Genomic DNA, 263,303 nt, shown 5'->3' with positions numbered 1-263,303 from the left:
TTAATCTTTGACAAAGAAGCTAAAATTATACAATGGAAAAAAGGAAGCATCTTCACTAAATAGTGCTGGTCTAACTGGCAGTCAGTATGTAGAAAAATGAAAATAGATCCATATTTGTCACCTTGCACAAAGCTCAAGTCCATGTGGATCAAGGACCTCAACACAAAACCAGATACACTGAATCTAATAGAAGAGAAAGTGGGAAAGAGCCTTAAACTCTTGAACTCATGGGCATGGGGGTAGGAGAGAATTTCCTAAACAGAACTCCAATGGCTTAGGCTTTAAGATAAAAAATTGATAAATGGGACCTCATGAAACTGAAAAGCTTCTATAAGGCAAAGGACATAGTCAATAGGAGAAATTGACAACCTACAGATTGGGAAAAAAAAAAAAAACTTCACTAACCCCACATCTGGTAGAAGACTAATATCCAAAATAAATAAAGAACTCAAGAAGCTAACCTCGCTGGGCAGTGGTGGCACACGCCTTTAATCCTACCACTTGGGAGGCAGAGGCAGGTGGATATCTGAGTTCGAGGCCAGCCTGGTCTACAGAGTGAGTTCCTGGACAGCCAGGGCTGCACAGGGCTGTCTCGAAAAACCAAAAGAAGAAGAAGAAGAAGAAGAGGAAGAGGAAGAGGAAGAGGAAGAGGAAGAAGAAGCTAACCTCTAAAAACAAAACAAAGCAAAAACAACCCAATCAAAAAATGGGGTATAGAAGTAAACAGAGAATTCACAACAGAGGAATCTCAAATGACCAAGAAGCACTTAAAGAAGTGTTCATAGTCCTTAGTCATCAGGGAAATGCAACTCAAAACAACCCTGAGATTCCACCTTACATCAATCAAGATGGCTAAGATCAAAAACTCAGGTGACAGCACATGTTTGTGGGACAGTGGGCTGTGAGAGGCAGCTGGGTACCTGGTCGAGCACATGCCTTGAACCCCAGATACCCTAATGGGACGGTAAGTGTTCAGCCTTGCTCCTGGGTGCTGGTTCCTTTCACTTATCCACAACCCCTCCCAAAGAAAGGTTTGTGGCCTTCAGTCACATAGCACAGGTAAAGGCTATGACTACAGGCCGCATACCCTCAAGAGATCTCCATATTATTGAGATACCTAAAGGCCAGAGGGCATAGCCAATTAAACATTCTTTCCCAGACCCTTCTCCTTGCAAAAAATAGTTAACCTCAGGCCCGCCCTAAGGACATGGGAGTATAGCTTCATCTACTTTCTGCCATGTCAATAAACCTTTAAAACCATGGACTTCCTCTTGTACTTGGGGCCCCACAGTGGAGAACCATACAGGAGACCTTCAACCAATGAGCCACTGCCTAGTCTCCTGCCAGAGGACCTCACTGCATTCCTGTCACAGAGGCCTCCAACTCAAGCAAGCTAGCTGAGTCAGCCACGACCCAGCCAAGTGAGTCGCTGTGACCAAGTGTCTCACTTTCCCGCAGGGCACTGCCAGAGCTTCTCTCCCTTAAACCACCCCCGCACCCCCCCCCCCGTAGGCTGGTCCAGCCCATACACCCCCAATCTCAACTCTTCCATAGTTCCCTGTGGGAAAACTGTGGGCGGGAAGTGCTGGGATGCTTTCCACATGGGCAGGTCCCCAAAACACAAGGAAGTCCACAGGTTGTGGGTGGGATGCAGGCAAGTCCTCCACAATGGTTGCATGCCAGGGCCCCAATAGACACGAGGAAGTCTGTGGGCTTCCAAGAGTTTATTGTTCATGGTGAATGTAGATGGTCTAGGTGCACCCCCTACTTAAGCCAGAGTGGGCCTGGCTTAAATAGGGAGGGGAAAGAAGAGAGGATCTGGGAGGGAATAACTTAATTAGCTACGCCCTCTGGCCTTTAGGTAACTCATTAATATGGAAATCTCTCTAGGGTTGAAGCCTGTAGTCACTCCCTCTACCTGTGGGTGGATGGTGACACAAACCTCTCTGGGAGGGGCTTCTTTGTCCTGTGTGGCTGAACGGTGCAGGTTAAATGGAGATTAGACCTCATGTCAGGACCCTGGGTTCTGGGGATATGGCCAAACACCTGCCGTTACCCCCATTGGGATTGCGGGGTTCTAGGCCCGTGCCCACCCAAGAACCAAGATATCCTTCCACGGCCCGACAGCTCCCAGCAGTGCCTGAGAGCCCAGGAGTCTGAGACCAGTCGATCCCCACATGCCTTCTTGCCCAGGGATCCCCACTCAAGAGATTTGCCCCCACGGGTCTCAGACTGTGATCTCCCCACACCCAGAGCGGAGTCCTTCAACTTCTCACAGCCCAACAACAACCCGGTGCCACATGAAGTAAACTCAGTCAAATTCCCACACTTCTGCCCTCTGAGCCACAGTTCCAGCTGCCTGGAGCGACAGACTCATGGGAACCACAACTCAGCCCAACAGGACCCACACCCATGTATGAACTGCAGCCCCACAACTGGTGGAGAATGTGAGCACAACTGTTGGTGAAGATGAGGAGAAAGGAATACTCTTCCATTGCTGGTGGGATTGCAAACTGTACAACTACTCTGGAAATCAATCTGGGGTTTCCTCGGAAAATTGGGAATAGATCTACCTGAAGACCTAGTTATAGCACTCCTAGGTGGATATCCAAAAGATGTTTCACCATACCACAAGTGCTCCACTATGTTCATACCACTATGTGATAGCCAGAAGCTGGCAACGGCCCAGATGTCCCACAACAGAAGAATGGATACAGAAAATGTGGTTCATTAACACAATGAAATACTATTCAGCTATTAAGAACAAGGACATCATGAAGTTTTGCAGGCAAATGTATGGAACTAGAAAATATCATACTGAGTGAGGTCACCCAGACCCAAAAGGACATGCATGGTATGTACTCACTAATAAGTGAATATTAGCCAAAAAGGTACAGAATACCCAAGACACAATCCACAGAACTCAAGGTTAACAAGCATTTTCATATTTTATTGAAAACCAGTTTTTCTAGTTTCTTCTGTTGCTAAAAAAAAAAAATATTCTGGCCCAAAACAACTTAAGGGAGAAAAGGTCTATTTCATCATAGAGGTCACACAGAATTCAAGGCAGAAACACAAAGAAGGAACCTAAAGTCGGGTCTTTTTGCTATTTCTCTGGTCATGAAACTCACTCCACACCCAAGCAGAATAGCAGAATTAATAAGAGACTGCCTTGCTGTCTCCTTTGCTTAGCTGTTTTATACACTCCAGAATCACTTGCCTAGGGAATGGTGCTGCCCACAGTGGGTTGGACCCTCCTGTATCAATTAGCAATCTAGACAATTCCTCACAAGCAGTCCCAGGGACCAATTTGATCCTGGCATTCCCTCAATTAAAACTCCCTTCTCAGGTAATTCTGGACTGTGTTAAGTTAGTAATTAACAGCAGAATGTCAGTTATTTGAATAAAATTCTTATGTATCACCTAAGAATATGCATGCTATAATAGTATAAAGATACTTTCCTTCTTCTTTCACAAGCTTTGCAAGTTCAAGTGCAAAATCAAGGCCAATAGCCACTCCCAATTCTTTTCAGGTGTGGTTGGAGGTGGGACCAGAGGATCCTCTTCTCTTGGAGGATCTTTTTCTCTTTTCTTTTTTATCCTAGAAACTAATAAAAGTGTATCATTGACACTTGGAACCAGGTAATGTCTTGTTGCTGGGAAGTTAGTGGGATATTTATTCCCATTCCAGGCCTTTCCTTGGTGAACCAACCATGACACTCACAAATAGCCCAGACATTGCTACATGTCTTCCGAGGTCTAAGTTGCCTCTCATGACAGCCCAGCTTTCTTCACATAACAGTGCCAAGAGCATCCTCCCATCGTGGAATTATGGGAAATTCTTTTCACAGTTCACTACTGTGTGTCTACATCTCTTCCCTGAACTCTCTATACTGTTCACATGCTCTGTGCATATTATTCATATAAATATCATACTATGCTAGCTTTATATTAACACAGATAGTTAAGTATTTGACATTTATAACAATCAAGACTTAATTCTAAAACCTTTTTTTTAAATGTAATGTATTGCAGCTATAGATTTCTTGGCATTTTCTATAAACTAAATAATGTTCTTTGTAACCAGTGATAAAATTATTGCTTCCCTCCAGCCTACATACCTTTTAGTCTTGCCTTATTTTGTTGAGTAGCACCTGTGGTAAAATACTGAGAAGTAAACACGGATGTCCTGGTACTTCCCCAGCCCTGGAGAGGAGACACTGAGTATATCAGCGGTATGTATATTTTCTATGGGATTTTTAAAAATGCTTATCATGAAAGAAAAGAATTCCGTTCTATTCCCAGACTTCTGGGAACTGTGAATTGGGAGTAACAGTGCTTACGTGACATTTTTCCATCTTTTATTCTCAGCACATCTGTTCTAGACAGTGTCTGCTTCAACCTTGCCTTTTATATACAATCGTATCATTCTTCCCTTTAAAGTATGTGGTCCGTTTACATTTTGTGTAATTGATAACACAGTGGGTTTAAACTGAATTTGATTTCCACTTGTCCACTCTGATCTTCGTTTCTGTACTTCCTTTCAATTAATTTAAATTCCCAGTATTCTACACTGTTTTGAGTGTCATCTCTCCATTATATGCTATTTATATGTATCTCAGGAATGATTATGATATATTATTTAATTATTATGTGTTGTCCTGCACATCTAGATCTTTATTTCAAATAAATTACACAATTTCACCATGTCTGTAGTCTGCTGCAATAAGGCAGACATCTGGCTTCTCCTTGGCTGCAGCCTACATTCAGAGTCTGCATGGCCTCACACACCAGCCCTCTTTCTATCAGGTCACAGTTCCCTCTGCCTGTTGTCCTAGGATCTCTCCTTTACATCAGATCTGTTGTTTAGTTGCCTATGCTGGTGGGGTAAATCTAAAACCAGTGCTCCAGTTGTGACTAAACACAAAAGTCTTGATCGTTTTCCTATTTTATTTTGAAGATTATAGAATAATTACATCACTTCTTGCCCATTCCTCCCTCCAAACACCTCTCATACACCCAAAAACTCTCATCAGTACTTTTTGTAATTAACGAATCTTGCCAGAATCTGGGCTATTTGAAGAGTCTACCTTTCTAATCATCTCTAGCCACACCTCAGTCTCTTAAATGAGCTCATCCTCATCGTGTGTCCCATTTCTTAGGGAAAAAAAATGAGATTTTTTAGCCCTAAACTTTCATCAAACTCATTAGGAAATTTACATTTTCAAAATCTAGATTTTCAGAGTAAAAAGAACCTTGAAAAATCAAAAGAATGAAGGCACCTTTCTGATTGGAAAAAAAATAAACAATGAATGGTTCTGTCTGACCTCCAACCATGCCCTCTGAGTTTTACCTGCTTTTGGGGCTTTTCTCTGCTGTTCAGTACATGCTCATCCCTAAGCACCATACTCCAGCACAAAAGAGCCAGTCAGCTTCCAGAAGTGCATCACATTTTTCTGTGGATGATAACATCTTTTCCTTACATAATTCATCGTTCTCTCCCCCACCCCCAGCTGTTAATAAGAAAGTAAAAAGAAAGGAAGAGTGAAAGGATGTGAAAGGCTTATGCTCAAAAGAAAACAGCTGTTATGCCATGATAAATTTTCCTTTGGGAGTTCGAAGCCTTCCCAGGTTTTACTATATATTATGTTCATAGACAGCTTTTTATTAAATTTACCCTGAAGGGCACAGGGGCGATAATCAGTAGGTCTTAGTTCTAGCTCTTTGAGTTTCACTAGCTTGCTGTGAGAACAGCAGAGATGTCATCTAACATCTTCAGAGTCCTGATTGCATCATCTATTTGCATCATCTATAAAATGATATAGTTAGATAAATAATTATAGTATTTAACATTTTCTAAACCTTCCTGTGTGTCAAACACCCCACAAAAATGTATAATGATGATTAATCATCTAAGTTTATGATAAAAATTTTGTTATTAATCATTGTCACATGACATGCTTGAAAACAACAACGTGCCATTGTTTTGTGGGTTTTAAATTCTATTTGTGGGGTGTTGTATCTGTGTGTGTGTGTGTGTGTGTGTGTGTGTGTCTGTGTGTGTGTGTGTGTGTTGTATAACAGTTTTCTCCAAAACTAAAACATTCCATGCTGAAACTGAAGTTCCTTAAGCAGGAAGGTAAACAACTCAGAATAGTTATAGGAAGTCCCTGAAACTGAGCAGATTCACCAGACACCTCTGTGCTTAAGTCAGAAATAAAAGTGAGATCACTCACTTTTATTTAAGTGAGAATCACTCTCAGATAAGCCAAGTTGCAAAGAAGACTCTGAGAAGATGCCAGCTACCTGGAAGAAACAGAAACCAGTCAGATGCCTGAAAGAGGTTTAGAACATCTGAGTCACTTGGAAGGGATACTCTCCAACCTGCTGAACTGCCAGTGGGCCATGCAGTGTGCTCTAGGTTATCAGATTTTTATCACCCGTGCTGATGTGAGTTTTAGTGATACACTTGTCTTTGAAACATTTCTGCTCCTGTAAGTGAGCCCTCACCTTTATTCCTGTAAACTCAGTAAAACTCATTGGCTCACCAAGTTGGACTTTGGTGGTAGCTATCCTTTTGTCTCTTATGAGTTTTGTACCTGGGGTAAGTAGATGTGTGCTGCGTCTTCCCAGGAAAAGTTTTGTCATAAAACAGTGTGTGTGTGTGTGTGTGTGTGTGTGTGTGTGTGTGTGTGTGTAAAAGTATACCACTTGCATGCTGGTATTCCTGGAAGTCAGAAAAGAGTATTAAATCCTGTGAAACTAGAGTTACAGATAGTTGTAAGCCACCTAATATCAGTGTGGGGAATTGAACCCAGATCCTCTGGAAAAGCATCAAGTGCTCTTAAACTGCTGAGCCATCTCTCCAATTTCATTAGTTTTTTTGTTTTGTTTTGTTTGTTTTTTGTGTTTTGTTTTGTTTTTGTAGTTTTTTTTTCCAGCCAAGGCTGGCCTGAAACTAAATGTTTAACCCAAGTTGGACTCAAACTCATGGCAATTCTTCTGCTCAGTCTTTCAGGTATAGGAGTTACAGCTATGAGCCACCATCTCTTGCTTAGTTTTCAAACTGTAAGAATCTCTTCCAAGTTGTATTGGAAGACACAACATTGAGGTTGTACTTTTCTGACTTTTCAGGTTGCTCTACTGATCTCCACAGCTGCAGGTAAGAAAATAACCTTAATAATGTCCCCATAAGTCTTGGGCATTTGAATACATGATTCCCAGTTGGTGGCTATTTGGGGAAAATTAGGAGGTATGGCTTTGCTAGAGGAAGTTATCACTGGGGTGGGGGCTGAGGATTCAAGATTCCCCATTTTGAGTATGCTTTCTCTGCTTCCTATTTGTGGATTGAGATTTCATCTGTGAGGTGTTGCCCCAACCACCTGCTACTTGGTACCTCTACTCCACTACCATGGGCTCTTAACTCTCTGGAACCATAAACCCAAATAAACTTCTTTTACTACAATTTGCCTTTGTCTTAGGGTTTTATCACCACAATAAAAAAGTAACTAAGACAAAAGTTGGTACCAGGAATTAGACTATTGCTGTGCCAGACTTTCCTATGTGGTTTATTGGAGGAATGCAGAAGACTTTGGGACTTTGAATAAGAAAAGTAGTTGAATGATGTAAGTAGAGCTTAGTAGACCATACTAGTAGCTTCTTTGAAGACAGTAGTGTGGAGAACAATGTGCACCGTGGAAGCTTAGCTCGAGAGGTTTCAGAGAGGAATAATATTAGCATCTGGGCTAGAGACAATTCTTTGAAATTTTGGCAAAGAATGTGGCTACCTTCTGACTTTATCCTAAGAATGTGCCTGGAGCTAAATTGAAGAGTAATAAACTAATTTCTTTATCAGAGATATCAAAACAGCCCACTATTGACTCTGTCATGTAGTTATTAGTAAACATTCTTCAGTGAAAAATAGAAGGGGCAGAAAGAAATACAACATGTACAGTTTGGAAAGGAAAAAGACACTGGCAAGATTAATATTACAACCTATTGTAGAGGGAATCTCATATAAGCAACACCTGTCAATTAAAAAAAAAAAAAAGCTTATGGCCAATGATCTGAGGCAGAAACTAAAAGGTGGGACATCCAGCAGGTAGAGAGAGAGAGTTATGGACATAGTCAAGATAGAATAAAGGGAGATTCATGTAGGAATCCTGAGAAGACAGACATAAACCAGCAGGTAGCTGAACTCAGTTTAGAATAAATGGAAGATTCACCCCAGAAACTTTGAGGAGAAGGGCATAAGAAGACTAGGAGAGAAAACCAGCCACGTAGCCAAACTCAGTTTAAAATAAAAGCGATAGTAAGTTAAAAGCAAGTCAGAGAACAAGCCAAAGCTTATAAATTTATTTATAATTTATCAATAAATAATTAGTTTATCATTTATCAACAAATAATTAGTCTCAGCATTGTTATTGGTGTGAACTAAGTGGCCAGGAGAAAAAAAAAAAAAAACTTGATTATTTTTTACAGCCTAGGCTTGAGCTAGAAGAGAGACTGTAGTTGTTAAGGAGATTAGTACCATTAAAAAGAGGCAAATTAGAATAAAGGTGTTGGAATAAAGGGAAAGATGCCCTCCAGGCAAGATCACAGGGAGATAAGGAATTAAAACAAGTAACTGCAGATATGATGCAATGGAGCCAGGCTCATCCCAGGCTGGCAGCTAACCTGACAGTATTGTCCACATGGTTCTAACTTTAAAGTCAGTAAAGATATGTTAGCAAATATTGTGGGACCTTCCCCTGTGTTTAAGGAGCGCCACTAAGGCCAGGCAGTGAGTGGCAGGGAAGTACCTATATGAGTGTCCTGAGAGAGCAAGAGGCCATTTTGTGAACTGTGAACATAAAACTTCAATTGGAGACCTTAAGATGTTGGACATGATAGATCCTTGTACTATCCATCAAGGAGAGCTGCACACAGGGAGTGGAACAAGCCCAAGAGAAGGAAGTATGTTGATTCAGCAAAGCTGGAAGGGTAAGGCCATCCAGGCCCTTTGATATTGGGCGTGTGCTCCAGGATTGGACGTTTGCCCCATGAGTTTTAGTCTTGCTTTGGTCTGGTATTTTCTCACTATGCAGCCATTCCTTCCTTTTGGAATGGTAACATATATTCTGTGTCACTGTGTGTTAGTAGTATGTAATTTTACAGGTTACAATTAGCAGATTGCCTTGAATATCAGAAAAGACATTTAATTTGGGGTTTTTAAGTAATGTTGAAACTGCAAGGCTATGGGATCTTTTGAAGTTCGAATAAATGCAGCTTGCATTTTAATATGGCCTCAAGTCTATGGTGGACAGGGGATGGAACAGGTTTGAGTGAGATGTCCCTTATAAATCTTGGAAATTGAATGTTTGGTCCTCAGTTGGTAACTCTGGGGAGGTGTGGCATTTCTGGAGGAAGTATATCACTGGGGATGGGCTTTGAGTTTTTAAAAGACTGTTATTATTTTGAGTTTTTGAGTTCTCTCTTTCTCTCTTTCACACACACAGAGATACACACATACACACTGTCTCTGTCTCTGTCTCTGTCTCTTTCCCTCGCGTGTATGTGTATATGTATGTGTGTGTGTGTGTGTGTGTGTGTGTGTGTGTGTGCATGTGTGACTCGATCACTCTAGCTATCTGCTTTCCATTTGTGAATTGAATATGTGAAATTTTAGCTGTTCTTGCTACCTCCACTTTGCCATCATGGACTCTTTCTCTCTTTGGTACCATAAGCCCCAAGTAAACTCTGTATTCTATAGGTTGCCTTTGTTATGATTTTTTTTAAATCACAGCAATATAAACATAACTAAGATATATACCCTAAAAATTCTTCTCTACACTATTGAGTGTGGCATCTCTTGAAGAAAAACTTCCATACAAGTCTTAAAGATTCTGCTTTTCTTGATCATAATGGAAGTTTGCACTGTTTGCACATTGTCTGTGTGTTAAATTTAGTTTCCAAGCATAAACTTCATCTAACACAACATCCTGCCTACAAGTTCACAAATAGTTGAAGAGTAGTGTTTATAACAACTTGAATGACATCTTTTTAATAAAAGAAATGTTACCATTAGTATTTCTTTCTATTCATTTGACATATTTAAATGCTAAAGATATTCCCTTGTGTTTGTCTATACAACCAGCCTCCTTCAATAGCCATCCCAACTTTACCTAAATCTGATCTCAAGAGTCCAATAGGCCACTCAGGGCTACTACATAGGAGGACCCTGAAGACTCCATCTCAAAAAAATAAAAGACTTAAAATCATTATTTAGAAACTTTTTCTTGCATTTTCATGTTTATAAACAAAATTTGAACATACTTTTCATTTCTTCGTCTTAGAGTTTAATCTATCATTGCTGTATGTTTAGAAGGGCTAAGAAGTCCAAAATAGCACCCTGTCTTTGTCTTGAATTGAAATAATGGATTATTTTTTAACTCAAAGCTTTTGTGAGTCACTCCTAGTTAGCCACTTTTAACATGGCTTCAGGAAAAGAGAAACCTCTGCCACCATGGAATGGTCGTTCTTAACTATAAGAAACATGGGTCACATATCCTTGGAATATAGCAGATTAGTTTGGGCTCTGCTTCCTGCTTCCAGGTAAATAAAATACCCATGACCAGCAGCAAGCACAACATAAAGAAGACAGCATGTGATTGATGCACTGAGCCTTGCATCACAAGTCCCTTCCTAGTTGTCAAATATGACAGTGAACTCTGTTCTCCAGAGTCACCTTGTGATACATTTATTTCTGTGCAAAATAAAAGAATAACTATTTTTACAGGTAAAGTCACATGGCAACAGAAGAGATTTTTTTATTGTGGCCAATTAAATTTCTTCAGAATTTTGCTATCCATGATATCACAATGTACTATCATAGAAATGAGTGAAAAACTAATTATTGAATACATTCAAGGCTCTTCGAGCAGAACTCAGAAGAAAAGATTTCAAACGTCTCTTCAGATAAAATGTTCATCTCATCAGAAAGTCTGACTTAAGTGGGTTTTGAAGCAGAAGCATTCTACTCAAAAGTAGAATGGAAGTAGCCATAATTTATATCATTGAGGAACAATACAGCAAAGCATAGTCAGTTCATAAAATACCGTTAGAAGACTCTCACAGGCACAACAGTTCCATCTGCCTCCAAAGGGAGGACCATTTTACACAAGCACAGGGTTGGAAACCACAGGCATGTCTATTAATAGTAAGGCAGGTGGTGCTGATTAAAGAAAAACAGTCAAAGATCATCATTTGGAAGTAATTTCTCAAGTATGTGCTCAGGGTTAATCTAGTCTGGAAAGCGCTCTCCGAGAGCAATGCAAACTTTTATAATTAGGAAGTGTTTAAGATGAAAACTTAGAGCCTAATCACATTATCCTATATACAAAGCACATAAGGTTGGATTTTTGCATCTTAACTCCTCTCAGACTGTAGGGCATGTTTATACACCATCCTCCAAGAAATACAGTTCAGGGGAGGGAACTGCTCTTGTTTAACAAGCTGTTCTATCTTTTATATAACCAATAGAAATGGTTAATCAATAAATACTGACTAGTAATTCCTTCAGTGAGAATTCATAGAAAATGAGTGTTTGATTATGATAGCCTTTCTCTGAGCACAGTCTACTTGTTAGGAACATAATGACATAAATTCACATAAGTCACCAGTTGGGCATGTTTGAGGGAGCCATGTCACACTGCCACTTATTTTCGGTGTTATGTAGTCTACTTGAATAAGAAAAGGACAGATACTGGGTACAGTGGAGTAGCCTGTGACATCTTACAATTCACTTATGTACTGTATAAGTTAACGTGTCTTTAAAAGTTTAGAAAGCGTCACAAATGAGCAGGGAAGTGGCTTTAAAGAGAGAGAGAAAAACTTTATTTTGCTTTCCCTTTATGAGAGACTCCTGTGTACAGTTGTGTGCTCCAGCTCGGAACCAACTACGAGTGGTCACAACCTAGGGCTGTGGGAAAGCTGAGACCCTTAAACCTGAACCCCAAAGAGAGTCTAATTAAGTAAGGAAAAATGCTAGCCAAACACCTTGCAGACTGAACTGCTGACTTGAAGAACCTCTTTTTAATCTGAAAACTTTACATGAAGCTTAAAATGTCATCAGCAGCAGCAGCAGTGTGTTGAAAGAAGTCATAGAGGAAAAATTCTATTTAATTATGCAGTTCTAATTCACTTTATTCAAACTGTCAATAGTTGTATGGACAATTATGAGTATCTTTTGTGGTGAACCCGTGTGCATGTTTATGTTGGAATATGCTAGAAGTAGACACATAGTTATAGGATATGTGCACATTCAATTTAGTAGATGGTGCATGGGGCTGGGGAGATTGTTCAGCGAGTAAAGCACTTAGCATACAAGTATGCAGAACTGAACTTTGGTCCCCTGAATTCACATAAAAGCCAGACACTGTAGCACAGGTCTGTAGTCCCAGAGCTTCAGAGGTGGGGTGGCAGAAACAGAAGAGTCCTCTAGGCTCATGAGGCCAACCAGCCTGGTCTGCAAAGTGATGAGCAATGAGAGGCTGCCTCAAACAGATGGAAGTAAGGATAAGGACTCCTGGTTATCTCTGCTTCCTACATGCCATGCACAATGCAGACATGCAAACACCCACACATAAATACACACACACACACACACACACACACACACACACACTTTAAAGATAGATACTGCAAATGAGTCTTAAAGTAATTAGATCAACAATGTACATGCCCACTAGCAAAGAAAGGGTCAGCTAATATTATTCACCGGAAGTTGGTATACCCTGTCTCTTTCATGGCAGTCACGGAAGTGCTATCATGCTGTGGTCATAATTGATATTTTACTAATGGCTACTTAAGCTCTCAACCATGATTGCTATTTTATTTTAATGAGCTTCTAAGTCACCCTCTCTCTCTCCCTCTCTCTGTCTCTTTGTCTCTCTCTCATGCGTATGTATGTATGTATATGTGTATGTATGTATGTGTGTGTATGTATGTATGTATGTGTTTGTATATATTCAGTATTCAGTATGTGTCACATGTGTAATGTAAAAATAATGTTTAAATATTAGATTACATACCATATATGCAGTTTTGTATATAAGGGAAATTTTCATAAGAATTTCCCATATTCATAATATTCTTCAGAAATATGATTAATGAATATGGTGAATATGATTAATGAACATCAGTCTGACCCATTTTATTAAAGGTAATTAATTGTGTTCTAAAGTCTGTTTAAAAGCATGCTGGAGGATACAGTATTGGAATTGAGCTGGAACTCCTGGTTTCACTAGTTAAGCTTTCTTACTAATTTTTTAAAGGCTTGATTTTTTAATTACATAAATATGTGTATGTGAGTTTGGTCACACAGTGCAGTGGCTACAGAGTCCAGAACGGGGCATCAGATCCTCTGGAGCTGGAGGTACAGGTGGTTGTGAGCTTCCAACGTCCATGCTAGGAACTGGACTCTAGTCCTCTGCAAGGCAATGTGTGCTCTTGACCTCTGAGTCATCTCTTCAGATCACTACAGAAGCTTTCATTCCTTCTTCTCCTTTTCGCTGTCTATGTCCTGGACATTAGATTGATTAAATTGTGGTGACATTTGCATAAGATAAACAGCAATACCATGGACCTATGCTGGTCACCACAGGAAAATGAAGGCATACACCTTGGTTCTGTTGGGAGGATTTGGGACAGATGGAGAGGGTCATATGATCTGGAAACAGTTTATATTACGTAAGACATGGGGTAATTTAGACATTAGTGTCTTAATATTAGCACAGCCTCTTAGAATATGAGTCTCTTGGCAAATGTTTTCTCAAATCCAGAAGTACAGTTGGCCACTCGGCAAATAAATTCTGAGCATTCTGTCATGGTAATATCAAAAATGCCAGACTCTGCAGACTCCACAAGGATGAATTCTGAAGCTAATCATTGTACATAATTTTAATAATGAACATTAAACTTCCCATTAGAATGGGCATAAGAGATTACAATATTCTTAATAAGAATATTGTTATTAACTAGAGTTTAGTCTTAACTTCTAAATATCTACCTAACAAAGGTAATTTGTTACTTCTGTATGCCTTCATCTTTGTACATAAGTATTACTGTAATTAAATACTAGAAGCAAGCTACTATATGAAAAAAAAAGGTTTTAGTTTGACTTAAGGAGATGAAGAGTTTCTTCATCAAGACCATGTTTATCAAGACCGTGGGCTTTGTCCAATGCCTGGTCCACTCAGCAAGACAACCTAGAGCACCACATGGTGAGAGATGAGGATCACATGACAAGGGACAGAATGTTTACACATGCACTTGTGTCTGACCTCATTCTGTATCTTGAAGATACAAAGAATCAGCCGCAAGACTTCATTCTCAGGATTTTATCTAGTTCTAACCAGTTCTCAAAGATCCCACATCTATCTAAATAGATAGATTATTTCTAACCTCTTAACACTTCAAAGTGGGATTAAATTACAGTGCAGGGGCCCTAATGTCATTTCAAAACCTTAGCTGACCACATGTAGCCAATTTAATAAACTTATTTTTCCTGGGCTAACTCTTGGTATTAGATGATCAGCAGTATCTTGTGCTTTTTAAGATATACATACATACATACCTATATACATATATATTCATACATACACACATAAACACACATATATATGCATACATATATACATACATATATGTACACATACACACAGACATGCATACACACACATACATACACACAGGTTTTCTGAGACAGGGTTTCTCTATATAGCACTTGCTGTCCTGGAACTCACTATATAGACCAGGGTAGCCTTGAACTCACAGAGGTCCACCTGACTTTGCAAGCCAGTTGCTGGATTAAAGGAGTTTATCATCATGCCTGGCAGGATATGTCTTAATGTAGTTATCATACAATTGCAATGGAAGGTTCAATAACTAACTATATGCCTAATGTGTTAGAAAACTTGGAGGAGTTCTTCTTTAGGGGTTGTAGTGGAAAGAGAACATGTGATTATGAACCAGGTAAATCATATTTTACAAGCCTTACAAGTTAGTATAAGTGATCACATAACTGTTCTGTGATAAAACAGTCTTTAAAATGCAAGTATTAAAAATATCGAGGCAAATCAGATGTAGATGTGCTGGAGATGTGCCTGTATTTCAAAGCCTTTCTGGCTTTCCTTCCCTGACCTTGTCTATGTGGTTGTGATGTTGCACCTAGCGTCTGCATTTTCTTCTGTATGTCAAGGCCAAGCTCAGTAACAACCTGCATTCTCCAAATGGTAACAGGGGCTGCCTTCTTTCTTGTGCTCACTTGTAGACTTTTATGTAATTTTAATTCACATTACCTATGGATACGCTGCACACGTGTATGTCGGTTGGAGCACCAAAGTCTGTTAACAACATCTCCATAGGTAATGCCCTGTCACATGTCACAACCAGAACTAGAAGAAAAAGAGGAGAAGGAAGAGGAGGAGAAGGAGGATGATGATGATGATGATGATGAGGATGAGGATGATGATGATGATGATGATGATGAGGATGATGATGATGATGAGGAGGAGGAGGAGGAGGAGGAAGTAGTAACCAGGGTAAAGTACAAACATAGCCCAGGCAATCCTAGCCCTTCTAATACCTTCTAATGTACTATGGTGTGTTTTTTTTTGTTTTTTGGTTTGTTTGTTTGTTTGTTTGTTTGTTTTTGATAATACAGCAAGGAAAATTACATAGTGAGTACATCTCAATATTTAATTCCAAGAGCTACCCATGGGAGAGGCATCTGGAATACTCACTTAGAAATACCTCACCAACTACAAAGGACCACACAGCATGTAGCCAGATAACTTCCAGCTCTTTCTTCAGCTCATCTACTTTTTTGGAGCGTTTTATCTTTCTTAGTGTGACATCTCTGTTTCTAATTGTTTTCTCTGACACTAATCCCTTTCTCACTGCTGCCTTGATGTGAGTGACTAAATCAAAAGGCATGGCTTTTTCTCTGTCTCCCCTCCTAATGGCCACTGGGGGTTTCAGTTTGCCTGTAATCTTGTTTTTCTCTCAAGTTCTACTAAAATTGTCTTTTAGATTTAAAAAAAGGAAAGAAAGAAAAGAAAGAAAGGAAGGAAGAAGAAAAAAAGAAAAAAGTAGTCAACAAGACCCTAAGATCAAAACATCTGTGGGTTATGACAGCCAGTGTAGATTTCTGCTGTTACCCAGATGGTCTCGCTGTGCACAGTACAGTTGAGCATCTGCATAACAGTATTTATCAGAGTCAACCCTGTGAAACTGGGCCGCAGGCAGCACCTGGCCATCCAGCATGAAGGGAAGGCATTATGAGCATAGGTCAGGGTGTTGTGTGCACACCTTTAGCCAGGAACTTTATCATCACCTCTTTACCAGATGTGCTAGAGAGATTAAGCCCTGTAACAGGCAGGTCCTGATGCTGATGACAATGGATTGATTCATAGTGAACCACCACAGGCTCCTATATGCTGTAGACAGTATGCCACAGAAAAGATGGTGCGTGCTTATTAGACATAGTTTCAATGCAGTGTCCAGAATTGATGGTTAGTTTGGTGATTTCTTTATGGGGAGGTGATTTAGATTCACAAGTCTCAGTTTTCACATCAGAAAAACAGATGTATGTATTTCAAATATTTGAGAGCTGAGTAACCAACATAGCTCTTGAAATAAAGTAGGGGCTGCTGTATACAGCAACCACCACTGATAGAAACCCATCCTTTTCAAAGTGAAGCAAATTAAGATACAGGGTATTCTAAGGGGGCTCAGGAAGAAAAGAGGCTTTAGAAATTTCCTGAAACTGGCCAGATTCACTAGACCCCTCCCCTTCATAGACGATAAAAGCAGTCAGGCCTGCTTAGAGTCACTCTTAGAAAATGGAAACGGCCAGGGATCAGCCAAGTTAGAAGAGACAGACTAGTCAACGTCCTTGGAAAGAGTACTACAGTCTGTTGGACTGCCTGGGGTCTATGCAGTGTACTCCAGCTTTTATGAGCTGTCATCCATGCTAGGGTGAACTTTGGTCATGAAACATCCTTGAATCATTTCTGCACCCTCAGGTAAGCCTTCACCCATAACCCTGTAAGTAAACATAATTAACTCAGTGCTTCACCAAGTTGGGCTTTTGTGAGATTTTTTTTTTTTTTTTTACTTTGTCATTGATGCCCTATCTGTTCGAGTAGAAGTTTGTTCACATATACTCAGGAGCAGTGTCACGTGACAGGAACCCACCACGTTTTCAAGCAGTCCTTATGCCAGTTGTAAAATTTAAGACATGCTGAAAGGCACGCTGCACTGTGCATGCTTAGAGCGAGCATAGATTGATGACAAACGTGCAGTTTAATCTAGCTCCGTCTCATGGTTTCCATGTGATATCAGGAAAGTTCATTAGTCTAGCTATGCCTCAGTCTCCATATGTAAAAGAAGGATCCGAATAAGAGCTGTCTCATTAGGCAGTTGCTACCATCTGGCCAGACAGTCCTTGGAATCCCCTTTGTGATATCTAGCACATCATAAGCACTCGGCAAATATTCAGTTTCAATATGTAAATATTGTCAGACACTATAGTGACACTGTAATTTGTAATCGTTAGTGTAATTAATCCAGAGAACTGTCCAGTCTGCCAGAGCAATCTGTTTCCAAATCTTACAGATAGGAACACTGGACTTCAAACATCCCTCATCACTGGTCATCCCCACACAACTGATATAGGATAATCAAAGTGTGAAACATAACCTTTGGCCTCCAAACTAATTGTATGTGCTTCCTTGTTCTTTCTTTTTTTAATTGCGGGAAATTTGACCAAAATATCAAGTATTCATGCCAGACCTCCATTTGCCTTTGGCTGTGTTGGTTACTTCTGCACTGCTGATCAAGAGGCCAGAGAGAAACATTTTCCTTCGTGATTTCAGAGGGTTGAGCTTACAGCTGCTTGGCCTCGTTGATTCCTGGCCTGTGCTGAGGATGAACCCATCATAGCATGTCAGAGGCTACTCCTTTCAAGGTTGACAGAGTGTGAAGAGGGAACTGGGGACGAGCGACAGCTTTTACGGCACAGTCCTGTGACTTACCTTCCTCTGATCAGTTTCTCACACCTCCCAGAATAGTGCCACTAGCTCTGACCCAGTCATTCAGCATACAAGGCTGTGGGACATAGTTCATATTTGACATATAAAGCTGGCTAAACCAAATTTAGAGCCAGTAAAACAAGTTTACGATTACTTTAAGAGAAGTGGGCTGGGGAGATCTGAGTCAAGTGCTTGCCAAGTAAGCGTCAGGCCCTGAGTTCAATCCCACAGCTCTCTCCGTTCCATTGGCCTGCCCTGCGTTAGCACCTCCTCCTCATCCTCAGAACCAGTACCCCTGGCTCTTATTTTCTGTTTCTATGCCACTTCATCCTCCACACCAGTTCTAGAAATTTTATAAAACTTACATTTTATTGAGTAATACCTTGGCTTAAGAGTCTTCATTGGTTGGAGTTGGAGAGATGGCTCAGAGGTTAAGAGCACTGGCTGCTCTTCCAGAGGACCTCGATTCAATTCCCAGCATCCACATGGCAGCTCACAACTGTAACTCCAATTCTAGGGAACTCGATGCCCTGTTCTGCTCCACAGCATCCTGCACACATGTACAGCATGTACTCTCACACAACAACGCACACATATACACAAAAGTAAAAAATCAAATAACTAAAAACATGAAAGTTTTTTTTAAAGGAACCCTCATTGGTTATATGATATCTGCTTTAAAACTTGCCCTGTATCTTTGGCTGGCCCTCAAAGCCCCACAGCCCAGCTTCTTGTTGAACTTTATGTCACCCTCCTCCACTGCAATCACATTCAGCAAACCACAATTTATAAGCTTTCTCCTAACCAAAATGCCCGGCCCCGGCCCCCAACACATCCCTTTACCTGGAGAGCAACTTACCTCTCAACTCAGGTCAAATAGAGTCCTCTTTTACATGGCCTTACCCAGGAAATCATTACATGTGTAGATGTTGCACCAGGAAGTGGACAGGAGTGAGTCTGAGACACCTGGTGAAGAAAGAGCAGGGTGATGATGATTCAGGCCGGAAGTGGAAGCTGAAACTTGATGGAGTACTGAGGAAACACTCTCAGGTTACAAAGCCTCTTAAACTCAGGTTACCTTTAAACGCCCCCTTCAGGATGTTAGTTATAAATGCCTATTGAGATGTTTATGTCCCCAAGCAGATCAGACAAATGTCTGTTGAAATCCCCTTAACTAGAAGAACACCAAGGATAATAGACAACATTATTATTATTATTATTATTATTATTATTATTATTATTATTATTATTACTGTTGTTGTTGTTTGAGATACCCTAGTATTCTCCCGACTAGTAAACAAAACTACAGGATATTCAATTAATATGTATTTTAGACAAATAGTGAATAAATTTACCGCATGTTCAATACTTAAAATCTGCATTTTATCTGGCTAGTCTAATTTTCTTTTTTTTCTTGATCTGACAACCATATATAGAGCAATGAATTGACACAGGCAAAATGGGTACTTAATTTAATAACAACTTAAGTTAATTAATATTCCCTTTTTAAAAAAGAATATATATTTACTTTAAGCAAAACAATGTAAGCTAGTAAATCAGAAATAGAAGCTCAGGGACAAGTAAAACCTATAAGTGTTATAATCGAAGCTTAAATTTTGCCCTGGGCATTGTTGGGCAACACAAGTCATGATAAACTCGTGGGTCTTGGGATTTAAAGAATCATTCCTTAAGGGGAAAATAGTGTCATTTAGCATAAATAAGAAATGTAGTGTGATAGACTACATGGATAGATAGTAAGTAACCGTGGCTCCAAGTTCACAATAGTAATTATGTGAACACTGGCACAGAGGGGATCTATACAATGTGTACAAGATTAGTCTTAATAATCATTTTAATGCAGCCCAATATGGGAGATAGATGAATTAGTGACATGCTTGCTAGGGACTGTGAGGACTTGTGTTCAGTTACCAGAACCCATGTCAAAAAGCCACTAGGATATTATACACTTGCAATCCCAGAACTGAGGATGCAGGGACAGAAAGAATTCTGGGGCTCACTGGCTAGCAAGTCTAGCCTAAGCAGTGAGTTCCAGGTCAATGAGAGCCCTGTCTCATAAAAATTAAAGTGACCGTCACTCAAATAATGACCCTGTGATTGACTCCTGGCCTCCATATGTTTACACACATACACACATACACACTCGCACACACACATGCTTACTTCTTTGGAGTAGGAAATTAGGCAGGTATGATCTGGACACATGCTTCATGTGCACTGACTGTGACCATTCTGTGGCTTTCAAGTAGATAATGAGCTTGCCTCCAGATTCAAGGCGCCTTCACCCACAGGCCTGAAGGGTTGTTGATCAACCCTGCAGAAATGTCCTCTTACCATTACATTGTTGTCACTGTAATGAAAATAACTGGAATAAACAATACAAGAAAGGAAAGATTTAGTTTGGTACGTGACTTCAAAAGTATCAGTCCGTGGTTCCTTGACTGATTGTTCTTCGATGATTGCACATTATGGTGGCAGGAGTACTTGCCAAATGAATGCTATTTACCCTGTAGTAGACAGAAAGAACAATGAAGGAGAGATAGCCTAAGACAGGATAAAAGAGAGAAGGGGGAGAGAGGCCAGAGACAAGACACCCCAAAGGATTCTCTCCCAATGACCTACTTCCTTCATCTAGGCTTTAATGTCCTTGTCCTTAGTTATGACTCAGGGAGCACATTCATCATGAACATGGCTGGTGTAAGCTCATAGCTGTGGTGGTCTGGGCAGAATATGATCATAATAACATCTCATCTCTTCCATATTTACTAGACCATAAAGTTCACTGTGTATCTAGACCACTGGATCCTCTCTTACGAGAACTCTGGCAGCCAAAGCTTCCAAAGACAGCCAAAACTTCTTCCACTACACACTTGTCCATTTGGTCTCTACGAAAATGTAACAAGGAATGGGACATGGGTGGGATATAGTGTAACCAAGGAAGACTGGTCCAGAATAAATCCATCCTGCAGTAAGGATGGAGAGGGCAGTGAAGCGTGAAGAGCAAGACCCCAGAGGAAACATTCATATCCCAAGTGTTCTCGAGGATTCTTCTGAGGAGCTTCCCTCCTTTTCTGCACATTCTGGATAATAGCCTGGAAATACACCTGGCCCCAAACAAACATTCCTTCAGAAAGATTTAGCAAATGCACACTGTTTAGCATTTTCTCCTTTTCTTTAACTACTTTTACAAAACTGTCAGTATTTTCCAATCTTCAGTGTCAGCAGGGATGGAGATTTCCATTTATGCTTCTCTCAGCAGACAAAAAGTCAATCTCTTTCCAAGCCAAAGCACTTGGTTAGCAAATGTCAAAAAGCCTCAGAATCTCCAGTTTCCTGATCCCTTTTATTATTAACAACACACACACACACACACACACACACACACATACACAAACATGAAACACACACAAACTACAGATATACACATCACACATAGATGCACTACACATTCATAAACCTATTAACTACATGTATACATACATACATCACATATAGAAACATCACATACAGTAAGCAAGAGATAAAAAGAAGTTAGATAGATAGATAGATAGATAGATAGATAGATAGATAGATAGATAGATTTGTTAAATTTCAGAGGGAAGAATTTGCCTTCAACCTACTATTGGTATTTTCCGAATTTCTGTGTCCACATCTGATGAGCACTTGACAGAACTGAGATGTCTCTGACTGCACAGGAAGGAAATGGCAGTGTAGCCATGGAGGCTAAACCAGTATCCAGCAACCATGAAGGGTTAGTAGGGATCTTTAGAAGCAAATCTAATAGTTTCTAAATTAATGAGTTTTATGATACTTTGCACTACTTAAATTTACATATATTACATGAATTATACAGATAATAAATGAATAAAAAACAGATGATCATAGATAGATAGATAGATAGATAGATAGATAGATAGATAGATAGAGGATAAAACAGATAGAATAGATAGATTTACTGAATATGCTGAACTATAGTAAATGATTTGTTGAAACTCTAATTATAATATAGCCAACTCCATAACCATTTTAAATTAATGTGTTTACATGTCCCACAGCACGATTTTTAAATCATTAGCATATACACTTTAATACACAATACAAATAATCAAGCCACTTGTAATGATTTTTTTTACAAGTTCATTTCCCAAAGTCATTTGCCCAGAATCTTGGTAATTTTAGAGGATTTCCAAATGTTTTGCATTTCAAAAGTTGTCCTTGAGCCTACATCATAATGAATATGTCCTTAAAAGTACACTTTTTACAATAAAATTTGGGTCTAAAATAAGGATATTTCATAATGGAGCATACTATTCTGCCTTCCAAAAGATCAAGATACTGATGGTTGCCATGGACAACTGTCAACATTTCTGGGAAGATTTTGGTGCTCTCAATAACTGCTTCATAGAAATAAAACATCGTCTCTGCTAATCACTGGCTGATGAGAAGCCAAAGAATCAATAAGCAAAACACCACAGCATCAAAACCTGGTCCAAAGCCCACCAATGAGTGGACAATATTCTTCCAATCTGGTGCACACCAGACATCCTACTGTTTGAAAATGTGTGCTTGTCTTCACTGAAAGCTGAACACTTTCCAATAACTGATAGACGCATTTGGGTTAGTTCCTCTTTCCACGCAGGAGGAGCCTGTAATACAATGTAAAGTGGTGGCATTAGTAGGATGGTGTAGTACATAAAGCAGTTGCTGGCTAAGTGGCAGTTGAAATACAAAGTGGACAAAATGACATGTCAAGGAAAATCATAGGTCAGGCTCAGCATGAGCACAAGGAGATTTAAAGCCATGGGAATCGTGACTACTAGCTTTGAGTACATGTGGCATGAGTGCTAGACTGTATCAACAGAAGCCAAAATTGGGTGAGCAAATTGTCAGAATACACTTCAAAGCAAGCAGAGGTAGAGTTCCTGCTTCCAGAAGAAACTTCACCAAGATATCTCCCTAAACTAGGTTGATTGTTCTCTGACTGTAATATATCCAAATCAGATGTATATGCACACACACCATAGACAGACAGATAGATGACCAATAGCTAGATGATAGATAGATAGATAGATAGATAGATAGATAGATAGATAGATAAAATACACTTGTGTATATGTATGTTTACAGATGTAACATTAGTAAGATAAGTCTTCTGTATGGAACAGATAGAAGACACAAAACAATACACTGAAGAATACATTCAAGACAATCAACATTAAAAAAAAAATCAAGGTTGAGGACACTGAGGAAGTTGATGTTATTTCCTAGAAGATAACATGGGGCTCTTTGACAATGACTTTTGAGCAAATAATTAAAAAGAGAAACAGAAATAGAGCTATACAGATATCTGCAAGAAGAGCTATGTAATAACTAACACATAGCTGAGAGTGTCACAAAGGTGGAGGCCAGTATGCCTCAGCCAGCTGAGCAAAGTAGAAAGTAGGATGTAAGAGGACATGTTGTCAGAGAATGGTGTACCTGCTGGCTCTGATTTGACTGTTATGAGAAAAGAATCATTCTGGCTTCTGGGGAAAAGTCTGCAGAAAAGAAAAGCTGGAAACAGGAAGACAAGAGCAGAGGTTATTTCATAGCCAGGCAGTAAGATGAGAGAGCATGTTGAAAAGTAGAGTGGAACTCCTGTACTATACAGCAAGGTTGACAGACTTGTCAGAACATGAGAAAGAGAGGAGTCAAGAATGACCAAATGCTTCATGCCTTACCCAGAAGAATGGGATGGCCATTTAACTTTGGAGAAAGTTACATAGGGCAGTGGAAACAAGAGTCTAGTTTGGGGGGGGGGGGTGTGAGATAGGGTTTGAACTGTGTATCAACCATCTGAGAGGAAATTTCAGATAGGTACGTGTGTTAGCCTGAAGTTCAGAAGCAAGAAAAATGTTGAAGACAAAATGTCCTCAACAGGAGAACCCACGGAACCAGGGAGAGCCCTGAGAGTAAGCGGAGGCATGGACACTAATGTAGCCCCTAGGTGATGATGATCAGCCTCAGACTGTGCCACTGGGAGGCCAAAAGAAAGCCTACCCCAGGCTCAGAGTAAGGGGATATTTGAAGAAGGCACCTGTATCTGCCAAAAGGTTGAGTATGGTGGGGACTGAGAACTGATCACATTTAATGACATAATGGAAAATTACAACCTTGATAAAAGCAGCTTTGATATTGCATGATGGACAGGGGCCAAATAGATTAGATTAGACAAGTGAGTATGGTGATATTGAAAGGTGAGAGATACCATATATGGTTTAGAAAGATGGGAAAAAGCCAGCAGAGAAAGAATAAATTCCCACTCAAGAAAGATGGAACAGTCCAGGTACAGAGTTTGTGTGGAGAAGATAGTGAAAACTTCCAGGCACGAATGCAAACAAAAAAGTATATATGAGTATAGGAATATATGGGGATTGGTCTTTTTAGGTTTCCGGTTCGCCTACTGGATTCAAAAGTGAAGTGATCAGTTGAGTGTAAGGAGAAAGACAACGATTTCATGAATTAGTACAGCAAGGTGGTAGATTAATGAAGGGAATGTAGCAGGGTTTACTGGGCAACTCCAGTGAAGGTCCTAGTTAAAATGTGTAGTCCAGAGTTTAAGATGACATCACCAATGCCTCACAGGTGTGATAACATTAGAAAGCTGGATCTAATCTGCATTACGAAGAATGTGAGGATTCAAGATGGGTGGAATCCATCCATATGGAGTCACCATAACCATAATAACATTCATCATAAATGATTCCTTATATGTAATGTGTATAACATCATAACCATCTACAATCTTTGTAACAGGTTCTCTTTAACCTTATTATTATTTACATATGCAAGTGGATACCTTGCCTGAATGTATATGGGGCCTTGGATTCTCTGGGACTAGAGTTACAGACAGATGTGAGCTGTCATGTGAGTTCTGGGAATTAAACATTGGTCCTGTGGAAAAAGTAGCCAGTACTCTTAACCACTGATCCATCTCTCTAGCCCCACAGTGCACTCTTAATGATAGGCATTGTTATCTCTACTTCACAGGCAAGGGAATGAAGAAAGGTCTTCATTCAGTGCAGTTCAGTGACTTAGAATAGCTGCATCTGTCTAGTATGCATAATAGCTGCAAAATATCAGTGAGACATTTTGCACATCTTAAATTGTTAATAATGACAGCAGTATTATTCATTTTGGCTTCTCATCTATGGACATTAGAAATAGAACAGGGAAAAAGAGACACATGACTGCCAGAATCTGCTTTGAAAATACACACACACACACACACACACACACACACACACACACACACACACCGAGCAACAATCAATATTAGGACAGCCATGACTTGATAATCAAATACTTAAGGAAATTCTTCTGTTGATGTAAACCCTTGAGAGAACACAGAACCAGTAACACGCTGTTTTTGTTTGTTTGCTTGCTTGCTTGTTTGTTTGATTCAAGCACAAAGAACTGTGAAATGTTGGAACCTTCTCTAACCTCAAAGATTTTGCAGCTATTTCTCTTACTGACTGTAGGGATGATTTTGCCTTTGATGTTCAAGATTGTCTGCTCTGAGTATAAAAAGAAACAATTGAGTAGGACTTTGGCAGAGCAACTGCAAGAGCAAAGTCCCCTAATGTCACATGAACCACAAGACCTACACTGTTCTTCATAATACACCAAAAGTCTTCTTCATTAAGCCCCATGCTGTGTCCTTAAGTTGCCTCAAGACAAAGAGGTACTTAGTTATGCCTAAATGATGGGGACTAGCAGAACTGTCTAGCACTTAGTTATGCCTAAATGATGGGGACAAGCAGAACTGTCTAGCATGGTTGTAGCTGGGGAACAGGAGAGAACAGCCATGGGAGGAGCAGCATCTAACCTGTAACTCTTCTTCCTCCTAGGCCATGAATCCCATTCAGTCAAGTTCAAGCCGTCAGTAGGTCTCACTGCCAAGCATGACCTGTTTCTGGAAAGCTTGGAGGGTGGAACCTATGAGTGCTTGTGGGATAAAGTGCTTTTAATTACTCCAGAAGCCTGGAGAATGATTAGGAAAATCACACGAAGGAATAAGAATAAAGACAAGGATGAGGAAGAAGAGGTATGCAGGTAAAAATGACACATGTAAGGATTTCCTGCCATTTCAGACAAAAAAAGTATCAGTGCATCCTGCTATGCAGGCCAGACAGGAAGCCCACCCCTAGGTGGCACCTAGAGAGGAAGGGTCAGGGAAGGAGGCGGGGCTCTAAAGTCTGACTCTTCCTAGTGCTCAGCCCTGCTATACTTGAAATACTCAGATCCATTCCTTATGGATAACATCAACATGAGTCAAATGTCCCTATGATTTATAACCTAGGACCATGGAGTCCTGTCTCTGCTTCACCATGCTACCAAGATGCAAAGTGACATGAATATTTGACACGCACAGGGAAGAAAACTATGACCAGGTACTCACTTATGACTTGCGATTCTTTTTCTCGGGCCCCATGTCACATACTCTATGTTTTAACCATAGTAAATTGTTTTCTAAAATATTCTTCCCATATCTATTATACAAATGTGTCTAATTTGCTCCCAAATCCACAAAAGTCACTGAAATTAAATTCAAGCCCTCTATCAATCTCTCATATTTTATGTCCCTGATGATAATAATAAAACTTAATGACAAACTTCATTTCACAAAATTTGAAAACACAGTGTAATAGCTGATATAAACTCACAATATCAAAGAGACAGAACTCCGGGCATTCCTGAAATACTGAATTCCAAAATGAATTTTTTTTTGGGGGGGTGGGGGTTCGAGACAGGGTTTCTCTGTGTAGTACTGGCTGTCCTGATACTCACTCTGTAGACCAGGCTGGCCTCAAACTCAGAAATCTGCCTGCCTCCGCCTCCCAAGTGCTGGGATTAAAGGCGTGAGCCACCACCGCCCGGCCAAAATGAAATTTTAATGTTCTCTCTGTCTTTGTCTCTGTCTCTGTCTCTCTCTCTTTCCTCTTTCCTCCTTCCCTCCCTCTCACTCTCCCTCTATCATACACACACATACACAACATCTCTCATTGTCTTCAGTACCTGGAAAAATAGCAAATTTTCAGTTAAAAAGAGTCTATATTTTGTTGCTCAAAATAAGCTGTATTCTCAGCCCATCAAACCCTTCAAACAATTTCATCAAATGTCATCAAAATACTCTTCAACAGCTTTGTAACAAGCGCGAAGAATTTTGGCATAATACGAAGCTTGTAAAATACCAATTACTTAATTATTGAACTCTTAATGACCTCATTAGTATGCATGCTTGCATGCTGTACAAATGGACATTAACAAATGCAAAACACAGTTTCTACTTACACAAGAGAAAATAGGTGCTATAGTGCAAATATAAACTAAAAAGCCAGAAAATACATCTGAATGGAACCTGAGCAGGTGGATCACTTGGGGTTCTGGTAGAAACCTCCCACAATCCTGAAATGCGTGGACACTCCAGAAGGGGTGGAGAAATGACAGCAAAGGTGCAAGCCGTGCCTTGATGCCTGAGTGTTGTCCAGCGTAGGTGCAGTGAGCCTACTGTGCTCCACCCAGCCTCTCACCAGGAGTCAGAATGTTCCTGGCATTTGTTAGGGATGTCCACATATTTGAAAACATTTTATTTTCATAATGAATTTTGATATTGAGTGAATTACTACATTTTTTGTGGGATGATAGTGAATATTCATGTTGAGAGGGTCAGAGAGCAGATTACACATGTATATAGATGTACATATATAGAGAGATAGATATGGATGTGCATATACACATATACACATTTATACATACACATATACACTGTTATAATATATATATATATATATATATATACAGTCATATACTATTAGGTACCCTATATACAGTCATATACTGTTAGGTACCCACACACATACACCCATACATGCCTGCATTCCTGAACACATTACAAGGGAAATAATTTTTTAGGGGTTACTACTTGGAATTAAACTCAGGGCCTTGTGCATGCTAGTCAAACACTCTACCACTGACATACCTTCTCAACCAAAATTACTTTGGTCATTCTTATTTACTGACATAAGTTTCTATTTTAAAAGAGGAAGTATCCTATAAGCAAATTAATAAATTACCATTTTGCTATCATTATTCACTTAAGTTGTTTGTAGTAGTCCAATATTAAGTGTTTCATATAAATATTACAGAAATTTTGTGATTATTTTAAAAGTTTTGAAGGCCTGGAGAGATGACTCTGCCATTAAGAGCATAAGCTGCTCGTACAGAAGACCCAGGTTCAGTTCCCATCACCTCCATCGAACTGTTCACCATTGCCTGTAACGCTGATGTCAGGGCATCCAGCACCTTCATGGGGCATTCACCAGCTCCTGCATACACATATGAACACACCCATAAATAAAAGTAATTTTTTTAAGTTTTGAGAGTAGAAATAGAGTGTCACTGAATTTAAACATGTCAAAACATTTCATTTATTTTGCCAAACAATCTATTGAAAAGATAGGCTGGTAAAAAAATAGAGGTTCCTGCAATGTCAGAATAAGATCTGTCTCAGACCCTTCTCCAAAATGAGCATTGTCTTCAAGTAAAAAAAGTTAATAAAACTTCGCCAATTTGGTGACAGTGACACTTACATATAAGTAAACATTTCATGTCTTTCATTACTATTTTTGCCTGGCCCCTCCTCTCTGAGACAGAGTGTCAGGTATCCCAGGCTGGCCTCTTACTCGCTGCGAAGCAGAAAATGACCCTACAGTCAGGATATTGTTGCCTTCTTCTCACAAATGCTGGGATTATGGGTATACACCACTACACTCAGTTCATGAAGTCCTGGTGATGAAACTCAGTATTTCCAGTATTCTGGGCAGGCAGAGTACCAACTGATCTTCGTCTCTACTCATTTTTGATAACTTATTTAGTGGCTATTTCTATTTATTGATTATTTCTGAATGTTATGAACTTCCTGATCATGTATTTATCATGTTCCTATTAGGCTTTTAAAGCTTTTATTTATAAATAAAAAAAAAAGTATTTGTATAACAAGTATTACCACTCATTGTCATTTATATCATGAGTTGCTTTTCCTTTGCAAAGTTTGGGGGCTTCCCAAGGTTGAGCTATATCTCCTATACCCCCATTGCCTCAACTGAACTCATTCCCTTAGGAGTATTAGATGGTATCAAGTGAGGCCGATCCATCTATAGCAGAGACTATCAAACATATACCAACCACCTACCAAATGATAAAAATTATAGTTTATCTTCTTTTCACTGTGTAGGTGAGCAAGTCTTCAACAATTCTAGGCCAGCCTCGCTATGCAGGGAGTCTAAGAGACTGGCCAGCTGGTCACTTCCTTTCAGAAGCAGTCAGAACTTGGTCTTGCAGGTCATATGAGATGAGCAAAGAGGGCAGTGGAGCAGATCGCATCAGTTCCCTGCCTCATTCCCTGTGTGATGGGTGATTCCCAGCATCTCCACTGGCTCTCTTCACTGTCACTTTAGGGAGCTGACATTGCAGATGCCTGGAATTAAGTTTTCATTAGGCAGGCTAAAAGGTTTCACTGGTTTGGAGTACTGAGTTCCTTATTTTGCAAAATGTATGAACATAACAATGTCTTGATTAACATCATTTCCTATGTACTTACTCTTGGAAAGTACATTTGGTGCTCTTTAGACAGCTAAAAAGGCTTATGCTTCAACCAGCATTTACTAAGTTAAAATGTGCTCAGCCCATTGTGCAACTTGGCCAATTGTGCAGCACATCGATGAGGGAATTGTCTGTTCACTAGACTCTCACAGCCTCATGGAGGAGGAAAATCTACAGATAAGCAATTATAAATTCCTCCGAGGTGATGCTGATAATCTAGAAAACCACTGTGTGATCACCAGCAAACCAGGGTAATGAGAGCCTCATTTGCACAGATTCTTTAGTCCTGGAACTTGAAGAGTTGCAAGGACAAGGCACAGGAAGCACAGAGCTGGAAGGAGAGAACCAGCTTGGTACCTTCAAGCACAGGAAGCAGCCAAGCAATTCCAGAGTTGACTTTTTAAATCTCTTAAAATTGCAAGGTATAGTGCCTTTATGATAATTTGGTTTTGTTTTTTACATGTGTGGACACTTTGCCTGCATGTGTGTCTATAAACCACATGCATGCCTGGTGTCCACAGAGGCCAGAAGACAACAGATTCCCTGAAGTTACAGATGGTTGAGAGTTGCCCATGTGGGTGCTTGGAATGGAACCTGAGTCGTCTGGAAGAGCAATCGGTGCTCTTAATAGCAGACTCATTAATCCAGCTCCATCATTAATGGTTTTCTTTTAAATAATTTTAATTGGATTTTGTCTTCACATTAAGTTATATTTAAAATATCTTATCATCAACATTTTCGTGCTTCTCCGACTATGCCAGAAGTAAGTTATGCTCCTTAGTGACCATTGTACAGACTTTCTACAGAGGTGTGAGTTGTGTAAGAAAATGAAATAGTTAAAACTAGTCTCTCGTGTTTTTCTGCCTCTATTTAACAGGAAATAAAAGCATAAAAATAATTGATCAAAAGAGAAGCATTCAGAGAATGTTACCTTCTGTTCGTGTGCTCATGGGAAGGGTACGAGTGTGGTTCCTCAGGTATCATCCGCCATTATTTTGAGACAGGGTCTCTCATTAACCTGGAAGTCACCAAGTAAGCTAGCCCACTGGCCACAAAGTTCCAGAGTTCTTCCTGTCTCTAACCACCTACTCAGTACTGAGATTATAAAATGCCAAAGAATTCACCTCATAAGGGAATTCCTACCAGATGGGAGGTGTGTGGAGATCACAGAAGGCCTTGAGTAAATGTGTATTATTGACAGGAGCCCCAACATCAGACACCAATGGGAATTGACAGACCCTTCCTTAGGTCAGGCGCAGGGAGTTGGCAGTTGTCCTCTGGTCCCAGCACAAATTTTGGCCATGTATGCAAAACCCAGCTTCCTCCTCTTCGTGATGGCAACCTGCAGAGGCTGGCTCACCCCTCCTCCTGTACTGTACTTAATAAACACACTAAGGATCTAGATTGCTGTGTAGTAAGTATGGATCCCAGCTTTTCTGTATGTGTGTCTATGTGTCTGTCCTTTCTTCATTCCCTTTTCTCCCAGTTAGGTTTCCAGGAATCAAGCTGTGTAGATTACAACATAGATATTAATTTAGAGGTTCAAGATGGTCTTTCTGTGCTGCAGAGATGGTCAGTAGGTAAGAGTGCTGGTTGTTCAAGAGTTTGGATTCCCAGTACCTGCACAAAATGATGAGCATGAACACGTATGAGGCAGCAACAGCAGGACTGTGGGGAGCAGAGCCAAAGGGTACCAGGATTTACGTGTCACATCCCAAGAGCCTGCTCTTTTTCTCACATTAGTTGGTTTCTCAGGCAGAGAGCCCAAGAAGAGGGGGTCTGTGGCTCTGAGCAGCAGATGGATCCTAGGCTGTGAAGAAGACGTTGATGGCTTGGCTTGCCAGACACTGGAAAGCCAATGAAGACTTCTGTACTCGTGGATGGGGTCGAACTGTTTAGATGCTACTGCTTGAGTTAAGTGGGACCTGCCTCCATGGAACCAATATGACTGTGGGGAAGGCGGGAACAGAAGCTGGGCATGGTCAAAGTAGTTTGCAACCATTGAGAGGTAGGGACTGCAATGGCAACAGAGAAAAAAGGAGGGTAAAGTGAACTTTGTGCACCAACATTTTCTCATTGGATTAAGATTCCAAAGGTGTGTTTAGTACAATGTAGGTATGTAAAGAAACACCTGCATAGTAATGAAAAAATGCTGATTATTTTCTATAATTTCTCAAATTGACCTAACAGGAGAGCTCTGTGTGTTTGTTTGCTCATTGATAAAAACATTGCCACCATCTTCTTGGCCCAGCATCCCTGATTGCTGACCTTTCCTTCATCTGGCTCCCAGAAAGCCTCTTGGCTGTGAGTGCTTCTCCAATTCCCCCCAAAGCAAAAGCCCAGAAGAGGAGCTAATCCAGCCATTGTGTCAGAGACAAAAGACAGCAGCACAGGACAAACTTTAACAAAATGTTCCTCCTTCAACACAATAAAAGCCAATTAGTCATAGTAATTTGGGTCTACAGCTATGGTGACTTTTGTTCTCCCCAACACCATCTTTCCACAGCAGGGTTTTAACTGCACAGATTATAAATAAAGACAGGCTGAACCACCAAAACGCTATTGTTCATCATTTTTTCCCTTTAGTCCACAAGAACAGCTTTCCTAAAGATCTAGCATTCTGGATGTGCAACATCCATTTAACAATATACAGGAGAACTCACTCTCTGATAAGCAGAATTATTTTGACCAATACAGAGTTGATTGAGCTCTTCCCAACCCTTGGAGCCTCCTCATGGTTTGAGTTGCACTGACAGCAGCCAATCTGCAGGAAAGGCGGTGGGTTCAGATTGGATGGCAAACCCAGTGGCTGCTTACATATACAGCCAGGGTGGATTTCATGGAGAGGAATATGGGCTGCCCTTCACTCTTGGCACCGATGTCCTTGTGCTAGCACAGGCAGGTTGAAAGCTAGCTTTGCACGCTTCTCCACAAATGAACTAAACTTTCTAGGCAGTTGTGCCTCTCAAATTTTAAGGTACATACAAAGTAAACTGGAGGGCTTCACTAAAAGGCAGATTCCAGCTCAGTGCGTTGGGACCACAACTGGAGTGGACATTTCTAACAAGCTCCCAGCACACATAGACTTTGGAGTAATAGGGTCCTTGGGATTTAGTGACAAAGTGAGCAATGTTTTCTGGAGCTTATGTCTGACGTTCCATCATGTCTCAGTTGCAAACAATGTTAGAAGAAAAAACCTTTTAGCTATTTTCCTCAGAAACAGTACATGCCTTAATGGAATTTTGCCTTACAGCCCAACCACCTCTAAGTCAGGCCGAAGCTTGGGGGTGACATCACTGCCGCTGAATGCTACGTCTCTGTATAGGAATGGCTAAACGAGCAGTACTGACTTTTCCTCTTGGACTGTGTGTGCAGACAGTTTTACAGTATGCAGTGAGTTGTTGGAGTTTGGTCAAATTACATATTTATCTTCAAAGTTGTCTTAGCACAAATGTAGCATCAACATAAAAACTGTAAATTGTATAATACATAAAATAAGACAAATGTTTGGCAGACATGTCCCCTTTTATTCAAATATCCCTCACATCAAACAGATGCATAGTGGGACCATTTGTCTTTGTTTTAGCTCCTGCCACCTTTTCCTAGCCCACTGTCTGGTTAAGTTTGAGGGGACTCAGGTTAAGCATGACTCCTTGGGAAGGGAGCAGATTATACAAAAGGGTTTCTATTGTTGCAAGTTATGCACAGCTATTCCTTACAAGGTTCCTTTGAAACAACCTAATTTGTAAAAAAAAGGATTTCTACAAATATATTACAAGTCAATTTTTTTTTGCATTTTTAGCTGAAATGCTAGATTTGGGTGAACATTTATGAGATGCATAAATTGTTAGATGATTCTGTGAATCAGTGTTCTCTCAAGGTACAGTTCTTTAACAGATATTCAGCCAACTAGCTTTGCCCAGAGAGCCTGTGTTTGTGTATAGGTTCAGAAAGACATATCTGTATCAAAGAAGAGGTTTAAAGTTAAAACCGAAGCAAAGACCTTTAGAAGCAAAGTCATAAATAGGAAGAGAGGTAAATTTCAGTGGTGTTTTTCTTGGGTCTTTCAAAGAGTCTAGGCTGATTTATCTTTCTGCTGAGGTAGAATGTTCTCCTGTCAGGAAGCTGAACTTTGTGCAGTCACATAACCTGCTCTCAACATATGTGAACAAAGGAGCACATGCTCTTTTGTTTAATCACTTACACTATGAAACTGGAACAACCTAAGCATCCTGGATCGCCACTTGAGCAAATCCTATCTGGGTACCTGAAACTGAGTCTTAGGCAATCAGATTTAGCCAAGGATCCTCCAGTTCCAGACATCCTTGAGAGAAAAAAAAAATGGCTTCCCTGCTCTGTGTTAACAACCATCCTGCACAAGCTTTCCTTTGGCATCTTCCAGTAGAGCCTCACAGCCCGGCCCACAAATAGCTGCTCTGCTCAAATACATTCTTGAGAGATTTGCATGTGACTCAGCTATCTTCCAACTATTGCCTAAAAGAGGAATACCTTCACAGAGGGGTGTTCCACTCCCAAGGCTTCGTGAATGAATTACCTAGGTTTAAACAGAAAATGAGAATTCCTTCTTGAGCTTTAGTTGCTAACCACACTGACTGATTTAACAACTATTGGTTCCTTGTATCTGCTATGAGATAATATAACCGTATCACAGATTCAATCCTTGGTGCCAGCCTTCCTTCACAGATTTCCAAAACTTTCCATTCAAAATATAAGAGTTTCCCCCCATGGTTTTCAGATCTTATAAATAACTCCCTTTTAAATGTTGTAGTGGTTGAGATCCCAGAAAATCAACACTCCTTTGTATCTGAACTAGAAAACGCCTGTTTGCATATTCATGTGCACAGACAGTCATTTACAATGTTCAACTCTTTCCTTGCAGTTGGTCACAGGCAGACACACAGGATACTGTAGTGGCTTGTATTCACATGCCAAAAAAAAAAAAAAAAAAAAACTGTTTGCAGTGTCCCACAGGTAGGCTAAAGGAAGATTGCCCCCAGTTGACTCTGACTGGGAAATAAAGTTACCAACGGTCAATGCTGGGCAGGGAGACAGAGGCAGGACTTTTAGGATTCCTGGGCAAGAAAAGCAGGGGAGAGGAAGAAGCTCTGTAGGATGGACCAGTCCGTGAAGAAGCAGGAGGGTGAAATGGCCGAAATGTAGGTGCAAAGGGAAAGCGGCCCCATGGGAGGGGCTGCCCAGAAGGCAGCAAACATAAGATATAGATTTAGAAAGTGTTAACACAGGAATATTGAAGGGGAATGTGTGCTAGCCTCAGGGAGGTTTGGAAGGGCCCAGCCATTAAGCTAGTAAGGCATATTAAAAATAACGCTGTGCATGTGTGTCCTTCATTCATAAATCCAGAGCTCTTGGGAGGGTGCAGGGCTGCATGCAGCAGAGAGCATCTTTTAAATATTTACTGCAACAGAGTATCTGCATTTGCCTTCTGTTCTAGTTTGCTTTTCTAACACTGTGATAAACACCAAGACCAAAGCAACTTGGGGAGAAAAGGTTGTTTGATTTACATGTCCCAGTCCAAGTGTGACATTGAGGAAATCAAGGTAGGAACTTAGGGCAGAGACCCAGAGGCAGGAGCAGATGCAGAGGTCACAGAGGAGACGCCCCACAGAACAATCTGATAAAGGTGATGCCATTACTGAGGTTCTCTCTTCCCAAATATATGGGTAGGTTTGCAAAACAACCATCTTGTCAATAAAGAAAAAAAGGAAGGGTGGTGCCTTTGTTCTAAAGGACGGGCGGTGGGGTAGGAAGCTGTTACTGGCCTCAGCCAGACTCCTGCCACTAGGATTTGGCCCCCTACAATAAAGAGAAAGAAAACCAGACACAGATGGTATATCACAGCATCTAAGAAACAAGACATTGGTGGTATTTTACCTAAGCACATATTTGAGTTTCTGTGTAGAGCAATGAGTTTGATCACACAGGGTTGAGACAGAAGCCTACAGAAAATTGTTCTTGGTTAACTACAGTTGGGATCTGGGGCCCTTTTCATTTATTTTCTTTCTCTCCTGCCTGCTTGTTTTAGCTACATTGTTTATAATCGTTTCTCAAGTTCATGTGCCCTCACGGATCTGTGCATGGTTCGGTTGTATTTGTTTACATATTTATTTTTAAAATGGCAGTGGGTGCCCCGTGATTCACCAGCCAATATGAAAGCTAAGGCTAAGAACTGACCTTCCTATCAACAGACCCCTTGCCCTGCACCTTCTACTTGCCCACACTCTGAATACTGTGACGTTTCCCCGATCACAGAGTCATAGAAACACAGATCCTAGGGAGCTTCCACTCTCATACTTTTAGCTTTATGAGAAGTATATTACAACACACTAATACACTGGCGCCCATATCTTACTGAGAGGTTGGGGCTCTCTAACCACCTACTCTGCTGCTAGTGTGTGCGTGCGGGAGGACACGCATACTACACCGTCTTTTCTACTCAGGACTTATTTAAACACTCCGCCTACGTATTTCAATATAAGGAACAGGTCACTCCTTCAGCAAATATTTGTTGGGTACCTACCACCTGCCAGGATGGACTGTACTGTGCTGGGATATGCTAGTGCACAGAGATTCCTGACATCATGGAAGTAGCATTAAGGGAGAAAGACAACAACTACACAGGATTCAGAGTGCTTCTAATGTTGGAGAGAGTGTGTGATTTTTAAGTAGCTGGAAGCAGGATGCGTAGGTAACTCCTTGGAGCTCAATCAGCTTACAAAACTCTTCTAAAGCCCCCCAGATGTGGCCTACTGTCGGCAGGACACACGCTCTGTCAGGAATGTACCTCTGGAGAAAGACTACCTTTTCTCTCCTACTTTTCTTCCAGCTGGTGGTCAGTCCCCTGCCTCAGAGTCGCCAACACTGCATCGCAAAGTCCGCGGTTCCAGGCCTGGATGGCTCTCAGGATCTACTCCTCCTCTGAACCACCAGGGAGAGCAAGCGGAGCCCAGTCCGGGAGCGCGCTCGCTGGAGCCGCCCTCCCGCCCCCGGCTCCGCGAGAGCGCGCGCGCCGGGCCAGCGGCTCTCGGCGGCGACGCGGCCCGGAGGGCGGCGCGCGCCCTGCGCTCAGCAGCTGCGGCGGCGGCTGGCGCGGGCTGGCGTCCGGACGGAGGCGGGAGGGGACGCTGCAGCCTCGTGAGAGCGGCGAGGAGAGTAGGGCACAGGACCGGCGAGTTGGAGAGGCGCGGCGAGCGAGCGGCACTGCGCCCTCGGAGAGCCCAGCCCGGCGTCCCCGTGCCCGCGCGCGCTCAGCACCCGCGTGGAGGACAGCTCCGCAGCGCGCCGCTCGCCCAGCCGCCCTCTCGCCCGCCTGCGTCCTGTAGCCGGGAGCCAGGGCGCCCCGCGGAGAGCCCGCGCAGCGCTGCCCGACCTGCAACTCGCTAGGAGCCAGCTCGGGAGAGCAGCCAGCGGCCTCGGAAGCCCTGACGACTTCGGAGCAGAATGTACCAGGGACACATGCAGGTAAGAGACCTCCCTCAGCAGGTCGACCGTAATCCCAGTAGCCAGTAATCCCCAAGTTCCTGGGTCCAGAGATGCCCTCGCTCAACTCAACAAGTGACTAGGGTACTATGACCCAGGCGTTTAAGTCCCTCAGTAACACTGGATGGTGTCCCAGGGTGGGATGGGGAGGAAAGACCGGGAACTTGTGCAGGGAAGTTTGCTTTCTGGGCACTCCTGAGCCTGTGCCTTTAAGCCGGCTCTGGGATCCTAGCAGAGGAAGCCCGGGGAGGTGACCATGTTTCCTAGCAATCCTACCGCTGCACCTCGCACGTATGTCAGCTGAAGGGCAAACATCAGCCAGACTTGCCGCCTCTCCCGCCTGCACAGGGCGCTCCACAGTCCCAACACTTAGCCGCCGTCGCGGTGTTTCCGTAAAGCATTTTTTTTAATGTTCCGTGATGCATTTCCCCCTTCAGTTGACGGGACATTGTCACCTGTCCCAGTAGTCACAGCGGAGCGGGCTCACAGGAGGGGCTTCTTCAGATGCCTGAGCTGTACTCAGCTGGAAGATTACTTTAACCTTGACTTTAGTTTTCATGCACGAGGTTGAGTCTTCCTCATGATAAAATTATGCAGCGGAGTGGTGGAGAGATAACCCAAACACTAACTCAGCGTTCTGAAGTGTGAGCGGAGCTCCTTCCTGATCCTTTGACATGTTTCTCCCTGGGGCTTTCTTTCCAAAGACTCTCAGCTAACAGTCCTCATAGGCGGTGTCCCCCACACCTGGCATCCATCCGGTGTGTCTGTGTGAGTGCCAAACATGCAGCTCCAGTATCTTTTAAACTCCTTGAGACATAACAAATACGCCGCTGAGTGCATGACTTAATATTTAACTTCCAGATCTTGGGGAAATTCCTTTGAACTAGCATTACTGTTATCTAAAGCACAGCGCTAACTGTATGTCATCTAAAGCATATTACTGACTGTATCTTAAGTTTGTTAGGAATTCAGAATCAGCCCGACAGCACTGCCCTGTCACTGACATCATCCTGTTTTGAAAGTCATTAATGGGATTATGTCACATTTGACGGATAATGATTAGTATAATTTTAAAAATATGTAGCAAATACAATCTGCCTGTCTTGAAAGTTTAAAGTCAAAGGAACTCTCCCACTACTGGAAAAAAAATCAGCGAAGGACTGATTTAATTGTATGCTTTGTTTTCACCCAAGAATGATATTTAAACTTTCATTCTTTACATTTCTTTACATGTCATTATTAAATAGTCTCTTCACAAACTGAAAAAAGAAGCATTTGAATAAATAGGCTCAGCTCTTGGGAACTTTCTCATAGACACAGAATTCGTAGTTGATTACCTAGTGCAATTTATTAAAAACTTTCCATGGTGTTTTTTTTTGGGGGGTGGGGGAGAATTTTGTGGGGGTTTTTCCCAAAAATATGTTCTTGGGAATGCAAAACTGAAGACTCAGTGTGGTGAATTGACACACCCTCCAAAACAATTTTAACTGAATTTTCAGAATATCTTAAGAAAGAGTGCTATTGAAACTTAAATAGTCTTAAACAAATTCTGAAGGCTTGATTTCATTTTGAAAGACGAGACAAAATGTAAGACTGTAAGACTGTGCATTTGTTCCCACTGTGGCGTGTGCTCCTGTAACAGCACACCAGGGCTTGCAGCAGAGCTCACAGATCTCTTTTGCCAAACCTAACTTGAAAAATGTTACAAAACAAAAGCCATGATCGGCATTCTTGCCAAAATTCCAGAGCACAGCCCCTTTCCCCCTCACTCTTAACCACTATGTTGAACATAAAATTTCAGACACAGTCTGAATGGGAATTCTGTTTCTTCCCAAATCACCTCTAACAACCTGATTCATGATATTTGTCTTTGGTTACATTCTTAAATACCCACTCTCTTCCCCCAACACTGTCACTTAGCCTGTGGACAGACCCTCCGTAGTGTTGGCATATTCAAAGAATGGCTTCTTAACAGGTTTAGCTCCATTCATGTGTGTGACTCCAGTCACACATTCACTGTGTGACTCCAGTCACACACACGAATCCCAGCACATCCTTTATAGCTTAGACCAGGAGCCTGCATATTGACTGAGGCTGCTTCCAGCTTTGGGCTCACTGGAAAGGCTGATATTATTTGGCTGTATTGAGGCAGGTATAAAAGAGAAAACCTTTGTAATCGTGTCCTATGCCTTCTAAACCTTCTCTTTTCTGTGATCAAGATTTTTTTTTTTAAAGTGCATAGTAAGTAACAATCTGGAGTGGATGGAGGCTGTTCACATGAAGCCTTAAAAATAGTCCAATTAAAACTCCTGCAGAGCCTTTGTGTTTCCAACTTACTGCTTCTGCAAGTGAACTCTTGAGTCTGACCCAGAAGGCTAACTGCTCTACTTGTGGTAGACCCTTCACTCACAGGCTTTTAACAGCACGCATTTGGTTTCTTCTGATGCTTCATTACAAGATGAAAAGTGACATCTCTTTCAGATGGACAGACTGCAGACAGGAACATATTCTTGGTTTCATAGTCACTGTCATGTATATGTTTCTCAGGCAATGGAGTTGCATTGTTCCCTGGAGTATAGTTGTTTTCCACTGGCTAACCAGTTATTTCCAGAGGGAATTGATTACCCCAGTAACTTAAGCAAAGATGGATCTTGTTAGTGGGAAGTTTAGGCTCACTTCCTTCTCGATTTTCACAAAGGGATCGATGGTGATTAAATATACGTCAGTATCAGTTGTGACAAAGCTGTCTACTGCTGATAGGCATCCCACAGTTGTAGTCTCACCAGTGTCTCTGTGCCCAGTGTTAAGGTGCCTGTTTGCTTATGTGGGTGTGAGTTAAAACTGCCAGCAGGAGCAAAAGCACCCGTGGTCCCTGAATACTTCCCCAAGCCAACACATTTCCTGCTGGAATATAAATATAGGGTGATGCAACTTATATATTTTTAACTAAGATGCTTTTTCTTGGGAATGAAGAGTTAGTGGTAATTTCTTCTTTTGTTATTAAAAAAAAACTTTTCTCAGAAGGAAATCAGACTAAAAGCAACCTATTTGTGATGATAACTGATCTTTATCACAGACATTCGGTGCAGGTTTTACGCTTATTTAAGCTTCACATCACGTAAACTAGAGACCGAGTATATCGTAAAAATTATAGGATTGTTAGCCACTCTAAAATCCAGCATTTTGTTGTCCCAACAAAATAATGGGCTTGAGTTTTATTTTTAATTTATGATTTTACCTGGGTTTTTCCTTAGAAATTTCACAAAAGGGACCTGTTTAAATCATGTTAATGTATTAGACCCGAACACTGGAGGTCTGTTTAGATTTTCTCCATACCATGCACTAAGGAGTCACCAACATGGGCTGTGGATGCTTTCAGCAATCATGCCTCAGCTTGCACAGTGAAGACCCCCAGCAAGCTGCTGATGTTATGCTGAGTACCTCCAGTTCTCCAGCAGATACCCATTCTACCCCCTACATGGTACCTTTCCTCCCTGCATCATTTTTTAACAACGCTTTGCTAAGTCATCAGCTGCTGACCCCCCACACACCCTTCCTAGTAGTACGTGTACCACTGGTATTTGAGCAAAGACGGAGTATGATATTTTAGGCAAGGTGAACCAGACCAGGCTGGGTTGGTTTTGTTGCTTTGGTCAAGGGTGGCTACATTCCTTGCCCCTGCTTCTTGTACCTAGATTAAGTGACTTGTGCATCTCTTCACAGTAGCGCCTTCCTGTCAGTATTAACCAGCAGTTTTACAATGAGCTTATTGTCTTCACTATTAACTACAAATCCACTGAAGAAAATTCATATCCAATTTTGAGCACATGCTCAAAATTTTGGGAAATCATCCAAATTCAGAAGCGCCTTTCTGTATATTCACAAACAGTTACACTTGGTATGGACTAACACTGAGTATTTAGTACTGTTTCTAATAGTCATGGTTTAGTATTATGGGATATCTGACTAAGTTGAAAATTTTCACTCCTCAGGAAACAGTTAACAGTAGACACTCTAAAAAACCATATTATAGGCTCTGTGGATCGTGTACATAATTTATAAAATTCTTCCTAAAAGTATATGTTTGGAACTACAAATTCCACCATGTATATGGCTTGGCTCTAAGACATTTTGAACATTACTGATGAAGACAACGTTTAGACAGAGCTTGTCGATTTTAAAATCCAGAATTTCTACCATCACCAGTGCCAACCTTGGAAGCATTAAGATGCGGTATAGCATGCAGAGAGAACATCTGGCAGGCTCTTTGGTTCGTTTGACTGTATTGGTTTGGGTTTTCTTCCTTTCTGTTGAGATCACACTTTTAGAGCAGTGGTGTAGCTAGAGCTGTCTCAAGGGCTCATAGCTCAGAATCAACTTGCTGACACAATTATTAACGGAATACCTCTCCAGCAGTGAGTGTGCAGGTAGATCTCTGTCCCGTGTCTTCTCACTGAGCCACCCAAGTCCAGTGGAATTTTGTCAACAAAAATGATGTAATTTCAAGTATATTTTTGGGTCTGCTAGCACATGGCTGTAATTCCAGCAGTAGGTCAGGGCCAGAAAGAGGATTGCAAGTTCAAGATCACCCTGAGCTACACAGCAAAACTGTTTTTTTTTTTTTTTTTTTTTTTTAATCAAATAGACAGATAAAGAACAATGGTCATTTGGGTTTCTAAAGCATCAGCATGTTGAGTTTTGGGTTTTTTTTTTTTTTTATTTTGAATCAGAATTTATAAATGACAGTTGCTTTGATAAGAGCAGAACAAGAAGAAACACTCTTTCAACAGTGCCTAACTTCTCTCTGCCTTCTCCATTTCTGCCTCTTCTCACCCATGCCCTATCTTCCATAAGTATATCAAATGGAAATGATTATGCCTTATCTATTACATTACTGTGTTATGCCGATTATAAGCAGGGAAAGAGTTAATACCTTGTCGGTTCATTATCAAAAAAATTACTGAATGTTTTGAACTCGAGCTATAATATAACACACTACCAATACTGTCCTTTAGAGTCTAAGTATAACACGTTAATGTTATTATTATTAGGAGCCAATATACTCTTATTTAAATTTCATAAGATAGATGACCAGTGTAACACTTTATGTGACATTTCAGTAAACAGGTCATCTTTATGTTTTTTTTCTTTTAGGTGGTCACTGTTATATAACCACATGGATGATAGTGGGGACACATTGAGCTAGGAAAAGACTGTTTACCTACAGTTTTGTAAAGAAAGATGTGCAGAAGTCTATCAGCAGCGTTGCACTTGAACGGGCGAGAACCAGGTTGGATAGCTAGCATTGGGTTAGATACATGCTCAAATCTCCAAGCCCGCATCCATGTAAATTAACCTCTGTAAACCCAGGCAAGCCCAGTGATTGAGGCTTGGTGTAGCAGCATTTTCCCTCCCTCATAGAATACCATCTGTCGATCTGTGAATCATAGATACCAAGAGAGGGTTAGTGCTGTTTTGATGGCAGCAATCTACCTAGGGTGATAGATGCAGAATTCCCACTCCTGTGAGTCTCTTCAAAACCATGTGGCTCTTAAAGCAACTGGTATAGAATACAAGTTCAAATATATGTTGTTTGAGTAACGATTAAAGGATATGAGAGGTTTTGCTTGCAACGTAAAATCTCAGGAGGCCACAATGACTGTGTAATTACTTGCAGACTGCTGTTTAGGAAAGGAACAGAACCATCCTCTATTGCATTGGTTAAATGTATTAATGGTAACATCAGAGGCATAAAACCACACGGGGATCACATTTAGCAGTGAAATCACAGACTTTCTCTAGGATTAGTTTGATGATGAGTGAGCCCAAGCTTGAATTCTCCACTTCTCTCCCTGTGTCTTCTCTCTGTAGTTCATGGTTATTGATCTGTGTCTATCCCTGTTGTGGTATCCATGACAAAGGGCTCTGCTCTGTATTTATCTGAACAGCACAGAAAGCATTATATGGGAAAAGAATGAACATTCTTTACAGAAATGATTAATGGTGTTTTACAAAGGATTAAATCACTAACTCTTACTGACCCCAACTGAACCCAGCTGACCTCAGAGCAGTGCTTAGTACAGCAAACAAGCTGTCAGTATACAACATTTATGGTGGACTTTTATTGTATACGATTTCTTCCAACTTGATGGCTTCTTTGAGCAAATGGTTACCATAACTCACACATACACATGTGTATTACTCTGGGTCAGGGGCATGGGAGGTACATTACTTAAGAGTAAAGGCAAGTGTTAGTTAGCTTAGGTTGTAAAGGCTGATTACCTGGGAAATCCAAGGCAAGTAGGGTTGGTGGTGACATTGTTCTCTTCAAGGCAGGTTAAACCAACAGACTGTGTGTGTACAGTGGAGCAGCAGGCGAAGTCTCAAGTGGTCTCGAGGCATCTTATTAATTTGGCTATGAGGTCCAGCAAAGGTTTATTCTCTTGGAATGTAAGAGACACTTTCATAAAATTGTATCACTACACTCCACAGGCTTCTGAGTGCAAAAGTGGCTATGTTGCAGGATGAGGTGACATTTCCTTAAGGGATAAACAGTAGGAAGGCACCACACAGGACACCCTGGTTGGCAAGATGATTGCTTGAGATTTATGAGGAGAAAGTAAGCAGAGAGAGTAAGTGGCCAAGCAGAGGAAGCATCTGTGTACACACCAACCCCTTACTACTAAACCAGGATGGCTTGTAGAAGAAATGCAGTGAGAATTAGCCTGAGAAAGTCTACATCACCCTGGGTGTGTGCCTCTATGTGTGTGTGTGTGTGTGTGTGTGTGTGTGTGTGTGTGTGTGTGTGTGTCTCTGTGTGTCTGTGTGTGTGTCTGTGTGTTTGTCTCTGTGTGTGTCTCTGTGTGTCTCTGTGTGTGTCTCTGTGTGTGTGTCTGTGTGCATATCTCTGTGTCTCAAAAACAAAAACCAAGCCAGTACTGTAAACTGATGTAACAATCTATGACAAGTAAGTCCAACACTTGCCCGAGAAATATTGCCCTGTCACTAGGTAATTGGTAGGTAGCCATCAGACCAAGACCCACAAGATCAACACAGTGTGAATAAAGAGTTGGCAATTGGAAATGTTAATCTCCATAACGTATTGAGAGGAAAAATGGAAACTTCATGAGAAAATAAGGCTGCCAGAGCTGTGTGGTTTATCTTTTCTCCTTGTACGTGAGTGTTAATGGTGCTTGAGAGTCAGGTTCTAAAAGCCATGCTCAGATCATGTAGCCATGTGACACTTGAACCACCAAATGGCAGAGGGCTTGTTGGAACTGCAGAATCTCAGATGCCTCTTCAGAGCCAGGCATTAAAACTAATATGCACATCAACAATTGAGAAGCACTGACATGCAGAACATCTGTGTGGGGAGCAGCCCTTTCCTATCATTGAACCTCTACAAACACTTAATTCTTGGGTGGCTTCTGATATCATAGAAGCATGATGAGGTCCCTGAAAAAGCAGCCGGCAAGAGCAGTGATCACAACAGCATGTGCACAGAATGCTTAGTTATATGGACACCTTCACTGCCTTGACAGTGGAACAGACACCAAGTGAGTTGTAGTGTCCCTCCAGGAGAGATGAGTCAACATGATGTTCCACCTAAACAAAATGACCTTCCTGTCTCTGAAAGACTGTTATGTCTTCATCCATTGAAACCTTTCCTTGCTCAAGATAAACAGCCCATTACACTCGGCTGTGTTTCATAAGGATGTCTCTGGTGTTTTAATGGCTCCCTGATAGTCTGACTGTCCAAATGAGGCACATTGCTCTGGGTCTGGCCATGGCAAGCCGTACAAGACTGCTTCTCTCTCGGGAGAGACAGTCATTCCGATAGCCAGGAACCGCTTGAGCAGCTTAACACTAAATCGAACTGATGTGTCTATTCTCTGAGGCTTCGGGCCATTTTACTGGTGTTTGCTCTATTCCAAAATAATCTTGGATCCAAATGTGCTGAATAAAACATTCTAGGTGAACAGTTGTGTTTCGGAAAAAAAAAAAAAAAAAAAAAAAAAGTGCTGATCAGTTTTCAGGTCATAGGATCCTCAGTTTAAAACCCTGTCTAAAAGTTCACCTCGACCAGCTCGTTTCACAAATGGGAAACTTGGGACTAGAAAAAAATTTATTTAATTTCCCCCAAAGTCCCATATTGTTTAGTTGCCAGAGCCAATATTGGGAAGGAATCTGCCTTTCTTTGGAATTTTATTTCCATTGCACCTTTATTCTTATTTTGACATTTACGACATCAAACAGGCTAAATGAAAAGTAAACATTGCAATAAAGCAGGAGATGTTTCCAAAGAGCCAGGTGTTTGGCACTCAGTCACCAAAGCTGACATTTTCCCCGATTTTCATCTGTGCTATAACTATTTGATATTTACATGGCCCATTTTAGCAGACGTTTGGCTGGCAAGCAGCAGAAGGTCTGGCCTGGAGTGCGTGGTAACAGTGGAGGGAACTAACTTGAGAAGTTGTGTTACTTCTCATCCTGATGATGTTTGGCCCTGTGCTGAGCGGAAATAGTTTGACAGGTTCTCAGCATTCTTCTTAATTCCCTAAATGTACTCACCCAGGTTCTTAAATGTAAGCAACTGAAACATGCTCTATCCCATACAGCAGATGAGACACACTTTAAAAGTATATTGAAACAATCAACAAGCAGGGAAAACCCGAAAAGCTACTTGAAAAGTAACTATGCTTTACTGTCATCTGTCATCTGACTCACAAGAATGATCCCTGGAAATCAGGGGTGGTGGTGACATGCTCCAGCACTCAAGAAACGGAGGCAGGGGAATCAGGAGTTCAAGGTCATCTTTGTCTACATCTCAAGTTCAAGGGTAGCCTGCACCTTATGAGACCCCCCCCAAAAAAAAACCCTAATTATATTTGATTAGAAAGAAGACCGGTGTGCAATACTAAGCATCACCCGCAAGTTAAGAAAGAAAAAAATGCTAACTTTTGAATGACTAAATGAAGAAGCACCATGACTAAGCAATAAAACTCAGTGTCGGGAGGAATCACGCAGGCATCTGAGCCTGGATATGCTTGCCCAATAAGATTTGTACTGAAATCGCTGTAGGGTTTCATCACAAGAAACTCAGGCACACTAAAACAAATGAAGTTCCATAAAATAATGAGATGTTGTGTTTCTGAAATACCAATATCTTTCATGGGGGAAAAGAAGAGAAGTCAATATAAATTACAAGGAGACTAAAGAGATAAGACAAATGCAACGCCTGGTCTTAAAATAGATCATTGATGGATAAAGACCATTGCTAGAAACACTGCTGAGGGATGTGACTAGCAAAATTTGAATACAGACTGGAAATCAAGTTAGTATTGTGTCAGTGTTGAATTTCTCAAGTTGGAGAACTGATGTGGGGGTATAAAAGGATATTCTTGTTCACAAGTGACCCCAAATGAACTCAAGGGATCACACAGCAAGCAAATAAATAAATTAAGTAATAAATGATAAGACATGAAATTAGAGTTTCATTCTCCATAAAGTATGCATGCTGCCATAGGGCTGGGTAAGCAAGGGTGTGGCATATTTAACCTCCTCTGGTTTGAATTGGAAATGATAATAAAATGTATGTGTGGAGAGAGGGCTTGTGGCAAAAAAGGAAAAGAGATAGAGATCACAATTAAGCAAATTTAACAAAAATGATTTTAACAAACAATGAATGTGAGGAAAAGACACTGGGGGAATCCACTGGGGGAATCCTTTCCGTGCTTCTGTAGGCTTGAGAGATATTTGAAAATAAAGAAGTTTGTGGGCTTGTTTTTTGTTTTGTTTTTTAATGCAGAAAGAAGTACATTGGGGATACTATCAGGCTACTGGAACTGAGCTAAGAAAGGAGGGTCCAGATAAGAGGGAGGGTCCAGATAAGAGGGAGGGGCCAGGCCAAGGCAGACACAATTAGGCTGACCTGAGGGCCTGTTTGGTCTTCACCCCAGAGCGTGCCTCTTCTGGCACTGATGTAACTGCTGCATTTGGCCTTCACGCTGCTGCTGTACACAGAAGCTTCATGAGGAAACTTTAGCCCTGCTCCTCACCACCAACATGGACCCCATACTGTGTGGCAGCTTCTGTGTAGCCAGATCTTGGGAAGATAGTGATGGATAGGTGGGGCACAGAGGCAGCTCCATACCTGGCTTCTGGGCAGACCATGAAAATTACCTTATCCACTTTCTGCCGAGACTCGTTAAGCCAGATATTTGGACAGTCTCCAAAGATAAAAGATAGTTTGGATTCAGGAAAGTATTTTGAAAGAAATGTCTCCTATCTATGTTATAGATACTACTGGAAAAACAACCAGACACATAAAGAGCTATCGTGAAAAGAAGGTGGATACCTCACTCTCTGATGAGTTAACTGTGGTCCAGCTGGCCTTGTGTTGTAAGAGTTAAAGACAAGCAGTTCTCTTTCAGGCTCTTCTTGCTTGATCGCCTTTCCCTTAGGTGCACACCTCTTGGAAAGTATGGCACAACTGGAGTACATTGGCTTATTAAATCCTGTAGCCAAGAAGAGGAAAACGACCCTCCTGTCGTTCATCAACCTCTGTCTCTTGCCCATTTCTACTGCTTTTGAGAAATTGAAAAGAGCCCTGTGAATAACTCAGTAATTAATCAGAATCAAAAATGCTTGTCATGTACCTTAAAGATAAGAACGTGCTTGCCCTCCGAGTGCAGGAATTTAATGTGGAAATGTGAGCAGATTAGAGCAGCATGTTCACCCCCAGAAGACGACGGCTGTCAGTATGCCCTGTGCACTAGAATCCTTTATACTGATACAAAGTGTCTTACGGGAGCTGTTAAGAAGATTTATTTAAGATCCCCAAAAAAGTGTTCTTATGCCCGGGGAAAGATTTAATTAAAATGGAATCTCTAAGTATCAGTGTACTCAGAGTTCAAGTTCACAACTTCATCAGTTCATGAATGAGGACACAGAAGAGCTCAAGGGCTCAGACAGTTCACCTTCTGACCAAGGATGATCTTGAACTCCTGATCCGCCTGCCTCTACTTCCCAAGTGCACCACCAATTGGTTTATTCTATATTGGGAGTCTGAATGGAACCCAGGACCTCATCCAACTAAGCTATACTTCCAGAAACCCTAGTGGATTTAGAGACATGTTTTATACATCTCCTTTATATTTGAAAAATGTCTTAAGGTTACTAATGCTATTATGAAACACCATAGCCAAAAGCTAGTCAGCTCACACATCCGCACCACAGTCCATCATCGAAGAGAGTCAGGACAGGAACTCAAACAGGGCAGGAACCTGGAAGTAGGTGATGTGGAGGCCATGGAGGGGAAACTGCTTACTGGCTTGCTCCTCATGGCTTGCTCAGTCTGCTTTCTTGTAAAATCATAACTCCCAGCCCCAAGGTGGTCCCTCCCACAATGAGCTCCCCCCCCCCAGTCACTAATTAGTCAGTCACTAATTTAAAAATGCCCTGCAGGCTTTCCTACAGCCTAATCTTATGGAAGAATTTTCTCAATTGCAGTTTCCTCTGATGATTCTAGATTGTGTCAAGTTGACTTAAAACTACTCAGTAGAGAGGTAACAAAAAAAGATCTTCCATCCTAGGGCAAACAGCCCCAAGACAGGAGCATAACTTCAGCACATAGTGTCTGTGACCTTATTGTCAACACTCCTGTTCTCTAACCTCCACTGTCCTCATCTGTGGTGTGGAAACACACAGACACAATCATGCATTCACACACAGACACACATGCATGTACACTACACACACACATGCACACACACACACACCTACCTTGACCACTTGAGTAGATGGAATCTAAGCATATAGTAATAGCTCAATAGATGTTATCTCCAGCATCTTTATAGAGTTTGCAAAGCTTCCTGTCCATCATGTGTGGAAGCAGTGCACCAGTGGTACCTGCTACCCTAGGTCGTTCACTATGGCAGCCATTTTTGCTTTTCTCACACAGTTCTGAAGTTTTTTCTCCCTCCATCCTCACACTGTTCATTTACCCATCTTGACTATTTCTCTTGTGCTGTCTCCCAGCTAGTGTCACTCTCTCGTGTCAGCATCCCTGCCTACTAAGCAAACTCAAGGCTGTCCTCTTCCATGTTACCTCCCTGTTTTATACACCTCATTAACACAACAATTAGCATGTAATTTTAAGCATTTTTTACTCTGTCCAACTACTATATGCCCACCTGTGGCAGTGACTATATTCAATATATCTTTCCATCCTGAGAGGCTAGTGGTGCCCTGTAAAGCACCACTAGCTTTACAGTGAATGGATGGGTGAACTGAGAAATGGAAGGAAGGGAGGGAGGAAGGAAGGAAGGAAGGAAGGAAGGAAGGAAGGAAGGAAGGAAGGAAGGAAGGAAGGAAGGAAAGAAGGAAAGAAGGAAAGAAAGAAGGAAAGAAGGCTGACTCGGAAGAATCCCCTAATATGGACTCCAGAATATAGTCAGAATGGCCTCCTGAATTCCAAGATGCACACAGCCCCAAGGATCTGATGTATTCCCAAGAGTTCCTGGGGCAAATGCATATCAAGTGAAGTTTCCACACACTTGAAAGGGAATCAATTATGGAGGAACCTTGTAATTAGATTGCCCCTGTAATTAACCAACACTCACTGTCAAAGCAGTCTGCAGTTTAATGGTTGAACCTCTTTCAAGCCTCAGGACAGTCTGCTGTTCCAGATTTAGAAGTGCAATAGATCCTTCTAATGGGTCCCGGCGATATCTCTAAGCAGCCATAGTTTTGTGGAATTAGACTCCATCCCTCTGTTTCTAGACACCTCCTTCCTGACTCAGCTAGTGGTTAGTAATTATTTGGATGGAAATTTTCTGTCCTGCAGACAGTATATCTATGCATGGCCAGGACAGACTGTCATCATTTACTATTAACCACGTTCTAGAAAATAAGTTCTCAACATCCTAACATCAAGATACTTGATAATTCCTATAAAAATCAAGAATTATGCCCTTCTTAGCCCTCAGAGAATGAGCTGTAGGATAAGATCCTGGCAGACTTCTATTTATCAGCCTGAAAATACCATAGACACTTTCCCACGAACCTGTCTGTCCCCAGTGTAGATTCTCAGCTGTGACAAATTCTGATATCTCTGATAAAACAATAGTCACTTTTTGAAAGAGTCCCACAAAATGTCATCATTAGAGAGTGGCACAGGGGAGAGGTATTTAATTGCTGCCGTGCTGAAGAGAACCCAGTCGTCAGGGTCTGACCACTTCACTAAAAGCTGAGGACCCAAATCTGAGGCTTCCAGGGTTTTGTTCTGTGTACAGAGATCTTGTAACCAAGTGGACCCCCTTCTCAACCTTGGCACTTGAGCCATGACCAAGTGACTGAACTCACAGCCATGAAATTGGATTTTGCAAGCTTCCTGGAACATGGTAATAGCAGCGGATGGTGGAAATCCAACCATGTATTCAACGGTAGATGCTAATCCATAAAGCTTTCAGTTTCTAACTTCCAGAATATCTAGTTCTTTACCTTTGATAGTGGCTTCATTTTGCTTCTCTTTTATTACTTATTTTAGCATAAGGAGTTGCACACGTAATTACATTTATGGCTGCACATAAGTCCCTTTGTATACATAAACCACTTTGTTTACCTATTTCTCTGTTGACAGGGAGACACTGATGTGCACACAGCTCGGTGCTGCCTTTCCTTGGAGTCTCGGGTGGGAAATCACTGTGGAGGGTCCTAGGAAAACCAACCTACTATATGACCTAGCTCTGCCACTCTTGGGTATATCTGGTATTGGACAGCACCCTTGCATACAGAGTGTATCTGCTTAGGAGCAGACTCTTGTAAAACTTCTCTCATTTTCTGCATAAAGTCTTCTGTCTTAGTTTTTTTCTTTTTCTTTTTGTTTTCTCTCTATTGCTGATAAAATACTCTGACCAAAAGCAATTTTAAAAAGAGTGGATTTATTTCAGCCCACAGTTCAAGTCATAAAAGCAGAGGCTTGAAGCAAACGGTCACACAGCATCCACGGTCGTTAGAAAGCAGAGGACAGTGAATGCTTGCTGTCTAATAATCCACACCATTTCTCCACTTTATATATGCTAGGACCTCCACCGATGAAACGGCCCACCCACAGTAAAGACGTGGCTTCCCAGATACGTTAAACAAATCAAGATAATCTCTTTGTGACATTCTCAGATGCAAACCTTAACCTAAATGATCCCTCACAGGTACGAAGAGAGGCTTGCCTCCAAGGTAATTGTGAATGCTGTCAATTGACAATCAACACTTACTATGGAATCAACCCCCATAGAGGGCCTGGGTGACCAGTATAATATTAATGCTATGGTTTAACCAGAGCTCTGAGACTGTGATTCTGTTGCTCTGTGTTACGTATGTGGAAGAGTCTGGGGTTGTATGCATCAGTTAAGCCAAAATAGCCCTCATCCCTAAATTCTAATAAATACATAAATTCTAAGGCATACCTTGTCATTTATGATTTTTATATATAATATTTTATAATAATGTAGTGTTAGCTTTCTAGTGCTATAGTAAAATACCTGAAATAATCAACCTATAAAGATGAAAGTTTTATTTAGGCTCTTAGTCATGAAGGTTTCAATTCTTGGTTTGACACCCGTTGCTTCAGGTTTTGTGAGAGGCATCACCCCCTGAGGGAGGTGTGGAGCACAACAGAACCACTCTGCTCACGGCCAGTTCTCATAATGGGAAGGAAACCAGAATTCCACAGCCCCCTCTTATCAGGCCCCAACCCTTTTTTTTTTTAAAGTTTATTTTATTTTTATCTATGTGTAGGGATGTATTGTCTGTCTATCCTCTGTACACATAACTGCAGTGTTTCTGAGTCTAGAAAAGGCTGTCAGATCCTCTGGAAATAGAGTCCCCTGGTTGGGTGGGAGCCCCTGAGAGAGGTGACGGGGATGAAACTCAGATCATCTACAGTGCTCTCAACTGTCTCATTGTCTTCCCAACCCCCGAGGCCCCATTTCTCAAAGTTTCCACGAGTCACCAGTACTGCCAAAACCTTATCAAATGCCCCAAAACCTTATCAAATGCCCCTACCTTAGCATTTCTTCCTCTGTCAGACTTACCGCAAACACCTGACTTCACTGTTGAAAATAACCACCACTATTCAAAGGTATTCTCTTCATTTCTTATGCTCTTAGTCACCCTTTCGGGAAGGAATACAGTGCTTGGACTGTTGAAAGTGGCCACTTCTAATGGGCAGGCCTGAGATTTCTGTGAAGGAAACCTAAGAGCTCGGATCTCAGATATCTCAATTCAAATTCAATTCTACTTAAAAAGAAACCACTATTGCCTACGTTAATAAAATTCATTCAAAATTTCCAATTAATTTAGAAATGAAATGACCAATAGCTCACATTATAAAAGTAGATATAATACTGTTAACACTAGCTCAATGTAACGTCAAAATCACCAAAATGAAGAGTATGGTTTTCTCATAGCCAATTTTGTTAGAATTAATACTTATAAATATCTAGCACCCTGGTTTAGTTATGCCCTGGTTTCAAAATCAATATGGGATTAAATGTACATGTTTTATTTTATATTAAAGAATGCTTGCTGTGGTTTTCTACATAAAAGGGGAAATACAAGTTCAACTATGCATTCGTTACCAATGCCACAGCGCTGGCGCCACCGGCAGTCCTAGACTGTGTGTAGCACCAACATCTGCTCTGGAACCAAAAGCTTTTCTTTCCTGCTGTCTGCTCCAAAGTCTAATATAAACCCAGTCATACTCTCAGCCCATCCACTTCTACCCCAGCTTCTCTCCCACCTTACCACCTCCCTTTAGCATAGTCGAGACTTATCAGCTTTACTTAAGAAGTCTAAAGATGGACTCTAAATCCGTCTTTCTGCAACCTGGGGCGAACAGATGTATATATTTTTATCTTCTTTGCTACAGTGTTAATTGGCTCCAACTGCCCGTCTGTTAGAGTCCTTTCCTGGCCCACCTGTGCTAGAGCGATCTTCACAGGTGTGCTCTTCAGTATTGTCTTAGGATCCTGCTTAAAAGTGCAGATTCCAGACCTTATCACAGTCTTGTTGATCAGGTCGTAAAGACTGAACCTGGAAAACCTGCAATAACACTCTGCAAGTGAACTTAGTGTAGCGTGGAGACGATAGGACTCAAAGGCTTGCTGTTCCAGCATCTGGGATGTTCCCAAATGCATCGTATGCACTACTAAATTTTATAGACTTCTCTAAACTGGACCTGGACTTTCATGCCTCTGTCCTTTCCTAATGGTGTTCTCTCTGACTGGAACACCCATCTTCTTTCTCCCTGCTAAGCCTCTGTCAGCCATTAACATCTAGACAAGTTTTTCCTAGCATGAGTCACCAGAGCCTTCAGGTGTGGTTACACACCATCCTCCATGTTCACAATGCTCCAATCCTGGGTGGAACTCTGCCACAGGTCCCTCACCATGCTGTCTCACAGAGTGGTCTCTCTTAGTTATGTGCTTTAACTGCAGTGCCTCACACAGTCTGCCCATGGTCTATGAGTAATGTACTGTGCCTCTCCTACCTTCTGGGGACTCATTTCACAGACCTTCCAAGTATTCTTGAAACCAGAAATAGCAACAAAATTTCTCCCTGCTCCAAATATGTGTATGTAATGTACTTCCCTGTATACCTTTAATAGAGTTTAATTTAAAAATCATCCACACCAAGAGCTGAGTAATACCTAATAATAAAATAAAACAGTAATAAAGCTATAATAAAAAATAAAAACAAAAACTTTAATAAAAGCTATAATAACTAAAAACTATAATATAATAAACCATAATAATACTATAATAAATAAAAAACAATACAATTTTTTAAAAAACTGTAATAAAAGTGAACGCAGTCACTATGTTGTTCTATTCTGCTCACCAATCTTCCTGTGATGAACTCAGATGGTGTAGTTCTTCCATGGGAGCCTGCACTGGCATTTGTGACATGCCAACCCTGTAACACTGTGCTTAGTGACTGAGATATAACATAACCAGCATGGGTGTGCTGTATGGGTAAATGGATGATTCACATGTTGTGTGGACAGAGGCAGATGATATCAAATTTCATCACGCTACTCAGAATGGATAGCCATTCAAAACGAGTGCATTGTCTGTTCATGGAATTTTCCACTTAGGCCATTGTTGACGATGGGTAACTGAGACTGAGGAAAGCAAAATTGCAGATAAGGAAAGCTACTGTACATGCTGGATTAAATAATTAACCGTGGAGCTAATTCATCTCATAATTAACCGTTATTAATCTTCTTCCTTTGATTTAAGCTTCTAAAGATTCCCATAGACAAATATAAATTGAGCATTTTATCTGGGATCCCTGAAGACATAATAAAACTACTATAAAAATGTGCTACACCCCTTAAAACTATGTATTTCCTAAGAGTCTCTTCAGATTCCTTTTTTGATTTAAAGAAATGGTTGATGCAAATAAACAAACATGCTGTTTGTCAGCAGGCAAAAGAGCTGGTTCTCTGGGACTGGTGAAGGTATACTCCTGTTCACTGACTGGCAGTCACTCTCAATGGTGGTCCCTTTCTCAATGGTGGTCCCTCTCAATTGTGGTCACTCTCAATCGTGGTCACTCTTACAAAGATGGTGGGAAACCACTCTTTGCTGTGACTCTTGGTTTTCCATCCACAAATGAGTAAACACAATGTCACTCTCTCAGGATTGTAATTTATGTATTCCAAACTAAAATGTATTAAATTAGCATTTAAGATGCTACTTAATATAAAAGAAGGCCTATTTCGTTAAATGATACTTAGAGTTTATCATGCACTTGTGACAGAGAGAGTTGAATTTCTCTAGTGAGAAACAATTGATCCCTTTTGCCATAGCATCCAACAGTGCATCTGTTCGACTGTTCTATGTTCTGTTTTGCTGAGTTTGGATTTTTCTATCAGTTAATTGAAGATTTTTCTTTTTTTTTTTTTTTCTATTACCAAAAATACTCTGAGAGTCTTGGCATTCTTTGATGCAAAGATAATCTTTAATTCTTTTCTCCCTGTCTTTGGGACGTGTGGAGAAGGTTGGGGGTGAGGTATTAGTACAGGTTGTCACACTCCCCACTGGTATGACTTTGCGTTGGGTTCGCACCTCACCTAGCACATGCCAGAGAATGGAAGTGTGTGAGCATCCACTCCAAACACTTCTATGGATCTCTCACTGCTAACAAGGAGGATATGGGTTTGCTGAGGCTCTCACTGCTGCAGTCCCAGTGTAAGAAACACCCATCCACCCCTGCCAGTGATGACCAGACAACAAACAATGCACTCGTGGAAACAGCAGCACTTCCGTGGTGGTTTAACATTCAGAATAAAGTGATAATGCAAATTACACCCTCAAACTAGCCAAATAAGTCAGTTGTCTTGGGGCATATTTAAATATCCCTCACCTCGGATGTCCTTCATAGCTAGGTAATCTAAGTTCTCACAAGCAGCTGTGTCAGAGGAGGTCTGGGGAACATCCTCCCTTTAGAAAATACAATGGAGTAAACAGAGAATGGGAAACCAGAACTTAAAGTTGTACTTTCGACCTAAGCCATTGATGTTGCCTGATAAAAAGCAAGAAATGCCCTCAGACGTACAGACCAGACCAGATGGTATGACTTTAGCAAGAGCCAGGAACCTGTGTTGAAAGCCAGATAGTTTCGTATCTCCAGGCAATGAGGGCTTTCAGATAACTTTGACTTATGAGAAACCGAAAAGTCTGATTGTAAGGGGAAGAATGTGTGCATCTATTCAGGCAGTGTTTACATAAGCATGCTTATGAGCTATGCAAATACTGAAAGCCACAGAGACTTTGGGTCCAAATTACTGACTTAATTACCAACTATAACCTTCCAGAGCCCAAGTGACCTCTGCAATCTACGCCCAGCCCCATCCACAGCTTACCCACACAGTATGGAACCCACCCCTTCCACATCTTCCCACTGTCTTCCCATTGTGTGTGTGTGTGTGTGTGTGTGTGTGGTTAGAATAGACTCAGTAGACAGAGCTGGATGAGATAGCCTCTTGTACTGGAGAGCAAGACTGGTGGCTTATACTGATCTCTGTGTCCACAAGGATGCCTTTAACCCAGTGGTCCTAACCTCTAGCCCTATTGTTCCTGATTCACAAGAGACAGAAAACCAGATCAGACTTAATCTGCAGCAGCTCCAGAGAGCTACTCAAGAGGCAAGGAGAGAGGGAGCCCTTTGAGCAGATAGCAGCTAGATGTCCCCAGACATGATAGGCAGGCCTGGGTGGCAGCTTCCAGGGAGCTGTCCAAATGCTGTACCTCATGCCTTCTGTGAGTCTGTGTGCCACTTTGCAAAACAAGCACTGCTCCTGTGTGAGAGAGAGCAAGGTCCCAGCCAGAAGAAAGAAGCACACCTCTGATAACAGACCACACAAAAGTAAGTTATAGAGGTGAGCACACAGCCGCAAGTGTGGCCATTGTCTTTAACTGAACTTGGGTCTATATCAGGTTTGTTAGTCATATGTTGTCAAATAAAGACAAGCCATACACATACGTCCATCTTTGATAATAATCAGATATGGTTGATGGATGATGGAACCAGCCTAGTATCCCTGTGCCACCTTCAAGAATAATCTTATGCGAGCTACACAATAGTGAGAACAGTTCCAATCCATTCAGTGTAAAAGTAACTTACCACGTCAGAGAAGTTTGTAACAGTAAGAACAGCTAAAGTAACACATACCTGTAGTCACCCAGTGCCTGTTTTGTTTATCTTGTGTGAAGTTAAAGCTCGGACTGGAGGGCTTGTGAACCCACCTACACAGGGGAGCCGCAACCTGGAGTAATATATATATCTCATACAGAGCCTCACACAACATATAGCTATAATAAATATGAATCACTGAAATCCAATTTACTTCCTGGCCACACTCCCAGGAAGGCTTGTCTGATTTCCAAACCGTGGATGCTGAAGTAAAAACCTGAGTAATGCAGGCAGAGAGGGCTAGCTCTGCTTAGATGTATGGGACCTGCTCACCCGGTTCCCATGCTCCGTCCGCACTACTTAAAATATTGAACCCTGACCCCTCTCTGTGACCCCAAATTGTTTATCTGTGACACTATTTATGTCATGCTTCTAGTATAAAAGTAAACATTCATTCATTCATCCGCTGCTATGCTTTCAAGCATCTTTTTTTTTAATTAGGGAAATCAAGGGTCGTAATAATCCCCCTCATTAGGGAGTTAAAATCTTAATTGATGATACAGAAGCAAGCTTGTTCAAGAAGACCAGATATAAGTAAAATAGGGCTGCAGTTCAAGAATGTTTTTTAGCACAATGTAATCAGGTGGAGCGTTATGGAAAATAAGCATTAAGAAGCTATCTCTCCATTGCCATGAATTACAGAGAAACAGCACCCAGTCCGAGGGTACACTAACAGGCCATATTCACTGTTTTAAATTAAGCATTGGAAAATCATGCCAGTTGAACAAAACACTTCGTAAGTTTTCCTCCGTTGAAAATGACAGCTTTGCGTGTAGCTCAAACTGACCACAGCTTCAGGGCATGTTTGGGGGTCTCATACATGATTAGGAAATTATACATTGCAACTGAGCTTGACCCAGTAATCCACGTTCTCTTCTTTTCTCAGCGTTCTTTCACGGTCCAGATGCCAGGTGAGGAAAGTATCCCTATCCCAAAGCAACAGAAAAACAGCACAAAGGCATTCCCTTCTGAAGATTGGCACGAAGCCATCTCAACCAATTCAGAGACTACAATGAAGAAAGGATCTTCCGATTTCCTTCATGAAAAAAAAAAAAAAAAAAAAAAAAACCCTCATACATAAACAGGTCTTTCTCTGTTTACCATGACACAGCAATTTACCCAGGAGAGCAATTCTGAATAGATGTTAATTATTTAATTGTGGAATGTAACAGCACATGCAAACGGGACCCAGGAAGAAGCTTCTCTCTTTTAAAAGGTTAGAACTCAAGTATCCTCTTGAGTATTTAGTGACATGACTCAGCAACTTTCAGTTCTCCAGAGCTTCTCTGGAATTAAGTGATTTTATTAATAAAGCAGATGACCCAGATCATAAATGGAAAAATACTCCTGTTTATAAAAATAATTCAAACTTTGACACAAATTAACTAAATTAATAAACAGCAATATTTATGAACACTACTTTATGGCCAGAAAAGAGATAAAAATCTCCTAGCAATCCTCCGAGTCCCTGGAAGCTCACTTCAGTCCCTGGGAAGGTGAAGGTCAAGACTGGAGTTTTTACTGAGAACATCTTTATCTCTGGAGTTAACCCTGGCTGTGTCTACTTTGTTGATGCAGCTATGTGATGATGGAGCCAGGCACAGTCAAAGCCAGGGATAGGTGTTCCAGGTTAGGACCCTGTGAATCCTGTCTGCTGCCAAAAGACAGGAAGATAATCTAAAATTTTCACAGTAGAAGTGGACGATGGAAAGGGTAGGGGAGAGGAGGAGAGGGCAGGGCAGGGCAGGGCAAGGAGGGGAGCCGAGGGTAGGGAGAATATAGAAATGTGTTTACAGTGCTCAGCTGGTTCCAAGTTCTTAGGAAATTAAACAATAAAAGTAGCAGTCAACATCGATATAAAACTTTAAATGCTATGATAGAACCATAGATCTAAGTCAGTCTTCTCTGTGATGAGACCTTGCCATTGCTGAAACAATGGAATACAATTAAGAGATTCAGATCCAAAGCAAAAAGATGGGGTGCAGCATGGAGTTGCTGTGTGTTGCTAGCACTCACATCTTTGATTCCTATGGAATTTTCCTCAGACCAGTGTTGCTATGTGTTTTGGCCCAAATTCTTTTTAATAACATTTTTTTTCTGTGTCTGTAAATTTGAGCCCAAACACCCTATACCCTTTCAGCAATTTTCATATTCATCTTTTATTTGGTCCTGCCCTTTTGTTTTTAATACTCCACGTACAAAAATCCAGAAGCACAGTTTCAAAAATCTTCTATCCTTAGCTACCATCCTTCTGATATGGGTCCTACCTGCAGCCTGGACTCCTCACAAGTAGTGAGGAGATTGGCCCACAGAGTGATGTAAAGGCTTCTACAAAGAGGAAATTCTAGCTCAGGAATAGCCATGGCCACTCCTTGTGTATTTTTCAAATTTGCAGAAGTCTACAGGAATACTCAGAAACAGGTCCTCAGCCCTCTACATCAAAGGGGCTTTTTGTTCTGTTTATTTATAGGGGTGTGTGTGTGTGTGTATGTGTGTGTGTGTGTGTGTGTGTGTGTGTGTGTGTGTGTCTGTGCGCATATGTGTGTGTAAATCTGTGTGAGTGTTTGTGTGTGTCTGTATGTGTAAGTCTGTGTGAGTGTCTCTGTGTGTCTATGTGTGTAAATCTGTGTGAGTGTCTCTGTGTGTCTATGTGTGTAAATCTGTGTGTGTGTCTTATGTGTGCCTGTGTGTGTATGTCTCTGTAAGTCAAGTGGCTAAAAGTATGGGATCCCCCAGAGCTAGAGTTTTCAGCCTTTGTAAGCCATCTAACATGGTACCGGGAATTGAACTTGGGTCTTCAGCTCTTAACTATTGAGCCATTTCTTTAGCTCCAGTGGTTTGGGTTTTTACTAATATGGGATGTGATCACATAAAGAACATACCTTATGTGAGACAAGAAACTGTTTTTCCTTCTGTTAAACTGAAAACATGACACTAAAATCCATTCACATGCACAAACTGTTTGGGAAATCAGGTGTTTTCTCTGTTATTTTAAGATGCAGTAGCCTTCCCCCTGACTTGCAGATGTAGGATTTGAACATGGGGAAAGCCAGTCTGAGTCCCCTGGTTGTTTCCATTATTAAATGAGCATATCTAAGGTATTTACTTACTGTCAGGGGACAGATAAGTGAGTGTGGAGGTCACATCCTCCAGGGGCTGATGGGGGCAGCTCAGGTCTTAATGAGCGTTGCTCTGGGGCTCTGTTTAGGAAGGAAACAGGTTCCTTACAACCACCCATCTTGCCCCTTCTTCCTGTACTTTTTACAAGTGTGGTTTGAGCGCCAAGTTGCCTCTCTGATTCCTTACTTGAAAGGGATGTAGCATATTTGTATGTATTATGTATGAATCATATCATGTATTTGTACTCACTAAAACAATTGGAAAACAATGGAGCTCAAGACTGGATGTTTATATGTAACAGCTCATGGGGAATGCAAGGCCTGGATAAACTGAAAGACTCTCTCTGGCAAAGTACCTGCAATTGCGCTCTCTCTCTCTCTCTCTCTCTCTCTCTCTCTCTCTCTCTCTCTCTCTCTCTCTGTGTGTGTGTGTGTGTGTGTGTGTGTGTGTGTGTGTGTGTGTTGGTTGGTTGGTTCTTCCAATTGTTTTGCCCCTGACACTCCTTCTGAAGGGAGGTGAGCATCCTCAGAGAACCATGAAATACAAATAGCGTTTTATTTCTGTTTACAGATACTAGCTACAATTCTATTGGCTGCTTGCTCGAACTCAGCACATCACACACTTTCCTGACCACAGGTCCTCTCTGCAGATGGCATTCACTCCAGAGGTTGTTTAGTGCCTAAAGCAATCTCTGCTTGAAGACACCACATTGAGTCAAGATTAATGGAGCCTTCAGTACAACTGTTCCAAATCTTATGGAAAAGAAATATTCTACTGAAAAATTAAATGTTGAGGCATTGATTTGAGGAATTTTATTTTTAGAAAAGTTTATGTAGGTTAAGCATGGTGTAATTATGTGTTGTTGCATATGTGTGAACCTATGAAGAATTTAAACACACGCTCAAGAACATAGCGTGACATTTAATACCCCCAACACACACACACACACACACACACACACACACAGGATGTAGGTGTGTCACACAAGGACTCAGCATCATTAAATGTAGCATGGGAAAGTATCAAGGCATATTCTTTATTTAAAGCAAATCTTTCACCATTTTATATGTAAATAAAGCAATTTGTACCTATTTGATTTATAAAAATAAATACCAGTTTGCTTAAGAGAACAAAGCTCTTAATTTTTCCTCAAATGAAAACAATCCACATGAAAGTGTGCTAGGAAAACTTCAGAAACTCAGTTGAGAACTGTTAGCAGTTTGTTTGGTTCACTTTGGTTTTTGTTTTTACTGGAGACTGCCCAAATACTTAAAAGGAAGCATCCCTTTGTAGCATAGCTATGCATAGCACTCTCTTAACCAGCGAGTCTCCTTTACAACTAACTCTGCATCTTGAAAGAGTTATTTGATCATATGAACTTAGGGAAGGTGCTCTAAGATAGAAGCGCCTCTGTGTTACGACAGGCGATTGAATTTAGAACTTTCATGCATATTAGACGATCCATTTATTGAGGATCCATCATGCTCTTGTGTGATGTATGTTCTAGGAAGTAAGGAGTGTGAATGTTTTTGTTTTTTCTTTGTTCCATTCACTTCCCAAGTATCTTCTATTGTTGCACTATTAAATGAGGTATGTTCATATATAAAATGAACAGTTGGCCATGTTTGCGGTGCTTGTGCTGGAACCAGTGTGTCGCACCTCATTGCTCCTTGATGAGAGAGTTTAAGTCAAAAGACGGAATCAACATTGAAATTGCATTGACTCCGAGACAAAGCTCCACCGTGTGCAGTCTATTCTTCTTTGTACTTCTACCAACAGTCTTCGGTATTAGTTTATTGTGATAAGAAACTAAGGAAATAATACAACCATTCCCTAGGTAATTGAATTTTGTTTTATGCTAGTGTCCTGTAACTTTAAGTGGATCATTAACACATAGATAAGGCAAAATTCTCCAATCGTAGGATTTTTCAGATGGACTAAGTGGACGTTTCTTTCTTGCTTATCTCATAGTAGTTTTTAAAGTCTAATTAGAGATTGTATCACTTCTCTGGAGGGCTCCTCACCAATACTGGGTCAGATGGGATTATAATGATAGAGCCTTTTAAGGATTAAATTGTGGCTCCATGAGTCCCTGTGCCCAGACAAATTGCCAGGAGATGATAAGAGGAGGAAATAAAATTAAGGGCAGAATTGTTTTCTTTCTGGAAGGATATAGCTGCCAAGTTAGAAATGGAATTTTATGGCTTCTTCTGAGACTGATGAAGCCAGCTCCTCGCCATTCTTGCCATCCTAAGTTCAGTCCAGTTGCTTTCCGCATCAGAAAATCTCTGCTTTCCAGTCGTCTAGAACTAGTCCTTTAAATGTTACTGTGTCTTTAAGAAGGAGAAGAAAAAGGAAAGAAAAAGGAACGAAGAAAGGAAGAGATAGGGCGTGAAGTGGGTGAATCTTAGTCACAGGATAGAAGACTCCATTAGTCAGTGGCGTCTTGCTTGTTTCCAAGATCAAATACCCTGTTTCCTTTGAATTAATTAAAGCAGACCATCACAATGACCTACTCAGCAACAATCTTCATCATTTTCGATGGAGAAAATGACAGGGAAGGGAAGGGTCACATGATCAAAGTGCCTAGCAACTTCTGCATGATGGAGTCTCTTGGCAACTAGAAGGAAGTCTTTTCAAGAGAAAGGTATCACTGCTCTCATTCAGTGTAGCTTACACTGCCCTTTCTGGTAATTAGTGTAATTTGACACATTTTAAGATAATGATACCACCTGCTCTGAATAGCGAAATCATCATTAATGCTTAGAAGCTTTTTCCCTTAGCAACAAAACCGCTCTAACTCCTAATCCAATTTCATTCTACAAGTTGCATTTCCCAGATAAATTTTAGAATCATCATAATCTTGATTTCAGGAATGCATTGCAATTGGCAGGTAGCCTTTCGTTAGGAAAAATCATGGAGAAAATTTCTCAAGATATAATAGTTTTGTAAGTCCGCTGGGCAGTGATGGAAGGGGACGAGGTCCATGCTGCAGGTTAGCCAGTGCCTTGCCAAGCTCTCTGTGAGATGCTGCCATGCTTACATCTGCTTTAAATGCCTTTCTTGGTTCACAACTGGTCAGAGGAGGCTCCTGTGTTGTGTTTGACCATGCATCTTCTATTGACCAACACCTTTTCCACCATGCCTTGCCATGAGATTAAAAAGAAATGCCAAAGGGTGAGGACTTTAAGTACATGAACAAATCACAGGAAGTTTATAGAAAATGCTGTGAAATGAACAGGAAATGCCAATTGGAACCTAGGATATGACAAGGACACAGGGTTTCAGTTAACATGGCCTGGAAGAGGCATGAACAGCAGCCTGAGGGGAGACAGACATGCAGCTCACCAGGTTGTTAGTGTGCCGGGCAGAGCCATAGGTGTGGAAGTGAAAACCAAGCACTGAGCACCAGCTGAGAGAACCAGGTGAGGAGGGGAAAGGATGAGGCCTAAGAGCCGGGCCATGCAGCAGCTCTTGGGTCAGCATTCTCGTGCTTCCTGCCGCCGTGAAAATGCCCATCTTCTGTACTGTCTCGCTGGCCGCATGAGGCACCAAGCACTGAAAGACAGCTAAAGTGATGGAGGAATAGAAGCCCTATAAATATTTCTTAATTAATCTATTGCAGGCTAGTTGTGTATACCTGTGGGGTGCAGTGTGACACTTCAGCACACGTGTACAGTATATAACCATCATGTCAGGGTGACAGTATATAACCATCATTTACCATTTCATGCCAAGTAAGAAAAATGAAGTTTTAATATTATATGAGTTGACGGGAATGTAGATAGGTATATAGTAGCTACAATGTTGAACACTGCATTGGTCATAAGACTTAGTCATAAGAACTTGGTCATATCAAAATATGATAGCAAACCACCAAAAAGTTCTAGCCAGGAAAAGCCATAATTTTCTAGGTTCGCAAATGATAAAATCTAGTATGTTTCTGTTATTTTTAGAATACGTGATCTAAACCCAGCATGAGAACCCAGCACAGCGCCCTCTGCTGAGATCCTCCAGTCAGCCCCTGTCCCTTCTAACTAACTTCTGTTTCTATTTTATTTTTGATGCTGATTTGTAAGCCTGTATCTTCCTGAAAGATAATCTTATAAATGAGAAAAGAGGACATAGACACAGTCTCCATCAGTTAATGAGTTGGAGAAAACAAGGAAGCTGAGTGTCTCATGTGGACACGTAGTAAGACAAAGCCAAACACGGAAGGGCTCAAACTCATAAACATGACCAGAGAACTTGCTCTGTCTGGCAGTCTAGTAAACTAATCTGTAAAGAAGTGTACACCAACCCCATTCCTGTAGTCAACAATAAACTTAAGAAGTAGCTATAATATAAAAATCAGACAGCAATGACCAGGAATAATTACTTTAAAACTGTCCTTTGACTAACTGGAGATAACAGTGATTAAGGAAACCATTTGCCTATTAGTGATGTGTTAGCACATGATACAAGAAGATTAAACTGTGGCCATCACCTGATGAGTCTGAGGCAAGCAAATAAATCAACAAAACACCTCACTGTGAAAATTAACTGTTTCAGCTCATTGAAAAAAGTAAGAGAAAGGCAAGAAAAGACATGAGTCACTTCTACCTGTGATGTGAGCACTTGTTTCCTCCTTTTTAGTAAAGGCTACACTTCCACATGCACTTTATACAGTGCTGGGTGTCCATCCAACCATCCAACCAGCACTCACCCAACCCAGCACTCAGCCAACCCAGCACTCATCCAACCTAGCACTCATCCAACCCAGCACTTATCTAACCCAGTGCTCCTCCAACCCAGCACTCATCCAACCCAGCACTCACCTAACCCAGCACTCATCCAACCCAGCACTCACCCAACCCAGCACTCACCCAACCCAGCACTCACCCAACCCAGCACTCATCCAACCCAGCACTTATCCAACCCAGCACTCACCCAACCCAGCACTCACCCAACCCAGCACTCATCCACAACCCAGCACTCACCTAACCCAGCACTCATCCAACCCAGCACTCACCCAACCCAGCACTCATCCAACCTAGCATTTATCCAACCCAGCACTCATCCACAACCCAGCACTTATCCAACCCAGCACTCATCCAACCCAGCACTCATCCAACCCAGCACTCATCCAACCTAGTATTTATGTAACCCAGCACTCACCCAACCCAGCACTCACCCAACCCAGCACTCACCCAACCCAGCACTCACCTAACCCAGCACTCACCTAACCCAGCTATCATCCAACCCAGCACTCATCCAACCCAGCACTCATCCAACCCAGCACTCATCCAACCCAGCACTCATCCAACCCAGCACTCACCCAACCCAGCACTCATCCAACCCAGCACTCATCCAACCTAGTATTTATGTAACCCAGCACTCACCCAACCCAGCACTCACCCAACCCAGCACTCACCCAACCCAGCACTCACCTAACCCAGCACTCATCCAACCCAGCACTCATCCAACCCAGCACTCATCCAACCCAGCACTCACCCAACCCAGCACTCATCCAACCCAGCACTCACCCAACCCAGCACTCATCCAACCCAGCACTCATCCAACCTAGCATTTATCCAACCCAGCACTCATCCACAACCCAGCACTCATCCAACCCAGCACTCATCCAACCTAGTATTTATGTAACCCAGCACTCACCCAACCCAGCACTCATCCAACCTAGCACTCATCCAACCCAGCACTCACCCAACCTAGTATTTATGCAACCCAGCACTCACCCAACCCAGCACTCACCCAACCCAGCACTCACCCAACCCAGCACTCACCCAACCCAGCACTCACCCAACCCAGCACTCATCCAACCCAGCACTCATCCAACCCAGCACTTATCCAACCCAGCACTCATCCAACCCAGCACTCACCCAACCCAGCACTCACCCAACCCAGCACTCACCCAACCCAGCACTCACCCAACCCAGCACTCATCCAACCCAGCACTCATCCAACCCAGCACTCACCCAACCCAGCACTCATCCACAACCCAGCACTCATCCAACCCAGCACTCACCCAACCCAGCACTCATCCAACCCAGCACTCATCCAACCCAGCACTTATCCAACCCAGCACTCATCCAACCCAGCACTCATCCAACCCAGCACTCACCCAACCCAGCACTCACCCAACCCAGCACTCACCCAACCCAGCACTCACCCAACCCAGCACTCACCCAACCCAGCTCTCACCCAACCCAGCACTCATCCAACCCAGCACTCATCCAACCCAGCACTCACCCAACCCAGCACTCATCCACAACCCAGCACTCACCCAACCCAGCACTCACCCAACCCAGCACTCACCCAACCCAGCACTCACCCAACCCAGCACTCATCCACAACCCAGCACTCACCCAACCCAGCACTCACCCAACCCAGCACTCATCCACAACCCAGCACTCATCCAACCCAGCACTCATCCAACCTAGTATTTATGTAACCCAGCACTCACCCAACCCAGCACTTATCCAACCTAGCACTCATCCAACCCAGCACTCACCCAACCCAGCACTCACCCAACCCAGCACTCACCCAACCCAGCACTCATCCAACCCAGCACTCATCCAACCCAGCACTCATCCAACCCAGCACTCACCCAACCCAGCACTCATCCAACCCAGCACTCACCCAACCCAGCACTCATCCAACCCAGCACTCACCCAACTGAGCTACATCCCTAGCACATATTTTTACTTTTTCAATTTTTTAAAAATTTTCCTTCAAACTGAGTGTGTGTGTGTGTGTGTGTGTGTGTGTGTGTGTGTGTATGTGTGTGTGCTATGTGCCCACAAAAGTGTGTGTATGTGTATGTGCTATGTGCCCACAAAAGCCAAATGAAAAAGTCAGGTCTCCTGAAAAGGGAGTAACAGGTAAATGTCAGTAACCTGACAGGTGTACCTGGATCTGGACCCTGGACCTCTGCAAGAGCAGCAGATGCTCTCAACCATCGAGCCATCTTACAACCCCATCTTTTCTTTTAATATTCTCCTTCCTGGAGCAATAATACCAACCAACTAGAGCTCCCCAAGGTCTAAACCACCAGCCTGGGTGCACATAGGGAAGGACCCATGACTCTATCTGTATATGTAGGGGAGGATGGCCTTGTCGGGCATAGGTGGGAGAGGAGTTCCTTGGTCCCATGAAGGCTGAACACCGAGTGGGGGGGAATTCGAGAGTGGGGAGGTGGGAGAGGGTAGGTGGGGCCACATCCTCACAGAAGCATGAGGAAGGGGAATTTAAGGCATACCTTTGAGTTCATTCTCTATTTCTTCACTACTTGAAGGGATTGGGCTTATGTACAATTAGAACTGAATAGTTAATAAACCAAAAAGGGAACAGTGAAGGAAATGAGGCTGCTGAAGCAATAATTAAAAATGTCATAGACTGCCATCAAGGGAAGGGTCAGCAATTAAAGCAGAGAGGTTTTGTTAATTACTCAAGGTTGGAGCACAGAACAACCTGAGAGTAATGAATTCATCTAGGAGTGTTACTTCAGTAGACAATGGGTGACTTTTGTCATTTGGCTGAAGCTACATTGAGAAGATTTGAAGCAGCAACAATAGCAGGGCCTTCTAAAAGGTAGGTGTAGTGAGACATCTGTGTACAGAGATGCTTCACATCTAATGATGGTGTAGCAATCTTATAAATTCTTGAAACAAATAACAACAGATAAGAAAGAAATTCATACCAATTTTCAAAGTAAATTAAGACTCATGGAGTCAGCTAGATGGCCCGGTGTTGTGTGACGTCATTCTTGTGAAGACTTGAACAAATAACTACTCACCCCAGAGTGAAAACTGACAACAGAGCAGAGTAAGGATTCTATCAGAGTCCAACTTGATGAAGTAACGAGTTTTATTGCAGTTACTTAGAAGAATATGGGGCTACTTACAGAATCAGAAATGACTGAAAGATAGCTGAATCACCAAAATCCACCCCAGCAAGGGTGACAGCTCATGAAAGCTGGGAACCTAGAGCTCATTACAGACAAATGACCAGATTATAAAATGTCTCTTCCAAGTAGTTTGGCAGGTCTCTCAGGCAGTTCAGTCTGCCTAAGAGTGTCTCTTAGCTGTCCTTAACTGTTTATATATATATGCTTGGAGGGGAGGAGCCTAGTAAATCTGGTAAGTAGCCCCATATTCTTCTAATAGGCAAATGGTTTCCTTAATCACTGTTATCTCCAGTTAGTCAAAGGACAGTTTTAAAGTAATTATTCCTTGTCATTGCTGTCTGATTTTTATATTATAGCTACTTCTTCAGTTTATTGTTGACTACGGGAATGGGGTTGGTATACACTTCTTTTCAGATTAGTTTACTAGACTGCCAGACAGAGCAAGTTCTCTGGTCACGTTTATCAGTTTGAGCCCTTCCGTGTTTGGCTTTGTCTTACTACGTGTCTACATGAGACACTCAGCTTCCTTGTTTTCTCCAACTCATTAACTGATGGAGACTGTGTCTATGTCCTCTTTTCTCATTTATAAGATTATCTTTCAGAAAGAATGTGGTACAGGCTTACAAATCAGCATCCAAAATAAAATAAAAACAGCAGTTAGTTAGAAGGGACAGGGGCTGACTGGAGGATCTCAGCAGAGGGCGCTGTGCTGGGTTCTCATGCTGGGTTTAGATCTAAACATAACAGAAACATACTAGATTTTATCATTTGTGAACCTAGGAAAAATGTAAGCAAAATCTAAATCAGGTTCATATGAAATGCCTAGTATTTTACTAATAACAGTATTTGTGGGAAATGATGTGCCGTGAAAGGATACACAGGCGAGTGTTTCTGTTGGGCTGTTGTGATTCCCACGGCTCCAAAGAGACTGGAACTGGGGAATCTCGACTGAGTTTACTCGCCATTCTGGGGCTCCCAGATGTCTTTGGCAGGCTGTGGCAGAACGCATGTGGGCACTCGGTGCACGCAGAGGGAAGTGAGGGAGGGAGAGGGAGAGCTCTAGACTGTGCCCCTTGGATAAGGGATTCTTTGGTTACTCGCTTGGCTGAGCTCTCCACGGGAGATTAGACACGCCTTGGTAGTTGATTCCTTCTCTGTGGCTCCCCCACAATGGCCCCCAAAGGACATGTGGAGCCCTAGGTTCCAAACGGCTTTATTTTCATAGAGGATGGCAGTTGAATCTGGATGCACCCCACCACCCCCAGGGTGGGCCGTTGGTTAAATATCATTTGTAAGGAGGAGGGTTTGGGAAAAGAATAATTGGCTATGCCCTCTGGCCTTTAGGTATCTCATTAATATGGAAATGTCTTGAGGCTGAGGCCTGTAGTCATGCCCTCTACCTGTGGAGGGGCTGGTAGAGGCGTTGCCCTAAGTGACTGAACAGCGCAGAACAAATGGAGGTCTTAGACAGTGTGTCAGGAGCCTGGAATCTGTCTTTGACAGGGTCTCCAGCCATTTCTAAGCCAATGTTCTACCAAAAACCAAGACACCCTATCACAGCCCCACAAGCATTTCACATTTCTTTTATTCAAATTATTATAGTATGATTCAGGTCAAATAGTGACTAGATGTGCTTAGTCTCATTGAAGGTGAGATCTAACCATGTACAAAGCCCACACTTAATGCAGTCACATTTTAGAGATCTGACCTCATTTCTAGGATATAGCCCAGGGAGTGTCCTTTTGTGACCAAAGGTCAGGTAGTTCTACAGTACGACCTGAACCTTCCAGAAAAACTACAGATTATAGAACTCAATTTCTATCCATTTCGTGTGCCATAGATTTGGATGCCAGTGTAGATCCTACACCATTTCACTCAGGTTAAGATTCCCATTTGCCTGACATTATTTCAACATTTTTTGAAGCAGAAACAGTTCCCCTGGCTTGACCAGAAAGCTATACCTAAAGCTTAAGGCTGCAGTCTGTTTATTTCCTAAGTTTACCAAGTGACAAACATAACAGTCAAGATTCCCCACCAGTAACAGAGTTTGGCTCACCCATCACAGAAAGCAACCCGTGAAAACATCTTATACCTGGCCATCACTAAGAGCAGTAGGGATCCCTCAACCCACTCAATATAGGGGGTATAAATCCTGCTGGCAGGTAGGATCCAATGGGACTCAATTGTCCAGGTAAGGTGTTTTCAAATCAGTTAAGAGTAAAATTAATTACCCAATTGATTAATAAGATAATCTTTCTGAACTTGTCTGTCCCAGTAGTATTGTTCCAAAATTGGAAGACCGTAACACTGACAGCAGCTGTCAGCAACAGTGACCACTAAGCACTTCCTTACACACTTGGATCCAAGTGCAAAACCAGAGTTCTACTCAATCTGAAGACATAAGTACTCTTTTAATATCATTTACTAGCTGAGGAAGTAGAAGGAGTCTTTTATAGAATACTAGGTGAGAAGTTACTACCAATTAGTTTCCTTTAGGTTTTCTTGGGAAACTTTAAGGCCAAATTTGAGTTCCCATTTTCCAAAGTGAAAAAAAGTTATATCATAATTAACTTTGTTTTTTTGTTTGTTTGTTTGTTTTGTTTTTGGTTTTTTTTGTTTTGGTTTTTGGTTTTTGGTTTTTGGTTTTTCAAGACAGGGTTTCTCTGTGTAGCCCTGGCTGTCCTGGAACTCACTCTGTAGACCAGGCTGGCCTTGAACTCAGAAATCCACCTGCCTCTGCCTCCCAAGTGCTGGGATTAAAGGTGTGCACCACCACTGCCCAGCTCATAATTAACTTTGAATTGAGGACTCAGAAGCTTTCTTTTCTTCTCTCAGTTACATCCTGATCTCAGTTTCCCCTTGCTTCTCTCCTCCCAATCCCCTCCCCCAGATCCACTCTTCCCTCTGTTTCCTTTCAGAAAACAACAGGCCTCCCAAGGATATCAACCAAATATGGCATAATAAGTTACAATAAGACTAAGTGCACACCTTCATATAGGACTGGACAATGTAACCTAGTAGGAGGAGAATGGACCCAAAAGCAAGCAAAAAGGTCAAAGACAGCCCCTGGTTTTCACTGTTAGGAATCCTACAAAAAATAAACCAAGCTGTACAGCCATAACATAAAAGCAGAGAACCTAGCTCAGACTCAGATAGGCTCCCTGGTTGTCGGTTCAGTCTCTGTGAGCCCCTATGAGCCCTGGTTAGTTGATTCTGTGGGCCATTTTCTTGTGATGTCCTTGACCTCTCTGGCTCCTACAATCCTTCCTCCCCTTCCACAGGATTCCCTGAGCTCTGCCTAATGTTTGGCTATGGGTCTCTGCATCTTCTCTGATCAGTTGCAGGATGAAGCCTCTCCAATAGCAATTATTCTAGGCTCCTGTTTATGAGTACAGCAAAGTACCACTAGGAATCATTCTATTGAATTTTTCTTTTTTTTCCCCTTTGCTTTTCCTTCCTTCCTTCCTTCCTTCCTTCCTTCCTTCCTTCCTTCCTTCCTTCCTTTCTTTCTTTCTTTCTTTCTTTCTTTCTTTCTTTTTTCCTTTCTTTCTTTCTTTCTTTCTTTCTTTCTTTCTTTCTTTCTTTCTCTCTGCCCTTTCTTATTTCTTTTCTTTTTTTCCCCAGTCATGTTTGGTCCTCTCCTATGTCCCCAGGCTATCTGGCCTCTGGTCCTTGGCCCTCCAGGTAGTATCAGGAGTGGCTTTCCACTCACAACATGGCTCTCCAGTTGGATCAGTCATTTGTCGGCCACTGAGGACTCAGAAGCTTTTACAAGTATGAATAAAATCCATTTTTATTTTTAGCCATTGTAAAAGCAACCTATATGTATGGATTTCCATTTGCACAGTTTTCTGGAACTTTTCATAAAAATTATAATATCATTAATAAAACTTTGGTAGGATAATTATATTTTGTCCTTCTGAAGCTTGGTACTAAAACTATGTAGATACATTTTACATTTTTTATTTTCCTGTTGTGCTTTAGTTTTTAGCCTAGGGCCATATAAAGTTTTTTAAACCCTAATACATTCCCATTCAAATGTATATGAAGGCAGCAAGGGACACAACACAAATTGTTCTAATAACGGATTAAGCCCCAGATGTTTTCTGTGTTTGGGATGATAGAACTGAGTGAGCATGCTCTCCTTTTAGTTCCGTGAACTTTCTTGTTCGCAGAATTGTTATGACTCTGCTGTTGTTTAGAGTCTCAGAACAGGACTGGGAGCCAGCCAGGAACCTGCTCCTGAAGTAAACAAGTTTACATCTCCACTCACCCCAAAATGGATTTGAGTTGTACCATTCTCTTCTACTTGAAGTGAGAAATGTCTTGATCTGGTTTGAGTCCTTTTGTGAAATAAGGATTGGTGAGATTTAAGATTCCCTCTACACTCAGCATGCTAGAAAAAAAATAACTCTATTCATATGGGACACTGCATGGCTGTGACAAGTGCTACTGATTTAGCAACTGCTAAAAAGTGAACACTGGTTCACTTTTCAGAACAGACAAGGTTTGTTGCCATTTCTCAGTTTGAGTATATAAAATACAGTTTGTTATATTGTCTCTCCATAATTCTCAGGATTCTTGCTTTCTGGCAGCAATTGAAACTGAAGAAAATGCATTTCTCTGTGCATGCATGCATTCCTGTGGGAGTGTATGTAGGCCAGAGGACAACCTCGGGTGTCATTCCTCAGGAGCTACCCACCTTGTTCTTTGTGAGAGCCAGAGTCTCTCACTGGCTGTAAACTCACCACGTAGGTTAGGCTGACTGGCCTGAGAGTCCCAAAGATCCCTTGGTCTCAGCCTGGACACCCTGAGTAAGTGTGCATTATTATATCCAGTTTTTAAGCATAGCTTCCGGTATAGAACTCAACTCTTCACACCAAAGATCAAGATCTTTCTCTCTGAGCAAGACTCACAGTAACCAACAGACTCACAGTCACCAACAGCCATTTCCCTGGCCTGGGAAATAGATTTCTTGATGGAAAATTTAAGGATATTTATATGAAGGGCTGTGTTAATAGTTAAACAGTAGGTTTGGAATACTGCAGACAGAAGGATAATAGACTCACTATGCAGAGAGTTCTCATGAATTACTAAGGAACAGACCTACAACTTAAAACTGGGAAGAGGATACACAGAGGTTCTTGGAAAAGTGGAATTTCTGAGAGAAGTTGATTACCCAGAAGAGAAAAATCCAAATGACATGCAAGTGTATAAAAAGTTGCTCAAGTTAACTGACATCAGAAGAATGCAGCGAAATCCACCACTTCACACCATGAGAACCTAGCTGGTTTTAAAGGTGGCAGCATTGCTGTGGAAGACAGAGGAAGTGTGCGTCTAGACAGTGCAGAGCGACCTGGAGACATGTGGGAAATAATTCCGCAGTGGCATGAAAGAGAAAGGTTCCCATGGGCTCCCATGTTTGAACACTCAGCCAGCAGCCAGTGGAACTGGAAGGGACTAGAGGTGTGGCCTTGTTTGTTTGTTTTGTCTTTATTTGTTTATTTATTTACACTCCAGATTTTATTCTGGATGCTCCCCAACCCCATCCACCTTCTGACTTGTTCCACATCGCATACCTCCTCCCCACTCTCCTGTCTCCATGAGGATGTCCCCACCACCCACCATCCACCCCATCAGACCTCTAAACTCCCTGGGGCCTCCAGTCTCTAAAGGGTTAGGTGCATCTTCTCTGACTAAACCCAGACCTGGCAGTCCTCTGCTGTATATGTGTTGGGGGTCTCATATCAGCTGGTGTATGCTGTCTGGTTGGTGGTCCAGTGTCTGAGAGATCTTAGGGGTCCAGGTTAATTGAGACTGCTGGTCCTCCTACAGGGTCACCCTCCTTCTCAGCTTCTTCCAGCCTTTCTCTAACTCAACCACAGGGGTCAGAAGCTTCTGTCCATTAGTTGGGTACAAATATCTGCATCTGACTGTTTCAGCTGCTTGTTGGGTCTTCCGGAGTGCAGTCACAATAGGTGCCTTTTTGTGAGTGCTCCATAACCTCACAATAGTGTCAGGCCTTGGGACCTCAATTGAGCTGGATCCCCGCCTTGTTAGAGGAGCTCTGTCACTGGGGTGAGCTTTGTGGTTTTAAAAAACCCATGCCATTCGCAGCTACTGTTGTCTGCCTTGCATTTTTAGATCAGATACTACCTCTCAGCCACTGCTCCTGTGCCATGCCTGCCTGCCTGCTGCCTTGCTTCCCACCATGATGGCCATGGATTCTACTCCTCTGGAACCATGAGCCTCCAATTAAATGCTTGCTTTTATAACTTGCCTGGGTCATGGTGTTTTGTCACAGCAAAAGAACAGTGACTGAGACATACTGTAAAATAGAAATATGCAAATATGCATACTTGTCTACTTGGCAGCCTTGTGTGGGTTTCTCCAGCCTGAACACACCCGTGGTAGGAGCAATCAGAACTGACTTGAGGACCAGGATCCACATTAATGAACTTTAGTGGCATAATAATCCATCCTCAAATGTATTGACTTAAAATTTCCAGTATCTCTTATTTCCCATGTGTCTTTGGTTGGGTTTGCTTCTACTATGAATTGGCTGAATTTGTAGTTAAATGGCCATTGATGACCTTACTTGTGAAACAGCTAAATGAGCAACAAAATTCTCTAATCAATGGGGGGGAAATATATACTACTACATAGATATTGAAAATTATGCCCTGGAAGGTCACATGTTTACAGGAAGAGAGGACATAATGAATTAAAAAGTTCTAAAATTATACGCATACTCTGATTTCCATTAAATTCTTGACTTAATTTTTTTTTAAAAAAAAAGCTTCAACAGTAAACTAGGGAAAATGTTGGGTTCCCAGAACCCTCATCAGACTTCTGGCAACCCCTTTTAATTCCAGCTCCAGAGGATTCAGTGCCCTCTTCTGGCCTCCTTGGGCATTGCATTTAAGTGTATATCACCCTTCCCTTCTGCTACCCCATATACTCATAATTAAAAATAAAAAATACAATATTTTAACATGTAAATAGGGGACCCTGGTTGGTGCCTTTCTTTGCTCTGCCTATACTTTAAAGTTAATATGTATCACTGTTAAAGTATTAGGATGTAGTCATTTATTTTAAAGTGTTTGCCAAACCCAATGCTTTGAGTAAATCTTACTTCATATCCCTTGAGAACTAGGTCAAAAATAAGATAAAATAATATTTTTATGTTCTAATTTCTCAAATGTGCCACTTCTGCATCTTTAGCTGTCTATGTGTTACCACATGAGTAGAGCACATTCAGTCCTGCCTGGGCTCACTGCTCTCAATGTTCCCTACTCTGTTTGAATTTTAAAAATCAAACCACTTACCCTGAGGGAACGAACACTCTGGGCCTGATTCACTCTTGCATGTTCGTAGCGTAGGAAATTACATCATTAACAACAAAATAAATGTCTAATATACTACTCAGAGGTAAGAAAAAATAGTTATTAAATATCTAGGAACCAAGACATAGCCTAGATTTGATTTATTGTGTTAAACAAATAACAAAGGAAATGTTCATTTTTGCATGTTTAGGTTGATTTATCTTTATGAAAGTTAGGGGAAAGGAAGTACTTTGTTTTAGAAAGAAGAAAGAGGGAGGAAGAAAAAGAGCCTTCGAGATGAAGACAGAAGACCTGTACCATTATGCACAGAATGGAGGACCTGAGAAGCTTATACACTGGAAGATGGAGGGCACAGAGCTGACGAGTCTTAAAGTCACTAAAGACAAGGAGTTCCAGCAGAGCCTCACTCTGCCAGGGCTTTTTCCTATAGGGAAGAGGAGAGAGAGGCAGGGGAGATGAGCCAGAGATGAGTAGAGACAGGTAAAAGAAAGCGGAGACCTTGTGGCTTTACTATCAGAGAGCCAGGTCCTATGGTCAAGGGATTCAATAGTTGTGTGATGACCTTAATTGCTCAGTGGCTGTTAAGACCCAGCTATCATCAACTGAGAAAATCTACAATAGATACAGGCACCTTGCCTTGTGAATTCACATGTCTGAAACTTGATAATCTAGAGATGGAGGTTCTTACACTATTTAGTAAGTATACCAGTGAAATTTACTTATTATGAAATTTTAATAGAAAAATGCAAGAAAACGTTGAGCAGTATTCCTTGCACAGGTAACTACTCAATAAGTTGGTAGCACTAGCAATCCTCAGTAAAAATAGCAGAATGACAGAACATGAGGAGAAGCAAGAATTCGGTGAGGAAAAAAAAAAAAAAAAAAAAAAACCTAGTGCCATTTGAAAACATTGGAAATAGAGAAGAAAGATATCCAAGATGCTTTCTCTACTGAGGTGATGGATGGCAGCACCATTCTAGGGCTGAGAAGCATCAGAAGTAACCTCCTCTGAGCCATTCACCTCACACAGAAGGGAACCCAGGTCCAGACACTCTATAAACTCTACAAAGCCGTGTAGCGTTGACTTGGCAGAGCCCAGCCAGCACAGACAAGCACATGTTTAGAAGTAAAGCTCTGGGAACTGTAACCCCAGGCAACTTTTATAAAGCTCACTTGATGCAATATTTAATACCATAGTTTAATAAGTACTCCCCTGGGAAATATATGGCAAGAAGATGGTCAGAAAATGTTAAAATCAAAATATGATGTTATAGGGTCTGATAAAATATTCTTAGCTGCAGAGTGACTTAATTAACATGCAAATCAGCCTTCCATTATTTCAGTGGAAGTGTACGGAAATGGACAGTGTAAAGAACTAGGGCTGGGTTTTTAGATTTCATTCTTTTGAAGGACTATTTCTTTTTATAAATAATATTCATGAAATGATTGTGCCAAAGTTAAACGGAAGAGCCGCCATTCCTGGCAACTTATTTCCATGATCTAAAAGCATAAAGCTAAGTTATAAGATAAAAAGTCATAGAGTTAGTAATGCTACATACAAAGATATGTGCTTTGTGATAAGGGATATGCACCCTTTTGTTCCATGACTCTGAACAACAATGGTATTTGTGATTTCTCTGGGCTCTGAAATCATGACTGAATTAGAAGTCATACCCACCTGATGTGGACCCTAGGCTGGGCCATCGGAGCTCTGTTGCTCTAATGTGGATGGAATTTCATCCACCTGGTCCAAGGGAAAGAATTTTAAAATATTGTTTAGCCTTCAGTGGATTAACTAAGCTGGCATCTGGTATTCAGCCCTAGTCAGGCATGCTACTGTGACATGGAATCCAGGCGTGTGCCACTATGGGTATATAAGGAAGTGGACCTGCAGCCCTAGGCCCTGGTTTGAATATAAATGGCCCCTACAGGCTCATACATTCAACATTGCTTCCCAGCTGCCAGCACTCTTTTGAAGTGAAGGGACTTTTGGAGGTGGGGCCCAGCTGAAGCAAATAGGTCACTGGATGCCTTTTGAAGGCTACACTTTGTCCCCAGTATCTTCCCTTCTCCATGTGTCCTGTCTCCTGTAATGTGAGCTGCTCCACACTTCCTCCCCACTAGGACTGACAAGCTATGAACTAAATTAATCGTTCCACTTTTCATGTTGTTCACGTCAGACATTCTGTCATAGCTACGAGGAAGCTAACACATCCTAATGTAAGAACATTGAGCTTCAAGGCACATGAGGACAAGCGCTTAAATGTTGGCCACAGGCCTTCAAATAAGAAACAGATCATCTGAATCCAAGAAATGCTGGCTGCACATGAAGATGAATCACGAGTCTCTCTCCCTCTCTCTATATTCACCCCATTGGGTTTTCTATGATTTATGTCTACCTATCTGTGGTAAATTCCTGACAGACAGCCCAGCATCAGCATTTACAAAAGCATAGTCCTTCCTGCTACTCACTGTGTAACTCCAAGCTCCTACACCTTTGCTTCTATGATCCCTTCATCCAAATGTCACTAACACTATGTCCCACTTGCTTAACTGCAATCAGCCTTGAAGGTTCTGTTCAAACATTACTCTTCTAGGAAGGTTTTTCTAACTTACACTGATTCCCTGTCCTGGTCCCTCAAGCTGGGGAAATTGCCAAGACACTATGAGTTGATTCACCAGGAACTCACCACACTCAGCTGACACTCATTTTTATGTCTTTCTTCTATTTAACCGGGATCATGTCTCCAACACAAAAGGTTACAACATTCACAATACATGTGTTGACCTAACCTCTTAATCAGGATCTTATTCTTTCAAATTCTATTAACATTCGTCCACTTATCCATTAATTCAATAGCCACTTATTGCTTCTCCTCCACTCTGACCTTCCTGGATGATTTGCCTTTAAGATGCTAATCTGAATAGGTGGTGCATTTGTCCTATCCTCATGGAATAAAGGAATGAGCCCTCCAAGTGTCCATCACAGATTTATGAATTTCATTATTTCATCTACACTTATTGGGATGCTGGTGTCTAAGGAGCAACTGGGACAGACTCTGTGTGGTGCTTCAGGGACCCAAGCACTAGCAAGTCTTCACTTTACCAGACACTTTAAGGCTGCCCTGTATAAATGAGCCAGTTCCCTGATCAGCTGCCCCTGATTTTCATGACGATATCTCTGGATTTAACCATTTTCTTCATTAGCCAGAAACAAAAGTGTCCAGTTGTAAATCCCAGCTCAGTTAGGGCTGTTTTCTTATTTTAGTCAAGGTCTCACTTTACAGCCCAGGCTAGCTTAGAAGTCACAGAGATCTGCCTGCCTCTACCTCCTGAGTTCTGGGACTAAAGGTCATCACACCTGACTGGGATGTGTTTATGCTCAAACCCTCCCTAAACCAACTGTATGGGAGTCTCTGCGAGTGTGGATGGAGCATTCATGCACACTCAAGCTTCCTGAGGAAGCTACCTCACTTCTAGTCTCTCTGTTTCTTCATCTGTACTGTGACAAAGTTCTCATGTGGTTATAACAGAAACATGGATAAATGCATGTACAATGCATTAAGTATGCCTGCCCCCATGGGCAGTACTCAGAACCTTTATTGTCATGAGCTCATGGAGTTATCAGGAGAATAAAATGAGTGTAAGTGTTCAGTGAGCATTAAACAGATCAACAGAGGAGCTTTGCAAACACTCATGTGCTAGTCAAACACAGTGTTATCTGTAATATTTTGTATTCTAGCATAGGAGTCTCAACAGGATGAAAATTGGACATTTACATATGCTAATATGGCCACTTTGCCAAGCACAGAAACTCCTACTGATGAATAGATTTTTAAATTCCCTGGATTATATTTTTATAATAAATATTTTAGATTATTTTATAATAAATACTAAGATCAGTAATAATTCTGAAATGGCTCTGGACACTCTCTCAACTGTAGAGAATTGGGAAATTTTGCAGATTGATTTATTACACACTAGTATCAGACAAAGTCCTTGCCTGACTCCTGTCTGGAACTTCTCAGTGCTTAGTTATGAACACAAAAGTCAGCAAATGACAAGGACAAGCTGGACAATGAGGAGCAGCATGGAGCTACCTGTGAGCACAAAGGACAGCACTCTGAGATGCATCCTAGAAAACATACATTATCAATTTTAATAACTTAGAGCAAGTCATTTAACCTTGCTCTGTAGCTTGATTGTCTCAGCTCTAATATTAGTATATGAATTAGAGGCTACAGGAGTAGATTGGTTTGGACTAATTCACTTCATCTCATTAATTCAACAGAGCTATTTAAGCTGGCATGAGGGTATTGGTCCTTACAAGTCAGATGATTAACTTTAAATACTTTTCCCATGAGGCTATGTTCCAGGGCTACTTGTTGGACAAATGGGCAGTGGTTGGACAAACAAGACAAGTAGGAGCTGTGGATCCTGACAACATTAGTTGATACAGTTAGAGCCAGTGTTTTCCATGACTTTGATCAAAGATTTGAGATCAGTGGTAGAAGGCTTCCCTCAAATGTCAAGACTCCTAGGTTCAACTAGAAGGAAGGAAGGAAGGAAGGAAGGAAGGAAGGAAGGAAGGAAGGAAGGAAGGAGAAAGGTAGGTTAAGGAGAGAGAGAGAGAGAGAGAGAGAGAGAGAGAGAGAGAGAGAGAGAGAGAGAATCAGAGCCTCAAAATCTTTCTACCATGGAACTATGCTAGTTAATACAAGAAACTTTCCCTGAATTTAGTTAATTCAGGAAGCAATGCTAGAGAAACCACTCTTATCCTCTGTCATCTGAAAATATGCATGTGTGCTCATGAATGCACAGACTTGTACACACACACAGGTGTGCACGAACACACACATGCACAGTTTTAAGTTTCTTTTGATAATGACATGACATTTTGCTGGGGTTTTTTTTTTGTTTTGTTTTGTTTTGTTTTTGTTTGTTTGTTTGTTTTTGGTTTGGTTTTGGTTTGGGTTTTTTTTTTTTTTTTTTGAGCAAAATATCTTCCAAACTAGCACAAGGATATATGCAATTTTACTTCTGTCTAGCCACCCATTTACCAACACAGCCATTCTGTGCTTTCTGCAGACAGCTTCTGTTGGGCTGCTCACTGATAATGGGGCTCCGACACATAGTGACTACTGAGCACATTCCTTCCTGTGGCACATAAAAGATGAAACACATAAAGCTGTTTCATCTTTGTCATCTTTGCTATGTGTAAAGAGAGTCTTGGGTTTAACAACTCTTTAGGAAGTGCAGCTATTAGAAAATTCTAATTTTAACAGATGCAGGGAACCGTGTTTACATCAACTTAAAAGCATTTGAATTCATGATATTGTATATATTGCAACTGCTTTTTCTTTTTGAAAAAACAAAATGGCCTCAAATTCATGGTCTTCTGACTTCACCCTCTCAAATGCAGGGATTACAGTCATGAGCCTTCACATCTGGCTTGTTGAATATTTTCTGTTACATTTAGCTTTTTGCTTTAATTGACTTTGGCATTTTTTTTTCTTAACCACTACAAAATTACTAGCTAATTGACTTTCTGAGAATTTAAATCAATCAATCAATCAATCAATCAATCAATCACGGCACTCTCTGTGTTAAAACCTAGCTAGCCCAAACCCTTGCAAATAGGAACACGCCACTTAAAAGAGTCTAGATGAGAGGATCTGGACCAAACAAAGATTAAAAACAAGGCTAAGAGCCCAGACGATGACGCAGACCAAAGTTCTCCTCTTGATATGCTCCAAAGCTGCTGTCTGTAGCTTTTTCTGTGCCCTTGATATTTTGAGCCATCCCTGAAACACACTGTTTTAAAAATACAGTTTGTGTTAGAAGGCTTAACAAAGAGGTGAACTTTGCCAGGTAGCAAGGGAGCTCCCTGCAGGGGCATCCTCTGCAGCTCCTTGACCACATCTGAGTCTGGTTCAGGCGGCTCTTTTGTGAGGTTGAAGGTGGGAGTTTGGTGGAGCTGGAATGCTTCATGTTATTGGGTTCAAACTCACAAGAAAGCAAGGCATCAATGGAAATTCTGATGTGTCCATCAACAGCAGCTGAGCCATCCAGGGGCGTCTTAAAATAAAATTCTGCTGGGTTCCCTCAGGACAGCTCTCTGAGTTGACACAGCAAGGCTGCTTCTTACCAAGTTCTATTTTTAAATCCCAGTTTTAAACTTCAAGATTGAGTTCCTAAGCCATCTTTCATGAGCCTTGCCATCTTGCCAGAAAGATCATTTGGTGGTTATATACTGTGAATGCAACCTGTTAAAATGAAGAGAAAAAAGAAGAAGAAGGAAAATTCAGGAGACAAAGGTAAAAGCAGGGAAGGCAGGATGAAGGGGAGGAAGAGATGGCAGGAAATATCCACAAAATGTAATTAAGCAAATCAATAAGTGTTCTGGGCCAGCCAGATGGCTTAGTCAGTAGGGGCTTCCCTTCAGCACACTGAGTTTAGTCCTTGGAACACACTTGGAGGTGAAACAGAGGATCCTGAAAGCTTACTGGTCACCCAGTCCAGCCTGCTTGGCAAGTTCGTGACCAATATGAAACCTTGTCTAAAAAAAAAAAAAAAAAAAAAAGAAAGAAAGAAAAGAAAAGAAAAAGTGCATAGTGCCTGCAAAATGACAGCTACAGCTCATTTCTACAGGCGGCCCAGACACCTGTATACATACCCCCACACACTCATAAACATGCACACATGTGCATATATACACATAAAGAGGACCTATTCTGAATACTTTATATGGTTTGCTTCCTCAGAAACTCAAGAAGACAACGTCTGTTTTTTATTTCCAAATGAAGAAACCTGGCCCTGAGGGTAAATCATTCATGCAAAGCCATGAAGCCAGCACAAGGCAGAGCTGGCTTAGAACCAAGCAGCCTGATCCTAGAAATAGATCTCTTACCTGCTCCAGTGTTTCCAAGTCAGATATTTATTCTAAAAGATGTCTAAAGGTGTCTTTTTACCCTTCCTTCCTTCCTTCCTTCCTTCCTTCCTTTCTTTCTTTTATTTTTTTTTCTATTTTAATTTCCACACCATCAATTCTTTATTGTTTTGCTTGATGAAATCATGCCAGAGGTGGCAGTAAGCTGAAATGTATCTCATTTTCAAAGTAAGAAAGCCTTAGATCTTGGTCCTCTCTCCTCTGCCACAAATAGGCCATGAGACCTTGGATATTATCCTGGAAAAACTACTAAATATTTTTAGAACACTTTATTTCTTCATTTGAAAACCAGGGAAATTGCAAATAAACTAATAGTATTACAAAAATTAAATATGATAAGATATACAGTCTCCATGGTAGCACATAGCAAACTATTCTTCCCAAGGGACATTTGCTAAGATGAAAATGTTTAACAGTCATTCACGTTTCATTATCGTTGTATAAATTTGTATATAACAGTATAGAGAGCACTCTTGAGAGTGTCCCTCTGAGTGACGCCTACTGTTTCCACTATCTGTGATGTGGTTTTTACTGTCAGCTTGACCCAATCTACAATACCCAGTAAGGGAGTCTCAGTGATGAGCTATCTAGCTCAGGTTGGTCTGTTGGGAATAATCTTGACTACATCAATTGAAGTAAGAAGATCCAGTCATTGAAGGTGACACCATCCCTTAGGCAGGAAGTCCTGCAGCAACCTAGCTGAGAGCTACCTGCATCAGAGCATCACTCCCTGCTCTAACTGTGCCACTTCAAGCCCCTGCTGCCTTGGCTTCCACGTAGCAATGTTCTGCAACACAGAACTGTATGGCAAACAAATCTTTCTCCATTAAGTTGCTTTTGACAGGGTATTTCTTTTAAAGCTTTTGTCATTTTATGTCACTTTATGTACATAGTTTTGTGTGGCCCCCAGAGTCCAGAAGCTGGCATTGAATCCTCTGGGCCTGGAGTTATAGAAGAGGTGAGCTGACTTGTGGGTTCTAGGAATCAAACCTGGATCCTCTAGAAGAGCAGCCTGTGCTCTTTCCAGCCATTGTCAGGATATTTTATCACAGCAACAGTACATGAAACCAGAACACTCTCTAATGAGATACCAATGTAAACATGTTGGGACCAATGTGCAAAGACAGCATTCAATACCATGACTACTCTGCTCAGCCATTGCACACCCCAGAATTACACCTACCTTGATGGCTACAGCACGCCCATCTTCTCCCTCCACCCCACCAGATATTCTCAGGATAGTTGCTAAATACCCATTATTGAAGAGCTATGGGCAGGACCCACAAAGCCTTGATTTCCACTCTTATACTACGTGCTTACTTCCTTTCTTTGTATCCTTTCTCTTCCTTCCTTCCTTCCTTCCTTCCTTCCTTCCTTCCTTTTTTCCTTCCTTCCTTTCTCTTCCTTCCTTCCTTCCTTCCTTCCTTTCTTCCTTTCTTTCCTTCTTCTTTTTTAACCTAAAACTTATTCTTCCCTTCACAAGTAGAGAACCAAAGCCTGGACCAGCAGCAGGTAAATGCAGCTAAGTAGGTTTGTGGTGAGGCAGAAAGTCTAAGAAAGGCACTGGTGCAGTCCAGATGAATCATCTGAGTGCCATGTCTGTACAGGAGTGGACAGAGAACAGCTCCAGAACAGTTCTCTGAACCAGGGAAACTGACACTAAGAGAACATGGAGAGAAGACTGGGTGCCCTTAGTTAGGTTCCTTGTGCTTTCTAAAAGAGTGGCTCACGTGGGGACAGCAGCCATTAAATGTAAGACTCTCCACAGCTACTCAAATCTCCTCCCTGCCAGTATCAGCAAGCAAAAGAGTGGTGTGTTTGACCTACCTGGTCACCTCCAAAAGTGACTGCAGGGTTGAGGTCAACAGTATATATAGAATCCTTTGGCTTGTAGCCTGGAAAACTTGCATTTCTGCTGTGTCCCCACCCTGTGGTTCTTCTGAAGCATCTCGGGATGTCATTCATCTATTTCTGTCTTCTTGACAGCACACTTGACCTAGGAATTCATGGAGACCAAAGCTGCCTGGGCTGTACATGGGCTGCATTGGTATGCTAAGAAAGAACGATGATAACAAGAGTGCTCTCCTATGGCTCGCCTTCCTCACTTCCCACAGTACTTACAGGACAAAGGAAGTGGCTTGGGAGGATCTGGGACTATTTTCAACTCTAACAGGACCTCAGAGCTCAGCCAGCCCTGGGTTTGACTGTCTACATTGTTGATAAATAGAAGGCTCATTTTTTTTTCTACCCAAAGATGACAAAGTAGTTAGGAACAGAAAATCAACAGACCTGAAATTGTTTCTGTGTTCTACCACTTTCCAGATGGACAAATTACATTCTTCTCTTAAAATCCTTTTCCTCAGCTAGAAATAAAGCGACCAGTATCTTCCTTCATGAAACTGCCTATGAGCAGCACAGACTCCAGACCAAACACACTGTTTATAGACTCTGCAGTGTTATAGTTCAGACACTTGCTAAATAGCACTACACAGTTACTAGAAAATTAATTGGATAATTTTTATAGGGCTTATCACAAAACTTTCCAACAAAGTCCAAATGAGATAAATTGACTTTGTTTAGCATTGTTAGAAAGGGGGAAAGCAATAAAGCATGTTGACTCTTAGATGCATGTTCACATACTTCTGAGTAAAGCTATCCAAGGTTTCTCACTGTTGTCATATACTGGTCTGCCTGTCAGGCTCCGGTTCCTGTCTCAGTTCTCCTCTCATGTAAACTGATCAACAGGCCATGGGCTAAATAGGTAGAATTTGCCTTCTAGGCCAGAAAATAAAATTTCAAAGCTTCTAGTAAAAAGAAAGGGGGAGGGAGAAAGAGAAAGAAGGAGGAAGGGAGCGAGGTAGAGAGGAAGGAAGGGAGAGAAGGAGAGAGGGAGGGAGGGGAGGAAGGAGGTTTGGAGGTTTGGAGGGACGGAGGGACGGAGGAAAGCTGGCTTTTGCTAGGTGATTGCTCTTCAGACCTTAGGGAAAGGCTGCCTCTTCCTATCATGTTGGTGGTTTCAAACATTTGCCTTAATACTATGTAGACTCAGAGCCAACTTCAGACCCCTGAAACAGCTTGTATATATAAATTACATGCCATTTACTATATTATATGTCATTTACTATATTAGAAAGATCAGAATAAAATAGAATAAAATAGAATTTAACTATTTATTAAAAGCTGCTAAAAACAAATGACAATAAAACATTTAATTTTTTGAGGAAAAAATACTCCACTGGCAAAGAAGTTTCAGCAAGAGACACAACCCTGGCTTACGCTGTTGCATGTTCCTTTAAAAAGAGAGGTTCAGAGGGAAATGGATTCTCCTCCCTGGTTCTGCATTTAAACTCTTACTCTATGCCTTTCTCCTTTGAAATATAAGAAAATTCATCTTTACACAGTGTACTATTGAGAGAGGCATGTGTTTCGATGGCTTTTGCAGTAATTATGTATGTTCTCTGCTGCCTCAGTAAAATGTGACAAATATTACATAATATTAAGTTAGATAGTGACATCTGAAGCTGTACCAGTGAACCATATCCTTAGTTTGAAAATCTTTTGTTGCCTTGCATTTCGAATGGCTCTTAAGTTGTAATTTTGAAGGCATGAAGGGTATTGGCCACTTGAGACTATTAGTTCATTGGTTCATATCATCTACATTGTTCTACTTCACAACATCAAAACACACTCATTAAGATTGCCACTGGGCTCTTGCAAAACCTCTCTCGCTGTTGCAAAGGTGCAAGTACAAAAATAGAAGATACAAATTTTCCAAAAATCTGGATATTATTGAAATCTTGAACCTTGGCTTTGAAATAAATGGCTCCTTTCACCTGTTTTCAAGGGAAAAGGTCAGATTCTGAAGTCTAAATCGCCATAGTTCACATGTCAGCCTTCACTTCAAGTAAGAATGGATGGTTCAGACACACTTGCACACGCTGCTCCAAGTTCTTTGGTTTGTGTCAAAGTGCCAACAGATCAGCCCGGTACTGTTACAGGCCAGTGCCCATGCAAATGTCAGCACATGGGAAAACAAATGCTCTCTTAGGGCTGCTTGTGAAAATGCTTCTCACCCCACAGACCTCCGGAGAGTTTCTCAGGAAGCACCAGGGCTTTGCAGAGAGTCCTCGGGTACATTACCATCTCCGGTGTTCACAGGGCTCTTATTCTGATGGTTGAGTTTCTTAAACTTTCTCAACAGGAGCCAAGAATGCCAGGTGAATTTAGACAGGCACAGTGGGGACGGCGAGTATCAATAGGGTGTTCACAGCTTATTGCTGAGCACTAGGTGATTAGTATTTGTGTTTGTTACTTTTCTGTTACTGTAGAAAACCATAACCAAGGCAACTTTTAGGAGAAAAGCTTATTCTGACATATGGTTCCAGAGGGTTAAAGTCCATGATGGCAGGAAGAGCAAGGGAGCCTGCTGCAGAAGGCATCAAAGCTGTGACATCTAAACTTTCCCAAACAGTGCCATCAACTGGAAATCAAATGTTCAAATACCTAAGACAACAGGAAGAACTTCTGACACAAACAAGCACAGTTTTTGTAGTATAATATCATTTATGTTATAGACTAAATAGGTATGTACATATTATTATCTTCATATACACATATCTCCGTATACATTATGCATGTATATATGTATGTGATATATATATATATATCACCTTACCTGTATTTAGATATCATAATTAAAAGCATCTCTATACAATTGTTCTGTATGGTATTAAGAAACAAGAGGCATGGCTGGTGAGATACTCAGCAGTAAAATTCTCTTCCCACACAAGCCTGGCATCTCTGGAGTCTACAGTATAAGGGAGAACTCTGTCTTTTGGGCCAGACACATACACATTAGGGCAAATATGCCTGCACACACACACACACACACACACACAGACACACACACAAATAATAAATACATTTTAATGTAAAAAAAGAAACAATAAATGTTATGAAAAGTTAGAGTGATGGGTAATACTGTGTGTTTGTTGTATAGCAATGTTTCTTGGAAGCATTTATTAAACATCTACATGCACCAGGCATTGTGGTACACACCTGTGGTCCTAGCACTTTGGGAGGCTGAAGGAGAAGGATCACAAGTTGCTGCCCAGCCTGAGGTATGTAGATAAGGCCCTAGCTCAAAACAAAACCAATGTTCTAAACCCAAGTAAACAAAGGAACCCCCAGGGTGTCAGAGGCACACACTGCAGTTTATTTGTGTTTTCAATCAGAAGTTGTTGCTTTGTTTTTTCATTAAGATGTGGTGCGGCCACGTGACTCCTATTAAAGCCTTCTTTAGTTTGCCCAGAAGGCCCCTCGTTCGCCTACCCAGGACCACTGTACAAGCTGGCAGGAGTTTGCAGACATTGTAAAAACCAGTATCTGCCTCCAAATTGTCATCCACACTGACCATGGGACAGTCATTCTGTCTCTCAGCACTAAATCAGTATGCCACTCACTTGGGAGAATTAATCCAACATTGAAGGAAGAATTAATCAGAGATTGAAGGTAGCACTCAAAGTATTGTCTGGTAAGTGTTAGGCTCAAGTCCTCTGCTCTAGACCGTTTAAGTGTTTCTCACAGTCTCTCTAGAATTAAAAAAAAAATTTTATTTAATATTTATACATGCATGTAATATATTCGGATATAATCCAAATATACACCATTCTTTTCTTCCACTACCTCCTCTATCCTTACACACACACACACACACACACATACACACACCAGCTGTCCTCTCCCAACTGCAACCACCAATTTAATATTGAGTCCACTTAGTGCCGACTCTATGTGCACAGCTGTGGGACTATCCTCACAAGTAACTACCGGGTCAGGGCCCAAATCCCGCCTTCAGCTAGCAATTGCCAGTAGCTTTGGGTCAGTAGGGGCGTGGCTTCCTGAGTTCCTCCCATCCATGCAGGTATCTGGCTGGCTTGGTCTTCTTGATGCAGACTCTTTAGAGCCACCGTGAGTTCACGTATGCAACTGTGCCATCAGGTCCAGCAAATACAGTTTACCACAGACATCCCCTTCCCCTGGCTTTTACCCTCTTCCCACCCACTCTCCATAATGTGTCTCTTGAATTTGGTGGCAGCCTCTCTGAGGGACACACTTAAGATTTCCAATTGGATCCCTAAAGCATAACTAAAAGAGAAAAATGTAAAGATTGAATTTGGGGATGGAGGAGTCGTAGAGACATCAGGAATCGTCGGTGGGTCTTCGTCTTCACAGAGACAGCCCTTCTGAAGTTCTGAGAATGCGTATTTGGAGCTGAGTACCTTTCAGTGTTTGATGGCAACATGGAATTGTGTTCAATTATTTGTATCAAAAGTGTCCTCCAAGAAGCAAGAACCACCTAATCAATGTCATAAAGAAGACAAAAGACACGGTCAACTCAAGAGGTCAAAATCAATGTCCTGCAAGCAGATAAGATGAAAGGCATGTAGTCAAACAGGATCACACCCAAGCCTTTCCCCATTAAACAGTTTTGTCCTCTGGCAAGTTAAGTGCCAGTGTAACACCAGGGGAACAGCTGGCTCTGACTGTTTAGAGCTTAGCTCTGCAGTGAGGCCTCAGTTCCCTTGAAACATGTTAGCAGATACACTAAAGTAAATATGCTGCCATTCAGTGTTCCCCCATGCACCCCCAGCAGCCCATTATCCCTACCCCCCAGCAGCACAGTCTTCCCAGCCCTGCCCCCAGCAGCAGCTCAGTGCTGGGTTTTGCATAAAGAACTTGTTGCTCAAACCTCCCCCCAGTCACTTCACAATCCATCCTTTCAGATACTCTACAGCACAGTTTCACATTGTGTTTCTGAAAACAGGCTCACTCTGTTCCAACAAACAGAAACAACAGGGAAAGTTGAGCTATTGCTCACGGCTTTACAGAATGCAAGTATGTTTGTTACTACTCACAAACATCCCTGTTTGTCAAAGCTCTATCCCTCAGGTCCTTTGTCTCATTAATTTCTTTCCTGAAATAATTATCTATTGCTACATCAAGAGCTTTTCTAGGCTTATCCTCAGCCCATTTACTGAAATCCTGGACCTGACTTGAGAAAATGGAGACATGAATGAATGCCTTATAAAGCCACTCTTGGAAAAGTATACTCGAAGTGATGAATTAAGTATGTGCTTGTGAAACTGGTGTGTGGTTGACAAGCCATGTGTTTACAGGCTCTGAGCCATTACATACAGACCCTCTCTGTGCCCCAACCCTTTCTCCGGTCCACTCCCCACTTCTAGCAAGAACAGACTTCGTACAGCACCAATCTGATGCTGCTGCTCTCTGCTTGACTGCATCTAGCTTCCCATCCCTAGTTATCAAAGTGTCTGCAGGAAGCAAACTCTGTGCCTTTCTAACCTGGCGTTGTCTTTGTAAGCTCATCAAAAGCTTGGCGGTCTGACAGTGAGATGTGTTCTGTCCTGCACCCGCTCATGATAACCTTTGTTACTCAAGTACACAATTCCTAAACATCAAATCTCCTTTCCCTAGAGCCATGGATTCGCAGAATACCTGAGGTCATTTGCCAGCAACCTTTTTTTAAGTTACCTGCTTTACCTTACAAACTGCCATGCATTTACTTATTGGCTATTGCTAATATTGTCTACCTTTCTAATAACATACATAATTTGGATTTGGTTAAGTGTCCTCTAGGCTCTGATGCTTTAATTTCTTAAGTGATTTCCACATGCCCTGTGAATAAACAAGCTATCTGTGGCTTCAGATCTTTCTGATTTTGCATACCTGGTGGCTTGGAAGAGCTCACCAATAGTTACCTAGAAGTGTACATTCATAAAGATGAACAGGAAGTCTAGACAAACCCAACCTTTAGGCATGACTGTGACTTATGTGTAAACAAGGACACTGTGAGCTTCTAAGCATTGTAGAAGAGGAATTAAGAAAAGAAATCACCAGCAAACTGATGAAAATGGCAGAGAACCACAGAGCTGAGCAGGGTGCTTGGGTATCATAGTAAGGGGAGGGTTTAGGAGGAGGAGATAGGCTGACCCTCAGAAGCAGAGATCATTCTGAACTGTGACAGCTGAGTGCCAAGTAAATGAAAATTAAGGAGAAATGCAACTCCTTTAAGCCCAGTTGGGACATAATAGAAGTGCTGCTTGCAAGTCCACGGGCCACAAAGCTTCCACATGAAGGTGAACTTTGAGTTGGCCCTTATCAGAAACAAAATTTCATATCGTTTTTATCAAGCTTGCATCAACGTGTCAAAGACCGGTGCTGGATTTGGGAAGGTGTGAAACTAGAGAAATAGTATAGCTAGGATATGGAATAATCTGTTCTTCTGATTAAAGCACTTCAGTTCTGTTTCACAGTCTTAAATGCATAATGCACAGAGCAGTTGTTATAAAAAGACATCAGCTGCAGGTGTGGGAGGCCAGGTGCTCCAGGGAGGAAAGAAAGGACTGGGCAGAGAGGCCCAGGGTCGAGGCACCTGTGTTTGAGGAGGTGTCACATGGCTTCATGCCCACCAAGCAGAAATGGGTATGGTCAGCAGGGCTGCTGTTGCAGGACATCACCACTGTGTCTTCATTGTGACTGTAGTTGTTCTTCTCATATTTCAAAGAAACAAGAGGGAGAGATTTCTCTTTTCTTAATTGTCAGGACTTGGGGCTGAACAGGGAAAGAAGGAGCTAGGATAGGATAGGATAGGATAGGATAGGATAGGATAGGATAGGATAGGATAGGATAGGATAGGATAGGATAGGATAGGATAGGATAGGATAGGAGGATAGAATAGGATAGGAAGATTCACTTATCTTTCGGGATCTAAAATGCTAGGCCCACTGTTCAGGACTCCTTACTGTCATACACAAAGGAGATGTGAAAATGGAGAACTTTGTTTCTTCTTCCCTTGCAAATAGCATCAAGACCTCACCACACCAGATACACAGATTATAATATATAACTTTTTAATCGAAATGTCTAGAAGACCGAAATGTTTTCATTTATACCAGTTGTGTTTACAGTTTCTAAGGAGCCTGGTTTTTGTGGAGAAGAGAACCTCCTTTTATATGAAAGAAGATTGAACTCAGAATTTTGTATAAAAGCACATCCGATTGCTTGCTGCTTCTCTGAGTGTCTTTTTGTTTGATTTGGGGGATAAGAGGGAGTTAAGAAATAGTTTCTTTATTGTCTTTAAAGCCATGTAGCACATGGCTGACTCTTACAGGATTGAAATTTCAAGCTTAAGTTTTGTTTGCTGCCTATTTGATGTCAATGTGATGCCTATGTGTTGTTCCTTAAAGCCACTGTGGCCTCCTAGGAGGCCAGCAGCTATTCTAGCTCTGTCCAGAAGGTGATCTTAGCTGAGTACTTCCATGTGTCCCAGAGCATGAGATGAAACCATTTGCTGGTTGTCATCTGTGGAGACACTAAGATCAAAGGCTTTGGGTTGGCAATTAGCATCCACTTGCACTGCCTATCAAAACACAGATTTGTCTCAGAGAGTGCAGTTGTTTGATCACTTGCTCTTGACTGAGATCTATAAAAATCCTAGTCCTTTGATCAGAAATCCTCCTCTCTAACCCTAGGGATGAGACCCCTCTCCAGCTCTCAGTTCTAATGCAGCAAGCTATCTGATTTCCAAATCAAAACAATGCCTTGCTATAGAGAAGACAAGCCTGAGCTTTCAGTGCATCCACTTTGGAAGTTTACAGAGTTGCAGAATTTTAAAAATAAACCTTAAAAAGTATAGAGTTATGATAGGATATATTGTTCTTCAGGATAAGCATCGAAGCCAGTGGGCTGACAGGGGAGTAAGCAAGGAGCAAGAAAGGCTGGTGTATAACCTAGATCATTTACTCTCATACTTTCCAAGAGCCAATTTAAAGATAGAAAAGCCTAGACTAGCTGTGTTGGTGCAAGTCTTTATTCCCAGTACCCTGGACAAGGAGGCAGGCTGGTGTCCATGATTTTGAGGTCAGCCTGCTCTACATATCGAGCTCCAGACTAGCAAGGGCTATACAGTGTGGTAGTAGAAAGGAAAAAAAATGATAATGAAAAGCCAGCATGAAGGACTGGCTGGAAAACTGGATTAAATCCTAGTTCACTTCATGGCCACACCCTCACCCAGCTACTAATGAATGTTTCCCAGTTAAACTTAGCTTTAAAATAGAAAAGGCTACTAAACTTGGGGGCTTATACATGACTTTGGACGCAGTTTAAAAAGTCATACTATATTTGATGTCTTTGTCTTCTCTTCTTGCTTGATAATATAGCTTCAGAACGAAGTCTGTGGGCCATGTGTTTTGTTTGTTCATGCTTGACCCAAAACAATGAATTCTGTGGGCACTGTTTTACCATAGCATGAGTGTGTAGGCACACACATTCACACACACACACACACACACAGAGAGAGAGAGAGAGAGAGAGAGAGAGAGAGAGAGAGAGAGAGACTTTAGTCCACAAACACACATACACTTTAGTCCCACATTTAACCCATATAAGTCTCTGTTCTCTGTAAGAATATTTTTGCTTCCCAAATTTGAATGAAAAATCAGAAGTTTAACAGCTATCATTCCAGGGCCATTTAAGAAGCCCACTCAGGACTTGGACTTGGGGACAGGATTGATAGATCAACCTTTCCACTTGGCAGAGACTGTCCTCCCTCATTTCCTGTTTGTTCTTCCCATCACTTCTTTGGCTGTCTCAGCAGTGTCCTCTGTGGCTATGCTGACACCGTGGACCTTAAAAAAGACAAAGGACATAAGACCAGAATCCTGTCAGATGGTGGAAGCCATGCTCAATGCAATAAGCAAACACCGCATTTATGCCGCCACCTCACACTGCTCCCCACAAGACCCAGAGACAAGAACTAGGGAGTGATGCTGTACGCTTAAGAAAAGAAATAAAAACTTTACCAGAGAACAACTCAGAGAAAGGACAGAGCCTGCCCAGGCACTTTTTTGTAATGCCTTTACAAGAGCCTCCTTACAACAATCACGTGGATCTCTTAAGCAATCAACTTCCGTTTCCTTTTTTGAATCATCAAATTCAGTTTTGTTTCAGAAAACACTCTAAAATTTAAAGCATGGGTTGTTCTTAATTCTTTTTCTTGGAAACATAACTTTTAGCTTTTGATTGAGAATTGTCCAGGTTTTTTTTTTTTTTCTCAAAGACTTCACATACAGTTGTAGAAGAGAGTGGTTTTGTTAAGAGAGGTCTTTGCTCCTGTTTTCTGGCTCCTCCCTATTCTCTCTGGCTCCTCCCCGATTCTTCCTGGCTCCACCCCGATTCTCCCTGGCTCCACCCCGATTCTCTCTGGTGTCTGGGTCTTCACCTTTGTAGCCTTTCGCTTATTTTTCTTGAATTGTAAATGTGCTCAGGACTTTTATACAAAGGCCGGCTGGGACCACTATGACTGTCCTGATAATCTTTCATTGAAACCTTTGTATTTCATCCAGCCCTTTGTATCTTAGCTTTCCTAAGGAATGATACATCGTCTCAGCATCTTTGCTCCCAGGACCAGTGTGCCCCATCACCACAGCATCTGACTTTCGTCTTAGCTTCTCTTCATAATCGTGGATGACTTCTGACACTTCATTCAGGGAAAGGTCGCAGATCAGATCCTCTCCTCAAGTTAGCATCGGTGCTCTTTCCTGATGCCCTCTCACTCCCTTGAATGTGCTCTCTTCTCTTGCTTCATTTTAAAGTATAGCTGTCCTCTGGGCTTCCGAGTTGAGTCCTCACCTCTTCTGTCTCATGAGGTCATCCACTCCTGTCACTCTCTGACCCATCCGTCTGTATGTGGAACCCTATCTTTCTTCTTAGGTACGGACACACAACTAAATGGTCAAGTAGGTGTTTCTACTTGGCAGAATTTTCCAAAGACACCAGCGGAGACCTTGTGTGCACAATGTCTTCCCTACCCTTTCTGTTTGATATTCAATTCAACCTGCTTTAGGTGTGCTCATCAATTCGGTAATCGCCCCGGCTTGTGGTGTCTTTAGATGAGCAAAGAACTTGTATGAGTATAGTTCTCATTCTTTCGAGTTTAACAGTGAAGGAGAACACAAAAATAACCTTTTAAGCGAGGGGGAACGTAAGTAGTTTTGTAGGCAGTGGGAAGAATGGTGGTAGGGAAGAAATTAAAGATGAATTTTGACATCTATAGCTAGGCAAAACCTACACTTGGGGGCCAACTTATCCTGTTAGTGAGACCAAGTATTCCTTTTCCCTTTAAAAACCTTCTGTGTGAATTCCATTCCTCATGAATATGAAGAATACTTTAAATTCAGTATGCAAACAGGTAATATCTTTTCATTTAAACTATTTTAAAAGCTTTTTTTTTTCTTTTTGCTAGTACTAGGGGTTGAACCCAGAGCGTCATGCATGCTCCGTTAGTAGTTTACCGAGCTACATCCCCAGCCCCAAACTCTGAGCTTCTTTATAACTCATATTCTAAAATAAGCAAGTTACCTCATCTGTGGACTCTGCAGCACTGCTTTTTGTTGCTATTGTTAGCTTTGTCCAGTCTTTTCCTGTGAAATAATTCCCTTGTCCATGGTCACGATAACATTGTCATACAATTTCCCACGTGTCGTGATTTATTTAATTCAAGTGAACAGATCCATTTTTCAGTTCTACTTCTGTGGAGGCAAAGGTAAGGGACAGAGAGGCAGTACATAGGGTAAAGGAGACAGAGTGGAAATCTGTGTAGGGCAGAGTTGAGTTCCCAGATAGGCTTCTCCATTTTAAGGAAACCTTAGAAGTAATTTGATTGGATAGCATTTCAAAAGGTGTCCACCTGAACAAAGAACTAGGCAATCTTGTTCCAAGCTAGATCAAATCCAGATAGAGTCCAGAATGATGTCACTCAGGATGGTAGGGAAAGATAAGAGACACTGTGTTTGGAAGTTTCAGACATGACAGCCAGCCTGGGCTGAAAGCTTTTTACAGGCAAGGAGACAATGTCAGCAAACTGCGACTCTCATTTCTTCTTTCATTTCTCCACCTTGAGTCCTCTCGTCCTGTTGTCTCCCGGACACTAATGCTTCCTCCTCAGATGCACTTAGTAAAGAGTGCACAGAAGTGACCACAAGTAGTCAGCCTGAGAAGGCTGGGATGTGAGGGGCCTCACCTCCTTGCCTCAATTGAAACTCTCAGCTTCAGCATCTTGCCAGAGCTGTGGGTGGAGCTCAGGACGTGCTTACACTGTGGCTTCTCCTCCCACATAAGCCCTGCCCCCTCGCACTTGGACAGTAGGAAGATTAGCTTTCTTCCTCCTCCTAGTTCACTCCTCTGGCTGATGTGCAAGGTCTTGCAGAAGCCAGGGACTTGCATTCTGGGATTTGGCAAAGTGCTTAGGAAGAAGACAGGGCTTCCCGGCTGGGAGGAGGGAGGAGAGCTGAAGATCCCCGCCTGGGCTGGCTCAGCTAAGCAAAGTGGGCAGCTCAGTACTTGAAAGAGGACTGTGCTCGCTCGCACTAGACATCAGTAAGTGGGTGACTGTATGGATTAAGGAAGGATGAGTGTCCCTGGGTCACGGGGTAGACTTGAAAATGTTGCTTGATTCTAAGGGAAACTCTCAAGGCTGCTGGTTCTGTGTGCTTTCTGTGTCTTGTAGAGACTAGAGGATTAAGCACAAAAAATCAGAACTCCCGATCCTGAAAAATGGCAACTTCTACAAAGTAGTTGTGGACATAATCTTTCCTGAGCCCTCTTCCCTGGGAGTGTGCTACTAAAATCAGTCAGCCAGCATTAAGTGGGAAAAGTGAAGTGTAATGTTAACGGAAATTGCAACTTCTTATTGTGTTCTGTATGTGCGACATTGTTATATCTATCAGCAGTGAATGTCAGGAAAGTCTGAGGCAGGGGCTTAAGTGGTGAAGTTGAGCTTTATGACCAGGAGACATATTCTATATGTAAGGGATTAAATACAAAATGTATGCTATAAATAATAGATGTGTTTCTAAAAATCATTAAAGAGATCAGCAGCTAGGGAGAATTAAGTGCATGATACAAATTAGAGGAAGAAAATATCATATCCATGGCTTTTTCCAGTAGCCAAAAATTTCAGGATGTTTACAAAGTCAGAACAGTGATTCAGGAATACTTCAATTATTGTTGTACATTATTAATACTGTTGCCGGGCAAGATCTGTGGTTCTCTGGTCAGCAAGTTCTGGCAATGAAGCCACTGCCGCCGGTGCAAAGAATTCTGGGATGTCTGACAGTGAAATGGATGGAAGGACTCACATTCCATCTCTACTTAATGCCCTTTTGTCCAGAAATCGGGTCATGCAGATGAGCTACTTGGTACGTATACAGATCAATATTGGGAAAGGCATTTCTGAGGGGTGTGTGACAGAGGGATGTTTGATAGTGTCTCATAACAAACACTGGGCTGAGAAAACTCAGAAGCCAAGAGACAGGAAGTCAGCTTGGCTCAAGCCAAACATATTCATTTTCTTTTCCATCCATCTTGAAATGGAACCTCATATGAGGACAAAATAATAACCGAGAGGAACACTGTGACCATTTGTTCTGTCCTGAGTGTTGGAATTTATTAGTCTGTAGACAAAAGTTGGGTTTTTTTATTTATGCATTTCAATACTTGAAGTCTCTGATCTCTACATTACCATAAATGACACAAAATAAGAGGTATATCTATGGGGAGGAAGAAGTGTAAGAATTCATATTTTGGAATGTTATTAAAGAGGAGGAAAAGATGACATTGTTTGGTGTAAAGAAGCCTTGTGTCATGACCACTGATATGTAGGACCCCAAGTCAGCATGAGTGCTCCTACGGACACTATAGACAGAAATTTCAGAAATATAATTCTCTTGATTCTAGTTTCTGTGAATACTAAAGTGTCTTTTTGGTTTGTGTTTGGTTGGTTGGTTTTGGGTTTTACGTCGAACAACAGAAAGCTGGGTAATGACTTTTATCTCCATTTGTCATTGGTATGAAGGAGTCCTATTATACTTTTGTATTCCCACTGGAAAGAAAAGAAATGTTACTATTAAATATGTTACTATTATTCCGTAACGTAATTGTGAGATGGTTGTTTTAGTCGGACTCTTTTTCCAACCTTAGAGTTTGTATTTATGAATTTGGCTATAGGGAAGGTGGGTAGAGAGCACTCATTAGGACCAACCACAACATTGAACAATAAAATGGTAACGAAGTGTGCCTATAGGTATGGCCTATACCCTTCCGACTTCATAAACTACCTAATTTTGAAACTTCACTATGTTAAAGGCTGCTTTTTATTTCCAATGTTGCTATTTATGCGATTTTTTGTAAGTTTGAGAGTTCATCATTTGAGTTACGTAATAGCTCTCTTATTCTTAAAAATACATAAAATATTAAATTATAATGTGTGACAGTTGACGTTTTAAGAGTAGTATAAAATTCTAAATGGAGTTACTGTTCTTGAGAAGAATGTGTTAAGAGACTTCAAAGAACAACTGCTTGTTTATCTCACAGGCGTAGAGAATTTTTGCTGAAACTATGAAATAAAACAGAAAGGACCAAAGGCACACTTTGGCGGCAAGAGGCTAAGCAGATAGAGTCAATGCACAGGTGTAGGATGATGATCTGCTGTACATGAGAGATTGTTGTCAGGAATGATGCATTGTGGCTGATGAAAGGGTTAAATGTCTTTAAGAGTTATTAAGTAGGAATTAAGGTTTTTTTTTTTAATGAAAAGAAACTAAATGATATTTAAAATTGTTCTTTCACAAGAAAAGTAAAGAACAAGGCTATGGAAAGCTAAGCAGCGATGAGGACCTCGGAATAATTGTTGATGAGAAGCAGGTAAGTGAGCACTCCATCTGTCTCCTGTTGCCTGTAGCCCTCGGGGTTCAGAGGCTGTTCTTGACAGCTGTTTTAGCCTGTCTGACTAGAACTGTTATTGATATAGATTTGAGGAGCATCAAAATTCCCCCCATGTCTGCCCCACTGAACTGTGCATGATACCATGTGTGTACTATGTATGCAAATAAGTAAGAAAGCACAAAGCAAGGGAGGGGGAGAGAATGCTGAGAACCCAATACAATGGGTCAAAGTAGCATAATTCGATTGAGGGGAAAAAAAGATTTAAGTAGCTCTTGAAAGCATATTTATTATCTTACAAGTGAGAAACACTACTATCTGCTGTGTATTCTGCAAGTGTGATGGGAGAGCAGATACAGGGTGTGAGATAATTTTGAGAAATTTAAACTTAGATCTTGCCCAGTTTACTTTCTTGGCTGGTCTGCAGCAAGTGTCAAGATGATCTGAAATGAAAATCAATCACTTCATCGTCAGTAACACTGCCCATCGCTTGAGAAGCCTCTAGGCTGGATGGTATATTGGCCCTTAAGGTTCAATGAGAATGGCTTAACGGAGCATGCACAGTGATTTAGCAGGGAGTGGATGGTCTCCAGCCAGGACACTGACTTGGCATTACTCCTTAACATCTTTGTTAGTTAATCAAGGAGACAAAGAGAACTGCCCTGGCTATTTAACATACATGTGGCATGGCCTCTGAGGGGCTGCATAAACTCACATGTCAACAGAGTGGAAGGTAACATGTGTGAGCTGAGGAGGACATTAGAAAATAGCCAGTGACCTAGAGATAGGCTGATGAATTTGGACAAGTTCTTCACCATGTAGTTGGTCCTGCATCATGGTGATTACACTAAGGGAGTGTGCATGCATGTGTGCATGGGTTTGACAAAATAGGGAATGGCTACCAAAAGGTAGCCATGAGAAATCAATGACGTAAGCCATGCTTATTAGGATGTCTTCTGGAAGATCCCAGCTGAGCAAAGCATTTCCATGGAAGTTCACGGTATATGGGAAGGCACAGCAAGGCTTGCCACACTGCCCGTGTTTCCTGTCCCATTGACTGTGTGCTGCTGCTGAGGACAGCAGGGTAGGGGATGTGAGAGTCTGGTCTACATTCTGCTACTCACTGCCAGATTGCCAGTTTAAATAGTAATAATTTATTACTATTTAAATAGTAATAATTTATTACTATTTAAACTGCCAATTTGCAGTACTTTTTTTATAATTATACCAGGTTAATTACTTGAGACATGCACTCTAGACCTCTCATAGACTGTGATTCCGATTAAGGAGTGGCCCTACTTGACAGATAAACTAGTAAAGGGTGAGTGAGTATACCATGAGAAACACACACACACATGCACATACACATGTGTACACACACATGCATGCACACATGCACACATAGACACATGTACATGTGCATACACACATTCACACATGAGCACATACACACACACACACCTCTATCAAAACAAAGATAGTTTTTATTTCTTATTTTTATTGTATAGAAATAAGTTCTTACTTTTTACTTCTTTATTATCTTTCTTTTAGCTTCTTTTTTGTGTTTTAACTAACTGTTGTCATTCAGAAAACTACAGAATTACTTCTTTTTATATGTTTGATGCAGAACCCAAGGAATTTTTCCTTCCTTTTCCTATGCTGAATTTCCACAATCGATATGTTGTGAGCACATACTTCCAGTGTTGCTGCAAGCCGGTGCCATTCAGAGAGACCCAGCACGGCTCAGGCATTCATGTTAAACCTTGTTTCCAAATGTGACAGATTAAAATATGTCACTTTAGGAGCTGGCTGCTGGCCATGAAGAGTCCCCCTTGTTTGGGAGGTTTGTGGGGTTTGAGTTTTGAGCAAGTCCCTGGCTGAGGCAATTTCATGTTTCCACCCCCAACTAAAATATCAAGGAAAACACTAATTTCCTTATAAAACTCCATGACAGTTATTCCTAAGATTAGGAGATCAACAATTAAGTGTGTACATGAGTGTAGGCATGTGTCAAATGCACTTTCTCCCAAAACCCAATGTTATTCATTCCATATACATAATGAAATTATGAATATATATATATATATTTATATATATATATATATAAACTATGTCCCTGTATACTAATCTTTATGTTTGATCTGTATCTTTAAAAAGTACAGAGGAAGTTTGTCAGTCTTCACATAAGTCTGAGTAGCTTTTCTAGATGCCAAAAGAAAACTGAAGGGAAATAAATAAAAATAATTGAAGTTCTGTGATGGGCAGAGGCTGACGGCCTCAGTAAACCTGCCGCTTGGCTGCTGTCACTTCAGGAGCTCTGTGACAGCTGTATGCCAGTTCATTAGTCAGGTGATTCACACGCCTTGTGTTTCCACAGAGAGCCCATGGTCTTGCTTATATAAGCACAGTCATAGCAGAAGCAGTGTGCAGGATGCTGCCTCGCCATCCCTGGATGCTGCTCTCAAAAGGGTAGAAGATGCCGATGTGTTATTGTGATGTGGAAACAGAGTACATTTTATAAATGTGAAAGGTTTTTCTTTTTGAAGGGCAATACTGTACTGCTCCCTTTGTGAAAGTTTCTTGGCAACTTTGATTCAGAATGAATATTATAAAAAAAATCACAGAGGAGTCTTAAGCTAGTACCCTAAACTAACAGTCAAATATGTTTATATTTTTATTTATACATATATACATATACATCCACATAGTCAATTTAAAAATGACTGTATTGCATGGAGATCAGAGTCTATTTTTCACCTGACATCCCCAAGGGTTTTAAGCTTCAAACTGAAAAATAATGAAAACAAATGTATTGCAATAAAATCTTGATGACTTTAAATTCTAAACATTTTCCATAAGCTATATATATATATATATATATATATATATATATATATTACTTAGTGAATGCTATATAAAAACTAATACTAAAAGAGAAACCACACACACACACCACACACACACACACACACACACACACACACACACACATATATATATATATGCCAGTTGTAAATTATATATTATGTGTGTATGTGTATCAGTTTTATCATAAAAATATTCTGCCTTCACTGGAGAAGACAAGAGTCTTGATTGGAAATTAGTCTCAAGTAAACACAAATTATTTCCTGAAATTACTGGTATTTCAGAAGTGAGACTGGATAAAACAGATTGGAAAGCACCTTTACTAAGGACTTTCCTACCTTAATTATTTGAGTAAATGGTGAATCTGCTCTGTTTTGAGTTGCTGTTAACTCAAGCTTCACTATATTTGGGCTGTATGTGTGTCTACAAAGTTTGTATCTAGGACGTTTTCAGATTCCAAGTAGACTTGAAGGAAGTAACAAAGACAAACATAAAAGTACCAAATTTGTTCTTTTATGAGGAATTAGGAGATACAACTTTGAGGATTGCACAAAGGCATGAACATAATGCTTGGATCTAGTTGGTTCTGGAACTCATAGACAGTTGACACTGTGTGTTTCTTGGGGCACTGGGTGAGGAAATGCAAAGTATCAGCCAGTTGCTGAGGAATAAATACTTCAGGTCAGTACAGCAACCCTCCAGCCTCAGAAGCCTCAGATGTGCCTGAGAAGCTTTCTATATTACTGCTGCTGATTTCAGACTAGACTCTAAGACCCAGAATCAGGAAATAGAGCAATTGTGATTCTGAAAGAGGAAAAAGTATATGGGACCAGTTCTAAACCTGATAGTCATTAACTGAAAATCTAAACACCAGAACTGATAGATACTCGATGCAATGGCATCTAAAAAGTAGATCACCATAGACATTCACAACAATGGTTCCTCAAAGACCCAAGCCTGCAGTTGGGTTGAATTCCCTGTGGTGGCCCTTTTTGAACTTGAGCCACAAAAACTCAGGGTTCTTGTTTGTAAACTGGTGTCTTTTTCCCATCTAAGGTTTATTTGAGGCAAAATCTGTTAAAGGCTTGATAAGACATAGACTGTGTGTTGTTTGGATGAGCTAGTCAGCCCCATGTACTCTCAGCCCCTCTAATTCAGCAAGCCAGAACCTTGAGGCCTAGAGTAATGAATGGACTTTCCCGAGTCACTGGTTTTGTATCAAGAACATTGAAAGCCAGAGCTTCCTGACGTTGTGGTCCAAATTCAATACCCTCTTTATAGGTCATTACTGGTTGACCTATAAATTGGTTAAGAAATGATTTTGTTTTCCTGGTCTATGTACAGAAAATTACCACCTGGAAACCGTTAGAGTTGACGATGGTCTGTTGCTAAGCCGTCATGGGGATATGTTTCCCACAAACACTTAGCTGTCTCGCTCCCTCTCAGCCTTTAGGGCATTTCAGAAAAGAAAGATTTTTCCAAATAAGCAAAATGAATGACATGGACAGAATGGAAACTGCAAGGCGGCTGCTGAAACACTTGCCTTTTCTCCTGAACCTTCAAAGAAGAATTCTTAGCACATGAGAAACAAAAGTAACGCACGTTTTACCTAGTCTAAAACCTTCTGAATCTCTTTAAAACCTGTGAGAGAATCCAGAGCAGGAAGCAAGGCTTATCAGAACTATTTTTCTAAAGAAAAAACGAAGAACCAAAGTAGAATTGCCCCTTGTATCTCCAACAGCCACAAGCCTTTCAGTAGGAGTGCAACCGTGTCCTGTCCAAGTGGCTCTGTGAAAATGGATTGTGTCAGGGAGATCAAGGCCGGCATCAAATAAAAATGAAAGAGCAAAGCCCAGCTTCCTTGTGGTGCTAACAGATAGCCTGTCCTACCACCAGCTGACTCAAGCCTTGGACTCATAAATAGTAAAACGACCAGGGAATGTGTGTCACTGTCTTTTGTACTCAGTGCCATCTGGACAGTACTTTCTTGGCCATATCAGTATGGTGGCTTAATTTATATATAATTCATACTCCGTTTGCTTTTGAGGTTTCCAAAGTATCAGAGCCTGTCTCTTGGGACCACGAGCTCCAGTTTTTCTGGTGCCTTCTTGGAATTCTGTACGTGGTCATGAAGAACAGAGGACCCTCCTCCTCCTCCACCTTCTCAGCCTAGAGATTCTGAAGCAGGGGACTCAGTCACACTTGGAGAACTCAGCACCCCGTGCAGCTGTGATGCTCTGATTAAGCTCGCAGTAGGCACAAGCTCATTAGCAATTTCCTCACAAAAGATTGATCAATGAGAAGTGGCTTCATAAAAAGAAGGCAGATTATTTGCCATGTGTATGCATTGGCATAAACAAAGAGTCATTTCTATAGACCAATCAATTCCATCTTTTCTGCAAAGTTATTTATCATCAACAAATACTGTAAAGGAGGGGCCACATTTCCTCCTTTTATGTTTAACATTAGGTTAAACATAAGATTTCTGGAATGAAGACAGGGTGACCCTGTATTTATTGTCTTCCCAAATAGTCTCACATGTATCAGGGACTCAAAAGCGAACCCTAGATTTGATAGTGCAAGGGGAAGAGCCACAATCTCACATCATAAACTGTTTCTTAGTGTCTCAAATTTCAACTCCATCTACTGATTGTGTTCAGAGCATTCTAGGGCAAACTTGGGGGAAAAGCTCAAAACCTTCATTTTAGAGTGTACTGCAATGTGAAGTATTAGGCCATGAAAAACCTAGCAGGTCATTCTTTCTAAAGCATCTCCAAGGCAGACTAGAGTACTGAGCCTGACTCGCTTGCCCTGCTTTCTGCTTCAGCTTTGCTCTCCTGACAGAGGAGTTTGGAGTAAGTTGTTAGATTCTCTGCGTCTTCAGGTTGTCATCTGTGCAGTACAATCATGCCATCTGCATTGGCGTCTGTTCCGAGGCTCACAGGGGGACACTTCCTTGGAAAGCCATGTGTCCTCTGGTCAGAGCCAGGCATAGAATCTGGGGCCCCTGATGTTGGGTCTGATTCGTTCCACAAAGCTCAGCTTCCTAGAGGGATTGTTGTTAATGGGTGTTTTGTCATGGTTTCATCACTTTCTTTCCACCAGTGTTTTTCCGAGTCTTCTTCACATCTTCTGTGGACAGGTGTTCCAGGTCAGTGCCTGTCATAAGCCAGACGGTCTGCCACACCATGTGCACACTATGACATGTGCACAGACATGTCAGCCACTCTCACAGAGCATTAGGATGGTTCCAGTCTGAATTCTGACTGAGAACAGGGAATAGCCACATGTGGAAACAGCATTACTTTAGGAAGATCGAGCAGCTTCTCTGGGTCAGAGGCAGCTCTGCTATATATGAAGAAAATGCCTATTTTATGGTATTTTCGAGAGGATTGCACAGGTCTCTTATTCCAGAGGCCACAGGCATGGCAGGTGAAGCATGCTTCATTCACAAGTGCCAGACACTGAGCCAAGTGGTGGGAGGAGTTAATAACAACATTCACAGGCCTATTAGCAGGAGGATTCTTTTGATTTGGAAGGGGTAGGCTAAACAATAATGATTCCAGGCAATATCATTTTCACCGGGGCCAGAGACGTGGACACCTAGCAGGCTATGGCACAGGGAGTGGGGAGAGCAGAGGGCAGTGGCCACTTGGCACAAGCTTGCCTCTCTAGAGAAGGGCCTCACATACATACCGTCTCCAGGGATTGCTATGCTGGAAATGAGTCTATAGCCACCACACAGTAACTGGTCAAGAAACAATTATACTGCTGCTTTTAAAATGTCTATAATCAACTTTAAGATCTTAAATGACATTAATAAAAAAGAAAGAAAGAAAGAAAGAAAGAAAGAAAGAAAGAAAGAAAGAAAGAAAGAAAGAAAGAAAGAGAAAAGAAAGCCGTCTCTATGCATAGCCCTAGAGGACCCAGCTTGTGACTTCCTGTGTTCAGGAGACTCTGAGATTGTTGGACTCTAAGATTCATAACCAGGGGACGCACTCCCCCAGAGACACACATGGACAGAGGATTCACTGCAACAACATGAGGTTTAATGATTCCAGTGTACTGGGCTCTCTTGCATGCACGCAAGAGAACCCCCCCACCCCCCCACCCCCCCACCCCGAACAAAAACTGGGAGCAGTTCTTATACAGAGCTTATGAGGGCAACCACAAAGGACCACAAAGTCTGACCTTCTTAGGTTAGGTGACTAAGATTCGCACATTACTTTTATGATAATGAGTGTCTTCCATTTGCCCAGGTTCCTGGAATGTGTCTCTGTGCTCTGGGCCTTCCCCACCTGCAGGTGGGTTCCCTTCCCTGTGGTCTGAGGAATGTTAATCAGCCTCTCCCTTCCTCTTCTGAATGTTAATCTAGCAAGTGTCCTCTGACTCAGGAATAATGTACTTCTCCCAGAATGCATCCTGGGGCAGTGAATTCTAAGTTCAAACAGAGACCTGAATTTCTCACTAGATCAAAGGCAGGCAATATGTAAACATAGGACTGGGCCTCACTTTACTCATGCCCTGATTGACACGTCCCTGATACCTATCCAGATTATCTGCTAATCTGATTAACAGGAGGATATTAAAGTACAGTTTACAGGTCATCTCAAGTCCTCCTGGGAACTCAAGTTTCTGAGGAGGGAGCCTGGCTAGAAAACTCCCCTCTTGCTGAAGTGAGCAGTGATGCATTTTCACTAGCAGAAGCTGTTGCTCATGACAGAACAGACAATCCCGTCAAGGGTCGTCTTTTACTTTCCTGTCTTCGCCTAGCTCTGACTTCAGTGAGCAGCAAGGTCCAGTACTGGCCAGCACTCCTCTCCCCCAATGTCCAGATGATAATGCAGCCCCCAAGACAGTTCCAGTCAGCAAGACAGAGAGAACCTGTGTTTCTGCCCCTGATTTCACATCACGTATTAATCCGTAGCTACAAACTTGCTACTTGCAGTTAAAAATAAGGACAGGGAAATGGATTTTCATGGTGGCACTGTCTAGATGTTAAATCATTTTCTAATAACCCATGGTTTTCCTTCCTTCTTCTTTTTAATATAATGAGGCAAAGTGGTGCTGACATGTATAGAGAAGACATGCATAATTGAAGCAGTGTGAGCTGACGCAATGAATGCAAAAATTATGTGATCTATGAAAATAGCAGGCAGAGGCAGCAGCACTTAAAGACCGCCCAGGCCACTTAGAGAACACCTTGAGGAGTACCCCACTGAGCTACCATATGAAAAGCATGGGGGCAGGCGTCACTTCTAGTTTTCTTTAGTAGGTTTATTGAATCTGTGTGAGAACTCTGGATATGCTGGTTAGAATGTCAGGACATAATCTAATCTGGGCTTGACACATGATGTTCTATGGAACCCATTTTCACCCACTCCTAGTGCTGGGAGGGGGGAAATCTGTTTACATGGGACACTCATGTCAGAGAGGTCAGAGGGGAAGAGAAGCATTGCATAGAGAATGTCCAGGAAGTTCTGTTAGGTTGATTTTAATTCCACCAAAATAGGTGAGTCCTGCAGCAAGGAAGGAAGTAGTTAAATAGGACTCACCAAGTTATATCTCATCACAGGTCACATATCTACCCCTGTAACTGCCTTTGTAAATTACACTGCTGTTCTCGTGTGTGTGTGTGTGTGTGTGTGTGTGTGTGTGTGTGTGTGTGCGCGCGCGCGCGTGCGCGCACGAGTGCGTGCATTTGTGTGGGGGCCAAAGGGCAACTGGCAGTAGTTTGTCCTCTCCTTCCTTCTGGTCCTGCAAATTCATGCCCAGTCATCAGTCCTGGAAGTAACTGTTTTTATCTGCTGACCTATCTCTCTGGACCAACAATGCTTCTCAGCCTTCCTTCCAGTGTTTTATGTGTAAGCTAAACATTGATCAAGCCAGGATATTCCTTTAGGAAAATGGACACAGCTACAGGCCTCTGTGAGAGACATCCATGACTTTCTGTCATGTGCTTACTACCTTTCAAAGGAGGATCTCACCAACCTTGGAAAATTTCCCAGAGTGCATTGGGAACTGGATATTAAAGATTTACAAAGTGGACTTTGAAATTTCGATTGTGTCAATGCAGACAGCTTTCCATCCTCTCAGCTCATGGGGCCTCTCTCCCTGGATCAATCTGTCTTCATCCCCAGGTGGCTGTGGAGAATGCAAGCCAAGCCCAGACTTGGGCCCCTCACTTCCCAGCCTTCCAACCTGAACTCAGCTGCAGAGCCAATCTAGTGCACCCACTGGTGACCTCATCCATATAGACTGATGTGTCTATGGTCTTTGAAAAATAGTAATGGCTGAAAATATCTGTACTAATATTACTTTAACATTCAAAACATGGTAAAATGGCAAAACACTAGATAGACTATACTAATTTTTCTTTGACAATTTATCTTTACTTTTGAAAATTTTACACATGTATATAATGAAATACGATCATTTACTCCCTCCAAGTTCCACTGTGTCTCTCCCAACATGTTCATGATTTTTCTTAAATAACCTGCTAAATCCAGTTAGTTCTGCCTATATGTACATTGGTGTAGGTTCATCTACTGGATCATGGGAAGCCCACCAGAGGCAACAGCCCCAGAAAAAGAAAGAGTTTCCCTCCTCTAGGAAGTGTCCACTGCCAACAAACAATGTCTTAGTAAGGGGCAGGATGTGGGATCATCTACCCTTTCTCTACCAGGACTTTGGCTGGCTTGATCTTGCATAAATCTTGTGCGGGTAGCCGCAGCTGGTGTGAATTCCTACATGCAATAACCACATACTGTCCATAGGACAGAATCTCACAGCACCACCCCTTATCCTCCAGATTTACATCCTTGCCCTTGGGAGATTTGGAAGCCATTCTTTTCTCCCTTCTTCATTGTCGTTGGACCAGGATTCCTGTGCTCTCTCCTGTCCTTACCATGTCCTGTCGGCTTTGGTTTCTCACCAATCTGACTTAACAGTCACATCCCTTCCTGTCTTCTTGGCACTGGCCTCCGGCTCTGGCTGCTGGGATGTGTCTCCTACTCTGACAGTGTGTAGACCAGCTTTGACAGAAGTGCAGTTCTTGCAAACCTGATTTTTAGAATGCTCCATTGCTTCCTTCTCTTTCCTCAGAACAAGTCCATGGTTCTGTCATCTCTGTTTTTAGTCATTCATTTGGCACATGGCCTACCTCTAACCGTGCTTGTACTGCTGTGAGGTCTTATGATTAGGACATGCACACTCAACACACAGATGACCATTCAATACAATTGTTATGTACTCCTCATCAAAGTATTGTTTTCACCAAGTGATCTCACTCTCGAACTACATGATAACTGACTTATTAAAGGAATGGTGGGAGAGGGTGCCATCTCAGCTTTGTGCTGGCTGATCTCAATGGAAGAAAACATTCATTCAGTTTTGTCCAACAAAATTATCTCATCTGTATAATTAGAGAGTCATTAATGAATTTTTGCTGAACAACAACACTAGTCACAGAAGCCTTTATTAATTCAGTCAAGGGTGTGCTTTGCCACTTCCCAGCACCTGAGCCAATGGGTCACAGTGCACCACTGATGGATTCCTTTAGTCCAATGTGCAATTAACTTCGTATGAAAGAAATTGGTCCCTGTACAGAGTGAGGTAAATGGAAAGTTTTAAGGTACGTATTTCACACCTTAGAAATTTGGGGGAACAACAACTTCTATTTCTCATTCAAAAAAGTTTTAATCACCTGTCTCAAGGAGTTTGACTTAACAACCTTGGTATCAGGACATTTTTGAACAACAAAAACTTTTCCTTGTGGGCACCAGCATGGTTTGACTTATAGACTGATGTTTCCACCATCCCAAGAAGAATACAAACTACAGCCAGTGTGGTTAACAGTGCCTATCACCAAGCCTGACCACCTGAGCTTAATTCCCTGACTCCTGTAATAGAAGGAGAAACCTAACTCCCGAATGATGTCCTCTGACCCACATACATATGCCATGACATGCATGTACTTGCACATGTGCACACATGCACCCACACAGACACATACATACACACAAACATGCACACATATGTACAACACACACACACACACACACATTTTTTTAAATAAAAAAGAAATACTAACTTCTTATCAGGCATACCCTGATCCCCCATGATGTCCCTGTCTGGTGCCACCTTAATACCACACCCCATTTGCTGAACAAGTTGAAGTACCAAAGGGAAACACTCCCTACTGCCATGCCTCTCTGTCTTACTTGTCCTTATTCCTGGGTGTATTATTTTGATGCAATTGAAACATTTGTCATGAAAAGGCCATCTAGAGACCCCTGTTCCTTCCACTGGGCATATACTAGGTGCTTAAACAGAAAAATGACTTATCCACTGTGTCCCAAAGCCAACAGAGACATGTATCCCCTGCTTGTGCTCTGTCATGATACTTGCAGCATAGACTGCCCAAGAGGATAGCCAAGGGGCACTGAGAACCCTGCGCTGAGCACCTAGAACCCTGAGCTGTGGGATGTCTCCTTTCCCTAGCCTGAGACTTGATTTTGCCTTCCTAGTGTGCTCTGTGTGTTCCAAAGAGAGGACCTGAAGTTTGAGGACAGTTTCTGACAGTATTTCTGATCATTTGTGTCCACAAATGGTGGTGCACGGGCCCTAAAACAGCTTCATTGCTGGAAGCCTGCTGGGAATCAGTGCTCTGAGCTTCAGCATCAAGGGTGAGCCCTGGAGACAGGTTAAGAAGTTTTCGGTGGAAAGACTCAGTATGCCTGGCTCCTAAGAACTGCTGCAAATTATTCTAATTTTGGTGTCATAAAAGAATACATATTATTTTGTCAAGCAAGCAAAACCTTCGTTGTAGGGCTATGAAAGGGAGTTGAGACCAGCTAAATATCTCCAATCCTTCAGTGGAAAGACCGAACTTTCCACATTTCCTCATTCCTTAAAGTGGAGCCATACAGTGATGATCCCCGAGACTGAGGCATGCTGACACCCACAGCAGAGCTAACCCAATGTTTACCTTAAGCTTTCCTGATATCACACCACTTGTAATAAAAGGCCAATACATGCATTTATGTACCATTTACTGTGTATTGTTTCCTGTCGTGAGGGTGTTTTAAATATTATTTAATCTCTCTACCCATTCCAGGATACTCCTACCTTTCTCACTGTAAAGTGCACAAAAAGGTAGGAATTGGGGGAAGGGGAATTTCACTCCTGACCCTGACCCTCAGGGCTAAGCCCAGTGCACAGCCTGCACAGCAGGACATGACAGCCCTGCACTGTGACTCAGAGTTAGGAACTGTCCTCCCATCATGTGGCCCTGACTTATCAAAGAGAGCAGTCACAAACCTGATTGTAGTAAACAATTTATAGTGGTATAATCTAAGAAAGACTTCCTGTGTGTAAAGAAGTTTAAATAAAATGAGACAGGAAATTTGACCTGTTGTATTCTTGTTATTGAGGAAGGGAAATGAATTCATAGTCATAGCATGCACACTCAAAAGCTAACACGCTTAAAAGAGCACCTGTCCAGTCGGTGCATCAGTGGCTAGTACTGCAGCTCTGAGAGAACAGACAGCATTGGGAGGGCTGGTGTAGCCACTACCTGCCACTCAGTAAATTAAATTCCGGCCCTGCTCTAGAATTACCTCTGTACCCACCAAAACTGAAAATTTCCAGAGCTGGAATTACCCATCACCTCAGCATTTGCCGAACCAAATAGATAACAATGGCTGTGCTCTGAAAATGTCATTCCATTCATTCAGTGTCCTCCCAGAGCTGGCCTTTCTTCTCAGGCTGAGGTCCCTCCTGACCTGTTTAGTCAAGCTTTTCACAAGCTCTTAGCCCATCTCCAGAATCCCTGAGCACCCACCAATTAAGGAGTTCTGAAGAGTGATGGTCTACCTCCTCTACACATGGCTCCTTCTAGCCCCCGTGCTTGCTCTTGTGATCCCCCCCTGCCCCCAGAGCTGAGCTGTATCCATCAGCTCAAGAGGGCTGGCGGTGGCTTCTGAATTCCCTCCTCACATTGTGCTTATCCTTTCAGACAGGAGAAATGGTACCAGGCTGAGAAGATTGCTCCCCACAAAAACATGGGCCTGAATTCAATACCCAGAACTAATGGAGGAAGGATCTCTAGGGCTCACTGACTAACCAGCATAGCCTGCTTCCTACTTGGTGAATTCTAGGCCAGTGAGACACACACAAATTCACACACAAGCAGAAGATAAAGCATTGTCTTGGTCACGGGGATGCATTGATCTCTCATTCTTGCATACTCGTGAATATTTTGTATTATTGCACTCAGCAAACATTCCATTCTTTATCTTCTCATTTTCTACTTTGTGGGTATGGATGCGTTTTAATGGCCACCTTAGAAGCAAAGGTCTTAGGCATTCCAATCATGCTTTCCCTTAGCTTGTGCAGTGATCATGCAAATAACCTCCCCTTTCCTTTAGGATGGAACTCATTGAATTGAAGAAAGTAGCAAAAGGAATTACAGCAGAGTTGTTCATCACATGGGTAGACACATGCAGGTCTCTCGTGAACTCTATAGGTTGTTTGTAGGGTCTGCGCTGGGTAATCTCCACCATCTTATTGGAAATTGTCACACATGTCACATCGATCCCTAAGGCTTCAGGTTTAGCCTAAATTATGTGTGGCAGTTACCAGCATTCTACTTCCTAAGGATGACTGAAGCAAAATTTGCATAATGTGAGTTTGCATGAATTTTGTAGAAATGTATTAATTTTACTAAGAAAGTAAATGGATCAAGACTTGTTAGAGCCACAATTCCCTCTGGATATAGTTTACTCTGGTAACCATACTCATTGAGGAGACAGATTTGCTAAGGTAGTCTCAGGTCAAAAACAAATATATAGAAACTTTCAAAGCCTGATATTGAAGTCTGAGCAGCTTATGTAAAGTAGGTAAAATTCAAAGACTTGGAGAATTGGACCCTATAGCTGAAAGGTAGAAACAAAGAAATAGTGAGAATATATGTAAAATATATATGTAGTTCTATCAGCATTTTAAATTAAAGACCTTTTCTTGTAACCCAAACTCATAGATTAATACAGAACACTAAAATGTATTAGAATCCACTAGTAAGGCGTAAGATACAAGTGAGGATTCAAGAGCCCCATCTGCCTATGGCTTCTCCCTTGACCTTTGATCTCTAAGCCATGACCTCCCTATAAGCAAAGAGATAATGTTTTGCCTTCTTCTATTCCACAAACATTTCAGAGGAATTTATTAATGAAAAGGAAAAAAGAATCAAACATTTGAACCACTCCAGGAGATTACTTCCTGTGAATCAACCAGACAGCATACCCTATCAAAAGTGACCCAGTAGCACCAATGATGGGGGCAAGAAGGCTTTTTTTTTTTTTCCTTTTTTCCTTTTTCTTTTTTTCTTTTTATTTTTTATTGGTTATTTTATTTATTTACATTTTTCAGCCAACCATCAGACTGAGGCTTACTTCTTAAGTCTGTGATAGGATGACACAGAATTTCTTTTTTGAGTGGCTGACCTACTTGAGGATTTTGATTGTCTCAAGAAGTTTGCATTATAAAGGCTACTTCTGAAGACACAGGGAACAAGGGTCCCCATTCTTCTAATTTGCTTTGGCATGGATTTCTGTTCATGGAAAAGCCAAGTTTATGCTGAGGCTTCTGGTAGTTATTTGGTGACAGAAAAAATTTGTATCCAATTAAAAACAACATATAGCATGTATCCCCGTTCAAGCCCATACGAACACCTTTCTGATTAAGTTTATTAATGGAGCAGCATTTAACTCAAGTACACACACACACACACACACACACAAAGTAGGCCTAATTCATAATGAGTCATTAGCAGAAAAGTCACATGACCTTTCTGAAAACATGAATCCAATTAGCTTCAACAAGATGTCACAGGAGAGGAGCTTGCTTACTTACAAAGAAAGTGGCACTTAGCGTCATTTTGTGGGGTTTTCAGAGAACCTGAGCTCCATCCATGAAGCAATTTTATCAGGCCACATTCTATCAAAGATTTGTAACCATGGGTGACTCTTACAATCCTTCCTTATTTTGAAATCTGCTTCTGCTCAGGACTGGAGAAATGTCTCAGCATTTGTCTAAGAAATGTCTCCAGAGTTCAGTTCTTAGTGCACACATTGGACTGCTCACAACTAATTATAATTCCAGCTCCAGAGATCCCAGCACCCTCTTCTGTGATTTTGTGGGTCCTTGCATTCACATGTACACAAAGACACACACAAAAATTTAAAAGTAAAGTATTTTTAAAATTTGCCTCTGAGATAGTACAAAGTATGTTTGAACTATCTTCTAGACAATCATAAGAAATCATAAAAAATCCAATAACTTTAAATTTTTCTCTTTTGTCTTTCCCCTTCCTTCTTTTTCTTTTTTTTCTTTTTTCTTTCTTTCTTTCTTTCTTTCTTTTTTTTTTTTTTTTTTTTTTTATAAAAGTTTAGTAATTCATGGGAGGCTAGATGCTAGGAAAGGAGTCAAGGAAAGAGGTGCCGGGCATTTGGGTGGGAATATTCTGTACAAGTCACTTCTAAGCACTGTCGGAAAGATTATGAAGTTAAATGAGGCAAACCTTAAGCCCCACCTACACCCCATGTCCAGTGGAGTCACTTTCTGATGGGAGTAGGGAGGAAAGGAAAGCCATGGGCATTGTTCTGGTTAAACTCCTGTGTGTCTGATCACAAGGGAGATGCCACTATTGTTGTCATTATGGTGATTTTTCAAAAGGGAGTAAACATTCTCAGAAGGGCTGAGCATCTATAGAAGAGTCGCACAAGAACATGAGGACTGTGGTACAGCTCAGCTGGTAGAGTGCTTACTTAGACGCATGAAGCTCTGGGTTCCATCTCCTGCACCACAAAAATGATGTATCCCAATTTCACTTCCGCCCCTGATTTAAAAAAAAAGCAACATTGGGGAGGAAAGGTTTATTTGGTTCTCAGTTCCAAATTGTAGTCTGTCATTTTTGAATCGTGGAGACAGGACTTGAGACAGTCTCACCACATCCACAATTGCAAGCAGACAAAAATGAATGCATCCGTACTGGCCTTCCTGCCTGCCAACTTTCTTTACTATTACAGTTTCCACCCTAGCCTGGGAAGGATGTCACCCACAGCAGGGTAAATGTTTCTACATCAACCAACAATGGAGACAATTCCACATAAACAGGCTCACAGACCATCCTGATCTAGATAACTACTCCTTATTCCAAGTGATTCTAGGATGATTGTAAGCAATTCTAGGGCATGTCAAGTCAATAGCTAAAACCAGCTAGCAAAAGATGTGATGGCAAACACCTATAATCCCAGAATTCTGGGACCGGGGCAAGAGAATGCAGAGTTTATGGTCATCTTTGGCTACATGCCAAGTTTGAGGATAGCTTGGGCTACATAAAACCCTGTCCTGCCCTCTCCCAAGGGAATATGGTGCATGCCTTTCTCCAAAGCCCAGCCTCCTCCTCTGCCAATGCCTCCCCGTAAGCCACCAAGGAAATTGAGCAGCACCGCATCTTGCTTCATTTGAAGACCTCTGGTAGTCACTTCACACTTACTGACATCCACGGGGACTTTAAAAAGCTTTCTTGAAGTTAAAAATGAAAGTCAATGAAAGCAAGGGAAGAAGTCTGACTTGGCAAAGCAAAGTCCTATGTCACCTCCTGCTCCTTTTCTGTCCCTTCCAACCCCCATGGCTCCTTGGAAGAAGCTGAGTTCTGAATTATGGAATACAGCAGGTGCCGGGTTCCCTTGAAACACAAGATACAAATAAAAATGAAGAATGCGTTGTCCTCTCTCCTCGTCTGTACACAGATATATCTATATTTTACTCATAATTGGCCTAAAGATAAAGTGGACTAGAAAAATAAAGTGGCTTCTTTTCCCAGTCTTATTTCTCATTTTAAAGGGCCTGCATCTCTTTTATTCATGGCTGGGGTTTGTTTCTACCAGCAGTTAATTCCCAGGCTTGCCCTCCTATGCCTTAAATAGTGAAGGTACCCACTGTTCTGAAAGTTAACAGGGTCTCCATCTGGAGACCTGAAGACGTCTGTCTTCCCAGCAATACTGAGGTTGATAAACTCAACAGAAAGGAGACAAGTAAGAGTTAATACCATGTATGACTTTCCCAAAGTAACATATTAGAGATAAAGTGGTGTGGCTAAGCACAAGACCTGTCCCTCTGGGGTGAACACCTGGATGACATTGATCCTCCTTAGTTAGTTACCAAGTATTACATTCTTTCTGTGTTCCCGTTGGTTGGCCCTGGGTTCCTATCAGCCTTCTATTCCTATGTTGCCTGTATGGTGGCTTCCAGAGTTCCTGCTCTATCTGTCAGAGAGGCTGCTTGCATGTTCCCTTTGTGTGGAGAGCTTTCTTCACACCATTCTGTCATTTTTCATCCTGAACTGCATGACACCCTTTCCCCTAGAACTTAGCATTGCCGAAGAGAGATGTTATTCCCAGAATAACCAGGAAAGCTAGGAAGCCTTAAGAGCAATACAGCTGTCCTGCTTCTGAAACAAAACAAAATGGGATCTTTTGATGTTAGATTGATCACGAATTTTCTTTGAGCAGTATAAACCTCTCTGGTTACATCTGCATATGAATAGATGGAAGGGCTTTGGCAGTGGAATCTTAAATAAAAGAAGCTCTGCACAGGAATTGAAGCCACTTTGCTTTCTCTGGATTTGTCTGATACAGCGTGGAGCACACGGTGCAAACTCCATTCCTGCTCTTAGTGCATATGTGCTCACATGTGTAATCAATGCAACAGAGGGGCTTAGGTTGCCTCCATTTTCATCTTTGTCTCATTTGAATCTAGTGTTATCCCTGCAGGCTGGTTGGGGAGCTCAACAGAAATCAGGGGTGCATAAAGTCCTTGTGAACGCTCTCCCTGTCTGTACCTCTGAAGAAGTCCTGTTTTCCACATTATCTGCAGACGCCATGTTCATCAGCATGAATTGTAGAGGGTCAGAAGGAAGGCAGGGAGGGCAGGCAGCCTATCGCCTTGGAAGCCCATGGAGCCCTCTTGTCTCTATTCCACTGCCCAGAATCTAGTCAAATGGGAAATGCTGGATAATGGAGGGGGGTTGTTCTTGAGAAATAGAGCCGTCAGTTCTGCTACCTTCAAAGCATGTTACTAAGGAAAAGCAGCCTTGTCAAAACTGAGCAAACCTCAGAAAGCTTAGCCCTGGCTGTCAATCTTAAACTACTGTTAATTTCCCTAATGAAACCCTTTGTTTTGTATAGTTCATATGCACTAATACAGATGTCTAAAATATGTCACTGGCTTCTGAATCGATGACAAAGGAAAATAAACATCAAGCACCTGCTTTTTAGGTTTTTTCCTTAATAATCTGATCAAACGGAGCCCAAGATACAGACAGGAAAAATAAAATCTCTTCAGGCAGTGTCTAAAGTGTGTTCCATTTTGGCATTTAGCTGAGATGAGGAAACATAGTCACTGTGCATTTTCTTAAGTAAGAAAAGGCCAGCAGGACTCATGCTCTGGCATTGGCGGGGCACAGATCCCTCACCCTTTCTGTGAGCCTTTTCTTGATTGTTCGGAGTCAGAGAACTAGCTAAACCTCAAACCTCCCCCACACCTTCCTCTCTGCCAGGAGTCCTTTAAGTGTGTTCCCTGCACAGCAGGTCCCCTGCCTCTGACCACTTGGTACTTACACAGCCTGCCGGCCATCTTATCAAGCTCTTTCTTTTGTCTGTTGGGTAATTTCAGCTCGGCTGAAAGAGCCACAGCTCAGCTCATTACCTGTTTCTGCATCTGCCCCGTGGTGCTTGCTGGGCTACTACATGCATCAGTCGTTCAACTGGATTTGATCAAATGTCCGGAAATGTAAAGGGAAATTTATTTTCAATACAGCTACACTAATTGTCCAGCACATTTAACTGAGATCCACCATCCACAGGGCAAAGCAGATGGGCTCAAAGGCAGCCTGATCATCAAGAAGTCAGGGCTTCGATACCATGTCAACGGTCCCATTACAGCAGACACTACAAAGTCAGGGTAGGTCACAGTAAAGAGAATGACTAGTGGTAGGTGAATTGTAAGGGTTTCCATCAAAATGAGGACAGTTTGAAGCCAGGTGTTGAGCCCAGTTATGCAGGCTGATCCAAACATCACCATCACGTCTGAGCAGAAACTGCTTCTCCATTCACTTGCCAACACTTAGGACTTCTCCAGCTCCTGGCAGAGTTGACATCCTGCTTCTCCATGATGACAAGATGAACAAGAACATCACCTGCTTGACAGAGAGGGCTTCTGGTCCTTCCTGCCTTTCAGAGTTCCTGTCTTGCTCTACAGCAACGTCTTTGCTTGTGCTTAGTGACAAAGCTGATGACTCCAGCTCTGTGCACCAACCCAGCATCAGCTCAGGTGATCTGATGCACAAGTCTACTATATTGTGCTACATGAAAGGAACCCTTTGGGCTGGAATTTAACACAAGGGCCGAGTACTTGCCTAGCATGCCACAAGCCCCCAGTTCAAACCAGAGTTCTGCAACCTTAAGAAGGGAGTGTTTAGTGGGTTATAACTTTAAAGGTAATGATTGGTTTGTCTTTTGTTCAAATTTTTTACAAAGGAAATAATCTCTAGTGTACAGTTTTTACGGAATACTACATTTTGCATAAGCCCATGCTGATAGTATACAGCAGCATGAAAATTTTGCTCACAACATGCTAAGCAAAAAACAAAAGCATGAGAGAACTTTGGAGAGAGCCAACTGTTTTTAAAACAGGGAGAGAGAGAGAGAGAGAGAGAGAGAGAGAGAGAGAGAGAGAGAGAGATAGTTGTGTGTGTGGTTCCTAGATTTTGTATAAACACCTTAAATCATGATGAGAGAATTAGAGGGAAACTGTCTAGGAACACAAAGACTGGGCCGGTGGTGGTGAGGGAACTCAGGAACCGGGAGGGTGAGGAGGGGGATATCCAACTACAATGTATCCTCATGTGAAAATTCTTACTTAACACAATAGCAAATGCAATGAATGGATTCAAGAAGAGTTAAACAAGTGATTGTAAAATCCCATCAGAGCAACAACAACAGCAACAGAGACTGTAAAAACATTATAAAATATTAACAGCCTCTCTATCTGGGTGCTAGAGTAGGGAGGAATTTTTAAAATCACTTCTCTATTCTTGGCATTTCTGTTCTTTGCCATTTATTAAATCTCCACCAGACCAGTTGTTAAACATAAAATACTGCAACACTCTGTTGGGGGAGGAGAGGATACTTTCCTCAGTGATGTAGCCACTGACTGATAAGCACCTATAAATAATGCCTCGCCCATTCTCCCTTAGTAACCCTGGGAAACTCATTGGGTTACAAACAACAGCGAAACATGAAAGTAGAAGATAGAGGCATACTAGGGAAAAAGAGGAATTCGGCAGGAATGAAAGGGGGACAGAGAGGGCAGTCAGGTGTATATAACCAAAATATATTATATACACGTATGGGAAGGCTACAATCAAACCTATTATGTAAAATTGGTATATAACAATTGAATAATATTGCATTAAAAGTTTTTTTTTAAAAAAAGAACCCTAAAACTCAATGAGGAAAGTATACAGTCTGAATAAAATGATAAAGCTCCAAACCTCAGAACAGAAAGAACCATGGGATTCATCTAAACAGAAAGACTCAGTGGAATCATGGCCAGAAAAGCCAGGCACAGGATTGCCTTGCTGCTGATGTGGCTTTAATTAATGCTATTACAGTTTCTTCCCCAGCATGGCATGGCGATGTTCTGATTGCTGGAGTTTAAATGTAACATCAGCAATATTGCCTCAAGAAACTTATGTAATCATGTTAGGATTGCATTTTAACAATGCACATTAATAGCTCTGGAGGCTCCAGATTAATAAGCAAGTGTGGTGCCTCCGTGGAGAGAAAAATCTGAGGTCGGCATTCTTTTTGTTTACTGGTACTTGGCTGCTTTCAGTTGCCAGTGAGGATTGTGGGCAGGGTGAACAGAAGAAATATACAGTGCGCCTACTGGTTCTAGGAGCCATAGTGTCGTTTATAATTTTACAGACGACAGCCAGCTCCTGTAGAAAGGAAATATTGCCAAGCTCTGCCTTCACCTCTGCTCCCCCACACCCCATAGTGTAACTCTGCTCTGCATTCAGATTTGTCTGCTCGTTCATCTTCTCTGGTCAGATGACAACCAACAATACTCATTTCCAAATCCCCACTTCCTACTTTAGACTTTTTTAGTTTTCTAACCACAGTTAAACTGAAGACAGGGAAGACAGGCCTGGGGCAGATGCTTTATACAGAACCCATACGGAAGCTAGCATCCTACAGGAAGGACGGCACTGCACCTGAGCTCTGCCAGCTCTTTTGTGATAGTTGACCACTTTTTAAATTTAGGGTGTTTTCTGCCCCAGATACAAAGACCACCAGAACCCTAGCTCTGAAATTGCAAAGCTAAGGGATTTTAATTGTAATTATGTGTACATACACATACACACACACAGAGAGAGAGAGAGAGAGAGAGAGAGAGAGAGAGAGAGAGAGAGAGAGAGAGAGAGAGAGAAATGTGCTTTGGTTTTCCTGGGTGTTAGTGCATTAAGCTAATAACACAGAGAATCTGATTAATAGCAGTTCTTAAAGACAGATCCCGTTTCGGTTTTCACCTCTCACTTTTCCCAATTTACAAACAGGGTTTGATAATAACCATTAAAATATAGAGTTTGTTTTAAAGTAAAGAATGATGTTTACCTTGAGTCTGGAATGACTTAGTGTTAGTTCCTTTGTTTTGCAAAGTCTACCCACTGCACATAGTCATTCTGTTTTTGGACTCTGTTAACAACTCTGAACTTGTGATTAAAGACAAGTTCCTTAACTTTCCTAAAACTCTTTGCTTAGCTGAAAAGAACCAAACAAAAACTTATAGCTACTTCTGTAATTAATGTGGGGACTTTATATAATACAGTATATGATCATAATACATAATGCAATTAATGATAATCATAAGAATATTATAAAATAAATATAGTTACTATTCAATTAATGGAATCTATAATAATCACAATCACACCATCACCATCGATATAATCATTATGATTATCATCACTGTCACAGTCGTCATCATTGTTGTCATTATCATGCTTTTGTCTTTTGAAGGTGACTCTTTTGCAACATTGTTTAATGCTCAGAAATTTCAACCTAACTTCTAATAGATGAATGTTGAGCCCATAGAACCAAAAGGCCATCTGTAGATTCTCAGATAAGTACACGTTCTCAATTCTTAAGAGATTTGTCACATCCACCCTGTTGGGCAATGTGTGAGATTCTCCATTGAATTGAAAATCATCTAAGTATACATTTGAGGGGAGGGATTTGTGTCTCATATCTGGAGAAGCCCATGCACTCAGACTGCTCACTACAGACCCACCGTCACTGGCATTCATCCACACAGTTCATGAAGCATATCAAATATTGCTCATTGATTATTTTCTTTCTGCCCATGTAAAAATCCATGTTTATTGCTGCTGTCTTGATACTGTGAGAGGTGGTTCTTGATGTGTTGAAGAGCCTGGGCCAGGAATCCCTCCAGCACAGATAGAGTGCTTTCCTGGATGCAAGCGTGTGCTGCGCCAGTTCTGAGTATCCCTTCAGATGCACCCCAGGTTATTTGGAAACCCAGGAGTTCTGATTTATCTTTCTGAAGTTAAGACCAACCATATCTTGTCTCTCCCTGAGCTTCTGACCTTTAAGTAGTCTCAGAAGTCTGTGCTCAATAATTCAGTTACTTTACCCTCTTCTTTTGCTTTTGTTCCCATTCCACCCTCTTCTGTCAGAATTTTCCATGGTATAACTTGCCCATCTCTTTGGGGTTTCCTCAGTCTTCACTCTTGACCTTTAAGAAACAAAGAATTTCATTTGGGATCAAGGGGGGCTAGTTATAGTCCAGTGAGTTCAAATTCCTCAAGTTCATGACTTGTTCCTTTGTCCAATTATGGGCTCTTCCTTTCATTTACTCAATTGGGCAGTTTCAGCCGGTAGGCTGATACAACTGGTCTACCATGGAGGAAGCTGTAGCTCATACAGGCTCTGCATCACCAGCCAGTGCAGTCTGGATTCTCAATTCAGTCATTTTCATCTCAAACACTTGGTGTTCCATTTATAACAGATCTCAAGATTAGACCCTTGGATGAGGCTGGGGGCAGCAGAGGGATCCAAATGGCAGAGCAAGGTAGGTAAAGTGCCACGTGAGGAGACAGTGGCAATGCCACATTTGGCTTGAGAGCCCAAAGCTTTTAGCTTTGCTTGATTTTGTTTTTATTTTGGTTTGGTTTTGTTTGTTACTTGTTTTTGTTTGTGCCATCAATGAAGAACATACGGATGCATTTTATACTGGAACCCATGAGGAAGCAAAAATGAAAATGCACTGTGTGACTTTGTTTGGGTGGTATGGCCGAGGCTAAAGGGGGAGAGAAAGTGGTTGCACATGTCAGAGATTTCCTGTCAGAGCTGACTGGCTGAGCCACCAGCTGTCATGATTTAGTGATGACAGGAAGCAAGGCATGGAGCTGAATAAATACCTGCAGCATGCAGGAGACAGGGTTTCTTCCGGAGACTGGGGTATGTTGTGTCAGACATTGATTGAATCTTCCCATGTGTCGTGCCCTCTGCTGGTCACAGTTGGAGCTGTCCAGGTGCAGACTCCCATGGAAACTGTAGTGTCATTATGGATCCTGACATAGTAAGATGTTCATACCTACCATTTCTTTAGTCCTTATCATAGCCTTGAGAAGCAGGCACCATTAACCACAACTGAACAATGGAAATTTAGAGGAAGAAAGTTGTTGGGTTTTTTTTTTTTTTCCAAGCATGGGACTTGAAATGACAAAAATTACAACCCATGCTGTTAATAGCTGTTCCTAATACTTTTCTTCAGTCGGAGCATAAGCTCAGAAACCTGAGTCAGGAAATTTGACCCAGCCCCCAGGTTCTAATACTGCAGCTTTGGGCTTTAACAGGATACTAAAACAAGAAATTCAGCAACCTTCATTCTACTGGCTCTTCCTATAACCTGGAGATGTGATATGAGAAGCAAAGGTGGGCCACAAGAGAACAATAGCAAACTGGTTTCCAGTTGTCATGTTCTGTGTTCACAGCAGACTAGAACTTCAGGTGTTTCCACTGCAGGCATTCCATGGATTTTCCAACTTCAAATATGGTGGGGAAGTCTGCAGTACAACAGGATATAAAAAACAAAGACAACTAAAAAAGCATAAACAAAAGGCAGTCTTGTGCTGTGAGAAGTTGTGGGAACAAATTAAAAGTCCTCATTCTGCATCTAGAGAGATAACTTCACCATTAAAGTGCCTGCCATGCAAGCATGAAGATCCAAGTCTGAGCCCTAGAACCCACATAGCATGGGTACAGTAGTCCTGGAACCAAGGAAATAGAGACTGGAGTATCCCTGGGGCTTGCTAGCTATGATTCTAACCCAAATGCTAAACTCCAGATTCAGTGAAAGGCTCTGTTTTAAATATTAAAAACCGAGGAGTGATTGAGGAAGGCCCTAATGTAGACCTCTGGCTTCACATATATGGGCATGCTTGGTCACAGGCATATACACACACACAATTACACATACATACATATACACACAGACACAAACACAGAGAGACAGACACACACATATAAACACACATACATACACACATATATACTCAAACACACAGGCACATATACATAAACACACACATACACATATACATACAGATACACACAGACACACATATATACATACACACACACATACATACATACATACATATAAACACCCATGCACACACATACACACATGCATACACATACACACATATGTACACATACACACAAATATGCACACATACACACAAGCATACACACATACACACACATAAATATACATACATACACACATACACAATCAAACATGTACACACATTCACACAAATACACACATGTATACACATTCACACACATACTCACACATACACACACATACACACACATACACACACACATATACATGTACATACACACACATAGCAAGGGTATATAAAGGTTTCTGTTGTTTTTTAAATAAGAAACTGCTCAGAGTACCTGAGAGTGGGCATACATAAAACTCTTAGGGATTTACAAAAATTGCCTTACAAACTCAGTAGCAAAGAGCTGTGACAGTCATTTAGAGAGCACAGCTGGTCTATAAATTAACTGTGAATAGAACTGAACAAAAGCGGGGGCTGGTATTCCCTAAGGCCTGGGTCCTATGCCATGCTAGACTTTCCCACACTTCCCATTTACTTCTTTTTTTTATTGGATATTTTATTTATTTACATTTCAGAAGCCATCCTATTTCCCCATTTCCCCTTCCTAGAACCCCCTATCCCATCCCCTCTCCTCCTTTTTGCTTTTATACCATTTGAATTACATGCAAGTAAATAGGTCAGGTCTAGATTGAGGGTCAAGCAATACAATAGATGCAAATAGTCAAGAAATGAGTTAGACAATAAACACAAATAGTCAAAGAACAAGCAAGGCAATAAACAAAATTCTGTGAACACTCCCATGATCACTGTTTCTAAGGGCTTATCAGGATGACCAAAATATCTGAGCCAACTTCCCTGTCCTAGCCCAATGTCATTTTCATGTCTGAAGCCTACTTCCTTGTTCTAGCCTAAAATTTAGATTCCTGCCTAAAATTACTTCTTTGTTTTAGCCTAATGTCAGATTCCTACCTGAAGCCTACTTCCTTGTCCTTGGCCAATGTCATATTTCTGCCAAGCAGCCCATTTCCTTGCTTTTGGCCCATGTCAGATTCTTGCCAAGCAGCCCCAAAGGTGCTCCGCCTCCCCCCCCCTTTTTTTTTCATTAACAAGACTGAGCCATTCTTAGGTTGTTCTGACAAGAATGCCTTCCTTAACCATCATGGAATATACATTATCAAAAGCAATGCATTTCTGTCTTAGGTTGGTAAGGCTCTGTGCAGAATCTTGCCCATCCTTGGCTTGCCAGCCTGTTAATTTAATAACTCTGTCTGGGGGTCCATTTTCAGCTTCAAGCCATGTACTTTGGCTGCCAATGTGTTGTTGTTGTTAAAGACAAACTTTAACATGATGGGCAGGAATAAAAGTATTCCCAGGACAAAATGGGCTCGCATGATCAAACTATATATGCCATTCTTGAAGCTTGATCAAAATAGTGATACTGACCTCAGGCCATGAGTAATTTTATGAGCAGTATCTACCGCATCAACACTCAGCAGAGCAGCATTCTTGAAATTCATAAGCTCACTGTGTAAAGTTAAAACATCCAGACAGGTGTTAGAATTATGCCAAATACACTGCAAGGGTCTTTAAACTTTTTTGTAATTATAGTGACTACCACTGTAAATTTTAGAACTAACATGAATCCAATGGCATTTGGCATGACACTCGAGATGACTCCTTACTCTTAAATTCTGAACCTCCTTTCGATAATTTGAAAAGAAAAAAGAGCATCAATCCATTCTTCCAAATGCCTATCTAAATCCTCTTGTATATTCAACACATTAGTAACATTTTTGCTAAATGATTAACAAAAGTAGCTGTCTTAACTTCTTATGTCAAAGCAATTGCAGAAGCAGTGGTGCTAGCAATTAATATAATTAAGGCTGTTATACCAGCAATAATCAAGCCCACTACCCTCTTGCTTCTGCTTAAAGCCTGACTCGTTTCTTCTAGTACTTGCAGGCTATTTTTAGAATACCAAGGTTCTGTGTTACTCAGGGCACTAAAACAAAAGCTGGCTATAATATCCAGGTGAGAGACTAAGTTCCACCCCTGTTTTCACAAATGATGAGCTGTCTGGATCTAGAAGAAAACTGCTAAGTGTTCAGGACTAGATCCAAATCCAAAACTCATTGTGTCACTGGACTTCATGGAGGTTTTGTACTTTCTGAAGTTTGATGGAGTTTGATTGTTTGTTACTGATGATTTTTATCTTTATTTTATTATGCTTGATAGAATACAAGAAGTTATTTAAATTTTCCATTTTGTAAGATTTGCTCTGTGTCTTAATAGAAGGTTTTTTTTTGAAATGAAGCTTGCATAGACTGCTGAGAATCGAATATCTGTTAGGTCCATTTGGTCTGTGATATTATTCAACTCAGATGGTTCTCTGATTTGCTGAGATGACCCATTGGTGAAATTGGAGAATTGAAGTTACTCATTAATACTGTGTTGAGATGAATCTGTGATTTTACATTGTAGGGATGTCTGTTTTTAGAAATTGGGTGTTACCATATTCATGTGTATATGCTTAGAATTATAATGTCCTCCTGATATTCTCTTAGTATGATGTGAACTTTATCTCTTCTAGCAAGGGGGAGGTTTCTTTGTGTTATCACATATTTGAACAGTAGCACCTGCATGTTTCCAGGTCCATGTGCTTTGAATACGTGTTTTCATCTGTTTACCCTGAGTAGCATCTGTCATAGATGGCAAGGTCCATTTCTTGGATGTGACAAATAGATGTATCCTGGTTTTTAATCCATTCTGCAATTCTGTCCTTTGACTGAGGACTTGAAACCACCTAACCTCCAGAATATTTCTTTAATGGTGTTTATTGATTCCTGAGTACCTGGGCCTCTACAGTGAGGGCCAGAGGGCCTCATGATTATTCTTGAACAATTTTTTCTCTCCTGGACAGGACTGAATTCATCCTTCCCAAATGTGGCAAATCTCTTAGGACAGCCAACTCCGATCATGTGAGAGTGTAACTGTTTTTCCAATGGAAATGCCTATTGATGCAGTTCTAAAATTTCTCATATACTCTTGCTGGCCTTTACAGTTTGGAGTGGCTCTTGACAAAAGCACACTGTGCTCACCTCGGCAGCATGTTTGCTAAAAGCACATGGACATTGCAGTCCCTACCTCTACCTTGCATCATGCACAGTGGCTCAGACTGCACCTTACCCAGAATGAGTCCATGGATGTCTGTGATGATGACATTTTCTTTGGCTGGATATTTCTCCTGGCAAGTTTGTTGATATAGTCCTGTTGAAAGTAAATGTCTTTTGACCTAAACATTTGAAATAGCCAGTTTTATCAGAAAGCTTTTTCTGGTCCTCTTTAAAGAAAGATTACCTAGGCTTTGCCAGGGGAACCTATGTTGTTGACACAAAGGGAAAGGGAGATGATGCAGTGTTGGTAGAAATAAATGTGCTGAGAATCATGACGTGCTTTTTGTCTGCCCAACTAAAAAGCCCAGCCTTGCTTTCTTTCTCATACATAATGACAGCAGTGGGCATAGATGTCATGGGCTTAGCATCACCTCCTTGTTCATCTCATTGTGATTCTCCACCATGTGGTAGGTAAGCTTGCTTACAGAATCCAGATCACATCCAGCTTCCCAGAGTATTAGTACCCAATGAGCAGAAACTCGGTTTCCACATCTAAATACTATAGCAAGACATCGAACTAATTGAACTAATTCCTTTCTCCTCACAATAATATATTGCAGACTAATTATTATAAAATTTAATACTCTGGATAAATGAATTAGAAGCCAGTTTTTATCTTCATAAATGCATCCAACTCATTAGATAATTTCATTTTAGAAAATGGAAATGTCAATGTGATTCATCATGTAACATGTGAACAGTTTGACGATTAATGCAAGTTATGAATGTTTTGGGGTTTTTTTTTTTTTTTTTTTTTTTTGGTTTTTTGAAACAGGGTTTCTCTGTGTAGTCCTGGCTGTCCTGGAGCTCACTCTGTAGACCAGGCTGGCCTCGAACTCAGAAATCCGCCTGCCTCTGCCCCCCAAGTGCTGGGATTAAAGGCGTGCGCCACCACTGAATGTTTTCTTAGCTATCTCTGTCCTGAAAACATTATTTGTTTTCCCAACCCCACAGTGATAGTTGGGCACTCTAGGAGAGCTCACCTGGGTCAACCACTGATGACTATGCTAACCTAGTGCTTTCACTTAAAGCCTAGAACAACATGCATGTTCTGTAAGTAGAAGACCAAGCACAGTTCTGAAAGGCCAGTAAAAAGTAATCAGTTCTCATGTGGTATCAAGAGGGTTTGGTGTAAGACACTGATTGACTGCCACATAATCACTCTAGAGGTCAGTCATTATTTATCACTATAAATATTGTCCAGAAGGGGAGATTGAGATTCAGAGCATAGTCAGGAATTGCTGAAGAGCACACAGCTCACAGGTAGCAGAATCAGGAACCATGTCTCTTTGTACCTCATTATTCTGTTTTTTTTTTTTTAAATCAAATCAGCTGTAATTAACACTAATAGTCAGGAATACAGAGGAAGCATCAACTGAAAGCTAACTCTTTGAGGGGTTCTAACTCATGTCACTGTACACACTGCATACCGTGTCCTCATTCCCACAAAAGGTCAACTGACTTCATGGGCTAAACAAGAGTATGGGAATAAGGAGACCTTCTGCTCTGTCACTGTCCTCTCATAAGTGTGCCCTGAGTCCTTTGTCTCATGTGCCTAAGTAGAGAAAGACTCTGAAGTCAACCTGTGAAGCAGGTGAGATCCCCAAAGATTGGAAAGATGAGGCTCTGTCATTCAGAGCAGGACCCCTGCCCAGGTGCTGGGGGTTTGAACAAGTACAAAGATGGAGTAGACAGAGGTTTGGTCTCTTCCCAGACACCTTTGCAAATGCTACTTGGAGGTCGTTGCTCAGGCTTCCCTCTTGTAGGTTCTCATTGCAGTTGCATGGCTTCCCTCTTCAGAGGCACTGGGTTAGGAATGGCAAAACTCAGCCTAAACGTACACAGAGCTTAAAACAATGGGAAACATATGGAAATTCAGCCATAGAAAGAATCTGTCCCTGAAAAGGAGGCCCTGCTTGTTTGAGGATGTAGAAATGGCTGTTATGACTATTTTCAGTTGGGTGGCCACTTTCTGGAAGGTTCTATACGCAAGTAGGAGTTGAGATAGCAATGGCATAAATCTTTGTGAGGAAGAAGAGAGTAGGCCTGGAGTTCAGACTTTCCTTGTCCTGCTGAGGAAGAGGAAGAGGAAGAGGAAGAGGAAGAGGAAGAGGAAGAGGAAGAGGAGGAAAAGGAGCCTCACTGTCCCCTACCACAATAATTATTGTTACGGTTGGAAACCTATGCTTAACAAGTTATGGATGAGTTCACATCTCGGCCTACTTTCTAGTGGTGACTTTCACATAAACAACTTCTCAAGCTTTTACTTACTTCAGTAGAATAAGAGACATGGGGTTTCATGGGTGTGACTTCTCTTTCATATCTAGAATGGACTATCCATCAGTAGGTGTCCTGATCCCCTGACCTTAGCATCTTTTGGCCTCCTTCTCCTCACTGTTCCCTGGCCCTTAGGTGGAGAAGTTATAGGTGTACAAGATGGAGTTGGACACCCTGTGATCAATTACTCTCTGCATTTTGACAACTTGTGGGTCTGGCTAATAGCCACTGCCTGATAGGAAGAAAGAAAGAAAGAAAGAAAGAAAGAAAGAAAGAAAGAAAGAAAGAAAGAAAGAAAGAAAGAAAGAGAAAGAAAGAGAGAGAGAAAGAGAGAAAGAGAGAAAGAGAGAAAGAGAGAAAGAGAAAGAAAGAGAGAGAGAAAGAAGGAGGGAGGAAGAAGAGGAGAAGGGATAAAGCAATAATTATAAAAGAGGTTATAAATTCTAGAGGGAGTAGGGGAACATGGGAAAAAAGGAGAAATGATGTAAATATATTCATGATTTAAATTATGAAAAAATAATTTTAAATGAGAAAAATGGTACCGATATGGGAAAGTTATGAGCATTTTTTGAAGTTGTGTGTGTTGGGGGCTCACCACACATTGTGTTGAAATAAACCAGATGAAAGAGCATCAGTATTGCATGGCTCCCATCACAGGAGATGTTCAAGGCCATCAAACTCATAGAGAATTTGGAGCTTTAATTGGTGGCAATGGGAAGATCTTGTTTAAGGGGTACAGCATTCCATTGTGGGAAGGTGAAATAGTGATAGCCATTGAACTACAACGAGGCTCACACAGTGAGTGACTGTGTTTAATACCACTGCATAGTCATGTACCATAGCTACATGTACAGGGGGACATATATTCTGCATATTTACATTAAGTAAACACATAAATATTTATCATGATAGTTGGCATGCAGTAACAAATGTCGTAACTCTGTGCCCCACCCTTTTCATAATTTTATCACATGTCATTTTGCAATTTTCTTCATCTTCTCTGTTGGCCACTATCAGGATATGCCAATCTTTTTTAATGTGCTGGCCCTCTTCCCTGCATCCAGTCTATCATGTTGCTGAATGCACTTGCCTTTTGCTTTCTGGAAGTAGAAAACCTGTGTGTATGCTATCAGAAAGCATATTTCCTTTTGGATGCAGGAGGCCATATTTAGGGCCAGAATCATGACCTGCACAATGTTCAGGTGCTTTAATCTTCCCTTAATGAGGAGGAAACACCTCTACATTCAGTCTCCGAAGACTGAACCCTCACAGCTCTCCAGGAGTTCTAGCTTGCTCTAAATATGAAGAATGAAAGTGGAGCACAGGCTTCTATTCGCATACGTGGAATTGGATACCACCGAGAGTATTCTGTGTCTAGTGTCTAACCAGAAGCCCGTATGCTCCAACCCATGTGCAGTATCATTTCATAGAAACAGCAACCAGGCGTTATAGCTCCAAATATGCCATTGATGATAATGAAGCTGCTGACGGTTGTGACTTAGGGACCCTATGTCTTGGTCCTCACACAGAAAGTCACCCACTTATATAAACTGCTCAAATCTGCCTTCCCTCCCATGTTCTGCTCTTGCCCATCTCAACCTCACCCATGCTCACTGTCCAGCAAACTGCCTTGTTTACCAAATCCAAAACCTTTGTGTATAACTGTTCCTGCTCCACACAGTCCCAGAGAAATAAAACCAGCCCCCCTGCACGAACTGGTACTCAATGAACAATGAGTATGCCTTTCTTTCCTCAGAAATCCCCATGGAAACAACTTCTGTCCTGCACCTTGCAGGATGCTGTGGGGCCCCAGGCTGAGTGCTTCTGGCTTGTGCTCATGGAGTGTTGTTTGGCAACTTCATTTTATTTTACATCTGTCCTCATAGGACAGTAAATAACAACAACAAAAATACATGAGCTTGTTCTTCTGTAAATCAGTGCTTACTAAGTCAGTTCAGGAAGCATAGGCCACAAGATGTCATGCTCTTCCTGGCTACCCAGATGTGTCGGGTCACTCAGCATGGGCCAGGGGTGACTTATGGTGCACCTGTCACCTCCCCATGGCTGGTGAGCATGTGAGCTGAGATTCTGGGCTGCAAGTAATGGAGGATTGTCAATTCCTAATTCTTTTGACCTTTGTGTTTCTGCATAAATGAGTGAACACTGAAGTTGAGGGTCTTCCCCAATCCTAACTTTCTGTGCATCTGAGGTTCACACAGAGAGATGCCCACATCAGAACTCAAAGCCACAGCTTCACTTCCTTCAGGCATCCTACCTTTTGCTGCTTCTCTGAGTATCTTGCTGTTGCTCTAGCTCAAGACACTGATCTTAGTCACTGGTTACACCAGCTTCTGTATTTCTGACCAGTTAGGGCATCTACAGTCTAGGCAAGTTCTTAGAAGACATAGGTATTTCTGGCTTGGTGAGTACCACTCAGGTATATTAATCTTTTGCCAGCATTATCTAAAAGAAGCTTTAATCCTGTATTCCAGGGCTGTGCACTCTTGGTTTCTTCTACAAACATCTTCTTTCTAAAAAATAAAATAAAATAAAATACCTCATCAGTCAAAAATTCTCATCCTGGAACTTGAACCCCCATGATAAGAAGGTTATGCTTGTGGGAAGCCAGATAGTATTACTTCCTCTGGGCATGGAACTTACCAAAGGAACAGAAATGTACCAGGTCAAAAGGGGTTCGATTCGGCAGCACAAAACTGACTTCTCCCTGTCCTTGATGCTTTGACCTATCAGGGCTCTGGATTTATAGTGCCATGAAGAAGACACTTATCATTTACAGATGAGTACATCCCCCAAACTTCGCTGGAGAAGCTTCTTTTTGAGAAGGTGGTTAGTGATGAACACAGAGGCCTACACTCGTCAAGGTACAGAGAATGAGAAACTGCAGGGAGAGTCCTCCCATGGGTCATGATGGAGAAGAGGCACAAAGAAGTTGGTCAAAGCACATTATGAAATTCTCAAACAATTTTTAAAAAGAGCGAATAAAATACTTCTAACAGTTGCTGCTTCAGAATGCAGCCTCTAACGTTGAAACAGGTGACTGTACTGTGAACAGCAAAAGACAGTAAGACTGAAGCCTCAGGACTTAAGGAAGACAAGCCCAGGTCATATTGAAAGTAGCCACTCTAGATATGACAATATTTATACACTGGAGAAGTCTCAAGTCAGTTCCTAAGATGTAGGTGGTCATGTTGCTCCTACACATAATTGACCAGCCCTCCAAGGTGTGCCTCATTCCTTGGGAGCTTAGCTTCCCTTGCAAACTGAAACCCTCTGAAAGAATAATTCCCTTCTTGAAGTAGTAGTGGAAATATTCACCTGTCTTCATTTGTTTCTTTGTTATAGTTCCCCCATAGGAAACTATTTTGTAAGTTATATTCTTGATTTGATCATGCCAACGCCATTCAATGCAGATAGTTTTGTGACAAATTGTATCTTTCTTGCCTACCAAGTGTTAAGGGATGGTTTGGGAATTTGTAGTTATTGGGCTGATCTACCTGTGTAAGGGGGCACTTGTTAAGTCTCCAGACTCATGGCATGTTTTGAAGATCCTTTGTAAATGCTGGCTGTGAGGGATTACCAGGTTAAATGACATCCAGACTCTTGTGCCTTCAAATTAGGAATAACCAGGACACCTGACAAAATTGGAATCTGATTTTGGGATGGTAGAGGTGCATGCAGGTGCACAGGTGGTGGGGTGGTGGAGGAGCAAATGCACAAGTTGGGGAGGGGTGAAGGAGCAGATGCACGGGGGTGGTGCAGATGCACAGGTGGGGGTACAGATGCACAGGTGGAGGTGGAGGAGCAGATGCACAAGCTCTTTCTATCTCTTCCCTCTCTCCTCTCTCTTCCTTCCCATGGCCTCAGTCCTTGGGGCATGTAAACTTGTCTGCCTGAGAATAGCTTCCCAATAAACCTGCATTTAATAAAATCTAATCTGGCTTGAATTGGCTCATTTCACTGGCGGAGAAATAACTTATCAAAGATCTTTTTAAACACTAAAAGGGAATAATTTGATTATTTAAAGAAGAGGGGGCCATTAGATCCAAAGCTTAAATTAAAAACCAAAAGCTTTTAATTCAGTAAAATAACAGCATTACCTAAATGCTAGGGACTAATTTATTTTTCTTATTAAGGGTAGGTTCCCTTTTACAAAGACAAAAATGTCTTCCTCACCCTCCTCTTCTCTATGCTGAATGCATTGTGTAGGCAGATCCCATCCAAGGAGCATTAGCATCTTTCATATTAAGAGATAGCAAGGTAGGACTGGAGACGTGGCTCAGCAGTGTAGCTCTCACAGGAACCTGAGTTTGATTCCCAGGACCCACACAGGGAAGCTCACAGCTTCCTGCAACTTTAGCTCCAGCAAGTCAGGGCCCTCTTCTGGCCTCCACAGAGAGCTGCACACACACACACACACACACACACACACACACACACACAAACACAAACACACACCAAAAGAAATACGAAATCGGGAAACATTTTGCAAATATGGCAGCCTGATTTCAGAACTCTTGATAGTAGTAACAGGAAAAAGTACCAGGAATAAAGAATGTGTGGCCCAACTCCCAACAGCAACACTCATGTCTTTTCCTTCCTTCCTTCCTTTCTTCCTTCCTTCCTTCCTTCCTTCCTTCCTTCCTTCCTCCTCCTCTTCTTCTTCCTCCTCTTTTTACCTTTCTTCCTCAGGGAATCACAGAGTAGAAAGTGGATTACCATACCAGCTACAAAATAAATTTTACTTCTACAAATGTTGATAGGTAGCAAAAGGATCAGTGGGTTATTTTTAGTATGCATACTTCCTGTTATTAAAGTGTTATCATGACAGAAAATAAGTAACAAGTTATCCATGCAACATTTTTTAAAAAGCAGGAATGACTTTGTAAGACATCCTAAATGTGGTCAAGTCTACTGGACTGTTGTATATTTGCTGCAACCTTTTTTCTGCATATACATGACTTTCTTTATTTGAACCTGTCTGTATCTATACATAGCTGCATACACACACACACACATACACACACACACACACACACACAAATACACACACACACACTTAGATCCTTTTTTACATACTGTTAAACATTGCCCCCTTTCACATTAATATAAACTCAAACACAGTCATACATTTTACATTACAAATTAGGGCTGGGATGAAGCTTCTCACCTCAGTCGTGCCCTCAGCACCCCCATTTCATATAACATAATCCCAGAAACTTTTGTAAGCTTGCTTATGTTCTTGGGGCTAATTCATGGCCAGTTGCTTACGCCAAAACTTTGCCCTCTGCTACCCAAAAGGCTTTCAAATTGACATTTGACCATTTGTAATGGAAAGGCACACAAACACGGTGACTCCAATTTATGAGATTTCACTGGTAGAAGAAAAATAAACCATGTTAGCAAATAGTGCATTTATTTAATCAATTGCTACTGTAGAGGGCAATCAATTTCAGAGGCGGTGGCTGATGGATAATCACCGTATTAGCATTGAGCTTTTTGTGTACTCAGAAAAAACCCCACAAAATCATAGCAGTATTGTGGTGGAGGGTAGATTGATAATGCTTTCTGGTTAAATACTTTGTCTTTGTGTGTGCTATAGCAATGCTGTTTGCTTGAGATTTTATGGTGCATCAGTGGGAGAATATAAACTTTGAAGAAGGCATAGCTAAATACAAACTCCAAGACTTCCTCCATTCGATAATTTTATATTTACTACAGAGAAGCCTCATCCACTAAACAAAACTGATAAGGCCCATTTTTATAGTGTCATTTGTATTAGAATTGATTGAGACAGTATGGGGAAGAGTCTTTACTCTTCAGAGTGCAGAACACAGGCCTCCCGGATGCCAGTTCTTTCTACTGTTTCTTTTCACAGCAGATATTGGCTTAACCCTTGGTTATGCTTAGGGAGCCTTTCCAGTACCTTACCCCACTCTTTCCTTCTCTCCCTTCCTCCTTTCATCCAGGCCCTCCCTTCTCCCCTCCCTCTCTTACTTCTGTGTGTGTGTGTGCATCTTGAAGATATGTTTGTACAGAAATGTACTATATTTAATCCCAGCACTTGGGAGGCAGAAGCAGGCAGATTTCTGAGTTTGAGGCCAGCCTGGTCTACAGAGTGAATTCCAGGACAGCCAGGACTACACAGAGAAACCCTGTCTGGAAAAAAACGAATAAAAAAAAAAGAAAAGAAAGGAAGGAAGGAAGGAAGGAAGAAAGAAAGAAAGAAAGAAAGAAAGAAAGAAAGAAAGAAAGAAAGAAATGAAGGAAGGTACTATATAACAATGCAAACTGTGCCTACAGCAAATCCATGCAGAACATCCTGAAAAGTCACAGTTATGTGTATGCCTCCATGTCTGTGTGCATGTGGTGTGTGTGTGTGTGTCTGTGTCTGTGTGTGTGTGTGTGTGTGTGTGTGTGTGTGTGTGTGTGTGTGTGCCCAGCTCAATCTAGAGATGATGCAATCTGCCTTTGAAAGCAAACTGGTTGTGTTTTCTGTTGTGCTCCTTGAGAGCCAGGCCAGATTGAGCAGCTTCATCTGGCTGACTCCAGGAGGATAGCCCTTTTGTCTTTTAGGCCCCATTGGGTCCTTCTGTGTACTCGGACAATTTTCCCAGATAGAGACAAGCTCTTCTTCCATCAGCATGTCGGGGTGAGGTACAATTCCAGTGCTCAGATGTTAGAAGGTAGAAGCAGACTGCAAGGTCACTGAAGGTGGCTTCCCAAACAGTAAGTAGATCAGCACCATCTAGCAGCAAAACAAGAGATTCACCAAAGTCCTGCTCAGTCAGAATCTTTGGGATGTGGCTGCCCAGGGGACTCTGGGGCTCAATAAAAAGCAGAAGCACTTTCATCAGTAAAGAGTCGCTAACTCTCTACCACTTCCCTCTCGTCTGATGCCAGGGAGCTCCTTGCTTTCTTGATACATCGGGAACACATGAGGGAATAGTGCTGATCTCCAACAAAATTAGACAGAATTGTGAGCATGGGGATTTGGTTCAATTGTTACAGTGCTTTCCTTTCTTGGGTTCCGTTGCCAGCACTACACCAACACAGTGTGGTGTTTACAGACATGCATACATGTCTGTAATTCCAGCACTCAGGGAGGGAGGCAGGAGGGTCAGACATTAAAGGTCAATTTCAAGGCAACCTGAGTACATGAAACCCAGCCACAATTAATTAATTTATTTATTGCTTGTTTTACTGATGTTTCTAGTTTCAAACATCAGTGTAGGTTCCACTTTCAGCTAAAACCTCATTTGAAGCGCTAACTTTTTTAGTAACAGATTTTTCACTGGCATTGAAATTAGAGTTCTCAATAAAAGGAGAATTGTGCCCGGCTGCCTGACCCTCTAGTCACTTAATCTGGGGCAAGCTTTCTGAAGAGCCAGCATCAGCAGCATCAGATACGGGATGGCTGACAGCGCATGTGCACAAAGGTCACATAGGAGGGGATCACAGTCATTTCTGTGAGTGACATTAGATATCCTGGAACAACAGACTCTGGGTGCTGACAGAAAGAATACTCATGGCCTGCATCACTGTTGCCTTAGAAACAACACACTGTACGTAATAAATGTCTGCCACCAGGAAACAGTATATACCGTGCACACAAAAACCAACGTCTCGTGATGTCACTTATGTGTGAAGCCTTTAAAACTCAGTCTTAGCAGGTGTGGTAGCAAAAATCTTTAATCCAAGCACCTGTGAGGCAATGCCAGATCTAACTAGCAAGTTCCAGGCCTGCCAGGACTCCATGATGAAACCCTGTCTCAAAAAGGATTTGGTCTAATGTAACACAACAGAATTATGCTTAGAAAGACCTACAGAGAGTGGAAAATATTAGCCACAAGTTGCCAAACTTCACCTAGATAAAGGCATTGGCTCAAGAGAGCTATCGTGCACCTTAGTGACCATAGTCACTAGCAGTGCATTGTGCTCTTCAAGTGGCCGAGAATAGATTTCAAGTGCTCTTTCGCAAGTAAGTATCTGACATGACACACTGGCAGGATTAAGTTTTTAAAAGTCTATGCTTATGAATGTTATCAAAAACATTATAATTAGGGAAACATCATTCCTTTCCAGTTTGTTCTCTGGAAATATAATCTTATTTCTAAAGCTGATCATCAGGACTGGAAGGTGACTTCGTCTGTAAAGTGTTTGCCTTGCCAGCTGGAGGATCAGAGTTCAATCCTCAGATGTCACATAACAATGGCAGTGCAATAGCATGTGACTGTGATCTCATTGCTGGAGAGGTGGAAGGAGACCACACACACACACACACACACACACACACACACACACACACGTGCGTGTGCATGCACACACACACACTGAAAATATTGAAAGTTAGGAAATATGAGCTGTCTACTCTAGATCAACCACCAATCAACTCAATGACCTTTATTATTGACGATACATTTACAGGCCTCAGTTTCCACCTCCAGAACATTAAAGGAGAGCTGGAGAAATGGCCTAGTGGGAAAAGCACTTGCCGTGCTTATTTGCGGACCTGTGTTCAAATCTCCAGAGTAAAGAGCAGATGTGGTGGCATAGGCATTCACAATCCCAGCTCTTCTAGGATGCGATGGAAGCCAGGGACAGGAGAGTCCTCAGAAGCTTGGAAGCCACCCGTCCTGATGTCCTGTCCGTGGCAGTGAGCAAGAGCCTCCCCCCCACCTGCTCAAACAAAACGGAAATGGAGTGAGCACCCAGGGGCATGCCTGCCCTGACTAGCACTCACATGGGAATGTACACCAGCTCCCCAAGGGGTGTTATTCATTCATGGGCACAGCTCATAGACGCAAAAATTTAAGTGAAAAAGATTAGAGAAAAGTAAAACGTGTTGAGCAAATATTCTCTGAGATGCCTGAAATCCTGTCCAAATGACAGTGGCCTTGTCACCTCTTATGGACACATACATATTAACTTACATCTTGGTCACATTTTGGGACATTTTACAATCTAGACAAGCTAAAGAAAAGTAACCTTTATGTCTCTCTGCACATGTTTTTCCACCCATTCCTTTCTCAAGTATTATTAAAGACTGTCCCTAGAACTAAAGTCAAGACAGAGCTCCCTTGCTGGAGGAGGGTACCAAGCAGCAAGAAGGTGGGAGATCTACAGAGATTTCAAGAAATACTGTTTCTTCTTCAAAATTCTCATCCGTGCAACATGACATTTCCTCTCTCCCCATTTTATAACACAGATGAGACTTTCAAAAGTTTGAACAAGTATAATATAACTTATTTACCCAAAAATAAACTGAAGAACACATAAGGCAGAAAAGGCCCTGGACACTGAGAGTCAGCAGGAAGCTGGCATCCAAGTCACCGGTCACCACAAACTGCAGCACACTTGACACTGGTACAGCCCCAGGGTTGCAATAGGTGGACAGAGGCTGGCATCCCAGAGCCAGGTGCATGATAGTGGCATTCCATGAGGATAGCACTGGCAACCAGGAAGTTATCCTGTGTGTAAGAAGAGCCATACTACAGGGCCGGGGTTGTGCTGAACTTGAAGGTGCAAGGTGGAAGTTAGAAATTGCTGTGACAAAGAAGCTTGCACAGGTAGCTGTATCACACAGCAAAGATTGTAGAATGCACTATATATGACCTAGTGCTTCAAAAATCCTTGGTCTTAAGTGAGCTCAAAAATCACCCAAACATTTAAAGTCTCTGGTGGCCTAGGCTCATCCATAACATCAGATTCAGCTGTCAACTAGCAGTTCCACAAAGGTCCCCTAAAAAGCCAGTGTTCTCTTTCCTGGGACCTCGATTTGAGAACCAGATGGACTCCCTGAGCTGAACATATGGAGCACAAAACTTTGCTTTCAAAATGGGGACTCCTGAAGAAGATGACAGCTTCACCCCCAGATTTTAACCCCTGGGGGAGGTTTACTCACATGAAGAGCAGTGAAGATGGGTAGGTTCTGTACAGGGTACCAGGATAGAATGAAGAGGAAGGAGGGACAGGTGGAGATGACAGTCAGCTTGGGATCAGATGTCACACAGGCTCAGGGTCATCTTCAGGCTCAGTTGTGAGAGGCAGGGAAAGCAGGGACAGGACCTTAAACAGAACCTGGTCCTAATATCCGTGCATGAGCATCACCATTTCCTCAAACCAGTGGCTGTTTCTGGCCAAGCACATGTCTGCCATTTGTGTATGTTAAAGAAGGGTGTCCTGTATCTAAAATATACTCTATACTGTGAGATGTAACACCATGAGAGTCTTAACTTTAAAGTCTTGATGGCAATTTCAGCAGACACAACTTAATTGACTATAAAATGTGTAGAGTATGACCCATGTGAATGCAGAATCTGTTGTGCCTTCAGCGGCCTTCTTTTCTAAAGCAGACACACGGGGAAGAATCAAAATCAGTGCTCGGCTTTTTCAAATTTCACATTAAGGAGCTTTCCATCTGGAATGTTCTATCCTCGAAACTGGCCCAGGACTGACTTTCATCTGCTGCCCCCTGCTGCCAGTGAGATTTTAAGATTTGGAAAGCTAAGCTATTCAAAAAAAAAAAGAAAAAAGAAAGAAAGGAAAGAAAAAAAAATCATGGTTTCTAATCATGTCATTTAGGATTATCCCTTGTTTCAAGTAATCCTTGACATTACCCTTCTCCATTAAAAGATTATGAAGGCTTACTGGGATAAGTGGGTTACAGCCATCTCGGCATGAGCCCTGTTGGTGTAGCCTGCTTCCGCATTGCATGGGAACGTAACAGACTTAGACAAGAGGGCAGTCCTCACAGTTGGCGTCTTGTTGACACACTGATGGCATGGACAACCGCTGGCTGGGCTCATCTGTAAGATTCTGTGGAAGGAACGGAATCAGGAGCCTTGGAGTCAGCTGGGTTATTTTACCTGAGTGGCTTTGCCTTTACCTACCTAGATGGAAACTGGGTTTTATGCTCTGGTGTGGCTGTTTTCTCCACATGATAAGACAGAATGAGCATAAGCTGCTTTAGCCCTTTGTCTTCAGTTTGGTTCTGTTGCATCAAAAGGGACAGGTGGACTCTGTGGAAAATCACTGAGTACCAAAACGTCCACAGGATATTTGCGAGTGAAGAAAAGTGCTCTAAATTCTATCTAGAGCCTGCTGGAGAATTGAGTCTGTGGCTCAAATGCACTCATTTAAATGCCAGGTCTTTCTCTTGTCTGATTCATCTTAACATCTTTGAAGGACAGCTCCTCAATGTCCCAGCGTGGGTTGTGTGTCGCTGGCTGTGGGCCCTGGTCCCAGCCATTCCCTACTCTCAGCTTTTGTAGATAGACCTTCCCCTTCCTAAACCAAGAAGTTTCAGACAGATGGTCAGAAAGGGAACGGTGGGACTAGAGAGATGGCTTAGTGTGTAAGGGCACTTGTGTAAGCATAAAGAAGACGAGCTTGAATGCCAAGCATATAAAAAGCCATTCATGTCTGCACATAGCTGTAATCCCAGCATTGGAAGTCAGAAACAGGAGCCAGGAACTAGATATGGATTCCCAGCCTATATGAATCAGTGAGACAGTTCACAAGAAACCTTGTCTTAAAGCATTAAGGCACAGGGTGATAGAGGAAGGCAGACACCCAGATCCTGCCCTGGCCTCCACATAGACATCAATGTGCATACACTGCCAGCAACATACAACACACCACACACAGAGAGAATGGTGTAGGTGCTTCTAGCACAGTCTAAAACCTTTGTGAATGGCTCTTCTTGTTGTACTTTTAATTTAATTAAGCAAATATTATTGAGTATCTCTTTGTGATACAGTAGGTTTTGGAAACATGGGAATATGTTAAGTACAGGAAACCCCAGGCTCCTGCAAGTACTTCTAGTTTGACTTTACTGAATTACTATCAAAGTAGATAAAATTGTTACCGAAGATATTGAAGCAGCCTAGGAGTGAACACCTACAGATGAACACCTGCAAATCAACACCTGCAGATCAACACCTGCATATAAACACCTGCATATAAACACCTGCAGTTCAACACCTGCAGATGGACAGAAAAAAAAAAAAAAACAGAAAAGGAATCAAGTACTCCTGAGCCACGTGCTATGACAGAGAGATAGCAGAAAAGATGTGACCACAATTTATTTATTTATTTTATTTTATTTTCTAATTAATGTCTTTAGTTGAAGTACAAAATAATGGACCAAGAGAGAAGACAACATTCAACATAATCCCTCAAAACCATCCTGTTGGCGACGTTTTCTTTTAATAATCCTACCTATCTACATGTTGTGCTATAATTCATTATATGAGTTATAAGAGATTTAACCACAGTATTAGAATAATCAAATAATTGAAATGTTGAAATGTTAACACAGTAATTGACCATTCTTGTTTGAAGGTTGGGTTTTATACAGTTTGTTTGTTTGTTTGTTTGTTTTACTAAAAAAAAATCAAGATTATTTCCCTAAGTTTAAAAATAGTGAGCTAACTATGCCTCTTGGAAAATATTTATTGTGTGCAATAGCTTGTTTATTATAGCAGTAATTCTAACGGACAAAAATAGAGAATAATAGGTATCATCAGAGATGGGAGACAACTGAGAGTATGGCTGGCAGCTGAGCATTGAAGAAATATAGTAAAATTAAGATATTTCTGTACAAATATAGGAGAAGCATGAGGTTATATTAACAGGGAAAAGCAAAGTGCAAGACAATTGTTACCATAAATTACCTATTGTCATAGAAAGGGTGAGAAAGCACAAACATGTATCACAACCAGTCATGATCACTTCCTAAATGACATATTTATATGTATAGTGTATTTATGAGATGTTTCTCATCCCTTCCAAAACTCAAGTTCCTTGAGGATCACATCTGTGTGCTTTGTTTGCTCCCTGGCCTGGTGCAGTGTCTGACAACATCCATTGACTGGTTACTTAGTGTTCTGTAATCTGAAATGTGACAGGCCACGAACAAAACCGCTGTTTGCAGATCTTGTTTCTGTAGTTTCAGAGGGGGAGTGATGAAGAATGAACACTCTGGGGTATAGAGGAGAAATACTTGTGTGGATGTTTGCTGCGTACTGCAGAAGCAACTTGATTTCTGTCCCCTCTCCCAGCCTTTACCTAAAACACTCTCTCAAATGCTCTTTCCCTTTTTGAAATAATTTCTAGGCTAATATATGAAGAAACCCCAGAGTGCTGGAAGAAAACTCAACTCTAATGAGGCAAAAAATAAAACCATCCTGTGAATCTAATCCAGCTGTGTAGACATTTCTTGCCAAAGGTGTAGGAGTTGGAATGGAAGGGGCAGGGCCAGAATCTGAGTGTGAATGAATGAATTTCTAGAGACCACAGATGGCAGATGGTGCCGGGCTATCTCAGGAAGTCGGGTGCCTGTGTTCGGTTGTCATACTCCAGTTGAGCTCCCTTTGACACTGCAGCCTTCACCCCTGCCCTGTAGGCCATAAGGATACTGATGGCGTGATGATAAAACTTGATGGGTTAGGAAGTACTGGAAGAATAATCGCAAAGATGAAAGAGAAAGATGTGTTTAAGCCCCACATGAACTCTATGCAGATAGTTGAAATGATACACTTGTGATTTGGCTAAAATGAACCAGCTTTAAAAGGATGAGTTCTGCCTGTGTGCACTGCTTAATTCAGGAAGTCCTTCAGTCTGGGAGCTTCCAAAGCCTGCGTGTGATTGGTGAGTGGTGCTTTCTGCATTATACTCTGGGATAATGTCACTGGACAATGTAGAAAGAATTTTTTAAAAGGCCTAGAGACTGCTGAGATGACTCGTGGAAAAAGTGCTTGCCACATAAGCATGGGGCCCTGAGTTCGAGCCCCAGCACCATGTGAGAAGCAGGTCACAACAGTGTGTATCTGTAATTCCTATGCTGAGGAAGTGTAGACAGATGAGAAGCAGAGGAGAAAGAGGGAAAAATCTTAGCCAGGCAGTGGTGGCGCACATCTTTAATCCCAGCACTTGGAAGGAAAAGGCAGGTAGATTTCTGAGTTTGAGGCCATCTTGGTCTACAGAGTGAGTTTCAGGACAGCAAGGGCTACACAAAGAAACCCTGTCTCGGAAAACGAGAGAGAGAGAGAGAGAGAGAGAGAGAGAGAGAGAGAGAGAGAGAGAGAGAGAGAGAGAGAACTCTTCCTGGGACATGGAAAAGTCCCTCACCCTGGAGTCTGTTTGAAGTCTCTTGCTAGCTGAGAGGCAAGAACTCCAACACAGCTAATATTTACTAGGGTCTGTTCCTAGCACTACACATACCAGGAGGTAGGAAAAAGAGGATTACAAGTGCAAGGCCATCCTTGGCTATATAGCAAATATAAAGCCAACCTGGGCTACTTTGTTGGAATGAGTCTGATTTAAACTCACATCAGAAAACAAAGTATGCACACACTCATACTGTATGTATGTATGTATGTATGCATGTATGTATAAATATGGTATACATATGTATTATACTCTCTCTCTCTCTCTCTCTCTCTCTCTCTCTCTCTCTCTCTCTCCATTCTCCATGTAATGTCTGGTTATGGGTCTCTGCCTCTATTCCCATCTGCTGCTGGAGAAAGCCTCTTTGATGATGACTGGATAAGTCACTGGTCTATGAGCATAGCAGAATATCATTAGGAATTATTTCATTGATTCATTGATTTTTAGACCATCCATGTTTGGTCTATAGGTGATCTAGTCTCTGATTGTTGGTTGCTCTAGTAGTGTCACATACAGGTTTCTTCTTTTTTTTTTTTTTTAATTTACCAGTGATGATATTTTATTTCAGTTGACGTGACCACACTGTACTTTTGTGTGTAGAATCCTATGGCAATGAAGATATAGAAGCATTTCAAGATTGAGCACACTAATGTCACAGATCTGAGGACAGGAGTGGTGTCGTACTGTGGTGGAAGCTGGTCATTGTTTCTTTCAATTAACATTACTTCTTTTGTTAAAATTATTTATTGGATATTTTATTTGCATTTCAGATGCCATCTCCTTTCCCCATTTCCCCTCCCTAGAAAACCCCTATCCCATCTCCCACTTTTCTTTTTTGCTTTTATACAATTTTTTTAATGTTAATCAAAGGCTTTATAAGTTTGGTAATGCTCAATAACAAGATGCCCATACAATCAGAAGTGTAACCTACTACCCAACCTAGACATATCAACTATCTTTGACTGGTGGAGACACTCGAACATCTGCCTCCATGTCCTCCCCACCCCTCTTCACCTAGCTCCTCCTCTCCTTCTCCTCTTCCTCTCCTTATTCTTCCTCTCCTTACTCCTCCCACCTTAGCTCCTCCTACATATCACCCTTCCTGTTAAAATAAAACTTTTCTCTTAAAATACAATTAGAGCATAACTATACCAATTTGTGTCAGTAAGGTACAAGATAGACGTAATACCCAGTCCATCATTTTGTTGACTAATCACAACCTCTGTCATCCCTCCTAACTAAAAGATTTAGTTCTGAACCTGACTTTTTTCTTGGCTTTAGAATGAATGTCAGCTGAAAATCATCCTCTCAAATCTTTTCTCTCAAAATAATTCTCTCAAAATAAGCTGGGATTGGCTATGAGATTATAAGTCTTCAACCCCGCCAGAAATCCAGAATGACTGAGGTATGGGAAGCACAAAGCATAGCTTCTAAAACTTAGCCAATTTATAGAGACCCCTGAACACCTGGACAGTCCCTATACTACAAAACGTTGGAGCATCCGATCTCCAGCCTTCTGGCCCAGGATCATCTGATAGACATAGTGATGCAGAATTATTAAGGGCTAATTACTCTGTCTTGGCAGATATAACCAGTCAACTATTCCACAAGTGTGTCCTTCTCTGGACAGTGATTTGTCTGTAGATGAAAAGAGGCAATTCTTGCCTAGTGGCTGTCTCACCACAACTGGAGTTAACTTCAAAGATGCTCAATTTCTCCTTAGAATCCAAGACAGAAAGCTGTCAAGAGCAAGCAGGTCTCTAATCAAAATGAACATTAATGCAGAAGTGTTTGTATTATCAATTCTGTGAACTTCTGATGTTTTGAAAACCAACAATCTAGACTGTTGTCTGTTAACTCCTCTCAGCTATTTCTAAATAAAATATAGAAAGCACGCTAACAATAAACTCAGAGCCATGAATTCGCTATAGGACCTTAACTCTCAGGTTAACCATCTCAAATCAGTTAAAAAAAGTTAAAGAAGGACTAGGTCTAAGCTTTGTATTCCTAAATGTGTTATATAGGCACAATGCTTACGAGAGTAACAATGTTAATCTCACTTTTATATTAATAAGAAGCTCATACCAATGAAAACCTTAAATTTGAAATCAAATTTTTGTACCATTTAAGAAATTATAACTTCATCTTAATGACAATTATACTTATTTCTACCAATAGGTTATGGCTATGCAATAAATCCTAGCTAATCCTCCCTGTTCCAACAAAACCACTACTTTTCCCTAGAAAGACAGCCTAATATTAACCACCTCAGTCCCCAAGCCCAGGGAATAGGGGCACTGACTCTTCATTAACTTCTTCAAGCTGATTATGGGCATTGAGATATTAGAAGAGGGTCAGGGGGAAGAGTAAATTGTTAAGCCTCTGGTGCTGTGTCTTCACTACATGCAGCTGGAATTCCAGGACATCAGAAGTTGGAGCTGGTCTGCTCAGCTTGCTTGATGATTAGATACACTGAGGCTGTGTATTCTGCAATATACAATTCTCAAAACAAATTTTAGTATCAAGATAATTTTTTGTTTGAATTCTGGAATCTAGTCTTCTGGCGGCCTGCCTCTGTCATGTCTAACCCATATAATTCTGGGAGTTTCTATGAGGGTGTGCTGCCACCATCCTCCCATTCCACCTCCCTGCTCTCAAATTCCCCAACTCTAGGGAATCCAGACTTTCAGGCACCAAGTGGAAGGTATCACTTCCACTGATACCTGGCAAGACCACCCTCAACTACTTATACAGGTGGAGCCATGAGTCCCTCCCTTTGTGTTCTCGGGTTGAAGAGTTTATAATGGCTACCCCAGCTTGTTTCGTAGGACCATTTGCTTGAAAAATTGTTTTCCAGCCTTTTACTCTAAGGTAAAGTCTTTGTCACTGAGGTGGGTTTCCTGTATGCAGCAAAATGCTGGGTCCTGTTTACATATCCAGTCAATTAGCCTATGTCTTTTAATTGGGGAATTGAGTCCATTGATGTTAAGAGATATAAAGGAACAGTGATTGTTGCTTCCTGTTATTTTTGTTATTAGAGGTGAAATTATCTTTGTGTGGCTATCTTCTTTTGGATTTGTTGGAAGAAGATTACTTTCTAGGGTATAATTTCCCTCCTTGTATTGGAGCTTTCCTGCTATTATCCTTTGTAATGCTGGGTTTGTGGAAAGATATTGTGTAAATTTGGTTTTGTCATGGAATATCTTGGTTTCTCCATCTATGGTAATTGAGAGTTTTATTGGGTATAGTAGCCTGGGCTGGCATTTGTGTTCTCTTAGGGTCTGTATGACATCTGTCCAGCATCTTCTAGCTTTTATAGTATCTGGTGAAAAGTCTGGTGTGATTCTGATAGGTCTGCCTTTATATGTTACTTGACCTTTTTCCCTTACTGCTTTTAATATTTTTTCTTTGTTTTGTGCACTGGTATTTTGATTATTATGTGACAGGAGGTATTTCTTTTCTGGTCTAGTCTATTTGGCGTTCTATAGGCTTCTTGTATGTTTATGGGCATCTCGTTCTTTAGATTAGGAAAGTTTTTTTCTATAATTTTGTTGAAGATATTTATTGGCCCTTTAAGTTGGAAATCTTCACGCTCATCTATACCTATTATCCTTAGGTTTGGTCTTCTCATTGTGTCCTGGATTTTCTGGATGTTTTGTGTTAAGAACTTTTTGCATTTTGCATTTTCTTTGACAGTCGTCTCAATATTTTCTATTGTATTTTCTGCACCTGAGATTCTCTCTTCTATCTCTTGTATTCTGTTGGTGATGCTTGCGTCTATGACTCCTGATTTCTTTCCTAGGTTTTATATCGCCAGGGTAGTTTCCCTTTGTGATTTCTTGATTGTTTCTACTTCCATTTTTATGTCCTGGATGGTTTTGTTCAATTCCTTCACCTGTTTGGTTGTGTTCTCTTGTAATTTTTTAAGGGATTTTTGTGTTTCCTCTTTAAAGGTTTTTACCTGTTTACCTGTGTTCTTCTCAAATTCTTTGAGAGTGTTATTTATGTCCTTCTTAAAGTCCTCTATCATCATCATTAAAAGTGATTTTAAATCTGAATTTTGCTTTACTAGTGATATGGGGAATTCAGGACTTTCTTGTGTGGGAGAACTAGGTTCTAATGATGCCAAGTACCCTGGGTTGCTGATGCTTATGTTCTTGCGCTTGCCTTTCACCATCTGGATCTCCTTAGTACTACCTGTGCTGTCTCTGACTAGAGCCTGTCTTTCCTATTATTTTGGTTGTATCAGAACTGTGGGGTAGGTGTTACTACTGGGGTTAGAGCTGGGGCCTAAGATCTGCTCAGTGCTCAGGCGCAGACAGGAAGGAATCAGTGCTCCAGGCCAGGAGTGACTTCCTGGGCCGTTGTGGGTCCCATTTACTCCCAGTTTGGGGCAGGTGGTGCTGTCTCCTTACCTAAGATACTGCCCAGGTTAGAGCTCCTGGGAGGCCTGCTTCCTCTAGGTTCTGTGAGATTGGGGGCAGAGTTGCTGCCTGGGATCTGATCAGTGCTGGGGCCCAGACCGGAAGCATGGGTTCCTTCTTGTGGAGTGAACCTTTGATATTATTAAAGGATCATTGTGACTAAATCAACAGGAGATTAAAAAGGAGATCAAGGACGCTTGCAAGTTTTCCTCTAACATTAAGAATGAAGCCATCTTACAGGAAAAGGGAGAAATTACAGACACCATAGAAGCACACACAGACAGGTTCTAAGACACACATCATGAAGGTTCCCACAGACACACACCATAGAGATTCTGTCTGTACCACAACCTTCAGATTCTTCTCTTGTCTATTCTGGCTTTCCTCTGGGAAGTAAATTCTAAAGCAGGGAACTAGGGAGGCACATCCTTGTTCTCTCTGATGAACATTTTGTCAAGTGAATCTCCAGGGAGCTAAGAAAAGCGAGCATTTCTAGAATTGAACTATTTTAAGGAAGTTATTTAATTTTGGGGTTTTTTTTTAACTTTGAAGCTAAGAAAAATGCATTTATTACAAAAACACAATGTGCACATGTCTTAATCATGAGTCCCTTCTTGAGGCAGACCCACTGCCCACCCAGAAGCAGTCATTTGTATCTGCAGATGGATTACTCAGAAAAAAACCACGCAGTCCTATAGATGCTGGGCTGGTAAATGGAATCTTCCATAAAACCTGGAGCCCAAGTCCTGTCAAGTGTGACTCAAGGGTGCCTGTGAGAGATCCCTGTGATGCTTGCTGAAACGAGACTCCAGGATCTATTCTGCCTGCAGAAGGTTCTTACAAGCCTCATAACTATTTGTTGTTAGTTCATGATAGCTTTCAAGCTTGCAGAAAGAGGCAGCTTGCTGTAGCTGTGGGACATTATTCAACTTCAGAGTTAAACCAAGACCCAAATCCCCGCTCAGCTCTTTCACTCCAGGACTGTCAAAGTATATTGCTGAAGGGTCATAGGGATTCTGTTTGCTCTCCCACATGGCAGATTGGGCAGTGTTCTGTTTCCTTGCTCACTTTGCTTTATCTCTTCTACTGTCTTATACAAAAAAGCAGTCTGCACAAGATATATGCATGTGAAACCACTGGAGTATAGAATGAAGCCAAGTCATTGTATGGAAGAGGATGAGCTTCCAGATCCATAGCTTAAAGCCCTCGTGTGTTTTCATTCCACTGTGTGAGCAACCACATATGTAGTAGAAATTGAACCTGGGTCCATTGCGAGAACACATACAAGTACATGTGTATGCATAGTAGACATTGTAATTATGTCATTTAAAAATTGTATGAGGGTGTTGGAGAGATGGTTCAATGGTTCTTTCAAAGGAGCCAGGTTCAATTTCCACCACTCTGATGGTGGCACACAACTATCTCTAACTCCAGTTCTAGGGGATTTAAGAGAATCCTCTGGCCCTTGAGTACGCCAGGCACACATGGAGTAGATAGACATATACACGTAGGTAAAACACCTATAAACATTCTTCAGGCATCAGTTTGGTTGGCACTGTTCTTGGGGAGATGACTTAGTCAATAAAGCATTTTCTTTGTAAGCATGAAGAACTCCATAGAATCCATGTTTTTAAAATTGCTGGAAGCAATGCTGTATGCATATAGTCTCAGAAATGGAGTCGAGACGGGGATTCCTGAAGCTTGCTTGACAGCCAACATAGTGAGTACCAGGCCCAGGAGAGAAACAACCTCAAAAAGGAAGATAAATAGGGCCTGAGAAATGACAGCTAAAGTTGCCATGTGATAGCCACATGCTCATGCACACATGTGCACCTACACACACACACACACACACACACACACACACACTCACAATTGTGGGATCTTTTGCCAAAAACAAAGAAGGGTGAAATGAAGAATAAAAGAATAAGGAAGAAATGAAAAGAAAACTTTCCCAAGTATCCACAGTTCTCAGTCCCTACCCCAGGCTTCTCCACCACAACGCTATGAACTGCAGAATCGTGGCCCCACCTGATGGATGAGCTAGTAAACGCTCAGAGATGCTCCCCCTCATTAAGTGGAGTACAAGGATTCAGTTTAGGCTTTTGCCTCTTTATGGATGTGTAGAGAGGGGGTTTTACTAATGAATCAATTCTGTGGCTCTTTGAAACTCCCGAACTTTAACATAACTATGAAAAGAAGAGAGGGCATGAGCTCAAGGCCAAACACGGGGTACAGATCTCAGTTCTCCCTCCTCCCTCACCCAGACGTGAGCTTGTATGACAGACAGGTCTATTCAGACAGGCAGTCCAGAATCCACAGGCTTTTGTCCAAGGAAGAAGTAAATGACAATGTAAATCTTTAACATCTGATAGAACCTACCAGTACAGCAAAGGGCCCGGCTGTGAGAGTGGATGCTGACATTGAGAGACTGAGCCTGGATAAGTATGAGGATCTGGTATTGACAGATTCTGCTTCTAATCACAGCATTGCAGAAAGCCAGCAAAACACAGTAGCTAGAAGCAGAATCTGGGCTTGTGGTAGTTCTTCCAGCTTTGATTTTCAGTCTCAATTTCTTTGTGGTCTCTAATGTGTGCACTAAACTTATGCATCCAAAGCCCTCTGGTGATCCAGTGCTATGCAATGTATATAAAGTGAGGCAGGGAGATGGAGTGCTCTCTGCACAAGCATGTGGACATGATTGGATTCCCAGCACTTGAATAAAAGAGGCAATTTGCACCTATAATTGAACACAGGGCTCAGTGGAAAGCTAGACTAGACTACTAAGCTAATCCCAGGTCCCACTTGGAGACCCTTTCTCAAAATATATTGAGGAAAATTGTAGGGAAATGATTGAGGAAAATACCCAACACTGACTTCTGTCTGCCACATACATGTACACATGTGTGTGAACACCTCTACACACACCAAAAAAAAGTGTTTGTGACAGTACTTGGTATATTAAAATGCTAAGTAGGTGATTACAATTGGCCCTGTGGCCCTGAGTGAATCCAAATCCAAATCACTGGATCAGCCAACCTCAAGTTGAAAATACACAAGAACAAATCTTATCTATCCTAACATGACTTTTGTTTTAATGTCACAGTTCCCTAAAGAATAGGACATAATTGGGATTGGGGATTTAGCTCAGTGGTAGAGCACTTGCCTAGCAAGCACAAGGCCCTAGGTTTGGTCCTCAGCTCTGAAGAAAAAAAAAAGACAAAATAACAAGAATAGGACATAATGAGTTCTTACATAGTGCTTACATCATTTTAGGTGCATAATCTAGAGATGGTTTAGAGTATGTGGAAGGATGTGCATCATATGTCACTTCAATAAAGAGCCTGAGCATCTTCAGGTCTTGGTACCCAAGGCAGGTCCTGGAACTAGGACCCACCCCTGAACCCTGTAACTATATTACATCTCAAACCGTTACCTCTCTAGTAACTACTTACCTGTCTTTGGGCAAATTTTCTATTTGGGCTCTACGTGTTTTTTCTATAAAGACATTATTATTACTAACCTAAAGATGTATCAGTTAGACTCAGTTGAAAACTCTACCAGGTTTCATGACATCTCAGTATTGTTAGCTATTCAGATACTCCATTGCTCGACACTTGTCCTTAACTAAGGCTCTCTTCAAATAAGTCTGACGAAGCTGTTCCACATCTAATAAGGGAGTGTTTTTCTCTTGGAGGCTCCAAGTGATAGACAGCAGCTAATAACAAGCACCTTCTCTGGAGCAGCTTCATTTCAGTGCCCTGGGTTTCCTTCATACAGATATGGTTCAGGAAATTTATTTAACTGAGAGGAGCAGGAAGAGCTCTCTACCTTCCCCCAGGCAGAATACAAAAATCACTATACTCTCACATAAACCATCTCTGCAACTTTCAACTTTTCCAATAATCTTCCCAAAATTGGGCGCTTCTTGTTCATGTCTCTCCACTGAGTTAATTTGTGTGGGTCTCAGTACCAGTGAACTTGAATTCAGGCGTTCTTCCTTGAGGTATTTTTTTTTTATTAAAGTTATAGTCTCTTCTCTGTAGTTTTATTTAACCTCTCTGCCAGCTGGGTCACGTCAAATTTTCAAATCAATATAAGATTGACTACAAGCTCTCAGGCACTGTGAGATTCAGCTCCCTACCCAGCTCCAGTCCACAAAAGTGAACTTTGGAGATACTGGACTCTCTGAACTCTCGGGCTCTGAACTTCTGCTTCAGCTCAGCAAGGCTTTTGTGGGTTATTCTCTCTCTCTCTCTCTCTCTCTCTCTCTCTCTCTCTCTCTCTCTCTCTCTCTCTCTCTCTCTCCACATATATATAATATATATCCATTTTTCAATATTTACATTTTTATTAATTCTTTGAGAATTTCACCTGTGTGTACAATGTACTTTAATCATGTTTACCCCACTCACCCAAGATCTGTTCCCACCTCCTCTTGCCTCCCAGTTTCATATTATTTTTGTTATTTAATAGCCCACTGATTCTAGTTTGCACTTCCCATATTCTAATGAGTATGGGTTCATTGCCTGGAGCAAGGTCCTCTGGTCAGGGCCATTCCCTTAAAAAAAATAAAAATAAAAATGAAGAACTCTGATTCTCCCATCCCCAGAAGCCATCAATTGTTAAGAACTCCTCAGCTAAGGGTGAGAGCTCAGAGACTCCACTCTACTGATTGCTGGGATGTACATTGGCTTGATCTTGTGCATGTCTTCTGCAGACAGAGCTGTTGTGAGTTTATGACTGTGGTGATCTTGTCATGTCGAAAGACACTATTTCAGTCCAGTTCCCCCTTAGTTATGGTTCTTAAAGTCTTTCTGCTCCCATTTTCTGCAATGGTCTCTGAGCCTTAAAGGGAAAGAGTTTGATATAGATGTCCTATTTGTGGCTGAACACTCCATAACCAATTACTCTCTGCATTTTGAGCCATTGTGAGTTTCTTCATTGACCGCTTCTTTGATGAAGTCAGAGGGTTATACTAAATACAAGGATGTGGATATGAATGTACAGGGAAGTTTGATGCTAGGTCAATTTAGCAAAACAATAATAGCATGTTCCCCTGGGACGTATGAGCTCCTCAACCATAAATTCTTGTCCAGATTTACAGAGCCAGATATGTATTCCCTCTAGTGTAGTGGGCGTTAAATTCAACCAGAAATCAGTTGTGAATTCTGTAACATTCATTCCACTATCGCAATGGGCATACCATATAATGCCAATTGTTATTGTGGCTCACAGGCTTCCTCTCTGCATAGACTCTTTGTAAAATGGTAATGATCTTTCCCCCAGAAGCCTGATTAGCACTTTCTGGTACTGACAGCTAGCCAGCAGGGAGAAAGCTTTCTGGTCAATACCAACTTCGTTGATCCATGCCCAGTGACCAATGTGTGTGTGTGTGTATGTGTGTGTGTGTGTGTGTGTGTGTGTGTGTGTGTGTGTGTGTGTGTGTTTTCAGAAACAGAGTCTTACCATCAAGTTTGGTAGGCATCCAAGAGCAACAATAATACCCTGTATTATATTGGAGTCTCCAGGACACTTCTGACCAATGACTGAGGGTGCCTTTATTGATTTTTTTAAGTCACTTAAAAAATAGTTGAGCAGCAAAATACCTACTCTGTGCCAGGTAATTTTCTGGGCTTTTTCCTTAATGGCAATTAGCCAACACATAATTCAGTCGTTCTGTTGCTTCACTTTTTCATATCTGTTGATCTGAGTCTGGTATGTGGCTCTATCTCTCCAGGATAAACAGAAACATAAAAGGACTATGTCTTACAAGAGATCTTTGTGTCCCCAGCATCTGTAGGGATGGGAGAAGACGGGGCCACCACATACAAAACAGCTACTTGACTTTGTAGAGCACCTTTGGCCAGTCCTCTTTCTTCTTCCATGTTCCCCTGCTCCTTCCTACATAGTTGTCCTCTGTTTCATTTCAAAGTAAGTGGAAGTCTCCTTCCTTCTTATAGTTTTATGGAAAATATTAAAAATATTAAAAGGGCTCATGATTATGTAACGCAGCTTAAGAAGCTTGTTCTTCAATACTGGTCAGACTCCATTAGACTCTTCCTTATCCAGGAGCCATTCATTACTATCCTGGTCTCTGACTGAAGGTATTTGTGAAGGCTATCATTATCATGACATAGCCTAGGTTCAGAAGAAACCCCACAAGGTCTGAAGCAGGTGAAACAGCATAGCATCTGTCTATCTGTACATTCATTCATCCAACAAAGCTTTATCCAATACCTGTGTGACTCAAAACAACCTGTGTTTGTGGTAACACAAAGCAGGAGACTGAGTGCCAGTCTCGAAAAGGTTGTAGTCCAGGGCAGTTAGGGAAGATGCCAGTGAGCTCAGGCAGGAAGGGCAAAGTGGAACTGAGAATTGATGATTCAGCAATGGGAAGGGATCTTGGAGGAGAGAGAGAGGAGAAACCACAGAAATGCCTTGGGGATTGGGGAGCTGCAGGGAGAAAGAGGAGAAGACTCCTGCTGACCTCACAGGGTAAAAAACCCGGGTGCTCATTGCACAGGCAATCTTTCCATGTATGACTGAAAAAGAAAGCCCAGGCCTTCATAGGTCAAAACTAGAAATACCCAACAAGAGTCTGCAGTGTCAGGGGAAACACAACTCGATGCTAGGTTATATAATACATGAGTCTATTCAAACTGTTTCAAGTTCTTCCCCAACTGACCATTTCTTGGTTTACTGGGACATACCTTTTGTTTCACTGTTGTCTCCAAATTCTAAATGCCCATTTCCATTCCCAATTCAATTGTCGCTAAAAGTGAGGGTTTTTTTTTTTTTTCCCAGTGAGGAAAAATATATATAAACAACTTTGTGCTGGTTATCTTTCTGTTGCTGTAGTAAAATACCACAACCAGAAGCAACTCAAAGAACAAAGGGTTTATTTCAGCTTATGGTTCCAGATGGATAAGTCCATTAATGGAGGAAAAAGTAGGAAGGCCTGACAAGGCAGGGAAAGCATGGCGGCCAGAGCAGGAAACTGGCTGACTGCATTTCACCCACACACAGAAAGCTGAGAGAACAGAAAGTAGGTGGAGCGATGAACCCCAAAAGCCCACACAGGAGACATACTTCCTCCAGCAAGGCTGTACTTTCTAAATATTCCATAACTTTCCCCAATAGCATCCACAGCTGGGGACAAAGTATCCTAATGCATGGGCCTGTGGGGACATTGCTCATTCAAATCACCGCTAACTTTAGTTGTGAATTTTAAAGATAATACGAAGCACTGAGCCTATTTGATAAATTATTTATAAAGCTCTAGGGCAACTTTGGCAATGACAACAAAAAAATTATTGGGAAGTTTCTAAACCTTGAAGAATTTTATATAAAAAGAGCTACAACACTGTAAGTCAAGTTTTTCACTGAAATGGAAAAAAAATCTTTTAAAATAATGTACAATGAAGATTTAAAAAATAGTTATTATAAATGAAAATCAGACCAGAAGATGAATTTAACTTTTAAATACTAATGATAAAACACCATAAACTCAACCTATAGCTGAGTTTATAAACTCAACACCATAACCTTAGAGAAAACTCCGGAAGCAAACTTTAGGGCAGTGATTCTCAGCCTTCCTAATGCTGTGACCCTTTAACACACTTCCTCGGGTTGTGGTGACCCCAACCACAAATTTATTTCTTCGATACTTCATAACTGTAATTTTGCTACTGTTATAAATCATGATATAAATGTCTGATATGCAGGATATCTGATATGCAACCCCTGTGAAAGGCTTCAGAGGTTAAGAGCCACTGCCCTGGAGGGCCTGCCCTGGCAAATCTCAAGTATGGAGAAAGCACCATAAGCTGAGAAATGGAAATGGCATCTTTGAGGTTTGGGTGCAATACAAAATGGTAACACTTTATGTAACAAACACAGTGGAGAGCTGGGTGTTCTGATTCTCAGCTTCCATCCGAGCCCAGTGAAAGGAAGGCATGGTTTTTCAACGGCTGCTCTCTCCACATTATCTGCACAGCACTGAAACCTCCACTTTCCTTGGAAGAATAGAGTGACTTCAACCCCAGGGCTGTGCCCACACTAGGTTTGTTCTCTCCCAGAGGCCATCCCAGCTGTGTTCTCAGACTTGCTGCTAAATCCTTCTTGACTCTGGGACACAATGGGAATGTTAATCTTTGGAGTGTTTTTTTTTTTTTTTTTTTTTTTTTTTTTGAGTTGTTTTGTTGTTTGTTTTCTGTTTTTGGGGGGGTGAGTTTTTTTGTTTTGTTGTTTGTTTTCTGTTTTGGGGGATTTTTTATCTTACTGTTCTTGAGAGAGTGATAAATGGCTAGACAAAGTTGCTGTGACATGGTTCATGGGAAAAAGGAAGGAAAATGTAAGCTTTTAGACACACAAATGTCAGTGAAATTAAACCATTTTGAGTCTAAGACTCTGCTGCTTTCACAAGACCTTTAAACTATGATAAAAATAGCATATGCTGTGCCAGTGAGATGGCTCACAGCCTAACAACTTAAGTTTGATCTCGAGGTCCCACATGGCATATGGAGAAGTCAATCCCCTGCAAGTTATCCATGCGCTATGGCATGAGTATGCCCATATATATGTGTGTGTTGTATATATACACATATGTGTATATATATAATATACATATTTATTTTTATATATTCATATGGTATATATAAAGAAACTGGAACAGAAAATTTACTTGTATCTAGTTGAGAAGAACTTCATGAGCATCTTAAAGACCTTGTCAAATTTCTCTGCACATTTTGGTGTACTGCAACACAGACTATGGACAGCTTTCTAGCACAGGAGACAAATGTGGCCATGCTTCATGTCAAAGAGAGTAGAAGTAACTCAGTACAACCAAGAACAAAATGGTGTGCACAACTGTGCTAACCTGTCAAAGTTGGATGCAAGATACAGGGCTAGAAAATGGATCCAGTAATTGCCCTTGTAAGCATGAAGACCTGAGTTTCATCTCCAGAACCTGCCTCACAAAACCTAGGCGTGGCACTGTAGCCTTGTAAGTTCAGCAATGTGGAGGTAGAGACAGACAGATCCCTAGGCTACTGACCACCCCACTTAGTCTATTTGCTAAGCTTCAGACTAGCAACAGACTCTCCCTCAAAACCAAGGTTGACAGAACCTGAAGAATGAGATCCATATGTATGTATACTCCTGCACATGCACATAGCCATACATACATAAGCGCAGTCACAAGAAGCAAAATATGAAGGTGATGCCAGTATATCAGTCCAACTAGTGGACCTTTTATAACTATTTAAAATGTTTCCATAATCTTAGTCTTACTGGTGGAACTCGTCCTTAGAACTCACAAGTTGAAAGCCATCACTGCTGCCACCATGTATACTTGACTGGGTAGATTTGTTCATATGGTCCTGTGTTTGTCAGTGCTAGAGCACAGGAAATGGCCTGTGAATTCAGCACAACCTTACAGGCATTGGAAGTCTATATCTGTAACTGAAAGAGCCACTTCAGACTCACTGGGGTTCAGGGTTCTTGTTGGCAGGGAGAGCCTATTCACTCTTTGCTTCATTATAGCATACTTCATCAGATTATTATTTTAGAGTAATAAATAGTTCTTTCAGATTCTTTGGGCTCCTCAATGCACATAGACAATAATTGACTCAGCTAATGGAACTGAATGATTTAAGGCACTGTTCATGCATAATGAAGGTCACCCTCACATGCATTCCCATCTGAGTCTCACAAAAACCTCTGCAGAGGCAGTGAGGCCGCTTCCCCTTCATTCTTACACGACAGCTTAAAGAGAGCCCAAGTTCTTTGCCCAAGGCCAAACAAGAAAGAAAAGTGCTGTTCCTTCAGGTCAGCCCTCAGTTTCTAACTCCACGTTCTATGCTCTGTCAGCTCAGGCCACCCTCGGTCTCATTATCCGCATACACAGGAAGCTATTTTGTTTCACAGCATAGCATCTTATAGATACTTGGGAAAGACAGAAAGGTCCCTTCCATTCTTAGAATCTAAGTTCTAAGATAATAGATAGGTAGATAGATAGATAGATAGATAGATAGATAGATAGATAGATAGATAGATAGATAGGATTTATAGATAGGTAAACTACAGATGGGAGTCTTGGGTTTAGCCATAATCTAAATACTAACTGTAGAATTGCTCTCCTGGTTGTCTCCCTAGCCCAACCTTTTCAGATGCCAATAACCATGGCCTGGAAGAAAATGGAGCAATCTTTTGTGGCTTTGTTTTTTGCTGGGTAGATAGGTAGGTACGTAGTTAGATATGTCGATGGATAGATAGATAGATAGATAGATAGATAGATAGATAGATAGATAGATAGTGTGTCTGTGTCTGTGTCTGTGTGTGTATACATGCATGTGCTTGTGTGAGTCTGTGAGTGCGTGTGTGTAGGTCAGATACTGATAGCACGTATTTTCCTATATCATTTTCCACCTTATTTCTTGAAATAGGGTCTCTCACTGAACCTGGGTTTGCTGATTCATGAAGCATGAGAAATTCAAGAGCATTTATAAAAAGGGAAGTTGGTCTTGTTTTCAATGCCCATGCATTCCAGTTCTATCATGTAAAGTCCCCTCTGGACACCATTGAAGCCGATGTCATCATACATAAGTCACAATAGACCAGTTAGACTCTGACAGTTGAGACAAGCTACCACTTAAATTGATCTGTTAGCATTTACTCCATGAGTTAATATAACAATAGCATATTATTATTAGATGTTTCAGACTGACAGAGTCCATGGGCTCCACAGTTCCTAGTTCAGCAGGTATTGTCGACCTCTCCTATGCCAAGCATTGTGGGAAATGTTTTCATGGGACTTGTCATATTCTTGAAGCATATAGTCTTCATTTCCATAAACTAAAATAGAGGCTTAGCAAGAATATTTATAAAAGGCAAAGCTGCAGTTGAAACTCTATTTTGAGTCTAATTGCACTGTGGTCAACGGGCCCATGTTCTCTCATCCTCTCCCTGACTGGCACCTGTACCTGCTCATCCCCATAGCCACACCTGGCTGGACTGACTGTGACTCCCAAAGGCAACATCTCTCTGTGACTCCTTCAGCTCCTCACAAGATTAAGGAAGTATTTATCTGCACTCATGGTATAAAATAAAAAGCAAAGCCACACATCGCCAGTGACCCTGGATACTGGTTAGGAAAGCATAGTAGAGCAGGCACTCCCATAACCTTGCTTTCTTCTTGGGTTGTTTTAAGAACATCAAGACTTGGAACACCTTAGCTACAGACCTTCTCACCTGGGCACATATGAATTTGGCCTACTTTCTGGAACTCACTTTTTCCTATATTATGTCAGCAAAACTAAGTGGTGTTCTAGTGACTAGTATAAGAAGAAAAAAACAAAAACAAAACTTTATATCTCCCCAGAACATAAAGCTCCCAGAACATGAGGAAAGCTACTAAGTAATTGGGCTCCAGAGCCATAATTTTGGGACATCATTTAGAAATAGAATTTTCCTGAAATATTCCTAAAGAGGTGAATTCCAATTCCCTAGTTAATAGTTTGCCTCCAGAATAAAGACAGATACAAGGTGATTCTACTGAATAACATTTAGGTAGATTTGCTAACTCTGATTCAGTAATTTGGTAACTATACATTAAATGTATGGTCTTTCAAGAAAGGAGTTGGGGAGAACCCCAAATTAACCTTTTCTCCGGGGTAACAATGGCCAACCTTTAAAAACCACCACTTTTGCAGGAGGATGAAATTCTTTATTATTTGTTCTTCCCTTTCATGTATGTACTAGAGTTTGGACAACGCACCTCAACCTTAGTGTTAAAAAGGCCCAGTGACCCAAAAGAACTTTTTCTAGTAACTACGTATTTATCTGTAGAGATTCACATTTATTTTGTTTATCTTTAAATACCAATTATAGGCAATGTGGGAGATAATAAAAGAACCCAATATTTGCATTTGGCTCTAAGATCATCTTACCCAGCAGCTTGACCTTCTGCATACATGTAGGTGCCAGGTCCCAAGGCTCTTCAGAAAAGAACCATGCCTCCTCTTCCTGGGCCCCAGCAGAGTCTCAGCAACTACCCGTGCAAGTGGTGAATGCCCTTTATATCAGCTCTTCACCACTGTTGGGATTTGTGTCCATTCATGTAAGACTGCTCGTACTGTTGTACTGAGTAAGGAAAGAGGAGCTATTGATGACAAAAAAAAAAAAAAAAAAAAAAAAAAGCAATATTTCCTTTTCCTTAAAAGTAACTCCCCTCAACAAGGTACTCATTTGCAAATGATCTATGATATTTGACAAGAAATCAAAAAAAAAAAAAAAACAATAATAACACTACCCTGGGATTATGTTAGGGGATTTATACTTCACACAGCAATCAATGACCTTTCAAAATATAACAGGCTTGATATTTATCATACAAAAATGTAGTCTATATTTATTTAATTTTCAGATATGTTATTTATGCCATCTCTAATATAAAAATAAGCTCAGAAGAAAAGAAATGCTTTAAATCACTTCACCCTAAGTAGAGAAAGTTGCCTGCAGCATAATGAAGGGCTTTCTCTTGAGATGCAGTGACGAGTGGTTTCCAGGCCTCTTAGTCATGAGGAGATTTGCTCCTCATTCTTAATTAAATTAATTAATTAATTTAATTAATTAATTAATTAATCATTCTGGATTAAAACATTCTTAATCCAGAACTGGAGGCAGGGGAGGAGGCCTGAATGCCTGCTGTAGCCTTGACCTTCTGTGGAGGGTAGACATGTCTGTGGAAATGGTGGGAGGGAAGTGAGCCATGTTTGTCATCAGAAAAACAAGTGGCATGCTAATGGACAAAATGGACCCTGTTAATTTAAAAAAAAAAAAGTTTATCCTTCAGAGCAAACTTCAGGCAACTTTACCCAGCAACACTTTATTAATTTTAATGAATGTTTATTTGTATGTGTGAAGTTCCTCAAATATCTAATTAAAACTTCCCCCGCTAACTCAGGATCACCTTCTGCCGAAGTTGGCCATGTTATGTAATATCAGCATCTTAAATAATTAGAAAATGGACATCCAAGAGGTGTATGTACTGGTTGTACTTAAATATCTATGTGCCCGAGGAGACCTGCACCAGATAATATGAAATGGTTCCAGAGAAATAAACACAGTCTTCATTTGCATGAGGCAGTTTCACTGATAGGAGGTAGCTGGGCACATCCTGCCAAAGGATGATAGTAAGGACCTCCAAGGGCTTTAGATTGCCTGTATGTCTCAGAAATTTGGGGTACTAGGCAAGCTGGCAACTACCTATAACTCCAGTTCCAAAGGATCCAGTTCCCTCTTCTGTGTGCACACATACATAATAAAAATGTCTCTATTTTTAAGGTACAAAACATTGGGTAAGGCAAATGCAAAGCTCCCTTCAAGATGGCTAGAGAGAAGAATGAGTATGCTTACATTTAGTCTCAGTTCCACAACTTGAAAGAAAAAAAACACTGAGCATGGGGAGGTCTCACAGGGTGGGAGGGGTGGTCAAGGTCAGCCTAAGCAGAAGCCTGGTTTGTGTCGGAGATCGACATTGGTTCATCTGTCTCGGAAAGTGCACAAAATGGCAGGGAGGGATGGCCAGTGCTCAAAGGTCACTGAGAAGCTCCACTCTAACCTTCTCTCCTTTTGAGGTCTGAAGAGATCATGACACTGTGGCATTTACCTTCCTGAGAGAAAGAATGTTCATCTTGCTCGGCACAAGCCAGCAAAGGGTAGCCGTCAGCGATGAGCCTCGCCATAGCTGGCGTCCTGCAGGCACTGAGGCCCCAAGAGCAGAACTCAGGAGTGGGGTTAGTGTTTAGCACATCCTGAGTAACATTTCAAAATTATGAAGATGGCAGGTGTGTGTGTTTGTGAATACAAATGAAATCAGTCACAATTATAAGCATGAACATGTTGAACATATATCCTAAGAAATATTTAATTTCTAATATTGTCAAAATAAGATATAGTGTGTGTGGGGGGGTAGAATTTAGGAAGATATTAGGCGCTATTTGTATTCTCCCACTTCTGATGTTTCCCCATTTTGGACAACAGCATGTATTGATTTTTAAAATCAAAACCCAAAGGTTATATCTTAAATCCATGTTAGTTCCAGGTTAAGAGGGATATCTAATTTTGTCATATTATGCTTTTTCCCAATCTTGGTGCATTTCCATTTCTTTATTTAGTATTTCTACTAAAGAAGATTTAAGATAATTAAAATGTTTTCTTAAAATTACAAACTCCATGGGCCAAATAGATGTCTCAAGCAGTAAAAGCGCTTGCTGCCAAGCCTAATGACCTGAGTTTGAACCCCAGAACCGACATAGTGGAAGGAAAGAACAACCAACCATAAGTCTAAGCTCAACATATTCTCTCTCTCTCTCTCTCTCTCTCTCTCTCTCTCTCTCTCTCTCTCTTCCATCCCTCCCTCCCTTCCTCTGTCTCCCTTACACACACACACACACACACTAAATGCAATACATATTTTAAATTACAAACTCCATGCCAGCCGTAACAAAGTCTGTAACTAGCCGATTGATTACAAATGGACTGAGTATCTGTGTATTGTGCACGCTAAGTGTTTTAGATGTCAAGGAAACCTTCATAAAGATGTCAGGCTGGCACTCAGCATTAATAAGAACCTAAGGGGTGGCAACATTTATGAAGCTGCTGTGATCTAAAATAAAAAAAAATCCCATGCATGGAATACTTGCGTTAGTTGCACATGAAGAGCAAAGAAACAAAAGCAGATTTTAGAAGTGTGCTTCTGAATGAGAATATATAGATGTTGATTGACTGATATCCTAAATAAGTCACTTCAGTGGAGAGGAGGAGAGCTGCCCTCAGCCCTTAGATGTGATGGTGTTCTAGGAAGTGTGGACACAGGTGAGACCAGCAGGTCTGGGTCCCTCCTATGCTTCAGAGGCAGACGGGCTGTGGCCAAATCATTCTTATTCGCAATCTTACTTTCAACTGTCCAAGTGAACTGTATCCCTCCCCCCCCCCCCAAACAAGCTATCATGAGACCCAATACCCAAAACTTGTCCAGGTATCTAACAGAATACTGAGCTCAGGGCATCATCTCCAGGTGGCTGCATCCTCTCCTCTGAGAGGCAGGGAGTATAGCAGTATATCCTCACCTCAAGACCTGCATTGGCTCATCAACCCTGAGACGGCCCCATGACACCCAGCGCTGCTCTGTACCTTCTACTCCATGTCACCAAAAGAAGAGCAGTGAAGCAAAGTGGGGCTTTTGAAATAATAAATGTTCATGCCATTTGCCAGAACGCTGTGTCTTGGGGATATATTCCCAATTTCCTAGTGGTAGTTGGAAAGATTGTGCTCAAGTATTGTTTAAAGGGCTATCATCTTATTGTTGAAGAAAGCAGTGGTAGAGAAAGGAGAGGCAGTTCTCCCAGGAAAGCACCAAGGACAACGTTATCCTTTTGCATACCATGTTTTCTACTTAGAAACATCTTAAGAAATGCAAGGTCATGAGCAAAAGTGACTTTCACTTGAGATCAGAAAAGACGTGTTTGAAATCGTAGCCGAGGCTAGCCTAATGAGATAAGGTCAATCACCTTCTCATCTGCTTCCTTCCTGTTCCTGTTCAGCATGAGGTAGGAGTAGATGGCTTCATGTAGTATGAAGTGTATAACTTACTTCTTGCTTGAGTGCATTTCCACTTGTATTTTCATTTTGTTGTCTCCGTGTTGTTTGAAACAGTAAGTCGGTGTTAACCTTTTGGCACATTCTTTTTGTAAAGTTGAACTATTGGGTGAACTGGGTTTCTTTGACCGTGTTAAGCAACTGACCTTATAAAGAACCTCACCCCATGGCGGCTCCTCTGTTAGCACTGAGAGCTACTGATGGCAAAACTGAACAGAGTTGCTATATCGAATACCAGCCACATTCGAAATTTTAGTAGCAGCATCCTACAAGTTAGGGGGAAAGTCAGCAATAGCAGCATGACGGAGGACATCTGATGACAGGGACAGTAGAGTGGGAGGGGTCTTTGATAGGTGAGTGGATACCCTGGGCAGGGTAGGCTCTCAAATACCCTTTCTGCAGCCACAAAGATGCTGCCCGCAGACCTCTGCTCTGTACTCAGACTGTACCGCATTGTTAAACAACAAAGCTCGTGGGGTGTTAGCTCTAAAGCCAACAGTTGCAAGAGGGAACTAACCCAGTATCATGACTCTTTCCAGGTAGTAGGTGTAACCTTGAAGAAAAAATGGCACTGTCTTCAAAAAAGTGACCTGACCCTGGCTTTGGTGGGTTTTTCTGCAAGAAATGCAAAGCCCCGCATGTGTTTATGATTCAACCTTCCAGCCAATCACTGCTTTGTTCTAGAGTTCAGCATGAAAGGACTAATTTTTGTTTGGTTTTTGTTTCTGTTTTAGTAAAAAAAAAAAAAAAGAAAAAAAGAAAAAAAAAGCATGTCTGTTGCTAATTCTAGCTATTATAGTTGCACATGTAAAACTTCTCTCTTTGTAGTTTATAGATTGGTAGCATTTCAAATAATGACTTTTTTTTCCAAAATTCACCTGAAATTTTTTGAGATGCTTATCAATTGATATCTTCTCATTGCAAGAAGAGTCTAAGTTATTGCTTTTCAATTATACCTTATAATAATAGATTCGCTCTTTTACATATAGTAGGGATTTGACTATAAGCATGCCACTTTCTTTATTGCTGTAATATTAGAACATCTTAGAGCATGGAAAGACTTCTTTGCAAATAATTTTGCTCTTGAAAACTTGCAGAAATAAATGTTATAAAACAGTTTTTTATAAATGAGCACAGCTTATAAACATATAGTAAGTTAATAGCATGCACTGTTTCAAACTACTTTAATATCTGAAGGACATGTTAAATGGCATAAGAGTACCCAATACATTTTCCCCAGAATTCAGAATTGTGCTATTATGTATTTTAAGAAATTCACATTGCTTCATTAACGAGGAAACATGGAATTCTTCTCTGCCCCAGTTGGCACTGCAATGAAACATCATTTCCCTTTATTCTCTCTGAGGTCAGTGAGTCTAAAGATCAAGGCCACATAGTCTTTTGAAAACACATACGAAAATTATTACTGATACATCCAAGAAGTAAGAGCCCTAGTACTTGCTATCCCATCTTTAAAAGGAACACATGATCATTTAATAATGTAGTCTTTAAGCCAAAACAAAACTACAGAACTATAAAAAGATTCACACGTCTTAAAGTCTATTAACTGTACAAAAAGGTTTCCTTTAATTCAATAAATATAAGGTGCAACCGGCTCCATTTTAGGAAGTTAGAACCTGAGTAAATTGACGGTTTGCCCCCTAAACGGGATCTGCTTTCTAGATATCCTGGGTACACCTTAAAACACACACACACACACACACACACACACACACACACACACTACACACATACACAGCACCCATCCATGTGTCTCTTTACTTGTGAGACAGCTATATCTTAAGTAGATTGACAACACAAATATATGTGTTCTTAGTGTAAACATGATTTTCTCCAAGGATGTTCTGCCAAGAGACCTGAGAAAAATCAAAGTTTTTGTTTTAAAAATACTGGGAAAGTGATGCTTTGTTTTGTACCATGATGACCTCCCCATATTTACTCTCATAAACTTGAGACCCCAGTCAACTCAAAGGACAGGAGGCTGACATCCCTGGTGACTCACAATCCTCCTTATCTGAGACAAACTGACACCAGAGGCAGCCCCAGCAGGATCTGCCCCAGCAGGAATGTTTTACTTGTGTATTTATAAAATTCTTCAATTAAAAGACATTTCTAAAATTGTATTGACATTTCTTGGTCTCAAAAACATTAAAATTAGGAGAAAAAAAAATACTCCTTCACTCAGGTTAGCCCATCTCACAGAACCCTCTGCTATGTGAAGCCACTATAGAATATTTACAAGATGATGTTTATATACACCTAATGCCAAATTTGATGAAACATGAGATTTCAAAGACCACCCAACAAAAGCTCTCAGCAAATCAGAGCCTGGCTCAATCTCTGCCCTAAACCAAATATCTCAGGGCTGTATAGTCATAATTTACAAAGGAATACAAGGAAGTTATAGCATGCTAAAACTGATACTATAAAAATATATTCATTTCATGTTAATTGCCTTCAAATATATTATACATATAAAAATACTATGTTAAACAGGTCCGCTATAGAGGGTGAAAAAGTAGCTAACTACAAGTTCACAAATAATCTTTCAGATTTTGTGTGTTTTCTCCTCAGCCAAAAGCCTCAAGATTCCCTGGCAGCAGCCCACCTCTTCACTCATGTCGGATTGCTCTTTAAACATTAGCCTGTCTTGTCACAAATAACTTCAAGACGCCTCCTGACACATTCGTTGTTGGTTTCACTGTTATAGGGAAAAGGCTCTAGGGCTGCAGATAAGGCTGTTGCCATGGTGATGAAGGAGATACCGAGGGAGGAGTCTGCAGAAGAAAAGCCCCTCCTTACTGTGACATCACAGGTGGGCAGACCCGTAGGGTTCCTGTAGGAAGCTGACATATGTGAATGTATCAAAAAATGCGATCATCAGCTAAAAAAGAGAAAAGCAGTATCTCACGCCAATCTTTTAAAGGCAGTTTTAATGAAACAACTGGACAAATATAAATGAAAGCCAAAATTGAAAAAAAAAATTAGTGCTTGATCATGAATATTATTTTCATTACTCAACATTAGTTTTAAAATTAAGACAATATCTGTACAAGTATAACACTCTACTTCTTTAAAAGGAGTCTTGTTAACTTTGAGAAATACCAATAACAAGCAAAAAAAAATGAATTTCTGAATAAATCCAGTCATATTATATACATATGTCAGTTTACCAGTAGATGCTCTAAATTTTCTTAAATGTTAAATATATTTCTGTTGTGACTTTGCATACTACACATTTGTCTATGCATATTTATGTTGATAACTAAGTTACAGGGATGAGCCGGAAGTCCCCAAATCTCCATGCAGAAGATGGCTCTTTGCTCCTCCCCATACTTGGTGGCCTTGATGAGAAAACACCATCTCTATTTTGAGCATGAAAGGGCCATTTTCAGCCTTTATTGTAACACATAGAAAAAAGTCTCCATTTGCCTTTGAAGGCATGCTGAAACTGATCCTGCCCATGCCCGGGGACTCCCGAAACACCCTGTAAAAGTCTCCATAAATATCTATAGCACGACTCATTGCCACCCTGTGCAATTCTCAGTTTTAAATTCTGAGATGAAAAATATTTTTCTTGCATTTATCTTATAATTTAGATTAGGTTGTTATGTTAAACATTTCATTTCTTCCATAACGCATTTGTAAATGCCGTGATTCTCTTCCGATTACGCACACGCCTAGAATTAGAAAGATGGCCATTTCCAGCCCTCGTGAAGCGCATTTCTGTCGAATGCAGAATTATGGCGGCTTATTTTCAGAATATCAGCAGATCTGGTCCTCAGCTGCTGCCAACATGTGTGGTTTTATTTTATTCTAAACGCCACGTTGTAAGTAATGAAAATTATGTAACACTGAAATTGAATAAATTTTTAAGTTATTAAATATTTCTAGGATTGGGGAATAAATTTTATGTTCTGAGGGTGGGTTTGTTGTTATCCATAAAGAAAAGATAATGCTTCTTCCGTGTAATCAAATCCTTTACCAAGTTGAGATAATGAAATATATACCATTTTACAATGATCACCTGCCCATCAGAGCCAGATCTCTGTGAATAACATAGGCAAAATATCCAGCCCTCAATACCTCTGTGAATGATTGGCAGGTGAGCCCTTGGCATTCCTAGCAGGTGATGAGCCACACAGCTATGCCAATGGTGACTCTTGTGCTATACCATAGCACTTTGTGGGATGCCTCAATTAAGACAGGGTCCAGTTGTCTCCAGGGCCTTCCATTTTGCTGTTATATCCCAGTAATCATTTCCACATGTATGATATTGTCATTATAGTCTGAGCTTGAATTTAAGATTTCATGCACAATGATATTTTTGATTTTTTTTAAATTTAGATAAGAAATCATGAATATCATCACCCTCTCCCATTCAGAACATTTGTGTGTACCCAGTTCCTTTGAAATCTCTGTCTAGTGTTGTGTTGACTGTTTCTGAGACACTGATTATGACTTTACTGCATGAAGATCGTGTAACGCTTTCCTTGATGCTTCCTGTTCTTATTGCACACTGGCCAGCTTATGAATCAGCAGGCAGACTTCTGATTCATAAAATGTGATGCACCTGATGATAATTCTGTGGAACTCAGTGGCAGCTGTGATAGAATAATGTCTCAATCAAATGGAGTTTTCTTAGCTGATAATGTCTTTTACATGACACACAAGTGGCTTTTCCCCTGGTGTGCGCCAGTGGCATGCACAAGCCATAAAGAAGCAGAGTGAGCTGAAAAAGTGAGTACTCCCGATGGCAACCACAGCATCCAGTCCGTCTGCCATGCCACATTTGTTAACCTGTGTGAATGTCCCAGTGTCTTGACATGTTTGTTCCAGTGTCTCTTGTAAAGTCCCCTACGGCATAACACTACATGATACAGAGTACAAGAACTCATCTTCATCCCCAGTTTATCGATGCCAGCTGTCATGTCATAGATGCCAGATATGTCTGAAGCCAATTGCTATCCTCTTGGGATAATTATAAAAGATAAATTCAGAATAAGCCACTGTATTACATTACCTTGTTCAGTAACGTTTATTCAGCAACACAGTATATCAGCACTATAAGATTGTGGTTATAATGGTTTGTTCTAGAACTTTTAGATGGATGAGGTTAGCCTTTCTCCAGTGGAAGCACCTTCAGTAGATGGAACAAGGCAGGAGAGTTAGCCGGATGATTGCACTCAAAGCCTAGACCCCGGGAAGTATATAATTCTATAGAGACAAACAAGTTCAAGCTCGTGCTGTCCTAAATTAATGCCAATTCAGATAGTTTGTAAAAGGCATGCATTGGTGAAAGGTATAAAGGAAAACCACATAAATTGCCAAATCGTTAAGTTAAAAGCTTCTAATCCTAGTGCATGAGTCCTGTGCTGTCTAGTGCTGTGGCTACTGACCACTGAGCACTTCTGGCTTCTGGCATTTGAGACATGCTGCAAAATTTTTCAGAAGAAGAAATGTTTTTAAAGGGCTAACTGGAAAATATGAAAACTATCACATTAATATTTTTTATTGATCACATGTTGAAATATTTTGCACATGCTGAATTATATAAAGTATGTTATTGAAATTATTTGTACTCATTAATGAGCACTGAAGATTATTATAGTGTCAAGTTATTATTGTTTATATTATAATTTATATTATATTATATGCTTTAAGCTGTAATACTATAACCAAACCAATTTTATGTACCCACGTACCCAAAGATTATCCCATTGAAAAAGAGGATTCCTTTGTGTGAAGCTAATATGGCCTTAGTGAATACATTCCTCTCGGAAGGAAACTTAAGAAAGTTTCATTTTGACAAATCTGGTTTCCTGCGTTTTTTTTTTTAAATCAAGGTACTCCCAGCTCCTTTTTCCTACAGAGCACAGTGTCTTGGAACTGAGTTTCACATCTTCTTCCTAAAGGGCATTTTCTTCCTCCTCCATCTGTGTGCTCTATCTGTTCCCACTTCTTACACACAGTAGGAATTTAATTTTCCTGTGTATGATAAAGGGGGAGAGAGCAATGCCCTTGACTGGGAAAACATTCTCAAGATTATTAAACATAGCCTCATTTGGGTTCCTATCATCAACTTAAAATGATTGCCTTAATGATGTGCACCTACCTGCCTTAGTTATAAGACTGCCCAACTGTGCAATGGTATTATCAGTTCCTTTCTCCACAAATGTATTAATTGTATACATCTGACTGTCCTGCCTGGAGAAAGCATGATGGAATGATCATTAGATTAAGTCAAGGGTTTGGAGGATGTTTGGCCATGATAAGAAGAACTAACATAGCAATGGAGCTGGGGTCTGCTCAGTTAGTACACAGGGACCTAATGCCCTCAGGTAGGACATCCCTCAGTAGGCATGGCCAGGCTCTAAACTTAGACTATTTGAGGGAAGTATGACTTTTATCAATGTTACAAACATGAAATTATTTATCAGTTGTTTCCAGTTTATAGCTGCCCTGGTTTTATTTCTGTTGTTGTGACAAATACCCTCATGAAAAGCAACTTGGGAGAGAAAAGATTATCTGGTTTACAGTTCCAGGGCACAATCTATTACTGTAGGGAAGTCATGGCAGAAAGCTACAGAACCACATCCACGGTTAAGAAAAACAGAGAATATATGCATGCTTGATTGCTCACTCTTAGCTAGCTTTCTCCTATTACTATTTAGAATCCCCTTTTAGGCAATGGCACCACCCACAGTGGATTTTGTGTTTGTACCTCAGTTAACAATCAAGACAATCCCATACTGACATGCCCACAGGCCAAACTGATCTAAATAATTTATTATAAGGACTCTCTTCCCAGCTGTTTCTAGGTTGACAATTAAAACTGGACAGCACACAAGCTTTATTGTTTTTAACTTTAAAAATGATTCTTTAAGTGTTGAAATGCTTACTTAACAGAGTACAGTATTAACCTTAAGTGAAACCAGCAATGTTTCCATGAATTAATGTCTTGTATACTGTTTGATTATCTGACATGCATTTTGATGTTGTCAATATTTAATAATATGTTAACACAAACATATCACTATTTCTTTTAATAAAACATCTAAGTAAAAGATTTATTTAAAGATAATAAAGTTAAATTTTAGTCACAAAGTAAGCAACAGAATTTATTTAAAAGTAAAATATTTTCCAACATGGCCATGAATTTGAAAAGGAGCAAGGAGGGTTTGGAAGGAGGAACTGGGAAAGGGAAATGATGGAATTATATTATAATCCCCAAAAAATAAAAGAAGTATTTTTAAGTAAAACATTGCCATATAATTTGGTTCAAATAGATCACATAATAAAATATGATTTTTAGACACTGAAACTAGAGGAGGTAAAAAATGGAACTCAGGTTATTCTCAAATAAAGTTTTAAGACAATAATCCACTAGAGGTTGGTGGAGTTCCCTGCATCTGTGTGGCAACATCTACTGGCCATGTCAACTGACCAGTCCTAATAGGTCACAATTCAGTTGAAATCATTTAACTGAATATTTGATTACCAATAAAGTATAATGGCTCAGTTGCCTTTCGAATACTGATTTACAAGGAAGCCCTTCATGAAAATCCCCACCCACCCTCTTCTTCCATAGCAGCCCCAGTTTCTGTGTCTGTTGACATACTTTCCTTAAAATTCTCCAGACTCAGGTTTCTGATTTAAAATAAAAGCGGTTATGTCTTACGGAGGCTTTGCCCTCGTGTCCACCTATGTCCATGTCCTTCCTCCCAGCAGTGATGGTGCTCGGCCAGCATAGGCCTGGATGTCCACTGTTTCAGATGTTAATTCTTGATATTCTTCACCAATTGGTAGAAAAACTAGCAGCCTTGGTAGCATTACAAAACGTTTCTTAGGTGCCACCATATCCCCCATTTAGAAGACACAACTCTGGAAGGAGATGTGTCTGAATATCTACGTTAAGGCTTTCTAGGAATTGTTAAGCATTTTGAAAGACCACTGATCTCTTCATGGGTCACCCAAATTCAGTATGAAGTCCAGGATACCCACATGATCATCCTGTTGTGCAATCAGCCAGTTACACTGCATTAAAACTGGTCCACATTTATTAAACCACTACTATAGCATGCACAAAAGTTTTTAATAAAATCTCTAATGTCATGCAGTTGTAGTCCAATGAGGAGGAATACATTAAAACTAATATGGTGGGTGGTACCACATAAGCACAGATATGGAGATGACTCAAAAAGGTGCTCACTGTCCTGCACTAAAGAAGGTTGAGGTGTACCCATTGTAGAGACTCCTAAAAAAGAATAAAGCATCTATTACCGGCATGGGGCCTATTTGCATGTGTGCTTAGAATTGAAACTAGAGCCTTGCACTTGCTAAGCACATGTTCTGTTACCGAGCTACATCCCAGGTGACCTCTGAACTGATGCAAACACTGAGAAGAGGCCATAGTTCAATGGAAATGGAAATGGAAATGTGAACAGAGCAAGACAAAACCCTCACACCTAAGGAAGTGACCCTTCTAAACTCAACTATGATAACTTGGTTAATCTAAGAATCTGATTATCAAAATTACAAAGACTTGACTCAGTTATTAGCAAAGAATTAGAAACCTTTGTGTCACATTATAGTAGCTCCAATGTGCTTTGTACCCTAAGCCTTAAATTAGGGGAAATGATAAAGTGTTTTCAAATGAAATGAGGTAAATCTAAAAGTCAATAAACCTGCTGATGAATAAGGAGAGAAACCATAGCATACAATTTATAAAAAAAAAAAAAAAAAAAAAAAAAAAAAAAGATTAGAGGGATTGTCTTAGATTCCATTTAATTTGAACATTTCCTTTATGACCTGAAAGATTTATTTATTCTTAAAGCACCACAAGAAAAATCACCTTCTTGGTTAAGAATGAGAAGGAGGCAGGGGAAAGCTGGCCCAATCTAGACACTTAAAAATAGCTCTTCTGAGACTAAAATCATGCTACGTCAATAAACCGAAGATTCACTTGGACTATGTGAGATACACCTGTGTGTGTTCGCGCTTGCTGAGCCATTTGTCTCATTTGTCAGCCATTTCTTGAACAACTTTTTCATGAAAGCTCCCTACTGGAAGCAGTGAAGGATGTGCGTGAGTGTGAGCTGCAGTTGTGTCTAAGCTCAGACCTTGCAAGGGAATTGTCCTTTGTCTTCATGATGTCACTTACATCATCTTCCACATCTTCACCTGTTCCATGCTCTCTGTCATCTGACTTTTCATCTTCTTCACCTGGAACCCCAGCACCACCCCCACTTCATCCAGAGCACCGCCACTCTGATCCAGCATGGGAAACGCTAACTCTAAAAGCTGTGCCCTCTTGTTTTGTGTCTGTGAAGCAAAACCTCAAGAATAACCTAGTGATATGAGGTGACTGTCAGTGTTTTCATCAACCCTGGAGTCAGCAGTGGTCACTGGACATTGGACGTTGAAGAGGCACCGGCCTGCAGATGAAGGGTCTAGAAGAATAGAAAACCATGACTCTGAGCTGGGCTTCCTGGAATCTTTCTGAGCCAGCATCTCCTGGTTCCCTTTCTTCCTGTGCTGAGTGAACCCAGAGGACCACTGGTTCTTCCTCTGGGAAACCCATCTGAAATTTGAATGAGCGACTCAGCAACAACAACAAAATTCTATTGGCTTGACAAAGCATGCTTTCCTCAAGGAAGCTCTTATTCAATAGTGCTTTTCCCTGGTTTTTCCATTTACATGTTGATATAAACAATGGTTTCCTGGGAGTCACCAAATAAATAGAATGGTTTTCAGTATTAAGAAATCATCTACAGAGAATGAAGATCCCAGTATTCTAAGTTGTAGTAGCTCAGGCCTGTTCTGCATGTCATGTGCACAGAATCAGGATTCAGGCATAAATTCATAAGCCATCACTGTTTCGGAAAGGGGAGTACCAGAAAACAGTTCTTGAAACATAACTTGTATTTATCTATATTAAAAGTGGTACAGGTTAAGAATTCCTAATCTGAAAATCTAAAGTCTGAAAAATGTCTACACCTTATCATGCTTCAGTTTGAAGCCACAAGTAGAATCCTCTGACTTCAAACAGCAGGTCTCAGCCAAACCACAGGCAGACACACAACACCTACATCACGTAAACTTACCTCCAAGCATGTGTGCAAGATGTGTATGATATAAAAGTGAACTTGGTGTTTAGACAGAGGTCCCATTCCTAAGTCAGCCCCTTATGTATCCCTGAACATTTCAAAACCAAACAGTATCTAATTCTTCTGTGAACTAAAATGTTACAGTGAAGAAATACAAAAGTCATGATTTTTTAAATCAACACAAAGATAATTTAGCTACAGATAGTATAGCTATTTGTTCTAGAAATCAAACTTTCCTTAGAAAAGTTGGAATTGTCAAAGAATCAAGATATTCATGTTTTTAAAGTGATGGTGGTGGTGTCTTATACACATCAGTTGACAGGTCAGAGAGAACTAGGGCCAGTGGCTGGCAATCAGAACACACTGCTGAGTGACGCATCTCTGTCAGAGAACATCGCAGACTATCGTGCAGTGCCATGTTTGATGGTGACCTTCAGCCTCCATAAATCTTGACAATGTGGCATCCACAGGAAAGGTTCATTTCATTAAATACTGAGGGTAAGAAGAACAAATGACATCAGCACACCCAGCATGATGCCTGGGTCCTAGAAACTGTCCCCTGCATAAATTTTGTATCCAAACCGCTGTATGAGAAACCAAACACAGAATCACAAGGTGTTAGCAATTTTGTCATTTTCTGGTTTGTTATATGCCTCGCCAATGATTTCAAGTACATTTTAAGATCATAAAATGGACTTTTATGCCAGAAAATATTTCATCTAATTCCTAAACTTGAGTGGCATTTTTAAAGATTCAAATGCCTTACCCAGAAACTACAATGAGCTCACCGATCCTCAACACTTATAACTATTTCACAATAATAAGCAAGGGGGATGGAAACAAAAAGCAAAGGGACCAGAATTTCACTCATAGGCTAAAGGAATGTCTCTTAAAATAAATAAATTAAAATGCTTAAAACCCACAGCCACCTTAGAAAATGTAATTTCCAGTGAAGTGTGACTTTGTATGTAGTAGCATTAAAACTAACAATAACTGAAGAATAGGTAACTCCATTAACTGAAGCACTAAAAGGGGGTATTCTCTGTAATATCCCTCAATAATAGCCACAGATGTGCATGAGAATCAAAAGTTTAATTCTCTATAAAAAGCTCTAGTAGAGGTATGAGGTTCGATGCATTGAAGTAACAATGGCGTGCTTGGATGTCCTGTCTGATGTCCGTGACCTGCTTTATTGACTCTGAGCCAGAGGAACAATGGTGTGTTAATGTGAGGCATTCTAAAGTATTTTGAAACCTCGACATGTTAGTTATTAAAATTCTAGACACTTTGAGGCACATCTTTTCTTGACAATAAGTAGAATCAAACCTCTATGCTGTCTCCCAGAAAATCCTGAGTTTTTTCTCTCTTAGCCATAGAAATCCTGGGCTCAAAATGAAGCACAAGAACTAAAGTAAAAGCTGCCCACTCTTAGTGATTAGAGACCCACTGACGCAAGCTCTCAGAATTTTACATCCAATTGAAAAGTTATTAAGTCATAGAATGAACTAATGGCAAAAAAGGATTACACATACAGAAATCTATTCCCACATACTGACAGTGTTCACAAACACCTACTAGATGCCCAGGACAGGTAACATAATAATATCTTCTCTCAAATAAAATTCGTTATGTCCTACTAAACTATTCTACAGAAATGAGGGGGATTGTTCTAGGCTCCTTGAGCTATTAAGAAGGGGAAAAAATCAATCATGTTCATCCAACCAACTGCACAGGTCCATATGTGTGTACATCTCACCTACAGACATCATCAAGTAGCTAGTCCTCATGACAGCCCATCACCATGGAGTCTGAAGCCACTGTTCCAACGCTTTCTAGAACTTTCAGTCCAAATATAGAGTGGCGTTAGCCCATAGCAACTGTGTCTTTTCTCGATGTGTTGACATTGGATGGTTGTAAAGCCACTCCTGGAGGGAGACAGACAGGCTTAAGCTTTAATACTGAAGCTGGCTGCATCAAAGCTGTGTTAACAGTGCTGAAGGCTCATTCCCTCCCCGTGATAATGTTTTGTTTTCTCTATTGCCCAACCCCATTTTTTTTTTATGTTTGTGTTTATTTCAGTAGGCTTGCTTGTCCCCTTGTGTTGCAAGGCTGCGTTTTCATTTACATGCTTCCACAGTTCAACAGAGAAGCCCTTTGACACCCGTGTCCATTTGTTCTCAGCTGGTGAATGAGCAACAAGAAAGCAGACCTCTCCTGAGCCCCTCCATCGACGACTTCCTCTGCGAAACCAAATCCGAGGCCATTGCAAAGCCAGTGACGTCCAACACAGCTGGTAATTCATTTCTAACTATGTTCAAGTGGAGTGCACTTTACCTACGAACACAAATCCTTTTCTTCCAGGAATCTTACTAAAGAAGTGGAAGGGTTGCTAGGTGTGAAGATTTGCATTTTGAAATATACCTGGAGGTTGGAGAATAGCTCATCAGAAATGGCTCCTTTCCATCAAATGGGTCCCAGGGATGGAACCCAGGTTGTCAGGGTTGGCAGCAAACACTTTTACCTGCTGAGCCATCTCACCAGCCCCTCTTCTAGACATTTTAAGTGGGGGATAATGTTTGCAACCAAGTGAATTTTGGGTGTATACAATTTAGCATAGGTTAATAAATGATTTATATCCTAAGAAACTATACAGTTTTGCAGGCCTTAAACCTGCTGCTGTTCTCACTTAAGTTCTGGTACGTACACTTCTGCATTTACCTCTCTGTATTTCAGAATCCACCAGATTGTAAGGAGAGCTGCTATATCAGAGTGAGATTTTGCAAATTCAGGTCTAATTGTTTTTGGAAATATTTTGTAAAACAAAAGTCCAACAAAATAAAAAAAAAAAGTCATCATCTTTCTGAGTAGAGTTAAATGGTAACTAAAATACCCTACAGACAGGCAATGTACAGCCACTTAGATGTGTTCCTTGATCTCTTGTGTAAATTGTCTAAACATCCCAATTCACACATACACTTCCTGGAATTAAACATTCTCAACAGAATACCCTCATCTGCTCAGTGCTTGGCACATGCAGAAGTGAGTATTCGTCAACGTGAGGAGTGGCTGCCGGCCACTGGCCACATCTACATGTCTCCTTTTTAAAACTACCTCATTCATGTTCAAAGATGTGCTCTTCAAATAATAAGAAAAGCGTGGTATTTAAGGATAGGAAACCAGAGATTATAGTGAATGGATGGTACCAACCAATATGATCTCTCCCTTTCTTCTTAAAGTCGTCTCACTTTTCCACAGTGGACTCTACTGGGAGGCGACTTCACTGGAATCAAATGAAGAAAATCAGACAGGAAAAAAAGTAATTTTTTTTCCCAGATTGCTAAAAATTACTACAGAAAGAGAACTTGTGGCAGATGGTGGGGTGGCAGAGGTGGAAGAGTAGATGATCTGAAGGGAGATGAAAACTCATGCGTGCTCATCCTGGCTCTGCATCTGGGGGCCAGCTTCTGCTTCTTCTCATCTATCTGGTAACAGTAGCTGAGCCTCAGTTTCCTTATCTAATAACAGTACGATCCTTGCCTTGGAAACTACTTGAAAAGATGGATGAATCCATCCAGGGATGTGTTGATAGTGGCAGACTCTAGCCAGGGAGGTCATCCTGATGGATATCAGGGGACAGCTTCTTGACACCTCCCTCTTTATTGCTTAACATCATATCCAGGTGATTGCTTTCTAAATCCAGCTGTCGTTTGGAGTGCTCAGGAACACTGAACGGTGCTTGCTGCACTCGAAGCAGAACATTGAATGAATTCAGACTCTCTGATCTGATTGGTCCTAACCTTTGAAGCTAGGGCTCAGCCCTGTGAAACTGCAGGGCTATCTCAGAAAACACAGAGCCTGTGTCTCTCAAATGCAGGCAATGCCACAAGGGTCAGGGGACTAAGGAAGCTCATGCTCACTTTTCAGTTCCCACTGATGAAGAAACTAAGCCACTTAGGAGCAGCCTGCCCTGAGGGGTTCAGTTAGTAAACACCATTCAATCCATAACGTGATACTCTGAATCTTTTCTGCCCTACAGTGCATAAACTGTTATTTTGTCTGCATGCAGATCATATTGTATCTGTCTGCACACCTACCTGTATCCAAATTTCTTCTTTACATGAGGATATCTGTTATCCTGGAACTGTGTCCTGGCCTCCTCCATGACAGCTTCATCTTTAGTCACATTTCTGATAAGTTCACCTTCTGAAGTGTCAGGGCTTCTCTACCTAGGAACAATGGGGCGGAACCCCATTCAATCCATAATGTAATACTCTCAATCTTTTCTGCCCTACAGTGATTTCCAATCATACTGTGTTGGTTACATTGTTTTACAAGCTTAGAACTATATCTCAAGGCAAAAATCACTATATTTTTTAATCCCCGTTGAGCATAGTTCTTATAAAAATCAATACAGAATAAACAATGTAAGAATTATTTTTCCAGCATGATGATTTTTTCTAACAAATTTTAAAAGAATATATTTTTATTGCTAAATAAGAGAAAATAATTATGTATCCATGATTTTTTTTTCTGTGTTGGGAATTGAACCCAGGGTCATGCTGAGTATTCATAGTCTTTTTTTTTTTTTTTTCCACTTCTTGAAACACATTCTCACTAAATTGTCCAGGCTGGCCTTGAACTCACTCTACATCTTAAAAAAGATTGTGATTCTCTTACTTCCCATGTAGCTGAAATTATAGACTGCTGCAACAGACCAAGCAAAACCTTTGATTTTAAAAAAGCAAGTATGTCAATATTATATACAGACTGGTGATAATAAATGTCCTGAAAGTCACTGAACAACATATATTTTAAATGATTGTATTGTCATACGTGTAGTATGAAAAAATTTGCAATTATCTTGTGTAATTTATTAACTGTGACATATGTTAAAGCACAGGACAGACTCTGTCAGAAATCAAGAAGAAAAGTGGCGATCCTGGCTGTGATTTATGAAGCCACATAAGAATGAGACACTGAGTCATTAAACCAACAGTTACTTTGGAAGGAACTTTTTTCATAGCTTATAATTTTTTATCTCACTCTTTCACTTGGAGTTATTATGCCTATGTTTGGGGCTTCTGTACATAAGCTACATAATAAAATATCTTAACTATAATATTAGCATCAGGTTTACAGGATACATTTTTATAAAAATCACCTAGCCATGAAGTTAATGACATGTCTCAGAAAAGCTAAGAAATATGGGAAGCAGAGACTGGGAAAAAAATGGCTTAATTGTTAACGCACTTGCCAGGCAAGCTAGCATGAAAGCCAGAGTCTAGATTCCTCAGGCATTGGCCTGTAATCCAGCCTCTAGAAGTTGAAACAGGGTCTCCAGAACAGGCTAGAAAGATGCACTGTGCTGGCAATCTCTGGATTGCAGAGGCCCTTCCTCAATGAATAAGGAGGAAGGACAATTGGAGGTTATTCCTGATATTAACCTAGGATGTCCATATACACTCACACATGCAAAGCAAGCATGTATAACACACACACATGCAGAGCTTGCATAGACAACACACACAGTATATGCATATACAACATATACAGAAATAGAAAGAGAACATACAGAAATAGAAAGAGAAAGACCTGAGGAATAAATTCAATGACATATTACAATAAAGAAGAAAAGGTTGACTTAATTCTTTAACTAGACTTTATCTATTTGGTAAATATATTTCTATGGTTGTGTGTCTAAGTCAGGCTTCATCGCACAGTGTTAATATCAGTATATCTTCCACCAACTGATCAACTGATTAAAATAAGAATTTTCTGTTTCTTTTGGCAAGGTCTCTCTATGTGGCCCTGGTTGATCTGTTACTCAGAGATCTGCCTCTTCCTGAGTCCTTAGTGCTGGGATTAAAATCAGGTGTCACGGTGCTGATCTCACACAACACTTTTTACTAGATGCTATTCTGTTCTGCTTTGAGTAGCCCTTTCAGGAGGCCAGACATTTTTTTCTATACATTTGCAGTGACCTGGGAGAGCCTTCTGGTTTCATAGGCTATCAATTTCAGCTGTCCTAGAGATGGTTACAAATGGCTGTTTTCACATGTGTTACCTGCCATTGTCAGGAAATGTTAGCCAGTGGAACATTTTTAGTTATCCAAAAAAAGACAGTTTCTGAGACTACCAACCTACCTCAAACCTTGCAAACTGCCAGATAACCAGGATCTTAAGGGGCAAGGGAGCTACCATATTAAGAGTCTGCATGCCACCTCCAGGCTCAGTCAAAGTTTAGATAGGTTTGAAATGGAATACCTGTATTTGAGGCTCAGTGTGGACAGCCATTATATTACCTTCTTATTGCTGCTGAAACAGTGCCACAAATATAGCAGGTGAAACAGCATTCCTCTGTATTTTAAATTTCTGAAAGTCAGAGCCATCAGGGACAGACTCCTCTTGGATCATAGACATTCGCTGCCTTGCTTGCTCCCATTTTAGAGGATACCTGCCATTTTTGACTTACACGTCCTTCTTCTGTCATCAAAAGTAGCTTGCATCTCAGATTCACTTTCATAGTCCCTTCTCAGATAATGCTCCTGGATTCCACCTATAAACATACTTAGATGATGGGACCCACAACCTGTGACCTGACAGGGTAACTGACAGGGGCCTGGGTAGGAAAGGCCACAAATGAAAAGCTAAAGTGTTTGGGAGGTATTTCCTTGGTCCTGTCCTCATGTGTATCTGTACACATGCACACTCTGACTCACGTGTGTATGTACATGCACACTCTGACTTACATGTGTATGTACATGCACACTCTGACTTACATGTGTATGTACATGCACACTCTGACATGCTCTCTTGAAAGCTAATGATTGCTGTACTCTTACACTGAACACAAAAGTTCTGGGACCCAACCCTTCGTGTGTCTAAGAGGAGTGTTTTAAACTGGATCAAGGCAGTCAGTGAAGCAGCAACCATTCTGGGCTCAGATATGCCTGCTTTGAAGTGCTCGAGCAGCTGTAAGCCCTCTTCACAAGCCTTGACTACTGCACACTTCACACAACAATGCACTGTCTCCTCCAGACGCCTAAAGCTGCCCCAACCATCTCTGCTTTCAAAGTTATCATCCTGGGGGACTCTCGGCTTCAAGGCCTTTCAACCTCTAAGACACTGCTCCCATTAAATGGGCAGTAAGTGGGGCCTTCATGCACGTCTGGCTCCAGCTTCACATCTACACAGAAAACAATGAAGGCACAGAGAACAAGCACAGAAAGGGCCCACGATGCTTCAGAGTGGACCGTATGACTGGCTGGCTTGAATTTTCAGTTCATTCATTCAGAAGCAGATAGAGATTAAATTAAACCTCTGGCTACTGTTTTGTAGCAAATGTACTTTGAAAACCCAAGTTCATGATTCCTAGAAAAAATTGCTTCTAAGAAAAGTTTAGGGGAGAGAGGCTAATTCTTCGTTGTTTGTACAAATGGTAAAAAAGGATATTTCTTCCATCATAAAGAAGCCCCATTGGGCCTAGACTTCTTGCGGCTCCAAAAGTGTTGAGAAATTTCATTTAACCACTCAGTGGATAGGAAGTGTGTGCAGCCCTGTCTTGGCTGCCTGCTGCGCTTAGATGTGGCTTAGCACACCGCTGTCTCAGTTCTGGAAGCCTCTTGCCACCCACTTTGCTCCAACTCACAAGTATCTTCTCTCTAAGCAGCTCACTGTTGGAAATTGGCCCCCATCTTCTCAAGCAAACTCCGCCATGGCGAGCTGACACCTTCAGACCATTTTGTGATAAGTTTACTTCATAGAATCCTCTGTGGAGACAAAGCCTTTGTCGAGTCTTGTTTTATCCTCAGGAACATTCTTCTTTCTCACTGTGTGTAGATTCGATTGTGGCTTGAAACAGAACAGAAAAAAGAAAACTGTCAAAGACTAAGTACGAAAGAGGGAATTAGGGAATTGTTGCAGTTTTGGTCCCTGGAAAATAGAAGTGTGTGTGTGTGTGTGTGTGTGTGTGTGTGTGTATACATGCCCTCCCACCCCGTGCACACGCACATATGCATGCACTCGTGCATACACATGCGTTGCTGGGAATAAATCAGGCTGGGCTTTTGAATGCCATGAAAACTATCCCACCACAACACTACCCTCTCCCCTGCCTGAAGTGGCATTTAAGGAGTGAGTAGTTAGCATAAGCCTGGGGCGTTGTGTCCATTGGATCATTTAATCTTCATCCCACACTTATAAGACTACTGATTCTCCATTTTCAGCATTCAGCATTTGGCAACTAGAGTGCAGGCTGCCCAGGAAATCTAGCTCAAGGCACATTAGAAGTACCATGGTACTTCTAATTTCACTTACACAACAGAGACTCACCTGGGGATGGTTAGCTCATGTACATATGCAGGCAGAGTGTGCATGACTAAGGAACTTCCCCTTGTGAGCTCAATGAAGCTCTGCCAAGGGAGCACCCAAGTCGGAAGCAGATGGAATGGGATTGAGCTGTCGTTCACAACCAATCTCCACCCAGAGGACAAGCTGAAAAGTCATGGGACTTGTAATTGAGGAAAGTGCTATAGTGGGTGCTGTGGACTATGGGGGTCAGGGGGGATGGTGAGCACAGGGGCTCCACTGCCCACTCTTGCCTTTCCCAAGCTGAGGGAAGACTCCTAGGAAGCCACCAGGTCAATTGCACACTCAGCCTCTCCAGCCCAAGGTAAGGAAGAGCTGAAGGGACTGCCTTTCCTCTTGGCTTTCTGGTTCTCAGGTAGAGCTAGTCAGAGTTGGCTGTACTTGGAAAAGAACATGTCACAAAGCTGGCCTTATTAATTCTGACTTGCCTGGGTTTACATAGGCACATACTCTTATCTTTGCCATCATTAGAGTATTTAGAACAATGAAATCAGTTCACTAGGAAGCACAGGTATAGCCATTTTATAGCTAGTTGTTTGAAATTACAATTGGCATATTAAATGTCAAGGCATCAGCATGTGTTCCCGTCCCTCAACTGCATTATAAAACCCCTTTCCAGTGAGACCCAAATGCACTGCTGATCCTAATTCATCCAGTCAACACAGAAGCTACATGCGCCCAACTGACATACCTACTTTGAAAAAAAGACTACCGGGGGCTGCAGAGGCTCCTCAGTCGGTGAAGTGCTTGGCTTGTAACGACAAGGCTCTGGGTTCCATCCCCAGAAACCATGCTTAAAGAAAGAAAAGTAGAAGAGTGGATAGGGTGCTATGATCCTAGCCCTGGGAAGACAAGGATAGGCATATCTTTGGAGCTCAAAGGCCAGACAAACGAATCTACTTGTTCAGTTCCAGGACAGTGGGGACTTCACCTCAAAAAACAAATTGGACAGCACCTGAACACAACCCCTAAGGTTGTCCTCTGACATCCACACACAGGATGTGTCCTTACTCACACCCTTGATCATACACACACACACACACACACACAATGAATGCATAATAATAACTACAGGGAGTAAATGGTTTCTCTTGTCTTCTGTCTCTCATAGTGTTGACCACTGGCTTGGATCTCCTTGACCTGAGCGAACCTGTCTCTCAAACACAAACCAAAGCCAAGAAATCTGAGTCCTCCTCAAAGAGCTCATCCCTAAAGAAGAAAGCTGATGGCTCTGACCTCATCAGTACAGATGCTGAGCAGAGAGCACAGGCCCTCCGAGGGCCAGAGACATCATCCTTAGATTTAGGTAAGGCAAAGGTTTGCAGCAGCTATGGATTAACCTTGTCTTCTTGGTGCTGATATGACAGTCATGTTCACAGGTGACTTTATAACAGTGAACATATGAACAGGAACCATAAGGCTTTTTTGGGAAGCTGGGAAGAGTATAGCATCTTTTGTGTTTAGACGAGTAGCCATGAGAGCTCAGCTTCATGAAACAAGTGTTGATTCATTCACTTATGTGTTCCTTCCAACGGACTGAGCTTGTGATGTTTGGGAGCTAACATTAAAGGAAAGCATACATCTTACTTTCTAGGAATTCTCAGTTTAACACAAGTGAGAAACAAGAGAGAGAAATAAGAGCATCACAGGACTTGGGGACACTCAGACAAAACATTCCTGAGATAATGTCCAAGATGGTGATGATAGCTATCAATAGCCTTCACTGTCGGCTTGTGATATCCAGGATGGCACTGAACCACACCACGTACCTGGGTTTTTTTGTCATTACAACTTTAAAATATGTGAAAACAAGGCTTTAAATTTTAACTTGTCCAAGATCTCACAGCTAGAAACAGAATGAGCTGGAAATGTGGGCCTGACCCTAGTTAACTTCAGAGTTCAAACTTTTATCTCCACACTCCACATTCCCCTAAGAAAGGACAGTTTGCTTCTCAGTTCATGCAACCAGACAAATCAAGCAAATGTACCTGTGACTGTGTATGACTCTGTGTGTGTGTGTGTGTGTGTGTGTGTGTGTGTGCCTATGTGCGCATGTGCGTGCATGTGCATGTGTTTGTACGCGCATCTACATGTCAGGTAAATGCATATAGATTAATAAAACTAGGTCTTCAAGTTAATTTTATTTGATTGCTTCAACTGTAAAAGCAATCCAACTTATCTTTAAAAAGTCTAGTTTTTATTTGGCTGCATGTGTTTCATTTCAGTCTCGTGTGCCCTTAAGAAGGTAAATCTTAGCCTTGGGTCTTGTACACATGGACTGTCTATAATTTACCTGGAATCTTCATCTCAATCAATCTCTTTTCTTTGCTTGGTCCTGGACTTTCTCCTCTACTTTCTTCTTCCTTAGCAGACATTCAAACACAACTGGAAAAATGGGATGATGTCAAGTTTCACAGTGACCGAACAGGCAAGGGACATCTCATGGCAGAGAGGAGATCGTGCTCTTCTAGAACGGGATCCAAAGAGCTTCTGTGGTAAGATGTCCTGCTACCCGTGAACAGCACCTTGCACTGGCTATATGGGTGTTCCCATGTCTAGAAATAACCAGTGAGCTCAGTTAATCCAGATACCTAAGGGCTCTGGATTAAAACAGATGTCTAGATTAAAATAGAATAATAATCTTCTATGCCATCACTTCCACAAATCACGTTGACAAATTATTAAAAAAAAAGAAAGAAAGAAAGAAAGAAAAGAAAAGAAAAGAAAAAAGAAAAGAAAATTTAGTAATAAAGGATTTGAGGAAGAGGCCCTAGTTTGATAATTTTAATAATTATGTAACTGAATATGTAACAAAACTATTAGTAAACAGAATGCATGGGGGTAGCTAATGCATCATTGCAGCGGTGGTAGTCACGTTGTTGCTGGTTACACAGCTTTTCCGCTTTCTCAACCACCCACTGCCATTCACTGTAGTTATTACAGACGAACCATGAACACTCAGGAAAGAATGTGACCGCTTGAGCTTTACCGGGTGTATTAGTTACTTTCCTGTTGCTATGCTCATAAGACACTATGAACAAAGGCAATTTGGGAAGGAAAGGGTTTAGTTCACCTTGGAATTCTCAGGTCACAACATAGCACTGAACCTGGAGCACTGCTTACTGGCTTGCTCTGCTGCCTTGTCTCAGCTTGCTTTCCTGAACAACTAAGGACCACCTTCCTGTAGGTTGCAATGCCCACAGTGGGCTGGGCCCTCCCCTTAATGGAGAAAGTGTCCTACAAACAAGCCCACAGGCTAATCTGATGTGGACAGTTCCTCAGCTGAAGGTTCCCTTTCCCCAGGTGCCTCTAATCTGTGTCAAGTTAAGTAAAAGTAACCAGAACACCGTGTTTTTAAATGTGTTTTAAGAGATTCCAAAAGGGCAGCCTCTTGTTTCTGTCTCTCTCCTTTGCCCTCATACGAATCTCCATATTGTGACAATCCAGACCCATAGAGATCTACCTTATAAATTGGCTCCAACAAGAACAAAACACTATTTTTTCAAAATATAAAATTTCCTATATAAGAAAAAAAAGTATCTCATATTACTGAAAAAAAAATTATAGCTATCTGCTTGTTTAGACTCTGGAAGTGGCGACTATAAAGGACGAAGCTTGATTCTGGCTAGGGCCTGGGTCCTGGATGGGCTGCTGGCTGGGCTTGTTCTTGCTGTACATGAGCGTCTTCACTGTCTCCTCGCAGGTCCTCGGAACATAGATCTCAGCCAGAGCTGAGTACCGGGAAAAGTGCCCTCAACTCTGAGTCGGCTTCCGAGTTGGAACTTGTGGCTCCAGCACAGGTAATAAAAGTGAATCTCAGGAAACCTGCCTGCTCTAGCAGGAACTGCACCATAAATATTTGATTTGAATTTTGCACAGAAAGTTTGAAGTGTTTTTCCAAACTTTGCATTGCAAAGCGCGTTCTCACCCGGTAGCTGTCTCGGCGCCTAGAATAACTGATTGTATACGCTTTCCATGTATTTGGCTGGGAAACGTGTTAATGAATTCACTGTGTGCTTAGCACATTCTCCCTGTGCTGCCATTGACTGTCCCATTTATTTGGCAATACAAAAAAAATCTGTTCTAGTCCAGTATTAGCTCTACTTATGTAAAAGAACATAAAGAAGAGGAAACAACATGTTGAGTGTTCATTCACATCTTTGCCCTGTGAAGTAAGAGAAGATACTCAGGATTCTACCACATTAAAATAAATTGTATGCCAAGGATTGTGTTGTTTCAGCACCAGCAGTAATGGCGGCCATAATGAGAGCTCCCACCAAGAGTGCCCAGGAGGGAGAGCCATGGAGACTTACTGGGTGCTTTTCCTGTGTTATACCTAAATACTCAGTAATCCTGTGTATTGTAGAAATGTCTAATCCCAATCCAGTGTTTCTACCCCACCTCTGATCTAAATTTAGTTCCCAGATGAAAGACATTCAACTTTTATCATTTACAATAAGTCCTAAACAGCACAAGAGCTGGGCAAATATCTACCCTCTATGCTGTTAGAATTGCTTTTCTATTGATAACCCCAAGTTATTACTTACTAGGTTTCATCTGGGCTGCTCTTCACTCCAATTGGCCAGTCCTCAGGGTCATGTTTTCTTGACTCTTGTAACCCATGGTGGCTTCTTCTTCCTCCTCACTTTCTTCTCTCCTCATGGTTCTCCTACTACCCCCAAGCTTGGGAACCCTAAACCCTGCCTATGTCTAGCTGCCCAGCTATTGGCTATCAGCATCTTTATTCACCAATCAAAAATAACTTTGGGGCAAGGTCACACAGTTTCACTTGGGCCTACATGCCGGACCCTCTGTTTTCTGGGGCAACCAGGTCTTGGGGGCCTGTACTTAGCATTACAATACACAGCAAAAAAACAAACCTCAACACCTACCTGTGTGTTACAGTAATCTTCATTATAAAGATACTACTCACAGGAGTCTGTGAGTCTCAGTAAACTCAGCCATGTCTTGCTGGGATACCATAGCAGAAAGAAGAAAGATATGAATTCTGTCTGTCCACACTGGTTGGCCTGGGCTCCTCAACAGGCTTCACTATCCGTATTTACCTCTCCCATGGTTCCGAAATAGCAATCTCTAACTTTCTATCCCTGGGACATGTTTTAAGGCCTTGCCCTTCAACCACAAATATCTCCTAAGAGCTACATGTGCACATTCCTGCCTTCTACAATCCAACTGTATGGAGACTAATTATGGAAGGAAATGAGCAGAAGAAATGTTCTAGAATTTGCCACAGCATATGTTGTGCACCACAGGGGGATATAGAGCTCTGAAGTGAGATAGGGGGATGACTGGGTCTGGAGCACTGACCCAGCAGGAAGAACACACACTGCTCTTGCAGAGAACCTAAGTTTGGTTCCAGCTCAGAACAGCCTCTAAGAGGGATTTGACTCCCTCTTCAGGCCCCACAGGCTCCCCCACAGTGGGTATTATTGTTGACTATGAGAGTTTCTAATATAAAGTTGAGCTGCTCTGGTCCTGACAAAAGGCAGAGCAAGGCAAGCTCCTCCGTGCCCCCATTGTCCAGACAAAGAATCAGTGAAATGGAAAGATGTTTGTGAACCCACAACCAGAAAGTGGCAGAGAGAAGGAGCTAGAGAGGTGATTTGATGATTGGGCTTTTAGAACTTCCTACGCCACCAGCCGTTCCCCTACACATTCATCACCCTCAGGAGAAAGGACATGGCTGTTCCCAGGCCACAGCTGGACATCCAGTCCACTCACTTTCTGAACACATCACTCACTTTAATGAATTGCAAATGTAGCGTGAAAAATGAATTTTTGGTGCTCACTTCAAATGTATCTTCTTAAGGGAAAAATGACAGCATCCATTAGAAAAACAGTGTCCATAAGAACACGAGCAAGCTCCACTCAGTTCAAGTAATTGGTGCTGTTTCATGTTTCATCTCTGAAACAGTGAGACACAGGGACAAAGCATTTATTTGTTTTGAAGCAGGGAGAGACTTGGCACAGGTGGGCCATTTTACAACAAGCTGGGCCAGAGGAACAGCTGGGGCCCCAGTTGCCATAGAAACCCACAATGCACTTATCTTATTATCCCAGTGACTACTAGTCTCCTGCTGGTCTGTTAATTCCATCCCACCACACTGTCCTGCTAACCCCCATGCAAACATAATACACTTGGAAAATTGTTTTTGAGCTTCCTCATGTTGTCTTCCAAAATACCCCTTCCAATTCACCGTGAGAGCTCTTTGCCCAGGTGACTCTCAAAAGAGTCCTCTGAGATGCTGACTCATCTGTAAGGGGTTACCACTTCTATTACTTTTTGAAACATTGTATGTTTACTTATCAAGACTTACCTAAAAAAAAAAAATCATACCCTTCTAGTTTTCATTCCAATCCATAGCTAAGTAGGAGTATGTTCGTGAAATGCAGGCTTGATATTGTACCTGAAACACAGAGTCTTTGAAACAAAGCAGGGAGAAAACTGACAGGTGTGTAATGAGAGCAAGAAGGAGAGTGCTGGGGAGATGGCTCATAGGAACACTTGTGTTGTAAGCATGCTTAGCAATCCTTGCACAAAGGAGGTGGAATCAGGAAGATCCCTCATGCTCCCTGGTTGGTCAGCCTTGCCTAATTGACAACTAGCAGGCCAAATGAGAGACCTTGTCTCAAAGAACAAGGACGAGTAACACTTGACAATGACCTGCACACGCTTACACATGCATACACAGAGAAAGATATTTGTACTGTTAGACACACTACTCATCACTGCACGGCTTCTTCATGTAGATACAGTAGAATTATAATGAATATAGAACAAAATTTCATCTAAACACTGGTTCACAAGTCATTCAGACAAGCCATTCTGACTCACCAGAGACTGCCCCGCACTCACTCAGGTGGCTCACAGGAAACCAGGAAAATGGTTTCCTCTCCCTCTAGCCAATATAAATTATCCCAGGCAGTGACTCAACAGGTAGGTAGCTATTTACAAACCTCATCTTAAAAATCATATTTCAGAATCGCAAAGAAAATGGGAACAGATAATAAGAAAACTTACATTTTCTCATTTTTTTCAAGATGTGGAGAAGAGAGAGTATGGTGTAATATCAAATGGTGCCTTGAACACAAAACTCGGAGAAACGGGGGAATTGCAGCAAGTTATGCAATCACTGTGTACTTAAGAACAGGGGCTCTTGACATTTCACCCAAACTATACAATTGTCATTCCACAAACTGAACTGTTTAAAGAGATCATATAATCTGGGGAAAAAATAAAAAAAAATAAATAAAATAAAACTTGGAGAGCTGAAGAAAACATGAAAGGAAAGGCTGCAAAATTCAGTTTTCCCGTCTGGGTAATGTGTCACTGGCTGAGGCAAAGGGAAAAAATACAGCTTCTTCTGCAGACGTGGTCCAAGCAAGTCCTTCCAAGTTTGCACCCTGGAAGCTCCAAGACCAAAATCGGTTCAGATTCTCCAGTGAGAGCAGATGCTCCAGACGCAGGCCACAGTTATGCAACTCACAGATGACCCACTCCAGCAGAGCTGAGGTTTCCCACAATTCGTCACTGCCCTTCAGTGTTCCTCATGCACTGTGTGAAATGCCCACTGTAACCTTAGGTTTTTATATTATCTCCACTTCACATTAAAGAATAAAAGCTGTTTCTTCTAAAAGTTACACATCTAACTCCATTAAAATTCTTTAAAACCTGTGAAGCCTTTGTTCTTAACCACAAAAGATCCCCTGGTATCAGCCATCTTGTGTGGCTCACCTGAGAGAACACATAAGCCATTGTTACTCTTATTATTGCAAAGCCCAATTATTATTTAATTTTGTTGAATGAACATGAGTTGGGCTATGTTCAAGAATGTTTATTACTCTCTTATAGAAACTTCATAAAACAATTAGAATTTTTATACAATTTATTCTGTATACAATTCACTCTCTTCCCAATTTTACCATAGATCCCTACTTTCAGAAAAATGGTTGGCTTCCATGTCGGTTCATTAACATGCTTGGGAATCTACTGTCCTTACAGACATAAGTGAGTCAGTAAGCAAAACACACAGGTTAGGTTACAAGATACCTTTAGAGGAATCCAGGTTGGCATACCACAGATATTCTTTATTCTTCATACCTATCTTTATTGAAAGACTACTCACTGTAGCCAAGGTATAGGTCACCCGGATATTCATCAGCAGACAAGTAAGGGAAATGTAGTACAAAACCACTAAGAAAAGTGAAAATCCATCCTCTGCAAGGAAATCCAAAGAACTGGAGACATCATGTTAAATGAAATAAGCCAGACTTGGAAGACACACATATTTTCTTCTCTCTTGTGCAGAATCTAGACTAAAGAATCTAGAATAAATGTTTGAAAGAAGGGGAGCTCTTTGGGAAGAGAACGGAGGATAGTGGTGTGTGGGAAGTGAAAACAGGACCGAGGAGTTGGAGAGTAAACAGAATCAAATGATCTAGGCACTGGAGAAACGGATCCACAGTGACAAGTGTGCACTGCTCTTGAAGAAGTGTGGTTCCCAGCACCCATGTTGAGAAGCTCACAACCACCTGTAACTTCAGCTATAAGTCTCTGAGCACCATAAGCACCTGGACTCACACACACACACACACACACACACACACACACACACCACTTACAACTAAAACAAACATTTTTAAAATGTACACAATATACATATGAATGAGAATGTCATGATGAAGCCCACTCTTTTGTACAGTGAATGCACACTGATAAAATAGGAGTGTGCGCAAAGAAGTATTAGGCCTCTATGTCTCCGGAAAACATTCCAACCCAATGCTCTGTAAATCCCCATCATCCCTGTCATCAGGATTGTGTCTAATCTCTTTCCTCGCCATGCCATATTCAAAGAGCTGTCAGCCAGGTGGGAAGGAAGCAAAGCTGGGAGAGAAGAGAAGGAAGCAAAGATGCTAGAGAGAAATGAGGGAGTGAGGGGGAAAACTGAAACATCATTTTCAACATAAGAAATCAGGACTGTGAGAAATACTCAGCAATCCTTGTCACATGACTAAATAGGAGACCCTAACAAGGGGGGAAACACAGATTTAACAACAGACTTAGGATCTTGTGAACAATTAAACCAAACCATGTGTACTTTCCTTCTGGATCATTTTTAAGTGGTTTCAGTAGTAGTTTCTAGGTGTGTCTGAGAATATGCTGGCCACCTCTTTTCAAACTCGGCCTTTTCCTGATGTTCAGCCCAGGACTTCATAGCAGAATGAATACAGTGCTGCCATGTACTACCACACTCTAAGAAAGGGAATTTTCCCTTGCACAAGAGGGTTAGCCTTTGTGTGTGCACCCCACATGACAAATGTCTGCTGGCTAAGAAAAAAAAAAAAAAAAAAAAAAAAAAAAAACCTTGATCGTTTCAGTGAGACTCGTATTTAAACAGACTGAGACTCCAAGCTGTCTGCATCAACTACCACAGCAGTGTGCTGCAAACACAAAACAGTTAATGAAAGCATTAACCAAATGGTAACAGAAGCAAGGTTTAGCAGAACAGGTGCTATGTAGTATGTATTTGTATTTATGCGAATACTACGACTCAATAATTCTTACAGGGACTCTGTGAGTTAATATAGACTCTGCAAAGGAGACTCTGGAAATCCAATACTTTGCTCAAGGTGTCTGGGTGGCAATAAACTAGGAATTGGCCTTAAGCAGCCTGACTTCAGAGACTGCCTTAACAATCAGGTCACAAAGCACCCAAGGTCGAGCAGTCATTGCATTGTTCTTTTTCTAAAGTGAGCACACTTACTCTCGTCTTTATTTTAACAGTGTTCTAATTTTATTTCTGCTGCTGTAATAAAATACCCCACAACAAGCAACTTCATGGAGAAAGATTCGCTTGACTTACAATTCCCAGTTTTGGTCTATCCTTGAGGGAAATCAGAACAGGACTGTAGTGCAGCTCGTCACAGTGTATCCACAGACTAGACTAGAAGGGATGGAGTGAATGCATCTTGCCTTACCTGCAGGCCTGCAGACAGCTAGCTCTCTCCTCTCATGCTGTCCTGGGACCCCTACTTAGGCAATGAATAATGTTGCTATAATTGTCTGGGTCTTTCTATATCATTTAATATAATCAAAATAAATCCCCAGAGACAAGCCCATAGACCAACCTGATATCGTTAAGTCCTCAGTAAGACTCTCCTTCCTAAGTGTCCTGGTTGGACCCTTTTTTATTTTCAAGTTAACATAAGCTAGAATTATCTGTGAAACTGCAGTTGAGAAAATGCTTGGTCATAATATCTCAAGGCAAATCTGTATAACAATGTCGTGATTATTGATTGGCATGGGAGCAGGCAGCCCACGGTGAGCTGTGACACCCTTGGGCAGGTGGTTTTAACTTGTGTAAGAAAGCAAGCTGAGTGAGCATGGGAGAGCAAGCCAGTAAGCAGCATTCTTCCTTGGCTTCTGCTTCAGCTCCTGCTTCCACATCCCTGCTTTGAGTTCTTGACCTGACTTCCATCAATGACAGGAGTGTGACACAAGAGTTTCTATTTATTATATAATAGACTCTTTCCTCCTCAAGTGATTTTTAGTCATGGTATTTTATAACACAGAAAGAGAAGAGTAACTAAGACAACAGCTGATTCCAAGTTGTGACAAGTTGACAGTAAATGCCATGCATACTTAGTACGTGCTTATGAACTTGAGATTTATCCCCTTATGCATAATGCACATGTGGATGCCGGATCTTCCTTTGAGGTACTGAGCCAGCATCTCAGCAGTACCTGAGGACTTGTGGAGAGGCAGATGTGAGGCTCCTCACCAGACTTACCGAGACCCTGAGACTTACAGAGACCCTGAGGTAGCACTGTCACATAATTTTTAAATTGTAAAAGACCTTGTGGGTATTTCAGTGCTCGCTCATGTTTGAGGATGACTCTTATACCAGCTACTATGCTAAAATGGCTGCCACTCAAACTGACAGGTATAATTGTTCTGTTTACCAGGCCTTGTATCAAACTGCCAAACGATATCAAGAACCAACAAGCACTGCTCTATTTTTCTACGTCACAGGTTTTTCCTCTGATAAAATTAGATATGTTTAATTTCTGGGTTTCAAGGATGGCTGATTTATCATCTATACGTGCTCAGTTCTGTCTGTTCCTTTTTTAAAATTTTATGTGTATAAGTGTTTTGCCTGTGTGTATGTACGTGTGTCACCTGTTTGCCTAGTACCAAAGAAAGTCAGAAGAGGGCATCAGATGCTCTGGATCTGGAGTTACAGGTCATTGTGAGCCATCAGGTATGTGCTGGGAATTGAAAGAACGAGTACGCTTAACCACTGACCCATCTCTCAGGCCCCTATGCTCAGTTCTTAACCAGCATGTTTCAGCACAGCACTAAAGAATGGAAAAGTATCAAAATTTTCAATTGCATATCAACTGCTATTTATATTCCATAACATTTAACTTATACTTCCTTGAGCCAAAAACATTAAAAATGGTAAGTTAGATAACACTTATCTTAGTAATAACCTAAAGCTTTTCAAATGGTGTAAGAAATAGAAGATCCCTAAATAGTAATTCTACCATCCGAATAAAATGTCATTTGCGCAGTAAGACTCTATCTGTGCTTGCTGTGTTAAGTGGGAAAGAGAAGCTGACCTGTAAGCCTGGAATCCTGATATGCAGTGCCCTTTGCAGTGCGTGATTCATATCACAGCTGGGTCCTGAAACATTAATGAAGAGAGAGACTGGGGATGTTAATAGAATCCTGTTAGGTCAAACTTACCAGCAAAACAGATTCTGTTTCACCAGTGCAAAGTGCCTGCTGATAAAACATTGCCTCAGACAACAGTCTTAATGCTTCCTTTGTTGCTAAAACCACTTTTGGGCCATTCACTACAAATAATGTAACCTTCTACCAAATACCAAATGTATCCCTTTATCACTGTGTCTTATTTGACAAACAAAAGTTACATGTATCACATATAATATAATGTTTTGAAATACATATGCAGAGCAAGTTGGCTCAGTCTAATTCCTGTATTTACATGCATTCACATCCTTGAGGTTTTTCAGAAAGAAACCTAAAATTACTGCAGGGCTTCTCAAGGACACAATACATTGTTAGTGATAGTCACTAAGTTCTACCCTAGATTCCTGGATAAAGTTTAGTAACCTTTGACCAAGAATGTATCACTGCTTCCCCCAGCCCTGGTTGTGGCCACCACTACCACCCTCCATCCTTCTGAGAGGTCAGCTGGTTTAGACAGCACATCTTAGTTTGAATCTGATACCTGCCTAACAATCTGTGCTGGCTTATTACACTTCCTATAATGTCCTCCATTTCCTGCAAGTCACAAATGACACTTCCTTCTTCTTGAAAACTTCAGGTTTCCACAGTGCACACATGTTAAGTCACCAGCTGATAGACAGCCTCTCTCATTTCTTCTCCTGTGTGCCCAACACCACACTGACATGTGAGTGCAAAGGCATCTTGGCATAATGGTCTCCTTTCCTTGGCATCATCCAATATGTTTAGTTTTGATTTTCTGAGGTCACTCTGTACTGTTTCCACAATAATATGACTCTACATTCCCACCAATACTGTGTAAGAGTCTACTTGACCCTCCATTTTTGACAACATCATTTTAGTCTTTCTGGCAACAGTCCAACTCACGTGAGGCGATGCCGACAGTGGTTTTTATTTTCATTTTCTTTCTGCTTACTTGAGGATACTACTTTTCATAAGACTGTTGGTGATTTTTGTTTGTTCTTCCAGGAAATACCTCCCCAATGTCTTTGGCTTATTTCAATGGGGCTAGTCACTCCTTGGTATTCCTTATGTTTCCAAAGCTGATCATCTGAGAAGAGGAACCCTCAACTGAGGAATTGCCTCCATCAGATTGACTTGTAGGCAAGCACATAGAACATTTTTTAGATTGATGTTTGATGTGGAGGATCCAGCCCACTGTGGGTAGAGCCATCCTTGGCAAGTGGTCCTGGGTTGTATAAGAAAGCAAACTATGAAAGCCAGAAAGGAGTGTTACTTGTGACCTCTGCTTCAGTTCCCAACTGCAGGTTCTTGCTTTGATTTCCTGCCCTAGCTTCCATTGATGGTGAACTCTAACCTGTAAGATGTAATTAACCCTTCCCTCCTCCAAACTACTTTTGTACAGTGTTTTACCACAGCAACCAAAAGTAAACTAGGACATGTTTTTTTTCTCATACAGTACAATTTAGTGTTTTAAAAATACTGACATGTGGATTACCGTTGGACTTTAAGAAGTTGCCTTGAATTGGTAGACTTCTTTGTGTGACATGGACATTTTAACAATTGTTATTCTTCCAACCCCCAAGCTTTCAACTTACTTGCTAGTATATAAATAAATAAGTTTGGGAAATAAGCCCCATCATTTATTTCTTACCATGCATCTGAATTTTAATATTTGTTTTGTTAACTTGTCCATAGAGGGTCCAGCAGAAAGATGGGGGACTTTGCTTCAGAAGCAAGGCAGTCAGTCCTGAGCAGATCAGAGCCCCAACCACTGCTTAGGAAATAAATGGCAGACAATTTGCCAAGTTACACAAAAGGCTACTTAGCCTTCTGTGAGCAGCAAGTGGCCATCAGAGTTAGCTTCTCTCCTGGGCAACAGGATCCCAGCCACCTAGTGACTATTGTGGGGCTGTGAAAGGATAGCTTGGATCCTAGCTGGGCACAGGCCTCGAACCCTGGACCCTAGTGGGAAAATGGCAGGTGTTAGGCCACGCCCCAGACCCCAGGCTCCTGATACACCATTGACCCATGATTTTCAGTCATGTAGGGCAATACAGCCCCTCCCTAAGAGAAGATTGCTTTACCCAGCACAGGTAGAGGGCATGACTACAAGCCTCAGCCTCAAGAGATTTGCATACTAATGAGATGCCTGAAGGCCAGAGGGCATAGCCAATTAAGCATTCTTCCCCAGACTGTCCCCCCCTTCTCCCTCCCTATTTAACTCAGGTCTGCCCTGAGTTTCACGAGTGTGCATCCAGATCCAGCCACCATCCGCCATAAAAATGAGGCCTGTAAAACTCATGGACTTTCTTGTGTCATTGGAGCCTCTGTAGTCGCAGCCACCACGCCTAACTTCCTGCCTGGAGGAGCTTTCTGTGTTCCAGCCATGGACCACCTCTTCAAGCAAGGCTGCCGAGTCTGCTAAGCGAGTACAGTAAACGAGTCTCTCCCAGGGGGCGCTGCCATGGCCTCTTTCTTCTCTCCCCCCTCATTTCTTTCGGCTGTGGGCCAGCCAGATGCGCTCCCACATGCCCCAAGGGCTTGAGACCAGTCGGTCGGTCCTCCTGACCCATGGAACTTCAGACTGAATGAGAACTCCCCCTGCCAGGCGGGGTCCCATAGCGCCCCCCAGTGCTGCTCGGAGTGAATTTACTCAAGATTCTCACGCTCCAGTCTCCTTGGAGCTATGGGAATCACAACAGCCCAACAAGATTCAAGAGCCCACACCCGTGACCACGAGTGAGCTAATCATTCCCTGCAGTCTATCACCTGTGTTTTTATATATTAAAATTACATTTGTTCATTTATTTTTAATTATGTGTACTGTGCTTGTCTGCATGCCTGTTTCACACATGAGTACAGATGGCTGAAGTTGCCAGAGGTGTGGAGTCCCCCTGGAGTGAGAGTTCCAGGCTGTTCTGAGCTATCTGGTGAGGGATGCTGGGAGTCAAGCTCAAGTTTTTTGTAAGAACAGTGTGCTTTCTTAACTTCTGAGCTATCTTTCCAGCTTCTGTATTTGTATATTCTTACTAATAAAATACGTTGTGCCCCACGAGTGTCATATGAAAGTAATAGTGAATGAAGTTTTCAAAAACAATAGATTGTCGTAGCCTTAGAACATGTAAGCTATCAGATGCATAAGAAAGACAGGGCTAGACAGGTTTGATCTGCGGAGAAAAGAACTTTCCTGGGATGTCTTGAAAAGCCCAGCTTGCAATTGCAGGCATCTTGAGTCAAGTAGAAAGGGGACAGACTAAGAGAGAAAAGGCAACATGGTGTGGGTGACCATATCTCACTTGAAGCCTCTGCTTACTGGAAGGAGCATGGAGCAGACTTCACCCCCACACCAGAGGCTGTGGAGAGACCAAGCCTGCCACTGCTATGGCTATGAACTTCTAGCCTCCAGGACATTGAAAGTCTAGATTCCTTCTGTGTTAAAACATTCAGTTTGTGAAAATACATGTTGTGCCTTAATTCATGGCCAAGCAGACATGGTAGAAATCCCAGCTTGCCTTTCATAAGAGGTCCTGGATTTCTTCTCAGTGCTTCCTGGAAAGTGATTAGAAAGCTGTCCTCTCCAATGGTTTGAAGTTCACACATTTGAAACTGGAGTTCCAAAATGGTTTGAACACTGTTGCACAAGAACCCATATGCAGACACACATACATTTGACACCATCCTAGACTTGATGACATCATGCATTTAAAATACTTTAAAAATACTTCTCAAGGCACTAGGGAGATGGTCCAGTGCTTGTTCTGTTCAGTCTCCAGCACGCATGTTGAAAGTGAGGCATGGTTGTACAGTTGTGTGCACTCGTAACCCCAGCACCAGGGACAAGAAGACAGGAGCATCCTTGGAGATTGCTGGCTAGAAAAACTAGACTAATAAGAGCGCTCTAGATCCCAGTAAGAGATCCTATCTCAAACAATAAAATGGATGCCTAAGGAACAACACCACAGGTTGACCTATGTCCTCCACACACACATGCACACAAACACACACTCACCTGGGTGTGCACATACACATTCAATCCTTTGGAATTCTATGGAAGCAACACGAGAAAATGAAAACTACTTCTATTTCTGTGTCATGTGATGCTAATAATACATCACCTGTTTGGTTTATTTCAGGCTCGGCTGACCAAAGAGCATCGCTGGGGGAGTGCTCTGCTCTCCAGGAACCATTCCTTGGAAGAGGAGTTTGAAAGGGCAAAAGCAGCAGTGGAGGTAACTCTTAAAACAAAATTCTCTGTTTCAAGTTTCTGAGAGTGACATCCAAAAACCGCAAACTACAGAGACATGCACATAAAACGGAACTGCGGGCATGAGGGAAAACATGAGGATCAATGTTCAGAGGACAGCGTGGCCAGTGAACCTTTGATTCCCAACCAGGGTGGCAGGAAGTGTCTGTTCTTCTACTGGCTCTGTGATTAGTTAGTTGGCAATGTGAGTCTGAGGCCTGGATCAGCAGACACCAAGAGAGCAGCCCAGGTCCCATGTATTTGTCCAGTGAATACGCCATCTTAACTGGCACCATTGCTTTTTGGTGCTATGTGTCCACATGTTGTTAAAAAGTTTTTTTTAAATACATTATTTGAACACTAATGTCTAATTAGTTAGTCCTCTAGTGGAAAGAGCGGGGAGAGAGAAAGAATGCCAGAAGAAAGGAGAAACAGATGAAAAGCAGTTCTTGCAGGTTCTTTCATCTGTTTCCCTCCTGGCAGGACTGTTAGGGTGGCCCGCAGATGCGCGGTACACATCAAAGCTTCCTTAGACTGCTGTTTGAGGGTGGAGCTCCTTCACAGACTCAAGCATGATCCTGTTAGTACCTCTGTTGCTATTAGTGATTTCAATCTTGAAAACCACAGGTGTTCTCAGAAGATGTCTCACTTATGCAGCCGTCTCCTGCCTACAATTCAGATGAAATGATTATATTAGGGGTGGTCTTCCAGGAACTCTATATTCAGGATGTGGGGAAAATCCTATTTGCAATTTAATGTTACCAGGGTCTGTTCTGGGAAATCATCTCAACCATGATTCAGAGCCTTCAGAAACCCAGTAAGAGCACACTTTTATCTCCCTATGCTGAAACTGTTCAAATTCCGTCTTTAATTTTCAACTTCTCTAATTTAAAGAAAAAAGAAAAAAATTAATGAATATTTTAGTGTTCTGACTAGGAGTCTCTGATGTAGTTAGCTGAGACTAGCTGAGTTCAATCAGATCTCACAAATGCGTGGAGCCTGTAGCTTAAATGACCTTAAATGTAAGTTTTTCAGTTTTAAGAGCTAATTTAAATATATCTGCTGAGCTCCTACTGTGCATAACACACAGCAGTAGCTCTCAGACTGCTATTCAGATGCATAGAATCTTAGTTCAGGAAAAACATTAGCATTTGGTCTCATTTATAATGAGAAAGATAATGAATTTAAACCCAAAAGAGTTCATGGCGGAGTTGACAGACAACAAAAATGTACTAAGGCATGGTGTGTGTGTGTGTGTGTGTGTGTGTGTGTGTGTGTGTGTGTGTATCCACTGAGCTGAATCTGAGTTCATAATCTCCTAGGTCATAATCTCCTAGAAGTATCCTAGCAGGCAAACTTTTTTAAAAACTCTTGACAAATTACTCCTGTTTCTACCTGGACATATATAATTAAGGGCAACCTCCCTCTTTTCAAGAAAACCCATTTCCACCTTGAAAGCTACTAATTATCAACAGGCTCTTACTTATGCTAAAAATAGCACAAGAAGAAAATTTGCGTTTTGTCCGCTGCTGACTTTCCTCACTTACATCCATCTCTCAACAATACACATCTCACCCCAGCAAACTCTCTTCCAACTTCCCTGTCTCTGCTGGGGCCTGATTGCTATTCCAATGCTTCCCTAACAGCTACAGGCAAAGTCATGTCAGTAACCAGTATAGGCCTAGGTATCCACATGTCTGTGATTCTTCCCAGCCTCAGATCAGAGTCTGAAAGTTATTGTAGCAGATATTCATTGAGCATACATTACTGGCTTCCTATAAGTACTGGCTGCTAAACGAAGGGCTAAAGACAAAGGACCAGCCTTAAACAACTGCTAAAAGAGCAGAGAGCAGAGAACCAGCCTGGATCCACCCCTTGCTCCACTTTTGCTGGAGTTTCATGTCATCTGCAAGATGAGAGCTTGGGTTTCTCCTATCCCAAAACCCAAGAAGTTCATACCTAAAGATAAAAAGAATGGCAGGGTTGGGATTCCCCACTAATCAGAAAATAGAGTAACTTTCTTAATACTGGTGCTGAAAAACCTCAAGGATCGAGAGTACCTTGATGGGTACCATTAGTATGAGTAGTACTGGAAGAAAAAAATGAGAGTGTGCTGATGATAAATCGTGCCTATAAGACTGTATGCATCGTGGGCCTTCCACTGCAATATCATTGTCGCTCAGAGTCTTACCTACATTCAGAATCTTCTCTACATTATCTACATACAACCTCATGCCTTTTTAGACTCTCCAGCTCCTAAAATTGTCACCTCCAAGGTGACTTCAGCATATGAATCTTGGGAGAATGCATTCCCAAACTACACCAGAGCATACGTGTGACCAAGCATTCACAGTAGTTATTCTTTGATGGCTACATTCTTTGATGGAGATAAATTATTTTATTCTATTGTTATCTTTATCATGTTATACATTGTTTTGTAAGCAACATTTTAAAATAAGAAATCATTTTTTATATAAAAAAAAAAATAGGCCACAGACAAGAACTGGACTGTAAAGCACAGTTTGCTAACCTTTGTTCTAGACTGCAAGCTACCTAGTGTACTTATTAGTCAGCTATTGACACATACTGTTATATATAACAAACCACCCTAGCATTTCATAATATACAGCTATTAAATGGTCTTCTATAAATTACAGGGTAGGTACAATCATGATATCTCAAAAATATGGTTGCCAAAATAAGACTTGCATAATAACAATGCCAAAACTTTTAATTCCGTTTTTATTTAGTATGTATGCACGCATGTGCATATGTGAAGATCAGAAGACAGGTTTCAGGATTTGTTTGTTTCTCTCCTTCTGTAATTTAAGTTCCTGGGATTGAGTTCAGGTCATCAGGTTTACTGGCAAGTGCCTTTACCCACTGAACCATCTCACTGGCCCCAGAATGTAAGATTCTTAAAAGAAATTGAAGATATCAGTTGGTAGAATGTCTGACTTAGATTCAGGAGGCCCTGAGTTCTATTTCTGGTACCGTATAAACCAAATGTGATGGTACATCCTCATAACTGCTGCTCTCAGGAAGTGGAGATTCAGAAACTCAAGATCACCCTTACCTACATAGCACACCAGAGATTACATAAGACCCACTCCTAAGAGAAAAAGTCTACTTATGAATATCTGCCAGAGTAGAAGAGGATAGAGAGGGTAATAAGAGAGATGTGAATATACATGAGTATGAAAGTTTCAAAAATAAAAGGTAATAGAAAAATAAATATGAGAAAAGCTGGGATTGCTGATTATTTCTTAAAAGGCAATTCTAAATACCAGTAAAATCCACATTAAGGTGGCTAGAAGATGTGGCTCGGTGGATAAAAGCATGTGCTGCCCTTGCAGAGACCCAATTTCAATTTCCAGCACTCACGTCAGATACATTACCACCTCCTGTAACTCCAGCTCCAGGGTATCTGATGGCCTCCCCTGGTATCATAAGTACCTGCCCTTGCCTAAACATAACTCCCACATGGACACACATGCATACACATAATGAAACAATACGATAAGCCTGGTCCCTCTCCACCTGGGCCCTCTCCACCTGGGCCCTCTCCACCTGGTCCTCTACCTTCTGGTTCTCACCTATTTTCTGCCCTTCAGTCCCATCCCTGAGCTCTAACATACCAAGTTCATCACCCATACTTCGACTTTCTGTTTCCTCTGAGAGCATCCTTCTCCCAGATCCTCATAAGGTAGGGCCCTTCTTGTCACTCACTCCGTAGCTGAGGTGGCTGCCCCCACCATGTGGACCCCATTAACTGTTACATCACCAGGAGTTTCCTCCTTTGATCATCATTGAGTCTGCCCTTGTACATTTTAGTCTGCTATATATCTTTTCCTTCAACATGTGGCTTCCTTAAGAGAAAAAGTTTTGCCTTCTTTTGTGTATGTGAAATATAGATAAGGCCCTTGCTTCTTTGTTGCCTTGTATTCATACTTATGGAGGTCAGTGTTCATTGTCAACTTAATACGACCTAGAGTTACCTGGGAAGAGGGAATCTCAATTGAAGAATCGTCCACATCAGATTGGCCTACAGCCATGTCTATTATGAGAGGGTCTAGCCCGCTGTGAGCAGTGCCCTCCCTAGACAACTGAATCTGTGAAGTACAAGGCTGAGTGTGGGCCAAAGAGCAAACCAGCAATCAGCCCTACTCTTCAGTCTCTGCTTCAAGCTTCTATCTTGAGTTCCTGCCTTGACTTCCTTCTATGATGGACTGTTAACTTAGTAACATTAGATGAGATAAACTTTTCCCGAGTTGTTTTAGTCATTTTGATTAATACAGCAATGGAAAGTAAACTAGAGCATGGTGTCCCAATATCTTCTAGAAAAATTCCTGGTCCTTAGCATATGCTAGTGGACTGTTTGGGTATTGATCGCCACATGGGTAATACTTCCTTCTGTCTCTTTCCTATTGTATATAGCATGTCATATAACTTTCTACTGTAAGAGTAGCTTCCTTTTGACAGCATTCTTACAAGACACATGGCCATGTAAGGATAGTGAAGAATTGTGGTTGTCTCCACCTCAATGTAGGTAACATTCGTAACTAACCAGGACTTGCCAACCACACCCACTATGAAGTAGCACTGGTGTATTTGATACTCACGCTGTATACACTCACTTTTATTTGTACTAAGACCTAAAAGCCTGTAATTTAGCTCATTTTTTAAGATAAAATGTCTTGTCACTAGAAAAACAAAAACACACCTGAACACAGACACATACTTATTGCATACGTAAATGACCTAGAAGCCTGTTAATATTCAAAGGCTGGCATTGTTTGAGGTCACCTTGAACTACTCTTTCTGGCAGTGCTTCATATGAGGCAAATGGTTTTTTTTTTTTTTTCCATCTTACATTTTATTGAAGAAAAAAGAAAAACGCAAATTCACTTCTACCCAAAGCATCACAATTTTCGAACAAACAGCTGGTATTCTTCTTCTGGGCTTTAAAAATCTAAGCATCTCCCTCTTGCAAAAGGAAGAGGCATACCATGCTTCTTTCTGGATCTATTCACAGCCATCCTCATAACTGCTGTCAGCTGTAGTTGGTACCTAGGATGGATGCAGAGAGAGGCACAGGAAAGAGGTGTAGAGAAGGTGCCCCCAGGGCTCTGGAAGGCCTGAAGCAGCCTCCTAGGAGCAGAGGTCCCTGGAGAGAGCCACTCTGCATTTGGGGAGGAGAGAGAAGGTCACCTGGGAAGTCAGCACTCCTCAGCCATGAACCAAAAATATCTCCTTCATCACCATCGGCAGGCAGAGAAAGAGAGCCAGGCAACATCTGGTGTTGTGCTTAGCTGGTTAGGTGCCTCTTCCACTTTCAGAATAAATCAGAGTAGAATCAAATCCATCCAAAATGTTTAAGTGTGGGCAAAAGCACCAGGAAAGTGAGCAGGATCATCACTGCCCTTAGAGAGAAGCAGAGTGAAGAATCACAGCTCCGTATGAGTCAGACATAGTCAAGGGTGGCTTATCCTGTGTCCCAGTTATTCATAGCCGTCCCCACCCCAGCCTTAACCAGACCATGCCTCGCCCTCTGCTCTTGGTGCTGGTCAGAATCTAGGAAGACAGGAGGCCCACAGATGATGCTTTCCTGGCAAATAAGTAAACAAATTGGTTCTGGTGTCGCTAAGTACCTCTTGTCTAGGGAGCTTATGACAGATTCCAAACTCTGAGTAACAGAAAGATGCAAGTTTTACCCCTGGAATTAGGCCATGTTCCGAGGAGCTCAAATGTTTCTGTTATGTGTGCTCTGCATGTTTCAAACATGTTGTAGCAGATCTGCTTTTACCCTCAGGAGATATTTTTGTGAATGGGTTTTGAAAAGAAAAAATAAAAATATGTGAATGAGGGAAAACAATTTCCAGGCAAAGAAAAGGGTGTCAGCAGAGGCAGGGGCAGCAAGTGATGTTCGAAACCCATTTGGCTAAAGAGTTCAATACATTCTACCACATTGACATTCTAGACCCTGAGCTCCTCTGGCCCCCACAATCCCCTTCTCTTCTGTCATCACTTAGATGTTACCTGTGGCTGTTTAGAATGTCCACTTGATCTTCAAATGTGACACTTAGCTCCTCTTTAGTGTGGCCTGGGCTTCACGACTCACTTATAAAAAGATAGAAACTGTGGACATGACCTTGAAGCTCATATCATAGAGTGCACCATGACTGCCTCCCTACTTGCTCTCAAACAACTCGCCCTGTGGGAAATCCCAACTACCATTTCATGGCATTAGCCTTATAGTGAGAAGCTAAGACTCTCTTCTAACAGCCAGCTGGGAACTGAGGCTCCTCCTCATGTCTTGGAGACAGGCCCTATGAGTAGGTTCCAAGACCCTTGGAGCTTTGAACAATTGTGGCCTCAGCCAAAAGCTTAATCCCAAATTCCTGAGACATCCTGAACCAGAACCTTCCAGGTAGCTACTCCTAAATTCCTGACCCTCAGAAATGGTTTGATGTGGTAAAGCCTTGTTGTTTTGAATTCCCAAGTACTGGGATGACACCAGAAATAGTAACCATCAATAGCATCTCTCAGGTCCTGCAGTTCCCAACCTAGCCTGGTATATTCCTTTAATGTCCGCCAACAACACATTGCAGTACTGCAAGACTGGAAGGCCACACATAGCACAGAAGTGATGTGTTCATCCATTCTGGATCGGGACTTTTCAAACCATCCCCTCATTTCTAACCTGTTGCCTACTTGACCTGGTTGATTCCCAAGACAATGAGTAACAGACCTTTGTGTGGCAACATAATGTTTGTCCTATCATCTGGATCTGGGTCAGGCACTCACTTTTTCTGATGCCCTTTTCTGTCACAAAGGACATGTCTTCAGGATAATGCCACTTCAAGTTTCCAGTTAATGCTCCAGTCAATAGCTTATACAGAATTGCAAGTAGTGCTAGTATAAATTGATAGGGAAAGAATTAATACTAACTGGTAATCTTTTATGGCTGCCCTAGAATGTGTTTGTGCCTCCAACACCTAAATGTGTATGTTCAAACCTAGTTCCTCCATAGAATGATATCAGGAAGGATGCCAACACGAAGACCTAAGTTCTAATACAGATGCAGTGACAGGGACTTTTAATCTCAGTGCTGAGGAGTAGAAACAGAATCCTAAATCCAGACTCACTGGCCAGCCAGCTAACCTACCTAGAGACCTACTGGCCAATGAGATAACCTGTCTTAAACAACAGATACATATACACTCATACATCCTAAAACTGTTCTTACACACACACAAACACACACACACACACACACACACACACACACACACTTGCATGTTCACACCTGCACACATGGAGAGGAGAGGGGAGAGAGGGAGAGAGAGGCACACATGGAGAAAAAGAGAGAGGCACACATGGAGAAAAAGAGAGAGGCACACATGGAGAAAAAGAGAGAGAGAGAGAGAGAGAGAGAATATGAACATGAGGAACATGACCTTTTCTCTCTTTAAGTTTGATTTGGAGAGGCCATATTCAAAACAATATAGCAGCTAAACCCAGCGTCAATGACATAAACATAAAAATGCTTCCCTGAAAATTTATTTTTACTGGAAGCTACTTGCTGTGTATGTACTAAGGGGCCTCTGAGACCATAGATGGTTGAACAGAAACGGAGAGCATTCCCAAATGGCTTTTATTAGTATAAGATTGTGTAAGAAGCCGCTGAGTCAGGCCCTTCTCCCAAGGAGACTGCTTCCAGTACCTCTCAGCTGGAAGGGATTAGTGGATTAAACACTCCTTAAATCCTTCAGACTTAAGAGTCGATGTCCAGGAAAGACCTTCAGAAGACATATGAAGACATCCTCTGGCAGTTAACTCTTTGAGAACCTTTGCATGAACTATTTAAGAGACAGAGTTCCTTACACTCAGCTCCTAATGTTCTTGCATCATGTGGCCCGTGTCAGGTCAGAGCTCATAAAGGTGAGGCATGAGGTCATAGGGTGACCGTCAAAGCTCCTCGGCTCTCACGCTGATTTAGATTTTCCCGTTTCACACAAATTTTGGTTTCTAAAACAAACTGAAGTGTGAAAAAGGAGCTCATATAACCTGCATGGACATATAAAAGTATCACTGAACATGAGGAACATGACCTTTTCTCTCTTTAAGTTTGATTTGGAGAGGCCATATTCAAAACAATATAGCAGCTAAACCCAGCGTCAATGACATAAACATAAAAATGCTTCCCTGAAAATTTATTTTTACTGGAAGCTACTTGCTGTGTATGTACTAAGGGGCCTCTGAAACCATAGATGGTTGAACAGAAACGGAGTATCACTGAATTCATCGGTAAGTGTTTGCCTAAAAAGATGAGAGAGACAGTCTGATCTTGCTCTAACTAACTCTTTAAGGTTGGCACAATGGGCACATCCCACAGTCCCACATTTTTCCACTGCCCCTAATGACTATCAGTGTTTCTACTCAGATGGGAGGGTATCCTGGGACTCAGAAGCCCAGGAATCACACAGCTCTGAGGGAAGAAGTTGTCCTAGGGAAGCCACCCTGAGGCTCAGGGGCCCAGGAACCTTACAACTCTGAGGTAGGACACTGTCCCAAGGAGAGGCCGTTCTGAGACACAGGAGCTCAGAAACCTTAAAGCTCTGGGGTGGGACAATGTCCCAGTGGAAGGGCATCCTGAGACACATGGGGTAGGGGGACAGGAACCACACAGCTCTGAGAGGAAGCCTCTTCGGCAGAGGCATTGCAGCTCCCAGAAGGTACCACTGAGGAGCTCAGGAGCCTCAGGCCTGCTCCTTCTCTTTTTCTATTCTTTTCTTCTCTTCATTCTTCTTTTCTTCTTTTCACACCAAGCAGGAAATCTCATGAAAGAGATTTATTGAAGGGTCCAGGGTGTGGAGGGACAAATCCAGGGATGGCTGCCCTCTGCTCCTGTGAGTGGGTAGCAGGGAATTGGATAAAGCAGCAGTACTTATATGGGATTTCTGAGGGGGTGGAGCTTCACGGAGCAGAGATTTCCAGAGTGAGGATTGGTGGGATTTCAAGGCCTGAGTTGGGGGAGGCGGGGGGAGGCTCAGGGATTGGTGGGTTTTTCTGTTCAGAGATTGGTGGGTTTCCTGCTCAGGGATTAGTGGGATTTGTGTCGGGGATTGGTTGGGCTTTTTTCATTACCTTTTCCCTGAAACTGGCCCATGGGTTAGGGTAGGAAGTCCTTCCTGGCTGCAGCAGCTTTTGCTGAGATGCCATTTCTGTGGGGCTGCTGGGGGCGGGACTGAAAAGGAGGTGCTGCCACTGTGGACAGCTCCTGTGGGACAGCTTCTGCAGTGATTTTTCACAAAAGCTGTAGGCTGAGGCAGGAACGATGTCACCACCATGGACAGCTTCTGAAGGTCCATGCCCACTGAGGTGCCACCATGAACAACTCCTGCAGCGCCTGCAAGCTGAGGAGATGTCAGGGTCCCACCCACCATTTTGACAGGAGCCTCCATTTTGGACAGCTCCTGTGGAACATGTGAAGGTAGGCCGGGGCAGGAAGGAGGGGGCTGCATCGACTTTGATGGCTTCTGTGGTGCGACAACTTTTATGGTGAATGCCATTTAGGGACTACACCATCCTAACCAAATCTCAGTGTTCCATAGACTAAATAGCAGTCTGGAAAATTCCCGAAACTTCAAATCTGTGGATCAGACTGCATTCCAGACATGAGCTCATCTGCAAATATTTACTAAACAAGTGAGCATACAGCAAGATGGATATGGAAAGACAGACTTACCTGAGGCCCTAGAATGGAGATGGCTCTGTCCTTAAAGGAACTGACAAGATACACACACACACACACACACACACACACATTTTGTTGCAACTGGGAATCACAGGCTAAAATGAAGAAAAGCAAAGAGCACAATAATAATATACATGGGAAATTTTCAACAGGACATGGTGTTGGTTGTAATTTTATCTGTACCACATGGGGCCTCAGTAAATTGAATTAGGTTTTGAGTTAACTTAGTTTATCCAATTAAGAGAAAAGTAAATTAACATTTTACTTTAATAACTGTGCTTCTATTTAAATATAACCTTGAAAAATACACCCAGAACTTTCGACTGGAAACTGTACAGATATCATTAGGTGAGGCTGGAGTAAATTCTGCCTATCTAAGTAAAAGAACTACATTGAGTAGAAAGTAAATTAAGTATATATAGTCAAGTATAAACATAAATTTGTGGTTGAGACCAAATGGCTCGAGTCTGGGAAAATGAAACTGATGATTTTTTAGGTTCAGTTATTTCAGTAACACACACAGTTAACAGAGATTCACCAAAAATGCAATTGCTCAGACAGACAGGCCAGTTTGTTTCTTTTGAGCAGCAGTAAAGTCCAGCACTGTCTGGTAGATAAGACATGACAGCAGAGAGGGTCCCAGGTTCCTTGCATCTGTTAAGTTAGAGTCCCTGGGCCAGAACCCAGAGCACCTTGGAAGAGGCTGCTCCTCCAGCTAGCCTCTTCTAGCCAAAGAGACATTCCACCATGGGTATGTTTTTCCTCTTTGTCACACTCCACGGGCTGGCCTTTCACACTGGGCTCAGCTTCGTTGCTCAGTAAGAGGGCATGAAGCCCATCCCATAGGGTTCCCAGAATAAATGTCACTGTCAGAGGAGATGGGGCCTCATGCTGTGTGGCCATCCAACAAGGACAGAACAAAACAGTTGTGGTGCTGAATCTGAATGCAGTCTGCACATCCAGCCCTCTTACTTCCAGAAAGCCTGCTGGACCACACCAGAACCAATCCTACCTTTAACAAACACTATAAATTAATTCATAACTTGATTCCTTGACGATGAAAATGAGTATTATTTTGACAATGAAAATGAGTATTATTTTTCATTGTCTGTTTTAGTAATTTTTAATTATCTATTTAAATACATTAATAATTGCAGCCATGGTATAACCCCAGTACTTACAAAGTAGAAACAAAAGGATCAGGAGTTCAAGACTACCCTTGGCTTCATAATGAGTTTGAGATTATCATTATCCTGTGCTACACGATACTCTTTCAAAAGAGAAAGACAATGTGTTAATGACATCTAATATGTTACTTGATTCTTCTTTATATTAAATTCATTTTAACTAGGGCTAGAGAGATAGCTCAGTATTTAAGAGCAATTGTTGCTCTTCTAGACCAGAGTTCGGTTCCCAGTACCCACATAGCAGCTTCAAACCATCATTAACCTCAATTCCAGGGAGTCTGATACCCACTTCCACCTTCTGTGGACATCAGGCATGACTGTGGTACACATGTACACACGTAAGCAAAATAATTATACACATAAAACAAAAATGAATAAATAAATATATGGAGTGATATATTTCAATGCATTACAATTGTGTTAAATGTATTTGTGTGTTTATATGATAAGCTTCTCTTCTGGCTCTTTGAAATGTTCAGTGCATCCCTGGCATATACTCACTCTACTGTGTAATGGGGCATCCAGACTCTCTGCTCCCATCTTATTATAATGACCCCCCATGGAGCAGCTTCTCTCTCTCTCTCTCTCTCTCTCTCTCTCTCTCTCTCTCTCTCTCTCTCTCTCTCTCTCTCTCTCCTCCCCCTCCTACTATAGCCTGACTATGGTAACCACCATCCTCTCTCAGCTTCTCTGACATCAGCTCTTATAGATTCTGTTAGTGAGTAAAATCATGTATTGGTCCTCTGTCACTGCGTTCTGTGACTTGTTTGCTTTTACTATGCAACGGTTCCCTTTTCTCTGCCTTCTCTCCGGTGCTTGTCATCTGTGGTCTTTTTGATTAAAAAAAAAAAACTTTTTTTTTACTGGTGTGAAGCAGTGTATCATTGTGATTTTGATTAGCCACATTAAGCATATTTTTATGTACTTGTTGGCCAAGACTTGAGTCTCTTTTTTTTTTTTTTTTGAGAAAGTGTGTGTGTGTGTGTGTGTGTGTGTGTGTGTGTATGTCCCAATACTGTATTTTATTAGTACATAATAATGTGTTTCATTATGATATTCTCATATATGTATGTGGATTTCCGTCTTAGATGCTTCCTTACCTTCTTTAATCTTCTCATACTCCTGCTGATGTCTTTGTTACCATAAGTCCTCTGCTTTCATGTATCTTGTGATCCATTAAATTTAACTAGGTTTCTTACCGTTTCGTGAGTGAGAGGTTATTTACAGAAGCATGAGCAAGTTACCTAGGGCTACACCACTGAAGAAAACGTCCTCTGCCAACATCCATTAACTTTGCCTCTACATCATCAGGGAAAGGAGAGGCCCACCCCTTCATGACAGAATGTTCACAGACTAAGAGTTTAGGAGTATAACAGCTATGACATGCCTGGAAGACAGCATTCTACAACACTCCTCCCCTTCCTATACATCTTTCACTCCAACCCCTCTTCTGCCATAATCCGTGTACCTTAGAGGGGATGATTATTGGGATAAATATTCAACAGTCACTTATTCTGAGCACTTTGGCCAGTTATGAGCATCTGTAATAACTACCACCATACACTTCCACAAAAAGAAGCTTCTCTGACCAAAGCTGACAGCAGCACTAACCTATGAGCATAAACACAAGTATTTAAAAGGCGAATAAGAGGCACACTGTGTACATAAGAGGCACACTATGTACATCTGTCAATACAACAGTTGTAGTTTCTACCACTAGGACTTGTGATCTTTCCAACCACTATCTTTCATCCAAGTATTACTTCTGGTGGAGTAGACATCAAGTCCAATCAGAAAATGTTCAGTTATCTCCATATTAGTAACACTACTATTGCACCAGTGGGTACAGCTTGCCTGTGAGGTCCAAAGAACAACACACAGGGGACCACAGATGATTACTTATAAAAATTCTCTTCCAGTGGCCTACATATATCCTTCCAATACTATGAAAGCTAGCAAGCAGGGAAGAGGCTTCTAGCTCAATTCTAGTTTGATTTTTTTTTAAATGTCCTACAGCTAAATTTTATGGTGTCTTCAGTAATAACGTCTTGCCATCTAGTTATGATACATGTTAGCCATTTTAATTGAGATATTTAAGAGGTTTTTTTGCTGTTGAGGAATTAAGAGTTCCTTGAAAGTTCCAGATACCATTCCTTATCAAGTGTATGTTTTACAAATATTTTCTTCCATCCTGTAGATTATCTCTCCGCTCTGTTTATTGTTGACTGCATTGTCCAAATAAAACAGAATCCTTGCTTATTCTAATGTCTGAAATATTCCTCTGCTTCCTTGAGCATTTTCACACTTTCAGATGTTTCATTTGACGTTTTAATAGACAAGTTGCTTTTTGTCACTATTAAAACACCAGGGCCTAACTTCACTCTCCCTTGTGGGATATCCAATTTTCCAATCACCATTTATTGAAAGATTCCTTTTCTCTGTACATATGTTTACCACCTTTATTGACAGTCAGCTGGCTAGGAGTTCACTTCTAGGCTCTCTGCTCTGCTCCATTAGCCTCTGTGTCTGTATTTGCATCTAAACTGTTATATTTAATTACTTCAGATTTGGAGGCTTGCTTACCTACTAAAACAGCCCTGTGTATTGGATAAGATGAGATGATTTGGGAGATGTAGACTGTGGTCCTTCACTGCTTCTGGCTTCATGTATGGGCTGTAACCAGGAAGTACAGCCTACAGCTGGCCCTGAAGAAGGGTCTCTCCACACCTTAGTTAATCCTTCTTGGAAATATCCTCACAAACCCACATCCAATCAGGTTGACAAGACTAAGCGCCACGCACCTGATGCCTAGACCCATGCCCAAGTTTATGATTTGATTGGTCTTATTCAGGAAGAATCTGGAATTTTGAAACCATCTCTAGGTGACTGCTTACAGAAGGAAATCTGGAAATTTACCCAATCATTCTCACGCTATCTCCCACCATGATAGTCTATGAGTCTGTGATTCAAACCATGCTTGAGTATCAGCTCTGTTTTTAGCACTCAAAAAAAGAACACTCCGAAACCAGCCTGGTGACCCATCTCTCCATTTTGCAATCATTTCAATCAGAAGAGATTTCTTTTTGTCTGTTCTAAATTCCTGCTGAAACAGTTTTAGCTGTGAAGGGAAAAGAGAGTGTCTGGTTCTGATTAGGTTTGTGGAATTCAGGGCATGACCTTACATCACCAGCTTGTCATTTTTTTTTTCCCCGTGACCTCTCATAACAAATCTCTACCAACAAGTCTCTTGTCAAGGCTCTCGGATAAGGGGGCATGTCGGTGTCCAACAGCTGCCCTGCCCAGAGTGTCTCCTGCTTTCTGCCAAAGTTATTCTAGATCTGTGTCCTGGGACATTCTCATAAGTGGTGCTTGCAGTGCTTCAGTCTCCATCACTTTCCCGATGCTCTTCCCAGAACTTTCCCTGTAACTCTTCAGTGAGTTTTCTCTTTCATTTGTATATGCATTCAAGTTAACAGATTTCAGCAAAATTAATCTCAAGAAACATGTCACAAGATGAATTCTGTATAGATGCTCCAGGTTCAACTAAAAAGGACAAAAGTAGTATGCTGTTCACAAATTAATTCTCATTCTGAACATTTTAGTTTGGGTGCTCTTTGGAGTTCTACAGAGATTCAGAAAGCACAAATAACATGAGCCAGAAATTTTTAGACTTTTACTAAATAGATATCTCTCTAGCTTTTAACATTGGCTCCCAGGTCACATTTGTTCTTTGTATATTTATAGCCAGTATGCATCATTCTGATGTCTCACTATTGCTATTAGCATGCAGAGGAGAATAGAAACACTTTCTCCTGTACAGGATGATGGTGACCCAGGCCCAGCTTATGTGCAAAAGCAGTGTTGGGGAAAGGACAGCCCTGAGAGTTGCTGTCACACTGTGGGGTTGCCTCTGGTTAAAATGAGACCAGCTGTGTAGAACTGCTCTCCAGGAAACCCTTCAGGGTTTACACTTGGAGTTTGTTCACAAATCAAGAGCAATTTTCATTAAACCACAGTGACTTCCAAGGGACTTTTCTGACATGACATGAATCATGCTGCCTGCTATTCATCTCACTGGCACTACTGACATGTAATTATATAATACTAAGTGACGTCACACAATCTCAGAAAGAAAGAAAAAACCCTGCATGTTCTCTTTCATAAGCAAAACCTAGCGAATAATGCATGCATATATGTAAATAGCTGCCAGTTGGGTACAGAATCGCACAAAAGAGAACCAGAAAGGCTAATAAACGGATAATGAAGGACTGAATGCAGGCAATGGAGTCAAGTGTGTGTGTGTGTGTGTGTGTGTGTGTGTGTGTGTGTGTGTGTGTACATATGCATATATAGAAAGGTTTCTCTAACTCTGTCATGGATTTTTTGAGGGGTTGGTAGTAGATAAGTGCATAAGATACGTTAGACACTAAAATTAAAATTTAATGTGAAGCTTCGCTGCTTCCATTCCAACTGCCTATTCTAGCTGTACAGAAGTCCATAGAGTTGTACAGAATTTAGTTCTCACTACTTTGGGTATGTGATATTTTTAAGATTTTTTTTTTAATAATCAGGTGTATTGAAAATCAAGATACAATAACATCCATAAGCAGATGAGTAATATATTTTCAGGGTTAGTAGCATTTTAATCATGTAAGATAACTATGGGAATTAGTGAGATGTCTCAGCCAACTTGCAGCTAAGAGTGACAACCTGAGTTCAAGTCTTAGGACCAACAGGATAGGAAGAGAAAACTCTGCTCTACAAGGAGACCTGTGGCCGCCAGGTAAAAGTTGTGGCACATGGGCACATTCACACATGCACACACATACATACATACATACACACACAAGCACATATGCATGCACACACGCATGTACACAGACACACAATCACCAAAACAAAAGAAATAAAAACTGGAAAGAGGTGACATTTGGTATATGTATAGCAAAGGTCAGTGCAGTACTATGCTTTTGAAAATATTTCCTCATGGTCCTCTGAACTTCATCGGAATCTGTTGTAACACTTAACTCCACTCATTTTATCAATTTAGTCTTTCTGGTTTTTGACTGGGTTATTTAGATGTTTGTCAATCTTGTTTATCTTGTCAAAAAACTAACTTTTCATTTTACTTATTCTTTTATTTGTGCTTCATTAATTTCTCCCCTGGTCTTTATTATTTCTTACTGCCAACTCTTGTGGGGTTTGACCTGCACTTGATTTAGGTCATTTATTTAAGATTGCACTGATTTCAAAGTGCTGACAGCTATGAACTTTCCTCTTACTGTTACCTCAGTTATCCTAAAAGTGCTGGTACAGTGTATAGTTTCTCTCACTACTGAATTCTATTTTTAGTTCACCATGGTCTAGTGAGATCCAAAATAGTTTTTTTTTTATATTTATTGAGACTTGGTTTGTGCCCTCAAGTACGATCTATTTTAGAAAAGCTTTCTTGAGCTGATGAGAGGAATGTGTGATCCATATCAGTTGAATAGGAATAACCTGTAGAATGTTCATTCTGCCCCTCAGCATCAGAGGTACTAGATCACTATCTTGGATATAATAGATTCATTCTGAGTTTTCTTTTGCTCGCCAGTTGTTCACATGAAATTTATCCTTTTCTATATTCCCATGATTGAGGCTGTCTTTCTTTCTTCTCTGAATGTAGCAACCCTTTAAATCTCTTCTGCAGTGCTGGCTTAGTGGTCTTAAATTGCTTTAGTTTGTCTTGAGATGGCCCTTCACAAGTTTTAAAATGTTAGCTTTGCTGGACTCTTAGTGAATGGTGTTTAGTTTCACAGCTTAGACTTTATCAGCCCATGCTCTCCTGGCTGTTAGAGTTGTTGGTAAGGGATCAGATGTTAGTCTGATATGGCTTTACTTATAGTGAGTTGGTGCTTTCCATTACAGGTTTTAATATCATGTCTTTGATCTGTATTTTTATGTTTTGACTGTAGTGTCTTGGGAGAGCTCCTTCTCCAGGTTTATCTATTTAGGGCTCTAAATCTCTCTAGTAGTTCAGTGTCTTTCTCTAGATTTGAAATTAATTTCCTGCTATGATATTACTGAATGGATTCATTACATTTTTATCTTTTGTGTCAGTTCTGTCTACTACCCCCAAGGACTTTTTTATTTGGTCTCTTGGTCATATTCCAAGGTTCTTAGAAGTTGCAGTCATATTCATTAGAAGACTTTCTTTATTGATGTTGGATGTAGTATTTCCTCACCTTGCCTTCCACCCAATAGTCTGTCTTATGCTTGAGCTAGTCATTTGGTGGTAATTTGCACTCTAATTTTTATTCAATATTTTATTTATTTACATTTCAGATGCTATCACTCTTCCTCGTTTCCCCCACCCATTAATCCCCTATCCCATCCCTCCTCCTCCTTTTTTGCTGTATACTGTTTAAATTACATGCAAGTATTAAGGTCAGTTCTAGGTTGAGGAACTAGCAATACAATAGATGCAAATATTCCAAGAACAAGGAAGACAATAAACCCAGATAATAAAAGAATATGCACGACAATAAACAGAGTTCCATGATCACTCCAGTGATCAATATATCTAAGGGCTTATCAGGATAATCAAAGTATCTGAGCCTACTTTGCTGTCCTAGACCAAAGTCATTTTCATGCCTGAAGCCTATTTCTTTGTTCTAGCTTAAGATTTAGATTTCTGCCTATAATTACTTCTTTGTTCTAGCCTAAGGTTTAGATTCCTGCCTGAAATTTTTTCTTTGTTTTAGCCTAGGATTTAGATTCCTGCCTGAAATTACTTCTTTGTTCGATCCCAATGTCAGATTCCTGCCTGCAGTTCATTTCCTTGTCCTTGGCCTATGTCAGATTCCTGCCAGGCAGCCCCAAAAGCTCTCCACATCTCCCCTTATTATTGCATAAACCAGACCGAGTCTGTCTTAGGTTGTTCTGACAAGAAAGCCTTCTGTACTTGTCATGGAATATGCCTTATCATAATGCACTTCTGCCTTAGGTTGATAAGGCTCTGTGCAGAATCTTACCCATTCTTGGCTTGCCAGCCTGTTAAATTAATAACTCTGTCTGGGGGTCCATTATCAGTTTCAAGTCATGTACTTTGGCTGCCAGCCTGTTGATGTAGTAAGACAAGCTTTAACACGATGGGCAGGAATAAAAGTAATCCCAAGACAAGAAGGGCTAGCCTGATCAAGCTATATATGCCATTCCTGAGGCTTGTCCAAAATAAAAATACTGACCTGAAGCCATGGATAATTTTAATTGCATTATCTGCAGCATCAAAGCTCAACAGAGCAGCATTCTTGAAATACATAATTTTACAATGCAAAGTTAACACACCTAGAGAGATGTTAGGATTATGCCAAATATCCTACAGGTGTCTTTGAACTTTTTCTAATTATAATGACAATCATTGTACATTATAGAAGTAACACTACTCAAATGACATTTGTCGTGACTCTTGGGATGGCTCCTAACTCTTGAACCCTGAACCTCCTTCAGGTAATTTGAATGGGTTATAGAGCATCATTCATTGTTCCAGATACCTATATAAATCCTTTCATATACTCAATACACTAGTAACATTTTTTTTTGCTAGATGGTTAACAAAAATAGTTGTCTTAACTCCTTGTGTCAATGGTATTGGAGAAGCAGTGGTGCTAGCAATTAATGGAATTAAAGCTGTTATACCAGCAATAATCAAGCCTGCTACCCTCTTACTTCTGCTTAAAGCCTAACTCACTTCTTCCAGCACTTTCAAGCTTTTTTCAGAGAATCAGGGTTTTCTAAAACTCAGGGCAGTAAGACAAAAGCTGGTTGATAGACCCTTGTAACAGACATGTCAGGTTTCAACACACTAACATAATTGGAAATTATACAGTCAATGCAACTTACAATAAATACTGTAGAAGAGACAATACCAATTTTAGCTTGAAAACTAAAAGAGCCTTAAAACATGCACTAACCCTTGTTTGAAATCCAGATCCTGTCCCAACATTATCTCTTGCTATCATAATATCATAGTGAACTACAGCTAACTTCCAAATATGTCTCTGACAATGTTCAGATCCAGCCTTCCAAATATAGACTGTTATTTCCAATATTGGATTGATTTCTAGACCAGTATATGATTGAGTCCTAATAGTTGATCACATTTAAGAAAGATACAAGAGACATTATAATTTCTCTTTTTGATTCTCTATCCCACAAGGTCTAAAAACTTGAGGCAAGGCAGCTTGTCCCATCTGAGGTATAGTCAAGCAAAGGTGGGTCAGGAACATATGTCCAGTACAGCTCCCCAATCACCTTTGTCAGGCCACTCAGCAAGCTCACAGGTCAGCATCATTCTTTGTCTCAGCAACAGTATTTCTCACCAATCTTTTTAAAGTTCCATGGGCCACTTCCACAATACCTTGTCCTTGATAAATTGATAAAGACCTAATAAATTGTTGACAAAAAGTCTCTCTCTCTCTCTCTCTCTCTCTCTCTCTCTCTCTCTCTGTCTCTCTCTCTGTCTCTCTCTCTGTCTCTCTCTCTCTCTCCTGCTCAACTACAATTGTCAGACCCATTATCTGTTTTTTATTGGATATTTTATTTATTTACCTTTCAATATTATCCCCTCTCCTATTCCCTCCCAAAACACCTTATCAGATTCTCCCTCCTCCTACTTCTATGAGGGTGTGCCCCCCAAATCCACCCATGCCTGCCTCCCTGCTCTCAAATTCCTCAACACTAGGGAATCCAAAACTTTCAGGGACCAAGGCCCTCCTCTTCCACTGATGCTTGACAAGGCCATCCTCAACTACCTGTACAGGTGGAGCCATGATTCCCTCCCTTTGTGTTCCCAGGATGGAGGTTTAGACCCTGGGAGCTCTGGTTGAGTATTTTGATACTCCTTCTAAGAAGGATCAAAGCACCCACACTGTGCACTTCCTTCTTCTTGAGCTTCATGTGGTCATCGTATCTTAGGTATTGTGAGCTTTTGGGTTAATATCCACTTATTGTTAAGTGCATACCATGTGTGTTCTTTTGTGATTGGGTTACCTCACTCAGGATGATGTTTTGTAGTTCCATCCATTTGCCTAAGAATTTCATGAACTCGTTGTTTTTAATAGCTGAGTAGTACTCCATTGTGCAAATGTACCACATTTTCTGTATTTGTACCTCTGCTGAAGGACATCTGGGTTCTTTCCAGCTTCTGGCTATTATAAATAAGGCTGCTATGAACATAGTGGAGCAGATGTCCTTGTTATATGTTAAAGCATCTTCTGGGTATATGCCCAGGAGTGGTATAACTGGGTCCTCAGGTAATACTATGTTCAGTTTTCTGAGGAACCACCAGACTGATTTCCAGAGTGGTTATACCAGCTTACATTCCCACCAACAATGGAGGAGTGTTCCTCTTTCTCCACATCCTTGCCAGCATCTACTACCACCTGAGTTTTTTATCTTAGCCATTCTGACTGGTGCGAAGTGGTATCTCAGGGTTGTTTTGATTTGCATTTCCCTGATGACTAAGGATGTTGAGCACTTCTTTAGGTATTTCTCAGCCATTTGAGTTTCCTCAGTTGAGAATTCTGTGTTTAGCTCTGTGCCCCATTTTTTAATAGGGTTATTTGATTGTCTAGAGTCTAATTTCTTCAGTTCTTTGTATGCCTTGGATATTAGCCCTCTATCAGATGTAGGATTGGTAAAGATGTTTTCCTAATCTGTTGTATGCCCTTTTGTCCTATTGACAGTCTCCCTTGCTTTACAGAAGCTTTGCAGTTTTATGAGGGCCCATTTGTCAGTACTTGATCTTAGAGCGTAAGCCATTGGTGTTCTGTTCAGGAACTTTTCCCCTGTGCCCATGTGTTTGAGGCTTTTTCCCATTTTCTCTTCTATTAGTTTCAGTATATCTGGTTTTATGTGGGGGTCCTTGATCCACTTGGAATTGAGCTTTGTACAAGGAGGGAAGAAGGGATTGATTTGCATTCTTCTACATGCTGACCTCCAGTTCAATCAGCACTATTTGTTGAAAATGCTATCTTTTTCCACTGGATGGTTTTAGCTCCTTTGTCAAAGATCAAGTGACCATAGGTATGGTGGTTCATTTCTGGGTCTTCTATTCTATTCCATTGATCTTCCTGCCTGCCTCTGTACCAATGCCATGCAGTTTTTATCACTATTGCTCTGTAGTACAGCTTGAAGTCAGGGATGGTGATACCCTCAGAAGTTCTTTTATTGTTGAGAATAGTTTTCACTATCCTGGGTTTTTTGTTATTCCAAGTGAATTTGAGAATTGCTCTTTCTATCTCTGTGAAGAATTGAGTGGGAATTTTGATGGGGATTGCATTAAATCTGTAGATTGCTCTGGGCAAGACAGCCATTTTTATTATATTAATCCTTCCAATCCATGAGCATGGGAGATCTTTCCATCTTCTGAGATCTACTTCTATTTCTTTCTTCAGGGACTTGAAGTTCTTGTCATATAGATCTTTTACTTGCTTGGTTAAGATTCACACCAAGGTAATTTATATTATTTGTGACTATTATGAAGGGGGTCATTTCCCTAATTTCTTTCTCAGCCTGTTTATCCTTTGAGTAGAGGAAGGCTACTGATTTGTTTGAGTTAATTTTATATCCAGCTACTTTGCTAAAGTTGTTTACAAGGTTTAGGAGTTCTCTGGTGGAAGTTTTGGAGTCACTTAAGTATACGATCATATTATCTGCAGATAGTGAAATTTTGACTTCTTCTTTTCCAATTTGTATCACAATGACCTCCTTTTGTTGCCTAATTGCTTGGGCTAGGACTTCCAGTACTATATTGAATAGGTAGGGAGAGAATGGGCAGCCTTGTCTAGTACCTGATTTTAGTGAGATTGCTTCAAGTTTCTCTCCATGTAGTTTGATGTTGGCTACTGGTTTGCTGTATATGGCTTTTTCTATGTTTAGGTATGGGCCTTGGATTCCTGATCTTTCCAAGATTTTTATCATGAAGGGGTGTTGAATTTTGTCAAATGCTTTCTCAGCATCTAGTGATATGATCATGTGGGGTTTTTTTCTTTGAGTTTGTTTATATAGTGGATTACATTGATAGATTTCTGTATATTGAACCATCCCTGCATTCCTAGGATAAAGCCTACTTGATCATGATGGATAATTTTTTTGATGTGTTGTTGGATTCGGTTTGCGAGAATTTTATTGAGTATTTTTCCATCAATATTCACAAGGGAGATTGATCTAAAGTTCTCTTTCTTTGTTGGGTCTTTGTGTAGTTTAGGTATGAGCATAATTGTGGCTTTATAGAATGAATTGGATAATGTTCCTTCTGTTTCTACTTTGTGGAACAGTTACTAGAGAATTGTTATTAGGTCTTCTTTGAAGGTCTGATAGAACTCTGCACTAGAACTGTCTGATCCAGGAAATTTTTTTTTGGGGGGGGGGGTGAGGAGACTTTTAATGACTGCTTCAATTTCTTTTGGGGTTATGGGACAGTTTAGATGGTTTATCTGGGCCTGACTTAACTTTGGTAACTGGTATTTGTCTAGAAAATTTCCATTTCATCCAGATTTTCCAATTTTGTTGAGTATAAGCTTTTGTAGTAGGATCTAATGATTTTTTAAATTTCCTCAGTTTCTGTTGTTATGTCTCCCTTTTCAGTTCTGATTTTATTAATTTGGATACTGTCTCTCTGCCCTCTGGTTAGTCTGGCTAAGGGTTTATCTATCTTGTTGATTTTCTCAAAGAACCAGCTCCTGGTTTTACTGATTTTTTTTGTACAGTACTTTTTGTCTCTACTTGGTTGATTTCAGCCCTGAGTTTGATTATTTCCTGCCGTCTACTCCTCTTTGGTGTGTTTGCTTCTTTTTGTTCTAGAGCTTTCAGGTGTGTTGTCAAACTGCTAGTGTATGCTCTCTCCAGTTTCTTTTTGTAAGCACTTAGAGCTATGAGTTTTGCTCTTAGCACTGCTTTCATTGTGTCCCATAAGTTTTGGTATGTTGTGGTCTCATTTTCATTAAATTCTAAGAAGTCTTTAATTTCTTTATTTCTTCCCTGATCACATTATTATTGACTAGAGTGTTGTTCAGTTTCCACGTGAATGTGGGCTTTCCATTGTTTTTGTCATTATTGATGACCAGCCTTAGTCCATGGTGATCTGATAGAATGCATGGAATTATTTCAATATTCTTGTATCTGTTGAGGCCTGTTTTGTAACCAATTATATGGTCTGTTTTGGAGAAGGTACCATGAGGTGCTGAGAAAAAGGTATAGTCTTTTATTTTAGGATGAAATGTTCTGTAGATATCTGTTAAATCCATTTGGTTTTTAACTTCTGTTACTTTCACTGTATCTCTGTTTACTTTCTGTTTCCATTGCTGAGAGTGGGGTGTTAAAGTCTCCCACTATTATTGTGTGAGGTGCAATGTGTGCTTTGAGCTTTAGTAAGGTTTCTTTTATGAAAGTGGTGCTCTTGCATTTGGCGCATACATGTTCAGAATTGAGAGTTCATGTCGGTTGACTTTTTCTTTGACGAGTATGAAATGTCCTTCCTTATCCTTTTTGATAGCTTTAAGTTGAAAGTTGATTTTATTTGATATTAGAATGGCTATTCCAGCTTGTTTCTTAGGACCATTTGCTTGAAAAATTGTTTTCCAGCCTTTTACTCTAAGGTAGAGTCTGTCTTTGCACTGAGGTCTGTTTCCTGTATGGAGCAAAACTCTGGGTCCTGTTTACGTATCCAGTCCATTAGTCTATGTCATTTTATTGGGGAATTGAGTTCATTGATGTTAAGAGATATTAAGGAGAGGAGATTGTTGCTTCCTGTTATTTTTGTTATTAGAGGTGGAATTATCTTTGTGTGGCTATCTTCTTTTGGATTTGTTGGAAGATGATTACTTTTTTGCTCTTTCTAGGGTATAATTTCCCTCCTTGTATTGGAGCTTTCTCTCTATTATCCTTTGTAATGCTGGGTTTGTGGAAAGATATTATGTAAATTTGGTTTTGTCATGGAATACCTTGGTTTCTCCATCTATGGTAATTGAGAGTTTGGGTGAGTTTAGTAGGCTGGGGCTGGCATTTGTGTTCTCTTAGGGTCTGTATGACATCTGTCCAGCATCTTCTAGCTTTTATAGTATCTGGTGAGAAGTCTGGTGTAATTCTGATAGGTCTGCCTTTATATGTTACTTGGCCTTTTTTTCTTACTGCTTTTAATATTCTTTCTTTGTTTTGTGCATTTGGTGTTTTGATTATTATGTGACAGGAGGTATTTCTTTTCTGGTCTAGTCTACTTGCCATTCTGTAGGCTTCTTTTATGTTTATGGGCATCTCGGGTTTTTTTGGGCGGGGGGGGATATTTTATTTACATTTCAGATGCCATCCCCTTTCCCCATTTCTCCTCCCTAGAAAACCCCTATCCCATGCCCCCTTTTCCTTTTTGCTTTTAGACAATTTTTTAAAATGTTAATCAAACGCTTTATAAGTTTGGTAATGTTCAATCAGAAGTGTAACACAATACCCAACCTAGATATATCAACTATCTTTGACTGGTGGAGACATGTGAACATCTGCCTCCATGTCCCCCCCCCCCTTTTTCTCTCTCATCACCTAGCTTCTCCTCTCCTTCTTCTCCTCCTCTCTTTATTCCTTCTCTTCCTCTCGGTACTCCTCCCACCTTAGCTCCTCCTACATATCACCCTTCCTGTTAAAATAAAACTTTTCTCTAAAAATACAATTAGAGCATAATTAGGGCATCTTGTTCTTTAGGTTAGGGAAGTTTTCTTTTATAATTTTGTTGAAGATATTTACTAGCCCTTTAAGTTGGGAATCTTCACTCTCTTCTATACCTATTATCCTTAGGTTTGATCTTCTCATTGTGTCCTGGATTTCCTGGATGTTTTGGGTTAAGAACTTTTTGCACTTTCTGTTTTCTTTGACAGTTGTGTCAATATTTTCTATGGTATCTTCTGCACCTGAGATTCTCTCTTCTATCTCTTGTATTCTGTTGGTGATGCTTATGTCTATGACTCCTGATTTCTTTCCTTGGTTTTCTATCTCCAGGGTAGTCTCCCTTTGTGATTTCTTGATTGTTTCTACTTCCATTTTTATGTCCTGGATGGGTTTGTTCAATTCCTTCACCTGTTTGGTTGTGTTTTCTTGCAGTTCTTTAAGGGATTTTTGTGTTTCCTCTTTAAGGGCTTCTACCTGTTTACCTGTGTTCTCCTCAATTTCTTTGAGAGTGTCATTTATGTCCTAAAAAGGTCCCCTATCATCATCACTAGAAGTGATTTTAATTCTGAATCTTGCTTTCCTGGTGATATGGGGAGTTCAGGACTTTCTGTTGTGGGAGAACTAGGTTCTGATGATGCCAAGTACCCTGGGTTGTTGATGCTTATGTATTTCTTGCACTTGCCTTTCACCATCTGGATCTCCTTAGTGCTACCTGTGCTGTCTCTGACTGGAGCCTGTCTTTCCTATTATCTTGGTTCTGTCAGAACTGTTTGGGGTGGGTGTTGCTGCTGGGGTTAGAGCTGAAGCCCAAGATCTGCTCAGTGCTCAAGCACAGACCAGAAGGAACCAGTGCTCCTGGCCAAGAGTGAATTCCTGGGTCCCAGTGGGTCTCAGTTACTCCCTGTTTGGGGCAGGTGTTGCTGTCTCCTTACCTAAGATACTGCCTGGGTTAAAGTTTTTGGGAGCCTCGCCTCCTCTAGGTTTTGTGGGATTGGGTGCAGAGCTGAAGCCCAGGATCTGCTGCTCAGTGCTTGGGCACAGACCGGAAGGATGCACTCTATTTTTTAATTGACTCTTGGAATTATTCATTTACAACATTGAATATTTGGATTTCTTTCTTCTTTCCTTCCTTCCTTCCATTCTTTCTTTCTTTCTTTGCTTCTTTTTTTTCTTTCTTTTGGAAGTCTGCTGGCTTCTCCAGGTCTTTCTTTGACATCTCTGATCACTCTTATCTCTAAAGTTTTGAAATCTCAATGTGACATTTTACTCATTTCAGTATCTTTGGATTCAGCCATTGCATTGAGGTCCTCTGAGGAACCATGCTACCTTGCTTCCAATTTCTTTTCCCAGGAAGCCACATTTATATGGTTCCCTCTTTCCACAGCATTGCCCTTCTGTCTCTGCATACATTGTAGCCTTCCATCACTCGCTTTTTGAACGTCCTAACCCCTTCCTTTTTCTCTCATGTTCATTACAAATAGACATTAACCCCAAATAAACAAGACTGGAGAATGACCTTCTCATTCTGACCTCTTCTTTACCAGTCCTCTAGGGGAAGCTTCCAGCCAATGTCTTCTGAAATACACACTTAACACTCACATATCTTTTGGAAGATTAATCCCTAATTTAAATATGCTTTAATCTTCCTAACATCTGGAGAGTTAAATGATTCTGGGAAATTCCCTGTGTGGGAATAGAGTGTGTTTATAGTTTATGTCCACTTAGTTAAAATGTGGAGCTACAATTATCCCTGCAAACAGCATTTTAATTATTCAGATGTCATGGCAGCCCAGCATGGATACTAGTGACCTTTCCATTTCTCTTGAGTCAACAATGTTCTTCAGCCTCTAAGCATCCTCCTAGAAAATGAATCAAGAGAGAAAAGTTCATTTACATATGTATATGACTAGGTAAGTACAGAGATAAACAGATTTTAAGCACTCATTTTACATACCTTGCATGCAAAGTCAGACACCTATTGTTTCTTTGTTGTTGTTTTTTTTCTCTCATTCCTTTAGAACCTCAGTCAAAATAAAAGTTCCTTTTTAGTATTCTTTTGTAGTTTTCTTCTTGATAGAAAAGAGATTGAGGGCAAGATTCAAGATCAGCAGACTTGTATTTCTAAACAGAATGAACTTGGTTTGTCTCAACAAATTGACAAGAGACCAACTAAAGGGCTGTGTCTTGCTTTTCCTTCAGCCAAGATATTTGCCCAGCAATGGCCTTGATTGATCTTATAGTCAAGGACAATTTGTAAAATCAGAGCTGGGTGAAGGGAAAGAAGGCTGCATTGGAGAAAAGAATACGAATTTGACTTGGGTCCAGTGTTAGCACCTAGTGACTTAGACAGGCGGCTTATGAAGGTCAAATAAGGCAACATAGAAAGCTCTTTTAAAACTCACATGCTCAAGATTGACATTGCTTTCAACAGTTAACATTGATTAACATTGGTTATTGCTGCTTTAGAAGAGGCAAAGCAGTTTGTTGCTTATTGGTGTTTTTTTTCTCTCAGATTCACCCTCTCCTCTCCATTTCTGTTACACTACAGATGTTAAGTGTTCACTACAAAAGCCTCATAACTTACCTCCTACATCATACCATTTAGCTGGAGAAATGGTTGGACTAGGTTTTCTGAAGGCCGTTCCCTTCATGTCACCAATAATAAGTAGAATTGCAGACATCCCACTCCTGCCCTTAGCTTCATCTGTAACTGAAATAAAGCAGTTAAAGGTTAGATAGACATTGCTATGTTCTTGTAGCAGAATAATAGTATTAGGGGGTCTTACTCTAGGCCCAAGACCTATGTAGTCTCAGTTCTTGGCCACCTTAGCAGTGTCAGGTTCCATCTTATAAAGTGGGCCTTGAATCCAGTCAAAACGTGGTTGTCTAAGTGATTTAGTTACTTTCTATTGCTGTGGTAAAACACTATGACCAAAGCAATGCATTTTTAAAAAAATATTTAATTTGGGAGCTTATGGTTCCAGAGTGTTAAGGTACATGACCATCACTGGAGAGAGCAAGACATCCAGCATACATGGCACTAGAGCAGTATCTGAGTGCTAACATTTTAGTCCACAAGCATGAGGCAAAGAGATCCAACTGGGAATGGCATGGGTTATTTGAAAAGTCAAATCCTACACCTCTTCCAATAGGGCCACACCTCCTAATCCTTCCCAAACAGTTCCACCAACTGGGAACCACACATTCAAATATATGAGCCTCTGGAGGCCATTCTCATTCAAACTACCACATTACTTAATAACTGACCCAACCCACAGGCCTAGTTATTTCGTGGGCAGGAGAAGGACCGTAACCTAAAAGAAGAACGGGCGAGAAAGAGAATGGACTCAAGGAAGCAAATGCTTGTCAAGAGTCATATATTTGGGTGCAAAGCGCTTTTTTATAATACAGTTTACAAAGGGAGGGGTAAGAGGGATCCAGGTGGTGCAAAAGTACAGAATCTTCTCGGCCTGTGCCCTGAAACAATGGCGGTCTAACTGCTTTTTTCAAAAGATACGGTACACTGCTTTAAGTCTATAAGTCTATCTGTAACTGTCAAGCCGGACCTTGTGGTTGCCAGGCAGGATGAAGCTGCAGGGGACATTGTGCAGGTGGGAAGAGGTAGGGGTGAGGGTGAGAGGTGAGGGTCCTGGCTTCTGACAAATAACATTTATGCTGCCATTGCACCAGTATATCTTGTGGACAGGTCACTGTTGTAGGTCCTAACGTACTTATTTGTATGATATTGATGATTGCCAATTGAAAATAGTTTCTTGTATAGTGGTGGGAGCCAATTCAATCAGATTCTGTCTCAAACAAAAGGAGAATTATATGAATAAGTTGGTAGAAAGCTATGTAGACATATAAATTACATATGAAAATACACCATTAAGTGAAGATGAGATGTTTTAGCAACCTTGTCACTATATATGACATATGTCATATATATATATATATATATATATATAGAGAGAGAGAGAGAGAGAGAGAGACTATTTGCCTGTAGTCCAAGGCAGTCTGGCTCACAGCCCATTCTGTATGTATTGAACTGGATAAGATGTCATTAACACAGGCCTGTCGATATCATTACACACTGGTAAAATGCTTCCATCACTTTGAGTCTCTTCATCTTCACCTTTCTCCAGTAAGTCTCCTTGCCCTGCCTATCCCCTGTTTCTGATGTTACTGGGAGTTTAATGCTGGGAAACACTATTTTCTCTTGACCCATTCTCATGGGTTCAACACACCCTCTCCAGTGAGTCCAGTCAAAAGTGCCTAAAGCTCATATCATTAGCTATGGTTTTACTCTTCAAAAATAAATGCAGAATTTCTTATTAGAAATGTTTTTGTTCTTTGGGGGGATTTCATACATGCATGCAATGAAATATGACCATATACATTCCCATTTCTACCTCCAACATTCTTCATAACTTTCTCCTTACTTTATCTAGCTTTAATCACTCATACCCATCTGTGCTACACATATTTTCATGAATGTGGGGTTATCTGCTAGAACATGGAAAACTACCAGTAGAGACATCCTCTAAGAAAAGTGATTCTCCGTCCTCAGCAGCTCCCAACACTAACAGTAGCTCCTCAGTAAGGGGTGAGACCTGGAGATCAACTCTCCCATCTGTCGCTTCTCTATCTGACCAGCAGACAGGAACGACACAACTCGGAGTTCTTCTCAACGCAGTTTTATTCAGGATCCTTAACCATTCTCTCTCTATGGAAGCCCTTTTCTTATCTCTCTTTCTCTGGATACCCTTCTGTCCTCTCCTCTTTCTGGATGCCTTTCTAATCTCTCCTCTCTCTCTGGATGCCTTTCTCCTATCTCTCTAGGTGGTCTTCTGTTATCTCTCTTAACAGCCGTCCTTTTTACACCCCTGCCTGTCCCAATCAGCACCTGCCACGTGGGCATGCCTCGTTAGTGTACCTCAAACAGCCCGATCCTGCGTAGCAGCGAGTCTGTGCATTGTGGCTCAGTTAGGGAAAAACGCATGGTGAGCAAACTGCCAAGAAGCAGAGCTTGAGCGCACCTGCTCCTCGCTCGAGCGCACCCGCTCTTCACACCCATCTATGCTGGAATTTTGATCAGGTTGATCTTTCTGAGACCTTTTGTAGCTAACCAGAGTTGGTGTGAGTTTATGAATCTAATACGTGTTTACCCTTAAAACCATAAAACCACACAGACTACAATGTACTCTGCACCATACCTAAGCTTGCCAAAGACACTCCATTCATTTATGTCAGATCCAAACTCTACATCACAGCCCTGTTGGCCTAGCCTAATCTCTATCCCAGACCTAATACCCCAGTAAGGCTCCTCATAGCTCTCTCCCCTCTCTCTCCTTCTCCTTTGGCCTGTCTCCCTCTCTTATTATCTCATCCTCAACCTTTCTGTTATCACCCTTTTTTCTCTTGTCCTTCCTGCACTAATATCTAAGCAAGCATGAAGTCCTATTGATCCTGTGACCTGTCTCTCAGATTCACCATTTATCCCATCTCTGCTGCATACACCCTACTCTAGTTTTCGCTGTCTCTTGTGTAGACAATGGGAACAGTTCAAACCAGACTCACACCAGTGTAGGGAATTCAGGTTCCTATTTACCCCCACTTTTTGCTTCATCTATAGCAATCTTCCTAAAACATGGACTGTTTTATTCCCCCTTAGAGCAGTGCAAATCCACTCACCTAACTGTAAAGTCCTGTACAATCTTCACCTCTCTTAGCTCTTCACCCTCAACCCTGACTCCTCCCATGGGGATGTCTACACTGGCCCCAAATAAAGCATCAGTTCTCAGACAAGAAAGGTCAGCTTCCCAGCATCTGTACACAGTGTACTCCTCTCTAGAAATGTTCACCTTGCCCTCTGACCCAGCTAACTTCCTCACAATTCTGGAGTCCCAGCTGACTTTCAGTGCCTCTGACTACCACGTCGAGCTCGGATTCCCCCGTCTCTGCCCTTCTCTCTTCTCTTACAGCTCTGTGCTGCTGCTTCTCTGCACCCACAGCTTCCCAGCATTATTTCCCCCTCTGCTTCCAGACAGCACCATTTCTCTATCTCCTTCCTCTGTGTCCCCAGACTGCACCCTTCCTATACCCTTGTCTCTGTCCCCCAAACCCCAGCCTCTGAAGACAGGCTCAGCACCTCCCTTCTTCATCACTGCCCTGTGATAGAAAACACTGTCTGCCATAGGGGAAGGCTGTCAGTAAAGTTTGCTGAATATGCAAATTAAGTATGAACAGATACATAATAAATTACTTGGGAGAAATGCTGCCTGTCATATTTTTAAGATTGCCTCAATCAAAGAAAATCTGTACCAAAAAAAATCAATTTACGAAGACATTAGAAGGCATTAGATTATAGTGTTGTTTCTCTTTTTAAACGTGTGTGTCTGATTTTTCAAACTGTGTTCCTAATTATGTAATGGATCCTGCTTCAGCCTGGCAGATCTCACCCCAGCACAAGTTATGTAGCTGAAATGGAGAGATGTTGGTCCATCAGTCTCCTGTGGATCTGTATCTGTCAGGGTCTGTGGAATAGATGCTTACAGAATAAATTTCCTTCCAAGTCAATGGAGTCTTCCACCTGGCATTTTATTGGTCTGATCATCTGCTGTTTTGAAATTGGGTACATCCAAGAAGCTAGATCCAATGTCTAGTATCCTTGGCAGAGAAAATGTTTCTCTAATTCTGTCCAAATTAAGCCTCACAGACAAATAAATCAATACACAGGGAGAATGTGTGATGATTTGGGCCATCTGGAAATTTTCTGAAGCCTTGGTGGCCATTAAGGGAGCTCTAAGACACCTAGCTCCACAATCTCCAGACACAGCCAGATACCAGTTCACGGTAAAAGGGGCATGTCCATATTACCAACACCAAACTCTGGCCTGGGTGTTCTGCAAAGCTCATGGTCCTGGCTTGCAGAAAGCCATCTTGAGCCATCTTCATACTCAAGCTCCAGAAATCACAGGCTGAATCCAGGCTCGGTTTTCACATCTGGGTAGCCAAGTCACTGAGGGAAAAAGAAAGAAAAAGGGCTGGGAGACAACTCAAACAGAGCACCTGTAGGAAAAAACCACACAGCATGAGGACCACAGAAAGCTGGGCACACTGGCGCATTCTTTTAATCCCAGTGCAATAGAAGTAGAGATAACAGATACCTCAGATACACTGGCTGAACAATCTAGCCTAACAGGGGAGCCCCATGTCCAGTGAACGACCTGTCCCACAAAACAAGACAATTCCACATATGAGCACACACAGAAAAAGATAACAAAAAACAAAGGTTGTCATGATAACAGTGTACAGAATCAACCTCGAAACCAGTATAGGGGTGTGTGTGTGTGTGTGTGTGTGTGTGTGTGTGTGTGTGTGCTTTTAGACTTTTCCTGACAAAATGGCAGAGCCAGATATTTTTGTGTTTGGGGAGCAGGGGGGATACTATTTGATTTTAATTTTGGTTTCTTTTTATTTTTTTCTTTTCAAATAATATATTTTTATTCTTTGAAAGTTTTATCTCTGTATACCACTAATACTCCCCCAAGTGCCTGACCCCATTTCTATACTAATTTTATGTGGGTTTTTTTTTTTTTAATTATCAATAACCTGAGTTTAACTGGTGCTACCCATATGTGCATGGTATATAGTCATTCACTGCAGCACATACCCAGAGGAGAATGACTGTCTTTCAGCAGCCATCAGCCGCAAGTAGCTCCCCCATAAGGGATGGGGTCTTTTAGGAACTGTCTCAATCTTGTAAAGTTCTTGTGCAAGTCACCACACCTTGTATGAGTTGCTGCACTCAACATCCATTCCATGTCCAGAAGTTGACCTTCCATAGTCTCCTCCCTGTCCCATGGCTCTTAAGTCAATTCTTCTCCAAAGTTCACAGAGGCTTGGGTGGTAGAGATTAATATACATGACCCATTCTCAGCTGAGCCCTCAACTGTGATGAGTCTCTGTAGTGACTGGCTCCTACTACAAAAAGAACCTTCCCAATCAAAGTCAAGAGTAGCATGACTGTATTTTATTGCAATACCAATGGTCCAGCACTTCGTAAAACATCTGATGTCTTTTCCTCCTCCATCAGACTGAATAGCACCTTCTGGCTGCATGTCAGCTAGCCAGCAGGGAGAGAATTCCCTGCTTGGTTCAGATTTATTTATATCTTTCCTGCCTCTAAGTGGTATCTTCACCCATGGAGTTCTATCACCTAGTTATGGTGGGCATCCAAGAGCAACAACAATAGTCTATATTTGTTGGATGCTTCTAGGTCCTCCTTGACCAGTAGTAAGTCATAGGAAGGTATCCTATGCCTAGCATTGAGATTTTCATTTAATAATCTTCTGGAAACTTAATTGTCTACCTACACAGGGTACTTGTGTTCAAAATCCATACATAGATATATAGATACAGATATATTCACAAATGAGGATTTCCATAATGCTTCTTTGTGTATCCTTAGCTTTGGCTAAGTTACTCCCTGCCTTTCCCACTTCCCAAGCCCCCCTCCATCCCCATTTAAACAGTTAACTCAAGTAAACCCTCGTTTCCTCTCATATCACCTGTGCTCTCTTGTCCCCTCTAGCTGACCATTTCCTTGGATTGGAAGATCATAGATTTTTCATGTATTTATTTTCATGCATCTTTCTGCAACACCTCATTCCCCACTCCCCACCCTCCTAGCTTTCCACTCCAGCATCCTCCCTCTCTACTTTCACTTACCTGTATTTTGCTGTCCTCTGTCCCTCAGTGGCCTGTTCCTGACTACTCCAGTTAAAGGCACAAAACAAAAGAGTTAAAACTGGGATCCATGTATGAGAAAGAACATTGCATTTTTTTTTTCTTTCTGAACCTGGATAACCTCTGTCAGCATAGTTTTTCCAGTCCCATCTATTTGCCTGCAAATTTAATTATGTATTTTTTCTTTACAGCTGAGCAATATTCCATTATGTGTATGCACCACGTTTTCCCTATCCGCTCATAAAACTGATGGCAACTGGGTTGATTCCATTCCCTAGCTATGTAAGCAGAGCTGCAGGGAACATGGATGTGCCAGTGTCTCAGGATATAAAGTCTGTCTGGTCTATGCCCAGGATTAATGCCATTTGGTCACATTGTAGTTCTGTTCTTAAGTTTTTAAGGACCCCCCCCTCTAAAATTGACTTCTTTATAGATGTATTGATTTCCACCCCCACCAACAGTGAAGAAGGACTTATCTTCCTCCACAGGCTCTCTAACATCTGTTATAAGATTTCTTGATGACAGCCATTCTGACCGTAGTGAGATGGGATGTCTAAATGATTTTAATCTGTATTTCCCTGATAGCTAAGGATGTTGATGGGTTTCTAAACCATCTCCAGGCCATTTACCTCTCTTCTTCTGAGAACTTTTTGTTTAGTTCTATACATCATTTTAATTGAGTTGTTTGTCTTCTTTATTTTTCAAAGGTTTTTTTGCATATTCTAGACACAAATCCCTGTTTGATGGATACATAGTAAAGATTATCTCCCCTTCTGTGGATTGCCTCTTCAGCCAGTTGACAGTTTCCTTTGCTATATAGAAGTTTTTAAGTTCATGAGATCCCATTTTGTCAGCTGTGGGTCTGACTTCATGTACTGTGAGAGGCCTCTGCAGCAGGTCGGTACCTTGAGTGCTAGAGAGATGGCTCAGCAGTTAAGAACTCTGACTGTTCTGGCAGAAGACCCAGGTTCTAGTCAACAGCCTGATGACTCTACCATCCATCACTGCAGTTCCAGGGGAGCTATTGCCCTCTTCTGGCTTCTGTAAGTACTGCACACACATAGTACGCAAACAAGCATGCAGGCAAAACACCCATGCACATTTTAAAAATCTTTTTAAAAGAACATATAAGTTGAGCCACATTCCCTACTTTATCACCTGGCAGCTTCAGAGTATCAGATCTTATGTTGAGTTTCTTGATTCATTTGGAGTTCACTTTGTTCAAGGTGAGAGATAAGATCAAGCTTCATTTTCTGTGTGTAAAAATCTAGGTTTCCCAGCACCATTTGTTGACAATGTTATGTTTTCTTCAATGTATATTTTATTTTGTCAAAAGTCATGTCGCTGTAGTTGTGTAGACTTACATCTGAGCCTTCTATTTCATCAACCTATGAGTTTATTTTTAGGCCAATGTCATGCAGTTTTTAATACTATGACTCAGTTCTTAAAAATTCAAAAAGGATAGGGGAAAATATCCTACATTAGCCTACCTAGATTAGTATTAAATATATAAAGCCTGTGTTCTTTATGATTCTTCTAACCGAGTAGTCCTTCTGGTGGCTCATTCTCTCATGAAAAGAACAGGAATAAGGAGAAGCTGGCCTTTCCCTGGACCCTGGCAGGTAGTTGTATTCAGAACCCCCTCTGAGCACAGCTCCATCCACCAATCCAAGTTTATCATTTCACTTGGTGCTCACAAATGCCCACTCAGTGACTGTTTCTCCCACCAGTCTCCAGGGACACAGAGAGAGAGCCGTTTTCTTATTCGGGGTCACACTACTCACTGTGAAGGTCACACCTAGGGTTCTAGACTGCTCTAACTTCAGAGCTGCCCCTCTCAGCTCGTGTTCCTGAAATAAATCATCTCTGTGCTATTAGCTTTTTAGGCCCTGACCAGCCACAGAAGTTGCCATTTGTCATCTACCAGAATAGTTCCTTTATCGTGGCTCTTCTCTTGGTAAAATTATTTTAAATGTTATATTAAAAACAATAATTTTTTAAAAAAGAAACCCTGTGGAGAAAGAAAGGCCAGAAGCTGCTGAGAAATGCCAGTACACTAAATAGTAACTTTTTCATGTTCTTTGTCCATTCTGCATGCATAATTATATATATTTGCAAAGGCTATTTTGAATAACTGGTTACTACTGAAAAGCTAAGTACTATCAAATGATTTGTCTTCTCAGAAACAGGCAAGATTTATTTTCATTTCCACATCCACATTCTGGGCCTCAATCTAAGCAGTTTTTGAGCTGAATTCCAAAAACTGTGAACACACACCCACACTTGCCACATATATGCATACATACATATAAGCATGAGCAGACAAATGTTCAGATGCAGGTACACATTATTCATATACACATAGCACACAGGTGCACAGCACATATCTCAAGCCATCAACATAGAACGTCTAAGCAGAAAGAACTCTGATACAGAGCCGAGAAAAAAGGCTCCGTCAGTAAATTGCCTGTCAGTCAAGCAAGAAAACCTGAGAGGTCCTCAGAACAACGAGAAGCAGGGTAACACAACACACTCCTGTGATCTGAGTGCTGGGGAGGCAGAGGAATGGGATCTGTGGGGCTCTCTGTTCAGCCAGCCTAGCTGAACAAGTAAGAAACACTATCCCCCAAAACAGGGTTGACAGCAACTGAGGAAGACACTGGACATCAATTAGCCTCTGACCCCCACTGCACGCATGTACACACAATACACACACACCATATATATGTATATACAACACAGTCCACAGCATACATATGTATACACAACACACACACCATATATATACAAACAGACATACTTTATACTTATGTATACTAACACACACACACACCATACATATGGATACACAAGCCTTACACACATACACCACATCGGAGAGAGAATTGAAACAATTAAGCTTTCTTTAAAAAAAAAAAGTTTACCACCAAAATAAAATGCTTGCTAGCAATTTTTTAAAAATGGGATATTCTGAAAAGTATAAGAAAAGACTATGGAGCAAATTCCTCCTAACTGCATCCCTTAAAAGCATTGCTGCTTGCACACTGATCTGCAGCCATTTTCCCTGTAGCATGTTCCCCCAGCACCAGGGAATGTTACACAATGGCCAGTGTTTATGATGCTATTCATAAACATGGTTTTAATTGCTACTTAGCAGCCCGTTCTAGAGGCTCTGCTGTAATTTTCTTAACTTTGCTCTAAGTTCCTGAATAATTAGGTGGAAAACAAAGATTTAAATGGAAAGAAGAGGAGTATCTAGAAGAAGAATTGGTATTTACAGGAAATTAAATCACCAAGCAATATAGAGGATAGAGATTGGAATTTTGGGGTCGTAAAAAAATATTTTATTGTACTCTCTGTCTTTCTCAATGATATAAAAATACAAGATACTTTTATTGTAATGTTTACATTATTTTGAGAATTTTACACATGCATACAGTGTATTTGGATCATATTACCCTTCCTTCTTCTCTGTTACCCATCAGCCCTTCCCAACTCTCGGTGCTCTCTTTATTTTTAAATAGCCCACTGCTTCTAGTTTATGATGCTCATATACTAATGAGTATAGGGCCATCCACTGGAATATGGTCTACCTACGAGGGACCATAGCCCGAAGGAATACTAACTCTTGAACCCCCCAGAAACTGTCAACTCTTCACAGCTCCTCAGTTAGGAGCTGAGGCTGGTGAGCCTTTGCTTCCTTCATGCTGGAATGGTGGATGACTTGATCTTATGCAGTCAACCACAGTTGCCATGGTTTTATGGGCACAGTGGCCCCATCATGTCAAGAAGATAGTGTTTTACTCCAGTCCTCTCCAACTTCTGTCTCTTACAGTCTTTCTGCCCCCTTCTCCTAAATAGCCCCTGAGCCTTGGGGCAAGCTTGTGATATAGATCTCCCGTTTGTGACTGACATCCACAAATATCCACTGAAATCATTGACATAATTCTCATTTTCTCATCAGAACAATTCATGTGAACTTCTATTGTATCTTCATTTCAAGAATAAAGAAGACAACACCCAGAGAGGACTTGCAGACAGTCATACATGGAGTAAAGGAGTTGACCCCATGTCTATCTGAAAGGACCTCTGTTTTCCTAATCACTATACTGTATATCCCTAGGTTGACTGTTGAATATATGCTGTAGATATCATTAGAAGGCTGACATTAAAATGGAAACAAATTCCAAATAATTACTCACTTCTAGGGGGTCTTAACAGCTTTTCAATTGTTCAAAACACCATGATCAAGACTGCTTATAGAATTGTTAATTTGGGGGCTTACAGTTTCAGAGGTTAGATTCCATGACCATCACAGAAGGGAATATTGCAGCAAGCAGATAGGCATGGCACCAGAACAGTAGCTGAGAGCTTCCATCTCGATCCACAAGCAAATGGCAAAGAGAGCTAACTGGGAATGAGATGGGCTTTTTGAAACCTCAAAGCCCACCACCACCACCAGTGACACACCTCCTCCAACAAGACCACACCTCCTAATGGTTCCACACACTGGGGACCATTAATATGAGCCAATAGGGGCCATTCGTCAAACCACTACTTGGTATAAGCAGATTCATTTGTTACATATCAGTTCTGGAAAATGGTCTACTAAGAGCCCAGAACAGCTAAGGAAATGGTCAGTAAATAAAATCCCTTGGTCATGTCTAAAATGTTTAGAATTCAAATATGTTGGAGGTTTTTCTCAACTTCATTAAAAATGGGGCAGGGAGCTGTGTTAATTGCAGCTATGGCAATGAAGTCTGGGTTCTGAGACTGAGTTGAAATTGATGATGCTAAAAGTATTCTGTAATTAAATGAAAACTGTGCTCTGCAGCTTAATTAGTCTGCTGTGACTTAGTTTAAGTGGAAACAGTAAATCTTACTGAATCTCATTAAGTGGGAGCCAGCAGCCCCACCTCACCTGAAGTTCTGTTTCCTAGGGAGGTAGGATCTACACACGTACTCCTCTAGTGTGAGACATGGGAAAGGTGACCCAGCTGTACACAGTATGGAAGCCCTCTATCTTCCATTCAGGTTATAGAGGGCTTCAAGGACTCTCGAGAGCATGAGTGGCTGGCTTTCTAGGAATGTGAAGGCACTGACTGACCTCTCAAACAGCTAGGCAGTATGATGGGAGTTAGATCAACATTGTAAGGTTCCCTTGGTGGGCTCTTCTTCTCCACAGATGGATGGGACCTGCGTCTTTGAGATATGTTTTCTTCATACTTGTCAGTATTTAATCATAATCAGGCTTAACAGGGCTTAAAAGAGGGAAATTTATTCAGGGGCTTTGTTGTTTCATGTTACTAATTAATTACAAAAGCAAACCATACCCATCACAGAAAATTCAGGAAATACAAAGTTTGAAACAAGAACCCTCCCCTCCACCAGCCTCCCCATCCCTTGTGAACACTCTCGTGTGCTGCCTCGTGTTTCCCAGGGCTGCTGCTGTCTGAGAGTCTCCTGTTTGCACATCTTGCTGTCTACTAGGAAGATGCCTTAAAGGGAAATCTTTTCTTTCATCCCCAACCTTAGCCTTCACACTGTTCCCTTTGCTTACATCTCAGACATTATCAGTCCACATGCTGCTTCCATCTCAGACATTATCAATCCACATGCTGCTTCTATAAGGGAAGGCCTCTGCATGGCAGAACACACTTCTGTGCTGGGAATGAATGTTCCAGAACTGACAGGGAGGACATAAAGACCCCCTGCTTATTCAGTAGCTTGGAGTACATCACACTGGCTGACTCTTATTCCCTAAATGCTTGGGTTCAAGATAAATATGTTGTGATGACCATTTAGGCAACTTTGAAGAAGAGCTCTCATGTCAGGTTGGTACTGTCCTGGCAGGTCAGAAGGATGGAAAGGAGGTTGCCCTCAACCAGGGTTGTGGTGGTTCAGCAGGTCACCAGACTTAAGGTTCCAAAGCTGTTCGAGATATGCAGGGGAAGAGCCTGGATCTCAGCTCCAGACTGAGGAGTCCAAGCAATACCTCCAACTGCTTCTTCATAGGGTTTTAAGAAATCAAGATGCCTTTTGAGCATCTAAAAAGTGACACAAAATTTGGACAGCTAACACTGTGCTATAGGAAACAAGGATCTAACTGCTGCTAACAGCCATGGAGCCAGCCCTCTCTAAGTGATCCCCAGAAGTTCAGCATCTCTCTGTTTCCCTGCCATTGAGAATCAGGGTTCCAACCACTGCACCCCTCTTCCCTTATTCATGATTCTGAGGTGAAATAGGTATGCCAGAAAATTATCAGAAGGTATGCACCAGCATCCTTCAAGCCACAACCCACAAGCCTTCATCTTTCTCTACCCCTGAGAAGTACCACTCCCACTTTCATGGCTCCTAGGTCCTTTGAGAGACTCACTCCTTTCTACTTGCTCTGGATACCTTAAGTACTCTCTTCAGGCCTAATAACACTGAAGCCAACCCGGGGTGGGGGGACAGCTTGCACAGACAGTTCTGCCTGAGTTGAAAAGCCCACACTGCCCCTCATGAAGTAAGAGGGTGAATGCCCGGGCTTTACTGATAGAACATGAATTGGAAAGTTAAAAAGAAAATAATATATGCTGACATACAGGCAGTCACCTTTCCACAGAAAAGACAACGGTGCATAGGCAAACGAGGTACTCCTGTCCTGTACCAGAAGACAAAGCTTGATATAAGCAGATGGCACTGGCCTTGGAAGGCAACCGGGTCTGAAATCCTGTGACTCCCTCACCAGAGCAGTAACCTCAGGCTTCCTGCCCTCCTGGTATGGTGTTCAGCACATAGCAAGGTTAATTCTCCTTGTTTGTGCCCAGGGCACAAACCTAAGTTCCTTCCCAGGCAGCCCCAGAGAGCTGTTCCAATTCTTTATATTCTAGAAGCAACTCAGGTTCAGGCCTCCCTTCTTAAAACTACATCTGCTACCACATGTGAAACTGTCTGAGTACGGGGGTGCCCAACTTAGGATAGCTTAATATAATATAGTTTAACTTCACAATGGTGTATAAGTGGCATCCACTCAATATGAACTAAACTTCGAATTTTGACCTTTACCTGGACTGTCAATATGCAGTAGGGTTTCCCCCACCATGCTGGGGAGCGGTCAAGCACACAACTGCAAAAGTAAACACCCGGTACTCCGCAGTGGGCTGTATCATTAATGCACAATGCTCAGTAGATTAGGTTCATTAATTCATTAACGTCTGTTCATAGAATCTTCAACTTGCTGTGGATTTATTTGGTGATAACACCATCATCAACGGAGAAGCAACCGTGGTGAATTATTAGCTGATTTATTGGTATAGACAGTGTTAGTGGTTATTTTTCTGCTGAAGAAAATCACAGCTGGGGCTAAGAATGTCAGTCAGTTGGTAGAGTGCTTACCTAGAATGTGCAAATCCCTGGGTTTGATCCCCAGCACCACATAAACCCAATGTATTGCACACACTCTCAACACTCAGGAGTTGGAGATAGGAGGATCAAAAATTCAAAGTCCTCCTCAGTTACATGGTAAGTTTGAGGCCAACCTGGAGGACAGGAGACCCTGTCTCAAACAAACAAACAAACAAACCAAAAGTCAGAGCTAATCCACTTTAACCACTGGGTACCCTGCAGAAGAGTCACCCGCTCCGGAGCCTTTGCCCACTTAAATATTCCTTCTCTCCCTCCCACTTGATCTATGGGGGAAACCGTATCTCTAGGAACAAAGCAGGTAAACACAGTGTGATTCTCAGTCCATTTCTCTCTATTTCTCCTGCTTTTTAGTCAGATACAGAGTTCTGGGATAAGATGCAGGCAGAATGGGAAGAAATGGCCCGGAGGAACTGGATATCCGAGAACCAGGAAGCGCAGAACCAAGTCACCGTCTCAGCCAGTGAGAAGGTAACGAAATCTGTCCTCAAATGCTAGCAAGAGTCCTCAGACTCATCAGATCACATGTTATGGACCACATAGTAACTACGTTATTTAAAAAAAAAAAAAAAAAAAAAAAAAAAAAAAAACCTAGGAATTAAAAGTAGTTTGATGTCAACATGACCTAGAAGAAACTGTAATTGATGGGAAATAGGTAACTCTGGTGTTTGAGGGTAGCTTACCCAAAGTGAAATCTCCCTCTTTAACACTGTTCTCACAGTTTGCCACCTGACCAAAGCCTGCCCTGTGGTCAGGTACAGAACTTTTAGAGTGGGTTCTACAAGAATTAGGCTAACCCCACGGTAGCTCTTTGCCAGTCACCTGTCCTGATTATATAAAGCAAAGAAGGCTCAGGCTGTATCTCATGGTGTTATGGTACTACTATCTGCAAAGGTGCTTGGTATAAAGAATGGTCTTCATGCAACCCAGTGGAGCCCAAAGGGTTATGCAGAGATACTCCCCTGATGAGAGCCCTGGAGAATAGGAAGGTCTGGTGAACCACCAGCCAGATTGCCCATTAAGTTCTAACTTCCTTGAGATCTCTGCCTTTAAAAACACTTACTGTTTTTAATTTAGAATTTAATTAAAATTAATTTCATCTAGAATTACTATAAGTACCCTGAAAGATAGAAATAGATGTTTCTTACACAGAAAAAAAATCACACATACTCACATAAAAATGCACACTGTATACATATATACACATAAGATTATACAAATATGCATGCACACACATGTATACATACATATATGTGTACACATACACATACATATTTATTAATAAAATTTACCTCGTGGTTTAGGGATATGAAATAAGTCTCATTAGTATTCAGCCCTGGATAATGGTCATGACATTTTATTCAATGTAGCAAGTACTTGTGCAGCATGTACTTAGGGAATCTACAGTCAACATCGCCATTCAAAATGTCTCTTTATGGTGGTCTCTATTCCTCAGGAGATTGGGTAAATCTCAAAACACAAAAGTTTTAAAGTAACTGCCTTTCCCACAAAGTATATATCCAACCTAAGCAAGGAAGACCCTGGCTCACCAGACACTAGGCTGTAATCCACACTTGAGTGCTGTCTCAGCCCATCACCATGTGAACCAGGCAGACGCTCTAGCTTTTGACAGTGTTTCTCCTTTCTAAGAACCTGTGGAAGATGAAGGCTGCCATGGTATTTCACCAACAGGTGTGTTTGTATCACTTAAATCAAAGGGACTTTATGAGAATCCATGCCAGTAAGTCAACAACAAATGATAGTCTCAAATATTACAGGAGATATTTTAACCCGGAAGCAAGTCAGCTGCATCCATATAGTCTAAAAGCAGTCCATGGGCTTCTCTAAAGCATGCCTTCTCCAGTCTAGCATAAAGTAAGAAACAAATGCAAACAAATCCAGAAGCCTGGAGTTTTCCGTGTAGTGTTATGTTAAAATAAAAATAGTCTTTGAGACACTGGTTTATTTTGTAGCCCAGGCTGGGCTAGAGCTTACTATGTATCCCAGGCTGACCACAAACACAGGGTGATCCTCCTGCTTGTCTCCATTGTTCAGAATTTCTAGGTATGAGCTACCATGACACTTGCAAATTTTTTTAAGTAACCAAAATGTCTATCAATCAGACTGGTTAAATAAATTTAACGTATCTATATAAATCATTTTAGTGTCACAGGATGACCACAGTCTAAAACCAAGCAGGGCCTAATTTCAAGACTAAGTGTGAGCCTTTGCCTAATTGGCATATGCATAGAGAATACTAAATGAATGTTTGCATATTTCGTGTTAAATCTTTTTAAAAGATGCAATTTCAGTAGAGGCACCTGTACCCCCCAATAAGGCAACAAGTTGCTCAGGGATTTAGTGGATGTAAGAATGAAGGAAGACGTGGATCAGTCATGCTGTGGCCTCTTCCGTGTCACAGGGATATTACTTTCACACTGAAAATCCCTTCAAGGACTGGCCCGGAGCATTTGAAGAAGGCTTAAAAAGGCTGAAGGAAGGAGACCTGCCCGTCACCATCCTGTTCATGGAAGCTGCAATTCTTCAGGACCCTGGAGACGCTGAGGTGGCATTGCCCTTCACTCTATCCAGATTGGGATAGTGCCTGTGTGTTAAGGGGTCAGAATGAGATGGGATGCTGCAGGGTGCATCTTCATCAGGGTTTACAATTCACTTGGCTTGGTCTGATGGAGTTAGAAAGTGACACACTGCTTGCTTTCTAACTTAACTTCTCATCTTTGAGATCCAGAGCCCCTACAGATAAAAACTGAGGACTAAAAACAGAGATCGCCAACGTGGTGTACACCTTTCATTCCAACACAGGGGTGGAGCAGAGGCAGGCAGAGCTCTGTGAGTTCAAGGCTAGCCTTGTCTATATAGAGAGGTCTAGGCCAGCCAGGGATTCATGAGACCATCCAGCCTTAAAAAAAAAAAAAAAAAAATATGACAAACATGAGGCTCAGCCTGTGGTTTTTAGAAAGGAATATGACTTTTGTCTGGGTCTCAAGTCACGCCATGTATCACCCTTGATTTACTCTCCCAACATTTATGGGATGTCTACTGTGTCCTCAAAACCACACTGAATCCCGATATACAATGCCGAAGAGTTGGGGAAATGTGCAGGGGTTAAGAAGATACCTTTGTGGAGCATCTGGAGGGCTGAGTAAATGAAGCATGGAATCACAGGGGAGTAAAGCAGGGGGGTGGTCTGTGGCTGGTCCTCCTTCCAGGTAGCTTCCCTGTAATGAAGCTTGTTCCCCACAGGGGATCATAGCTAAACTAACTAAAATAGCAAGCAAGTCTGCTTTGTTTTGCAATGGTAACAGTCTGTTTTGTGTTTGTTTGTCTGTCTGTCTGTTTTCTTGTGTTGGTTTGGTTTGGGCTTTTGGTTGCTTGGTTGGTTTTCTGTTTTGTCTTGTTCTCACAGGCATGGCAGTTTCTTGGTATCACCCAAGCGGAGAATGAAAATGAGCAGGCAGCCATTGTCGCTCTCCAGAGGTACATGGTGCTAAGTTCACAATTGCATGCTTGGGGACCCGTGGAACACTGCCCCGGGCTCTTAAAATTTGGCCAAGGCATGTGCTGGGTTGCCAGGTGCCACGCCTACGTAGCTCTGATGGGATAATTTTCCCAAACCACTGAGTAGAATTTCCTTTAAATGCTTCTCCATCTCCATATTAGCTCAGGTTCACATCTCACAGCAGACGTTCACTGGGGCATTGTGTTTTCCTTGAGATCCTTTTCCTGAGAGATGCTGGAAATGAGGGAATGCCAAGGCCTCTTAGATCATGTGAAACAGAGAAAGGACTTAAACCCCCATTCCATGATGCAAATTCTAGAGCACTCTGAATCAGCCATTCCTAAACCTGCATGCAGTGCACAAAGGGATTGTTCTGTAAGATAAGACATGCCCAGAAGTCATGATTGACTTGGTTAGGACTGAGGAAACATCATTTGCACTAAAATCTCCAAAGGGATCCTGACATCCACTCAGGGTTTGTGGTTGTGTTTCTGAGGTACTGGGCACTTGCTTCCCAAGTTTTAGGCAGCTCCTCCCAGAGTCTCCATTATCTGTGGGCTTGACCGACCTTCCCAAACCTGAGATCCACTGCAGCCCCCAGTGCTAGCATGGGCATAGTGTAAAGTGTTAGTATTCTGTCTAAACTCCACCTCCACAGTTACCTGGCAACAGCCAGGTATGCTCCTCCCCACAGTTACCTGGCAACAGCCAGGTAGGCCTGGTCCACTATAAAAGGGGCTGCTTGCCCCTTCCTCACTCTCTTAATCTTAATCTCTTACCCTCTTATCCTCTCTTGCCTCTCTGTCCCCTCCCCCTCCCCCTTCCCTTCCCCCTCTCCACACGTGGTCATGGCCGCTTCTACTTCTCTTCCTCTCTCTTCTTCTTCCATCTTCTTCCCCCCACCTTTGCCCTATCTCCTGAATAAACCTCCCCGCCCCCCCCACCTTGGAACTGTGTGGTCGGTCTGGAGTGGTCTGTTCTGAGCTGTGGTCAGACGTCTGAGCTAACAACTAACATAAAGTCCCTATTTTGCACTTCTAAGTCTGCAAAGTCCTGTTAGAGGCCAGTAGAAAGAAATTCAAGGGACAACAATAGCCTGGGATATCTTTAAGCCCACATTAGTAGTCTAGAAACAAAGATATCACCCTCTCCTTTGCAAAACACTGTGTAGCCTTCCATTTCTGTGCAGAAAAATGTGTTCAAGTTCAATTAGAGCAGCTAAGATAACACAGCCAAGTTTAAATGATATTCTCTTTATACCATACAGCAGCCACACTTCCTGTGGCTTTAGAAAAGCTTATGAATAAAACCAGAGCTGGGAAAATGGCCTTGATGTTCAATAGCACTGGCCGCTGTTGCAGAGGACTCTGGATCAGTTCCCAGTACTCACATGAAAGTTCAAAACCATCTATATCTCCATTTCCAGGACTCCAGGGCCCTCTTCTGCATTCCGTGGGCACTAGGCTCAAACATGCTACACAGAACAGTCATACACATAAAATAAAATGAGCGTTTTTAAAAAATACATTGTGTTTATTTGTAATAAAATTATAAATCCAACTGTCATGAGGATTTTTTAACCTCTTCTAAAAACACTCTTTGGTCTGGGTTTTCATTTGGAGAAATAAAGTACTTTTCAGTGACTTGACATAATTTAACACCTTCAAGTTTTAATTAGTAAAGGTTTCAAGGCTATACAAAATACCTCCCTGTAACCGTTGGTGTTTTGCATTCTCTCGAGGTGCCTGGAGTTGCAGCCCAACAACTTGAAGGCTCTGATGGCCTTGGCCGTGAGTTACACCAACACCAGCCATCAGCAGGATGCTTGTGAGGCGCTGAAGAACTGGATTAAGCAAAACCCAAAGTACAAGTACCTTGTGAAGAACAAGAAAGGCTCTCCAGGCCTCACACGTCGGATGTCTAAATCCCCAGTTGACAGGTTGTCCTCACTCTGTGGAATCCTTCTGTGATCTCTGACAGAATCACTGAAATAAGCATCTTATAAGGAAGAAAGGTTTATCTCAGCTCACATTCTTAAAGAGTTAGACAACGGTCAGTTAGCCTGTTGCTTTAAGAGCTGTGACACGGTGATGGGTCAAAGCAAAGGCACATGGTGGAGGAGGTAGCACTCACTGTGGCTGGAAAGCAAGGGGGGTGTCAGGGTTCCCAGTATCTCCTTTATGTACTGCTTCCATGACCTGACTTCTTTCTACCAGGCCCCACTTTACAAGGTTCTGCCACCTCTCCACAGGGTTGCGGGCTGGTGTTTTGAGGGGACACATCTCTAAACCCCAGAAGCTGTCCTTTAGATATAATAACCAGCATGATGGCCATTCACAGACATTTAACCCACCTACTGTATTCCAAAGCCAAGTGCTTTAAAGTTAACACCAGTACTCTGAGGACTAGGGGTGCATAGAACTAAGTCCCTTGTCACAGGAAATCGGTTTCCTAAAAGTTCAGCGATGAATCCTAATGCTAACTCCTTCTCATTGAATCTTTGGTCAGCTCAGCTTCAAGGATCAAGCACTGGCAAGCACATGGTCCACAGTGCTCACCCCATGAGAACTTTACTTAATGTGGCTTTTATATGTGTTTTATTGCATATTCGTGACAATTGACCATGATGTTTTTATAATTCAGTATTAATAGTCCCCTCATTAAGCTAAGATATATATGCATTTTTTTTACATTTTTATGGAGATGGGCATTTTGCCTGAACTTAGACCTGTGTACCCAGTGCATGTCTGGTGCCTGCAGAGGTCAGAAGATCATGTCACTCCCCTGGGACTGAAGTTACAGATCATTGTTAGCCACTATATGGGTGCTGGGAAACAGACCTAGGTCTTCTACAAGAGCATTAAGTGCTCTTAGCCATTGAGTTGTCACCTCAGCCCCTAAAGTTTTTAAGGAAAACTTTTCAATTTTGGGCAAGAGGGATGATTTAGCAGTCAAGAGACCATAGTTCTCTTCCAAAAGCCCCAAGTTCAGTTCCCAGCAGGCATATCAAATACTACATAACCACCTGTAACTCCGGCTCCAGGAGTTCCAACTTCCTGGGCACTGAACCAGATTCTTCTTTCCTAGCTCTGTTCTGGAAGGAGTCAAGGAATTATACCTGGAAGCTGCCCACCAAAATGGCGACATGATCGACCCAGACCTGCAGACAGGTCTTGGAGTTCTGTTTCATCTGAGTGGAGAGTTCAACAGAGCAATTGATGCGTTTAATGCTGCCTTAACTGTTCGGCCAGAGGTAAGAAATCCCAGCACAGCTGGGGGGTTTTGTAACAAACAAGGTTCTACCCGTGAACCTTGTACATTCCTCCTACATTTTACCTCTGCCACTAGCAATTTCAAGTAGACATGCATACACCACTGCAGCTGTCCATACCGCAATGCCTAAAATAGAAAGGTTAATTACAAGATATCAAGTGACCACCCTTTGAGGAATAAAAGTCCTTATTAGTAATTCAACTCATTACAAACTGTTCATGAGCACTGAATAAGCATTCAGCCATCTTGTTTCATCTGCAGAGGCTTATGGGAACACTACCATACAGTTCCTGGGTATTATAGAGCTCTGGTCTTTGTCATTAGGATTACTCATTGTGGAACCGTCTTGGGGCAACCTTGGCAAATGGAGACCGCAGTGAGGAAGCTGTAGAGGCCTACACGAGAGCACTGGAGATTCAGCCAGGTTTCATCCGGTCCAGATACAACCTGGGGATCAGCTGCATCAACCTGGGTGCCTACAGGTGAAGTATGCCTGGGTTCAGAGACAAGTTGCATGGAGACTCAACACCCATGTAATTCTGTGTGAACTATGAATAGTCAAACGTTTAATTTTTCCATTTAAGGAAGAAAGAACCTTGGAGAGGGACAAAGCCAAGGGAATCTGGTAGAACTGACGTTAAAAGTTTCAGAACCACTGTTTGGCCAAGCGAAACCAAGTATACAATTATAAACCTAAATGTACAGATAGAATTAGTTGGAAGAGATAAAAGAAACAAATGTGGGTTTATTGTTTAAAACGCAATAACATTAGGGAAGGAAATTTTTAAATGGTGGGTTATTGTTTATAATGTCCTGGTGAAGACCCCCAGACTCAGGAGACCCTTCCTCAAGTCTCAGGAAATCACGACCACCCAAAAATCACAAGAAACCATACCTGGATGCAATCAGCAGAGGTTTATTGGGGGAAAGTTGGCTAGTCAATGGTCAAAACTGTGCATCCACGCAGGAACAGAATTTTGACAAAAGGCCCGCAAGCTAAGGGGTTTTTTTTATAGCATGGGGTGGGGAAAGGAAGGCATTTTCGCGTGGTTACACATGATTGGTTGCATTTTCACGCGGTTACACATAATTGGTTGCATTTTCGCGCAGTTACACATGATTGGTTGTTTTACAAATTTTGAACATAACACTGGGAAGACCAAGGGAGGGAGGGGTAACCAAGAACAGTGGAACATTCCAGAGGAATCCAGCCCAAATGATCCAGAGTCATGTGAAAATCACTCTGCACACTCATTCCTCTCAAGAATGTAGCTTTACCACGTCACTGTGCCCCGCCCTGTCATTTACCAACTATTTCAGATTAACTATTTTTCTTCCCTGAGGCTTGAGGAATGTAATCCAGCAAGTGTCCTCTGATTCAGGGATAATGTCCTCCACCCAGAATGTGTCCCAGGGCAGTGAAGGCCTGAAATCTTATTTTCAGTTCTGCATTCTGGAACTTACACTCTTTCTGCTCAGGTCTAAGGGCAAAGAAAAGGCCTGCATATTTTTCACAAAATGGTCTTTATAATTTTTCACTCTACACTGGAACAGTCATGGGCCCAAAAAGCTTCAAAGCCACTGAATAGCCAGGAACTCAGCTGATCCCATTCCCACCCCTGTTCACCGGGTCCCTTTACACTTCCTACAAATGATAAAATGGCCAAAGCCTTTGGATAATGTGAGTGTTATCTATCAGAAATTTAACTAGAGCATTTTAAAAGATTCATGAGAACATAATAAAACATTGTGTGTCATCAAAAATAACATGCTTTACAAGGAAATAATCACTTTCCAAAACCAAACTGTGCTGAAAAAGAAGAGTCGCACTGTGTTGTGCTTTAGAAAACTTCTTTAACTTCTTGCTTCTTTTGGCCTTTGTGTTCTGTCTGTCTCATATGGCTATCTCATATGCTCCCTGGGCATGGTGAGGTGGGCAGGCGGGCAGATGACATCAGCAGGGGAGGGGAGCAGGTGAACAGGTGAAAGTGAAAGGGTCAAGTTCCTCCTTCAGTTTTAAAATGAAAATCACTTACCCTCACAAGCCCCAGGCTCCCCAGACCACACTTTGAGAACTATTGATCTTAACCATAAAGGCTTTTACAGAAATTAGCTCCAGGGCACTTCACAGCAAAATTCTAAAATGACTCCTGCTATCCCTATTCTTCACAGAGGGACTGAATTTCAGCAAAGAAATTTGCCGAAGGCTCAACAGCTGGGACTGAAGCCCAGGTGGTCTAATAATGAAACTTAATTGCTTATTTCTGCCACTACCAGGCAAATTCAGTTCACTTTGCTTTGGGGTGGGCGGGGAGGACATTTTTGTTCTTAAAAACGGGGGAGGGGGGTGGGGGGGTACATAGATTACTTCTGCAGGTCATTTCTGGAACAGTGGTTGTGTTAGCCTCCCTCCTGGCTAACTAGCTTTTCCTTTCTCTTTCTCTTTCTGGCCCACTATATTTAACAATAAATGCTCACAGGAGAATAGATGGAGAACCTGAAAGTCACCAGGGAGCCCAGAAGTCCTGGAGAGACCCAGGGCTCAGCACATTTGTTTTAGTATGCTGACTCTGGAATTCAGGGCATTTTAAGATGTGCTTTTCTCCCTTTCTAGAGAAGCGGTCAGCAACTTTCTCACTGCCCTCAGCTTGCAGAGGAAGAGCAGAAACCAGCAGCAAGTCCCTCACCCTGCCATCTCTGGGAACATCTGGGCCGCCCTCAGGATCGCCCTGTCGCTGATGGACCAGCCGGAGCTCTTCCAGGCAGCCAACCTTGGTGACTTGGATGTCCTCCTGAGAGCTTTCAACTTGGATCCTTGAAGGAAAAGGAAAAAAAAAGAGGATAATAACGCCTCATCTGTGTTATTATACTGAAAAGGGACAAAACTATTTTATTATGAATTTCGAAAAAAAGAAATTTTTTAAAGGATAAAGCTTAGAGTCAAAAGGCCGTGGTCACATAACCCAAGGGAATCGATTCCTACAGATCCAGTCTCTGTTCAGACCCAAAAGCACAAAGTGAAAGTCGGGTTCAAGAGAAGAACTGAGATTCTCAGGACAAACCAAGATAAGGTAACTATGTTCTCTTCCAAATTGCAAGTGTACCTTGAGTTACGCTGCCCCGTCCCAGCTGGTGGCACATCTGAGGGACATTCGTGGGACATATCATGACAATTTGTCCACAATCAGTGAACTCAGGCTGTCTCTAAACTGTCTCCCCCTTTTTGCAAGACCGAGCATAGTTTGGGCCATTGGCAAATGCACACATTCAGCCTGAGTAAGGGCAGCCATTGCTTCGCTCTTGCTCTCGCCCGTTCTGACTGACTGTAAGCCTTTGTTTTCAGAGAGAGAGCTTTGCTGGCAAAAGCAGTTTTTGCACTAGAAGTTTTTGCTGTTCCCAATGAAATCCTTTCTAGGATTGTACATAAGCACTTTAATATCTTATTTATGCCTTGCTGGGCTTCTAGCTTGCTGCTCCAGTTTCTAACTTGGGGGTGGGGGAGGGTGGGATAAAGGATTTGAGAACTCAGAGTTGTTAGCTCAGTGGACCAAATAAAAAAAGTTATAAGAATACTTTTTTCTTAGCATACGGTTTGGAAGGTGTGTCTGCATAGAATGTAAATATGTTGAACCCAGTTTCCCTTGTGTGCTGTTCTGGGTGGCTATGGATCTCAGTGGGAAGCAAGGTTCTGAGTGCACTCTCCCTGCAGAAGGGAGCTTGGTGATTCTGCGATTTCTAATGAGTTGTGTCAAACTTTCTTTTGTACCCTGTTTTCCTGGCTTTCTAACTGCCTTGCACAATGATATTTCCTTTAAACTGTTGCTATTTCCAATGGTATTTCTTAAGCGTGATAAATACATTTTTCCTAAAGTCAATGTTTCTCCTTAGTTCCATAATCACTCCCACTGTCCAGGTCCTCACGTGGTAACTGACAGAAGGGTCACATTGGTAACCCAGTAATACAGAGCAGCCACGGTCTCATCTGGAAGAGACAAGCAACACTCAGCCAGAGCCAGGCCTTCTCCACTGGCCAAGAAATCTGACTTAACTGTTGGCCTCCTACATATTTCTTCAGATTACTTGGTGGGTGTTTGGCTCTTGGCAATCATTTCAAAAGATTCACTCACTAAAAATTAGAAAAATGTTGGCAAAAACACTAACCAAAATAACATTTCGTTCAGCTCAAATTTTAGTAAACTGCCCTATTTGTCTTCCCTCTGTAGCCTTCCTGCCTTCAGAATCTTCACCAAAGTAGTCTGATCCCAACTCTTTTCTGTCCATTGCTCACTAATAACTCACTTCACTGACAAGTGTAGCTTCCAAACTTTGGGTCAAAGCAGATATGAACTGTGGAATCATCTACTAATGGCTGAAAATGTGCCAGAGGCTGACTGGACCCCTCTGTCACCATGGAGTTCCCTGGATTGGGAGATGCCTGATGTCACTATAAGCCCTAGAAGCTTATCCATCATACAAGCCTCCTGGCTTGTAAGGACAAGGTGATAAGGGCACTGGAGTGGCCTCAGGCTTCACTCTTCACTGTCAATACTCCCTATGGCACAACATTAGCCCCAGGTTGGCAGCAGGAATTGGGAGGCATCGGGCACCCACTCCTGGACACGGAGACAACTCACGTACTTTCTAATAGTCTGAGCAGCAAAGAACAGCTCGAGTGTATTTCCAAGAGCAGAACTTTCTAGACTGTTAGAAACAGATTAGGACGACCTCTTCAAGCCAGACTGCCAACAGTGGCATTGCCTGCTGGGACATTGCTGATAGTGTAGTGACCATTCCTGTCTTCTTTCTCACTACAAGTGTCATGTACTGACCATGTGATGTGAATCCCTCAGAGGCCCTTCCAAGCCTGTAAACCAAGGGTTCAAAACAAGCTTCATGATTCTTCTGATCCTAATGTTCTCCCAGACCCTCAGTGGCACCTTGATTTTGCCAGGATGGTGACCCACTACACCCTCAGCCTTGTCACTTCACACATACAGTCTGACTATACAAATGTGAGGAGTCTGATTTCATTTGTCAAATATTGTGGCCCAAGTTTATGTTACCATCAGAATACCAAGTAACTTCAAACTCTGGAGAGTTATTTTAGGGAACAGTTGACAATTTTCCACTTCACCATTAGGGAATGGTGTGCAGGACATTTGATGAGACGTTATCCACTCCATCAGTTCTATCCATCACAGTCCAGGTGTTTATAGGCTACCACCTGTCAGGACGTTCAAAGGCACGGCCTAAGAGGGAAAGAGTTGCAAATTTCAATGCTATCACAATGATAGCAAGTAAAAACCAATAACTAAAAAGTCAAACTTTGTATAAATAGAGCTGTAGCAGACACTAAGCAGTGAGCTTCAGTGTCTTCTCTGATTTTTTTCCCCCTCTGTCCTTTTTAAATACAGACCTGTTAGGGCTCCTCATCCTCATAGCAAGAAATTGCCTTTTCTCTTTCCATTTGAAAGAGTGAGGCATTCTTTTTGAGGCACTGGGCAAGAGCCTGGAGATGGGATTCATTCATGCAATGACCATTCAGTGGCTTCCCTGAACTGCTTTTGCCAGTAAATTTGGATGAAAATCCAGAGGAAACCATTCATCCCTACTAAGTTCTGATAGCACATCTCTATGCATAGAATAAGTGGGATAGAGGGAGACCGCAGGTGTAGCTCAGTGGATACCGTGCACCCACCACCACATAAACTAACCATGGTGGTGTACACTGTAATCTGAGCACTTGGGAAGCACAAGCAAGAAGATTGGGAGCTTAAGGTCATCCTGGGCTATAGGTGGTGCTATAGAGATGAGGAGTGAAGACCCTTCTATCTGAGTCAGTTTCAGTGACTCTGTTCTCTGCACTTCATCCTGACACCTCTCCCAACAACCCACCAGAAACTTTAATAACTAACAATGAAGTGCACTTTCTCAGCCAGTCTGATTTCTGCCAGAATTGGGTAGGAATGTCCAGAATATGCTCGCTCTCAGAATTACATGCCATTTTCATTGAGAAGTTCTGTTGACTCATAGATAAATCGTTCTGGGATATTCTTGACATACAGGCTAGACTTGACCTTGGTTGTGGTTCATCTCAAAGTTCCCAAACCTCTTATTTTAGAGGTTTATCTGTGCCCTTCTGGGGAAAGCAGAGAAAACAGGATGCTCATTCCTCATTTGTCTCTGAATTGCTTCAAGGCCGAATTGAACTTACATTAGTGTTTTGAGGATGGTAGGATTTTTTTCCCCACCCTGATATGCTTCTAGAATCATTCTAGAAACCAAGTACTTGGATGATTTAATTTGTGTGCCACCTTTCTGAGACCTCTGATTTTGGAAATGAATGCAGGGGCAACACCCATGACTTCATAACCTTGTAACATAGCTTCACACTGGTTCCCTGGGCAGAGGTCCCTACCCTATTCCTCATACCGTTTATAGGACTGGCTGAATTTGAACTAAGAAGTAGATCCATATATTTTTAAAGAGTGTTCATAGATCAACTCTGGCATAAAATTTGTAAAAAGGCAATTTTTTTAAAAAAAGCAAAACATATAACCTCAGGTACAAAAAACTATTGCATGCATCAGTACTTAAAACCTGCCTATGACTATTAACCAAAGCATGCAAGATTACGTCACTGAATGTAAAACTGGCCCACTCGCCCCAAGCATGACTGGTGTCATAGACTAGCTTGTGTCGCCACCGTTCTCAACAAGCAAGTACTTCCTAACCTTGTTCCAGTTTTTTTTTTTTCTCTTTGCTTTTTCCATCTTGTCTTGTAGACTGTTGGCCCGCTATCACGTTGGCATTGACCATTGCTCTCAGGTTGGTTCATACACTGTGGCTGCCAGTCCCAGGTCCATCCTCTGAGGGACCCAGGCACAGACATGGGTCCTTTAAAACCCATTTGAAGCTAAACAGAGCTAAAAGTGTGACAAGCCCATACAACTGTCCATGTGCAAGAAGCTTTGAGCTTTAAATTCTTAATAATGGATTTCAAGTCTTCTTTTCAGCAAGTTTAGGGAGAAATAGAAAGCATTCGGGATTCTAACTTATTCGGGAAGGTTAAAGTGATATCACACGCATGAAGACTGCCCTAAGCAAAGTAGACATGGGCCCTTAGTTTCCCATTGGAGTGATATGTCACAGAGTAGAACGTAGAGTGTTGTTCTACTTGTGAGGTCGAAGTCCCTCTCCCTTCAGAAACTAGATTTGATTAACCTGACCACAAATACTCAATTTCAGGGTAGAAGATAATTTTACAGCCAGAGGAAATGTCATTTCTCTGCCTTTGTTTTTTATTTTATTTTATTTTTTTTGTATCCCCAATTTGATGAAAAGGCCAGGAAAGAAGTGACTCAAGTCAGGTCAGTGAGGCTGGTACTATGGACAGAGTTCCAGGGGTATAGTGCTTGTCTACAATGCACAAAGCATGGGTTTGATCCCACACAGCATTCAACTGGACAAGATGACACCCATCTGTAATCCCAGCAAGTGGGAGGTAGAGGCAGGAATATCAGAAAGTCAAGGTCATTTTTGGCCATACAGAGTTCAAGGCTATGTAAGACCCTGTCTCAATACATACATACATACATACATACATACATACATACAAATACATACGACCTCTAGGTCATATGTGAAGAACAGCTTTTTTACCCTTTCATAATGCCCCATGTCCTCCACAGACAACCCCAGAATCTAAACTACCTTTCCTATGCACACAAAAAGACCATGTAAAACAGTCAGAGGAAAGCAATAGTAAACCCAAGCGTGAGACTTCATAGTCTCTCACACTGCACAAGGCTACTGCAATTGCTGCACAAACACCAAATAAGATGTCTGTATAACAATGTCCCAGCCTCAGGACCTCTTTAACAAGAGAAAATATAGCTGAGTCTCCCTCAGTGAGACTCCCACAGGGCAGTCTAAGAAACATCACTGAAAGAGATAAGGTGAAAAAGAACAAGCAAACTGTCCCCGGTGATGCTGTACAACATGCATGTGTGGGACTGGCTTTGGGTTTCCTTTGAATGTATGGAAGAGGGAAATGGCATGCACACAGTAGATGACTGACATGTCCGACATCTAGATTGTGTCATGTGAGCAGTGTCCATGTTACTGTCAGTGAAAGGACACAAGCCTCCTTTATCAAATTCCTTCTTTGTCCCCATATCTCATCTGACCCAAACCCTCCTCGATTTTCATTATCCAAATTTGTTTACATCAGTTGAGAAAAATAACTGATTAATTCAGTAAACTTTTTACAGCCTACAAGAAGCATTTACTATTTAGAAACCTTTTTATCTATTTTGTATATCTGTGAATACTGCATATCTAATCTAACATAAGAATTGTGTTTTAAGAAAAGTGCAATGACCCTACCTTACTGTGCTCAAGGTTTAAAATCTTGGGATTTCATCTTCAAGCTGAAATAGGTAACAGAAAAACTTAACCTTAAATGTTTACACTGAATTTCTAAGTTAATACCAACTCCAAATTAAGTGATCTATACTCAATTAATGGCAATGGGGGATTTGAATATTATTGGCATCCTATGAGATAATATTTCTGTGGCATAGTGAATAACACACAGCCTACTCTGCCATGTAGTAAGCCTTCAGTGTACTCTTTCTCTGCATTGCCCTTTGAAATAAAACTATTATAAAAATAACCGTGTATCCTACTGACATGTTAATTAACAGATGACTTATAATTTGCAAAGTACGGAGCTTAAGGTAGTATACTTTATACTTTATTGAAGGCACGCCTTCCTTTTTCACATTATTAACCTGTATTTACATTTGTGTAGTTTTAAACTATGTTTCCAAATAAACTTTGTCTGTGGCTTCATGGTCTTTTCAGAACTCTCTCAAGACGGGATTTGGGGTCAGACCACTTAAAGTCCAACAGAAACCAATTACTACTGCTTTAAGAGGTCTCTCTGTTGAGTATCACTATGTATCATTTTGCATGAATTATCTGGAAATCGGGAATGCATTTGCAGATAAAGAACAAACCTTAAAAATCATTTTCCTTTGTTAATTTTTTTAAGACTAAAATATTAACCTGAAATTGAAATTTGTGATCTTTTTAGAATAAAACCATTAAAATATGTGTCACTTCAGGGTCTTTCTTGGAAGGGGTTTAGTCAGACAATAAATAACTCTGACTACACTCGGACTTTGTTCTAGTGTAAGTCACACCTAGACTATAATAAGCAGTCACGTGTGCCAAGTGGGAGAAAGCAGCATTGAGGAATCACGAGAGACTCGGGTCCTTATTTCCAGGTGGTCAGAAAGTAGGGGCCTGTGGGCTCAGATTCTAACCCAGAGCCAGCCGAATGGAGCGAGGGGACAACATTCCTGGAAGAATCAACAGCTAGTGCACAGCACAAGGTGGGAATGAGCTTGGTGTGTGCTCATGAAGGAGGCCGAGGAGGCAAGGGATAGAAGTAAGGAGATGCCAAGTCAGGTTGGGGATCCAGGGAGACGACCTCAGAGCTGGGCAAAGGGCAGAGCTGCCCTCAGCCCTGAAGTCTGTTTCCTTCCCCCAGCCTAGTTAGGTTGGCATTGAAGGTAGCCACACGGGGCCCGAACTGGTATTCGTGCCCCCTCCTCCCCTCCCCTTTTTGATCTCAGGCGTCACTTGGCCTTGTTGTCTTCCATTCCTTCCTCCAAAAAGTCAAGTTGCATACCAACCATACTGTTAAGTGATACTAATACAGTAGTACACTAATACGTCATCCAGTGGGGAACTGAAGCTTTACTGGGTCCCACCGCAGATTAACTTGGTACTTTTTAAAAGTCTCCTACCTCCACTTTTTAAACATCAGCTGTACTTAACTATTATTCCAGAAATAGCTCCTTCCTCCATGTGTATGTAAAGCCAACCAAAGGTTTACAGCATTCTTTATGATTTAATTTGTCTATGTACATGTTCCTGTGTGCGTGTATGGAGAAGAGGATGCACATGCAAGTAGAGGCCATAGGTCAACCTTGGATGTTTTCCTCTTCACAATTTTAAAATGTGTATGTGTATGATGTCTGTGTGTGTGTGTGTGTGTGTGTGTGATGTGTAAGATGTGTGTGATATGTGTGTGTAAATGTATGTGTGATATGTGTGTGTGGTGTGTGTGAGATGTATGATGTATGTGAAATATGTGTGTGTTGTGTGTGTTTGAGATGTGTGTTTGATGTCTGCGTGTATGTGTATGTGATGTGTGTGTATAATGTATGTGTGAGATGTCTGTGTGTACGTGTGTGTATGATGTGTATGTAATGTGTGTGAGATGTGTGTGAGATGGATGTGTATGTGTGTGTGATGTGTATGAGATGTGTGTGTGTGATGTGTGTGTGAGATGTCTGTGTGTACATGTGTGTATGATGTATATGTAATGTGTGTGACATGTGTGTGTGTGAGACGTGAGACGAATATGTGTGTGTGATGTGTGTGATATGTGTGTGATGTATGTGTATGATATGTGTGACATATGTGTGAGGTATGTGTGTGTACGTGTGAAGTGTGTATGTGAGATGTATGTGTGAGATGTGCACATGCCAGCTTACTTGCATTGCTCAGCAGAGGGCATCAGATCTCCAGGAGCTGGAATGACATTGTGAGGACTCCTGGTACAGGAGCTAGGAACTTCTCAGTCCCCTGCAAGAGCAGCAAGCATTCCTTCCCCAGAGCCATCTCTGCAGCACTCAGGTCTCTAACTGAGCCTGGAGCTCACCATTTCAGGAAGACTCTGGCCAAAGAGCTCCAGGGTTCCTCCAGGGTTCACCGCCTCCCCTGCACAAGGGTTACAGATAAACACCACACCTGGCTTTTTACACAGGTGCTGGGAATTTGAACTTAGGGCCTCATGCTTGGGTGGAAAGCACTTTCGTGACTGAGCCATCACACCAGCCCCTCCTTATTTTTTACATGTCTCCCTAAACTATGCAGACAGCACTTACAAGTTTGTATTATTATTATTATTTTATATTGTGGTTGTTGTTACTACTACTAACTTTATATTCCACAAAAAAAAAAAAAAATACTGCTTGCTAGCTGGTTTGGTTTTGTTTGTTTTAAGGGTATGTTTTGTTTGTTTAGAGTGCTTTGGGGTTTGGTCTTGTTTGTTTTAAGGGTATGTTTTGTTTTGTTTGCTTTAGAGTGCTTTGGAGTTTGGTTTTGCTGTTTTGTTTTTCATGCTGAGGATTCAACCCAGAGCTTTGCACTTGCTAAGAAAGTACTTCATGACTAAACTGCCAGGGCCCCTGGTGATCAGATCCATCCATCTTCATTTAGGGAAATGAAGGCCAATTCTAGTGTTCTTTCTTGTAGAACTAAACTAAGACTAAACCCAGAGGAGGCTGCAAATTTGAATTTCCTTACCTGAGTTTCAATGGATGGAGATAGACCCCCTCCATACCACCTGCTGAAACCTGCTTGGACCAGTAGGTGCTTCTACTTTGCCATTTGCACCATGCCCTCCCTCCCCCCCCTCCCCCCCCCCCCCCCCCCCCGCTTTCCCCAGGGCTGATCTGGCTGGTTGTCCCTGTCCCCCTCTCACTGTACCATGTGTACTCCTCCCTCACTGCACACTCAACCTCCCCCAAATAGAAAAAGATCACTTTTTCATCAAGGGTATACAAGTACCCATGTTCTCCTGTTTGAACCTCCAAACAAGAGAGAGACAGAGGAGAGAGAGAGAGAGAGAGAGAGAGAGAGAGAGAGAGAGAGAGAGAGAGAGAGAGAGACTGACTTCTTGGCATAACATATTTCCAGAGTCTGACCCCATACAAATAATGTCTGCCAGAGAAGATTTATGATGGTGAAGGTCTGAACTGATCACTCTGCCCTCATAAAATATTAAGAACTGATACCAATTAGACTAATTTCATTCAAATAGAAAACATACTGCAATTTAAGTTAGTTCAAGAACACAAACATTTCATACCTTCTCTCACTTCAAATCTCCCAGGCTTCCCCAGCCACTGTGTCTTACTCCATGCTACAGGGCATGGCCTTTGCTTCTATCTCAGAGAAAGGGAAAGCTGGGAGAGAGGGAGCCACCTGCCAGCACTGGCCCCACCTTCCTCCTGTGTCCCCATTTCTTCTTCTTCTTCTTTTTCTTTTAGATTTATTTATATATTTATTTTATGTATGTGAGTACACTATTGCTGTCTTCAGACACACCAGAAGAGGGCATCAGATCCCATTACAGATGGTTGTGAGCCACCATGTGGTTGCTGGGAATTGAACTCAGGACCTCTGGAAGAACAGCCAGTGCTCTTAACCACTGAGCCATCTCTCCAGCCCCCACCCCCATTTCTATGGCTCTGTCTACACCAGCCCCCACGCTGGCATAAGACCCCATCCCATTCACCTGCTCAAGTACATAAGACCTGCACCTTTTTCCATGTCTTCAGCATTAGCCTCAAACGTTGGCTTGCTATTGGCCCCTTCCTCACATTTAAAAACAAATACCTTCTCTTAAACCTGTGCTCATGTGCACTCCACCCGCTTCTTCTCTCCTGGGAGCAAAAATACTAGTTTCCTGGTTTAAAACTTGCAATTCCTCTCCACGAATCTCTCCTCTGTCCTTGCTTTTTCCTATCATCCAGCCTAAACAAAAGACAGTCCTAAACTTTAGTCAGATGGGTCACTGCTCGACGGCAGACCCTAATGCTCTACACTCCGGAGTCTCACACCCCACCTGCAGGACAGCTGGCCCCTCTGGTCCTATCAGGCTCACTGCCTTCTACCCAGCCCTGCTGAGCCTCCAGTGATTTTATGACAGAGCAGACAGGCCATCACTGGGGGCTTCCACACCAGTTCCCCCAAACACTCACCTGATGGGTCCTCTTCTTGCAAGGCTTGGCTTTGATCTTGTCTCAGCAATGCCACACCATCCCTGGGTATCTTATTTATCAGAACCAGCCTCCATGCCCTGCTCCAAGCTCCCACGGCCCCATCTTCTCACACCTCACAGAACATTACTGATTTCATACATTTGGTGCCTGGTGTTGCTAGGAAACTAACTCACCAAGGGCAAGGAGCATGCCTACTTTGTTCACAGACACGGCATAAGCAAAACGACACGTAGAACATGGTAGATACTTGTTTAATGTGTGGTGAGCCAGGATGCACAGATTCACAAGTCAGCTGGCCGAATGAAAGTCTCCAGGAAAGTTTGTTTGGAAAGAAGTCATTAACTGTGGTACACCATGTAGTTTAAAAACACTTTGGACCAAAACAAGGGCTCAAAACACCCCCTCCCCATAGGCTCCATGAACCATGTGGTGATATAAAAAAAAAAAATGTCCTGTGTCCATCAAATTGTCATATGCTCTTCCTACCTCATCTGATGAATTATTGTACCCATTGTACAGAGGATAAGATCAAGCCACACAAAAGTTGAGAAGGGAAAGGGATCTGATGTTTATCCTGAGTGCCCCATTCCTGACAGTCTACCTCGCTGCCACTCATCCAGAAGACAGACTTCACCTTTTCCTATTATATTTTCCTACTATGACTGGTCTGTCATTGAATACCCTTGAAAAGCTGAGCTGAAGACTCATGAGCTTGTAGCTGAATGATGGGTGTGGTAGGCTCTCCTGTTAGACACGCTGCTATAAAGCAGTAGCGGTTAGCTTGTAGGCATTTTTCTCTGAACCCCAAATAATATCTCACCATGCCAACCACTCCCCCCTCTCATCTCTTTCACCAAAACTATGGCTGACACTGAAGTCAGGCAATGATTGGGATTTTCAAAAATACGTAGGCTCATTCTTTTAAAACCTTTGAACAGCAGAGAGATGTATTTTCAAACAATAAGTTGCATGCCTGGCGTGCTAAGCAAAATAATGTGCCTATCCCAAAGACATTACTAATGCCTACACTCTATTCCTGTGCGTTACCAGTGTGTTCTCTGATACAGCCAAAGGAACTCTGTAGATGTAACCAAAGAGCTTTGTTTATTTGCACAGGGTCTCTTGTAATCCGGGCCGAACCCTAACTGCTTATATTGCTTAGGACTCTGAACAACTCCTGATCCTCCTGTTTCTGGCTCCCAGGTGTTGAGGCCACAGGAATATACTGAGGCTTAAGAACTGAGATGGGAGTGGTCTAGATTACCAGAGTGAGTCAATGCAATACCAGGAGTCCTTATAAGAGAGAGGCAAGCAATCCATTCAAAGGAGATGTGAACATGCCTGATATCAAAGCTGTCAGGATGCTGACAACTTTTTAAAAAAGAAAAGATTCTGGAAACCACAGGAACAAACTCTCGCTGTCCCATGGTTTTAGCCTCAATAGAGCCAGTGAGTGGATGTGTTGTTTTAAACCAAGTCTGTAGCAGGGTGGTAACAGGGAACTTTTACACAATAGAAACATAGTGTCAGATACGGCAAATCCCTGATGTAATATGTTATATTCTGCTATTACCACTGGAGGGCCGGACCGAAGAGCTCTCTGTGTGGCTGGATACCCAACAGGGAAAATCCAGTTGTCAGCTCCCCGGACCTCCACCATTCCAACCCTCCTTCAAGGTACTGACATCTGCTGGAGACAAAGAGCCAGGTCACATCAACAAGCCATGGCTGAAGACAGAATTAGGCATGGTCTTGAGCTCCCCCTTCTCCTGTGGCATTTTTCAAATGAAAAACAGACAAAAGCCATAAAGGGACCTGAGTTTGTGAGAATAGCTTTTAATTTAAAACTATCAAAGCAATAAATTATCTGTCTCTTTCCATTACAGGCGAGTAGTCTCCCAAACACTTGAAGTAGCTTCCACACCAACCGTGACTAGTGCAAAATAAATAAACACCAAGTCTTCCAGCAACCAACAGTAACACTGCTGGGCAGATGGCCATAGGTCAGGCTCAGCCTCTGTGCAAGCGGAGGAACTGAGATCCACACAGCCTTTCCACATGCCCAGCTGAGACAGAGTACAGGACATGGGGAGGGGAACCACAAGAGAACATTGTCTGAAATGAAAGCAGTATGCCCAAACCCCTGCCCCAGCTAACATCCACAGCACCAGAGGATGCTGGGGAAACAGGTGCTAATCCACAAGGCAGCTCCAGAGCCAGGCTGAGGGAAGGCCACTGGGGACGCACTGCTTTTGCATCTAAATTGGGGAGATTTTTTTTTTTTTTAAAGCAGAAAAGCCCCAGAAACTACAAGACCTCTTGCAGTTTCTGGACCTTGTCCAGTGCTTCATGTGCTCCTGACTCCAGTAAAAACACATGTGTTGCTTTGATTTGGAGCCTCTGCAGGCTCCTGTCTTCCCCCGTGGGATTTTGCTGTTGACTTTTCAGTGCAGAGCAATAATGGGAGGGCCTTAACCGCACCTCTGAATTGTTCAGTAACCATACTAAGAACAGATAACAGTGGAAATTTTAACATTAAATTACCATCCCATGTAATCAGCATATCCCACCTCATCTGCAATAATCATACTGCTTTTTGAAGCTTTCAAGTTTTAGTATGCATTTTATGTACATAGAACAAGCTTAGTATGGACTGACCAAATCCCACCACACTGGAGGGCTATAGAACCTTCCACGTCTATAAGGGTGGTGATTAATTATAGAGCAGCTGTGCTGATTAGGTTCCGTTTGTTTGCTTGCTTTGGTCAATTTGACTCAAGCTAAGATCATCTGAAAGAAGTTCTCAACTGAGAAAATGCTTCCATTAAGATTAGCCTGCGGGTAAGCCTATGGGGCATTTCCTTGATTAATGATTGCTGGGAGAGGGCCCAACCCAGTGTGGGTGGTCCCGGAAAGCAGGCTGAGCAAGCAGTGAGAAGCAAGCTAGTAAGAAGCACTCCTCCATGGTCTCTGCCTCAGTTCTTGCCTTGAGTTCCTGTCCTGACTTCCCTTCGTGGTGGAGTGTTAAGTTATAATTTGAAATAAACCCTTTCCTCCCCAAGTTGTTTTTGGTCATGGTCTATTACACCAATGAAAAGCAAATTAGGACAGTAGGAAATCCTAGTGGCATCGGTAGGTGGTCTTATCCACCAACTTCATAGCACAGACCTTGTTCTGTCCCCTGGGATATTGCCCTAACAGGCAGAAACGCATATCTAATGCCATCCTCTGTTCTGCCGAAGTCTCCTGGCAACCCCACAGACTATAAAGACCTGTGATGAGATCCAGCAGCCATGGCATCTATGATGATGAAGACTGACTTCCCAAACACCCTTTCTAGGACAGACAGCTTTGGCAGCACATATCTGGGGATCGGGGCTGGTAACAATGGAATTGGGATTTTGAAATATTGTGCGCATTTGAGTGAGCTGAGAGGCATTCTGAGACTTTTCCAAGAGGTTGTCATACATGGATTGCTGCTTTTGTTTGGAGGTGGGACAGTAGCAAAGGGTCTCTAGACTGAAAAGTTTTGAGTTCAGGAGTTGAGGAAATGGCCTTACCAAAGAAAATAGATCAGAAGAGAAACGGGATGTGGACCTACAAGCTAGAATAACTGCAGACTCAAACATCGAAACTTCTGAGTGACTGCCACAGCTCATGTCTGATTCTGGTTGGAACCACAGAAAAATACACACAAAATGTGATGGCCAGACAGAAGAGAACTTCACAGATTATCTGGTCTAACCTCCTGGTCCAGAGACAAGGATCCAGCAGCAGAAAGACTCAGGCATGTCACACTGAGACGCTGTCAGGATACAAGCACACTTGTAAGTCTGCAGGTGAGGTATTGGGAGCCCAAAGGGGTGCAAGGGAAGTGGCAGGTGCATTCTCTTGAAGGTTTGGTAAAACAGGCTAGTCAATTCCAAAATACTGAAGCAACATTAATATAAAATGTCATTAAAATACAACTCTTCCCAGATTCTTCTCATTTAGAAGAAAAAAGAAAATCGGTACCAAACTGGATTTCTGACGAGTTATTTGGGTATTTTGAACAACTGACAAAACAGATCCATTTTCCAAAAACATACTGGGAGTCTACACAAATGAATATCAAAAGATATTTACAGGAAGAAAGCTCTGTCCTCCACATAGATGCCTACACATGGAGAGAGAGCCACACAATCATGCCACATCTCACACAGAAGACTTCTAGCAGGTGGGTCAGCAGACACAACCCACGCTGTTACAGTTGCAAGCACATGTGTCCCATCTACACACATGTGTAAGATGAGTGGTATATCCCACTGTACTCCAGAGCAGCTTGGTTTGAATATACCAGGAGACACATGCAAGCGCATCTCTAATGAGAAAGCAAGGCACTGCCCACACCAGCGTGTCCAGCTCCTGATCTGAATGAAGAATAGTGCATATACAAAACCTTACCATGAATAGCCCTTGTATTAGTAAGACAGGGAAGAGGCCGCCATTATGCACTTTCCCAAAGTATGTCTTGGCATCGGAAGGATTATTTTTGCTTCTTCTACCTAATAAAATTAAATGGTTTGTAGCCTAAAATCTTGAACGTGGATTTTACAACATCGAGTTTGCAAAGTTTTATAAAAATTTTTTATTTTGTTCAAAATATACATGCTATCTTTGACCACATTTGAATTCAAACCTCCTGAGATGCCCCTACCCACGCGAAAGGCCTTTGCTTTGTCACACTGCAAGCCAGCCACAGAAGGTGCACGTTCAGTCATTATCCTACCATATGTGGCCCTCAGAGACTGCACTTTGTAAGGCTGCTTAGTGTGGGAATTTCCACTTGGGGGGTAGGGACGCTGGTCAGGGGCACACACAGTAGAGACTTAGGATCTCTGAGCCAAGCCTCGAAGGTGCCTCAGTGGAACAGTGTCAGAGCGAATGACAGCGTCACGAGCTCCCTCCCCTCAGGTCATTCATTCCCAAATGGAAAAGGCATCAGACAAGTCAAGAAGGCAGGAGAGCACTCCTGTGGGGCCTACCACATCCCCCCTTCTGTTCTGTGAAGGTTCTTTCAGAACTGATCAAAGCCTGCTATAGAAAGGGGAGGTGTCGCCTCACCACCGTGCAGATGAGGAGAGGGAGGCACAGATGAAAGGAAGGACTGGCCCATAGTCAACTGAGACAGCACTCAGATGCACCCAGGCCTCTGGCCCCAGCTCCACAGCCCAGGCTTACACAGGATCTTCACTGAGACAGGGCCTCAGGGTTTGAACTCTGACTGTTCAGGCTCACCTCTTCCCAACCTGATGCCTCTGCTTTACTCAGCCCAGTCTGTTCTACTTCTTCATTTTTCTGCAGTTTCTACAAAGATCAGTCAAACAAGTACATGTCAAGCAGATAGGAAGAAATCCTTTTCCATTTGATCAATAATCTGAACTAGAGACTCCAGAGGCTGGAATTTGATTAAAAGTAGCAAGAAAATCACGGAGAACTCTCGTTCCTCTCCACTGCACATCCACAACTCTGCTCTGACCTCAGGCCACAGCTAGGACATGGAAATGACCACGCAGGGAGGCCCCGGCTTGCAACTGCCACAGAAGCTTCTCTGCAGCTCACATCTTTAAAGTGTCCCAGGCTGCACCATGGGCCACAGCAGAGAGGCAGTGAGGGCAGAGGTGAAACAGGCCCCAGAGAAGTAGAGATGTGAAAGCATAAGAAAGTTCAGAGACCAGAAAAATCAGACAAATCATGAGCATCTAACATGATCCCAGGAAGTAAGCAGACAAACCATGGGCATCTAACATGATCCCAGGAAGTAAGCAGACAAACCCGGGCATCTAACGTGA

At 41.6% G+C, this 263,303-nt stretch overlaps 1 protein-coding gene across 23 annotated transcripts; it reads left to right on the top strand.

The window, feature by feature from the left end:
* Positions 1–36,846: 36,846 nt before the first annotated feature.
* Pex5l (peroxisomal biogenesis factor 5 like) lies at positions 36,847–253,731 on the top strand. Of its 23 annotated transcripts, XM_076932263.1 has the most exons (18): positions 95,581–95,790; positions 96,584–96,611; positions 98,044–98,115; positions 121,156–121,222; positions 163,059–163,120; positions 165,247–165,351; positions 174,827–174,938; positions 182,124–182,318; positions 183,381–183,507; positions 184,716–184,812; positions 196,904–196,999; positions 238,168–238,284; positions 240,236–240,379; positions 241,241–241,311; positions 243,075–243,272; positions 244,421–244,586; positions 244,931–245,088; positions 247,221–253,731. In XM_076932263.1, exons 2-18 carry the CDS (start codon positions 96,594–96,596, stop codon positions 247,423–247,425), a joined length of 2,010 nt encoding a protein of 669 aa, XP_076788378.1. In that variant the 5' UTR covers positions 95,581–95,790; positions 96,584–96,593; the 3' UTR covers positions 247,426–253,731. The 23 variants fall into 23 exon arrangements, with proteins under 23 accessions (XP_076788385.1, XP_076788380.1, XP_076788384.1 ...); XM_076932260.1 differs by lacking the exon at positions 95,581–95,790 and having other exon boundaries at positions 95,802–96,611; positions 183,384–183,507; XM_076932259.1 differs by lacking the exon at positions 95,581–95,790 and having other exon boundaries at positions 95,802–96,611.
* The last annotated feature ends 9,572 nt before the right edge of the window (positions 253,732–263,303 follow it).

The sequence above is a fragment of the Arvicanthis niloticus genome, chromosome 4 (assembly GCF_011762505.2).
Source record: "Arvicanthis niloticus isolate mArvNil1 chromosome 4, mArvNil1.pat.X, whole genome shotgun sequence".
NCBI lineage: Eukaryota > Metazoa > Chordata > Mammalia > Rodentia > Muridae > Arvicanthis > Arvicanthis niloticus.
Note: the sequence above shows the minus strand (reverse complement) of the source record. Positions and strands in the feature narration are given on the sequence as shown.

Excerpts from the sequence above, each read along its gene's own strand:
- Pex5l (XM_076932259.1), top strand. The coding sequence starts at position 96,519 with ATGTCTGACAGTGAAATGGATGGAAGGACTCACATTCCATCTCTACTT. Across the intron at positions 98,116-121,155 it reads TAATTGTTGATGAGAAGCAG|ATCTCAAGATTAGACCCTTG; the intron begins GTAAGTGAGCAC and ends CATTTATAACAG. Across the intron at positions 241,312-243,074 it reads GCCATTGTCGCTCTCCAGAG|GTGCCTGGAGTTGCAGCCCA; the intron begins GTACATGGTGCT and ends CATTCTCTCGAG.